Genomic DNA, 288,358 nt, shown 5'->3' with positions numbered 1-288,358 from the left:
TCTGTTTGCCTGAGCTTCCCTTGTGTGGTGAGGTGTGTGCAGGCTGGTCTGATGGTGTGCTTGGGAGAGGCAGAGGTACAGGGGATTGGGTCTGGGTGGAGGAAGTTGGAGGGGGGAGGCTAGACACAGGGACAACGGCTGCCATCAGTGCTGAGGCCAGAGTTTGAAAGGTTCGATGAAGGGCAGCCTGACCAGAATGAATGCCCTCCAGGAATGCATTTGTTAGTTGCAACTCCCTTTCTACACCCTGTATGGCATTCAAAATGGTAGACTGCTCAACAGTGAGTGACCTGAGGAGGTCAATGGCCTCCTCACTGAGGGCAGCAGAGGTGACAGGGGCAGGGGCTGAGGTGCCTTGGGTGAAGGTGATGCCCACCCTCCTGGGTGAGCGGGCACGGGGCACACGCTGAGGGGCTGCTGGGAGGGCGGTGCCAGTAGGGGGGGGTGGCGGCTGTACCTGTAGTAGTGGGGGGCACAGATGTTGCCGCCACCACAAGGGAGCTCTCATCGGAGGACGAGTCCGTGACGCTGGTTTCAGCACCTGTCACCGCCGTGGTGCTCTCCTCGCCCTCCGTCCCACTGGTGTGTTCAGAGTCCATAGTGTGGCCCTCCATGGCCATGTGGGACGCAGCTCCCTCATGCTCTGGTGCCACTGCTCCTCCGCCTGATGATGCTAATGCACACAAGAACAGGGAGACTGCAAAAAAGTGGGGGGAAACAGAAGAAAGACAGGTTGAGTGCATGGCTTACCGCTACCATTGGCAGACAAGACAGACACAGCAGCCCCCTGCACTACGTCGCGCTGTTGGGCTCTACAGTGCAATTCCTGGGAAATGGCCTACAAGGCTATGGACGACATCTGCACACATAGATGACACAGGTGCATGAATACCTGTACTTGGCACTCTACAGAGGTGGGGTGGGGGCCACAGGGCCATGCCTTACGAAGGGGCCTAGCCTACGGAACTCGCCCTGGCCTAGGGAAACCCAGAGCCCTCCTCCCCCACCCACCCCCCCACTACGCGCAAAGTCAGCTGAATGAGAGTGTACTCACCCCCTTGTGTCTGCTGTGATGCCCTCAAGCGCCCATCCAACTCCGGGTAGGCCACCGCCAGGATCCGGAACATCAGGGAGGTCATGGTTCGACGGGCACCCCTCCCACGTTGGGAGGCCATCCCCAGCTGAGCCCCCGCCGTCTTCTTGCTCCAGCGGCGAATGTCCTCCCATCTCTTCCGGCAGTGGGTGCTCCATCTGTAGTGGACCCCCAGGGTCCGGACGTCCTTGGTGATGGCACGCCAAATATCCTTCTTCTGGTGGGCGCTGACCTACATGAAATGTACAGGGGAAGAAGAGAAGTCATTACCAACTGCGCCGTCAAAGTGAGTAGCCCCCATCCCTACCCTTGCAATGTGGCACATGCACCCACCGTCTTTCATGCACTCAGAACTCTGCCCCCTTCCTTCTTACAACCAGCCCTCTCCACACAGGCATAGCCCATACAACATGCCCCCTGTGTACTTACCTGTTGGTCTGGAGGACTGTAGAGTAGAGTGTACTGGGGGAGGACCCCGTCGACGAGCTTCTCCAACTCCTCCGATGTGAAGGCAGGGGCCTTTTCCTCATACGCACAAGCCATTGTCTATTCCAGACCGAGGTCACAGCAGCACTTGCAGTGTAGGTCCTCTCCTGTCGAAGATCAGGTATCGAGTGATTCAACAGCTAAAAAATGTCAGTCACATCCGCGGCGGTCACGTCCAGGGCGGTGCGTACCATCACTGCCGGCGTACATCGTCATTGGCTCCTGGGACCCATAGGGTCCAATGTTAACCCATGCAGCATTGTGCCGCGGTCTTCGACCGCCTACCGCGACGGTGTACAACGCCAGCGCAGTTACCTCACATCCCACTGTCCCACTTTAGAGGTCAGGCCGCCGCCATTTCAGGGGCCCACATGGCCTAATTACCAACTGCGTCACACATACCTAGGCCTACTCTCAACACACATACAGGCCAGATTTTGTGTGTGATTTGTATTCTGTGTAGACTGTGTACATACCTCTGACTTGTTTGACTCTCTGGTCGCTGTTGTCCTTCATAGGCACCGTCCGCTGGGACATGTGAGGATATGACGGAATCCTCCGGTGTACTGACCGCTGGTGGACCTGTCGACAATGGAGGAAAGAAATCTGATAATCACCTACAGGTTTGACCATGCCACAATCCAGGAACTGTGTACCCAGTTGGAGCCAGACCTGATGTCAGCAATCCGCCATCCCACAGGAATCTCCCCTCAAGTGCAGGTGCTATCAGTGCTCCATTTCCTTGCAAGTGGGTCTTTTCCAACAACTGTGGCCATGGCATCAGGGATGTCCCAGCCTATGTTTTCCAACGTATTGTCCAGAGTGTTGTCTGCCCTGCTGAAACACATGCGGAGCTACATCGTTTTCCCTCAGGTGGAGGACTTGCCTAGAGTGAAAGGTGACTTCTATGCCCTTGGACATATCCCCAACATCATAGGTGCCATTGATGGGACCCATGTGGCTTTGGTGCCCCCCCACAGGAGTGAACAGGTGTACAGGAACCGGAAGAGTTATCATTCCATGAATGTACAGATGGTATGTTTGGCCGACCAGTACATCTCCCATGTGAATGCCATGTTCCCTGGCTCAGTGCATGACGCCTACATCATGCGGAATAGCAGCATCCCTTATGTGATGGGTCAACTCCAGAGGCACCGTGTGTGGCTATTAGGTGACTCTGGTTACCCCAACCTGTCATGGCTACTGACCCCAGTGAGGAATCCCAGAACCAGGGCAGAGGAACGCTAAAATGAGGCCCATGGGCGTACTAGGAGGGTGATCGAGCGGACCTTCGGCCTCCTGAAGGCCAGGTTCTGGTGCCTCCATATGACAGGTAGATCCCTATTCTACTCACCAAAGAAGGTGTGCCAGATCATCGTGTCCTGCTGTATGCTTCATAACTTGGCTTTGCGATGACAGGTGCCTTTTCTGCAGGAGGATGGTCCAGATGGCGGTGTTGTGGCAGCTGTGGAGCCTGTGGACAGTGATGAGGAGGAAGCAGAGGAAGAAGACATTGACAACAGGGACTCAGTCATCCAGCAATATTTCCACTGAAACACAGGTGACAATACATTCCTGTCTACTACAAGTACTTTTACACTTCTATCTCTATCCTGTCTGTCGATTTCACCCAGTGTATGGTCACTGAGTTGTCACTTTCCCTTACGGTTTCACAGGTGTGGGTCCCAACGTGTGTCATCTGCTTAGATTCCTCAGGGACTAGAGCTGTGTGACATAGGAATGTTGACATTACTATTTCCTGAAAATGTTGTCACTGTAATTGCAAATACACTATTTCAAAATCACAGACAGACTCCAGATCTTTTGTTGCTTTAGGTGTGTTTATTTACATACAAAATATTGGAGGGGGAAGTTAAATGGTGAGGGGTGATGGCGGAGGAGTGTCCATGGCAGAGTCCAGTCTATTTGTCTCATAGGTGCATTGCCCATATAGGCATAGGAAGTGGAGCTGAGGCAGTTTCAATATGGACAGGGTGACAAAGTGGGACAGTGGGTTGACAATCAGGGTGGTCTCATTTCTTGGCGGGGGTCTTGGCATCGTGCTCTGTCTTGTTCCTGGATCTCAGGGACCATTTGCGGGGTGGTTCTCCGTCTGCAGGGGGTGGGGTGCTGCTGTGGTGGTCCTGTGGCGGTGTCTCCTGTCCACTGGCGCCGGTGGAGGTGGTGGGCAGTTCATCATCCATGCTAGTGTCAGGGGCCCCTTGTAGTGCCACAGTGTCCCTCCTGGTGTTGAGTATTTCCTTCAGCACCCCTGCGATGGTGCCCAGGGCGGAGCTGATGGTTCTGAGTTCCTCCCTGAACCCCAAATACTGTTCCTCTTGCATGCGCTGGGTCACCTGAAACTTGCAATACAAAAGAGGGATGGGGAGATTACTGGTCCAGTGTACGGTCTCCCAATTAATAGATGTAGGGACAGAGAGTGTCTATGATATCAGGAGAGCCCTCAAGCACCCGAAGGGTGATAATTATCATCACTGGGCTGTCTCCTCGTCAGACCGGTGCTGCAATGTCTGGCGGACCACCCCGACAATGGGGGTGGTGCTAAACCGGAGGCAATTTTCCAGAAAGAGGTCTGAAACTAATACTACCTTAGTGGATAGACAGTGTGTAAGTGTGTAGGAGAGAATGAGAGAATTAAAATGAGCTCTGTGCCTCTAACATCACTTTAATGAATAAGGGAAAAGGCGCAGGCCAAGATTAAAAATAGTCCAGAGTGTTGGTGGGAATAATGTCCCACTGAACTCTATGGGGAAGAATAGGTAGTGTGCCTAATCCTGCTAATTTTTGGTCAACATGTTTCGCATCTTCTATGGGTCAATAAATGATCCCGCGACGCTTCGTCAGGACCCGGAAAACTACTTCTCCTATTTAAATAAAAAATTACTAGGGTGTCACTTACAAACCGCAGACAAGTTGTCAATGTCAATTGGTCAATCAGTCGCCCTGCATATAAGTGAGAGACAAATAAATACTAGCGCAAAGGTGCAGATAAGCTAAAAAAACAGTGTAATCACAGCAGAAACAGCAAGAGACAGCAACCCCAAAGTGTCACAGAGTAAAATGATAAAGTGGCTTACCATCCCACATTCGAGATTGGGCATCCTAGGACCGCGCTAGACACAATCAAGGAGGTAATACTAGGTATAGAAATGACACGGTAACAGACACATGTACATAATGATAGGTCACAAAGGAAGTGCCAAAACCATCACTACAAAATTGGTCAAGTAATACATGAAATAATGGTTATCAATGTCGGAGTGTCAAACATCGATGAGAAGAAACTAGACCCTTTCTGCAAGGTCTATTTACTGTATTGATACCAAGCCTAACTAAAATTAAAAATAATAGTAGGTCCAAGGCTCCAAGAGTAGACCAAGGGTCCTGTGTGTATAAAAAGGTACATTCCTAAAAGATGCAGATGGCAGTTAAAAATAGTAGTGCAGAGGATTTTGGAAAATCAGAGACTATCAGGTTACAGGTAAGGCATATGAAAACATCTGAGTGTATGCCTGTGCACAACGATGTATTATTACTTGATAACAGGTTATGAAGGCAACGGACCGCCTTTCCAAACCCTGTGTCAAAAGGTGCACTTACTTATATTTCTCCTTGGTTAAACCGGGAACCTGCCCGTGAGCCGCGCGCCTGTAGACGGCTGAGCGGCATTATGAGGCATTTTAAATATGGTTACTAAGACGCGTCTTTGCCACGTCCCGATCCGGAAGTATCCGGCCGGTAACTATGGAGGAAGCAAAAGAAAACGGACCATCGTTTCAGCGGCGGCCATCTTAAGAAAGGCTGCTCGAACGCAAATCCACATGTGTTGAATGGCACAATGTTGTGAGAAGGAGCCCAATCTGATTCTGCCTCAAGTAAATCCCGAACAAAATATAATAAACGCCAAACAGGAAAACGAGTGGCATTTAAAATACACTCATCCACGAGCAATGTCCTCATATAGTGGTATAGCAGGGAAAACTATATAATAGCCATGGGCATGAAGATGGGCGTAGGACAACAGATGTGTAAAGGGGCTGCCATTTTACTGGTAGTAATGCAGCCTTCAGTTACAACAAAAGCCATTTCCAAACAAGGTTTTTTTGAGAGGTGAGTGTAGGTAAAGACCCCCTGGGCCACCTTGTCAAGCAAAGTGATTTGCATATCTGATTAGTCCACAGGTGGGGTATCTGAATCCCTACAAAAAAGGGGGACTTTACAGCCTGGATTTTGAAAAATAGGACTGTGCCAAGGTAAAAAAATTATGAATGTTATTGGTCTTGTCAATGGTAATAGACAGATCTAGAAATCATCATCGGTAGTCAGAGAATTAAGAATAAAACATTGTCGACATCTGTACACAAAAGTAGAAAATGCGCTGGAATAGTATACTAGGATGTCAAAGAATTCCAGGGGATCTCATCATTCAGAAATTGAATATGGGTCTTGAGTCTGTACACCCATCTTTGTTCAACTTTAAATAAAAAGTTGGGATCGTTGCTGTTATATCTTGGTACCTGTAGTACAATCCACCTCATATCATCAGGACCATGATTGGCTTCAATGAAATGCAAACTCAATTTTGGTGTAATCCGGGAGCATCTGATTTTGCTCCGGTGTTCATTGATTCTCTGTTTTACCGGACAGGATGTCATACCGATATATTTCAAGTCACAAGGACAGGAGATCAGGTAAATACACTGTTGTGTGTTACAATTGGTATGTTTATTCAAATGCCAGGTCCCGACATGATCAAGGACCACTCTGTCAGTGCGCTTGGTAAGCGGGCAAACATTACAAGAGCCACACGGGTAATGTCCGGTGACAGGAGGCAAACTCCATAGAGTGGTTTGTTTGACTGAGTCAGTTTGTGTACGGGGCGAGTGTGAACAATTAAATCTCGTATGTTGGGAGATCTTTTAAAGGCAAATAAGGGCCTTGGGATCTGGATGCTGCCACTCTGTAGAATGTTCCAACGTCTATTAATGAGTTTCTTTACAGAGTTGGATAGCAGGGTAAATGTGGACACACATGTCAGTCGATTCTCTGGTTCCCTGTGCACCGGTGCCAGAAGAGCATCTCTATGATTATTACGAGCCCTCATATAAACAGAATTAATCATCTTTTTGGGAGAATGACGATTGATAAGTTTCTGTTTGAGATCAAGGGACTGAGGGCCAGATGTAGCAAACGGTTTGCGAGTCGCAAACAGCGAAAATTGCCGTTTGCGAGTCGCAAACCTGAGTTTGCTATGCAGAAATGCATTTTGTGAGTCGGTGCATTTCAGAGTCGCAAATAGGAAGGGGTGTTCCCTTCCTATTTGCGAGTCGGAGTGGTATGCAACTCCATTTGCGACGCGCAGTTACCATCCACTTGAAGTAGATGGTAACCCACTCGCAAACGGGAAGGGGTCCCCATGGGACCCCTTCCCCTTTGTGACTGGACCCCAAATTATTTTTTCAGGGCAGGTAGTGGTCCAAGAGACCACTACCTGCCCTGAAAAAATTCCGAAACAAAAGGTTTCGTTTTTTTTTAAAGTGCAGCTCGTTTTCCTTTAAGGAAAACGGGCTACACTTGAAAAAAAAAAAAACAGCTTTATTTAAAAGCAGTCACGGACATGGAGGTCTGCTGACTACAGCAGGCCTCCATATCCGTGAGTGCCCATAGTCGCTATGGGGCCGCAATTTGCGACCCACCTCATTAATATTGATGAGGTGGGTCTTTGCGACCCCATAGCGACTCGCAGACGGTGTCTGAGACACTGTTCTGCATTGCAAATTGCAAGTTGCAATTTGCGAGTCGCTTGGACTTGCAAATTGCAAGTCGCAATTTGCAAATTTGCTACATCTGACCCTGAGTGTCAAAGGCTTGGGCCAAGCTGCAATTGCGACGTAACCTAAGGAATTGTCCAACAGGTAGATTGTCGCGTAGCGCCTTAGGATGATGACTCTCATACAGAAGTAAACTGTTACGGTCAGTGTTTTTGTAGAAAGTGTTAGTTATGAGCTTGCCATTATCGATCTTGATCTCCAAATCCAGGAAGGAGACTTGTGTCGATGAAGAGTGCGCTGTAAATCTCAAAAAAGGATCCAAGGTATTGACCCATAGGATAAAGTTGTCTATCTCCTCATGTGACCCTTGCCAAATGATGAGAATGTCATCAATGTACCTCCGCCACAAGGTGAGATTCTCATGAAAGGGATTAGATGGTGGTTTTATGAATGATCTCTCAAAATTGTACATATACAAACAGACCAAACTAGGTGCAAACGTGCTACCCATAAAAGTCCTTTGAATCTGATGGAACAGGGAGTCTTCAAATTGAAAGAAGTTCTTCTTCATAGCTAATGTCGCACATTGCATCACAAAGTGGACAGGGGTTGGAGATGACCATGGACTGGCCAAAAGTACTGACTCAACAACTTGTAAAGTAGCATCTTGAGGGATATTGGTATATAAAGCCTCTGCATCTAGAGTGATGAGAGCTTGCACGTCAGTGTTGGAGTTGATGTCGTCAATCAGGTTTAGGACATGAGTGGTATCCTTAAGGAAAGTACTTGATTCTCTCACAACAGGTTGGAGAAAACAAATCACAAAAAATAGACAGGGGTTCTAACACTGAACCAATGCCTGATACAATGGGGCGGCCTGGAGGGGGGAGGGTGCCTTTGTGTATCTTTGGCAAGCAATAGAAGTAAGGAGTGCGAGGGTGTGAAGTGTCGAGGAACTCTGCCTCTTTGGGAGAGATCCATGCGTTGCTGCGGGCCTCTTCGATCATACTTCTGATCTGTGTTTGAAGATCACATGTAGGGTCATGAGCAAGGGGAGCATAGTGAGTCGTATCACTCAGGAGACGTAAGCACTCATGTCTGTAGTCAGAAGAATTCATGATTACAATCGCACCTCCCTTATCTGCTGGTTTTATCACTATCGACTGGTCTAGAAATAACTCTTTTAGGGCCTTCCTCTCTACAGATGGTAAGTTCATAAATTGTCACGATTCACCCTGAACTTACCGTCGATGTTGGAGAGAGGTGGTGAGCGGCCCCGGTTCCTGCAAGTCCTGCTCTGGCCGAGGTAGGGGCGACCCCTTCTGGTAGCCACGGTGCTGTTTGACAATAATAAGCCACTACAGTACGTGCCCTCCAGAAGGAGTCCCAGAGGAAAAACCCCAAAAGGGTAAAAAAAACTCCAACAGGAACTCCCTGAAACAGATGGAGGACACAAGGAATTAGAATTAAAGATCCTGGAATTCTGGAGACTGAAGACAGATCAAGAACGACTGGCGTCACAAAAGGAAATCAGCCGGAGCGTGACTACCACTGTAGGAGTGTTGCAACGCAATGAGAAGAAAGATAGATTCCCCTTATATACCCCTAGACAGGAAGTGAGAAACAGGAAGTAGTAATACCACCATCTTGGTTTGGGAAAAGGCCCTAACTGAAAATAGAAAACATGCTCCTGAGTAAAGAGAAACAATGCATGCAGGGAAGAGAGGAAGTGCACAGCATGCTGGGAAGGAGAAAGGCATGCGTTATAAACTAGTCATGTGTAGGCAGGCAGATCTCGTGCGTGTGACAGGTAAGTGGATTTATGGAGGGAGGCCCCGGGCATCCTAAAGTGCTAATTATCCTGTGCGCTGAGCGCGGCGAGGACCGCAACCTGATTCTGGGTCTACGGCCCTGCCGCGCTCGAAAAGCAGCTCGCGACCGGAGATAAGGGCTGCGGCGGGTGCCGCGACCCTTGACCCGAGCCGCGGCTTCCCCCGCGGCCTGCCCGCCGGCTGCCGCGGTCTCCCCAGGTTGCACCACGGCGGCTCGTGCTCGCGGCCGCGTTGCATCAGTAGGTCCCCCCTCCGAGGCCCCAGGCTTGTGAGTATAAAGACGGAAGAAACGACGGACCAAAAGAGGGGCATGAACCGAAAGTGCATCTTCCCAGGAGCACTCACTCATAGGGTAGCCCTTCCAATGAATAAGGTATTGGAGACGATCATGGAAAACCCGAGAGTCACAGATCTCCTGGACCTCGTATTCGGGCATATTATCAATCAACAGAGGAGGAGGACAGGTGAATTGTCTGAGAAAAGGTTCAGGAATGTAAGGTTTGAGTTGTGAGACATGGAACACAGGATGTATTTTCCAAGTCTGAGGCAGGCGAAGGCGCACAGACACAGCTCGCGACCGGAGAAAAGGGCTGCGGCGGGTGCCGCGAGCCTTGACCCGAGCCGCGGCTTCCCCCGCGTTGCTGCGGGCCTCTTCGATCATACTTCTGATCTGTGTTTGAAGATCACATGTAGGGTCATGAGCAATACCACCATCTTGGTTTGGGAAAAGGCCCTAACTGAAAATAGAAAACATGCTCCTGAGTAAAGAGAAACAATGCATGCAGGGAAGAGAGGAAGTGCACAGCATGCTGGGAAGGAGAAAGGCATGCGTTATAAACTAGTCATGTGTAGGCAGGCAGATCTCGTGCGTGTGACAGGTAAGTGGATTTATGGAGGGAGGCCCCGGGCATCCTAAAGTGTTAATTATCCTGTGCGCTGAGCGCGGCGAGGACCGCAACCTGATTCTGGGTCTACGGCCCTGCCGCGCTCGAAAAGCAGCTCGCGACCGGAGAAAAGGGCTGCGGCGGGCGCACAGACATAGGGTTGATCTTCTGGAGAATCAGGAATGGACCATAATAACGAGGTTTAAATTTATTCTGGGTAAGTCGAAGAGGCAAGAATTTAGAGGAAAGCCAGACCTTATCGTGGACCTGATAACACGGGGCCTCACAACGCTTCTTATCAGCCATCCTTTTCATGCGTGTCTTCGTGGCTACAAGATTTGAATGGATGACATGTTGGATACCCCATAGTTGCCGGACATATGAGGAAATGGCAGGAAGATTGGAAGTATCTTTCAGAGGAGTAGGAAAGGCCCTTGGATGGAAACCATAAGAACCATAGAAAGGGGCGACTTTCGAGCCACTGTGTACTGAGTTGTTGTAGGAGAATTCTGCAAGTGGTAAATACGTAGACCAATTTCTCTGCGTAGCATTGCAGAAGCTGCGTAAATATTGTTCGAGGCCTTGATTCAGCCGTTCTGTCTGTCCATTAGTTTGAGGATGGAACCCTGAAGATAAGGCCACCTCTATTCCTAGGGTCTTACAAAATTGTTTCCAAAACCGGGAGATATATTGAGGACCCCGATCTGAGATAATGACCTGTGGTAGTCCATGAAGCCGAAAGATCTCCTGAATAAAGATTCAGCTTAGTTCTTTAGCCGTAGGTAGTTTTCTTAATGCCGTGAAATGTGCCATCATTGTGAAGGATTCAATGGTTACCATTATCACTCGATTTCCAACCGAAAAGGGCAAAGAGCACATGAAATCAGTGAAGATAGTGTGCCATGGACCTGGGGGAACAGATAATGGATGAAGTAATCTGAAGTATGCGAGGAGGACGGTGAGCACAAAATCCCTTTTATTTTACATAAGTAAAATACGATCGGTACAACAGTCTCCGAGCGCCCCCAGAACCGCCGCTCCGTCCAACCGTCATCTCCCTCTGCTCTGCCCCCGGCGTTTCCCTCGCGCCGCCGTCAAAACGCCTAGCAACCCCTTCACCATGGGGTTCTAGTCGCGAGGCCGTGCGCGAGGGAACGCACTCAAAATACAACATTGATTTATTTATTTTTTTATTTTTTTTACAAATATTAACAAACCTCCCCCTAAAACTAAAACACAAGAACTAAAACACTAAAAGAATAAACATTAACATTGATGCAGATTGCAGAATAGTAATGCAGTTTTCAGAGTAATAACCTGTTCCTTCAATGACACAGTTTCCAAGGTAACTTTCGTACTCTATCACTCCTGCGTAACACAAGACCCTCATCTCCGCTCTTATTCATGTCCGATCTTACCACTAACTCTCGCCTGGTGACCCCCTGAGGATCCCAGTTCCCCTTCAGTTTAACCACCTTGGATTTGTTCCACCACTTGTTGCCTTGCACCCTCACTGCATTGCCCAAAACACGTTCAACACAAACAGGTTCAGAAAACTTTGCTTTACCTTTCTTAACAAACATTGGCAATTTTATCACTACCCAATCACCTTTCACAAAAAATGACTCTTTAGCCCCTTTCTTATTGTCAAAGTATCTCTTTTGTGTAAACTGCTTGTTTTCCACATTGGCCTTGATAACATCAGCACGCTCTCCAACTAGCATTTGTTCAAAAAACTTAGACATCCACCCAGGTTTGATTTGAGTATTGGGCTTTCTCCCTTTCAGAGCTTCAAAAGGAGATACCCCTGTGGTAGAATGAGGAGTTGTTCTGTAAAACCAAAGCATAGCCTGAACAGATGCCAACACATCACACCCATTCTTCAGTGCCCACCTGATACAGTCCCCCACCACACGGTTGAATCTCTCCACCAAACCGTTTGTTTGAGGTTGATAGAGGGAACATCACAGGTGTTTGACTGAACCTTGGTTCAGAAATGCTCTAAACTCTTCAGACACGAACTGAACACCATTGTCCGAAATAATTTCTTCCGGAAAGCCCTCATTCATAAACACTTCTCTTAAGAAGGTCACTAAAGATCTAGCATTAGGCTCCTGTACAAATTTGACATACGGCCACTTCGAGAAATAATCCACAACTACATATGCATACCGTAGACTGGAATTAAGTAAGTGAAAGGGTCCCACCATATCCACCCCCAATTTTCGCCACGGACCTCCAGGACACGCAATAGGCATAAGAGGTGGTGTTGCGGTTTTCAGACTCTTGTCAGAATTAGAACATATAGCACAATTCTTTATCAAATGCTCAATTTCACTATCCATACGTGGCCACCAAAAGTTGTCACGTATTCGTCTTTTGGTCATAGTGGTGCCCAAATGACCTTCATGCGCCTCCTTCACTATTGAACTCCTCAATTCCTCCGGAGGAATGAGTTTATCATTTCTCAAGAGAATGCCCTCCTCAATTGTAAGTTCATCTGAAATTTTCCAAAATGGCTGAATCGCCAACGTCAAGTCTTTCTCATAAGGCCATCCTTCAGTAATGAACCTCATAACAGAACACAAATCATTATCTCCAGCCAACTTTTCCTTCCACTCCGTCTAAGAGCAAACACAGACATGGTCAACCTCAACCGTTGCAATCATACAACATTCATCGTCCACCATTTCATCAGTCGTCGAGCTAATCTGACTGGGAAATCTCGACAAATAGTCTGCTCTAATATTCCTTCCGCCAGGAATATGCATGACCTCAAAATCGTATTGCATGAGCCTAGCTACTAACCTAGCAATTCTAGGTGTGCCTGTCTTATCATTTGTTCCTTTTAAAATTGAAACCAAAGGCTTGTGATCTGTCTTTAATACAAAATGCCTCCCCCACACATAGCTTCTGAATTTTTCAATGGCCCAGACACAGGCCAGCAACTCCTTTTCGATGACGGAGTAATGCACCTCTGGCGCCCTTAAAACTCTAGACGCAAAGCCAATGGTGTTTTCATCACTCCCAACAGTTTGAGTCAACACAGCCCCCAATCCAATATTGCTGGCATCAACTGTTAGGCAACATTGGAACCTTTGGTCATACGGTTTTAATACTTTGGTTTGAGTTAAGAGGACTTTGATATCTTCAAACGCTCGTTCACAATCAGCACTCCACTCAAAACTGGTCTTATCCTTCAATAAATTTGACAAGACTCTAACCTGACTAGCATACTCCGGTATGAACCGGGAGTAAAACTCACACATGCCTAAAAACGCTTTCACCCCAGCTTTGTAAGAAGGCGGAGGTGCTGCCTTAATAGCATCAATCAAACCAGGTTTCGGGCTAACACCCTCCTGACTAATCACATGACCCAAATATTCCACAGAGGATTTCATGAATTGGCACTTTTCCCTTCTAAGAACGATGCCATGATCCTTGAATTTCTGCAACACCTTTCTGAGGATCTTGTTATGGGTCTGTAGATCAGGGGCATGAATTAAAACATCGTCCTGAAACACCAGTACATTGGAAATACCTTTCAACAATGTGCACATAATCCTTTGAAACACAGAGGCTGCCGACGCCAACCCGAAAGGCATGCGACAAAACTGGAAAACACCAAAAGGCGATACAAATGCTGTCAAATACCTGGAATCGGGATCCAGCTCCACCTGATGATATGCACTGGCCAAATCTAACTTCGTAAACACCTTTGCGCCTTTAATGGTAGACAACATTTCAGTTATATTAGGTAAGGGATGTGAGTCCACCCATATTTCTCTGTTGAGCGCTCTCAGGTCCACACAAATTCTCAACTCTCCATTCTTTTTCTTCGCTACCACCAGTGGAGAAAGCCACAAAGAGGACTCAATGGGTTCTATAATCCCTTTGTTCTGTAAACTTTCTAATTCTCTTTCCAGATCTTCTCTCGCACTGAAAGGCACAGACCTAATCTTAAGCTTGACAGGGGCAGCATGCAATTTTACTTTTATCTTTTGTTTAAAACCTTTCAGCTTTCCCAACTCACCTGAGAAAACTTTAGGAAACTCGTTGAGTAGACCTTAAAATCACATCCGTTTCCCTAATCACTGCAACCTGTTCTGATGTACCTGGTCGCAACACCATACCAAACAAACCCTGATGGAACCAACCTAAAATGTTCAAACCTTTAGCTGCTACATAAACTTTCCCATGTATACGTCTCCCCCTAAACTCAAGTATATCCTCTAAAAAACCTTGAAGCTCAATCTTCCTCCCTTCATAAGACACTGGAGCCCTGTCTGGTGGCTCAAGAGCTCGCTCTTTCCAATTCGGCTTGAACAAGTTGAGAGTAATCATGGTGATCCTAGCCCCTGAGTCCACTAGTAAACGCAAGGACTTGTTTCCAACTCTAACGCACACATACAGATCCACACAGTTATCGGGATCACCAGACTTAACCTCTCCACTATCAACAACTAAAACCATATCCTGAACCTCTCCCATGAGGTGCTCAACTGCTTCTTCATTCTCATCCAACACTGTCACGACAGATTCACGTTTACCACCTTGACACACTTTAGCAAAATGCCCAACCTTGCCACAATTCCTGCATTGGATATTCCATGCAGGACAACTCTTAAACCCTTTTTGATGAGGCACATTTCCACATCTGAAGCAAACATTCTTTTGTTTAAAAAAAACCTTAGAATTAGCAAACTTAATGTTTTTCTGTCCGCTTGTTTTAACTACTGTTTTTTTATCTTCTCTGTTGATGACGGCGTTGACCCTGGTAGCTGCTGCCTGTTCAATTTCTCTGGACGACTTGATCGAAGATTCGATGTTCTTAGCAATTTTTATAGTTTCAGTCAATGTTGGATTGTCCAACGATAACAATTTCTGTCTGATAGACTTGTCTGTCCCTTGACAAATAAATTGGTCTCTGATGAGTTGATCAGCCAGCGCTCCAAACTGACATTCTGCAGCCAAAAGACGCAACGCCGAAATGTAAGTGTCAACATCTTCGCCAGAACGTTGTTCTCTCTTAAAAAACATATGCCTTGCCACCACTAAGCTGGGAGGAGCATCAAACCTGACGCTCATTTTCTTCACAGCCATTTGGTACTCATCCATTTCACCATCGTCCAATTGTAAATCCGGTAGGTGCTTAAAAATAGCCCTCCCTTCGAAACCAATGGAATGCAGGAGAAGACACTTTTCGCGTTCAGGTCTATACCGTGATGCCCCTATCGCCTCTAAGTACGTCTCGAAGGCATCATACCACTGCTTTCATACTATGTGTGGTTCGCCAGGGCTCTCTAGAAATGGTGGTGGAGGGAGAACAGATTGCATGGTGCATCCAACAATAAAATAAAAAGAAATATTCCTAGAAACAGGAACATAAGCCTGCCGTCTTCATGTAGATCCTCAACGATCGTGCTGGCACATAAATAAGGCGTTGGGGGCAATGTCGTAAATAGCTGATAAACAGCTGATGCGTGGGCCCGCTGTGCTCGGAGACCGGACCACCTCGTCGCCACAATGAAGTATGTGAGGAGGACGGTGAGCACCAAATCCCATTTATTTTACATAAGTAAAATACGATCGGTACAACAGTCTCCGAGCGCCCCCAGAACCGCCGCTCCGTCCAACCGTCATCTCCCTCTGCTCTGCCCCCGGCGTTTCCCTCGCGCCGCCGTCAAAACGCCTAGCAACCCCTTCACCATGGGGTTCTAGTCGCGAGGCCGTGCGCGAGGGAACGCACTCAAAATACAACATAATCCTACTGGTTTAGTACGAGGTGTCTTGACTTGTGCACATATGGGACAGGACGACACATAGGGGGTTATTACAACTTTGGAGGAGGTGTTAATCCGTCCCAAAAGTGACGGTAAAGTGTCGGATATACCACCAGCCGTATTACAAGTCCATTATATCCTATGGAACTTGTAATACGGCTGGTGGTATATCCGTCACATTTGGGACGGATTAACACCTCCTCCAAAGTTGTAATAACCCCCTTAGTCCTCAGTATCAGCCTTGATAGTGGGCCACCAGAAAGAGTGAAGCAGGAGCTCTTGGGTAGCTTTCATTCCACGATGACCTGCGATGGAGGAGTCGTGGCACATACTTAGGGCTTCTTTCTGGACTATCTTAGTAGGTAGGAAGAGGGCTTTGTTGTGGTAATAGTATTCTTGATCTATATGAAGCTGCGGGCGTAAATTGTTCATCTCTGTAGTTTTCAGGTTGGAATATTCGGATTTGACCTTGTCTAGGAATGTCTGTACTGAACCAATAATCTTATTGTTTTCAAATAGGTTTTGTACAGGAGAATCGCTACATTCAGGGTAACGCCGGGACAAGGCATCAGCCAAGATATTCTGAGAACCAGGGATGTATGTAATGTAAAAATCATATTGACTAAAAAAGAAAGCCCATCGAGCTTGCCGGCTATTTTGGCACTGAAAGTTTCTCAAGCATTGTAAATTTCGGTAATCTGTCCGTGCCTCAAAGGGTTCTTTCGAGCCCATCAGGAAGTGTCTCCATTCTGTGCACGCTGTCTTCAAGGCGAGTAATTCTCGTTCTAACACCGAATAGTTCAGTTCGGAATCGGATGATATGTGTGAAAGATAGAATACAGGATGCTCTAACCCATCATCATCTTGTTTCTGTAGCAAGGCAGCCCCTATGGCTCTTTCTGAGGCATCTGCGACAACGATGAACTGTTTGGTGGTGTCTGGATGCCATAGAATGGGAGCTTGAATTAAGGCCTTTTTTAATTCTTGAAAAGCCAACTCAGCGTCTTGTGTCCAACACAAACCTTTCCTTAGATTGTCTTTCTTAAGGGTTTGTGTAATATAACTGGTTCTCTGGGCAAAGTCCGCTATAAATTGTCAATAGAAATTGTCCAATCCCACAAAACACTGAGGTTCTTTGATGGAAGAGGGGGACGGCCAATCCACAATATCTTGAATTTTATCTGAATCCATGGCAACACCTACTTGGTTAATGCAATATCCCAGGTATTTCACCTCAGTTTGGTCAAATTTGCATTTTTCTGGCTTGCAGAATAGATGATGTTGTCTGAGTCTATCTAAGACTTGGTGTACATGTTCAGTGTGTTGTTCTGGGTGGACAGAGAATATTAAAATGTCGTCCAGATAAACAACCACCGTTTGATTTAGAAGATCAGAAAAAATAGCGTCCATGAATCTTTGAAAGATGGAGGGGGCATTGGTTAGTCCAAAAGGCATTACTCGATATTCATAATGACCGAAAGGTGTTCTGAAGGCGGTCTTCCATTCATCAACTTCCTTTATCCTTAAAAGATGGTATGCTCCTCTAAGATCTAACTTAGTGAATCTCTTTGCCCCTTTGACGGCTTCTAATATGTCCTTAATAAGAAGTAGAGGGTATCGATCTTTAGTAGTAATCTTATTTAATCCTCTAAAGTCTATACAGGGACGCAAGTCTTTCGTCTTCTTTGGTACGAAAAAGAGAGGAGCCCCTGCAGGTGAAGAGGAAGGGGCAATCAAACCACTCTGTACGTTCTCCTCCAGGTATTCCTTGAGGATCTTCTTCTCAGGTTCTGTTAGAGAGTACATTCGCCCAAAAGGAACCACTGCATCTGGTTCCAAAGGAATGGCGCAATCGTATTCTCTATGGGGTGGCAGTTCAGGTCTTTCTGGTTTCTGGAATACATCGGCATATTCTAGATAATGTCTGGGTACTCCTTGTAGAACATTAATAGAACATCCCACCTGAGGGGGTGCTAGTAAGAGACTCTTTGGGGACCAATAGTTTCCTGCTAAGTAACAGTGGTGTTGGCAGAAGTGAGAGGATAGAGAAATGGTTCTTGCTTCCCAATTAATGTAAGGGTTATGCCGAGTTAGCCATGGAATCCCCAGGATCATAACGTGATGTGGCGAGGAGATCAAATCAAAAGAAATGTTTTCTTGATGTTTCCCGAATTGTAGACATAGGGTAGGAGTGGTATACTGTACAGGTCCCGAGGCCAAGAGTGAACCATCCACCGTGTGAACTTTTTCTGGTACTTCCTTAGGTATTTGCAAAATCTGTCTTTCCCTGGCCCAGGTTTTGTCTAGGTAGATACCACTGGCTCCACAGTCCAGCAAGGCCAGTGCCCTTTCTTCACGGCCATCTGTTAAGTGGAGGATAACAGGTAAGAGGAAAAGAGCAGTTCCTTCCTTCCTTGAGGAACAAATGGAAGGTATTTTGAAATATCCCGTCCTCACCCTTCTCACTGAGGACGGGAATTGGCGTTTCCCAAGGGCTTGGCTGGACGGACGGGACATGTGCGAATTAGATGACCAGCAGCGCCACAATAAAGGCAAAGTCCTTTCCTTCTTCTGTTTTCCCATTCACTAGATGATAATGGCCCTCGTGCCATGTCGATTTGCATAGGCTCTTCCTCGGTAGCACCCTTAGGTTCAGAACGAGTCTCCTCGGAACGATGAGGAAGGGTGCGGGACGTCATTGAGTGTGATGGTATACGACTCTTCTTTTTCTCCATCCTTCGCTCATTTAACTGACATTCTATTGCCAGGGTCTGATCCATTAAACCCTTAAGATTCTCTACTCTGGCAGAGTGCACTAGTTCGTCCTTAATGTCCTCTCTGAGACCCCTGCGAAACAGGGTCACCAAGGTACGCTCCACCCAGGAAGTCTCAGCTGCGAACTGTCTGAAACGAGTGATGTATTGTAAGACGTCCTGATTTCCTTGTTGAATATCACAGAGAGCTTCCTCTGCTGAAGACTCGAATCCAGGACACTCAAACATCTGCTTAAAGGCAGTGACAAAGCTGGAATAATTAGACAGGCTAGGGTCGTTGCTTGTCACCAAAGGGGTTGCCCATGCCAAGGCTGGTCCAGATAGGGCGCTGATCAAATACCCAACCTTGGTCTTGTCTTGCATGAACTGTGAAGGACGGAATGCGAAGTAGACTGTCAAGGCATCCAGGAACTCTCGTTATTTGTTATGATCCCCGGAGAAGCAAGGCGTAGTTGCGGAGTCCGTAGGAACATCGGTGGTTCTAGAGGCGAAGGCTTGTCGGAAGGCTGTGTTTTAGGTACGTAGCTGTTGGAGTTCTTGAGCCTGTTGTTGTATAGTCAGGAGCAGGGTTTGACTTGTTGGTTCTGTACTCATCACGGGATTCTCCATGGTTCTGGACGGGGACTGGAGTTATGGGCGTTACAATCTGTCACGATTCACCCTGAGCTTACCCTCGATGTTGGAGAGAGGTGGTGAGCGGCCCGGTTCCTGCAAGTCCTGCTCTGGCCGAGGTAGGGACGACCCCTTCCGGTAGCCACGGTGCTGTTTGACAATAGTAAGCCACCACAGTCCGTGTCCTCCAGAAGGAGTCCCAGAGGAAAAACCCCAAAAGGGTAAAAAACCTCCAACAGGAACTCCCTGAAACAGATGGAGAACACAAGGAATTAGAATTTAAGATCCTGGAATTCTGGAGACTGAAGACAGATCAAGAACGACTGGTGTCACAAAAGGAAACCAGCCGGAGTGTGACTACCACCGTAGGAGTGTTGCAACGCAATGAGACGAAAGATAGATTCCCCTTATATACCCCTAGACAGGACGTGAGAAACAGGAAGTAGTAATACCACCATCTTGGTTTGGGAAAAGGCCCTAATTGAAAATAGAAAACATGCTCCTGAGTAAAGAGAAACAATGCATGCAGGGAAGAGAGGAAGTGCACAGCATGCTGGGAAGGAGAAAGGCATGCTTTATAAACTAGTCATGTGTAGGCAGGCAAATCTCGTGCGTGTGACAGGTAAGTGGATTTATGGAGGGAGGCCCCGGGCATCCTAAAGTGTTAATTATCCTGTGCGCTGAGCATGGCGAGGACTGCGACCCGATTCTGGGTCTCCGGCTCTGCCGTGCTCGAAAAGCAGCTTGCGGATGGAGAAAAGGGCCGCGGCAGGTACCGCGACCCTTGACCCGAGCCGCGGCTTCCCCGCGGCCCGCCCGCGGGCCGCCGCAGTCTCCCCAGGTTACGCCACAGCGGCTCATGCTGGCAGCGCAATATAAATGGCTTCTTAGGGCGGACTAGGTCTAGGTCTGCCATGACAGCTTTTTCAAAGGCCAGAACCTCAACTGGGAGGGAGTGAGATGGAGGAAGAAAAGTGGATGATTTTCTTAAACCAGTGTCATCGCTACCCGGGGCCACAGGGCGTTCCAAAAAGAAAAAATGAAGTTGTATTTTCCTGAAGAACTGGGAAAGTTCACAGTTCAAACGGAAAGGATCCTCAGATGGTGTGGGGACAAAACCTAAGCCTTTGTTCAAGGCCGCTGACTTATATATTGAGAGACGTCTATCAGATAAATTTACCTCTAAGTCCTCGGTGGGGGGTTCTTGCCCTGGCTCCGAGTGACCATTTGTGGTTCTTCCCTGCTCCAATGGACCCGTCTGCCTCTGCCTTTTCTTCTGCCTCTTCCTCTGCCCTGGCCGCGGCCTAAAGAATGCACATAGGGTGGCATAGGGCGAGGTTGAAAGAATGGATAAGGGGGTTGCCAGAAGAAAGGTTGGTTAGGAGGGTATTGTGGCGGATTATAAAGAGGTTGGTGCATGCTCTTGTCAGTGCTCCATCCATCAGATGAAGAACTGCTACTTCAATTGTGAGTTTTTTTGTTAGATACACTGGAATCATCGGATGAACGGGATTGAGTATCAGCGTCAAACTCTTCCTCAATATAAGGTTATACTTTTTCTCGATCAAATCTCCTAATGTCTTTTTGCAATTTTGAGATTTTCTGTTGGGTCAGAAATTCTTTTGTTTCGTTAAGTTCAGTATTAATTTCGAGGAGACGGCTCTTAAATGCTGACAACGTGACTGTTGTCTTTATGGTACTCTCAATGCAATTGATTTGTACCGTAATAGATTCAGCTAAACGCTTTGAAGTATTAATGATCAAAACTAACCAGCCTCTGGTGCACTTCCATGCGATCTGGGCCCAATCTTTTCTGAACGCCAGATCGTGTAGGAAAATCCTGGGCATGTTGGAAACCAAGAGACCGTTAGGAGCAATATTTGCTCTAAGATATTCCGTCATTATGGTGCCATGCATCATCGTCTTGATCAGTTCACGTTTTAGCGAGGAAAGTTTATCCCAGTCCTCTTTGAGACTTCCCGTAGGATTAGAGCCTTCATTGTTAAGAATAGAGGGAGCTTGTAGGATCGCGGATACTATCTCGTCATCATAACTGAGACCTTGGAAATTTTCCATAGTCAAAAAAAGGGGATAAGAGTGAAGAAATGAATTAACTGAAAAGGTTCGTAACTTGAACCAGAGGAAGTCCCACAGCAAAGCTGCTGTTCTAAACATTCAATACAAAAGGGGGACGGGGAGATTACTGGTTCAGTGTACGGTCTCCCAAAGTAACCCAGTATCTAGAAAGGTACACTGTTCCAAAAAAACAATTAATAGATGTAGGGACAGAGAGTGTCTATGATATCAGGAGAGCCCTCAAGCACCCGAAGGGTGACAAGTATCCTCACTGGGCTGTCTCCTCGTCAGACCGGTGCTGCAATGTCTGGCCGACCACCCCGGCAATGGGGGTGGTGCTAAACCGGAGGCAATGTTCCAGAAAGAGGTCTGAAACGAATACTGACTTAGTGGATAGACAGGGTGTAAGTGTGTAGGAGAGAATAAGAGAATTAAAATTATCTCTGTGCCTCTAACATCACTTTAATGAATCAGGGAGAAGGCGCAGGCCAAGATTAAAAATAGTCCAGAGTGTTGGTGGGAATAATGTCCCACTGAACTCTATGGGGAAGAATAGGTAGTGTGCCTAATCCTGCTAATTTTTGGTCAACATGTTTCGCATCTTCTATGGGTCAATAAATGATCCTGCAACGCTTCGTCAGGACCCGGAAAACTACTTCTCCTATTTAAATAAAAAATTACTAGGGTGTCACTTACAAACCGCAGACCAGTTGTCAATGTCAATTGGTCAATCAGTCACCCTGAATATAAGTGAGAGACAAATAAATATTAGTGCAAAGGTGCAGATAAGCTAAAAAAAACAGTGTAATCACAGCAGAAACAGCAAGAGACAGCAACCCCAAAGTGTCACAGAGTGAAATGATAAAGTGGCTTACCATCCCACATTCGAGATTGGGCATCCTAGGACCGCGCTAGCCACAATCAAGGAGGTAATACTAGGTATAGAAATGACACGGTAACAGACACATGTACATAATGATAGGTCACAAAGGAAGTGCCAAACCATCACTACAAAATTGGTCAAGTAATACATGAAATAATGGTTATCAATGTCGGAGTGTCAAACATTGAGGAGAAGAAACTAGACCCTTTCTGCAAGGTCTATTTACTGTATGGATACCAAGCCTAACTCAAATTAAAAATAATAGTAGGTCCAAGGCTCCAAGAGTAGAACGAGGGTCCTGTGTGTATAAAACGGTACATTCCTAAAAGATGCAGATGGCAGTTAAAAATAGTAGTGCAAAGGATTTAGGAAAATCAGAGACTATCAGGTTACAGGTAAGGCATATGAAAACATCTGCGTGTATGCCTGTGCACAACAATGTATTATTACTTAATGACAGGTTATGAAGGCAACGGACCGCCTTTCCAAACCCTGTGTCAAAAGGTGCACTTACTTATATTTCTCCTTGGTTAAACCGGGAAACTGCCCGTGAGCCGCGCGCCTGTAGACGGCTCAGCGGCGTTATGAGGCAGTTTAAATATGGTTACTAAGACGCGTCTTTTCCGCGTCGCAATCCGGATGGATCCGGCTGGTAACTATGGAGGAAGAAATAGAAAACGGACCATCGTTTGAGCGGCGGCCATCATAAGAAAGGCTGCTCGAACGCCTATCCACATGTGTTGAATGGCACAATGTTATGAGAAGGAGCCCAATCTGATTCTGCCTTGAGTAAATCCCGAACAAAATAGAATAAACGCCAAACGGGAAAGCAAGTGGCATTTAAAATACACTCATCTATGAGCAATGTCCTCATATAGTGGTATAGCAGGGAAAACTATATTAGAGCCATTGGCATGAAAATGGGCGTAGGACAACAGATGTCTAAAGGGGCGGCCATTTTACTGGTAGTAATGCAGCCTGCAGTTACAACAAAAGCCATTCCCAAACAAGGTTTTTTGAGAGGTAAGTGTAAATAAAGACCCCATGGGCCCCCTTGTCAAGCAAAGTGATTTGCATATCTTATTAGTCCACAGGCGGGGAATCCGAATCCCTACAAAAAAGGGGGACTTTACAGCCTGGATTTTGAAAAATAGGACCGTGCCAAGGTAAAAAAATTATGAATGTTATTGGTCTTGTCAAAGGTCGTAGACAGATCTAGAAATCATCATCATTAGTCAGAGAATTAAGAATAAAAAATTGTCGACATCTGTACACAAAAGTAGAAAATGCACTGGAATAGTATACTAGGATGTCAAAGAATTCCAGGGGATCTCATCATTCAGACCTTGAATATGGGTTTTGAGTCTGTACACCCATCTTTGTTCAACTTTAAATAAAAAGTTGGGATCGTTGCTGCTATATCTTGGTACCTGTAGTACAATCCACCACATATCATCAGTACCATGATTGGCTTCAATGAAATGCGAATTAAATTTAGTTGTAATCCGGGAGCATCTGATATTGCTCCGGTGTTCATTGATTCTCTGTTTTACCGGACGGGATGTCATACCGATATATTTCAAGTCACAAGGACAGGAGATCAGGTAAATACACTGTTGTGTGTTACAATTGGTATGTTTATTCAAATGCCAGGTCCCGACATAATCAAGGACCACTCTGTCAGTGCGCTTGGTAAGCGGGCAAACATTACAAGAGCCACACGGGTAATGTCCGGTGACAGGACCTGAAACTTGGCCAGGACCGTTGCCATCGTCTCCTGGGAGTGGTGGTGTGCTCCCATGATGGAGGAGAGGGCCTCGTGGAGAGTGGGTTCCCTTGGCCTGTCCGCCCCCTGTCGCACAGCAGACCTCCCAGTTCCCCTGTGTTCCTGGGCCTCCGTCCCCTGGACCGTGTGCCCACTACCACTGCCCCCAGGTCCCTGTTGTTGTTGGGGTGGTGGATTATCCTGGGTTCCCTGTAGTGGTGGACACACAGCTGATTGACGTGTCCTGGGGACGGAGGTATGGGCCCGCTGGGTGGGTGATGTGCTGGTGTTACCAGAGGGGGGAAGTTCTGTGGTGGCCTGTGCCTGTGTGAGGGGAACCGACTGTCCCGAGGCCCACGATGGTCCGGGTGGGTCACCTAGATCCAGTTGGACAGAGCTGCTGTCATCACTGTGGGCCTCTTCTGTGGGTGGGGTGGAGATGTCTGGACCCTCCTGTCTGGTGACGTTGGGTAGTGGTCCTGCAGGGGTGGAAAAGCATGATTATTGCATCTGTGTGTGTCATGGTGTACAATGGGTGGGTGACCGTGTACCCCAGTGCTGGCATTCCTGTGTGGGGGCTCGTGTGATAATGGTTTAGGGGGGTGTATGGGTATGTGCAGTGTGCATGCTTTAGTGATGCGTGTCCATGCGTTATTGTTGCATGCAGGGCTTGGTGTTGGGATGTGTGGTTTGTGATATTGGTACATTTGTGAGGAGTTGGAGTGATAGGGGTGAGGGTGGGGGTATGTGATAGCCTGCAGGTAGGGTGGGGGATATGGTAGTTAAAGTTTTGACTTACCGGAGTCCATTCCTCCACCGACTCCTGCAAGGCCCTCAGGATGCAGAATCGCCAAGACCTGCTCCTCCCATGTTGTTAGTTGTTGGTGAGGAGGTGGGGGTCCGCCGCCAGTCCGCTGAACCGCCTGGTGGTGTCTTGAGACCACGGAACGCACCTTTCCCATAGGTCGTTCCACCTCTTCCTGATGTCGTCCTGATTTCTTGGGTGTTGTCCCACTGCGTTGACCCTGTTGACTATTCTTCCCCATAGCTCCATCTTCCTTGCAATTGAGGTGTGCTGCACCTGTGCTCCAAATAGCTGTGGCTCTACCCGGACGATTTCCTCCACCATGACCCTGAGCTCCTCCTCCGAGAACCTGGGTGTCTTTGCCATGCCATGGGGTGGTGTAGGTGATGTGTGGGGTGGTGTTTGTGGTGATAAGTGTGGTGATATGTAGTGGTGTGTGGTGTTTTGTGCGTGGAAGTTGTGTGGGTGATGGTGTTGTGTGCCTGTGGCTGCTAGTTTGTGGATGGTGGTGTTTCTCTCTGGCCTTCTTTCTGTATTTTTGGTCGTAGGGGTTTGTGGGTGATGTGGGTGTGTGTTTTATATTGCAATGGGTGTGTGGGAGTGGTGTGTGTATGTGTTTCAGGTGTGTGTATTTCGAATTGTCCAATGTGGCGCTGTTTTATAGAAGTGTGTGTATTTTGAGCGCGGCGGTGGGTACCGCCAATGGAATACTGCGGTTGAAAGACCACCGCGTGAATTCGTGTGTCGTGATAGTGTGAGAGAATTTCTGTTGGCGTGACGGTGGAGGTTTTTTTTTCACCAGTTTATCACTGACCTTTGGTGTGGCGGACTTGTGTGGGTGTCTGAATTTTGTCGGATTTCGAGATGTGGGTCATAATAGCTGTGGTGGAATTCTGCGGCCGAGGCGGTGTGTTGGCGGTCTTCTGCGCGGCGGTAAGCGGCTTTTACCGCCAATGTTGTAATGACCCCCTTAGTCTCTTTTTCAAAGATTTTCTTCAGCGGGACTCACCTGCCAGTCCAATCCGACCTCCTGGAGCCCTTCTCCGGATACGTGATGCGGGAATCCTCGGTGGAGATTTTTAGCTTCTGACTTAGTCGTTTTTTCAAGGTGAAAATCATTCGACCGGGGTAAACATGGATCTTGATCCGATGTCCCTGGAGCCCTCCTCGGATACGCTGGCTGGGAGGTCCCGGTCAACTTTTTACCTTCGGACTTAGTCTCTTTTTCTGAGATTTTCTTTACCGGGAAGAACCAGCAAATCAGGCCGGGTCGCGGTTGAGGCAAGCCGGCTAGAGTTGCCGCGGCGGGTCGGTCCCTCTATGGAGCTTTTTTACAAAAGTTCTCCAAACTTCTTCAAACTTCTGGGGCTTCTGCCAGATGTCCTTTTAAGGTTCTTCTGAGGTCCACAGCTCACCTCAAGGGTCCTGAAGTTCTGAGATGGTCCTTGGGGGGTGCGGACTACAACTCCCAGAATGCACCTGGTGGAAACTCCTTTTTGGCCACTGGGCAGTGGCCAGCTGGTTGATTTCTTCAGGAGTTGGTGCAGGGGACTCTGGATAGCTATTTTTCACCTGTAGCAAACAGGGAGTCCCTCCTTGAACCAGTTGAAGCCAGGCAAAGTCCTTCTTGTGGTGAAGCCCAAGTGTGCAGCTGGTGCAGTCCTTCTGAGTGCAGGTTCCAGGTGCAGGCTAGGGGTCCAGCAGGGCAGTCCTTCTTCTCCTTTGATTCTTCCTTGTTAGAATCTGATGGGGATCTGAGGTGTGGGTGCAGGTCTGCCAGTTTTATCCTTGCTCCTGGGTGAAAAGCAGGGGGGACCTGGTTCTCCAGTCAGGTGCAGGGTCCTTCCCCCTGTGATGACCACTTCCTGGGAAGTGTGGCAAAAATCAATCCCAGGAAGCAACATTCTCCAAAAATCCATCATGGCTGAATCTGATTTTTGGAGGTTACATCTGGCTGAGCCCACCCACTGGTGTGGCTAAAAAGTCATAAACAAACCCCTCTCCTGCCCTCTCCTAAACTAATCAAGGGGGCACCTAGTTGTCTGGGGTTGCAGGATGGGGGTGTTGCTGGTTGCTCCAAATGTCCTTCTCTGCCTTTGAAGACCAGTTTGGCAGCCCTCCCACTTCCTGCCTCACCATCTGCTGAGGGGAGATTCCCTCCCACAGGCACATTCCTTTGTGTGAAGCCAGGCCACTTCACACCTCATCAAGGTAGCCTGGCCAGGCTGCTAGAGGCTGGCCAATCAGAGCACAGCAGCAAAATTAATGCAGGGCTGAAATTGGCAACTTTTCAGGTAAAGTTTAAAACTCTTTACCTGAACAAGTTATATTAAATCCAACAACTGGAAGATGTGGGATTTATTATAACAATTAATTTGATACCAAACTCTTAGTAGCCATCATTAAGGGGACTTTAAAAATTAAAATAAAGTCTCCCCATTCTAGCCTATGAAGACCATTTACTACCATGAGGGAAAAACGAATTTGGCTGTTTTTACCTCACCAGGGCTTATAAAACTATTTTTATAAGGTCACTGCTTATAGTTACATGGCACCCAGCCCTAGGGGCACACAGGGCACACCTTAGGGGTGACTTATATGTAAAAATAAGGTAGTTTAAGACTTTGGAACTACTTTTAATTCCAAAGTCGAATTTGCATATAACTTTAATTTAAAAGCAGCCAGCAAGGCAGGGCTGCCTTTAAAATGACACTGGGCACCTCAGCAGTGCACCAATGGGTGCACTACCTGTGCTGTGGTCCCTAAACCTACATGCCCTACCATATACTAGGGACTTATAGGTAGGTTAACTTGGCCAATTATAATTAGCCTAATTTGCATATCCATTTTACACAGAGCACTGGCCCTGGGACTGGTAAACAGTACCAGGGCACAGCCAAGAGTCAGTAACCACCAGTACCTGCCCAAAAAGTGTGGGGGTGACCAGGGCAAAAAGGAGAACTTTCCTACATGCTTCAAATGTCTAACTTTTTGAATATAAAATGATGATAATGAATAACATTTCTAAAATACTATTACATTGACATTCTTGCAAAAAAGTATTAAATGTGACTTTACATAAAATGTTAACTTTCATTGTTCACTTTTACTAATATATTTCAGTGCACTATGTTTTACAATTTGTTTTACACATTACAGAAATATTAATAACCACCCCTTCTCCTCACGCTTTAGGAAGCATAATCTTACAGCCAGGTTATGCTCTATCACCTGCCTGTGGAAATCGAATCCAATTTCAAATCTGTATTTCAGACCGTATATTCCACCATACAACACAGTTCAAGGCTCTGGCTGCAACATATATCTGTTTTTGTCTTCCTTCCAAATCAGCAGGACAAAGTTAACCACCCTATTTGGCTTTCATAGGAGATGAGACATCTTCTCAGGTATCATCTTCCATTCTTACTCCTGGTCAGCCTATGATTGTATGCTGCTGGAATTCAAAAGATGATTAACGTGGCAGTAGCCAAGGCTCTGGCTTCAAGAAAGCCCAAGAAGAGGAGGCATGATGTGTCATGATACTAAAGCCCTAAGTGATTCATCTTCTTCAACCTCTTACCTCTTTTGAAGACAACTATATCAGAAAGCCAATTTTTGGATTGTATAAGGAGAACTTGGGATTTCTAGTTTTCCCAGCTTTGGTGGAACATTAGTATGTGTTTCCTCAATGTGGCAGAGAGTCTACTTTGACTTTACCTTTGTGTGATACGATTCAAGCTCTTATCTTAGGCAATAGAAAGTCTTGGATCATCTCTGTGTCTCTTTTTTCTTACAAAGGATGCATGTTTTTGAAGATGTAGAGTAAATCATACATCATGCAATAACGATTGAGTCAATTCTTACAACCCTGATTGGCCATAGCACTGTATATCTGTCGGACTGCTCATTGTCTGATCCTGTGGATATGAAGATTGAGAGTACACTAAGGAAATCTTATGCAAGAAACAACTTTTCAATTAAAGCTTGGCACCTACGTAGCTTATACTGCACAATTCAGAGTCAAGGATTTTGAACGTTTGGCAGCTATCATGTAGGTAGGGAAGGACTACTATGATCTATGGGTCTACAGGAAACTGTGGGCCAGATTCCTCTCCACACATCTTGTGAAGACATCGGAGCTTTGGCCTTAGCATCTGGTGCCTTGCTTTTAGCTCAAAGACAAAGGTGGGTGAGAGACTTGAAGACTGACAACTGAGAGGTTTTCATTGTTAAGGATACATTTTATTTGGGAAAAAGCTACTTGGTGATTAATAACACCTGATGGCTACAAAAGCTTTCAAAGACAGGGACACATTACCTGTGACACCAAAGCCTATATTTATACTTGTTGACGCAAAACTGCACAAATGCAGTTTTGTGTCAAAAAGCATAGCGCTGGCTTGAGTCATACCAGAGTGCCAGCTGGGCTCCAAATTTATGGAATCCCTAAAGCCAGTGCTCTGGTTGGGCTAGTGTCTGAAAAAATTACATTAGCCAGGTGGGGTTGCCTCAAAAAATAACGCTAGATTGGTTAGAGGCAAACAAAATGCAGTTAACAAGCCTAGCATCATTTCCTGACACAAAAGCATCCATACCACATGACTCCTGTCTTACAAAACACAGGAGTCATGCCCACCACCCCAATGGCCAACACAGGGTACCAGTGTACCCTGGGCATGGCTATTGCACCCAGTGCCATGTAGGTGGGCCCATTTCAGGCCCCCCAATGGCATTTAAAAATGTTTTTAAAAATACTTACCGATACTTACCCTACTTATCTGGGATCCCCCATCCTCTTGTGTCCCTCTGATGTGGGTGGGGGTGTTCCTGGGGTGGGCACCTATGGGTCTATTCCATGGTGTTTGACCATGGAAATAGATCCACAGGTACCCGAAAAGCTGGTCTGACCCAGTCGTTAAATAATGGTGCTAAGCAGGCTTAGTGCCATTATTTAGGCCCGCCTCCCACCCGTGAGGATAAGTAAGGCTCTAGGGGCTTAGAGTCATTGTTTGGACGGAAACGCCTACCTTGCATCTCATTAACGCAAGGTGGTTTCACGCATCCAAAAAATGACGTTAACTCCAATATTTTGACGCTAGATGAGTCTAGCATCAAAATATAAATATGGAGTTAAGTTTGCACTGAATTTGCATTAAAAAATACGCAAATTCAGCGCAAACAGAGTATAAATATGTGCATGGTTACAATTGTTTCCTTATAAAAAAAGGCAGGTTCTGGTGAAAGCTATAAGCTCTGCAACTTGGACAGACCTTACATTTGGATAGTGACAGCTTTCCACAATATGCTACACTGTTTATACTGTATGATCGGCATGCAGAGCATCATCATTGTTTCCAGGCGTTTCCGTGCATCAACAAAATATGCTAACATATGGTCAAGAACGGGCACGATTTGGGTCCAAAAGGGATTTGGGTGTATGGGCAATGACAAGGATACAGTTGTGTGGTTCCCTGTTCTCACAGGTGGTCCTTGGAGAGGCAGAGTTTGGGGCTGGATACCATGGCAGGGTAATATATGAAGCAGACTATAACAACATTTCATACTGATAATCAGGCTACAGAGAGTTGCAGGTTTTTTGTAGTTAAGGGGATGCAGCCACAATATGAGTCATAGCAATAGCTACAGGGGAACTCAACACAATATTATAGACTCTTGAACAAAATTTGTGGCAGACATTAAATATGGGAAAAGGCCCGCTGCAACCAGGTCCAGAATTGATGAATAAAACGCTATGGGCTTTTAATCATCTCCATATTAACACTTCCAGTGTGAATCCATTAAGTTTATGGGAATATAAATTAAAAGGCATGGCATGATGGGGTTGTCCTAGGACAGGTGAAGAGGCTTGTGTCTGCTTGATTTCAGAAATGCATTTTGGGCTTCACTAGATTACTGCAAGCATTCAAGGGTGTCTTTTCTGACATTTTGCTATTAAGGTGTTGCCCAGAACCCACTGTCTGCAGTCCCAGCCGTGCCCAAAAAGGTACATACCTGGGAGAAAGTTACAGAGTGAGGCAGCATATGAATATTTTCAACTCTTCAGGGGATAGATGGAACTTGCCACCAGAGATTTTGTGAGTAAGGTATCATACTTGGGAAAGGCACAACTATCATTTTTCCTTTGAATCCTTATGCCTTTTATTAACCGATTTGATGAGGAAATAGACTGAGTCCTCCTTGCAATGATATCAAGTAACAGATGCCAAAAGTAATCAGCAACATTTTGGATTAAAGCAATAGCACTGGAAAAAACAATGTATCTAGATTATTCTTCTTGGCCTGGGAAAAGAATGAGGGAGACTTTGTAAATCCTTGGGGAAGTCGGGTCAGCAAAGGCAGAGACGAGTATAGATACTGACCATCCTCATGTATGGGGACAGAGAAGAAACAGAACAAAAGTCAACCACTGAACCCATTGGTTGTTTCTGGGAATGCAAGAAGGAATGGTGGCAGGGTTGGGGACCACAGGGGAGCTTGGGATAACCACATTATTAATAGCCTTAAGGTGCTGTATGAACATGTATGTGGAAAAGTCCTGTATGAACCTGCAAATGTTAACTTTCCCCACCTAGAATATCAGGAGAATCAGCATGTTACATCTACTGACAGTAGGTACTAGAACCCTTTCTTATGCAAATCTGCTAGCACAGGGCAGATTCCTTCCCCTTCCTCATGTTTTACTGGGTACTGTGGTATCCTGGGTAGCTTATTCTGTGGGATGACCTTATTGGTTCATTTGATAGTATGAACCCCTTATAGTTGACCCCTGTGGACCACAGTATGTATGGTGCCAGGGAAACTAACTCAGTCAAATCAGGAAATATTGATTTGCTGTACCTGTAGGACTTGTGCTCTTGCACGGTAGTGCAAGCACTTCATTTTCTTGTTGGTGGAGTATATTTAAGACTTTGCCTTCCAGAGTGCAAAATACAGTGCAATCTAGCTTGCAGTGTATATCCATGCCTAACAGATCAAATAGGGAATTTGGGCAGAGCAAAAACGACTGTTTATAACTAATGGATCCAAGAGGAATTGACACAGGTTCAGGAATATAGTGAGGAACTTGAGTGTTAGATATACAACTGTGTCTATAGTGATGTCCATGAGCGATAAGGTTTAGAACTTTGTACTTTTTAGAGCTGAGCAACTAGCACCTGTGTCAATAAGACACATAGGGGGTCATTCAGACCCCGGCGGGTGGCGGGAGCCGCCCACCTGGAGGGAACCGCCATATGGCCGCGAGGCCATTCTGGCTTTCCCGCTGGGCTGGCGGGCGACCGCCAGAAGGCCGCCCGCCAGCCCAGCGGGAAACCCCTTCCCACGAGGAAGCTGTCTCCGAATGGAGCCGGCGGAGTGGGAAGGTGCGACGGGTGCAGTTGCACCCGTCGCGAATTTCAGTGTCTGCTGAGCAGACACTGAAATTCTTTGTGGGGCCCTCTTACGGGGGCCCCTGCAGTGCCCATGCCATTGGCATGGGCACTGCAGGGGCCCCCAGGGGCCCCACGACACCCCATACCGCCATCCTGTTCCTGGCGGGCGAACCGCCAGGAACAGGATGGCGGTATGGGGTGTCGGAATCCCCATGGCGGCGCAGCAAGCTGCGCCGCCATGGAGGATTCCTGAGGGCATCGGAAAACCGGCGGGAGACCGCCGGTTTTCCTGTTCTGACCGCGGGCAAACCGCCGCGGTCAGAATGCCCTGCGGGGCACCGCCAGCCTGTTGGCGGTGCTCCCGCATCCCCGGCCCCGGCGGTCCTTGACCGCCGGGGTCGGAATGACCCCATAGTATGCTTACCATTAATAACACAATCTACATAGGGTGCCTATGCAGGAATTAAGGAATTATTGGCAAAGTCAGAATCAGTCAGGAAGTACTAAAATTAGGGATAAGAGTTTTGATTTCTCTGATGCAACCAAGAGCGCTTGTAAGGAGTTGATGCATTACATATAAGTTTGAAATAGTTCTGTTTTCATAGCCCCAGCTGTTGTCAGGCAAAGCATGACCCTCCAGCTCCTACATCTCTTACCTTTTCATTAATTTGCCTTTCCCAGCTCTCCCTTTGCCTCCTCCATTCACTCCTTATTTTGGAGGGCTCCCTGTCACATCCCCTTTGGGTTCTTTGTGTGTTCTAAAGCTTTAGTGACATTAGTTTCAACTCCATGTTATCGTTAGTTTTCTCTTGTGACACTAGCACCAATCTTTCTCTCACTTCGCTTGGCACCACCAATCAGAAAATCTGATTCATGTATGCCCAATTAGTACTGCATGCCTCAAATGAGACTCAACAGTTCCTCACAGAACTGAGCGTGCTACCTTTTTAAGTTTCCATCGTCAGCATCTGTGTAGGTGATGCTCCTTTTCCAGGAACATCAGCTACTGTGTCTCCAGTCCTTTTTGCTGGCATGGGAACATTTCAAACATATCCTCCTCTCTTCATTCTTTTTCTTTTTTTGTGGTTCATTGGTTTGAAAGATTAGATATGACCAAGGATCAGTAGGAGCACAACCTTAACTCTTTCCCTAAGGGGACTGATTCTGCAATCTAATTTATTCTCTGTATTTCTCATACCTTTGTCTTTGGATTCATACTCACGCTTGAGTCTATCCTCATTCCATTGTAGTAAGAGATGCCATTGCTCAGCATCAATTTTATTTTTAGGAGTCTTTCTGGAAGTTTGCTAATCTTTTTATATCAAAGCTACCATGTTCAAGAAAAGATTCTTCCCATCCTCACTAGTGAGTCCCACCCACTCTCGTAAGCACTTGTACTTGCTTTTACCATATTGCTGGTACATAGTACGGGCAGAAGTATCTTTTGGTTTGCTCTCACTTTTAGATTTCTCACCCCCATCTTGGATCTTTATTGCTCACTTTCACCTGGGAAACATGAAAGAGGTTTGTAGGCCTTGAGCCAGGAACTTTTCCTGTGGAACAGGGCAGGAAAAGAGAGGGAAAAAGGGGTATGCTTGCCCCGGTTATATTTTTTTCTAACTGATCTCCTGGAGGATAAAGGGAAGATAAGATTTATTCACAGCTGAAGATTCCATCATGTTTGACAAACCCTTAGTCAACGCCTGAAGAGTCTTGAGCAGGAATGGTTGTGGCTGGATCAGAGAAGGCCTCTTTCTCGCACACAGTCATCCTTCAAGGGTCTGTATGTCAGGTCCTCCCGCATTGCTGAAGTATTTCTAGAGTCACATGCTCTTAACCATGGATTCATACTCATACATATATTTATTTCACTGGTCTCTTCCCAAACCTACCTGCTGAACCAATCTCTCCCACCTGGACAACAATTGTGTGCATCCCTTTTTAACCACACATTTGTAACCATGAAACAATAGAGGCAGAGAAGGCAAGCAAACAAATATACAATAAGCACAGTTAGACTTTACCTACATTATTTTTGGTTTAATCCTTCTCATGGTTTTAGCCAATTCTCCAAGTACAGTGCTGGTCCATGAAATACCCAGCCACCCTCTGGAGGAATTTCTCCATTACCTCTGACACCAGTGGGTCATTGTGTGGAGTCCTGTCCAGCATCCCCTGTCTACTTCTTGCAGAGTTGATTTTCCACCACCAATACAAAAATAGCAAGCAGCTGAGGCGGGCCAACCGCCATCCAAGGTGGCCGGTACCTAACGAGGCTCCGTGCCCCTACGTCGTTTCATCCATACAATTTCCGTCCATTTATCTGAGAAAACCACCTACAACAATTTATGCAGAGATATACAAAAAGGTATCGGGCCCCTATCCGAGTATGTTTAGCCTAGACGCACTGAAAGGCAAGAACGGAGGAATCATGGTCTAGTGCAGCAGAAATCAGGGCCTTTACAGCGGCCCAGGCAGCAGAGGGGTGGGAGTCGCCCACCCCCCACTGAAATAGGTGAGGCTGGGGTCAAGACCCAGCCAACCTAAGGGCACCAGTGTAGGAGATGCAGCAGTAAGCAGCCATTCCGGAAGCAGTGAAACCGCGGCGGGCTCCCCTTGGAGATCCCGATATAACAGGAGAGGAGGAAGTTGTGGAGCCTACCGGAGAGTTAGACCCGGGCAGTGACGGAAGCGAGGATGTGAGGCTGTGGAACGAGTAAGAGGGTAGCCGAAGACACCCATGGCCAGGCATGCCCGGACGGGCTGGGAACAAGCAGATCCGGAGCCCCAGTTGGGACGGAGAGCAGGAGGGGAAAATCCCACTGTCGAGCATACAGGTGAGAAAGTGAGCATGTGCAGGGCCACAGCGACGAAGGAGACCCCAAGGAATGGGTGAGAGAGTCGGGCCATGAGGGAAGTGCCCAACAAAGACAGGAGAGAAGGCCTTAAGGTATTGGGGCACAAACTGAAACAGGAGAGGTTGGGTCCTGCCCCTGGCCTGAAACCGCAGACTAAACCACACGACGAAAACCACCACTTACAAAAAGGCAGGGAACGGGCCCGACAACGGAGGGCAGCCAAGAGGGAAAACCGACAGGCCACTAATGAGCGAACTATACCCCTTGGGCAGGCAGCGGTGATTTCTAAAAGGCAACCCCGAGATAAAAAAAGAATACCGTGACCGCACAACACGACGTGGCCTGGGATCAAGATGACAGGGGGCCGTGGAGGAAAGACAGGGCAACAAACCAAACTCCACAAATATACCATATCAAAAGGATCAGCAGAAGGACCCTCGGACTGGAGAATGGTGTCACAGACCCAAACGGGGATGAAGGCAGAGTCCCTTACACTCCTAGATGTAATGGAGGCTAGAAAAGGAGTCCGTACATAGTTAGAAACACAAATTGATTCTGTTACAATGGAGGTAGGCCTCTCTGCAAGCAGACCTCCATAATATGGGGTCAAGTGCAAAGGAAATGGAGGACTCCACTTCTACCCTTAGTGAAGACAATGCCAGCCTAAAGACTCAAGTTAATGAACTGCAGGTACTCACCACCACCATGCAGGCCAGATTGGAGGACTATGAAGGTAGATCAAGATGAAACAGCATACAAATGGTGAGAGTTACGGAAAGATCTGAGGGGCCTGCAGTGGACCTCTTCATAGAGGACCTCATCCTTAAGGAACTAAAACCTAAAGGGCTATCCAAATTTGTCTCTGCGGAATGGGCTCACAGGGTGCCTGGGCGGCCACCCCGTCCGGGGCACTGCCCCGCCCTATTATTGCTAGACTCTTTAATTTCAGAGATAAAGACTTGATTCTTCAACGGCAAAAGATGCTCCCCCGGTTCTGTATGACAAAGCTAGGGTTACTTTTTTCCCATACTTCACACTCCAGGTGCAATGACAGCGGGGGATTTTCTGGAGGTCAAAAAGGCACTACGAGATCGAGAAATTAAATACTCAATGATCTTTCCTGCCAAATTGAGAATAGTTGCAGAGGGGAAAGTTCTTTGAGACACCAACAGATGCCTGGGCATGGCTTGAGGGCTGGCGAACAGCCGGGAAATCGCAGAGAAGAACTGGATCACGACGACAAAGCCAGCGAGGAGAAGACAAAGGGCCCAAGGATGGCTCCTGGGAAGGCCAAAATTTTACCCCAAATGAGGAAGAACGGATCGACCCCGCCCAATGGACAACCACTAAATAGACTATAAGACCAGAAGAGAGATGACTGGGATAATTCTGTGCCCGGGGTCCACATGGAAAGCGAGTGGGCGGTGAAATATATTCCTGCCAGTTGTCTTATACTAGTTCTAGCAGAATGTACAATGTAAGGAAAATTTTAAGTAGTGTGTGAAAATAAAGGTTGTTAGGGAACATCAGCTTTTGTGAGTTTGCCTGTCAGACAACGACATGAACACTTCTGATTGCGTAAGAGATCAATACCACACAGACAATCAGGCAAGATAGCAAAAGATAACCTTACACTTGAGAATGATGTAATTAAATATGCTAATAATTTTCTGGCTCTAGCAAGACATTCAAAATTCAAAGAGAGACTGTTAAGTGTTGTTTACATTACAGAAGGTAAAATTAATGTTGTTTTTTGACTCTCTTTAAAATATTTGTCTATTTTACATACCAAGGTTAAAAAGCAATGTATCTTCTTCGAATTGTTAATGTAGGTACTATATTTTCAACTATTCAAAAACTGTAACCGTGGAACTATTTACAATTCTTTTTACATCTGCAGAATATAGAATATCTTTATAACATGCGTTTTGCTTTTACCCGCTCCTCTTACAGTATCTATCTCTAAAGTTCAGGTTCTGAAATGCCCTCACTTTGAATCCAGCCATATTCTTAGAGATGTGCATATGACAAGAATAAGAAGTGCCACAGTGGCACAGCAAGGGTGTTATGGGCCCTTATGCATGCAATGAAATGTTGTTAAAAAAAATCCATTTTTGGGATGCAGTGGGCCATTTATGACCCTGAGCTTTGGCACCACTGCATCTGCTGGACCATTGATAGCTACATCCTGAGAAGTGATTTGTAAAAGTCACCTAGTTTTTGATTGTTTTTGTACACAGACCAAGGGATGCAGTCGAAATCATTACAGAGTAAAAATATAAAGTAAATAGTGCACAAGAATACCAAATATAATTAGGTAAAATGTGGAAGGAAGGGAGGGAGACAATAAAGGGAACTAAGTACATAAGCCATATATATAAATGTCCGAATGTTAATGTAGGTTTTTCAGTAACAGGAATATGAAAACCCATACATATTAACTAAAAATATAACATACAATAGCAAACACAAAATAACTGCAACCTAGAACTTCTTACTTGCTAAATAGAAAGTAACTGTACTACCACATAGTACTACACAGCAGTTTCACCCACCCCTCGCAAATTCTGCATTTCAAATTAGATCTTAATAATGATGTGCAGCGTGTATACGTCTGATAAGTAAAAGCATTAAAAGCAGTACTTCAAAGGTAGACATAAAGTTCAAAACCTCCAAAAAAATGAAGATAACTCAAAGTGTATCCATATGCAATAAATCAAAATTTCCATCATATAGATATAGTCCTTGTATGAGTTCTGGCAGTGGTTCTTTTTATCACTTTTATGTGACATTTGGTTTCTGATTTCGAAATATATAATTCTTTACGTGGTAGTACAGTTATTTTACACTCAGAAGGTAATGGGTTCTAGGCTGCAGTTCTTGTGATTTTTCTCACATATATGTGAGATCTGATTTAGAAATTGTTAATACTTTATTTTACAGTGATTTTGGCATTTTATTTGCATAGTTAAATGTAATTTCTGTATAGTAATTACATAATATTTAATTTGTTGTTATGGCCTTCATATTCATTTGGAGTTCTTTAACTTCTTGGTTATTTCTTGCAACACTCTAACCATAGGAATAATTTACGTTGTTTACCCCTATGATGTTGCACTTCGTAAAATAGAAACTGTGGTTAGTGGTTTAAAATGCTATGTTGCACTATGTGGGAGTGGAGTTACTGTCCATGTGGTAGGTTGTGAGTTCTAGGATGCTGTCCTTCTTATCATCGTGATTTTTAGTTTGACTGTGGCAGTAGATTTGAATTATATCTCTCAAGTCTCAGTGGTTCTAAAATTTTATTTTTATATATTAGCAATCTTTAAATAGTAATCATGTAGCATTTAGTCAATTGTCTTTGTTTCATATTTTTGGAGTGAAAAATATGGTCAACTTATATATCACGGAGAAGTACATCGGGGGAGGCTTTCCATGCTCCAGTTCGGGTTTTGGAGTTGTACTTTATGGTGTTTTGGTATAAATTAACATCTCCCAATGAATAACGAACTGCACAGGTGACATTAATATTGTGATTTGGAACTGGTTAGCACACACTATTTAAACAAGCTTTTGTGTGCAATATCGGTTTGGTTTAATTCGCTTTGGAGGTTTGTGCAGTAATGCAAGTCTTCACTGTTGAGGTACATATGCGATGTGCAGGGGTATTGTAGCTTTTTCCTCCTGCTGAGCTTGTGTTTGTCATATGTGGAATCTCGGTTTTCTTTGGATGTTTAGACTAAACAGTGCGAGTTAAAGTATGTCTGAAATATTATTCGGGGTTTGCAAAGTGGAGTCCAGGCTTGTTTGTCAGGTTGAGATATATATATATATATATATATATATATATATATATATATATATATATATATATATATATATGTATATATATATATATATGTAAAAATGAAGTTGTCCTCATGTGAAAGCGCACTCCCAACAGGTTAATTAAACGGGAAGAAAAAGCAAAGCCAGCAACTCACTGTGAATTTCTTTAAGCTGTTTCATTATTCCAGGCCTTTGGTTATAAAATCATCTCTGGACACGTGTTTCTAGGTCAATCCTTTCTTCAGCAGAGAAAAATATAGAAGTGTTTCACCCTCGTAGGTGCAGCCAGTGCTGGAAGTGTTCCAGGCATTTCTTTCTTGTTGAAAAGACCGGCATGGCTTCAGCTTGTCTAATTGCAGGCACCTGATCAGTCTCTTTAAATACCAGTCCGCCCCAGTGGTTTGCAAAGTGGAGTCCAGGCTTGTTTGTCAGGTTGAGATATATATATATATATATATATATATATATATATATATATATATATATATATTAATTTTGTATCTTCTTTCTCTTAGTGTATAAATATATATAATTTGGGAAATCTGAATGCTTACTGTGATTATGCTTCGAAATTATTTTCATTGGTGGATGTGCCCATAATCCTTGTGAAAAAATGCAATTAGGATATGTAATAATATATATCAGTTATAGGCCCTCATTACACCCCTGGCGGTCGGTGTTAAAGCGGTGGTAATACCGCCAACAGGCCGGCGGTAAAAAAAATTTAATCGCGACCACAGCGGAAACCGCCAACACATACAGCCACTTTAACACTCCGTCCGCCATGGTGGTAACAACAAACACCGTGGCAGTAACTGCCAACAGACAGGCGGAAGTCAATGTACTACCCACCCCATTACAACCCGCCCATCCGCCAGCTTTTCCGGGGCGGTACCAACGCCATCATAAGCACGGCGGAAACAGTACACAGAAGGGAAACCACTCACCTCTCTACACTCAACAAAGAACCAGGACACCATCGAGCCCGAGCTGCAGATCCTGCCCATGCTGGTGTATCTTCTCATCTACCAGGAGTACGAACGGCGGCGGTGACGACCACGGTGAGTACTGCACCTAGCACACAGGGGAGGGGGGGAGAAAAAAGAGAGTGACACACACACAACACGTAACACTCCCACCCCCGCCGTCACCCACCACACCATACACACAAACATGTGCATCAACAGTACATTTACACCCCGTAACCCTCTGGAAGAACGCAAGGACAAATTGAGTCAACTGATATATTAGAAATTGTCAAATCTATGTTATAACTTTGAAAAACAGTATTTTAAAAAATATACAATATGTTTATAAGGCGATAATTGTCCACTGAAAATGTCCGTGGGCCACTGAGCCAAAACTCATATGCCAAGCCCACACTTGACTCCTGCCTCAATACGGAGAGAACACTGCAGGGGCATCAGGTCGAAAACACACAGGCACCTCAGAGGGACAGGGAATGAGTGGGCACCTCAACCGGAAGATGGTACAACACCACTGCTCCTGGAGGGGGCTCCATGCCCACTGCTTGGTCCTGGGGAGTGCAAGGCCACAGTCTCTGAAGTGGGTGGTTTGCCCACTGCTGGTCCTGGGGAGTGCAAGGCCACAGTCTCTCTAGTAGCTGGTTTGCCCACTGTTTGGTCGTGGGCAGTGCAAAGCCACAGTCTCTCAAGTGGGTGGTTTGCCCACTGCTTGCTCCTGGGGAGTGCAAAGTCACAGTCTCTCTAGTGGATGCCTTCTTCCACTGGTTCTGTAGGAGGCATTGTGCCCAGTGTTCTTCATCCTGCCAAGGATAGGGTGAGGGGATGCATTTCTCCACTGGTTCTGGAGAGGGCTTTGTGCCCAGTGATGCAATGCTTGTTGTGTGGCAGTTCACAGTCCCTCACCTGGGTGTCTGAGGCACGAGATTTGCATGGACCAGAATGCATGACAGTCCATGCAGGCAGGGCTAGAGTCCATCCAATGGCATCTACGGCTTAAAACTGCTGGTAGTGCCAGTGCTGGTGGGGTTGCTGCCAGTGGTGGAGGGAGGCTCCAGCTCCTCTCCTGCAGCCCTGGACAGCTGCCTACAGGGGCTTCTGCTGCTGGTAGTGGTGCTACTGTCAGTGGTGCAGGTAGCGGGGCTTGCGGCAGTGCCTGCGGCGGTGCTAGCAATGGAGCAGGTGGCGGTGCTGGCCGCGGTGCAGGTGCCGGTGCTGCCAGTGGTGGGGGGAGGCTCCAGCCCTTCTCCTGCAGCCTCGGATGGCTACCCACTGGGGCTGCTGCTGCTGACAGTACTGGTGCTAGTGGCGGTGCAGGTGGTGGTGCAGGTGGCAGTGCTTGCAGCGGTGCTAGCTGGGGTGCTGGTGTCAGTGCTAGTGGCAGTGCTGGTGGCGGTGCTGGTGGTTGTGCTGGTAGCCACCAGGCCTTCACCTGCAGCCTGGGATGGCTGAAGTGCCTTGCCTGATGTTTTGCTGGTGGTTGTGCTGGTAGCCACCAGGCCTTCACCTGCAGCATGGGACGGCTGAAGTGCCTTGCCTGATGTTTTGTTCCCTTTCCTCACCTTGGCAGATGGTGGTGTCACCTTGGGTCTGGCAGCCGGAGTCTTTGAGGTGGCTTTGCTGGGTGGTTTTGGCTCCTTTCCCTTGCTGGATGCTGTCCCTTTCTTCACCTTGCCAGGTGGCAAAATGGTTTTGGTCTTGGCAGGGGTTGGTGGCACGCTGGCTGGCCTGACAAGTGCCCCCTTTGAGCCTCTGATAGCTGCAGGGACCACAGCGGACGTGGACTTGGTGGCTGAGGTGCTGGGCTGTGTTTGGGCCACCCTGACCCGAGGGGAAGGACGGGAGGGAGGGGTAGGGAAGAGGTCAATGTTTGCCAGGAAAAGCTTCTTAGGGACACGGGAAGAGGGAGAAGGTTTGGGAGTGAAGGAAGAGGGAGTGGTTGTAGGAGGTGTCTGTCTGATGAGTTTGGGTGCAGGTGCATGGGCTGGATGCTGTTGTGAGGTGGATAGATGTTGGGTGGGTGGGTGCTTGCGTTTGTGTACTTTGGGAGGACGGGTCACAGACACAGTGGGAGAGGACACAGGGGACGTGTGCGTGGACTTGGGGGTGGTAACTGCCAGTGAGGGGTGTGTAGTGATGGGTGTGCTGGTGATGGAGGTAGTGGATGAGGATGTAGTGCATGCATGTGTGAGTGGAGATGCTACTGGGAGGGAGGTGGACGAGGAGGATGAGGGGGACACAGTGGAGGCAGTGGATGTTGGTGTGTCTGCATGGGGATGGTGCTTCTGTGAGTGCCTGTGAGATGAAGTGTGGTGCTTGTGTTTGCCTGAGCCACTTCTCTGTGTTGATTTGGGTGAATGCTGGTCTGAAGGGGTGCTTGGGTAGGCTGGAGTTGAGGGGATTGGGTCTGGGTAGAGGAAGTTGGAGGGGGGAGGCTAAAGACAGGGACAATGGCTGCCATCAGTGCGGAGGCCAGAGCCTGAAATGCTCTCTGTTGGGCCGCCACCCCAGACTGAATGCCCGCCAGGTATGCATTTGTTTGTTGCAAATGTATTTGACACCCTGGATTGCATTCGGAATGGCTGACTGCCCAACAGTGAGGGATCTCAGGAGGTCAATAGCCTTCTCACTGACGGCAGCAGGGCTGACGGGCTGACTGGGGTAGGGCCTGAGGTGCCTGGGGCAAAAGAGATTCCTACCCTCCTGGGTGAGCGGGCACAGGAAACACGCTGAGGGGCTGCTCGGAGGGCAGTGCTGGTAGGGGGGTGGCAGCTGTACCTGTTGTTGGGGTGGGCACAGAGGTGTCCGCCACCACCAGGGAGCTTCCATCAGAGGAGGAGTCGCTGTCTGTAGTGTCCCCTCCTTTCCCCGTCATGGTGCTCCCCTCGCCCTCCATCCCACTGGTGCCTCACCATTTGTGGATTCGGCCTCTAGGCCCATGTGGGATGCAGCTCCCTCCGTCGCAGGTGCCTCTGCTCCTCCGCCAGATGATGCTAATGCACACAAGGACAGGGTGACAAAACAAAGAGTGGGGGAGAGACAGCGGATACACTTGGTCAATGCCAGCAACAACACTACTGTTGGCGTACACAACTCACAGGGAACAGCCCTATTCACTAGGCCATGCACTACCAGTTAGAATGCTAGTCACCAGCCCATGGAGTACAGTACTTAACGCCGTCAGCTGCACACCTGAAACAAACAGGGCCCTGACCAGGAGTAGATGCCCACTAACACTATTGGGGTTGGAGTGCTTCAGAGCCTGCCCAACAAGGGACCTACCCTGCCATGTTCGCCCTGGCCTAGGGGCAGCTACAGTCCACATGCCCAACCAGGTCAACCCTTAACACGCTCAAAATAATGAATCTGACCCCCTTGTGGCTGCTGTGATGCCCTCAAGCGCCCATCCAACTCCAGGTAGGCCACTGCCATGATGCGGAACATCAGGGGGGTCAGGGAACGACGGGCACCCCTTCCTCGTTGGGAGGCCAGCCCCAGCTGGGCCTCCGCCATCTTCAGTTCCCAACGGCACAGGTCCTCCCACCGTTTGCGGCAGTGTGTGCTCTGCATGTCAAAGACCTCCAGGGTCTGCACCTCCTTGGCGATGGCACGCCAAATACCCTTTTACTGATGGGTGGCGACCTGCATGGAAAAGACAGCAGAAAAGGGAATTAGTTAACCATCCGGAACACCACACTCATGACCCACCAGATCCCTCCCATCCACTGACGACACCTGCATTGACCACCATACATGCAGCACTCTGGCCAGGACGCCTCAGCCCCCCCTACATGTGGCTTACACACACAGCAATCCATACATTCATGGCCCACGCATCATGATCACAGTGTACTCACCTGTTTGTCTGGAGGACAGTAGAGTAACGTGTACTGGGGTAGGACCCCATTTATCAGTTTCTCCAACTCCTCCGCAGTGAAGGCAGGGGCCCTTTCCCCAGACACATGAGCCATTGTCGCTTCCAGACACAGGTCACAGCAGCACTTGCAGTGTAGGTCCTCTCCTGTTGAAGGTCAGGTAGCAAGTGAGTGAATAGATAGAAAATGTCAGTCACGTCAACGCAGTGCGTACTGTCACCGCCGGCGTAGATCACCATTGGCTCCTGGAACCCATAGGGCCCAATGATAACCAATGTGAAGTTGAGCGGCGGTCGTCGACCATCTACCGCAACGGCGCACAACGCCAGCGGAATTACCTCCTTTCCACTTGTCCCACCTCAGAGGTCAGGCAGCCGCCATTTCAGGGGGGCACAGGGCATGGCACCTAACTGCGTCACAGCAGACATTGGCACAGCAACTGACTCCCCGATTCACATACTGGTTCTGTACAGGAAAAGATGCATCATTATTTCAATTGATCTGTGAATATGACCCTCTGCTCACTGTTTTTCTCCATAGGCTTCCACCGCTGAGGATGAATATGAGATGGCGACATCCTCCAGTGTACAGACCACAGGTTGACCTTGCGACAATTCAGGACAGACACATTATCCTAACCTACAGACTTGATCAGGCCACAATCCAAGAACTGTGTGCCCAATTGGAGCCAGACCTGATGTCAGCTATCCGCCAGCCCACAGGTATCTCCACTCTAGTGCAGGACCTGTCAGTGCTCCATTTCCTGGAAAGTGGTTCCTTCCAAACAGAGGCCATGGCATCACGGATGTCTCAGCCAATGTTCTCCAACATGTTGACCAGAGTGGTGTCAGCCCTGCTGAAACACATGCGCAGCTACATCGTATTCCCCCAGGTGGAAGAGTTGGCCACAGTGAAAGCTGACTTTTCTGCCCTGGGACATATCCCCAACATCATTGGTGCCATTGATTGTACACATGTAGCATTTGTCGCCCCCCCCTGGAGAAATGAACAAGTGTTCAGGAATAGAAAAAGCTGTCACTGTATGAATGTGCAGATGGTGTGTTTGGCGGACCAGTACATCTTCCATGTAAATGCCAAGTATCCTGGCTCTGTGCATGACACATTTATCTTGAGGAATAGCAGCATCCCATATGTGAGGAATGCCAGGATAAGGGCAGAGGAATGTTACAATGAGGCACATGGGCGAACAAAGAGGATAATTGAAAGAACCTTTGGCCTCCTGAAGGCCAGGTTCCGGTGACTCCATCTGACAGGTGGATCCCTGTTCTTCTCACCCAAGAAGGTGTGCCAGATCATCGTTGCATGTTGCACAACCTGGCCTTGAGATGCCAGGTGCCTTTTCTACAGGAGGATGAGCCTGGAGATGGTCTTGTTGCGGCGGAGGAGCCTGTGGACAGTGAAGAAGAGGAGGCAGAGGAAGAAGATGTGGACAACAGAAGTAATATTATACAGCAGTACTTCCAGTGATACACAGGTAAAACACTGTAACTTCACTCAACTTTTCAGTTTTCTGTTGTACATTGTACATGGCAGCCTGATTTCCCTCTGTCTATGGCCACTTACTGTACCCTTTGGTATCTCTATTTTCAGATTTCTGTGGCCCACTCTGACTCCTGGTATGTTTGCTGCTTCCCACTAAGGGTCATTCCAATGTAAATATAACTGTGCATATGACTTGCAATGCTTTCAATGTTGTACTAATACATATTTCAAAACTTTGAGAGACCCCAGATTTGTATTTGTTCCAAGGGTGTTTATTTAAGTGCTCATAAGTAGAGGGGGATGTGCAATGAGCTGGGGCGAGGGTGGAGGAATGTCCAGTTCGAGTCCAATCTCTTGATATCACAGGTGCATTGTCCAATGGGGCATAGGAAGGGGAATAATGACAGTTCAAGGTGGACAGGGTGAAAGAGTGGGACAGAAGGGTGACAATCAGGAGAGTCTTATTTCCTGGCGGGGGTCTTGGCAATGTTCTCTGGCTTCTGCCTGGATCGCAGTGACCATTTGCAGGGTCCTACTGCAGGGGGTAGAGTGCTGGTGGCCTGTTGGTCTTGCGGTGGGCCTCCTGTCCACTAGCGCCGGCGGAGGTGAACGGCTATTCTTCAGTGTGGCTAGTGTCAGGGGTCTGTTGGTGTGTCACTGCCTCCCTCATGGTGTTGGCCATGTCAGCCAGCACCCCTGCAATGGTGACCAGGATGGTGTAGATGTGTTTGAGGTCCTCCCTGATCCCCAGGTACTTTCCCTCCTGCAGCCGCTGGGTCTCCTGCAACTTGGCCAATGTCTGGCCCATCGTCTCCTGGGAATGGTGGTATGCTCCCAGGATGTTGGTGAGTGCCTCCTGGAAAGTGGGTTCCCTGGGCCTGTCCTCCCCCTGTCGCACAGCAGTCCTCCCAGCTTCCCTGTTGTCCTGTGCCTCTGCACCCTGAACCGTGTGCCCACTGCCACTGACCCCAGGTCCCTGATCATCCTGGGTTTGTGGGGTTGCCTTGGGTCCCTGTAGTGGTGGACACACTGCTGATTGACGTGTCCTGGGGACAGTGGCATGGGCCAGCTGGGTGGGTGCTGTGATGGTATTTCCTGAGTGGGGAGGCTCTATGGTGGGTTGGGACTAGAGCAGGGTAATCGACTGTCCAGAGGTCCCTGATGGGCCAGGTTCAAGATCCAGGGGTGCAGAGCTGCTGTCATCACTGTGGGTCTCTTCTGGGGGGGACTGGATGTTGCTGGCAACTCCTCTCCGGTGATGTTGAGTAGGGGTCCTTCTGGGGATGCAAATGCAGTGCTATTGTATCTGCTTGTGCCATCTTGTGCATGGGTGTGTTTCCCTGTATGGTTGTGATTGCCCTGTCAGCTTTGCCTTGTGTGCCTGGTGATTTTGCGGGCTAGGTGATTCTCTCTTATGGGCATGCTGTGGTGATGGGTGTCCATGCAGGTCTGTGATGGGGGTCCATGGATTGTTGTGGCATGCAGGGCTTGGTATTCGGTTGTGATAGTGGGGTATGTGTGAGGTGGTGGAGTGATGGGAGTGAGGGTATGTGATGGCATGCAGGTTGGGGGGTGACAGTAGTAAAGATTTGACTTACCAGAGCCCAGTCCTCCTGCTACTCCTGCGAGGCCCTCTGGATGCATGATCACCAAGACTTGCTCCTCCCATGTTGTTAGTTGTGGGGGAGAAGGTGGGGATCCACCGCCAGTCCTCTGTAGAGCTACCTGGTGTCTTGCAACCACGGAACGTACCTTCCCCCGGTGGTCGTTCTACCTCTTCCTGATGTCATCCCTTGTTCTGAGGTGCTGTCCCACGACATTGACCCTGTCCACGGTTCTCCACCATAGCTCCATCTTCCTTGCAATGGGCGTCTGCTGCACCTGTGATCCGAATAGCTGTGGCCCTACCCGGATTATTTCCTCCACCATGACCCTTAGCTCCTCTGAAAACCTGGGGTGTCTTTGAGGTGCCATTGATGAGGTGTGAGTGGTATGTGTGAAGGTGTGTGGGGTGAGGTGTTAGGGTGTTTGGTGTGAGGTATGTGGATGGTGCATGGATGATGGTGTTCTGTGGCTCAGATTGAGTGGGTGCTCTCTCTGTTGGCAATCTTTTTTTTCGTAAAAAGGGTTGTGGGTAATATGGGTGTTTGTTTTACATTGATTTGGGTGTGTGGGTGTGGTGTGTGTATGTGTTGCAGGTGTGTGTAGTTTGAATTGTCCAATGTGGTGGTGTTTTGTAAGTGTGTGTGTATTTTGAGCATGGCAGTGTGTACCGCCAATGGTTTACCGCACATTGAAAGACCGTTGCAGTGATTAGTGGGTCCTGATACTGTGGGCATATTTCTGTTGGCGTAACGGTGTGGGGTTTGGTACCACAAATTTATCACTGACCTTTGGTCTGGCAGACTTGTGTGGGTGTCTGTGTACTGGTGGATTTCTCTGTGTGGGTCATAATACCCCTAGCGGAATACCGCCGCCGTCTCGGTATGTTGGCGGCCGTCAGCAAGGCGGTAGGCGGCATTTACCGCCAGGGTTGTAATGAGCGCCATAGTGTATACTGTGGGGTTTCTTAGGTAGCTTAATCATTAATGGATGTCTAACCTATGTAGCTAATTGAGTGGGGAATTGTTACTGGAGATAGATATGCAATAACATGTGCCAGATATATTACATATCATGGCGTTTTGATATACTTTAATCGTTTATGGATGTTTTGCTTATTTTGCTAAATGACTGGGGTATTGTCACTGGAGAAGGTTAACTATGAGTTATTACGCCAGGGTATAATCTTTGTGATGGTTAGTGGACTAGGGTAATGAATGTAGATCAGAACAAGAATGTTAACAGTAATTGATATTAATAATGATTGTTGCATATTTGATTGATAGGTATAGTGACTTTTTATGTTTTTATAATTAGGATTAATCTCAGTAGCTCTTGGAATATGTCACATGTGACAATGAATATTTTCAGTATCTTTGCGACACAGTAATTGAGAAGATGTTCAACGTATTTATAGGTTTTATTTTTTTTATTGGCTCGATGTTCTATTTTTTGTGACTATTTGTGTGGAGCAGCGACTGATGTATCCACATTTGTTTTACTATTTAGGCCTTCTATGAGTTACTAATTACGGCTGTTGAGTTCTGTTGTGGATTGCGAAGTATTCACTTTATGAGTGAAGACAGTTTTGTGGGTTTGTTAATTTGATTAGAGTACAGTGAGTATTTATGTTTGAATCTGTTTTCAGGTGTATTCTGTCAATATCTATATCCAAGTTAAGCATTGAGGTGTTGGATATTTTTCCATCAAAAAGGTCTTTTCTATTTCTGTTATTTTTTCTTGCGTTCAGTAATAGTTGATGAACAGGCAGATTGATATTCTGACACATTTTATCTCTCTCTCCATCTTGTAAGCACATATTTGTCTTTTGATATTAGAAGTCATTACATGCTTCATATGACGTAATATTTATATGACATTTTGCATGACAGACTGTTGGTTGTAGAGCTTAGGTCTGAGTTCAATGGATCATACTTAGAAATCTTTTCAAGTGCTCTTTTTTCTCTTTTCTGTCTTGTGCCTTATATATTTTGGCAACTCTAATATATGATAAACATGCTATGAATACTAAAGGTGTGTTTTTTACGGCTTAAATTGATTTATGGAAAACGATTTTTATGATCAGATGACATGTACAGTGACTTGTATTTTCTTCATGATATGTTGGATTTGTATTAATTGAATAACATAATATTTCTTTTTCAATGATCTATTGCTCCTGACGTACTTATTGTGTTCTCTGTGCAAATGTTTCTAGTATTTATTTCTCCTCCCCACAGCTCTGTGGCATAGTGTAATATTTAGTCAGGGTGATATACTGACTTCTGTGGGTGAAGGGGCACGACCATTCTCAGCTATCCCAAGTCAGTATTTAATATAAGTGAAACTGTGTATGTTTGTGTTTTGGCTGATCTGAGATAAGAAAGGTTCTAGTGCTACATTAAAGAGAAAGAGAGAAAGAGGTCAACCTTTTCTAGCCCCCCTACCTAAAGTAAAGTAAGTAGATGATCATGCATGCAAAGTAAGGCAGATGTGGAGATGTCATGGAAACCTATAAGATAATGGCCGCTGTACGTAAACATAGAGGAGGGCCGCAGGAGCATGCGCAAAGAAGCCACTATTGCGCATGCTCCTGCGGCCCTCTTCTATGTTTATGTACGGCGGGCATTATCATATGGCGTTTGTCTGACGTGTCCGCGGGCCGCCAAAGTAGGTCCGTGGGGCCGCTGGCGGCCCGCGGGCCGAACATTGAGTACCACAGGTTTAGATCCTTCCCATCTATTGGGATATGAAATATATGTGCTTCGAGGGAGGAGCCAAAGGCGTTAGAAGAGTTGGTAAATGAATGGATAAGTGTGCATAATCTTAGAAGAAGTAATTTGGGGAAATAAGAATACAATTTGGCTGTGAAACCATCAGGTCCTGGAGATTTTTATTGTTTTTAAGGGAGAGAAGTGCAAGTTGAGGATCTAATTGTGTAATGTCTGTTTCAAGAGAAGAGAAATCTATTTGAGAACAATCTGTTTTTTAGACAGAGGATAACTATTGTAAAATGTCTGAATCTAGAGGTTCCTGTTCTGGTGAATGTAAATTTATATTTTTTTTATTCAATTAGAGATGTCCGAATCTTTGTGATACGATGTGGCAAATTCATCAATGTTAGATTCTATATGTATTTCTTTTTAAGATAGTTAGCTAGAAATTTCCCAGATTTATTTTGTCCTCCATAATATTTGGTACTGGATTTAGGAGGTAGGAGGATGCACTGTTTGTAGATACTTTATTAAAAGGAAGTTTAGCCTTAATACGTTGTTCTAGTGATTGTTGTGTGCAAGATGTGTAATACATATATTCAAGCCACTTTATTTCCTCAACAATTTGCTTAGACTGTATGTGAGAAGTTTTCCTTTCCTTAGATATGTATTTAATAATAAAATCCCTGGCAGAAGCCTTAAAGGCATCCCGAATTGTATGAAAGTGAATGTCATCTGTTTAATTGTTTATAAGATATTAGTGGTAAAAGAAAGTGAAAGAGGATGTAAAAGTGCTATCCAATAATAAAGAATTATTAAAAAGTAATCCTTTTGGAGAGGTCTGAATTTGGTAGAAAGTCTAGTTGTATAGAGACCGGGACATAGTCTGATATTAAAATAGCTCCAATGTCGGCTGTATGTAAAGATTGGGCGAGAGAGTGAGATTTATAAATATTATTTATTTGAGACTGGGTGTGATTAACTGGGGAGTAATATGTGTATTACCTGAGTGTGGGATTACACAAGCACTAGACGTCCATGAGGTGGCGCTGCTGAACAGCTTGTGCAAATGTTTTTGTGATTTGGTCGGTTTATAGTGAGAGGAGGAATGTCTATCAATAAAATGGTCAACAAATTGATTGCAATCACGTGCCACAACCAAATTATCATCAGGCTACTATAGAAGTTTCTTGTGAATAGTGGACCAAAACTGGCAGTCAGGAGCATTAGGACCATAAACATTGAAAAATACAATTGGGATCTTATCAATATACAGTTCAAGTATTAACCATCTCCCTTCTTCATCTATTTCTTGAGAGACCTGCTGAAAATGTAAAGATTTATGGCATGAAATGGTGACACCATGTGCTTTGCCATTTCCTGGAGAAAAGAACACATTTCCCGCCCATCATTTGCACATTTTCACAGATTTGGTGTCAGTGAGATATGTTTCCGATAGGAAAGCAATATGAGCATTAAGCTTTGCTTAATGAGTTAAAAAAATGTTGTCTTTTAATCTGAGAATTGAAACCCCTGACATTCCATGAAACCACTGTCAAACCATAGGAAGGTAACAACATGAAAAATACAATCAGACAATAAATAAGAGAACAGAACCAGAAATGCAACAGGAGAGATGATGGCAGAAGAAAGAGGGGATAATGCCACAAATCTACAGAGATAAACAGATAAAAAAGGGAGAGGAAAGAAGAGATAGAGAAAGAAAAAGAAAGGAAAGAAAATAAAGCATGAGAAAGGAAGAGGTAAGGAGATAGGATGATACGAGTAACAGAAAGGAGGAACATACTTGGAGATACCTTGACGGGAGTGGGGGGAGACCACATGAAGACAGCATGACTGGACTCCAGAGAGACCACAAGGTGCACAACGGATGGTGTAACATGAAATGGTAAATGTGGGTAAGCACAAGGAAGTACCATGCCTGCAATGGAAAAAGTAGAAGAAAGTAAATTGTCATGAGATATAATATGAACATCTAAGAAGAAACTATTGCTTAACGGAGTAACATGAAAACACTTTCAACAAGCCCACATTGAACTGTAAAGAGAAAAAGCAATAAACATATCATATCAATATAATCCATCTATGAGGTATAAATAAGGTAGAATGAGGAACTAAAGATTTAGTAGTTAAACGAGTTGATGTGGTAATGTCGATAGTCTCTGCTCTGAAATTGTTGAGGAAAGCCTTAGGCGAGAAGGATCTTCAAAAGACGTCATCTTGTTTTTGTATGTAACTTTCAAAATACAGTGGTGGAAAAGACCAAAGAGTGCTCCAAGAGAGCGAAGCGTAGGTCTCATTCTCAACAAAGTTTGCAGTGCTCTTAGCAGAGTCCTGAGAGAATAAGATATTACGTCCTGAGCATGAAATGTGCTTACGCCGTTTCGGCGCAGAGATGACCTGTAGTAAGTTGGTATATTCAAGAAAGTATAAAATAACCCCTATAGGTCTTTAAGAGGTGGTAGGTGATGACAATGTACGGCACAGTCTGTGAGCTTGGTGGATATTAAGCAACGGGTCTGCTAGAGCATGTGTTTTTAAATACAAATATTAATTAATATTCATATAATGGATTTGCGTAGAAAATGTATTAATCTAGAGAAAAAGTAATGCACGCATTTGAAAATGTGTCAACTTGAGTGGCCGCCAATGTTCACGAAGTGTACTTATTAATGGCCTATTAATATGAAACATGGAGCTTTTGTTTGATTAATGTAGTAATATGTTATATTAAGGGTTATTCATTATGTCTTAGCCTTTTTATTTGTAGGCCTTAACTTAGCGGAGGTGTAGGCCTAGTTACACAGCCTCACGTCAAGCTGTATTTCTGAACCGATTAATAATATGTTTGCTTAGAGAATTAAATTGTGATATTCCACTCTGCTGACCGAATGTGCTTGTAGCTAAAAGTCTTTCTCATGAGAACCGCTTGCTAGAAGTTATTATTCTTGTAAAATGTAACATTATAAGTGTAAAATGTGTAAGACTGACTTTCTCCGGAGGAGAAACAATAACTGCACTGACTGGAGTACAAGCTGAAACAATATTGTTCCCTGACGAGCTGGATGATAACGGGACAAGAGGAGCCATCGACATGTGAACCGTGTACTAGTAGAAATGTAGATTTGAAGTTTTCGTTTTATTGGACAAAGTGTGAACATGCGATCCATTGATCAATAGGGACTTGGGAAGTCGTTTTAGGAAATCTAACTTAGCTGGACTGCACTGATGGAAGACAGACCATTCTGCCCATTCTTCTTGAGGGTTTATCTCTAGACTTTCGAACTGCTTAAAGACTTAGGGGCATATTTATACTCTGTCTGCGCCAAATGTGCGTCAAAAGTTTTGACGCACATTTGGCGCAAAACTTGACCCATATTTAAAATTTGACGGCCCCCGGGTGTCAAAATCCCGCTGTGTGCGTCATTTTTCTGATGCAGGAACCTGCTTTGCGTTAATCATATGCAAGGTAGTCGTTTCCACCCAAAAAAATGACTTAAACAGCCGTGTGTCATATTTATGCTTCCAGGCAAAAATGCTGCACGGCCGAGAGGCGTAGCCAGAAAATTACGCACAGCTTGATTTGCGTAAAAAATTAATGCCTGGGTCAGGGCAGGCGTTAAAATGGGGCAAACACACCTGTATTTAATCAGAACACCCAGAAGCAACAGCAGAGCAGCAAAAGGGAGACATGGAGGTGCTTCTCATCCAGCGTGCATGCAGACGCAGAGCCCAGCAACAACAGCAGCTACCACAACACCAGCAGGGACCCCAAAGGCAGCGCAGAAGGCAGGAGAGAATATTCCGCACCAGAACAACCCTTCATGGCCTCAGGGAACATGATATCATCCAGAGGTACAGGTTGAACTGGAAGGCCATTCAGCAGCTGCTGCGAAACATAGAGCCACAGTTGGCCCCCACCTTGCTGACACCCCGCACCATCCCAACAGAAACCAAGCTGCTAGTTGTACTTCACATGTTGGCAAGTGGCTCTTTTCAAACAACTGGTGCCCTGGTTGCCGGAATATCACAGCCATCATTTTCTGCCTTCTTGCCCAAAGTACTGGATGCCATCATTGGACTCACACCCCGCCACATCTGCTTCCCAAACACACTACAGAAGCAGCAGGACACAAAACAGGGGTTTTACCTCATTAGTGGCTTCCCACACATCCTTGGTGCCATCGACTGCACACATGTACGCCTTGTGCTACCTGCTGCAACTGAACACCTCTACCGCAACAGGAAGTACACACATTCCATCAATGTGCAGGCCATTGTCGATCACCAAGGATTGAGGACCAACATCGTGGCAAAATATCCTGGGAGTGTCCATGACTCATTCATCTTCGGTCAATCAGCACTTCCAGGATGGACGATATAGCAATGGACTACTTGTTGTACAAAAACCTACTTATATACACACTGCACAGCAACCCTCTAGACACACAACACATACACCACGACAGCAACATGTGGACAGGAACACACTGAGGTTGTGACACCGCTAGGCATGTTTCATAGGTCAGCATTGAACCTGTCACATCTGAAATTCGTGTACAGTCTAATGTTAAGACGTCAATGATCACAACATTTGGAGAGGTTTGCCTAATTTTCACCTTGCAAAATGTAAGCGTCTCACTGATGTTTAAATGAATCCATTGCATAAGTCTAAAGGTATGGGATGTCCAGGGTACATAGATGCTAACGTGTTAACACTGTCAAAATGAATCTGTGCATGGAACTATCATCTCACCCCCAGTGAAGACACAGGGACACCTGCATCACACGTCACAATGCTAGGGAGTGCACACTGTACTGCAAATCCCAAAACATACTGCTGACAACCGGTCAGCAGCCAAACACTCGTTCAGCCAAGGAAACAACCCAATGCAGATGGTACATCCTACAAGCCTAGGAAGGAACACAATAATACAAAAGAGTCACAGACAACACAAGACAACTACTGCCATGCAAGGTGATTTCAATGGGGCAAGCTACATCAACATGATCCCATTTTTTTTTTTTCAGCTGATCAGGGGTATGGGATCCAGTCGTGGATAATGACACCATTTGGCAACCCAAGCACTGCAGCAGAGCGTGCCTATAATGACGCACATAGGAGGACATGCAGCATAGTCGAGAGGACCTTCGGCATCCCTAAGCCGAGATTCAGGTGCCTCGACATCACTGGTGGCAGCCTCCAATATTCCCCTGAAATGGTCTGTAAGACCATTTTAACATGTGCCATCCTGCACAACATTTGCATACGAAGGAACATTCCCCTCTTAGAACCAGAGCCACACATGTCTGAAGAGGAGGATGGTGGCCTGCAACATGAGGGGGAACAAAAAAACACAGCTGCTGGATTGCGTAGGCGCCAACATTTTGTGAACAGTTTCTTTTAAAACTAATCACCATCACCACTGTATTAACTAATGTAAATAAACACCAATAATAATCACCATATCATGGTCTGGCTAATCATTTTTGCTCACCTTTATCTCTAACTATGAGAATAAGAGTGTAGCCTCATGGAGCATTGCTGATATACTGATCATGACACAGAAATTTCCTGGGCAATTGTGATGCATATCATACAACAATCACATACACACACACACTGTAAATGACATATATCCTGTACATTTCACCTTTGAAGGGCAATAGCAGAGGACCACACCTATTTCACCCATACATGTTGGCAACATGGTTCATTGCAGCATATGGCACACAACTAAGACACCATCACTCATTAAGAGAAAAAAAGCCTCATACACGAGGCAGTGGATGTGCTATTGCATTGGTAACAGGAATGTATGACCAGACCCTTGACAGCAGTAAGTCCAACTGCACCGATCTTTGCAAGGACTATCTGTGACCAGAGTTCCATATCAGCAGAACATAGACAGCACAAGTGCCACACCTATGACAAGCATTGCGCACATGACATTCCATGTACATGTCAGCCCATTTCCTAACTCCTGACACACCCATGCTCCTGGTCTCAACCCACCTGTCTGAAGAGGTCCCTGGAATGGTAATATGTGTACCCCGATATTCCCTCCTCTACACACACAGACTAACAATAGTAATCCTGTGTTGCTACACCCTTTCCTATGTTATGCCATTGTCATAGTACATCTGACTGCATGGACGTCAGGTCTATTAATACACTGGCTTGTAGTTTCTAAGCCCTGTTATCACCTGTAGATTGCTTCCCGTGTGAAAGGTACTGTTGGCCATTTGAACTCGAATCTCACCTACAGGACTTGTGAGAAACTGATGCAGCCAACACCTGTGAGCACCTCCATGCACACCACCCATTTGAACATGCACTGCCCCTGCTGATGATTGGAACAGCATAGAAGTTGACATCTTGTCAAATACACCATTATGCATTGCTAGTAATTAATCCGTGTAACACAGCCCTTGGATTTATGTGCCACCTTCAAAAACACAGGACAAATACAGTTTTCCATGTCAACTGTCTTGTTCTTCCTCAGACCAGTCTTAGTCAGACCACTGAGTATGTACCTTGTGAAATTGCTGCATCCAGATTGACCCTGCATCCTGTCAGCCTGACTGGCACATGTCTGTGCGTTACCCTAAAGGTTCCCTGTGGCTACATATGTACCACACTTGCATTACCAAACCTCACATTCCTCAGAAGTTATTTTGTCATGTGCTTCCTCAATGCATACCCAAATACATTCTATAGTTTCGTCATACTTTTTAATTGTACCATATTAGTGTGACAGTGTACCAGGGCCGTATGCAGGGATTGGGTATGGTGCCTCCAGCAGAACCAGCTACCTCTGATAATGTGCATGAAAAGTCCACACATCTTAGGACCCTGATAGTTCACACGCTGATTCACATTGCTCACAACATATTGATGGGCTGTGCGTGGTGAATAGCTGCTACATTAATCAACACAGAGGCTATGATGTTCCCAGATGCAGTGGGAACTTTACAGGCCAACCTGTGTGCAAATGTTGTAATGACACCTGCCGGAACATGACTCCTGAGATATGATCTCACTCAGCACACCAAGGTTGCCCTGTTGACAGTCTCATAACATGTCTGCAGTGACAGGGTGGAACCATCCCCATGTAGGTTCTCATGTCCTCATCGACTTTACTCACATTGATCTCCGAAGGTTACTCAGTAGACACAGGAATAGCTTCCACTGACTCATGATGAGACCTGGACGTAACTGTGACAACATACACCCCTAAAAATATACAGGATCAACTTTGGACCACACACATGAACCAGACACCTCTGTGCAATTGATCACTGGAAATATGTGGCCATGTGCTGCCTCGTCTGCTGGTCCACCACTGTCACTGGAGAGTTGTGGCTCAGTCATATGACCACAACTGTGGCGTCATATTACATTTGTGGTTCACCTTTGGCTGTCTGTGCCAATAACATGGAACGCACTTAGTCTATGCATGTGCCTGACTCACGGTGGGTTCACCAACAAGTGCCTAGGAAGCAGTTACCAAATTTCTAGGACATGGGATGGGCAACTTGTGGACCATTGACATGAACAAGTGTCTGCCATCTATCCGGTGCATGCTTTGTCATTTGTGGTGTCTACGTTACCCAAAATCTTGGAAGTGCACCCAACAGATGTTGCTACATGTATGACTAGCACATGTCCTCTCTCATTTCCACACTGACTTGCATCTAAGGTTTGGACACATTGACTTCACATTCATACAAGCATATTTGCAATGATGTATCTTGTGATGCACACACACTGGGTCAACAACTACATTAGTAGCCAATGCACACACATTGAGCCATAGGCATTGAGGTATTGTACTTATGTGCGTCACCTTGCTATCCTCTCCTGATGCCAAACATGCCCAATTTGTGCAATACATATATGTAGGCCACACATATGGCCATCTAGTGCGTCAGCCAAGCGTGAGAATCCTGTTAAGGAAGTAGCGGATCATGGTCCGCAGCAGTATGATGTCTCACATGTGATCATACACCGTCAACACCAAAGTGGGTGCAATCAGCCTATCTCAGTTGTGTCACAAATGTAACATTACATTAAAATGGCAAAATTACCCAAAACCAGTTACTGCCCTGAAATTGTGATGCACACGCGTCAAAAATGACGCTTATGCCCGAAAAACGACGCATAACGCCCTGAAAATTGGTTAAGTGTTAAGACTATTTCCGAATATATGGATGCGGCCTAATTTTTACTCCTGTGCGTCGAAAAGAATGACACACATACTGTATGTGTCAAAAAGTATGACGCATAACAATAAAAACTGCGGCCATTTTATGCAGGAAGTGATGTAATAGGACATCCTGTTTACAGATTATGTACAGTGGTGGTACTTTCACTTTCACTTTGCAGTCTGTGATTCTTCTAGACTGTGTGTCTGTGTTCTGAGTTTTGTCCAGTGAAAATGTGCTTTTGTCTCCTGTGTGCACCATTACTTGTTAGTCTGTGAAATAAATATTGTTGTTGTATACTGTCTGAGTGTTTTTTGTGTACTACTGTCCAGTATTGTATTGTCTTTGTTGTTTGCGGGAGTCTGTTGTGGGTAGTGCTAGTTTGGGGATAGTTGGGCTTTTTTAGTTGTTAAGTTTACTTTTTTGTCTTTCTACTTTCCCCCTTTTCTCCTTTGTTCTTCTTTATCCCCTATTGCCCTTTTTCGGTGCTAAGATGTTGGGTAGGCCACGTCTTGGAAAGATGGGTGAGGAGGAGCTTGGGGGGTTTATATGGCTGGTGTGCCATTTCCTCCCACTTATGATTGAGGCAGGGATGCGGGTGATACCGGGGTATCACACCGAGGCACGTCGAATCCGGTGGGGAAAGGTCCTGGATCACTTGCAGCGCGTATATCGGAGCCAGAGGAATGACCACCAGCTGAAGCACCGCTGGGCTGACCTCATCACCAGGGAGCAAGATCTGCTGGTCCACCTGGGAATAGTGATTGGTGGCCCTGTTGGTGAGTACAAATCATGTAAATGTGCACAATTAAAAGCTCTGTAGTGACATCAGATGATTTGTACAATATCTGCCGGCTATGTTGTTGAGTGTGTGGAATGCTTTGGAAACATACAGGGTCATTTATGGACTATGTTAAGGACCACAATTGCTAGCTGTCAGGAAGCAAGTGCTCCTCAAACTTACTGAATACTTTTGCTTAATGTAAGTTGGTGCCGTCTTTGTGTCAGACATCAACACAAATTAGGAGCCAATCATGTCTATATAGGTCACATTTGCCAGTGAAGTATAGATTTTCCAAAATATTACCGACCTTTGTTGACGCAACAGCTAGACTGACTTTAGAAACACTACATGATGCAGAAAATGAGTGCAGGCTTCTCGTCAATTGATGATAGCAATGTGGTCCAGACATATGTCTCATGTGTGTCTGGTGAGTGTGTAAGGAAAGCGTTCACGGAAGTTCTATGAATGTTAGGGATTATTGTGGTCCATCTTTTTGGATACATGTCAGATCTGGTATTGGAAACATAGGGAAAAAGTGCAAGGTGCCCTCAGCTAACATCTTACACTGGTATTTGGTGTTTGGTGTTCTACCTTTCGTTTAGGGATGGCAGGCCAAAGGTATGCACATGGGTTCATATCTCTATGGTTGGTGCAAATCATCATAGCTGGGCCACATCAAATGAAGAAACTGTAACAACATAAGGGCTTACAAATGGCCCTGCCCCTCTGTACATTGCACCTATGTGTCATACATTTGTCATGGCCACAATGGCTGTTTGACAGGTAATGCACTCCTCAAGTAAACAGGCTTTGGATTTCTCTCTTGGATGCACATGATGAGACAAATACACTCCATTATTATGTCTGCTCACTAATGAAGGAGCATGTTTGCCACCACATGATAGTTAGGGCCACTGCATGTGTGCAGATATGTGTGTAATTGTCACAGGAGACCCATGATATGTACAGGTTAGCCGTGCTATATCGGATGCAGTATCATCATGTCTGAGTGGCTTTACTTACTTATGCAATCTTACACATAGTTTTTGTCTTTGGAAGTGTTGGTCAGTGCACAGATTTTGAGCACATTTCTTCCTTCCATGCCTTACAGGTGGACCCGCACCACACACTGTGGGCGAGGTGGCTTCATTTGAGGACCCCGACGACTCCAGTAAGTTTTGATATGTCTGTTATGTGTTGTGTCTGCTGGTGATGTGTGATGGACTCCTGTGTGTTGAACACATAGCAAGGTGTAATGTGCTGGCCCATGAGTACTATACTAGCTAGTCCATTTACAACTTGCAGATCATGTGGCCCTAGATTTCCATCCCGTACACTGACATTTGTAGCCCTGGCATTGGCGGAGGATGTGCTGCATGATTGTTAGCTGACAACTGGCAGAACTCTGATGCCAAAATCATGCCAGTTGTTACCCATCTAGTAGGGTATGGATGTGCTATGTGTGATACGACCTTTGTAGGCTGGCCTGCCATGTACTTCCTCAGGGACATTCAATGATCAGTATGATGATATGAGCTGTTACAAGTACAGTAGATGTACTGTCTGATTTACTTCTTGTGCCATTTCACACAATGCAGTTACTAATGTAGTTTTTTGCCTTTTTCTTCACAGCTGCTAACATGACACCCATCCAGGTCCGTGAGTTCCAGAGGCGGGCAATGCGTTACCAGCATATCCTGCTGGTAGCGTCGGGGTACAGACAGATGGCCCGAAGATACAGGACTGAACGTGCCTCTGGAGCCTAGAGGGTTTTCCCACAGGGTGGCCCTACTTTGCCCACCACAGCCACCACCAGCACAACCACCACTTCCACTCAGGTGGCACCACCCACAGCTGGGACTGTTGTCCCAACAACATCTGCAAGTGCTCCAGGCCCTAGCAGTGGACCATCTTCAGGGCAGCCTACAGGCATTGTCAATACACGCCCACACATGTCCTAAGTTGGTACCCAGACCGCCCCAGCTGTAATAATTGACCCTGCTGCTTTTGTGGACATGCAGCGCAAAATGGACTGTGTCCTCCAGAAAATTAGTCACCTGCAGCGGGATGTTCGCCATATGAACAGGCGTGTGCGGTCCATTAAGCAGACCCTCCGGAGGGCCAACCTCTAGACTTTGTTGATTGACATGATTCCCTACCCTCCCTCCTCTTTCCTTGTTCTTATACTTAGTGGGCTTAGGGGGCTTAGTGTTAGGTTAGTATAGGCTGTTAGTTTAGTTAGTGTCAGTGGGTGGGGGTGGGGGTTCCTGATTATTTCAATTTTTTATTTTTGAGTGTGTGGGTGGGTGGGTAGGGGGCCATGTTGGGGTTATTGTGTGTTTAGAAACAAAAAAATATACCAACAAATATATATTTGCTTAGTATAGGATGGTATGTGTTTAGGTTAGTATCTGTTGTCCTCCTGTGTCCCGTCTTATAAGGGGGCGGGGGGTTGATGTTTAGAATGTTTTGTTGCATGTGATAAGTAAGTTTAGCTCAGGTTGGTTAGGGACAGTTGTGGGTAATGAGTAGTTAGGGTAGATTAGGGTAGGTAAGACTTTTCCCGAGTTTCCTCGTCTGTTATTAACGTTTAATAAATATGTAGTGAACCCTTTACAGTATGTGTCAAACGCTTGTTGATCAGGGCCTTGGCATAAGTGTACATGAATTCTGTTCTATTACATTTGTGTCCTATGCTACAAACAAATCCCAACTAAGCTGTAAGATTGGCAGCTACCCCAGAGCTACCTTGCAAAGATTCTACCATTCATTGCAACCACCAATCACAGTTACAATGGATCCCAATGTCTTTTTTCCATTACGTATGTGTTCAAAGTCACAAACAGTGCTTCCAGATTTGGTATTGGGGACACTGTTGTATGTCTGACTGCAGTGTGATGTTCAAGGAAACCCTTATTAGCTGAGTGGTCGTAAGCACTCTTGTAGTATTGTGTTCATGACTCACATAGATCATTTGTGACACTGTTCAGCATGATTACTTATTTGGATGTAAACTCAGACACATTCATTCATGCAGTTTGTTGATTGTTTGCTTAGATTTGTGGGCACTGTTATATGTGTTAGATTTGCATGGTGGCAACATTTTGCTGCTACTATTTGATGGTTTAGAGGCTTAGATATCCCTTGAGGAAGCATTATTCTGTCCAACACAGCATTATGGTGTATGTTTTCTCTTTTCATCAGATATTACCCTCAGGAAGGGCAGAGTATGGTGCAATCCAGGCCACTGTGCATAGTTCTCAGACTACATAATGTCAGGACAGTTGTATTGACAAGCTATGTAATTTGACAGGAGGCACATTACAGTTATCTACTGCACAGTTGATGTGTCAGATTACACAGAGACAAAGTGGTTGTGTAAGTGCTATTTATTGAAAAGTGCTTTAGTGCTATATGTACATTGTCCATGATTGTGAGTCCATTATAGTGACATCCTCCAGTGTGATCCTACACAAGTGGTAAAGGAAAATGCATTTGACATGCTGGGGTGATGTGTCAGAGTGCAGAGGGACAAGATTTGCCAATGAGTAAGTGAGAGACAATCACTGGGCAGGATGACAAGATAAACAGTGGTTTGCAGAACAGTCATTGAGTACAGTTGTTGTAAGACTGGCATGTTGCAAAGCGCTGGACCTTGGTAATAGTTGGCCATGTGGCAGGGACTAGTGCTTCCGGGTACTTTTCCGTGTGAAGGTGATCTGTTCCATGTCTTCATCTTCTGATGTATGTGTTGCCTCCTCTGTCCTTGGTGGTGGTACTTGTGAAGGGGAAACAAACACCTCAGTGTTAGAAGACGTGGAGTCAGACATCCCGGTCACTGCTACCTGTGAAGATCTTACGGGCAGTACTGCTGCAAGGAGGATCTGCTGATTCTTAAGAATAGCAGCCACATCACGATGGAAGGCAGCCAGGTCGGCCCTGAGGGGGTCATGATTGCATTCGTGCATGCAGTGGAAGGTTTGGGGTGCGAGGTGTTGTGGCAACTTTACTTACTTCAGTGGTGAATTCCTTTACAGTTTGTTGTAGTCCTTGCAGGATGGATGTTAGCGCTTGCATGGCTGCAGCCTGATCTGCAGATGACATCATGCACGAACGCACCCCCTCTAGGCTGGCTGCCATAGTTTGCATCCCCACCCGCACCTCCTTGGCCAGCTCCCGCTGTACTCCAACTACAGTTCTCTCAAAGCTGGTGCCTGTGTTGTCTGAGTCCTCAGCTGTATTGGAGCTGGCAGGTCTTACAATTGGTGTTGTGGGTGGGTCCTCTGTGATGGCTTCTTGTTCTGAGCTCCTCCTTGTGACAGAAGGTGGGGTCTGGAGGGTTCCAAGGACATCTTGGAGGGTCTGCTGGGTGATGTTTGTCAGCTCGTCATCCATGTCATCAGGGTATTCCTGGACAGGCATATCCGCAGGAGATCCATCGTCCTCTTTAATTAAATAGGGTACAATTAGTGTGTCTGTGGTGTGGCGTTAGTGATGTGACATGCCTGCCTTGTGATGTTTTCACATTGTGATCTTGTTTCCTGTTCATTGCTCCAGTCTTTCAGATGGGCATTCTCCCAGGCCTATGGCCCACCTGCATGTCACATGTATTGTGGAAAGTTATTAGACTTGTCGGCATCATCTCCTCTAGTGTTGTTTTAGGCCAAATAGTGAATTGCCACCTTCTTGTCCTACTCAACCCTCCATCTACATCCATTCTAATGGCGAGGCCTTTCACTGGCTGTGGGTGCTCTGATGGCACTAGCAGCACACTTAACAATCTGGACCTGCCCCATGCTCTGATCTTTCACATCCACTTATATGTAGTTGAAATGTAGCGTATCCTATGCATAGCATTGTTATGGCACGACATGGATGTTAGCATTGGTAATGTGTACAGCTGATGTTGGGGAATGTGTGGTACATTGGATTGCTCTGATAGTTGCAGCAGTGTCCTATTTCCTCCTCTGACTGTGCAGGTGTATTTCAGTGACCACTTACATCTGTCCTCCCCCTCAATGCTGTTGTCTGAGCAGTTTGGCATTTGAGATGTTGCATTGTGACCCAGGCACAGGATGGACCCTGGCATATGCAGCATGGGTGTGTCCTTAGTGCTGTGTAGCTCCTACTGTTGATGACATTGGCTGATGTTTGCGGCAACTATGGGCATTCTCAATTGACAGGACTGGAACATTTGTCTTGTTTCAGGGGATTGTTAAAGTTGTCATCCTCAACCCACTAATTTATGTGTGTATGATCCATGGGGACGTTACTGCCATTGGCTACTTGAGCTGTACACAGAGCGGAGGTGGTAGTGGCAACTGTTGTCACTGTTACATTCCAGTTGTCGGTATGGCTAGAGGTTGTTAATTGGGCCTTAGTTAATGTAGGGGGTATATTGGCTGGCGTGTGACGGGATGTCAGTTTGAAGTGGTGCCCTTCCCTCCTGGCGTGGCTTTACCTTTGCTACATCATTGGCATGGCAGCATGCCCCCATGGGACTGTTGTTGGTGTAGTGTTATGGTGTGCCCCAGCTTCTCTCTGTAAAGGTCATGCCCCCATGCCATACCACTTTACCCATGCCACTCTATGTATATGATGACTTCCATGCATTTTGTGGTCGGTATACCCCCCTGCTTACAGTTGACATTAGTGCATTTTAATTCCCCATGTGACTTACCCTGCATGTGCGTTGTCTCCTGGTAGTCTGCGCTGTCCTGTCCTTGGATCCCTGTGACGATCTCCTCAGGGATGACGGCTGCGACCATCTCATCCATGTGGTTCAGGGCCTCCGGGTGTGCTGGACTCCCACCTCCAGTCTGCAGTGCTGCCTTCCTGTCCCTGGCCATTTTTTCCTTGGTCCTGCGCTTGCAGTCATGCCAGCGTTTCTTGCACTCGATGACTGTTCTGCGTACTTCTGCCACACTGTTAATCTTGTCAACAATTTGTTGCCATATAGCCTCTCTCCTACTGATTGGCAACTTTGAGGTGACAGTTGGTGCTTGTGTTCCGTCACCTGTTTAACCAGAATTTCCTGTTCCTCTGCACTGACGCAACACTTTTCTTCTTCAAACTGTCCTGGGTCTTGTGTGGGTCCTCCTGGCTGGTTCCTGGTCTGTTGTCATCTTCCTGGGGTCTGTACAGGCATCTGGGATCCATTTTGGCTCTCCTCTGCTGAAATGGCTGTGTTTGCTGGGAATTTTGACGCTATTGCATCAAAAAACGCCACATATCCGGTTTGCGGTTTCGTAAATCGACCCACAGTCATTTCCGCTGCGTTAACATCGTTTTACTTTACGACTTGATGCTGCGGTGTGCTTAAAAAAAAAATGACTTACACCTGTGGTTTGCGCCGCCGTGCGTCAAAGTATAAATTTGATGCCCGCACGGCGCACCGAAATGGCATTAGGCGGCGGTAATATTTTTGACGCAAAACTGCGCCGGCACAGTTTTGCGTCAAAAAGTATAAATATGTGCCTTAGCATTTTTCTGAACTTTGATGCTGAATCCTGATGCCTTGCTGACTAAACTGATGTCCTGATGATGAAGACTGTCTTAGCTTGCCGATCCATTTGAGGAGAGGTATGCTGTTCCACATGTGTTTTGTTATGCCTATTTACTTTTTCTTTCTAGGTACCAACCGCACCATTTTGATAGAACAATAGTTAGATGTTTTCTAAATTTGTGTTGACTAAAATGTTTTGCATGAAGCCCAACATGCTAATGCTAATCTGTTGTTAGATAATGATCCTCACTAATGAAAGTCTACTGTAGGGAGCAACAGTCGATGTCTCATTTGCTGAATCTTAATTTATGTGCAATTGTTGTTATTAATTTGCACTGTAACCTTAGAATGTGTAATTGTTAAAGGTTTGATTTGATTACGCTTCTTTCGCAGATTTGGGCAGCCAGTGAAGTTTCTGTATGTTCATCATTTGAATTTGAGATTATCTTACATGACATTAGCATTGTTTACATAGGAAAATAAATATTCTAACTTTTACTGAAGGTGTGGTTATTGATGATTGAAAGTTCATGGTGTGTGAAAATTACTGACTCCAATTGATTACTAATGATACTGATTATCATTAATTTTTGATGTTATTAATTGGTTATTGATTATTGATCTGAATGTGTGGGATATACGGTGGGAACATCTTAAATGCGAGTCAAAAGGTTAATCGACCTATGCGCGTTACCTTTTAAGTTAATTTTTAAGGTCATACGTGATATCAGAGATCACAGGTAGCAGACTAATGGTTAGCTTCCTTAAGAGCCCATAGTAGAAGCCCGATACATGGTACTGAGAAGTAACAGGTATTCATAGACGTGGTAACAGCTCGATGGTTTGCCTCCTTAAGAGCCCATCATAGATGCCCGGTATAGGTTTGGGATTTTATTTTTCAACGATACAAATCGGAGAGAAAATGTGCCCCAAGTCATTAAGATGACTTTCCCAGAATCTTGGAGCTCGCCAATGGTTGTTTAAAGATGTTCTCGGCGTTCTAGTGATAGTGTGAATGAGGTAGGTTTTGCACTTGCACAGCTTATGCAAATCGCAGGTGAATTGTGATGTTTGTGAGGATTTAGGTAGTTTCCTCCAAATGAAGTTGTAGAAAGGGTGCGCATACTCCGCAGTGTGAGAGTAGGTGTTGGACTTTTTTGCTTATGCAGGGTCATCCCCAATCTTTTTGCATCCTACCTCCTATTTTTTCTGACCTGTTGCTGTTGGCTTTTGAACTCTGAGCACTTTACCACTGCTAACCAGTGCTAAAGTGCATTTGCTCTCTGTGTAAATTGTATTGATGATTGGTTTATCCATGATTGGCATATTTGATTTACTATAAGTCCCTAGTAAAATGCAATGGAGGTGCCAGGGCCAGTAAATTAAATACTACTAGTGGACCTGCAGCACTGGTTGTGCCACCCACATAAGTAGCTCTGTAATCATGTCTCAGACCTGCCACTGCAGTGTCTGTGTGTGCAGTTTTAACTGTAAATTCGACTTGGCAAGTGTACCCACTTGCCAAGCCTATAACTTCCCTTTTCTTACATGTCAGACACCCCTAAGGTAGGCCCTAGGTAGCCCCAAGGGCAGGGTGCAGTGTATGGTTAAGGTAGGACATAAAGGGGTCATTACAACATTGGCAGTAAAAGCCACTTACCGCTGTGCAGAAGACCGCCAACACACCGCCGTGGAATTCTGCCACGGTCTTTATGACCCAAAGCCCGGAATCTGCCAAAATCTAGACACCCACACGAGTCCGCCACACCAAAGGTCAGTTATAAACTGGTGATAAGAAATCTTCCACTGTCACGCCAACAGGAATACGCCCACACTATCACGACCCACGAATCCACGTGTCGGTCGTTCAACGGCGGTATTCCATTGGAAGTACACACCGCCGCGCTCAAAATACACACACATTTACAAAACACTACCACATTGGACAGTTCAAAATACACACACCTGATACACATACAAACACCACTCCCACACACCCAATACAATATAAAACACACACCCACATCACCCACAAACCCCTACGACAACAATTGCGGCTGAAGGCCAGAGAGAAACACCACCATCTACAAATTCTCATCCACAGGCACTCAACGCCATCACCCACATAACATACACGCACCTCACACAACACACCACTAAATATCACCCCACACATCACAACACACAACCACCCCACACATCACCCACACCACCCCAAGGCACAGCAAAGAAATCCCAGGTTCATGAGGAGGAGCTCAGGGTCATGGTGGAGGAAATCATCCGGGTAGAGCCACAGCTATTCGGATCACAGGTGCAGCACACCTTCATAGCTAGGAAGATGGACCTATGGCGAAGAATCGTGGACAGGGTCAACGCAGTGGGACAGCACCCAAGAAATAGGGATGGCATCAGGAAGAGGTGGAACGACCTACGGGGGAAGGTGCGCTCTGTGGTCTCCAGACACCACCTTGCGGTACAGAGGACTGGCGGCAGACCCCCACCTCCTCCCCCATAACTAACAACATGGGAGGAGCAGGTGTTGGCTATTCTGCATCCTGAGGGCCTCGCAGGAGTAGCTGGAGGAATGGACTCTGGTAAGTCAAATCTTTACTACTATATCCACCACCCTACCTGCATGCCATCACATGCCCCCACCCTCGCCCCCATCACTCCTTTTCCTCACACATGTCCCATTATCACAAACCGCCCTGCATGCAACACCAAAGCATGGCCACTGCACATACCCATACACCCCCCCAAATCATCATCACACAAGGTCCTACACAGGAATGCAAGCACTGGGGTACACGGCACCCACCCATTGCACACACAGATGCAATAATCATGCTTTTACACCCCTGCAGGACCCCTACCCAACGTCACTGGTGTTCTGTTTTCCTTCTCTTATCTCATGACCAAGCTTACAGAACCTCTCTGGAATGCACTTCTGAGTTTAAAGAAGACATTTATTTTTATTATTACTTCACTACAAGGTTCCTGAGAGACGAAATTAGTAGGTTGGAAGCACACGTTCAAAAGTAGTCGCAGTAATGAAAGCAAAATATATCAAAGTACTTCTCAGTTGCAATGTACACAACAAATACATGTGATTATATTATAGCATAACTTCAAAGCAAAGCATACAAGTCAAAATCTCCAATTTGACTCCCAGACTGACGACTAACGACAAAATGTTCTGCTTTCCTTCTCTTATCTCATGACCGAGCTTACAGAACCTCTCTGGAATGCACTTCTGAGTTTAGAGAAGGCAATTATTGTTATTATTACTTCACCACGAGGTTCCTGAGCGACGGAATTAGTAGGTTGGAAGCACACATTCAAAAGTAGTCGCAGCAATGAAAGCAAAATATATCAAAGCACTTCTCAGTTGCAATGTACACAGCAAATACATGTGATTATATTATAGCATAACTTCAAAGCAAAGTATAAAAGTCAAAATTGCATCACCGTAGGGCTGTAGGGCCTATCCCCATGCTTCATCTTTCTGAGGTCTGTAAGTTGATGACTCCGGTTCAACTGCGAGAAAGATTTTCTACCCAAACGGGAGACAGGCAACTGACGTCTGGTTCCTGTCTGAAGTCAAGATAGTTTCAATCTAACTCTGCTGTAGTCCAGAGTCATCCTTAAAAGCAAACTCAGTGTGAGAACCGAAGAAACATGGAGAGTGGCCAATTCTCCGAACCTCACTCATTCTCAGACTGGACTGAGAGGTAAACACAGAATCTACGTGCTCTTATCAGCTAAGGTCTGGTGTGAAAAACACATCTTGGTCTATCATGTGAAAAAACACAGCTTGGAAAAACACAGCTCATCTGCAATATCTCAACTGCAATGTCTAACTCCACGTCAAAGCCAATAGGCAGCTAACCTAAATACCAAATGTAATGTCTAATGCCATGTCAAAGCCAATAGACAGCCAAACTGAATACAGAATGTAATGGCTAACTCCATGTTAAAGCCAATAGGCAGCTAAACTGAACACAACATGTAATGTGCTACTGGTGCATATTGAGCAACTAATATGCGCAATGGTGAAACACAAAGTCATTGGTCAAACACAATTAATAGCATCACAACCGGACAGGAGGGACCAGACATGTCCACTCCACCCACAGAAGAGGCCCACAGTGATGACATCAGCTCTGTCCAACTGGATCTAGACCACCAGCCCGGCCCATCTGGGACCTCGGGACAGTCGGTTTCCCTCACACTGACACAAGCCACTACAGGGCTTCCCCCCTCTGGAAACACCAGCACAGCATCCACACAGCGGGCCCAATACCTCTGTCTCCAGGACACGTCAATCAGCAGTGTGTCCACCTCCACAGGGAACCCAGGCTAACCCACCACCCCAACAACAACAGGGACCTGGGGCAGTGGCAGTGGGCACACGGTTCAGGGGACAGAGGCACAGGAACACAGGGGAACTGGGAGGGCTGCTATGCGACAGGTGGACGACAGGCCCAGAGAACCCACTCTCCACGAGGCCCTATCCAACATCATGGGAGCCTACCACCATTCCCCGGAGACGATGGCAACGGTACTGGCCAAGTTTCAGGAGACTCAGCGGCTGCAGGAGGAACAGTATTTGGGCTTCAAGGAGGAACTCAAATCCATCAATTCCACCCTGGGCACCATTGTAGGGGTGCTGAAGGAACTCGTCAACACCAGGAGGGACACTGTGGCACAACGAGGGGCCCCTGACACTAGCCTGAACTGCCCACCACCTCCGCCGGTGGTAGTGGACAGGAGGCACTGCCACAGGACCACCACACCAGCACCCCACCCCCTGCAGAAGGAGAACCACCCCGCAAGCGGTCCCTGAGATCCAGGACAAAGACAGAGAACGATGCCAAGAACCCCGCCAAGAAATGAGACCACCCTGATTGTCATCCATTTGTCCCACCTTGTCACCCTGTCCATCCTTAAAGTGCCCCAGCTCCACTTCCTATGCCCCTTTGGACAATGCACCTGTGAGACTAATAGACTGGACTCTGCCATGGACATTCCTCCACCATCACCCCTCACCATTTTACGACCCCCTCCAATATTGAGCACTTAAATAAACTCCCTTAAAGCACAAAACAATCTGGAGTCTGTCTGTGATTTTGAAATAGTGTATTAGCAATTACATTGGCAAAATGCTCTTTCAAATGTAATGTCAACATACCTATGTCACACAGCTCTAGTCCATGAGGAAACAAAGCAGATGTTACTCAGTGGGACCCACATCTGTGAAATCGTAAGGGAAAGTGACAACTCAGTGACCATACACTGGGTGAAAATGACCCAGTAGAGATGTATTAGATTTAAATTAGATGTAGCAGGCAGTGTTGTCTTCTTACCTGTGTCTCACTGGAAGTATTGCAGGATCACTGTGTTCCTGTTCTCGATGCCCTCTTCTTCTGCTTCCTCGTCTTCACTATCCACAGCCTCCACAGCTTCCACAACACCTCCATCTGGACCATCCTCCTGCAGAAAAGGCACCTGTCGTCGCAAAGCCAAGTTGTGAAGCATACAGCAGGCCACAATGATCTGGCATACCTTCTTTGGTGAGTAGAATAGGGAACCACCTGTCATATGGAGGCACCAGAACCTGGCCTTCAGGAGGCCGAAGGTCCGCTCTATAATCCTCCTAGTTCACCCATGGGCCTCATTGTAGCATTCCTCTGCCCTTGTCCTGGGATTCCTCACTGGGGTCAGTAGCCATGACAGGTTGGGGTAACCAGAGCCACCTGCAAATGGCAAGGGACAACTGTTAGACACACACTAACTCATAGGGACAACCACAGACCCAGACAACAATTCCCACTGTATTGGTTCCATGTGCTCACCTAATAGCCACACCCGGTGCCTCTGTAGTTGCCCCATCAAACAAGGGATGCTGCTATTCCGCAGGATTTAAGCGTCATGCACTGAGCCAGGGAATTTGGCATTCACATGGGAGATGTACTGGTCAGCCAAGCACCCCATCTGCACATTCATCAAATGGTAACTCTTTCGGTTTCTGTACACCTGTTCACTCCTGTGTGGGGGGACCAAAGCCACATGTGTCCCATGAATGGCACCTATGATGTTGGGGATATGTCCCAGGGCATAGAAATCACCTTTCACTGTAGGTAAATCCTCCACCTGAGGGAAAACGATGTAGCTCTGCATGTGTTTCAATAGGGCAGACAACACTCTGGACAACACGTTGGAAAACATAGGCTGGGACATCCCTGATGCTATGCCCACTGTTGTTTGAAAAGACCCACTTGCTAGGAAATGGAGTACTGACAGCACCTGCACTTGATGGGGGATTCCTGTGTGATGGCGGATAGCTGACATCAGGTCTGGCTCCAACTGGGCACACAGTTCTAGGATTGTGGCACGATCAAGCCTGTAGGTGATGATCACATGTCTTTCCTCCATTGTCGACAGGTCCACCAGCGGTCTGTACACCGGAGGATGCCGCCATCTCCTCACATGCCCCAGCGGACGGTGCCTATGGAGGAGAACAGCGAGCAGAGAGTCAAGCAACTCTGAGGTACGTAAACACAGCTTACTCTGAAAATATTCATAAATCAAATATGAGTGTTTAGGCAAGGCCTAGGTATGTGTGATGCAGTCAAAAATAATGCCATGTGGCCCGCTGAAATGGCGGCTGCCTGACCTGTAAGGTGGGACAAAGGGATTTGAGGTAACTGTGCTGGCGTTGTACACCGTCGCGGTAGGCGGTCGAAGACTGCAGCGCAATTCTGCATTGGTTAACATTGGATCCTATGGGTCCCAGGAGCCAATGACGATGTACGCTGGCGGTGACGGTACGCACCGCCGCGGACATGACCGCCATTTTCTCTCTGTCCAATCACTCGATACCTGATCTTCGACAGGAGAGGACCTACACTGCAAGTGCTGCTGTGACCTGAGTCTGGAAGAGACAATGGCTCGTGTGTCTGGGGAAAGGGCCCGTGCCTTCAGCATGGAGGAGCTGGAGAAACTCGTTGATGGGGTCCTCCCCCAGTACACGCTACTCTACGGTCCTCCAGACAAACAGGTAAGTACACTGTGAGCATGCTGTATGGGCAATGCCTGTGTGGAGTGGGGTGGATAAAAGATAGGGGGGATGAGAATGGGGCATGCATGAAACGATGGTGAGTGCATGTGCGTCATGGCAAGGGTAGGGATGCGGGCCAATGACTGTGACGGTGCAGTTGGTAATTACTTCTCTTTTTCCCCTGTACAATTCCTGTAGGTCAGCACCCACCAGAAGGACATTTGGCGTGCCATCGCCAAGGAAGTCCAGACCCTGGCGGTCTACCACAGATGGAGCACCCACTGCTGTAAAAGATGGGAGGACATTCGCCGCTGGAGCAAGAAGACGGCGGAGGCCCAGCTGGGGGTGGCCTCCCAATGTGGAAGGGGTGCCCGTCGCACCATGACCCCCCCCTGATGTTCAGGATCCTGGCGGTGGCGTACCCAGAGTTGGATGGACGCTTGAGGGCATCACAGCAGCAACAAGAGGGTGAGTACACTCTCATTCGGCTGATTCAGCGAGCATTGTAGGTGTCTGGGTGGGGGAGGTGGGCTGTGGGTTCCCCTAGGCCAGGACGAGTTTGGTAGTTAAGTACCCTTCTTCAGGCAGGCCCTGTGGCACCACACCTGTGTACAGTGCCAACTACACCTAGTCAGGCTCCTGCGACATCCATGTGTGCAGAAATTAGCCATAGCTCTGTAAGCCATGTTCCAGGGATTGAATAGTGGACCCCAAGTGCGCGGCGTAGTGCAGGGGGCTTCTGTGTCTGTCGTGTCCGCCAACGGTAGTGGTATTGCATGCACTGAACATTTCTTTCTTCTGTCTCCCCCCCCCTTTTGTGGTCTCCCTGTTATTGTGTGCATTAGCATGATCAGGCGGATAAGCAGTGGCACCGGAGCAGGAGAGAGCTGCATACCACATGGCCTTGGAGGGCGAGACTACGGACTCCAAATTCACCAGTGGGACGGAGGGCGAGGGAAGCTCCACGGCAGGGACAGGAGCTGACACAAGCGATACAGACTCCTCCTCTGACGGGAGCTCCCTTGTGGTGGCGGCCCCATCTGTGTCCCCCGCATCTACAGGTACAGCTGCCACCCCCGCCCTACCAGCACCACCCTCCCAGCAGCCCCTCAGCGTTTGCCCCTTGCCCGCTCACCCAGGAGGGTGGGCATTACCTTTGCCCCAGGCACCTCAGGCCCTGCCCCAGTCACCCCTGCTGCCCTCAGTGAAGAGGCCATTAACCTCCTCAGGTCCCTCACTGTTGGGCAGTCTACCATTTTGAATGCCATCCAGGGTGTAGAGAGGCAGTTGCAACAAACCAATTCATACCTGGAGGGCATTCACTCTGGTCAAGCAGCCCTTCAGCAAGCTTTTCAGACTCTGTCCTCAGCACAATGGCAGCCATTGTCCCTGTCTCTAGCCTCCCCCTCCAACTTCCTCCACCCAGACCCACACCCCTGTACCTCAGCCTATCCCAAGCACACCTTCAGACCATCATGCACACACCTCAACACACAAGGGAAGCTCTGGCAAACAAAAGCACCACACATTCCACAGGCACTCACAAAGGCATCCCACACATGCAGACACAACAACATCCACTGCCTTCACTGTGTCCCCCTCCTCCTCGTCTCCCTTCTCCCTGTCTCGTCTCCATACACACCTGCATGCACTACATCCTCAGTCACTACGTCCATCTCCAGCACACCACCACCACACCTTGCTCATGTGCAGTCCCCTCCCCCACTACCATCCACACATCCCCTGTGTCCTCTCCCAGTGTGTCTGTGAGGCCACCTCCCAAGGTACACAAACGCAGCCACACACCCACCCAACTGCCATCCACCTCACGACAGCCTGCAGCCCATGCACCTTCACCCAAAGTCAGCAAACGTACACCTCCTACAACCATAACCTCTTCCTCCACTCCCAAACCCCCTCCAGCTACCCGTCCCAGTGTTCCTAAGAAACTTTTCCTGGCCAGCCTTGACCTCTTTCCCTCACCTCCCCCACCCCTTCAGTCTTCTAGGGCCCGACTCTCCAGGTCCCAACCTAGCACCTCAGCCACAACATCAGCGGGACCAGTGGTGCCAGTAGTCACCGGATTATGGAGTGCACCAGGCAGCAGGGGAGCCAGTGTGGCAAGGAGCCAGAGCACGGACAGTCCCCCACCTGTCAAGCATAAAATGTTGGCCAGTGCCCGGCGGGAGAGGGGAAAGAAATCAGCCACCAAAGCCGCTCCCAGGGGTACAGTTGGGAGTGTGGAGACAGCTGCGACACCATCTAAGGTGGGGAAGGGGCACCTTAAAACCGGCAAGTCTGGGAAGATCAGCACAGCGGACAAGACCGCCAGCAGCCCCGCGGCCCAGGAGAAGACTGCCAGCAGCAGCCCGGCTGCCCAGGAGAAGACCACCAGCAGCAGCCCCGCTGCCCAAGACAGGACCACCAGCAGCAGCCCCGCTGCCCAAGAGAAGACCGCCAGCAGCAGCCCCGCTGCCCAAGACAGGACCACCAGCAGGAGCCCCACTGCACAAGACAGGACCATCAGCAGCAGCCCCACTGCCCAGGAGAAGACCGCCAGCAGCAGCCCCACTGGCCAGGACAAGACTGCCAGCAGCTGAACCGCTGCCTAGGACACCACCGCCAGCAGCACCACAGGCCAGGACAAGAACGCCAGCAGCTGAACCACTGCCCAGGACACCGCCGCTAGCAGCACCGCAGGCCAGGACAAGACCGCCAGCAGCTGAACCGCTACCCAGGACACCGCCGCCAGCAGCGCCGCAGGCCAGTGAGCGCTAATGACTCCGACGCTACTGAGGCCGCCACGGGCAGGATGAAGCACTCTGGGCACCAAGCCCCCTTCAGAACCAGTGGAGAGTTACATCCACTACCTCAGTCCTTGGCAGGATGAAGCACTCTGGGCACCAAGCCCCCTCCAGAACCAGTGGAGACTGTTATCCACTTGAGAGACCGTGGCTTTGCACTCACCAGGATTGAACAGTGGGCAACCCACCCACTTGGGAGACTGGAGAGACTGTGGCTTTGCACTCCCCAGGAGAAAGCAGTGGGCAAAGCACCCACTGTAGAGACTTGAGAGACTGTGGCTTTGCACTCCCCAGGATAAAGCAGTGGGCAAAGCACCCACTGTTATCCACTTGAGAGACCGCAGCTTTGCACTCTCCAAGATTGAACAGTGGGCAAACCATCCACTGTAGAGACTTGAGAGACTGTGGCTTTGCACTCCCCAGGATTGAACTGTGGGCATGGAGCCCCCTCGTGGATCTGGCGTTGTGCATTCAACCGGCTGAGGTTCCCCCCCTTTCCTTCCCCCTGAAGTGCCTGTTTTATTTCTATCTGATGCCCCTGCAGTGTTCTCTCCATCTTGTTTGGGTATTGAGTGTGGGCCTCGCCCGTGCCTTTTGGGCCCAGTGATCCACGGACTATGATGGTGGAATCCCTTGGACTTGTGTTCTTGGTGCATATAATTGTATATAGTATAAATGTGTAAATTTGTAAATATTTTTTATGTATGTTATTGAATATATCACAATTATTCGACTCATTTCCTTTTGTCCTTGCGTTCTTCCAGGGGGGGTGTAACTGTAATGTATCAATATGTATTAGCGTGTGTGTTGTAGTGGGTGGGGGTGTTGCGTGTGTGTGTCACTCTTTTTTCCCTCCCCCCTCCACTGTGTCGTAGGTGCAGTTCTCACCATGGTCTTCGCTGCTGGTGTTCGTGCTCCTGATAGAGGAGCAGGAAGGTAAAGGCTGGCAGGATCTGGAGCTTGGGTTCCATGGCGTCCTGATTCCTCGTGGGGTGTGCAGAGGTGAGCGTTTTCCCTTCGAAGTCCTGTTTCTGCCGTGTTTTTGTTCGCGGTTAATCCGCCCTGGAAAAGGTGGCGGATTGGTGGGTTGTAATAGTGTGGGTGGTACATTGTCCTCCGCCTGTCTGTTGGCGGTTACCACCGCGGTGTGTGTTTGTACCGCCGTGGCGGTCGGAGTGTTAAAGTGGCTGTCTATGTTGGCGGTTTCCGCCACAGTCGTGATTCCATTTTTTTTACCACCGGCATGTTGGCGGTTCTACCGCCGCTTTAACACCGACCGCCAGGGTTGTAATGACCACCATGGTAATGTGTTTTATATGTGCTGACAGTGAAATATTGCTAAATTCGTTTTTTCACTGTTGCAAGGCATGTCCCTCTCATAGGTTAACATGGGGGCTACCTTTAAATCTGATTAAAGTGTAGATTCCCTTTGGGAGCAGATGAACATGTGGAGTTTGGGGTCTCTGAGCTCACAATTTAAAAATTCATCTTTTAGTAAAGTTGATTTTAAGATTGTGTGTTTGAAAATGCCACTTTTAGAAAGTGAGCATTTTCTTGCTTATACCATTTATGTAAGTCTGCATGTTTGTGGATTCCTGGTCTGGATCAGTTTGACAGTTGGGGTGGTTGCACCTCACACTAGAAAGTGACACAAAGGGAGCTGGGGTGTAGTCTGCATTTCCTGATGAGCCATCTGTGCTAGGAGGGAGGGGAGGAGTGGTCACTTACACCTGAAAGGGCTGTGCTTGTCCTCACACAATGCAGTCTCTGACCCCCTGGTGAGTGTCTGGGGCCTGGCCTGGGAAGCCAGGATTTCACATTCACAACAGACTTTACTTTGAAGTAGGCCTACTTCAAAGGAGAAATTGGGTATAAGAAGGGCACCCAAAATCACAGACTTTAGATCACTTCTGAACATCAAGAGGAACCTCTGCTTGGAGAAGAGCTGAGGAAAAGTGCTGCCCTGTCTGTGACTGTGCTTTGTGGAGCTATCCTGCAGTTGCTGCTTCTGCCAGAGTAAGAGTGCAAAGACTGGACTTTGTGTGCCTTCCATCTTGTGAAGAAATCTCCAAGGGCTTGATTTAGAGCTTGCCTCCTGTTTTTTGAAGTCTCAGAGACAGCAAAGACTTCTTTCTGCCAGCACCTGGAGTCTCTGGAGAGACTCCTGCTCTGACAGGTGGTGCCCTATCCTATCCCTGGGCCCTTGAAAGGAAATCTGGTGGAAATCCAAGGAAATCGACTTCGAACGACTTCGGACCGACGCCGCTGCTGAATCCGGTGACACCACCTGCAACCAACTCCGTGATCTTTGCTGGAACGCGACAACCTTCGCAGGCCCGACGCCGCTGCAACCCCGCTGCAGTCCGCGACTCCGTGGAAGTCACCGCACCATGTCTTGACCAACGCTGCTCGAAGTGCGCAGATTCAACGTTTCGCACAGCCGCCCGATCCCCGAATTCGCGCATCGACTTGTTTTCACTCTTAACCAAAGGTACTGTACTTGGGGGTCTAAGCGACTCCGTGTCCAGTGTCACTGGTGTCGGCTTGTTGGGAAAGACTCCATCACGACACCGTGTTAACACCTCATCGAAGCATTTTTTGTTTCTAAGCGCTATTTTTGAGTTGAATCTTTAAAAATTCATAACTTGACTTGTGTATGTCGGATTTTTGCTGTTTTGGTCTTGTTTTGTTTAGATAAATATTTCCTGTTTTTCTTAACTGGTGTTGTGTCATTTTGTAGTGTTTTGATTAAGTTACTGTGTGTGTTGATAAAAATACTTTACAACTAGCGCTCTGAAAGTTAAGCCTACTGCTCTGCCAAGCTACCAAGGGGGTAAGCAGGGGTTAGCTGAGGGTGATTCTCTTTTACCCTGACTAGAGTGAGGGTCCTTGCTTGAACAGGGGGTAACCGAACTGTCAACCAAAGACCCCATTTCTAACAGTAGGGAAGTCGTCAACCTTCACATGTGTGGCGCTTTGTGCTAAAACATTGTCCACGTGGTTGTTGAGGTACAGACCCTGCATGGTCTAAGACTCCGGATTATATTGAAAAGTGTATGAGACCCTTGGGGGCATATTTATACTCTGTTTGCGCCGAATGTGTGTCAACAATTTTGACGCAAATTCAGCGCTAACCTTGCCTTATATTTATACTATGACTCCCAACCCTGCGGACGTAAAAATTCCTCAGTGTGCGTAATTTTTTGGATGCGGGAAACCTTCTTGTGTTAATGACATGCAAGGTAGGCGTTCCCATCCAAAAAATGACTTTAACCCCTTCACTGCCAGGCCTTTTCCCCCTCCTGTGCCAGTCCTTTTTTTGGCTATTTGGGCCAGTTCGCGTTTAGGCCCTCATAACTTTTTGTCCACATAAGCTAGCCAAGCCAAATTTGCGTCCTTTTTTTCCAACATCCTAGGGATTCTAGAGGTACCCAGACTTTGTGGGTTCCCCTGAAGGAGGCCAAGAAATTAGCCAAAATACTGAGAAAATTTCGTTTTTTTAAACAAAATTGGAAAAAGTGGCTGCAGAAGAAGGCTTGTGTTTTTTTCCCTGAAAATGGCATCAGCAAAGGGTGTGTGGTGCTACAATCACCAGCTTCGAAGCTTTCAGGAACAGACAGACTTGAATCAGAAAACCCAATTTTTCAACACGAATTTGGCATTTTACTGGGACACACCCCATTTTTACAATTTTTTGTGCTTTCAGCCTCCTTCCAGTCAGTGACAGAAATGGGTGTGAAACCAATGCTGGATCCCAGAAACCTAAACATTTCTACAATGTAGACAAAATTCTGAATTCAGCAAGGGGTCATTTGTGTAGATCCTACAAGGTTTTCCTACAGAAAATAACTGAAAAAGAAAAATATTGAAATTGAGGTGAAAAAAACATACATTTTTCTCTACGTTTTACTCTGTAACTTTTTCCTGCAATGTCAGATTTTCGAAAGCAATATACGTTACGTCTGCTGGACTCCTCTGGTTGCGGGATATATAGGGCTTGTAGGTTAATCAAGAACCCTAGGTACCCAGAGCCAATAAATAAGCTGCACCCTGCAGTGCGTTTTCATTCTATACCGGGTATACAGCACTTCATTTGCTGAAATATAAAGAGTGAAAAATAGCTATCAAGAAAACCTTTGTATTTCCAAAATGGGCACAAGATAAGGTGTTGAGGAGCAGTGGTTATTTGCACATCTCTGAATTCCGGGGTGACCATACTAGCATGTGAATTACAGGGCATTTCTCAAATAGACGTCTTTTTTACACACTCTCTTATATTTGGAAGGAAAAAATGTAGGGAAAGACAAGGGGCAATAACACTTGTTTTGCTATTCTATGTTCCCCCAAGTCTCCCGATACAAATGATACCTCACTTGTGTGGGTAGGCATAGCGCCCGTGACAGGAAATGACCCAAAACACAACATGGACAAATCACATTTTTTTAAAGAAAACAGAGGTGTTTTTTGCAAAGTGCCTACCTGTAGATTTTGGCCTCTAGCTCAGCCGGCACCTAGGGAAACCTACCAAATCTGTGCATTTTTTAAAACTAGAGACCTAGGGGAATCCAAGATTGGGTGACTTGTGGGGATCCGACCAGATTCTGTTACCCAGAATCCTTTGCAAACCTCAAAATTTGGCTAAAAAAACACATTTTCCTCATATTTTAGTGACAGAAAGTTCTGGAAACTGAGAGGAGCCACAAATTTCCTTCCACGCAGCATTCCCCCAAGTCTCCCGATAAAAATGATACCTCACTTGTGTGGGTAGGCCTAGCGCCGTGACAGGAAATGCCCCAAAACACAACGTGGACACATCACATTTTTTGAAAGAAAACAGAGGTGTTTTTTGCAAAGTGCCTTCCTGTAGATTTTGGCCTAGTTCAGCCAGCACCTAGGGAAACCTACCAAAACTGTGCATTTTTTAAAACTAGAGACCTAGGGGAATCCAAGATGGGGTGACTTGTGGGGCTCTGACCAGGTTCTGTTACCCAGAATCCTTTGCAAACCTCAAAATTTTGCCAAAAAAACACTTTTTCCTCATTTCGGTGACAGAAAGTTCTGGAATCTGAGAGAAGCCACAAACTTCCTTCCACCCAGTGTTCCCCCAAGTCTCCCGATAAAAATGATACCTCACTTGTGTGGGTAGGCCTAGCGCCCGCAACAGGAAATGCCCCAAAACACAACGTGGACACATCACATGTTTTCATAGAAAATAGTGCCTACCTGTGGATTATGGCCGCTAGCTCAGCCGGCACCTGGGGAAACCTAGCAAACCAGTGCCTTTTTTGAAAACTAGAAACCCAGGGGAATCCAAGATGGGTTGACTTGTGGGTCTCTGACCAGGTTCTGTTACCCAGAATCCTTTGCAAACCTCAAAATTTGGCTAAAAAAACACGTTTTCCTCACATTTCGGTGACAGAAAGTTCTGGAATCTGAGAGGAGCCACAAATTTCCTTCCACCCAGTGTTCCCCCATGTCTCCCGATCCAAATGATACCTAACTTGTGTGGGTAGGCCTAGCGCCGTGACAGGAAATGCCCCAAAACACAACGTGGACACATCACATTTTTTTAAAGAAAACAGTGGTGTTATTTGCAAAGTGCCTACCTGTAGATTTTGGCCTCTAGCTCAGCCATCACCTAGGGAAACCTACCAAAACTGTCCATTTGTGAAAACTAGAGACCTAGGGGAATCCAAGATGGGGTGACTTGTGGGGCTCTGACCAGGTTCTGTTACCCAGAATCCTTTGCAAACCTCAAAATTTGGCTAAAAAAATAAGTTTTCCTCACATTTCAGTGACAGAAAGTTCTGGAATCTGAGAGGAGCCACAAATTTCCTTCCACCCAGAGTTCCCCCAAGTCTCCCGATAAAAATGATACCTCACTTGTGTGGGTAGGCCTAGCACCCGTGATAGGAAATGCCCCAAAACACAACGTGGACACATCACATTTTTTTTAAACGAAACAGAGGTGTTTTTTGCAAAGTGCTTTCCTGTAGATTTTGGCCTAGCTCAGCCAGCACCTAGGGAAACCTACCAAAACTGTGCATTTTTTTAAACTAGAGACCTAGGGGAATCCAAGATGGGGTGACTTGTGGGGCTCTGACCAGGTTCTGTTACCCAAAATCCATTGCAAACCTCAAAATCTGGCCAAAAAAACACTTTTTCCTAATTTCGGTGACAGCAAGTTCTGGAATCTGAGAGAAGCCACAAATTTCCTTCCACCCAGCGTTCCCCCAAGTCTCCCGATAAAAATGATACCTCACTTGTGTGGGTAGGCCTAGCGCCCGCGACAGGAAATGCCACAAAACACAACGTGGACACATCACATGTTTTCATAGAAAATAGTGCCTACCTGTGGATTTTGGCCTCTAGCTCAGCCGGCACCTTTGGAAACCTAGCAAACCAGTGCTTTTTTGAAAACTAGAAACCCAGGGGAATCCAAGATGGGGTGACCTGTGGAGCTCTGACCAGGTTCTGTTACCCAGAATCCTTTGCAAACCTCAAAATTTGGCCAAAAAAACACTTTTTCCTCATTTCGGTGACAGAACTTTCTGGACTCTGAGAGAAGCCACAAACTTCCTTCCACCCAGCGTTCCCCCAAGTCTCCCGATAAAAATGATACCTCACTTGTGTGGGTAGGCCTAGCGCTTGCGACAGGAAATGCCCCAAAACACAACGTGGACACATCACATGTTTTCATAGAAAATAGTGCCTACCTGTGGATTTTGGCCTCTAGCTCAGCCGGCACCTGGGGAAACCTACCAAACCAGTGCTTTTTTTAAAACTAGAAACCCAGGGGAATCCAAGATGGGGTGACTTGTGGGGCTCTGACCAGGTTCTGTTACCCAGAATCCTTTGCAAACATCAAAATTTGGCCAAAAAACAATTTTTCCTCTCATTTCGGTGACAGAAAGTTCTGGAATCTGAGAGGAGCCACAAATTTCCTTCCACCCAGCGTTCCCCCAATAAAAATGGTACCCCACTTGTGTGGGTAGGCCTAGCGCACACAAAAGGAAATGGCCCAAAACACAACGTGGACACATCACATTTTTAAACAGAAAACTGAGGTGTTTCTAGCAAAGTGCCTACCTGTGGATTTGGGCCCCTAGCTCAGCCGGCCACAGGGGGGGCAGAAATGACCTAAAATAAATTTGCCCCCCCCCCCCGGGGAGCGACCCTTGCCTTGGGGGCAGAGTGACCTAAAATCAGCCAATCTGCCCCCAAAGGGGGCAGAAATGGTCTAAATACAATTTGCCCCCCCAGGGGAGCGACCCTTGCCTAATGGGTCGCTCCCCATCTTAAAAAAAACAAACAAACAAAAAAAAACACACAAAAACAATTTGCCCTGGCGTCTAGAGGTTTCTAGGGGGGGCAGAAATGGCCTAAAATAAATTCCGCCCCCCCCCCCCGGAGCGACCCCTGCCTACGGGGTCGTCCCCCTGCATGACATTGGCGCAAAAAAAAATATCCGGTGCCTAGTGGTTTCTGCCCTCCTTGTGGGCAGATTGGCGTAGCAAAAATCGGCCGATCTGCCCCCAAAGGGGGCAGAAATGGGCTAAATACAATTTTCCCCTCAGGGGAGTGACCCTTGTCCAAGGGGTCACTACCCATCTGTAAAACAAAAAAATACCAAAAATACCCTGTGCCTAGTGGTTTCTGCCTCCCTTGGGGGCAGATCGGCCTAATCAAAAAAGGCGATCTGCCCCCCAGGGGGGTAGCAATTGCCTAAAATAAATTTCCCCCCAGGGGAGCGATCCTTGCCTAAGGGGTCGCTCCCCTTGCGTGAAATTCACGTAAAAAAAAAAACTCCCTGGTGTCTAGTGGTTGCTGTCCCCCTTGGGGGCAGATTGGCCTTGTCAAAATAGGCCAATCTGCCCCCAAGGGGGGGCAGAAATGGCCTAGATATAATTTAACGCAGTTTTGCACCAAAATGTTTATCACCGGCTTGCACCATTTCTGTGCACTAGCCGAGCACCATATTTATGGAATGGTGCAAGCCAGTGCAAAGGGTAGGCTAGTGGGGAAAAAAAGATGTTAGTCGGGTGGGGCTGGCGGTATGGAAGAAGGGGGTTTTGCATCACAAAATGGCATTAGGCAGGTTAGAGTAAAAAAATTACTCTAACCTTCCTAGAGTCATTTTTTGATGCAAAACCATCCATACCACATGACTCTTGTCTTATAAAAGACAGGAGTCATACCCACCACCCCAATGGCCAGCACAGGAGACCAGGGTCCCCTGGGTATGGCCATTGCACACAGTGCAATATAGGGGGCCCATTTCAGGGCACACAGTGGCACTTAAAAAAATATACTTACCTGGTGTGGGGTCCCCCTTCCTCCGCTGTTCCTCTGGTGTGGGTGGGGGTGTTACTGGGGCCTGGGAAGGTCACCTGTGGGATTATTCCATGGTGTTCCACCATGAAACTAGGCTAACAGTCACCTCACGCCTGCACTGACCCAGGCGTTAAAAAAGAGTACAAAGCAAGCTTTGCACCATTTTTTGACCCCTCCTCCCTCCCGTGCGTGATTTTAGCACGGGGATAAACATGGCACTAAGGCCATAGTCATTTTTTGCACGGGAACGCCTACTTTGCATCTCATTGACGCAAAGTAGGTTTGCACATCCAAAAAATGACTAACTGTAGAAATGTGGCACTAGACGCGTCTAGCGCCAAAGTATAAATATGGAGTTAGTTTGCACCAAATTTGCTGCAAATTTGGCACAAAACAAGTATAAATATGCCCCTTGGTTTAATGTTGTAATTTGCCTGGTTTAATAGGTCAACCGGGCATGGTCGACAAGTTAGAGTGTGAGTCAAGGTGAGTGAAAGGAAATTTTGACTGAGATCTGGCAAGTCCTATGTGCACCAGGACAGACCCACTGATCAGTTGAGAGTTAAATTTGCAGGTCAAATTTTGCTAGCGAATCAGGGAAGCTGAGAAAAATAGAGTAGCTGTAAGAGCGGGGAGAGCTGTCAGTGAAAAACCTGTAAAGTTTCTGAAGCGATTGTGTTACCTTTCCTGTAGTAAACCAGCAGATTTGGGCCCATATTTATACTTGGTTTACGCTGAATTAGCGTCATTTTGTTTTACGCTAATTCAGCGCAAACCTAATTCCATATTTATACTTTGGTGCTAGACACGTCTAGCGCCAAAGTAATGGAATTTACGTTGTTTTCTGGAGAGGAAAACCTACCTTGCATCAATGAGATGCAAGGTAGGTGTTCCCGTCCAGAAAAGGACGATATCGCCTTTGCCCCATATTTATCCCCTTGTGCTCAAATCCAGCATGGACGGATGGGGGCCTTAAATAACGGCACTAAGCTTGCTTAGCGCCATTATTTAACACCTGGGTCTGGGCAGGCATAAGGGGGCCTGTAGGCAGATTTCCATGGTTTGCGCCAAAAAGTATAAATATGGGCCTCGGTTTTTGATTTTGTGTTAGTGCTCGCAATTTTTGCATTAGTCTTGTGTGAATCGAAGTTGGGAGGACAAGCCACAAGACTTTGTCAGCTGCAGTACGTGTGAGTGTGACGTCATTGGAGCAGCGCTGGGATAGGTTGGTTAGAAGAGAAGGGTCGCGCATGGATTGGCATCCGTTCGTGATGAGCAATTGGTTGAAAAGGTGGCTGAAGAGAATTCTGGGATTAAAAGTCACTTCCTGATTTGATTTTAAATAACAAAAAGGTTGAAAATAGGAAATTTTTCAAAGCTTTAAAGAGTGCTTTAAGGGGCGAGACGTACATTACAATGAGTATAGGCAAGGCTAAACCGCCATGTCTTTGGCTAAAGCAATGGTGCAAAGTGACAGAGAAAGATGGAAACTTAGCATTTCCTACAAATGGTTCAACATGAGGGTTCTACAGCATGAATCAAAGCCCCTTACGAGACCAGCACAGTTCAAGGCATTAGCGATCTGGGAACTAGTAGTCAGACAGCAACAGGAATTCAAGAGGAGAATGAGAAAGGCAGAAAAGACATTAACAGAGGCTAGGTGTGACAGTGTTCAGAAACTTTAGAGAAACAAGACTTTGTATGGATTTAATTTGTTTCCAGCGTTTAGGCAGGACAATGAGAAAGAAGGAAGGAAAGCTACTAGAAAGACTAACAGAAGCCTGTCCGAGAATAGGGAGGCTAGAAAGTCTTCAACAGTGGAGGAAGAATCAGATGATGATGAATTTATTTTACAGTTATTGAGAAATCGTCCACCACCATATGCAGCACATGAGAGTGGTCTGAGCACCAGTGCTAATCCTTCAACTCTGACACAGGTTAATGGGATTGTAAGTCTAGTGCAGGTTAATACTAGCCTGACACAGAGTCTGATGCAGAGTAACCTTAACATGTCTACTACCCCAGTGGTACAAAGTCAGGTGCAACCGCCACAGGTACAGAGAATTTACCCTGATATACCCATCTTGGAAACTGCTACAAACGTAATAGTGCCTCCGGAACAGGTTTTCCCGAGACCAATGTTAGTTCAGACAGAAGCAACTCCACTTTTACTGCCCCAAGTGCAGCCACAAGGCATGCCGAGATTCACTCCAGTAACAGGGACACAGTTAGATGTCTTCAATGATGATTCAGAACATGGGGGCTACTCTCCCACATAACTTAAGTACCAGACCAACCCAGATGATATATACCTACCTATTACTGTTGGTCCGGTCGTACCCTTATTTGCACAAAAGAAACCCAGTGTGTGTGAACAGCACACAGAATGAAATGGGGGGAGGACATAACAAGAACACTAGAGTAGTCTCTCGTGTGGGACAGACTTTTGATGGATCGAGATCACTGTTAGACCTTAGTCCATTTGGAGTACATCCAGGTACCATGGTAGGGTCAAAAATGTGTCTGATCTTGAAATACCTGACACCACAGACCCTGAATGCAGTTGAGAAGCAAGTACCACCGGTACAGGCTAGCAGCATTTTGTTACAGGGGTTAACAGCTAAGCAGTTGACTGAATGGTTAGACAAACTGAATACCCCGCAGAGTGCTCGTAAGGAAAAGGAGTACTATAATTACGCTAGACTAAGCATGGAAGCAGGTGAGCTCAGTGAGGGAACTATGGGTGTGAGCAGGTTAGAATCCTACACAGAAGCAGAATTGAGATATATGTGCCTGAAAATTACAAGGGAAGTGAGCAATGTGCATCAGAAGCTAGCAGACCTGGCAGGGAAATACGGCATAGAAATAGAGAAAACAAAACATCTGAAAAGGAGTTACAGATTAGATTTTGCGACCAAAGATTTTGAACACTTGAGATCTGCCGGAATGAAGGCACACCTTAGGGAATTGCTTCAAAGTGGCCAGACTTGGGGAGCATTAGACAAATGGGAAGGCAGATGGGTAAAGAAAACAGATAAAGAAAAAGGGATTCTGTGGAGCTGACTGCAAATGTGCAGCAAGGCCAAGATCCAGTGAAGATTTTACCAATGAGAGAGATTCGAGGAGGGAATTTTGTTCATGTCCCTTGGAGCAGAAGTGACATTCTATCATTTACAAATGACTATCCAAAATTGAGAGATAAGCCAGTAGAGTGGTACCAGCAGACAGATAGGTTTGTGAAACTTGCAAAGTGCCTGTGGGAGGTTTTGAACACCTTATTAGAGATAGTAGTCCCAGCTGATCTCTGGATAGAGTGTAAGAGGAGTATAGATTGGCCAACAAGAGAACCAGCGAGAGATAAAATTACAGTGCACCGTCTCATGAGGTAATGAAATATTACTATACGGTGATTGAATTTTTGAAAACAAGAATTTCACCCAAGAATAGTGATTGGCAGAGAATTGACAGGACAGCCCAGGAAGCAAAGGAGTCAATACATGTGTATTATGGGAGATTGTTAAAGGCGTTCAAGCATTACAGTGGTACAGAGGCAATTGATGCGAAAGACATGATTCATTATGTGTTCAGATTTGTGGAAGGATTGAGACCTGAAATTAGCCAGATGATTAAGAGTCATTTGATTTGCTGGCAAGCAAAGCCGATTGATGAGGTGTTGCAGTATGCAAAGTACTGTAGCGATGGAAATGAGTTGAAGCAGAAAAAGCTGAAAGAAAAGGCGATGGTGATGCAGATTAAAGCTGCTCAGGCAGGCATGGAGGGAAATTTTCCACAACAGATACCACAGCAGCAACAGGGAAACATGGTGTTTCAGCCCAAGATGAGAGGTAGAGGTCACGGAGGTAATGTGAATCGTGGTCCTGACTTGGGTACTGTAGTAGTTCGGAATGATGTATAAGGAATGAAGAAATTATTGCCTTGTCATGCTTGAGGTGCCGTCAGAGATTGGAAACAGGAGTGTCCAATGTTGGTGCAGGAGGGTGTTATTAAGCAAACTAATGACATCAGTTTGTTCCAGAACATGAGAGGACCAAGAATGAGATGCCCTAATCCAAATTTTCAAAATAATGTGAATCAAATGCAGAATTTTCAATCTATGCAGCAGATGCAAATGCCACGTGTGCAAATGGCACAGTTGCAGGAAGTGCAGCAACAGGTTCCCATGGTACCTAGACAGAAAATTCAAATACCTCAAGCCCAAATGGACCAGCAGCAATGATGCTTTCTCAACAGGTCACAGGTCAGAGGCTTAACCAAAATAATAACACAGTACACCAATTCCTGTTACACAGTGAGAATGGAATAAACGATGATTGGGTGAGCGAAAGTTCAGATGAGGAGCCATGTGTGCTTGCAACCTCCTTAGAAGTAGATCAGAGAGGTCCCTATGTGAAGGGAAAAGCCATGGGTCACCGAATTTCATTCTTGGTTGACACAGGATCTACACGTTCTACAGGAAGATCAGTGGAAGTCCCGAATTTTCCCCTTTCAGGAAAGACCGTTCAGAATGTAGGAGTAGCAAATCACTATTTGACCAACCCAATTACAGAACCAGTTCAGATTAAAACTGGCAACTTCCAGGGATGGCACAAATTCATAGTTTGTGATTCAAGTCTAGTATCCCTACTGCAAATAGACTTGCTGTGTAAAACAAGATGCTCAATTATTGTTCAAATGATGGAATAGAGATTCAAACACAAATAGCGATGATGAAGATGACCAAGCCCCAGAGGCAGAGTGTGAGACAATAAATGAGTAATACCCTCTGTTTGTTTTTTTCCAGTGTTCGCAGTAAAGGCGCTTCATCCTGACAGGAACTGTCAGGAAACGAGATAGGTCTGATAAAGGGAGTTGAGCCAATTAAAGTTACCCTAAAGCTGAATGCTATTTTTCCTAAAATTCCCCAGTACCACATGCCACAAGAGGTCCTTATGAAGGTCGCTCAAATAATTGCAGAATTTGTAAAATAAGGGGTTTTGAAGGAAGTATTGAGCAGCCCATGTAATTCACCTATAATGGGTTTGAAAAAGTCCTGTGGGAACGTTTGAATTGTCCAGGATATGAGAAAAGTAAATGACATTGTGGTCAAGTGCTGTCCTGTGGTGCCTAACCCAGCTGTGATAATGTTTCAGGCTCCACGTAATGCTGAGTGGTTCGCTGTCATTGATTTGTTGCACACCTTCTTTTCTGTGGCTCTTCATGAGGACAGCCAATTTCTCTTTTGTTTCAAATTTTTGGACTGAGTTTAGTGTTGGTGTTGAATTTCTCAATGGTTTTCAGAGTCACCTTCCATATTCAATCAGATCTTGAAAAATAATTTGGAGTCATTGGAATTGCCTTTCCTATCGACCTTGGTACAGAACATTGATGACTTGCTGATTGCGTCCAAAACAAGGGACGAGTGCAAGTATGACACGATTGCTTTGCTGAACCATTTGGTAAAGACTGGTCATAAAGTGTCTCCACTTAAATTGCAATACTGTCAGAAAGAAGTGAAATACTTGGGTCACCAGATTGAGAAGGGATCGAGAAACATATCCAGAGAAAGGGTTACAACCATATTGCAAATGAATCCCCTGACCACACAGAGAGATGTCAGGATATTTCTTGGATTGATAGGCTACTGCCACCAATGGATTCCCAAATTTCAGTCATGTCAAGACCATTGCAAAAGCTGACTCACAAAGATGTCACCGATCCCATAATGTTAGGCCAGGCTGGAATGAAAGCTTTTACTGAATTGAGAGAGTCTGTGCAAGTTAAGCCTCACTACACGAAACCTTTCACATTGTTTTGTCATGAGCGTGATGCATGTTCTTTGTCTGTCTTGATGCAGGTCCATGGAGGTGTAAACTGCCCAGTAGCATATTTTTCAGCTACTTAGGACCCAGTCACAGCAGCCTTACCAGGTTGTTTGCGTGAAGTTGCAGAGGTTGGACAGAGCCTTACACAGCGTGAGGGCATTGTGATGGGATATCCCTTGACTATAATGGCCCCTCACTCTATTAATCCTACTTACAAAGACGAAAACCCAATATTTAACAGGTGCAAGGTTGACCAGATATGAAACAAGTATTCTAGGGTCACCAAATTTGTCATTGAAAAGATGTACAGTGCTGAACCCAGCAACCTTACTTCCAAATGAAAATATTGAAATTGAAAAATTGGAAGACATTGAGCATGATTGTCTTGAAGTAACTGACTTATGCACAAAACCAAGACCTTACATTAGAGACACTCGACTGGAAGAAAATGACTAAATTATCTTTGTTGATGGTTTTTGTTTAAAAGACAATACAGGGACACTGAGAGGAGGATATGCCATGTGCACAATTGCTGGTATCCTGGAAGCTTCGAGGAGTATATTCTGCCCAAGTAGCATAACTGGTAGCCCTCACTAGAGCGTGCAATGTGTCTGCTCAGCTCAAAGTTACCATTTATACGGATAGCCAGCATGGATATGGAATAGTTCATGATTTTAGCCAGTTGTGGTCACAGAGAGGTTTCATGACCTCTTCTGCTTTACCTGTGAGAAATGGTGAGAGAATTAAAGATCTGTTGCATGCTATTCAAATGCCTGAAAAGATTGCTGTGGTGAAATGCAGTGCACAGCTGAATTCTCAGGACTTCGTGTCAATGGGAAATGGATATGCGGATCAATTCGCAAGGTTTTGTGCATTGAACTGTATATCGTTCAAAGATAAGTGGGAACTGTTACCTGAAGAAGATGAAACATGTCCAAGTTTTGCATTGAAAGTAATTAATATGTTGGAGGAATTGAAAATGTTGCAGAATAATTTTGATAGGGAGGAAAAACGTTCATGGAGCAAATGAAATGTGTACAGTGACAAGATGAATTGTGGTTTTCAGAAGAGGGTGGATTAGTTTTGCCTAATAGTCTGTCTCAAATGGCTAGGTATTATCATGGTCAAGCACATCTTCTGAGGGATGCCATGATTAGTTTGTTCAAGCACGAATGGTTCAACCCAAGGTTTAGACAGATTGCTGAAGCAGTTTGCCATTGTTGCGTCATTTGCCAACAAATGAATGCGAAGAAAGGGACAGTGGTTAATTTGAGCCACATCGGAAGAGCAGGAGGTCCATTCAGCAGAATGCAGATGGATTTTATTAAGATGCCTGTGTGTGGAGGTTTGAGATATGTGTTGGTGATTGTTTGCATCTTTAGTCACTGGGTTGAAGCTTACCCTACACAAAGAAATGGCAGTCTCACGGTAGCAAAACTACGGCTTAGGGAACTGACACCATGTTTTGGTTTTCCGATCTCGTTAGAATCAGATACGAGAAGTCACTTCAACAATGAAGTCATTGAGTTACTGTGTGCAACATGGAACATTGAGCAGAAGTTGCTTTGTAGTTACCGCCCTGAAGCATCAGGACTAGTGGAACAAATTAATGGTACTTTGAAGTCAAGAGTTGTAAAGATGTGCGTCCGCGAATCTGAAATGGCCCTACGCACTGCCTTTAGTTCTGATGACAATGAGAAACACACCCGAAAGGAAGACAGGATTGTTGCTGCATGAGATCCTTGTGGGCCGAGCCATGAGGTTGCCAGTGGTGCCTGCAAATGCACTTGTCACATTACAGATGATATGGTGTTTGACTACTTCAAAGGTCTGGCTGGTGTGGTTCACTCTTTCTCTCAGCAGGTGGAAGCCACTACACTACCACCGATCAATGACCAGGGCATAATCTGAGGGCCAGTGACTGGGTTGTGGTCCGGAAACATCTGAGGAAAATGTGTTTGGAACCTTGTTGGAAGGGTCCTTTCCAGGTAGTTCTGACAACTACCACAGCTGTAAAGTGCACTGGAGTTCCAAACTGTATCCATGCCAGTCACACAAAGAAAGTGATATGCCCGACTGATGAAGAAGCAGAGTTGTTGAAAGTACCAACAACATTAAAACAAGTCTCAGGGAGGGAAGGAGAACAAAGGGGAACTGAGACCGGATTTGAGCCCGTTGAGGACGGCTTAGTCACTCCTGTGAGAGACGAAGGAGAAGACCTCCAGGAGGGTGACAGTGAGTCTATCTCAATTGAGGCAGCAGGAAAGGCTAGTCACAGGAGGGTTTTCCGAGAAGCAGATGATTTTGAGAGAGAAACAGAGCAATTACCAGACCCGAGTGGGAAGGAGTCGAAAAGTCACTGTGATCTGACTCCTCCTGAACCAGTTGCAGGTCTGTCAAGAGAAAACACCATAGAACAAGGAGAAGTTTCAAGTTCAGCACTGAAAAGAACATTGACCAAGGATCCACTGAAAGTAGATAAGTGGCAGGAGTCACAAGGAAAGAGAAAGGAAGTAGTTGTTGAAACAATAAGCGAAGAAGAAGTAGATACAACAAAGAGAGAAGATCAAAGTGACGGAGAATTGAATGGTGATCAAAAGTTGAAAAGAAAGAGAATAACAAGTCGAAGATACGCAGGTCCTAATGGGCGCATGCAACTACAAGTACATGGCAGAAATAATTTGTCTTTTTGTTTTGATCGAGACATTCCAGATCAGTATTTTGGCACTTGAAGGAAGCTGATGAACTGAACTGTTGAAACAATCTGAGAAAATTTTAAAGAAAGAGATGGTTGAAAGTAACTGGAAAAGAGTTTCATAACCTGATTTGACTTTGAAACCTGATTTTGACAAGCTGCTTACTGATTTTTGACAAATGATCCTGGAAGTGAGAATGAAGCTGTAAATAATTGTGGAAAGAAGACTTTTTGTTTTGATTTTTGCTGCCCTGTTTCCAAATTTCTCTTCTGCGTTCTGATTCTTTACAGATCATGAATAACATTAGCCAGCAGGATAGTAAAAATAGATGCTGTAAATATATGAGTATTGGTTTGGCGGATGTGTGTGGGATATTGTTTGTAGTATTGATTGTGTTAATGACTGTTCTTGATAAGAGCAAAGCCAACCATGCCTCTGCTTTCGAAACAACTACACTAACAGCAATAGAGAAGTTTAGGTGAGATGAGAAGCATTTGCATGAGGGTACTAATGCCCAAGGGGAACTTTCTTCTAATGTCTTCTATCGCTTATTGAGTGAGTATGTTGAAACAATGGATGCGAAGAATTGTTATGTGTGTACGCAGATTCCTTCATCAGTCGAAGAAGGAGTTACTTATAACAGATTGCCTCTCACTTCTGGGATCAGTTGTAGCCTGTTACTAACAAGATACTATAACCAAGAGTACATCCAGTACTTTTACTCCAACCACGATGTGGCGTTTTCATTTATCCATATAATTAGGTATTTGAGTGGAGTAGCTAAGGATAATGACATAGTATTAATATGAGGTTTCTTTGAACCTGCATTAACATTTGGCATGGCTTCTGCACTCCACAACAATTTGACATTCTTGCTTACATCTTTAGAGAAGAGCTTCTTAGTCACATAGATGACAGGAGAAAGGCGTTTAAGGAGAAGTTAGAAAAAGGCTTAGAAAAAAAAGGACTTACAAGAATGACTATGCTTATAGTGCAATTAAAACACAAGGGAAATTAGCTCTAGATGCGCAGCACATAGGGACACTTTGTATATGTAGGCCTAAATCATGCACTGACACTTTATTTGCGGAAATGAGTGAATGTAGACATGAGTTTTTGTTTCACAGTAAATGGACATTTATGTTTAATGGACAGGATCCAGTGATTCCTGGGCTATATTACATCTATGGTCCTAATGCTTATTACCGTCTTCCAAGAGGATGGTATGGGACATGTTATTTGGGAATAATTTTCCCAAAGATTTTTCAAATGGACGACTTAAGGAAGTTTCCAAAAGTGACTGAATTACATCATATGATACAGAGGAGAGAGTCTCCTTCTGGTATAGTGGGAGATATATTTGGAGCAATAATTCCTTCAGTGGTTTTTGTTGTGAATTCGATAAAGATTCAAAAATTGTCTACTATTGTGGATAACATGTTGACAAACTTTTCAGGAGCCATACACCTGATAGATACTGATTAAGCTGCTGAAATAGCTATATATCTTCAAAATCATCTTGCTTTAGACATTCTTTTAGCGAAGGATAGTGGAGTTTGTAGAATGCTTGATTGTAGGCATTGTTGCTCGTGCATTCCTGATAATAGTAAAGAAATTAGAAGCTTACTTACTGATCTGACTAATGAGAATGCTGATTTGAAAGAATTGAAAGAACCAGGTGTTTTGGAAAAGGTTGGCAAGGGATTTGCTTCAGTGGGAAATTGGCTCAGCAACATTGGGAAAGGGATCTTATTGAAAATTATACAGGGGATGTTAATTACCATGGTTTGCCTAATTGGAATATGGGGAATATGTAAATTGTGTAAAAGAATAAAATTGAAAAAACAAAGAATAATCAGAGGAGGGAAGAAAATAAAAGGGAAAAAAATGTTTAGGGAAAATTTGAAAAGGGAACAAACATTTGAAGGGATTGAAATGTCAGAATTTTAGCTGATGTAAAGATTTGTGGGTGATAGTTTGGTGTGATGACACATTTAGTCATCAGAGGAAGGATTGCTACAGCAGGTGTTTTTTAATAAAAATATTAATGAATATTCATGTATTCTGAGTAATGGATATGCGTAGAAAATGTATCAATCTAGAGCTAAAATATTGCACGCATTTGAAAATGTGTCCACGTGAGGGGCCACCAATGTTCACAAAGTGTACTTATTAGTGGCTTATTATTATGAAACCTGGAGCTTTTGCTTGATTAATGTAGTAATATGTTGTATTAAGGGTTATGCATTATGTCTTAGCTTTATTAATTGTAGGCCTTAATTTAGCGGAGGTCTAGGCCTGGTTGCACGGCCTCATGTCAAGGTGTATTTCTGAACTGATTAATAAAATGTTTGCTTAGAGAATAACATTGTGATATTCCACTCTGCTGTCCAAATGTGCTCGTAGCTTAAAGTCTTTCTCATGAGAACCGCTTGCTAGAAGATGCTATTCTTGTAAAATGTAACATTATAAGTGTAAAATGTGTAAGACTGACTTTCTCAGGAGGAGAAACAATAACTGCACTGACTTGAGTACAAGCTGCAACAATATTGTTAACTAACGAGAAGGATGATGAGAATGGGACAAGAGGAGCCAATCATCGACATGTGAACAGTATACTAGTAGAAATGTAGATTTGAAGTTTTTGTTTTAGTGGACAAAGTGTTAACATGCGATCCCTTGACCAATAGGGACTTGGGAAGTCGTTTTAGGGCATCTAACTTAGCCAGACTGCACTGATGGAAGACTGGCCATTCTCCCCATTCTTCTTGAGGGTTTACCTCTAGACTTTCGAACTGCTTAAAGACTTTCATTTTTCTGAACTTTGATGCTGAATCCTGATGCCTTGCTGACTAAACTGATGTCCTGAAGACGAAGACTATCTCAGCTTGCCGATCCACTTGAGGAGAGGAATACTGTTATGCATGTGTTTTGTTCTGCCTATTTGCTTTTTCTTTCTAGGTACCAACCTCACCATTTTGATAGAGCCATAGTTAGAAGTTTTCTAAATTTGTGGTGACTAAAATGTTTTGCATGAAGCCCAACATGCTAATGCTAATCTGTTGTTAGATAAGGATCCTCACTAATGAAAGTCTGCTATAGGGAGCAAACATTAATGTCTTTCCTTTGCTAAATCTAAATGTATGTGATATTGTTTGTGCAATTGTTCTTGTTATTAATTTGCACTGTAACCTTATAATGTGTAATTGTTCAAGCTTTGATTAGATTACGTTTCTTTCGCAGATTTGGACAGCCAGTGATGTTTCTGTTTGTTTATCAATTGATTTTGAGATTATCTTAGGTGACATTAGCATTGTTAATATAGGGAAATAAATATTCTAACTTTTACTTAAGGTGTGGTTATTCATGGCTGGATAGTCATGGTGGTGATAATTACTGACTTCAATTGATTACTAATGCTATTGATTATCATTGATGTTATTAATTGGTTATTGATTAATGATCCGAATGTACGGGATTTACGGAGAGACCACCTAGACTTTGTAATTTAGCATTGGTCTCTTCCATAAAGAAACGCAGGGCCATAATTTCTTCCATTAGGAGCTCTAATGAGGCGTTTGGAAGAGATTTTGTCGGAGAAGGTGGGTCTTTTTAAAATCTTTTAGTAGTTGCCTTGCTAGGAGCAGGCTGCAAAGAGTTAGTAAAGCCAACCGAGGATGAAGAGGAAGAAGTATTTTTGTTGGGGAGGGCCTTCCATATTGTAGGATAAGGAAAGTGCCGAACTACCCTGAAGCCGTTTGCCCATAGATATCTTAAGGGAATATTTTATTGATTTGAGTCTGCCCATATACCAAAAAAAAAAAATTGAGGAGAAAAGTTGGTATTGTTGTGACTCACGCAACTAAAGCTCAAAGAAAGCAATGTGTCAGGAGCAGAATGAGAATTATGTATTTAAAAGAAACCTTAAATCATGTTATATTAGTTCCTCATTATTTTTTGCAAGCAAGAAATGCTGACCTTCATGAAATGTTTTCACATGCTCGTCGTACATATGCTGATATAAAATGAGGAGCCAAACTGGTAATAAAACTGATAATATTGTAGCTTACATAACTAAAGCTCATAGAAAGCAATGTCTGAGGAGCAGAGTGAGAATCCTGTATTTAAAAGACAGTTTCAATCATGTTTAATAAGTTCCTTATTTTTATTGGTAAGAAATGCTGACAGCACCAGGTATTTTCAGCACTTGTTTCACGTCTTCCGATACAGATTGGTGGCCACTACAGATGGTGACGAGTGGTAAATGAAAAGCGAGCAAATGTGCCTCTCAAATTGTCAATTTCGACAAATTTCTTCAGCAGTTTAATGAAAATGTAAATTAAATGGAGCCCCTGAAGCCGCATCAGATGTTCGTGCGAACCTCGGAGCTTCAACTGGACTACTCCATTTTGTCTGGGTGCCAACCACGCCCCTTTATGGACCTCTTTATTGCCTCTTTTTTTGCTGAGATCTGTCCCAGTGATATGTGGGGGCTGCAGCACATGCTGCGCCTCTGCTTCCAGAAACAGATGTCATGACAGCATCGAAACTACAGCATCAGTTAGGTAAATTTCTGCCCAGTGTACCCAAATGCAAGAAAAACAAACATTTTCAATGCAGCTGGTCTCGCATTTGCTTGAGTTAGTGCTATTAGCTTTGTAAACTCCTAACCAGACTTTTCTTGCCACACAAATTAAAAGAAAAAAAAATGCAGCCGGATCGCACTATGTAAAATGCAGCGCGATCGTGCTGAAATTGAAAACTGAAAAACTGATTGCGCTATGTAAACCCCAGCGCAATCTCAGTGTGTGGAAAATAAACAGATAAAATAGTCTGGAAACCATGCTGAAAACATCCAGCCTCGTATGTTTTCAGTAGTTTACCAGTGCTGTGTAGGTGGGCTAAACACCGGAAAAGGCATGACGTATGCATGCCTTTCACAAATGAAAGCCAGCGGATTTTAAAAGGCAAGCCCACAAACCAATGAAAGTGACTGACGTGACTTGGAAGGAGCGCTTTGCACTCGCCCCTAAAAAATTTCAAGATGCAACATGAAATTATTTCCTTTCGTAAGGAAAAGGGCTGATGGGCAGTTGTGGCATCGTCCTCTGATTAATGAGCAGAAATATAAGCGCAGAAAAGGTTTATTGTCGGAGGAACCTGTTGAATACTCATTTGATACAATTCAGATAGATAATGACATGGGATTAATTTACCTTCATGCGCGCGCGCACGCACAAATGTGCGATCATTTTCTGCAAAATTAGGAAAAAGGTAGACCATGTCAGATCAGTTGATTTTTATTATGAGAGGAAACTGTAATGGCCTCAAATGTGATCAGTCTCTAAATGCACTCGAAGAATGGATGCTTTGTATGACATTGAACATTCAGGGGCGAGTGTTTTTAAATGCACTGCTTGGCAGCGGTGCTAGCTCATGCTGGTTATGACTTAAGATCATTAATAAAATATCTTGGCATTGACACTGCCGCCATTTTAACATTGCAGCTACAGCAATGTCAGTCAGTGAGGTAGCTCTAATAGTAGAGCGCATATGTTCGGGACTTTTCACCAGACATTTACAAGGGGCAGATTAAATCCAATTTTTGATGCATCACTCCTACCAATTATCATTTTCTCCTAGCAAACATTTGCCGCCCAAAAAAGTTTCATCTACTTTACCGAAGGGTTCCATTGTTGGCGCACCCCAGTTATTTCAGCTACGCATTTCATTCCAGAGATGCAATTCTTATGTTGTAAGTATTTTCTGTTGTATTTTTTTAAAGACTCAATTGATTGGTAAAAGTAGATTTGATTCGATTGATCGAAGGCAAAATGTTAGACAAACCAATACCACTTTTATGTTTTTCGGAAACGATTCTGATGTACCAATCGAACAACAAATCCAGGAGCTGCAGATTCCACCTTTTTACCCAAACCAATGAAAGACCATGGGCATATTTATACTTTTTGTTGCAAAACTGCACTAACGCAGTTTTGCATCAAAAAGTTTAGCACCGGCTTGCGGCATTCCTGAGCACCAGCCGGGCACCATATTAGTGGAATGGCACAAGCTTGTGCAAAGGGTGGGCTAGCGTAAAAAAAAAATGCCGTTAGCTGGGTGGGGGTGGTGGTATGGGAGAAGGGGGTTTTGCACCACAAAATTATGTTAGGCTAGTTAGAGGCAAAATAAATGCCTCTGACCATCCTAGCTTCATTTTCTGATGCAAAACCATCCATACCCATCCATTCCCAGCACCCAAATGGCCACCACAGGGGACCAGTGTCCCCTGGGCATGGCCATTGCACCCTGTGCCATGCAGGGGGCCCCAAGTTGGGCCCCCGATTGCACTTTCATTTAAGAAAAAAATACTTACCCTACTTACCTCTTATGGGGTCCCCCATCCTCTGGTGTCCCTCTGGTGTGGGATGGGGTGTTCCTGGGCTTGAGGAGGGCACCTATGGACCCATTCCATGGTGTTTAGCCATGGAAATGGGTCCACAGGTCCCCTAACATCTGGCCTGATCCAGGCATTAAATAATAGTGCAAAGCAAGCTTTGCACCATTATTTAGCCCCTCCTCCCAACGTGCGTCATTTTAGTACGGGGATAAATATGGGGCCATGGGGTTATCACCAGTTTTTAGATGGATACATCTATCTACCCGATAACTGTCAATACACAATATAATTTGGAATAGCATACACCTATAAAATATAACCTGGTACAACTAAAAAAGCACAGTGAACGCCATCAACCCCAACAATCCAACACTGACAAGCATGTGCTCCATAGAGCACTCTGATGTGGTTAACATGCAAAAAAATACCCTTAACACCAAACAAATGCATCTCTTTCTGTCACAGGTATGTGTGGGGAGATCACACATGAAAATAAGCTACCAGCACTACATTAACCAGGAGTGCAGTCAGACATTTAGGCCCTGATTTATACTTTTTGGTGCAAAACTACACCAACGCAGTTTTGGACCAAAAAGTTTAGCACCAGCTTGCACCATTTCTGAGCACCAGCCAGGCACCATATTTATGGAATGGTGCAAGCCGGTGCAAAGGGTAGGTTAGCGTAAAAAAAAGACATTTGCCAGGTGGGGCTGGCGGTATGGAAGAAGGGGGTTTGCACCAAAAAATGACATTAGGCAGGTTAGAGTAAACAAAATTACTCTAACCAGCTTAGCGTCATTTTCTGATGCAAAACCATCCATGCCACCTGACTCCTGTCTTAGAAAAGACAGGAGTCATGCCCACCACCCCAGTGGCCAGCACAGGGGACCAGGGTCCCCTGGGCATGGCCATTGCGCCCAGTGCCATGTAGGGGGGCCCACTTCGGGGCACTCAATGGCACATTAAAAACAAAATACTTACCTGTACTTACCTATACTTACCTGGGATGGGGTCCCCCATCCTCCGCTGTCCCTCTGGTGTGGGTGGGGTTGTCCCTGGGGCCTGGGGAGGGCACCTTTGGGTTTATGGAAATAGGCCCACAGGTCCCCTAACGCCTGCCCTGACCCAGGCGTTAAATAATGATTCAAAGCAAACTTTGCATCATTATGTGACCCCTTCCCCCGTGCTTAGTTTTAGCACAGGGGATAAATATGGCACTAAGGCCATAGGGTCATTTTTTGCATGGGAACGCCTACTTTGCATCTCATTGACGCAAAGTAGGTTTCCACATCCAAAAAATGACTTTAACGCCATATATTTGGTGCTGGACGGGTCTAGCGCCAGAGTATAAATACAATTAGTTTTGCACATAATTTGTGTTAAAAAAATGACGCAAAATTGGCGCAAAACATGTATAAATATGCCTCTTAGAATCAACAAAGACATCTTTCATGACCTCCTACACCTCATCTCTCTCCCCACATCAAAGAAATTCAGCCTCATGCAATGGCTGAAAGACTAGCTTAGGTGCATAGCCTGGTACCATTCATCTGTGTTACTAAAGGCTATTGGACACAATCAGTATTTCAGAACTAGTATACTAGTCCTAGCACAGAGACAAATCAGATCTACCACTTGCCTTGCCCTAAACTAATACAAGTGAACACCTGTCCCTCCATAATAGACCCATGGAAATATACAACCATATTTACCAGACAAATGCTAGTACTGAAACTGGATCAGCACTCTGTTGGGAACAACAGACCAAAAGTGCTTGCTCATCAATGCAAGATCTATAAAAACAGGCATAAATTACCTAATTGCACAACGATTGGCTAGCTAATAACGCAGGTTGTATCTCTCACAGAGCATTACCACCAGCATATAGGATCATTATAAGAACCCATTTGGAAAATGGGAAGAAGGTGTTGCAATTATGTATATGGAGTTCCTGAACATATTAAGACTCTATATTGGCTCAGCATAAAAAATAAAATCTCTCCTAGTCAAACACATCCTGTGCCATATGAACAGAAATTACTTACTACTGTCAGGTTACTCTAAAATTATCTGGGTGATACCTGGATAGATTTACTAAGCCCCAAAAGAAAAAAAGAAACAGAGAAAACTGATACTCCTCACCTGTCCCTTAAAAGTTATGCCCCTACCGGTAGAGGTGGTAAGAGCCAGACAAAATATCTTATTGGCATGTGGTTTGGAGAAGCTCTACCGTGAAACCTGAAATCTGTAAACAAACATACACAAAATAATTGGTATTTTTTATTATATGATTAGTTATTATACACTATTCTACACATGATTTTGGATAATAAAAACGTTGAAAATGTTGCTGGCTTTTCTCCCTTGGGAAGCTCAGAGATCAGTTGTCCAAGGTTTGACATCCCCTGGCTGAACTATTCAAATGCTTTTTACTTGAGTAGGCCAGACCATATGATTCGGCGCATGTAAGTCGTGAAGAATTTAACAGTTTGTCTTGCTTGACGGACCTCCACATCATTGTACTGAAAAACGCTTCCCTGGCTCCCCGTTGGAAAAATAATTGTATTTAAAGCCCTGTTGTTTGCTCACTTCAGCTTTTCATAGAACAAGGCCACTAAATCCCAGTGCCAGGATTCAACAATATTGTTGTTCTCAGGCCTTGTGCTCTGGTGATGCCCAGTTGATGATGGTTACTTGTTTTATACAGATGAGACGAGGAGGGTTCTCTTTATTGGTCAGTGTTGCTCTAATTGAAATTATCCTCAATCTTATTTTAGGAATCTGCCTAATGGGGAATGCTTTAATAAACTGTTAAAAAAACATTGTTTAGCAAGCGATGATTTGTCCCTGATTTGCATCTGGTAGTAGTGCCGGGGCACTCACTGAGTAGCCATGCACTCTATATGACTGGACAGTCATTCATGATTTGAGTAAGACCGCTTATAGTTAACTCAGCAAATAACATAGAAAAGGGCAAAGTTAGATATGCAATAATCATATTTCATCACACAACCCTGATGAATAAATCTAATCCATATCTAAATTATCGCTAAATTATAAACAATGTGGTTGTATTAGTTTACTTATGTCAAGTCATGCAAAGCCCCCTCATACTTTTTCATACCATCAGGTCTGGAACTGGAACCCCATATTTCAGCATCCTTTCAGTGGCCAATCCATGTGCCTAAAACCACCCCAATCATTTATATCTTATATACAGCATTATAAAATGCATAGGACGCTGTGCAGCATGCCACTATCAATGTACTGACTCACAACTTCGAACCACCGTCTTCGCAGGAAATTCCTGGACCTTTCTACCCATTCTCAGTTTAAGCCACCAAAACCATGTTATTTTAGGTGATTCAATGGTTGGTTCTAAAACTGGACTGACTGTCAATAAAGGGACTTAGTGCAGGACTGAGAGCCTCTCCACTTACACACCTTATTTCCCACTCAAAGCATTGCCACTCAAACCCTTGATACACTGTTCAAGAATATTGACAACATAATTACCTTCTAACCTCAACCCCTGATATAGAATGACAATTTCTTAATTCCTTTCAAAACCGCATACCTACATATGTAATTTCCAATGGACAATTCGCAACAAGAATTGTAGAGACTCAGAACAACAATCATCTCTGAACTAGATGTCACAATCTTTCTTTCGGTCCCCAGAGCCACAGGGGATCACATTTCTAAACCCTGGCCCAAGGATTAAGTCAGTGCACCAATATTAATTAGAAATATAGGGCCAGATGTAGGTAGGAAAAATTTTGCGAGGCGGAAATTGCAAGTCAATGCGAATCGCAATTTCCGACTAGCAAAATAGGATCAAAAGCGACATCAAATTGCGACTCTCAAATGATGTTGCACCGCAGATTGCGAGTCTGCTGTTAGCGAGGTCGCTTTTTGTGACCTCGCTAAAAGTCGGGTGTCGCAATTTGCGACTGGCCCGCAAATTGCATGCAGGTGCAGCAAAACAGTTGGAAAAACACTTCCTGGCTCTTGTTGATGACAACAGAACCAGGAAGTCACCAAATACATCTGGGAGGAGGGAGAACCAGACCCTTTTCAAACTGTTGTGCAACTACCTGGAGAGAGGAGCTGCTGCTACCATGTAAGACACAGGCAGTGCAGGAAGGAAAAGGAAACTCAAGTTTTCAGAAAAAGAAATTGAGATGCTAACAGAAGAATGCTGCCAGCACCATGACCAACTTTTTGGCAAGGCAGCCCTGAGTGTCCCAGACACTGAGAAGAGGAAGATCTGTCTGCAAATCCAGGAGAGGATCAATGCCATTGGGGTGAGCCACGGAACCCTGGATGAAATTAAAAAAAGGTGGTACGACCTGCGCTCCAGAACCAAGGAGAGGGTGGCAGAGCGCCTCAGGGAAATGAGGGGCACAGGAGGAGGCCCATCCACCATCCCACCACCCACAGCCATGGAGGAATTGGTGGAGCAGACACTGGAGCCTGAGGCTGTGTCAGGAATGGGAGCATTGGACACTTCTGCGCAAGGGACATCCAAAAGTGAGTGCCATGAAATATGCATGTACACCTACAAATGCTATATCCACACTCTCCCAGTACACAGCAGCAGGCCCAACCAAACTAGCTCCATTCCAGGCTAGCAACCACCAGAATGGTGCATTATGGGCAATGTAGTACAGTTGTCAGCATATAGGCAAATGTATATTATGAGGCTTACAACAGATATTAGAGACTGACAGTGTGTTCCCTATGTCCCTCAGGTCTCCCACATGACAGCCACACCATCCAGGGAGAAGAGAGCAGGCCACAGGCAGTGCAGGAGGCTGCAGCAGCTATTCCAGGGCCCAGCAGGACACCACCACAGTCCCCTCCAGAAGAAGTACAGGACATGGAGGAAGAAAACACGACCCCTGGCCCCAGCCACACAGTGAGACATCCAGAGACAGTAGCACAACCGCGTCGCAGACGCAGATGCCAAATCCAGGCGTTGCCCCAGGAGGAGATAGGGGAGGCATCAATGTCTGCAGTCGAGGCATCCCTCCTTTCCGGTCAGCGCCTGCAAACAAGGCAATTAAGGATAATATCAGGTGCATTGCACAGACTGGAAAATAATATGACACATGGCCTGGCTGATGTGACCTCACAGTTCACAAGACTAAATGACAATGTTAGCAAACTTACACAGTCAATCCGCCAACTAGTGAAGGAACTGGTGGCCGAGAGACACAGCGCAAGGCGCCGGGAGCGCCACCTAGTTACTAGATTTGACCGCATGGCAGGGTCCATTGGCCATCTTGCCATGAACACTACAGGCCTGTCAAGGCGGACTGTGAGTCTGCAGGTCGAACTTGGCCACTTTGCAGGGGATGTGGCACGGGGACTGGGCCACATTAGCCACGCAGTGGACATGTCAGAGGCCAGGCAGGTGGCAAGGGGCACGGGTGAGACCCCTCAGGACAGTGAGGAGGGGTCTACTATCCACAGTGTATCTGACACTGACACAGGTGTACTGAGGAGTGGAAGTGTACGTCAGGGGTCAACAGACCCATCTGGGACGAGCCATGCTGGGCAAACCAGGAGGAGGATGTAGGGCAGAACACAGCAGGACTCATGAGGCACATGCAGTTAATGTGCCCTCATAAAGGGTGGACATGTGCAGCCCCTTACAGACAGTTATGTTCTTTCGACATTAGGTTCACAAATTAAAAAGTTTTGTTTGTTCCACTGCACAACTGGGCTCTTTTTTTGTGACATTAGTGAGTGTGGTGTCAGTTGCCACGTACCTTCCAAAGTATTGGGTTGCAATGTGGTCCCGTCTCTGTCTGCCTTGATTTGCAATGCAATCTCCAGGCTGGCGATGTGGTAGCTCTTGCTCCTCAACCTCCGAATCTGGGTCTGCAGGGGTGAGATGTAGCCCACGTCTGGTGGCAATGTTGTGTAGTATTGCGCATGCGCCAACTATCTTGAATGCTGTTATTGGGGTATACTGGAGCGCACCTCCACTTCTGTGGAGGCATCTGAATCTTGCCTCTATCAGTCTAAAGGTCCTCTCTATGACATTTCTGGTCCGCCAATGTACACTGTTATATCGCCTCTCATTCTCATTGCCAGGTGTTAGGTACGGGGTTAGTATCCATGGTCGTAACGCATATGCACTGTCACCTGTTTGGCAAAAATAAGCAATGTTAGCAGGGCATGGATGGTTTCTACAGTGACCTGTGTGTATGGCTTCAGGGTGTATTCAGCAGTACCTAATAGATATCCATCTCCAAACTCCCCACTTTCTAGGCGTTGGTGTATCCCACTGTGCCTGAAAATGTATGAGTCATGTGTACTCCCTGGAAATTTGGCTACAATGTCAGTGATGACATTATGGGTGTCACATACCACCTGGATGATCAGTGAGTGGGTACATTTCCTATTGCAGAACAGATATTCCAGATTTGCAGGAGGGCAACTTTGTATATGTGTCCCGTCCACACACCCTATTACATGAGGGAAGTTGCCAATTCTGTAGAATTCCAACTTGGTGCTGTTAATTACTGCCTCATTCCTGGGTAGGTATATGTATCTGGACATGTGTGTGAGTATGGCATCTAGGAAACATCTGAAGAACCGTGAGAGTGTACTTTGGGATACCCCACCTGCCACTGCAATCACCCCCTGATAGCTACCCGAGGCCAAGAGGTGCAGTGAGCATAGCACTTGCACATGTGTGGGGATGGCGCTGCCGCGCACAGTCTGGCGTTGAAGCTGCGGATTGAGTAGATCAATTAATTCTAACATTGCTGCACTGCTGAGTCTGTATTTGTCATAAATCTCCTCATCAGTTTGTTGGAAAAGTGTCTGCCTGGTTCTGTATATCCTCTCCTGTCTCTGGCTCCTCCTCCTCCTCTGCTGGGCGGCGTGGACTCTCCTCCTCCTTGCTATCACATATATTTCAGCCATTTTGAGTAACCCAGATGCCTTCTGGGTCTCCTTTTATACTTTGGTTCTGGTTACCACCTGCTTTGACTTAGTGGTAATTTGGGTGTGCAAAATGGGCATTTTGCGACTAGTCGCAATTTGCGAGTGGCTTTTTCAGATGGTTTGCGACTCGCAAAATGTGACTTCCTATTTGTGGGTCGCAAAATCAGGTCGCAAATTGTGCGAGTCGGTAATGGGTTCGCATCGCAATTTGCACTATGGAAATTGACTTTTGCATCCCATTTTCCGATTTTACGGTGTCTCAAATTGCGATTCGGGCCATTTGCCACTCGCAAAACTTTGCTACATCTGGCCCATAGTTCAGCTTCTACCCGTACACAACCCACTGAATGATACTGAGCAGGAAGTGTTTTCTGGTAGTGATCAACCCCCTCGCCCCCAGAGGAGCTCAGGAACACACTGGATCTCCAAACCCTCTTTTGTAAATGAATAACACAGTCAAAATAGCAATAAAAAATAGGACATGTATTTTAAAAGGTTTATTTTATAATCCTAATCGAGTGCATAAAATGACAAAGGTAACCACAGAGAATTAAAAAATGAATGCAGAGAAACATGTTGTGATCAGCAAAAAAGCAGGAAATTTTCTAACACAGCTATTGCATTTTTATGTTTCGTTTCTTTATTGATATTTTTAAAAGAAAAACATTAACAATCACGTTATATTGAGCAAGCTGGAATAGTTTTTTTTAGTATATAGGTTTTTATTGGCATTTCGAGGTACAGTGCAGTTGAAAAAACACAACATTACCATGTATTACATTAACTTTCACCTTGGTTGAGTCTGGAATACTATTGTGGCATGGAAAATAACAGTACATAGGAAGTGCACATCTGAGCACAGGCGGAGATCCTCTGCTCACTTCCCTCCAACCTGTTGCACCCTGAGTCCCGGGGTCCTTCCCTCCCTGCACGAGCCCACGAGCCCGGGATTGAGTCAGCTCCTGTCCCTTTTACCTCCGGCTCCACCTGTATCCCATTGGTAGCACTATCTAGACTACTCCTTCCATCCCCCGTATCGCCTATCGCTTGTTTGAACACAATCTCATTCTGGTCTAACAGATCATTCAGCAGAGTCACCCAGGCATGTAGGTCCTTTCCCAATTTTGGGTCTCTTTACCTACGTCGCATATGACATTCATCCGCATTTGCTCATTCTATCATTTCCCATTTCCACTCATACAGTCCCGGGGGACAACCAGCGTCTAGCCAATCACCTCTTGACCAACACTAGGCCCAGCAGGGTAAACCTTCTCACCATCTTGTAAGACTTACTGTAAGGTACTCTCCCCAAAAGGCAGTTGCCAATTTCCTTGGGTATTGTCCTCCCAGTGGTCTCTCTCAATGTTGTCAATACCTCCCCCCAGTAAGCCTCTGTCCGGGCATAGCCACATCATAATGGATGAAATCAGCTTCCCCTTGTCTACATGTCGGGCATTGTGATGATCTCATGGGGTAGATGTCATGTAAGGTTTTATACACCTGGGGCCATATTTATACTTTTTGACGCAAAACTGCGCTAACGCAGTTTTGCGTCAAAAAAATTAGCGCCGGCTAACGCCATTCTGAAGCGCCATGCAGGCGCCGTATTTATTCAATGACGTTAGCCGGCGTTAGCCGCCGGCGCTGCCTGGTGTGCGTGAAAAAAAATGACGTACACCAGGCAGCGCCGGCGTAGGGGAATATGGAGCTTGGGCGCCAAAAAATGGGGCAAGTCAGGCTGAGGCAAATTTTTCGCCTCAACCCGATTTGCGCCATTTTTTTCGACTCCCAACCCCCATTGAAATGACTCCTGTCTTAGCAAAGACAGGAGTCATGCCCCCTTGCCCAATGGCCATGCCCAGGGGACTTCTGTCCCCTGGGCATGGTCATTGGGCATAGTGGCATGTAGGGGGGCACAAATCAGGTCCCCCTATGCCACAAAAGAATTAAAAATAAATACTTACCTGAACTTACCTTAATGTCCCTGGGATGGGTCCCTCCAGCCTTGGGTGTCCTCCTGGGGTGGGCAAGGGTGGCAGGGGGTGTCCCTGGGGGCATGGGAGGGCACCTCTGGGCTCCTTCCGAGCCCACAGGTCCCTTAACGCCTGCCCTGACCAGGAGCTAAAAAACGGCGCAAAAGCGGCTGGACGTCATTTTTTTTGACCCACCCACTCCCGGGCGTGAATTTTGCCCGGGAGTGTAAATACGGCGCACATGCCTCGGAGTCAATTTTTTAGACGGGAACGCCTACCTTGCATATCATTAACGCAAAGTAGGTGTCCACGCTAAAAAATGACGCAAACTCCATGGACTTTGGCGCTAGACGCGTCTAATTTCAAAGTATAAATATGGAGTTAGTTTTGCGTCGGAATTGCGTAAAAAAAAACGACGCAATTCCGGCGCAAACAGAGTATAAATATGGCCCCTGATGTGTAACATTATACTGAGTCAGCTTGAAGCGGGAGTTAGAAGAAACCATCCTAACTCCAGGGTGAACCGCATCCCAGTCCTTGATTGTCAGTACTAACGTTTGCCGTTCATTTTGCACTGGGAGGTCTGTCAGTGGTACATCATCTCTCAAGGCCCCGCGTAGACGGGAAACTAATCTGCATCCCACCACCCAGTGTCAGCATCACCTCCAGTGTCTGGGAGGTGGGCGGTGCCCCCGACAAGGAAGGCCAGATTTCATGGGCCGCCACTGATAACTTTGCATATTGCAGAAATTGCCCCGTATCGAGCTGAAACACATCTAGTGCTACCAGTATGGTTATAAATCTACCATTGGGGCATAGGCTGCCCCCTGTTTCACCTTATTGTCCTACTCAACCCTCCGTCTACTTCCATTATCATGGTGAGGCCTTGCAATGGCTGTGGGTGTTCTGATGCCACTTGCACCACACTTAACAATATAGAACTGACCTAGTCTCGGATATTTAACACAAACCTATATGTTGCTGAGACCAAGCACATACATGGCATGATACAGGTGTCAGCATTGGTAGTGTGTAATGCTGATGTTGGGGAATGTGTGCTACATTGGATTGCACTTATGGTCCTGGCAGTGTTCCATTTCCTCTTATGACGGTGCAGGTGTGTTTAACTAGCTAGACACATATGTCCTCCACCTCAATGCTGTTGTCTTAGCAGTATGAAAGTTGGGATGTTGCAAGGTGCCATTGCAGCTATTGTAACACAGGCACGGGGTAGACCCTGAAATGTGCAGCATGGGTATGACATTACTGCTGTGTACTTCATAATGTAAGTTATAATACCTGATGTTTATGACGCCTATAGACATGAGCATTTGACAGGCTTTGCACTTTGTTAGGAATTACAGGGGATTGATAATGTCATCATCCTGAACGCTCTATTTTGGGTGTGTTTGATCCCTGGGGACGTAACTGCCATTAGCTACTTGACCTGCACACACAGCACAGGTGGTAGTGGCAACTATTGTCAACGGTAAATACCACTTGCGGATATGGCCTGAGACTAGAAATTGAGCCCTAGTTCATGTAGCGACAATACCACTTGTTGTGTGATAGCAGGCCAGTTTTACGTTGTACCCTACCCTCCTGGACTGGCTTTGTTTTTCCAGCATCCTTGGCATGGCAGAGTACCCCCATGCAAAGGTTGTTGGTGTAGTGTTGTGCTGTGCCCCTGGTTTCCCCTGCAAAGCACATGCACCCGTGGCATGCCCCTTTGCCCTTTCTAATACCTGATTTTCATGGCTGACATGCATTGTGTAGTAGTTATGTCCAACCCCTGTTTACAGTTAAAATGTGGGCATTTTTGTCCCCCATGCAACTTACCCTGCATCTGTGGTAGTCTGTGCTGTCCTGTCCTTGAATCACTGTGACGATCTCTTCTGGGATGACGGCTGCCACCATCTCCTCCATGTGGTCCAGGGCATCCTACGGTGCTGGACTCCAACCTCCAGTCTGCAGTGCTGCCTTCCTGTTCCTTGCCATCTTTTCCTTGGTCCTGCGCTTGCAGTCATGCCAGCGTTTCTTGCATTCAGTGACTGTTCTCCGTACTTCTGCCACACTGTTTATCTTGTCCACAATTTGTTGCCAAATTGCCTCTCTCCTCCCAATTGGCAATTTTGAGGTGACAAAAAGTTGATGCTGGTGTTCCGTCACCTCTCTCACCAGTATTTCATGCTCCTCTGCACTGAAATGACACTTCCTTTTCTTCTTCTCCCTCTCCTGGGTCTCGTCTGGGTCCTCCTGGCTGGTTCCTGGTCGGTTGGAGTCTTCCTGGGGTCTCTCATGGCTTCTGGGATCCATTTTGGGGCTCCTTTGCATATTTTGCTGTGTTTCTGCTGCTTTTTGATGCTATTGCAGGAAAAAATGGCTCGTAGCTGGTTTGCGACATCGTAAACAAGATTAAAGTCATATTCGCCGTGTTAACATCGTTTTTCTTTACAATGTGGCGCAGTGGTTAGAGTAAATAAAAATGACTCTAACCCGTGGTTTGCACCACGGAGCATCAAAGTATCAATTTGACGTCCAGGTGGCGCAAAGAAATGGCGTTAGCTGGCGTTAAACTTTTTGACGCAAAACTGCATCAGCGCAGTTTTGCGTCAAAAAGAAGAAATATGGCCCTAAATGTTTTGGGGGTGGTTCCATTGCCCTAGGACCACCACAGGCTGGGTTATGGGCACAAATGTGTTGTAAACCGAATGCCTGCAAAGCATTATGGGCTGACTTTCTGTGAATACATTAAACCTTTATCAGAAATAAAGTGTGTTTGTATATTAGCAGAAGGTGCAGTACCACTGGTGGTGGATAGATGTCCCATTAGCAGAAGGTGCTGTACCACTGGTGGTGGCTAGATGTCCCTGTCAAGCCAATGAAATCAGTATTGCCTTAAAGAAATTATTTTTTTTATATCAGAGTGCTACATGCAGCGAGCATAGTGCATTACACATCTACAGGCCAGGCATAATTGTCAAAATACTAACAAGGCCCTTATAACACAAACTCCTTTCAGCTATAGAAACAAATGTTGCACCTATGAGAAAATGTAAAGATTCACTGATTGGTGGAAGTGGTTATGATATTTAGGCTCCTGCTCACCTAGTGTGACCTACAAGATTACATAAACATTGCCCTGGGACCATCAAAGGCTAAGTTATGAGCACAAACGCGTTGTAAAACAAATGCCTGCAAAGCGTTATGGGCAGAGTTTCCATGAAGTTAAACTTTTATCAGAAATTAATTGTGTTAATTCTTTAGCAGAAAATGCAGTACTAGTGGTGGTGGCTAGATATCTCTGTCAAACCAACTAAGTCAGTACTACTTTAGAACAATCATTCTTTCAATGTCAAGAGCAAGCCCATAACACAGCCACATACCATGCAGAATTGTCAGAGTACTAACAAAACCCTTACTAGACAAACCACTCTTAACTGTAAATAAAAACAAAAGTTTCAGCTATAAGAAAATTTAAACATACACTGAGTGATGGAGAGTTATGATATTTGGGTTCCCTCTCTCCTAGTGTGACCCACAAGATTGCTTGAACAGAAAGAGCACATTGTTATAAATGTTTTTGGGGTGGTCCCATTGCCCTAGGACCACCACAGAGTTATGGGCTCACATATGTTGTAAAATGAATGCTTGCAAAGCATTATGGGTAGAGGTTTCCCGAGTGCAGTGAATATTGTAGTATCGGCTCTCCTGCTGTGCCGGGAGAGCCTGAGGATTCATTCCTAAGTCGATTTCATGTTTTATATAGCGACAAAAAAAGTACAAAACACAGGTACAACAAAACTACTTATTATTGCTGACTATGTAAAATAAGGACCCAGTGATAGGCAAACACAGAAACTGAACTGCGCGCGTGAATTTGAGTGCTGACAAACACGAGAGACAAGAAACAAAGAAAAATAGTCTTCCCAAAAAACTGAAAACGTGAGGTGTAAGTAAACTGTACTCGACCAATGCGCCTTGGCCAAGTACAGGAAGTGACGTATCGGCTGCTATACCGCTTAGAAGACAGCACAACAAGAGCAACACTGCCTCCAACCTATTGGAAGTGGCAGGCAGCGGCAGGCGGAACAAAAATGCCTATATCCCTAACAGCAGGTCTTCCAGACAGTGGTCAAAGCTGTCAAAGCCCGACCTAAAAAGAAATCACTGCAAAGACAACATGGGCCCTATTCATAGAGGTAAATTTGGACCAAAAGTCTAGGTTTATACCAAAAGTGTAAGGTCCTGATTCACAAAGGTAAAGTTAGACCAAAAGTCTAAGTTTAGACCAAAAGTCTAAGTTTAGACCTAAAGTCTAACTTTACTCATGGTAAAGTTACACTTTTGGTCTAAGTTTAGACTTTTGGTCTAAACTTAGACCAAAAGTCAAAACTTAGGGCCAGATTTATACTTTTTGAAGCAAAACTGCGCAAACGCAGTTTTGCGTCAAAAACTTTAGCACTGACTAGCATCATTTTTTAACGCCACCCGGGCATCATATTTATGCTGGGTGGCACTAAAAACTGATTAGAGTCAAAATTTCTGACGTTAACCATTGCGCCTTGTCATAAGGCAAATGACGTTAACTCAGAAAAAATGACTCTTACCTGTTTTACGACACGTTAACATGTCGCAAAATGGAAATGCACCATTTTAACCCGCACTAGCGTCAAATACAGATGCTAATAGAGAAAACAGTGCAAAGGAGAGGCAAAATGGAGTCAGAAAGCCAGGAGAGACCCCAAGGTGAACCCAATCAACCAGGAACCAGCCAGGAGGACACAGACAAGACCTAGGGGAGGGAGAAAAAAATGAGAAAGTGTTGTTTCAGTGTTGAGGAGCACAAAATACTGGTGAGAGAGGTTACGGAGCATCAACATCAACTCTTCATCACCTCCAAATTGCTAATTGGCAAGAGAGAGGCAAACTGGCAGCAGACGATAGACAAGATTAACAGTGTGGCAGAGGTGAGGAGAACCACAACAGAGTGCAAGAAACGCTGGTATGGTTGTAAGCGAAGGACAAAGGAAAAATTGGCAAGGAACAGGAAGGCAGCAGGGCTAACTGGAGGTTGTAGTCCAGCACCACAAGAGGACTTGGACGAGATGGAGGAGATTATTGCAGCGGTCCTCCCGGAGGGACTGGTCACTGGAATCGCAGGACAGTGCAGACTTCCAGGAAACACCACAAATGCAGGGTAAGTTGCATAGGGGAATTTAATGCTAAATTGTCAAGTACAAGAAGGGGGAGGCACATAGGACACACACAATGCATGTCAAAGTAGCGCAGAGGGACACATTGCACATGAAGCAAGTTGCACCATGCCGACGTAAGCTACACATGTACCTACGCCTTGGTAGTACCATGCACCACAACACATACACAACCTGGACATAAGTCAATCACCAGGCCTAAATACCTGCATGTACATATGTAGCACATGGGATGGATGGCATCCCAGTGCCTCTGGTTGTGTCATCACAACATCCCTTGCATATAGTCAAATTACCCTACCAACACGACCAAGACTTCCAAGATTAGGTAGACAGTCAATGATATTCCTGGGGTTACACTATGGTGGTGTTCCTTGCAGTAACACCTTGCAACTGCCTTGCCTCATTGCCCAAGCATGTGTGCTGCACCTCAAAGCACACAATTCATTGCAAATGTCCCAACAGTACCCAGACATGTGCCGGTAGCACCACCACCCCGCACATTGACAACACATCCACATAAGGCAGCCACCACTCCATCATGGAGTGAGGATGCCCCCTGGGTGCAGGGAAAAATAATCTGAGCAGGCGCTGGGACACTAGCAGGCTGGTCCTGTATCACTGGAAACATGACACTACACAGAGCAACTAAACTCGTGTAGTGTGGAACCAAATATTTTAATGCTGAACAGAAATGTGCCACTACAGAAAGTATGTACCATTGATAGCAAACTGTAGGTCACAACAGTTACAGGCTGAGCCCACAACTACTCTGACACAACCATGTGAGACACATAAGAATGGAGAAATAAACACACACATTCAACACATGGTGTATGACTGTGAACATAATGGTGTATAATTCCTCATCGACAGGTGGGGGATGGTGCATGGGCAAGTCTGGTGGTGGTAAGACTGCCAGTGCAGGGTACCCTTTGCGGTTGGCAGTATGAGTCACACGTTGGGATGGCGGGTAGAAATCAGTCTGCTCATGGTAGCTCTGTGGGGCACTTAGCACAACATTGATGTGCTAAGTTGATGGATCAAATAGAGTCAGTGCCTGTCTTAGGGTGCATTAAGTGTGACAGGACAGGCTGCACTTCAGGCAGTGGAAATGGCAAAGGGGCAGGGCATGGGACCCCCTGCACTGCCCATGCCAGGTGGATGGGCTGTGCAGGGGCACCCAGGGGCACACCACACCACATCACCGCCAACCTTTGCAGTGGGTGTTTCACCTCTATGCAAAGGCTGGTGGAAAAACAGGAACAGACCAGGAGGGTAGCGCTGATCGTAATACTGGTCTGGTGTCACACAACAGGTGGCACTGCCAGTCTGTAAGCTGCTAGAAACCTGACAGTGCCAGGCCATTGGCCCATCGGGCATTCCCCATTGAGAACATGTGCCACTACCACCTGCGCTGTTGGGGGTGTTCATTTAGACAATGGCAGTCAGGTGGTCGTAGGACTGCTGCACATGTAATGAGGGACCAGTATAACCACCTGCAAAATCACCATCAAACAAGCTCGAGGCCCTGACCTAAGTTCAACCCTAGTTAACTGGCTATGTCCATGAACTAAGGGGCATATTTATACTCCGTGTGCGCGATTGTGCATCAAAAATTTTGAAGTACAATCAGCGCAAATGTTGCCCCGTATTTAAACTTTTACGCCCGAGCCTGCGTAAGACAAAATTCCGCTGTGTGCGTCATTGTTTGGATGCGGCAACCCGCCTTGCGTTAATTATATGCAAGGTAGGCGTTCCCGTCCAAAAAATGGCTTAAACGGCCGTGCGTCGTATTTATGCTTTCGGGCAAAAATGACGCATGCCCGGGAGGCTGAGCCAGAAAATGACGCACAGCCCGATTTGCGTAAAAAATTAAGGCCTGGGTCAGGGCAGGCATTAAAATGGGGCAAACACACCTGTATTTAATCAGAACACACAGAACAAACAGCAGAGCAGCAACAGGGAGCCATGGAGGTGATCCTAATCCAGCGTGCACGCAGACGCAGAGCCCTGCAGCAACAACACCAGCTACAACAACACCAGCAAGGACCCCAAAGGCAGCGCAGAAGGCAGGAGAGGATATTCCACCCAAGAACAACCCTTCAGGGCCTCAGGGAACACGACATCATACAGAGGTACCGGTTGAACTGGCAGGCAATTCAGCAGCTGCTGCGAAACATTGAACTGCAGTTGGCCCCCACTTTGGTGACACCCCGCCCCATCCCAACAGAAACCAAGCTGCTTGCCGTACTTCACATGCTGGCAAGTGGCTCTTACCAAACAACTGGTGCCCTGGTTGGCGGAATATCACAACCATCATTCTCCGCCTTTTTGCCCAAAGTACTGGATGCCATCCTTCGACTGACACCCCGCCTCATCTGCTTCCCTAACACACTGCAGAAGCAGCAGGAAACAAAACAGGGGTTCTACGCAATCAGTGGCTTCCCACACATCCTTGGTGCAATCGACTGGACACATGTATGCCTTGTGCCACCTGCTGCAACTGAACACCTCTACCGCAACAGGAAGCACACACATTCCATCAATGTGCAGGCCATAGTCGATCACCAGGGATTGATCACCAACATCGTGGCTAAATATCCTGGGAGTGTACATGACTCATACATCTTCCATCACTGCACCATCAATAAACACTTCCAGGATGGACGGTATGGCAATGGACTACTTGTTGGTAAGTACAAAAACCTACTTATATACACACTGCACAGCAACCCTCTAGGACACACAACACATACACCACAACAGCAACATGTGAACAGGAACACACTGAGGTCGTGACATCACTAGCCATATTTTTTTAAGTCACCATTGAACCTGTCACACATTGGAAATTACTGTACAGACTAATGTGAAGACGTCAATGAGTGTGGTTGCCTAAATGTCACCTTGCAAATTCTAGGTGTCCCAATGACCTTTACATTAATACATTGCATAAGTGTCAAGGGATGGGATGTCCAGGGTACTTTGATATGAACGTGTTAACAACACTTTCAATTTTAACTGTGCATGGAACTATCATCCAACCCCCAGTGAAGACACACGGACACCTGTATCACAAGTCACAATGCTAGGGAGGGCACACTGTACTGCAAATCCCAAAACATACTGCTGACAAACGGTCAGCAGACAAACACTCGTTCAGCCAAGGAAACAACACAATGCAGAAGGTACAGCCTACAAGCATAGGATGTCACATTAGTACACAAAAGAGTCACAGACAACACAAGACAACTACTGCCATTAAAGGTCTTTTCAATAGTGCCAGCTACATCAACATGATCCCATTCATTTTCTCTTGCAGCTGATCAGGGTTATGGCATCCAGCCATGGATTATGACACCATTTGGCAACCCAAGTACAGCTGCAGAGCGTGCATACAACGAGGCCCATAGGAGGACACGCAGCATTGTCGAGCGGACCTTCGGCATCCTCAAGTCAAGGTTCCGCTGCCTCAACATCACTGGTGGTAGCCCCCTATATTCCCCCAGGATGGTCTGTAGGATCATCCTCACATGTGCAATATTGCACAACATTTGTATCAGAAGAAACATTCCCCTCCTGGAACCAGAGCCACACATGCCTGAAGATGAGGAAGAGGAGGATGCTGGCCTGCAACAGGAGGGGGAACCACAGAACACAGCTGCTGGTATACGCAGGCAGCAACAGATTGTAAATAATTTCTTCTGAATATGATCACCTTCACCACTTTAGTTAACTAATTAAAATAAACAACTATTCTAATCACTATATCATGGTCTGGCTATTCCTTTTTGCACACCTTCATCTCTACTTATCAGAATAAGAGTGTTGCCTCATGGAGCATTGCTGAGATACTGAGTAGGACACGGAACATCCCAGAGCTAATGTGATGCCTAACATACAATGGTCACATACACACACACTCTTAATGACATTTATCATGTACATATCTCCTTTGAAGGCCAATAGCAGAGGACCACAACTATTTCACACATACATGTTGAAAGCAAGGTCCAACGCAGCATATGGGACACAACTATGACACCATCACTCAATAAGGGGAAAACAACCCTCATACATGAGGCAGTCAATGTGCTTTGACATCACTAACAGGAATGTCTGACAAGACCCTTGACAGCAGTTAGTCCAACTGCATCCAATATTTGCAAGGAATATCTGTGACTAGAGTTCCATAGAAGCAGAACATAGACAGCACAAGTGCCACACATATGACATGCGTTGTGCACATGACATTCCATGCACATGTCAGCCCATTTCCTAACTCCTGACACACCCATGCACCTGTTCACAACCCACCTGTCGAAGAGGTCCCTGGAATACTAAGATGTGTACCCTGATAATACCTCCTCTACACACACAGACCAACATTAGCAAACCAGTGTGCTACACCCTTTCCTAAGGTATGCCATTGTCATATAACATCTGACTGCATGGACGTCAGGTCAATTTATACACTGTCTTCTAGTTTCAAAGCCCTGTTAGCACATGTAGATTGCTTCCCCTTGTGAAAATGTCTGTTGGCCCTTAGAATGCAAGTCTCACTTACAGGACTGGTGAGAAACAGATGCAGCCCACACCTGTGATCACCTCCATGCACACCACCCATTTCAAAAAGCACTGCCCCTGATGATGCCTGGAACAGCATAGGAGTTGCCATTATGTCAAATACACCGTCAACCATTGATACTAATTAAGCCATGTAACACAGCCCTTGGGTTCATTTGTCACCTTCAAAAACACAGGACGTACACAGTTTGACATGTCAACTGTCTAGTTTGTCCTCCAAACAGTCTCAGTCAGACCACTGATTATGTAACTTGTCCAGTAGCTGGCTCCTGAATCACCTTGCATTCTGTCAGCCTGACTGGCAACTGTCTGTGCGTCACACTAAAGTATACCTGTGTCTACATATGTACCACACGTGCGTAAGAAAACCTCCCATTCATCAGGGGGCATTGGGCATGGGCTTCTTCCATGCATATTGTATAGCATCATCTGCCTTTTAACTGTACCATTTGAGTTACATCCTCTTGGAAATGCAAAATGTATGGCCCATCCCTTGTCTGGGTTGCATATATGCATGAATGACAAAGTGTGACAGTGTCCCAGGGTCATAGGCAGGGATTGAGTATGGGGCTTTCAGCACAACCAGCAACCTCTGATAATGTATATGAATAATACACAAATGTCGGAACCATGACAGTTCACACACAGCATCACAGTGCGCACAACATAGTGATGGGCCGTGTGTGGTGAATAGCTGCAAGAATAAACAGCACAGAGGCTATGATGTTCCCAGATGCCGTGGGAAGTGCAGAGGCCAACCTGTGTACAAATGTTGTAATGACACCTGCCGGAACATGACAATTGAGACATTATCTCACTCAGCACACCAAGGTTGCCCTGTTGACTGTCTCATTACATGTCTTTAGTGACAGGGTGGGACCATCCACATGTTGGTTCACATGTCCACATCTACTTTACTCACATTGATCAACAAAGGATACTCAGTAGTTACAGGAATAGCTGCCACTGACTCATGATGAGTCCTGGTCCAAACTGTGACAAATTACACCCCAAACAATCTACAGGATCATCATTGGACCACACACATGAACAAGACACCTATGTGCAATTGATCACTGGAAATATGTGGAATCGTGCTGTCTTGTATGCTGGTCCACCACAGCCACTTGATAGTTGGGGCTTGCTTCTATGGCCTCAACTGTGGTGTCATCATACATATGAGATTGTCCCTTGTCTGTCTGTGCAAACAATATGGTACCCACTTCCTCAATGCATGTGTATGACTCACTGTGGGATTCATCAACTATTGCCTAGGAAGCTCTTACCAATACTCTAGGACATAGGATGATGAAAATGTGGACCATTGAAATGAACATGCGTCTGCCATCCATCTGGTGTATGCTATGTCACATGTGGTGTCTACTTGACCCTAAAACTTGGAAGTATACTTTACAGGTGTTGTTACATGTATGACTAACACATGCCCTTGCTCATTCCAAATTTGACTTACATCTTAGGATTGGACACATGGACGTCACATTCATACAACCATATGTACAATAATGCTTCATGTGATATACACACACACTTGGTCAACCAACACATTAGTTGTCAAAGCACACACTTTGAGCCAAAGGCATTTAGATATTGTACATATGTGTGTCACATTGCTATCCTCTCCTTATGACAAACATGCACAATTTGTGCCACACATATATGTAGGCCACACTTATGACCATCTATGACGTCAGCCAACTGTAAACATACTGTGAAGGGTGCAGTGGATGATGTTCCGCTGCAGTATGATGTCACACATGTGAACATACACCATCAACACCATACTGTCTTTAATTAGCCAATCTCTGATGTGTTCCAAATGTAAAATAACCAAAAAACAAGTACAAATGCCCCAAACCAGTTAATGCACTGTAATTTTGACGTCCCTAGTGGTGTGCGTCATTTTTCGTTTACCAAAACTGTATTTGCGTCATTTTTTTGACGCACAGGAGTGAAATTTAGCCCGCATCCAGATATTTGTACAGTCCATGTATCATTATGTGGATGCTGGTTAATATTCACGTCTGTGAGTCAAACAATATGACGCAAATACAGTTTTGTGCAACAAAAAATGACGCATAAAGCGAAAAGGCGGGACTTTTCATACAGGAAGTGATGTAATAGGATATCCTGTTTACAGATCATGTACAGTGGGTGTACTTTCACTTTCACTTTGCAGTCTATGATCCTTATAGACTGTGTGGCTGTGTAGAGAGTGTTGTCCAGAGATTTTGTGCTTTATTTGTCCTGTGTGCTATCTGTAAAGTCCTTTTGTGAAATAAATATTGTTTGTGTGTATACTGTAGTACTGTGTTTTGTCTACATTTGTCCATTTATCTTGTATATTTATTGTTTGTGGGAGTCTGTTGTGGGTAGTGTTAGTTTGGGGATAGTTGGGCTCTTTTAGTGTTTAGGTTTACTTTTTTTCTGTCTTTTTACACCTACTTTCACCCATTTCCCCTTTCTATTTCTTTTACCCCTATTCCTTATCTTCAACTATAAGTATGTCTGGTAGGCCACGTCTTGGCAGGATGGGGGAAGAGGAGTTGGGGGGCTTCATCTGGCTGGTGACACATTTCTTGCCGCTCATGATCCAGACAGGGGGCAGGGTCATACAGGGGTACCCGACAGAGGCGCGCAGAATCCGGTGGGGAAAGGTGCTGCATCACCTGCAGCGTGTGTATGCCAGCCAGAGGAGTGACCACCAGCTGAAGCACCGGTGGGCTGACCTCATCACCAGGGAGCAGGATCTCTTGGACTACCTGGGAATCATGATTGGTGGCACTGTTGGTGAGTACGACAATTGTTAATATGCACAATTAAATGCTCTGTAGTGACATCAGGGGATTAGTGCAATGTCTGCCAGCTAACTTTATGACTGTGTGTAATGCTGGGGAAATATAAGGGGATTATTGATGCACTATGCCAAGGATCACAATTGCTAGGTGTCAGGTAGCACGTGCTCAGCAAACTTACAGGTATCTTTACCATGAAGGAAATTGGTGCGGCCTTTTTGTCAGCACAGCTAACAAAATAAGAGTCAATCATGTCTAGATAGGGTATTATTGACAGAGAAGTACAGATGTATCAACATTTAGGCCAACTATGTTGACGCAATTGCTAGACTGACTTTAGAATCACTACATGATGCTGAAAATTAGTGCTGCCTTCACGTCAATTGATAATAGCAAAGTGGCTCAAACATTGGTCTCATGAGTCTGGTCTGAGTCTGGTCTGGTGAGTGTGGAAGGAAAGCGTTCACAGAAGTACTATGAATGTGTGGGATTATTTGGTTTCTTGATCTTTTTGGATACATGTCAGTTCATGATTTGAAAACATCGTGAAAAGGTGTAAGGTGCCTTCAGCTAACATCTTAAGATGTTTGTTGGAATTAGTTGAGCCACAATCCAAATATGGATGGTAGTCCAAGTGTATGCACATGGCTTCACATCTCCATGGTTGGTGCAAATCACCATAGCTGGGCCACATCAATTGACTATACTGAAACAACAGGATGGCTTACAGGAGTCCCTGCCCCTTCCTCTGTACATTGGACCTATGTGCAATAAATGTGTCATGGCCACAAGGCATGTTTGACTGGTAATGCAGTCCTCAAGTAACCAGGCGTTGGATGTTTCTCTTGGATGCACATGATGAGACGATTACACTCCATATTTTTTAGTGCTCACCAATTATGGGGCAAGTTTGCAACCACATGATAGTTAGGGCCAATGTATGTGTGCAGATATGTGTGTAACTGTCACAGGAGACCCATGCTATGTACAAGTTGGCCGTGAAATATCAGATGCAGTGCCATCATGTCTGAGCACATTTCTTCCTTCCATACCTTACAGGTGGACCGGCACCCTACACTGTGGGAGAGGTGGTGACATTTGAGGACCCCGACCACTCCAGTAAGTGTTGATATGTCTGTTATGTGTTGTGTTTGCTGGTTATGGACTCGTGTGAGTTGGACGCATAGCAAGGTGTGATGCGTTGGGCAAGTTTTTCACTTGTTCCATGAGTGGGAATGCAGTTCTCACATGTTTTGAGTTTGCCAATGCGTATCCATTGGTATCATGTAGGGATTGTAGGACATCCCTGTAGGCCCCACTGTGAGTACAGGGGATAGTCATGTGTCTGACACTTGTATCATCAAGAGTCGCAATGGAAGTCAGCCCCTATTTAGTCAGCCTGTCAGACCCACATTCTCTAAGATTGGTGGAGCTAATATCTTCCCAATAGACATCTGCTTCCCTATTTACCTACGTAAGTTTGAAACAGTAGGTAGAACCTCCTAGCAGTATGTACTTCCACATGTAGTGCATCAAGTCTGTGGAACCTGAGTGTAATGGCCTAGGTGTGAATGCAAATCATGATCATGGGTGTTCTAGCAACTCTGTGTCTGATGTAAGTCAGGCCTCACTGGAAGTATATGTTGTGTACTAAGTTCTGAATTTTCTGACATGTCTGACCCTATGAGTGCTCTAGGGTTTGCTGACTCCAAATTGTAGATAGACCTTACCTGTGGTGTGTCTGTAGAGACAAACATGTGTGGAGTTGCCTATACACTCCTCGGTATACATGTTGTTGGCAAATTATAGTTGTGTATCCACCGCCCCCCCTCAAACACGGCCATGGGTTTGTGAATGGGGTACCTAGTATTGATGCTACCAGTATGTTACACATACCTGTGAATAAGTGACGGTTTGGTTGCATACTAGTATACACACTCAGATTTGGCACTTGGTACCATACTGGAAAGTCCAGTTACAACTTGTAGACCATGTGGCTTTAGTTTTGCTTTCCGTACACTGACATTTGTAGCCCAGCTCTTGGTGGAGGATATGCAGCATGATTCTTAGATGTTAACTGTCAGAACTCAGATTGCAAGTCAAAGCCAGTTGTTACCCATCTTGTGGGTTATGGATGTGCTTTGTGTGATGTCACCTTTGTTGTCTGGCCTGCCATATACTTCCTCAGGGACATTCAATGCTCTGTATCGTGATATGAGCTGTTACAAGTACAGTAGATGTGATGTCTGATTAACTTGCTGTGCCGTTTCACACAATGCAGTTACTAATGTAGCATATCTGCATTTGTCTTCACAGCAGCTAACATGACTCCAGACCAGGTCTGTGAATTTCAGCGTCGGGCCATGCGATACCAGCACATCCTGCTGGTGGAGTCGGGGTTCCGGAGGATGGCCCGGCGAAATCGCCATGAACGTGCCTCCGGGGCATGGCGAGCCTTCCCACAGGGTGGGCCTACTTTGCCCACCACAGCCACCACAGAAACAACCACCAATCAGAGCCAGGTGGCCCCACCCACAGCTGCCACTGTTGATCCAACATCTGCTGGACTTCCTGGCCCCAGCATTGCCACCGGTGCAGGACAGCCCACACTCACCTCCTCCACCGGTACCCAGACTGCCACTTCTCCAGCTGTTGACCCTGCAGCCTTCAATAGACTTGAACATAAGATGGACAAAGTGCTGCGCAAGGTGAGCCACCTGAGCCGGGACGTGCGGCACATTAAACAGCGGGTCATGGATATAAAGAGGACTCTCCGGAGGGCCAACCTCTAGACAGTTGATTTGATGGACATGATACCCTCCCCTCCCTCCTCTTTCCTTGTTCTTATAGTTAGTGGGCTTAGGGGGCTTAGTGTTAGGTTAGTATAGGCTGTTAGTTTAGTTAGTGTTAGTGGGTGGGGGTTGGGGGGTCCTGCTTGTTTCTTTTTTGACTTATTATATGTGTGGGTGGGTGGGGGGCTATGTTGGGGTTCTTGTGTGGAAAAAAAAAATAATAATAAATGTAAAAATAAATTACCAAAAATATATATATTTGTTTAGGATAGAATAGTATGTGTTTAGGTTAGTATGTGTTGTCCTCAATGTGTCCCGTCTCATAAGGGGGGGGGAGGGGGTAGATGTTTAGAATGTTTCGGTACATGTGATTAGTAAGTGTAGCTTAGGTTAGTTAGGGACAGTTGTGGGTAATGAGTAGTCAGGGTAGATTAGGGTAGGTAAGATTTTTCCTTCAATTTCCTCATCTATGGTTAGCTTTTAATAAATATTTGGTTACCCCTTAATAGTATGTGTTGAATGGTACTTGATCGTGGGTTTGGATTCAGTGTACATCAATTTTGTACTATGACATCTGTGTCCTATGCTACAAACAAATCCCAACTGAGCTGTACGATTGGCAGCTAGCCCAGAGCTACCTTGCAAAGTGTCTACCCTTTGTTGCAACCACCAATCACAGTTAATATGGTTCCCAATGTGTTTCTGTTGATAAGTGTGTTTTAAAAGTCACTAACAGTTCTTCCAGACTTTATACTGGGGAAACAGTTTTAGGTCTGACTGCAGTGTGATGATCATGCACACCCTTATAAGATGAGTTCTCATTGGCAATCTTGTATTCTTGTCTTCATGACCCTAATACGTCATTTGTGACACAGTTTGGCATGACTACCTATTTGTATGTTAATTCAGACACCTTCATTTGTGCAGTTTTTTTGTTGTATTTACTTAGATTAGTGTAGCATGTTTATTGTGCTATTTTTGCATGTTGACAACATTTAGCGGGCACTATTTGATGACTTACTTATCCCCTGAGGAAGCATTCTTCTGTCCTACACAGCATGGTGGTGTATGGTTTCTCATTTCATCAGATTATTCCCTCAGGATGGGCAGAGTATGATGCAATCATGGTCACTGTGCAGATTTCTCTAACTACATAATATCTGGACAGTTGTATTGACAAGCTACGTAATTTGACAGTAGGCACATTTCAGTTATCTACTGCACAGTTGATATGTCACATTACCCAGAGACAGATTTGTTGTGTAAGTGCTATTTATTGAAAAGTGCTGTAGTGCTATATGTACATTGTCCATGATTGTGAGTCCTTTATAGTGATATCTTCCATTGTGATCCAACACAAGGGTTTACCTAAATGCTTTTGTCATGCTGGGGTTGCTGCTTCAGACAGTGCAGAGGGACAGACTTAGCCAAAGAGTAGGAGAGAGACAATCACTGGGCTGGGTGACAAGATATACAGTGGTTAGCAGAACAGTGCTTGAGTACAGTTGTTGTAAGACTGTCATGTTTCAAAACGCAGGACTTTTGGTAATAGTTGGCCATGTGGCAGGGACTAGTGCTTCCGGGTCATTTTCCTTGTGAATGTGATCTGTTCCATGTCTTCTTCTTCTGATGTGTGTGTTGCCTGCTTTGTCCTTGTTGTTGTTGGTTGTGAAGGGGCAACACACACCTCAGTGTTAGAAGACGTGGAGTCAGACATCCCGGTCGCTGCTCCCTGTGAAGGTCTTAAGGGCAGTACTGCTGCAAGGAGGGCCTGCTGGTTCTTGAGAATAGCGGCCACATCACGATGGTAGGCAGCCAGGTCGGCCCTGAGGGGTTCAATGTTGCATTCGTGCATGCGTTGACAGGATTGCTGTTGTAGGTGTTGGGTCAACTGTATTACAGCTGTGCTGATTTCCTTCTGGGTTTTCTGCAGTTCCTACAAGATAGATGTTAGGTGCTTGCATAGCTGCTGCCTGATCTGCAAATGACATCATGCACGAACGCACCCCCTCAAGGCTGGCTGCCATATTTTGCATCCCCACCCGCACCTCCTTGGCCAGCTCCCGCTGTACTCCAACTACAGTTCTCTCAAAGCTGGTGCCAGTGTCGTCTGAGTCCTCAGCTGTATTGGAGCTGGCAGGTCTTACAATTGGGGTGGTGGGTGGTTCCTTTGCGATGGCTGCTTGTTCTGTGCTCCTCCTTGTGACAGAAGGTGGGGTCTGGAGGGTTTCAAGGACGTTTTGGATAGTCTCCTGGGGAATGTTTATCGGCTCGTCATCCATGTGATCAGGGAAATCTGGGACAGGCATATCAGCAGGAGATCCATCTTCCTCTGCAATTAAACAGGGTACAATTAGTGTGTCTGTGTTGTGGCAATTTTGATGTGACGTGCCTGCCTTTTGTTGAATTAACTTTGTGATCTTGTTTTGTGTTAATATCTGCAGTACTTAAGATGGGCATTGTTTCAGGCCTATGGCCCACCTGTGTGTCACATGTATGTTATTGAGTTATTAGACTTGTCAGCCTCATCGCCTCTAGGTGTTGATTTTAGCCAAATAGATAATTGCCACCTTCTTTTCCTACTCGACCTTCCGTGTACATCCATTCTCATGGTGAGACCTTTCACTGGCTGTGGGTGTTCTGATGGCCCTGGTAGCACACTTAACAATCTGGACCTGCCCCAATCCCTGATCGTTCACATCGACTTAAATGTAATTGACATGTGGCATATCCTATGCATAGCAATGTTATGATCCGATATGGATGTTGACGTTAATGTGTCCTGCTGATGTTGGGTAATGTGTGTTACATTGGATTGCCCTGATAGTCATATCAGTGTCCTATTTCGTCCTCTGACTGTGCAGGTGTATTTCAGTGACCGTTACATGTGTCCCCTCCTCAATGCTGTTGTCTGAGCAGTATGACATTTGGGATGTTGCCTTGTTACCCAGGCACAGGATGGACCCTGACATATGCAGCATGGGTGTGTCCTTAGTGCTGTGTCGCTTCTATTGTTATTTACTTTGGCTGATGTTTGTGACAACTATGGGCATTGACATTTGAGTGTACTGGGGCCTTTGTCTTGTTTCTGGGGATTATTGCAGATGTCATCCTCACCCCCTAATTTAGGTGTGTATGATCCATGGGGAGGTTACTGCCATTGGCTACTTGAGCTGCACACAGATCAGAGGTGGTAGTGGCAACTGTTGTCGCAGTTACATTGCAGTTGTCGGTTTGGCTAGAGGATTGCTAATAGGGCCTTAGTTAAGGTAGGAGGTATGTTGGCTGACGAGTGCCAGGATGTAAGTTTGACGTAGTGGCCTTCCCTCCTGTTGTGGCTTTCCCTTTGCTCCCTCGTTGGCATGACAGCATGCCCCCATGGGACTGTTGTTGGCGTAGTGTAATGGTGTGCCCCAGATTCTGTCTGTGCAGGCCATGCCCCAATGCCATGCCCCTTTACCCATGCCACTCCATGTATATGATGACTTCCATGCATTTTGTGGTCGGTATCCCCCCCGCTTGCAGTTAACATTTGTGCATTTTAATTCCCCATGCGACTTACCCTGCATGTGCCTTGTCTCCTGGTAGTCTGCGCTGTCCTGTCCTTAAATCCCTGTGACGATCTCCTCAGGGATGATGGCTGCGACCATCTCCTCCATGTGGTCGAGGGCCTCCTGGTGTGCTGGACTCCCCCCTCAGTCTGCAGTGCTGCCTTCCTGTTCCTTGCCATCTTTTCCTTGGTCCTGCGTTTGCAGTCATGCCAGCGTTTTTTGCACTCGATAACTGTTCTACGTACTTCAGCCACACTGTTAATCTTGTCGACAATTTGTTGCCATATAGCCTCTCTCCTACTGATTGGCAACTTTGATGTGACAAACAGTTGGTGCTGGTGTTCCGTCACCTCTTTAACCAGAATTTTCTGCTCCTCTGCACTAAAGCGACACTTTCTTTTCTTCTTAAAAGTGTCCTGGTTCTTGTGTGGGTCCTCCTGGCTGGTTCCTGGTCTGCTGTCATCTTCCTGGGGTCTGTAGTGGTGTCTGGGATCCATTTTGTCTCTCCTCTGGTGAAATGGCTGTGTTCGCTATGTTTTCTGATGCTATTGCATAAAAAAAAACGGCGCATATCCGGTTTGCGGTGTCGTAAATCGACCCACAGTCATTTCCACTGCGTTAACATCATTTTCCTTTACGACTTGACACCGCGGTGTGCGTCAAAAATGATGACTCCCACCTGTTGTTTGCGCTGCCGTGCGTCAAAGTATAAATATGTCGCCCACGCGGCTCACCAAAATGGCGTTAGCCGGCGGTAATATTTTTGGCGCAGTTTTGCATCAAAAAGTATAAATATGGGCCTAAGTTACCATCAGGCACTGTCATATACAGCATGATCTACACAGCAAAAAAGTGATACCCATGCTGGCCATCCCCGGGTCTACCCCTGTGCCTGTGTCAATTTAGCTGCACTGCCACTGTGCTGCATCTCTTGCATCATAGTGCAAGGATGGCTACAATGAGGGGGAGGTCATAGTTGTGTAGGAAGGCGCACCTTCCAGCACAGAAAGAAGATGAAGTGGAAATCTGCTAGGTCCACGTGTGCTGTGCAATGCAGCACGCATACACATATATCAACATGAGGAGCTATCAAAGGTAACAACAGCATATTGTCCTGGTAATGCCATCCCTGGGGTGGTGGAAGGTTTCAGTACCGCACGGGTGTATGTGAAACATGTAAGACTGGGACAGGGGCATATTGCTATGTGTGGTGTTGTGGCTTGACCACTGCAACACCCATTGCAAGGCCCTACCATGCAAATGGATGCATAGGGAGGGTTGACAATAAAAAGATGGTGTCAAGCCACAAAAAGGATATACATCTCACCTAGTAGATATGACACAGCCAATTGCGCCACCAGAGCTTCCCCTCATGTGACACTCAGATGGGGCAAAGGGCTGATAGACTGCAACCATGATGTACAGGAACAATGTTTGGGAAGTAAGATGACAATGAGCATCCAATAGCAAGGCAGCGACGTGACATGTCAAGTACTACAACACAGAAAGATTGATTTTACACCATCTCATTGCAGAGGATGATGGCTCTCCTGCTGATGTGCCTGTCCTGGAGTTCCCGAATGACCTGGATGACCAGCTGACAACCATCAGCCAAGAGACCCTCCAAGAAGGCCTGGTATCCCTCCAGACATCACCTCCAGTCGCAAGGAGGACAATTAATGTAGCAGCCATCCCAGATGCCCCAACCAACACCCCATTATTATGGCCTGCCAGCACCAACACAGCTGAGGACTCCAAGGACCCAGGGACCAGCTTTGAGAGGACAGTGGAGCTGGCCAAGGAGGTGCGGGTGGGGATGGAGTCTGTGGCAGCCAGCCTAGAGGGTATGCACCTCGTCACGGCCAAAGAACAGACTGCGGCCAAACGAGGCACACACTCCCCACTGCATGGAGTCCAGCAGTGTCTGAGGGACAAGGACACTGCCATGAGGGAGAGGCCACAGCAACTGCCCTCCCAAACTGGCAGCAACGTGCTTGAAAACAAGATGGACACCATGCACCGGGAACTAGCCTCCCTCAGGTCAGACATGGCTGCTTAGCACCGGGATGTTGTTGCTATCCTAAAAAATAAACAGTTCCTCCTTGCTACAATGATGCCATATGTAGTGCCACAGATGGCAGCTGCCGGGAATTGGGAGTCCACATCTCCAACCACTGAAGTATGTGTGGCCTCCTCTACCTCCCCACCACCACCATCAAGGCCAGAGGACACACCACACACATCGGAGGATGAAGATGTGGAGCTGATCATCTTCACTCGTAAGAGTTCTTGGTAGCACAAGCCCATGCCACATGGGCAGTGTTTTCCTTTGTCCGGTGCTTGAAATCATTCCAGTGTTAGCACAGTTGGATATGTGCACTCTTCAAAGACATACTGTTGACCTGTCTGCTACGGACTGTTATTGTCTCTCACCTACAAATTGGCAAATTGTGTCCCTCCGCAATGAACGACACTTCACCCAAGCATGTCCCATGACATGTCCCTCGACCCTGGACTTGTGTTGTGTCACAATTGTATGGATTTAACAAATGGGTCACTGACCTGGACATGGTAAATATTGCACTACAACACTTGTAAATAAATACCTCCTACACCAATAGCATGTTTCTGTGTATTGTGACACATCTACTATGCTTAGGAATTGTGATGTGTGTAACCATATCATTAGTCACAGAGTGTCCGTACAAGAGTGCAGGAATATGGTGGCACATATCTACACACAAGGTTTCTACATGATAAATGCCAATGCTGGTCTCATCCCCTACAAGCAATTCACTGAGTGTATCAAAAATGAAGAACACATGCATGCTTCACTCACTACATACGGCAGGGATAGCTGTGAAACAGTTCTTGGGCAGTATCGTCAGCTGGGAGTACCAGTAGAACACATTGGTGTGAAACAGGTGCGTAACCTCATTAGTGCAGGATAGAGTTCAAATGTAGGCTGTTGTCAGATGTGCCACTGTCCCCAGCATTCCTACACAGGATCCCAACACTGACAGCTGAATTACCACACCCACCTGTCCAACAAAAATTTAACATAGTCACCTTGAGTGGTGAGTACACGGGATGGCAGATGCATAGACAATTAGATGTGTTGTTGCTGCCAATGTGACAGCTCAGTTGTCAATAGGTGATGCACACGTCAAGAGAGGGATTTGGAGGCAGGACGGAATCCCTAGGCCAACACACAATTTGCACTGTGCACTCCTGGGAAGACCCTGACACTATAATTTCACACAAAATGTATAGGAGTAAGGAAAGATTTTTATTGAATAATAAACTAAACTAATATATTATTTAAACCTACCCTAACCTAAAGTATCATATTCTAACTATACTTAACTAACAATTAAAGCTAACTACCTGATGCTAAACTTAACTAACACATTTAACACCACACTCAAAACATTGGCCCCCCACCCCCTTAAGATACGGACACATGCAGGACAACAAATACCGATACTAACTAAACTAAACAATCATATATTTTTTTAATTTGTTTTTTTATTATTATTATTATTATTTTTGTATTAAACACATAGATACCCCAACATGACCCCCCAACCATCAATTAACATTTAAGAAATAAAAACCCACCCGCAAAATCTACTTAACCTAACTAAACTTCATACCTACAATAACCTAACACTATCCCCCTATCCCCCTAAAACCCACAATAAAACATAACTTAAAAACAGAAGGGAGGGGCAAGACGTTGGAGGTGGCAGTTCAGAAGTCTTTCAGAGTTTTGCCTTCTTCATCTTTTTCTCAATGAACTTCAACCGCTTGGAGTTGGTGGCCACCTCAGTTTCTAAACTGTCCAAACGTGTCAGGACCAAGGAAATGTCCCTCATCAGATCCTGCAACAATTGCATGCCCATGGCAGCAGGTGGTGTGGGCTGTTGCACAGTGGTTGACATCAAAATAGTTGCAGACGAGGTAGTGGGAGTGGTGGCAGATGTGCCCCCCCCTGCACTGCTGAGGAGCTCTGTGTCTGTGGTGCGTTGTTTATCACTGTGGGGACCCCGTGTGGGAATGGTCGTCATTCCCCGATTGCTCTAGAAGCACGGTAGCGGCGAGCCATTCGACGGTAGCCAGATTCCACTGCCATTATGTGGCTGTACCCACCGCACTCTTTTGGAATGCCCATAGCTCGTCATTGCTCATGTTGGCAGCTGTGAAATGGAGACAGACAACCATCAGTGTCAGCATTGTTTGGAGTCTGTACAGATTAGTAGCTTACACTGCTACATCTAATTACACAGGCACTCCAACTCACATTCCAGAAAAGACATTGGCCCTGATAATTGTGACGACAATTCTGCCTTAGCATCATTTTATTGCCACTAAGGTGACACAAAACGCTGAACCAGACACATGGAAGTGTGCATCACTTTTGCATTATAAATAATAATGCAAAGGCAGTGCAAACTTGACATAGATCAGGCCCAATATGCCTCATCATCTGTGTCTATTTACAACCATACATCACCATGAACTTGGGCATGTTTATGGGAGGATGGGATGCTGTTTGTAACCATAAGGGGTCAGAGCTGATAGGTTCACATGCAAGCCTGATCAATATGACTATCACCTCCACTGTGATCATCACATCTACCTACAGATTTGGTATTCGACTCCCCCTGAGACAAAGGGGGGATGGCCATGCAATCCACCATTTCAACTGTCCTGGTCTTCCACCAAGGCATGCCCACTCATACATGGAGTCAAGGAGTGGACCATATGTTCGGAGGGCTGATAACTAGGAAGCTGGTATCCATAGGACTGTCACATCTACATTCATGTGTCCAGGTGTAGACACCGATCAATACCTGATCTGCCAATACTATTCCTTACACACCCATTGCCATGCCAGCACACGTTTGGCCTTGACCTGCATGCAAGACAATTACATACCACATAATTGTGACATGTGTGGAGTGTAAAAGACATCGTGCCATGCTGGGGGACAATTGCCAGCCCATTCCTCCATCTTTGTGACAGTACAGGGATGCACCAAATTTGTTTAATATGGTGCATCACTGTATTGTGAGAATGATGGAATGCGCCACTACCAATATTCTCACAGTGTTGCACTCTGTCATTTGTAGTCACATATGGCCCTACGCGTGGCTTGTCATTACCATGTATACACAATGCTGGCCATTGTGCACCACGTGCCTCACAAGATGTGACCTTATGGTGGTGCATGGGAATCCATTAAAAGGGCCATGATGTCAGCATCCAGCCTACTTTTATATCTGATAATTGGACAGCTTATCACAACTGCCATTGAATTCAACACACAGGACTCACTCACACCAAACCCTGGAATACTTCACAGGACACACATTATCACACTTAATGGATGCATCTGGGAGGCAGGTCCACCTGTAAGACATGAATGGAAAACCATTCTTAATGTCATTTCACAGTCACTGCAAGTGGACTACAAATTTCAGTGTGAACTAGTTGAGAGGAGTGAGCTGGTTATCCTAGTGTAAAACAGTGCAACAGACATACCACTACGATCACACAATGACCCAGACACTCAGGTGAGTAAGAGCCACACATCTGAACACTAACATTTGGTCAGGGACTCATGTGGTGCTACACCCTGCAACAACCATATGTGGGCAATCTACAGAAGACAGAACAACAAGGTATAAGGGGGAGTTGTGAAAACAAATATGACACTACCTGGCGCTTTGCAAGACATATGACTCAGGTAATCAAGCCTGTCCTGCAAGGTACCCAGAGGCGCTTTGTGATAGGCATGCGGGTCATTTTAAAGTCTGCAATGAGCATGCGTTGATTAGTCCATGACTGATGTGGCAAAGTTGTCTAATGGTATCAAATGCCCCATATACATTGTTCCCTAAGGCGGGTAGACCCCCTTTGCTATCATAATGGTAGAAGTCGTGTGCATTAAATGATGACAAAGTTGTGCTATACATGCATTGGCCAACTCTTTTGACAAAATCCAGGGAAACTAAAGGTAAGCTGGCAGTGCCTTGGCGTTTCTGTCAAAGCCCAGCTCACCTGAGTCCTTGTTCAGTTCTGATGGAGGTTGAAGACAATCCGACCCCACCCTGAAACTGCTTGTTCCAGCACACTAGTTTTTAAAACAGTGCACTAAGAACAGAAGCTCAAGGGAAGGGGGGGAGTGGATAAAATAAAATAAAGAGACAACACCGTTCTTGCGTTTCCACTGTTGAAGTGCTGCACAAATCTGCGGCCCTCTCTGACTTCTGTAGAAACTGGTGCCTAATGAAACATAAACAAAGAACAGATAAGTACAACCTATTCCTAACTGGGTTCCTGACTATCCCTTTATTTATTAGAAATTTTCTTCTAAAAGTAACTCTTTTATCCTGGTCTCTAGTTTCCAGGTTTGGAATGTGTTCCTGCTCTGGGATGTGCTTTCTATTACTCTAAAGCTTCTAAAACATTAAACAAATACCGTTATCAGAATTACCAGTATCAAACATTCATCTTAATATAACTAAAGCCTAAATTCCCAATAGCAGACTCACTTTTCCCATATTTCCAGAATCTTTTATAAAACAAATACTGTACTTTTACGTCAAAATACAGCATGTAATTTGTGCAAGTCCTTGATTTACTGTTTGCCTTGCTGTTAATGGTTTCCACGGTTCGATTCTTAAAAGTTCCATAAAAAAATGTTTGCTTCACAAAGTTCCGCAAAGTATTCTTGTAACAAAGAGTTTGAATCACAATGTTCGTGGAAGGTATCTTGTTTCCAGAAATTGTTGTCAAAGTTCTTTCAGGTAATAAAAGTTTTGCACTTACTTGTTGCTGGCAAGAGATACTGATCAGTCTAACCTTGTCTTCTTTCTCTTTTGGAGGTTGCTTGTAGGAGAGAGGCTGAGGCGAGGAGGAACCGGAAACCGGAAGAAGGAAGAGCCAGCAGCTGCGCCCATTGAAGCCAATGAAAGTCTGTAGAGAGCAGGAGTGCCAGCGCCGAGGGATCTGTCCTCAGGTAAGCGGGAGGTAGACGAGCACAAGCACTGGGTGAGGCTCGGGGGCTGCCTTTTATAGACAGGGCTGGGTGTGGTCCTCACATGCTGCACATGTTCTTGAAAGGTGTGCAGAGCTGGGTGTGGTTTGAAGAGCTGGGTGTGGTCCTCACATGCTGCACATGTTCTTGAAAGGTGTGCAGAGTTTCAGTTATTATGCAAATGAGTTAAATTAACACATGGCCTAGAGAGGAATGTTTTAAAGAAGCCTTGGTAAAAGCAAGGCCCAATGTGTAAACAAAACAGCACATTAAACAACATACACAGAAGCCTGGGGGGGGGGAAGGTGAGATAACAAGAAAGGCTTTCAATAGTAAGTTTAAAAGGGAGCTATTACAGAACCCACTAGTGCAGTGAGAGGGGACATGCTCTTTGCTGTGCACAAACCCTAACAGTTGCCCCCCTCAAAGGCCCTCCTACAGGACGGGGTTTTCCTGGATTTTTTAAATAAAACCGTCTAATCAGCTTTGGGGCATGTACATATGATGCTGATTCCCATGAATTCTCAGATTCATCATATCCTTTCCATTCTACTAAATAAAACAGACGTCCACTAATTCTTTTTGAGTCTTTTATGCTTTTCACTTCATATTCTAGATTTCCCTTAATTGGTATGGGTGGAGGTGGTGGTTCAGGTCGGGTTTTTGGATTGTACGGCTTAAGCAAGGACACATGGAATGTAGTATGTACTGGATATTCTTTTGGTAAATCTAATTTTACTGTTACCGGGTTTACTATGGCAGTTATACTAAAGGGTCCAATGAAACGTGGTTGCAGCTTTCGGGATCCCTCTATGTTTAGGTTCTTTGTGGAGAGCCATACCTTGTCACCGATTTTATACATTGGGGCCTCAGATCTGTGTTTGTCTGCTTGTCTTTTCATGCTTTCCTTGTACTTTAATAAATGTTTCCTGGCCTTGTCTTATATGTCACCTAACCTCGTTAGTCTATCCGTTACTGTCGGTAACAGAGAATCTTCTAACAAAATGGGTATAGCTCTTGGTTGATACCCCTGCAAGAAATAGAATGGTGAGCAAAGTAGAGCTGAATGCTCAGTATTATTATAAACAAACTCCGCTACAGGGAGAGCTTCCAACCATTCACTAGAATAATCAGCCAATAAACAACGTAGCGTTTGAAGTAAGGTTTGGTTCAGTCGTTCAGTCTGTCCATCTGTCTCTGGGTGGAAAGCAGTGGATAATGCCACATCTATTTTCAGTTTTTTACATAATTTTTTCCAAAATTTAGAGTTGAACTGGCTCCCTTGGTCTGACACCACTTTGCTTGGCAAACCATGTAAACGCACAATTTCCCTTATAAAAATATCGGCAAATTCTGCCGCCGTGGGTAATTTCCGTAATGGTACAAAATGTGCCATTTTAGATAAAAAATCCACTATAACCAACACTGTTGTGAAAGATTTTACAGGTGGTAAACCTACAATAAAGTCTACGCTCACAGTGTGCCAAGGTTGCTTGGGTGTTGGCATTGGTATTAACAAGCCGTCAGGGGCCTTATGAGAAGATTTATGTCTTGTACAAATTGGATAGGTAGTGACAAATTGCTTAATGTCCTTTCTTATAGTGTCCCACCAAAAGTGTTTTCGCACATTTTCCAGGGTTTTTACCCAACCAGGATGACCTGCTAACGGTGAGGCGTGATGCCAAATTATCACCTGTGTTTGTAATTCAGAGGTGGGCACTAACAGCATGTTGTCGTGATACAATAAACCTCGTTGTATTGTGTTATGGGAATCCTTTAACCAATCCTGAGGTGCTATTTGCATGTGTGCATTAGATAGATCTGTGATGAAATCCTTCTGTTGTACTGGTGCCAAAAACTTTTGGGGAGGAATAATGGGTTCTCCTATTTTATCTTGTTTCATGTATGAAGTATGTCCGTATCTAGATAACACATCAGATTGAATTTGTTGTGCACCTGGTCCATAGGTTATTACAAAGTCAAATGTGCTAAAAAAATTTAACCAGCGCATCTGACGTGGTGTTAGTGCTTTAAGTGATCCAAAAAACTGTAGGTTCCTATGGTCAGAAAATATTGTAACTGGGTACTTGGCTCCCATTAAATGGTGCCTCCATTCTGAAAAGGCTACTTTGATAGCTAGTAGTTCCCTTTCAGCCACAGTGTAATTTTGTTCAGCTGGCAATAACTTTTTGGAATAGAAGGCTATAGGATGTAACTGGCCATCTACTGCATCTCGTTGAGAGAGAACTCCTCCTAAAGCTACTTGTGAAGCATCCGCTTCAACAAAAAAAGGCAAGTCAGGATCAGGATGTTTCAGAATTGGGGCTGAAGTGAACTTTTGTTTTAGGAGTTGAAAGGCGTGTGCCGCCTCATCAGTCCAAAGAAATCATTGCCATTTCCGCAACAAGGTAGTTATTGGGGCCGCAATGTCTGCAAAATGTGCAATAAACCTCCTATAAAAATTGGCGAAACCCAGAAATTTCTGAATATCTTTTACAGAGGATGGTTCTGGCCAATCAGCAATAGCACTGATTTTCTTTACATCCATAGTTATTCCTTGAGGTGACAGGCAGTATCCTAAAAAGTCCACCTTGCTGACATTAAAAGTACACTTTTCTAACTTAGCAAAAAGATGATTTTCTTTTAACTTTGATAATACTGCACGAACATGTTGGGTATGTTCTTCTGAGTTCTTAGAGTAAATGAGGATGTCGTCTATGTATACTATGACACAAACGTCCAGGAATTCGTGAAGGACCTCATTTATAAAGAACTGAAAGGCCGCAGGGGCATTACATAACCCAAAGGGCATTACTGTGTACTCAAATAAACCAAACTTTGTCTTGAAAGCTGTCTTCCACTCATCCCCCTCTTTTACTCGGACCAGGTGGTAAGCTCCCCGCAGATCTAGTTTAGTGTATACAGTAGAATGTCTTAATTGATCCAACAACACAGGTATTAGAGGAAGAGGATATTTATTCTTTATTGTAGCCTTATTTAGTCCTCTATAATCGATACAAGCGCACAGGGATTTATCCGGCTTTGGGATAAAAAAGAGTGGAGATGACACCGGAGATGTGGAATGACGGATGAACCCAGACTGTAGTAGGTCATCTAGGTAGGTTCTTAAGTATTTGGTTTCTTCGTCAGTCAAAGCATATACTCTGTTATTAGGTAAAGGGGCCCCTGGGATAAGATCTATACGACAGTCATAAGACCTATGTGGGGGCAGCACACTAGCCTTTACTGGATCAAAGACGTCTTTAAAGTCAGAATATTCAGGAGGGAGACTTGGTTCATCTTGTATAACACTAGCACAGTGTAATACTGTGCTCTGTTCTGTACCTGCTTCTTGATAGCAATTGGTTCTACAAAAAGAGGAATCCAAAGTAACATTTCTATTCACCCAATCAATTTTTGGGTTATGAGTTGTTAACCAGGGTACCCCGAGAATCAAACCAAAATTAGGAGTATCTATCAGATCAAAGCTAATCACCTCTGTGTGCCCGTTCTGACAGACCATAACAAGTGGACTTGTTTGTTTTGTGATTAATCCAGAGGTCAATTCTGACCCATCCACTGCACATACTGCTTCTGGACAAGGCTTTAGGCACATAGGAAGTCCTAAGTTTTCAGCTAACTTATTATCCACAAAATTTCCTGTCGCGCCTGAGTCCAGTAGGACAGGGAGAGAATGCCTCACTTGGGTAGTAACAATTAAAACGACCTGAATTATGAAATGTCTAGGTATGTGCGGTACCATGAAGGCTGCAGCATTAGAGGTTTGATTAAGATGTTTTCTCGAACAAGTAACCTCTCCCCTTGTCGAGCTTAATCGTTTCCCGATTCAGTTGAGGAGGTGGAGGAAACAACACCCTTTCGTGGATTTTTAGGCTTTACTGGACATTCTCTGGCAAAGGGACCTGCCCTTCCACAATATAAACATAATTGAAGTTTTCTCCTTCTTTCTTTTTCCTCTGATGTGAGTGGACCTCTGAGTGTCCCTATTTGCATAGGCTCAGGTTCAGGGAGTTTATTATCTGGGTCTTTCTTCTCGTGTCTAATAAAAGTTAACCGTGATTCCAGTTTGTATTTATCTCCCTTTCTTTCTCCTAGTCTATGTTCTAATTTCACAACTAAATCTACAAAGTCCGAATAGTCTTCTGGCAAATCAACGATATGAGCCAGCGCGTCTTTTAACTCGTCTCTCAAACCTTTATAGAAAAGGGAGACACGCTTTTCTTCTGGCCACTGTGTCTCGGTGAGTAAACGATTAAAACTAGTGAGATAGGTCAATAAATCCTTGTGACCTTGTTTAAGATTTAAAAGCTCATTATCACTTGCCTGCATGAAAGTGTGTTTTGCAAAAAGGCTGGACATGGTACGTTTAAATTGATTCCAATTATGGAGGATGGGATCATCTCTCTCCACGAAAGGAATTGACCAATTGGCTGCTGTGCCACCCAAATAAGACAAGACGAATGCCACTTTCGTAGCATCAGTAGGGAACTGTTGTGGCTTACAAACGAAGTGTAATTGACATTGATTGATAAAAACATGGAATTTGTTACTATCTCCATGAAAACGTTCAGGTGCTGCTACGGGCACAGCATTAGGAACATTAACAGTGACCTCAACTGGGGGACGCAAAGTTGTATGTTTTGATGGCGCCCCTGTATCTGAGGAGGTTTTAAACAAAGGCGTAAAAGCTGTGTTCCACTGAGATACCCTAAATTTATACCTGCTTAAATCCTGTTTTAAAGAGGTATTCTCCATCTTTAATCTCTCTATTTCCTCTTGCATATGTTGCAAGATGCCAGACACTGATTCATTATGAGCCAAGTCCTCATTTAGGGCCTGCGCCATATCCGTGACGTCAATGCCCTCTATTTCTTCCCCGATATTCATCGTCCACCAGAACTGAATTTTTTTTTTTTTTTAAGGCTTGTGCTTCTGTCAAAGCCCAGCTCACCTGAGTCCTTGTTCAGTTCTGATGGAGGTTGAAGACAATCCGACCCCACCCTGAAACTGCTTGTTCCAGCACACTAGTTTTTAAAACAGTGCACTAAGAACAGAAGCTCAAGGGAAGGGGGGAAGTGGATAAAATAAAATAAAGAGACAACACCATTCTTGCGTTTCCACTGTTGAAGTGCTGCACAAATCTGCGGCCCTCTCTGACTTCTGTAGAAACTGGTGCCTAATGAAACATAAACAAAGAACAGATAAGTACAACCTATTCCTAACTGGGTCCCTGACTATCCCTTTATTTATTAGAAATTTTCTTCTAAAAGTAACTCTTTTATCCTGGTCTCTAGTTTCCAGGTTTGGAATGTGTTCCTGCTCTGGGATGTGCTTTCTATTACTCTAAAGCTTCTAAAACATTAAACAAATACTGTTATCAGAATTACCAGTATCAAACATTCATCTTAATATAACTAAAGCCTAAATTCCCAATAGCAGACTCACTTTTCCCATATTTCCAGAATCTTTTATAAAACAAATACTGTACTTTTACGTCAAAATACAGCATGTAATTTGTGCAAGTCCTTGATTTACTGTTTGCCTTGCTGTTAATGGTTTCCACGGTTCGATTCTTAAAAGTTCCATAAAAAAATGTTTGCTTCACAAAGTTCCGCAAAGTATTCTTGTAACAAAGAGTTTGAATCACAATGTTCGTGGAAGGTATCTTGTTTCCAGAAATTGTTGTCAAAGTTCTTTCAGGTAATAAAAGTTTTGCACTTACTTGTTGCTGGCAAGAGATACTGATCAGTCTAACCTTGTCTTCTTTCTCTTTTGCAGGTTGCTTGTAGGAGAGAGGCTGAGGCAAGGAGGAACCGGAAACCGGAAGAAGGAAGAGCCAGCAGCTGCGCCCATTGAAGCCAATGAAAGTCTGTAGAGAGCAGGAGTGCCAGCGCCGAGGGATCTGTCCTCAGGTAAGCGGGAGGTAGACGAGCACAAGCACTGGGTGAGGCTCGGGGGGTGCCTTTTATAGACAGGGCTGGGTGTGGTCCTCACATGCTGCACATGTTCTTGAAAGGTGTGCAGAGCTGGGTGTGGTTTGAAGAGCTGGGTGTGGTCCTCACATGCTGCACATGTTCTTGAAAGGTGTGCAGAGTTTCAGTTATTATGCAAATGAGTTAAATTAACACATGGCCTAGAGAGGAGTGTTTTAAAGAAGCCTTGGTAAAAGCAAGGCCCAATGTGTAAACAAAACACCACATTAAACAACATACACAGAAGCCTAGGGGGGGGGGGGAAGGTGAGATAACAAGAAAGGCTTTCAATAGTAAGTTTAAAAGGGAGCTATTACAGAACCCACTAGTGTAGTGAGAGGGGACATGCTCTTTGCTGTGCACAAACCCTAACAGTTTCATACATGACACTATGCCGGGGCACAGGTGTTGCCATGGCCTCCAAAATGTGCACCTACGTGATGGTTGTGCAGGACTCACCAGACATCTGACCTGCATTGATATCATTGTTGGACATGTGAACTCTAGGCCTAGACTGATGCAGATACACTTAATTCTGGTTGCATACAACCTGTCCACAAGCCTTGCATGCAGCACCCCAACTCATTTGCTATTGTCATTCAAGAGCAGTGAACAGTAAACATTATGCCAATGGGAGACTCACCAACAGGTCCGCTGATCTCTACACCAATGTGATCAAGCAGATCTGCTCAGCGATGCTTGAGCTGGTGCTCATTCCTGCCACTCCTGTAGACTCTTTTTAGGTGGTCACGCACCTTGCCCCACCGCAGCCACCTGGCCTCCATCAGGTATCCTGGGATGACCCAGCCACCCATCTCGAGCATCATAGGAAGGTAGTGGCATACTAGCCACACATGAATCCATCCAACTCCTCCTCTGACATCCTCGTCAGCCTCCCCCTGCTTGACATGTTTGAAATGGTCAAAGTAGACCACAAATAACAAGATCAAAAGGAAAAATAAACGGAAACTTAACCCTACTAACTAAACCCAACTATATCAAATGTTAAACTACCCCAGACAGACACCCCACAGTACAAATACAAATGTTAACAATAAACACACAAAATCACAACAACTGGGACAAAATGTTCACTAATAATGACAAAACACGACAGGAGGGACACCACAAACCACAATCAACAACCAAGGCACAACCACCAGCTCCAAAAAACAACCACACAGCCAGAAAGGCACAGACTGTAAAGAGAAAGTGACCCTACACCCACTGTCCCATGCTTGTAGACAGGATTTCATATTACCTCACTTCCTGTCCCTGTGCGTCACGTTTTTCAGTTGTGCGTGTATTTATTTGTATTTAGTTGTGCGTAGGTTTTTTAGACGCATAACGTGTGTGTGTCGTTACTATAAATGCATGACGGTTATGCGTCGATTTCACTGAAGGCAGCATTGAGAGGTGTGCGAACTTGGAATTCACGCTAAGGGCCCATGTCTCATTGACTTTGCATTTACAGATGTTTTTTATTTATTTGTGTCATATTTTATTACTCAATTCTTGATTGTGTGTTTTTTTGCATTGTCCTTAGATGCACCCTGAATCAACGTACAGATGACATGGGTTATGCTGCAGTATGGTATTTTGGGTATGGCCACATGTGATAGTCAATGCAACAATGTGACAAGGATGTGATTGGTCTGTTCCACCAATGTGTGTGTTACAGACTCAACAGCATGCAAATTGTTGCACATTGTGCAAAGGATAGGGTGAGTGGATGCCTTTCTCCACTGGTTCTGGAGGGGGCATTGTGCCCAGTGTGCTTCATCCTGGGAAGGATGCAGTGCGTGGATGCCTTTCTCCACAGGTTCTGGAGGGGGCTTTGTGCCCAGTGTGCTTCATCCTGCCAAGGATAGGGTGAGTGGATGCCTTTCTCCACTGGTTCTGGAGGGGGCATTGTGCCCAGTGTGCTTCATCCTGGGAAGGATGCGGTGTGTGGATGCCTTTCTCCACTGGTTCTGGAGGGGGCCTTGTGCCCAGTGTGCTTCATCCTGCCAAGGTTAGGGTGAGTGGATGCATTTCTCCACTGGTTCTGGAGGGGGCTTTGTGCCCAGTGATTGAGCATGTGGGGGGTGCCAGGTGACCGACTGTCAGACCCACGAGATTTGCAGTGGTCAGGATGCATAATAGTCCATGGAGGAAGGGCTACAGTCCATCCGCCGGTGGCTACGGCTGCACAGTGGTAGTAGTGGCGGTGCTGGTGGGGGTGCTGCCAGTAGTGGGGGGAAGCTCCAGCCCTTCCCCTGCAGCCTCGGATGGCTGCCCACTGGGGCTACTGCTGCTGGCAGTGGTGCCACTTTCAGTGGTGCAGGTGGCAGTGCTTGCGGCGGTGCAGGTGGCGGTGCTTGCAGCAGTGCAGGTGGCGGTGCTGGCTGCGGTGGAGGTGCCGGTGCTGTCAGTGTTGGGGCGACGCTCCAGCCCTTCTCCTGCAGCCTCGGACGGCTGCCCACTGGGGCTACTGCTTCTGGCAGTGGTGCCACTTTCAGTGGTGCAGGTGGCGGTGCTTGCGGCGGTGCAGGTGGCGGTGCTGGCCGCGGTGGAGGTGCTGGTGCTGCCAGTGTTGGGGGGACGCTCCATCCCTTCTCCTGCAGCCTCGGACGGCTGCCCACAGGGGCTGCTGCTGCTCAAAGTCGTGGTGCTTGAAGTGGTGCAGGTCGTGGTGTAGGTGGCAGTGCTTGCGGTGGTGCAGGTGGCACTGCTTGCCATGGTGCAGGTGGCGGTGCTGGAGGTTGTACTGGTAGCCACCAGGCCTTCACCTGCAGGCTCAAAGGGCTGAAGTGCCTTGGCTGGTGTTTTGTGCACCTTCCTGCCCTTGGCAGATGGTTGTGTCACCTTGGGTCTGGCAGCAGGAGTCTTTGAGGTGGCCTTGCTGGGTGGTTGTGGCTCCTTCCCCTTACTGGATGCTGTCCCTTTCTCCACCTTGCCAGGTGGCGGAATGTTCTTTGCCTTGGCAGGGGTTGGTGGCACACAGGCTGGCCTGACGGGTGCCCCCTTTGAGGCTCTGACAGCTGCAGGAACCACAGTGGATGTGGACTTGGTGGCTGAGGTGCTGGGTTGAGTTTTGGCCACCCTGGCTCGAGGGGAAGGACGGGGGGATAGGGAACAGGTCAATGTTGGCTAGAAAAAGCTTCTTAGGGACATTGGGGTGGGAAGAGGGTGAAGGTTTGGGAGTGGAGGAAGATGGAGTGGTTGGAGGAGGTGTCAGTCTGCTGTGTTTGGGTGCAGGTGCATGAGCTGGATGCTGTTGTGAGGTGGATGGCTGTTGGGTGGGTGTGTGCTTGCATTTGTGTACTTTGGGAGGAGGGGTCACAGACACAGTGGGAGAGGACACAGGGGACTTGTGCATGGATGTCGGGGTGGTGACGGCCAGTGAGGGGTGTGTAGTGATGGGCATGCTAGTGATGGAGGTAGTGGATGAGGATGTAGTGCATGCAGGTGTGAGTGGAGATGCTACTGGGAGGGATGTGGAGGACGAGGAGTAGGGGGACACAGTGTAGGCAGTGGCTGTTGGTGTGTCTGCATGGGGATGGTGCTGGTGTGAGTGCCTGTGAGATGAAGTGTGGTGCTTGTGTTTTCCTGAGCCACTTTTGTATGTTGATTAGGGTGAACGCTGGTCTGAAGGTGTGCTTGGGATACGCTGGGGTTGAGGGGATCGGGACAGGGTAGAGGAAGTTGGAGGGGGAAGGCTAGAGACAGGGACAATGGTTGCCATCAGTGCAGAGGCCAGAGCCTGAAATGCTTTCTGTTGGGCCGCCACGCCAGAGTGAATGCCCCGCAGGTATGCATTTGTTTGTTGCAAATGCCTCTCGACACCCTGGATAGCATTCAGAATGGTTTATGGCCCAACAGTGAGGGATCTCAGGAGGTCAATAGCCTCCTCACTGAGGGCAGCAGAGCTGAAAGGGGCAGGGTCTGAGGTGCCTGGGGCGAAGGAGATGCCCACCCTCCTGGGTGAGCGGGCACAGGAAATACGCTGAGGGGCTGCTCTGAGGGCAGTGCTGGTAGGGGGGGTGGCGGCTGTACCTGATGTGGTGGGCACAGAGGTGTCCGCCACTGCCATGGAGCTTCCATCGGAGGAGGAGTCACTGTTTGTAGTGTCCCCTCCTGTCTTCGTCGTGGTACTCCCCTCGCCCTCCGCCCCACTGGTGCCCTCACCCTCGGTGGATTCACCCTACAGGATCATGTGGGATGCAGCTCCCTCCGTCGCCAGTGCCTCTGCTCCTCCGCCAGATGATGCTAATGCACTCAAGGAGAGGGTGACAAAAAAAAGGGGGGGTAGAGACAGAGGATACACTTGGTCAATGCAGCAACAACACTACCGTTGTCATACACACCACACAGGGAGTAGCCCCATGCACTAGGCCATGCACTACCAGTTACAATGCTAGTCAGCAGCCCATGGGGGACATGGCATAACTCCATCAGTGGCACACCTGAAACCCACAGGACCCTGCCCAGTAGTAGATGCCCACTAACACCATTGGGTTTGGAGTGCTTCAGAGCCTGCCCAACAAGGGACCTACCCTACCATGTTCGCCCTGGCCTAGGCGCACCCACAGTCCACATCCCCCATCCAGGTAAAATCTTAATGCGTTCTAACTCATGAATCTGAATTTGTACTCACCCCTTTGTGGCTGCTGTGATGCCCTCAAGCGCCCATCCAACTCCGGATAGGCCACCGCCAGGATGCGGAATATAAGGGGGGTCAGGGTACGACGGGGACCCCTTCCTCGTTGGGAGGCCAACCACAGATGGGCCTCTGCCGTCTTCCTTGCCCAGTGGCGCAGGTCCTCCCACTGTTTGCGGCAGTGGGTGCTCCGCCTGTCAAAGACCCCCAGGGTCCACACCTCCTTGGCGATGGCACGCTAAATACCCTTTTTCTGATGGGCTCTGACCTCCAGGAAAAATACAGCAGAAAAGGGATTAGTAATACCGTCCGGACCATCACACTCATGGCCCATCATATCCCTCCCATCCACTAAGGCACATACATTGACCACCATACATGCAGCACTCTGCCCAGGACACCTCAGACCCCCCTACATGTGGCTTATACACACAGCACTCCATACATTCATGGCCCACGCATCATGCTGACAGTGTACTCACCTGTTTGTCTGGAGGACCATAGAGTAAAGTGTACTGGGGTAGGACCCCATCCACCAGTCTCTCCAACTCCTCCGCAGTGAAGGCAGGGGTCCTTTCCCCAGACACATGAGCCATTGTCGCTTCCAGACACAGGTCACAGCAGCACTTGCAGTGTAGGTCCTCTCCTGTTGAAGGTCAGGTAGCAAGTGAGTGAACAGATAGAAAATGGCAGTCATGTCCGCGGCGGTGCGTGCCGTCACCGCCGGCGTACATCGCCATTGACTCATAGGGCCCAATGATAAACAATACAAAGTTGTGCAGCGGTCATGGACCGCCTACTACAACGGCGTACTACGCCAGCGGAATTACCTCATTTCCACTTATCCCTCCTCACAGGTCAGGCAGCCGCCATTTCAGGGGGGCACAGGCAATGGCACCTAACTGCATCACAGCAGACATTGGCATATCAACTGACTCTAGGACTCACATACTGGTTCTGTAAATGAAGAGATGCATCATTATTGCAATTGATGTGTGAATATGACCCTCTGCTCACCGTTTTCCTCCCTAGGCTTCAACCGCTGAGGATGAATATGAGATGGACATCCTCCAGTGTACAGACCCCTGGTGGACCTCGCAACAATGGAGGACAGACACATTATCAAACCTACAGACCTGATCGGGCCACAATCCAAGAACTATGGGGGTCATTATGACCCTGGCGGAAGGCGGAGAAGCGGCAGTAAGACCGCCAACAGGCTGGCGGTCTTTTTTTTGGTATTATGACCATGGTGGTTACCGCCATGGTCATCCGCCGGTTCTCTGTTCCGCCCGCCGGGCTGGAGACCTGGGTCTCCAGCCTGGCGCCGTCACTATACCGCCAGCAGTATTTTGACCCGGCTGACCGCCATGGATTTCATGCGGTTTGAAACCGCCTTGAAATCCTTGGCGGTAAGCACTATCAGTGCCAGGGATTTCCTTCCCTGGCACTGATAGGGGTCTCCCCCACCCCCTTCCCCCACCCGACTCTCTCCCCTACACCCCTCACCACCCCTGCCACCCCACAAAGGTGGCAGGGCCCCCCTCCCCACCCCGACCCCCAACATCACATAACTCACACACACACAACACGCACGCAGGCACCACCAACACACACACGCACAAACACTGACATACATGCCAACATCTACACACACACACAGTCAGACACGCACACCCACATTCAAACATACACGCACACATCCATACAGACATACCCACAGACATACACGCACTCATTCCCAAACACGCAACACCCCCGCAAGCATACACGCACTCACACACCCCCTCTACATACACAGACGCACACCCCTATGCACGCACACAACACACAACACCCCTCCACCCCCTCCCCTAACGGAGGATTGACTTAACTGGTCCGTCGATCCTCCGGGAGGGGACGGGAGCCATGGGGGCTGCTCCGCCGACACCACACCGCCAACAGAACACCGCCACGCCGCATCACAGGACGTGATTTGGTGGGCGGTGTTCTGTTGGCGTGGCGGTGGAGGTGGAGCAACCTCCATTTCCCCGCCGCCCACCAGTATGGCTGTTGGCGGCTCTCCGTCCGAAAAAGGACGGAGAGCAGCCAACAGTCATAATACGCCGAGCGGCAAACTGCCACCACTGGCGGTCTTCCGCACGGCGGTCCCTCAACGGTTTTGTAAAAAGACCGCTGAGGTTGTAATGACCACCTATGTGCCCACTTGGAGCAAGACCTGATGTCAGCTATCCGCCACCCCATAGGTGTCAACATCAGGGCAGTGCGCGCTCTACGGGTGACTAGAATGCAAAAACCCTACACTCTCCAGATAACGTAATTTATGCATTGTGCTGATATACTGTTGTTTAACCTATTGCATTGCAGAGTTTAATCCTGAAGACTTATGTTCAAGGTGTATATAAATACAATTTATTTGCAATGTACTGCTGCAGGCTTTCAGAGTGTGTCAGGGTGTGGTCCCTTTCCAGGGCCTTCTAGAAGCTTCCCCTGCAGCATGCCTGGGTGTGGTTTGTGGGCTGGGCCAAGACTCTATATAAGGGAGCCAGCCCAGCTCCACGTGCTCACTATTCAGAGGTCCCGGTGCAGAGCAGCAGCAACTTCCAGAGCTCCTGTTCCGGAGGCCTACTTTGATCAGCCAGGCCTTGCCCTTTCACTTTGTCGGTGATTCTTGATCAGGGTGGTAAGACGGATGTCGGGCTGGGCCCCCGATCCCGTTCTCAAAGGTTTTCGAGTTCTTGGGCCTAATTAGCTTGATAAAACAATTTTGCTCTTGTGCGTGTGAATGTTGCGCTTGATGTTTTATGGCATTTACATGCTGACACTCAAATCGTCAAGACGCACGATTCTTTAATCATGTACAAATCTTGATATTCATTGTGCGCTACCATTTTATGGCATTTACAAGGTAGCATTCGAATCGGCAAGATGAGCGATTCATTTCCTGTGCTTAATTCATGTTATTCATTGTGCGCTACCATTTCTTGGCATTCACGTGATGGCCTTCGAATCGGCAAGACGCGCAATTCATTTCTTGTGCGTAGTTCATGATATTCAGTGTGCGCTACCATTCCTTGGCATTTACATAGTGGCCTTCGAATCGGCAAGACAAGCAATTCATTTCTTGTGTTTAATTCATGATATTCATTGTGTGATACCATTTCATGGCATTTACGTGGTGGCATTCGAATCGGCAGAGCGCGCGATTCATTTCTTGTGCTAAACTCATGTTACTCATCGTGCGCTATCATTTCATGGCATTCACTTGGTGGTATTCGAATCAGCAAGGCGCGTGATTCATTTCTTGTGCTAAAATCACGATGTTCATTGTGCGCTACCACTTCATGGCATTTACTTGGTGGTCTTCGAATCGGCAAGACGCGCAATTCATTTCTCATGTCTAACTCATGTTATTCCTTGTGCACAATCATTTCATGGCATTTACATCCGTTTGTGGAAATCTGCAATGTGCGCAATTCATGTTCCGGCATTTTAAGAAAACTAAGGTGTTCGAATTCTAGATGTTATATTGTATGTGCATAATAAGTCCCTCACGTACAGTTCATATGGTGGTATAGAAATCATTCAGATTATTTCCTGGTCCTCATGCAAAAGACTGTGCTTGAATTTGAAAGCGTAATTCTAGAAGTTTCTGAAGTTTCTAATCCATGTGTAACATTTCATTGAGTGGTTAATTGGAAAGTTGTATTAATCTTTCTTGATTCCCTCACAGGTATCCAGACATCTTGAGGCCTAGTTATTTAAGTCCATGTTTAAGTTATCCATGTTTCCAGTATGACAATGCTTAGAGTCATAGCCTAGTATTGATTAATATGATATAATCTTGATATTGTGTGTTTTGACCTTTTTGCTTCCTACATGTCTCCTTCCCAGCTGTTCCCTACCTAATCCCCTTTTCCCCACTTGGACTCTCTTAGACTCTGTGACATTCTAATCAGAGTATTGGAGCTGTCTTTTGGTGGACGTGTTGGGAACGTGCACAGACCCCGAGGATCTGGTGACTCTGACAATAGGTATCCCCCCTCTAGTGCAGGTCCTGTTAGTGCTCCATTTCCTGGCAAAGGGTTCCTTCCAAACAACAGTGGCCATGGCATAAGGGATGTCTCAGCCAATGTTCTCCAACGTATTGACCAGAGTGTTGTCTGCCCTGCTGAAACACATGCGCAGCTACATCGTATTCCCCCAGGTGGTGGATTTGGCCACAGTGAAAGCTGACTTTTATGCCCTAGGACATATCTCCAACATTATTGGTGCCATTGATGGTAAACATGTCGCATTTGTCCCCCTCCCCAGAGAAATGAGCAGGTGTTGAGGAATAGAAAAAGCTATCACTCTATGAATGTGCAGATGGTGTGTTTGGCTGACCAGTACATCTCCCATGTGAATGCCAAGTATCCTGGCTCTGTGCATGATGCCGTTATCTTGAGGAATAGCAGCATCCCATATGTGATAGCTCAACTCCAGAGTCACCGGGTGTGGCTAATAGGTGAGCCCAAGGTCCCCACTCAGTGTAAGTTGGTGTCTACGTATGGGGTTGTCCCTAAGGGTTAGTGTGTGTCTAACAGTTGTCCCTCGATATTTGCAGGTGACTCTGGTTACCCCAACCTCTCATGGCTACCGACCCCAGTGAGCAATCCCAGGACAAGGGCAGAGGAACATTACAGGGAGGCATATGGGCGAACAAGGAGGATTATTGAGTGAACATTCGGCCTCTTGAATGCGAGGTTCCGGTGCCTCCATCTGAGAGGTGGATCCCTGTACTACTCACCCAAGAAGGTGTGCCAGATCATCGTTGCATGTTGCATGTTGCACAACCGGGCTTTGAAACGCCGGGTGCCTTTTCTGCAGGAGGATGAGCCTGGAGATGGTCTGGTGACAGCGGTGGAGCCTGTGGACAGTGAGGAAGAGGAGGCAGAGGAAGAAGATGTGGACAACAGAAGTAATATCATACAGCAGTACGTCCAGTGACACACAGGTAAGACTTCACTTTTCTTTTCAGTTTTCTGTTGGACATTGTACATGGCAGCATGATTTCCCTATGTCTATGGCCACATACTGTACCCTTTGGCATCTCTATTTTCAGATCTCTGTGCCCCACTCCGGCTCCTGTAATGTTTACTGCTGCCTGCTACAGGTCATACCAATGTATAAATTACTGAACATAAGATTTGCAATGTTTTCACAATGTTGTACTAATACATATTTCAATCAATTGACAGACTCCAGAATTGTATTTGTTCCAAGGGCGTTTATTTAAGTGCTAATATGTAGAAAGGGATGTGCGATGGGCTGGGGTGATGGTGGAGGAATGTCCATTTAGAGTCCAGTCTCTTGGTATCACAGGTGCATTGTCCAATGGGGCATAGGAAGGGGAGCAATGGCAGTTTAAGGTAGACAGGGTGACAGATTGGGACAGAAGGGTGACAATCAGGAGAGTCTTATTTCCTGGCAGGGGTCTTGGCAATATTTTCTGGCTTCTGCCTGGATCACAGCGACCCTTTGCGGGGTGGTTCTCCTTCTGCAGGGGGTGGGGTGCTGATGGCCCATTGTTCCAGTGGCGTGGCCTCCTTTCTACTAGTGTCGGCGGAGGTGGAGGGCTGTTCATCGGCGTGGCTAGTGTCAGGGGCCCATTGTTGTGCCACTGCCTCCCTCATGGTTTTGGCCATGTCAGCCAGCACCCCTGAAATGGTGACCAGGATGGTGTGGATATCTTTGAGGTCCTCCCTGATCCCCAGGTACTGTCCCTCCTGCAGCCGCTGGGTCTCCTGCAACTTGGCCAGTATCTGGCCCAATGTCTCCTGGGAATGTTGGTATGCTCCCAGGATCCCTGCAAGTGCCTCGTGGAGAGTGGGTTCCATGGGCCTGTCCTCCCCCTGTCGCACAGCAGTCCTCCCAGCTTCTCTGTTGTCCTGTGCCTCTGTCCCCTGAGCCGTGTGCCCACTGCCACTGACCCCAGGTCCCTGATTTTCTTGGGTTTGTGGGGTTGCCTGGGGTCCCTGTAGTGGAGGACACACTGCTGATTGAAGTGTCCTGGGGACAGCGGTATGGGCCCGCTGGGTGGGTGCTGTGGTGGTGTTTCCTGAGGGGGGGGGCTCTGTGGTGGTATGGGACTGTGGCAGGGTAACCGACTCTCTAGAGGTCCCTGATGGGCCAGGTTGGTCATTGTGATCCAGGGATGCAGAGCTGCTGTCATCACTGTGGGCCTCTTCTGTGGGGGGACTGGATGTTAGTGACACCTCCTCTCCGGTGAGGTTGCGTGGGGGTCCTGTGGGGCTGAAAAATGCAGTGTTATTGTATCTGCATGTGCCATCTTGTTCATGGGTGTGTTTCCCTGTATGGTTGTGATTGCCCTGTCAGCTTTGCCTTGTGTGCGTGGTGATTTTGTGGGCTAGGTGATTCTCTCTAATGGGCATGCTTTAGTGATGGGGTGTCCATGCAGGTCTGTGATGGGTGTCCATGCATAGGTGTTGCATGCAGGGCTTGGTATTGGGATGGGTGGGTTGTGATAGTGGGGTATTTGTGAGGTGGTGGAGTGATGGGGTGAGGGTAGGGGTAGGAGTTTGTGATGGCATGCAGGTAGGGTGGGGGATATAGTAGTAAAGATTTGACTTACCAGAGTCCAGTCATCCTGCTACTCCTGCGAAGCCCTCAGGATAAATTATTTCAAAGACTTGCTCCTCCCATGTTGTTAGTTGTGGGGGAGGAGGTGGGGGTCCACCACCAGTCCTCTTTACTGCTACCTGGTGTCTTGCAACCACAGAACGCACCTTCCCCCATAGGTCGTTCCACCTCTTCCTGATGTCATCCCTTGTTCTTGGGTGCTGTCACATGGCGTTGACCCTGTCCACTATTCTCCGCCATAGCTCCATCTTCCTTGCAATTGACGTCTGCTGTACCTGTGACCCGAACAGCTGTGGCTCTACCCGGATGATTTCCTCCACCCTGACCCTTAGCTCCTCCTCTGAAAAACTGGGGTGTCTTTGGAGTGCCATGGATGTGGTGTGTGTGGTATGTGTGAGGATGTGTGGGGTGATGTGTTGTAGTGTGTGCTGTGAGGTCCGTGGATGGTGTATGGGTGATGGGTTTCTGTGGCTCAGATTGAGTGGGTGCTCCTGGCTTGTCTCTCTGTTTGCAATCTTTTTTTCATAGAAAGGGTTGTGGGTTATGTGGGTGTGTGTTTTATAGTGGTCTGAATGTGTGGGTGTGGTGGGTGTATGTGTGTGAGGCGTGTGTAGTTTGAATTGTCCAATGTGTAGTAGTTTTGTAAGTCTGTGTGTATTTTGAGTGCAGCGGTGTGTACCGCCAATGGTTTACCGCGGTTGAAAGACCACCGCGCTGATTCGTGGGTCCTGATACTGTGGGCGTATTCCTGTTGGCGTAACGGTGTGGGTTTTGGTACCACCATTTTATCACTGACCTTTGGTCTAGCGGACTTGTGTGGGTGTCTGTATAGTGGCGGATTTCTCTGTGTGGGTAATAATACCTGTAGTGGTATACCACTGCGGTCATGGTATGTTGGCGGCCGTCAGCCCGCGGTAGGGGCATTTACCCCCAGGGTTGTAATGAGGTCCTCAATTTCTATGTATTGACATCCACTACCTCATGTGTGGGCCCCTTGCATATATCCTATTTGGACATGATGTAGTTGTGTCTGATGACCTATTGACTTATCAGCTGGCAATGCGGATGTACAAAATATGTAGTGGTCCATAGATTGTGTCCTTCAGTTGTCACATACCAGTGGTGAGGTATTAGTGATGTGTGTGATGGTGGCAGTACAATCTTACACATCGCAATTGATGTTGCAACAGTACTTGTCAGATTCCTATCTGTAACATGATCCCTGACCTTTGATTCACATTCCTATGCTATGTGTAGTGGAGACTGAAATTACCAAAGCAAGATTAGTTGTATTAGTGAAGTGTTTATTTACAAAATTGACATATGTTGTGCAGGATAACACATGCCAGGATTATTTTGCACACAGTGTGTGAGGCATATAGAATGCTGACTACTCTGAGGTCCAGGCAACTGAATCTTGTCTTCAGTATGCCAAATGTTCTTTCCATGATATTGCGTGTCTTACGGTGTCCCTCATTGTATGCAAGCTCTGCTGCTGTACTTGGGTTTGCAAATAGGGTCATGATCCACGGCTGTATGCCATAACCCTGATCCCCTGCAAGAGGTAAAAGGTGTAAGTTGCTGTTTAGGCTTGCAACAGGTTTGTCATGTTGCATGCAGTTGTTATTTTGATTTGGTTGTGCCTCATACGTGTTTGTGGTATGGTGTGAGTGTCTGGCCTTGTGCAAAGTTTTGTAGCACTGTGCTGTTCAACATGACAATCTTGGGTATTGGCTCAATGACCAAAGACATATAGGGCCAGATGTATCAAACGTTTTTGCATTTGCAAACAGTGCAAATCGCAAAATTTGGCCGTTTGTGAATGCAAAAACGTGGTCTGCGATGCATGAAAAGCATTCGCAGACCAAAAATACGAAATCGCAAAAATTTAGATTTTTTGCATTGCGACTTGGTTTTGCGAGTCGCATTTTGCACCTCGCAATTTGCGACATGAAATACCGAATCGCAATTAGTGATTCAGTATTTCAAGTAGGAAATTTGCAATTTGATGCACCAAAAAATCGCAAATTGCAATTTTTCGCAGAATGGCATTTTGCACATGCAAAATACCACTAAGCGAAACCAGGTGGTAACCAGATGCAACCTATATAAAGAGGCCCAGAATGCCTCAGACCCTTTTCCACAATGGTTGCACTCAACGTCATGGCGAGGAGAATGAGGATCTTGGCAGGTTTGAGGAGAGGGAGGAGGAGACAGGAGTGCATTTTCAGAGTGCGCATTACACTTTTTGACCAGACTGAGGAGGAAATATTTGAGATGTACAGGTTGAACTCAGCCATGATACTTGACCTGATAGCTGAGCTACAAACCATACTGCAGCGCACAACACATAGGACTCATAACATACCCACCCATGTGCAGGTATTCTGCTCCCTCCACCTACTTGCCTCAGGGAGCTATCAAGGGGTCATAGCAGCAGCTGGAGGAGTATCACAGAGTACCCGCTCCAGATTTTTCAATGCATTTATCAACGCCATGCTGAGCAGAATACACCAGTACATCCGATTCCCCCACACCCCACAGGAAATACAGCAGACAAAAATTGAGTTCTACCAGAGAGCACAGTTCCCCCGCGTCCTAGGTGCCATAGATGGGACACATGTTGCAATATGTCCACCATCAACCACAGAGTATGTGTAGCGCAACCGTAAATACCAACATTCCATGAACATGCAGGTGATATGAAATGCCTCCTATATCATCATTGATCTCGTGACCAGGTACCCATGGAGCACACATTATTCATATATCTTTCGCCACAGCGGGATTCGCACAAGACTGCTAGCTGGGGAGTTTGGTGAAGGATACCTACTAGGTATTGACCCTCTGTACACTGGTGCATTAATGGCGTGCTGATGTCAGATGGCTCAGTTACTCAATATACCCTATGTTCCTTCCAGGAGACAGTACCTACGCAGTGCGCACCTACATGATGACCCCCTACCTCAATCTACAACACCTGCTGAACGGAGATACAATGCAGCACACAGGGTAACCCGCAATGTGGTAGAGCGCACCTTTGGGCTGCTGAAGAGTCGCTTCCGGTGCCTCCACAAAAGTGGAGGGGCACTACAGTACAGCCCAGAGACAACATGTAGAATAGTGGCTACTTGTGCAATCTTGCACAATATAGCTACCACCAGGGGCATACCTGTGGAAATATGTGATTCTGAATCTGATGACGATGACGATAACGATGATGATCCCATACCACCCCTACAGCCAGCAGACAGGACCAGTGTAGCAGAGGGCAGGCAAAGGCGTGCTAACATCACGCACAACCATTTCAGATGTAAGTATGAACAACACAAATCCACTGACATTTGTACTTGTAGTAAATAAATGTATTACCTTAATGTCAACAATAAGTAAATGAAACAATAAACAAAAGCAGATAACAGATTTTCACTATTCCTTCATGATTTCCTGTATGGCACAAACATTAACAGTCCCCTGTGGCCAATACTCTCATTTCCTCCGGCCACTCGAGTGCGCAGTTGCCTCACTGGCACCTCTGTTTTCTGCCTCAGTGACAGTGCTGTGCCTGGCACTGTGACGTCTAACATCAGTTGTGGGCACAGCTAAGCTGCTGAGGCTAGATGTGTCCTCAGTGTCCCCCATTCCCAGTTCACTTGGTGTGGCGGAGCGGTTACCCATCATATTGTCTATCACATTTGTGATCTGCACCAGTCCTTGTGCCGCATCCCTACTGCTGTGCGCTGCCTCCACCTGTGCGGCCACAGCATGCCGCGATATGAGTGCTGTTGAATTTGCCAGACGATTGACAGAGCCACAAAAACCGCCAAACATCCCCATAAAACGTCTCTCCTGCCTGCGGTGGCTAACTCTGTCATGGCGCAGCTCATGACACAGTTCCCTCACTGCACTAGTCAGCTCCCTGGTGATCTCCGATGCTTGGATCTGTCCCTCATGCAGCTTATTGAGGGTCGCATTGAGACACTCCAGCTGGCATTGCAGCCCCCCCATGTTTGAATTGTGTGCCTGCATCTGCCTTTGAAAAGCAGAGATTTTTTTGTTTTGCAGGCGCTGCTGCTTTAACATAGCACATTCCAGGCCACCGAACACTGATGGTCCCTCACCTGCTTCAAAAGCCTGAGCGCCTGCATACGTAGGCATCCTGCGGGATGTTCTGCTAGCTGTGGCTGGGTCTCCTGCATACCAGTGCATCTGCCACTTGGGGAAGGTGTGTGTGAGTCACCCTGCAGGTCATCGGAGTCCTGCCTATGTTCGGGTAGTGGTACTGCCCTCGCCCTTCATCGGATGGGCGCTATATTCTGTGACTCGCTGGTGTTAGAGTCAGATGCAGGGTGGGTTTCTGCATCCCCCGGAATGGCACTTGCAGAAGCTGCTGGGACTGGGCCACCTGCAACGACAATATGCAGCATGTCAGTAATGTACGTATCACCAAAGGTCACACAATGATAATAAATGTACAGTTACTTCTCATCACAATGTTGTGGGTGTTGTGTTCTTCTGGGTGTCGCTCTGCCTAATTACATTCTATGTGATACTTTCGGCTCTGGCTTGTGGACTACCACTCCCATAAGGCATTGTTGTGCTGCTTCTAAGATGTGGAATGGACTACTTACCAGAATGCTTTGCCCTACTTGCTAATTCTTAAGGGGCTTTTGTATATACACATATGGGGTTACATTTCAATATTGCACTTACCTTTACTGGTACTTAGTGTGCCGGATGTGTCGATGTCAGTGACCCCACTGACTGCTCCTGGTAGGAGTGTCGACTCCACTAGGTCTTCCATCAGGGTGGAGGGTGTCTCTGTGGGTGGGCCGCCTCCTGTGCTCCTGGCCTCCTGCAGTCATCTTGCCACCCTCTCCTTGGCACGGGACCGCAGGTCGTACCACCTCTTCTTTATTTCCTCCACAGAGCGGTGCGCTACTCCATCAGTGCATATTTTGGTCTGAATATCTGCCCAGAGTCTGTGCTTTTCACTCTCAGGCACCTGGAGTGAGCTTTTCCCAAACAAACGGTCATGGCTCCTCACAACCTCCTCTGTGAGCACCTCCAGCTCTTGCTCACTAAACTTTAGTTTTCTTTTCCTTTCTCCCTTCTCCTTTCCGTGTGCAGAGGTGTCCATGGTCGTTCTGCAGTCCTACCTTCTTCACAGAGTTGCTCACTGTGGCTGGTCTGTCTCTCTGAGTGCTACTTTGGGTGTGACACCTGCAAACTGCCTGGGATGAGTCACTTCCTGCTTCTGATGTCATCAGGCTCCTCCAGGTGTGCGTTCTCACAATTTGCTACTTTCAATTACCGAATCGCAATTTGCGTTCTCGCAAATTGCGATTCAGTATTTGGGCCTCGCAAACCACAAATACCGATTTTTAAGAAATCGCTAATTCCGAATCGCAATAGTGATACATGGCCTATTGCGACTCTGAAATAGTGATTTCTTAAAAATCGCTATTTGCGATTCGCAAGGCCCTATCATGATACATCTGGCCCATATTTTTTATTCCTAACGGATGAGCAGTATGTATGTACATGTGTTGTGCAGTGCACTTTTGTATCAGTGTGCTGCCACAAGGGGGAATGACATATCCTCACAACACAGTGGGGTCAGATGTGGTGACAGTGTGGTAGCCCTACTGAGCCTGGGCATCCCAGCCATTTTGACATGTGTCATACAGATGAAGTGCAACACTTAGGCCCATTTTAATATGTAAGTGACAATGCACAACACAGCTCCAACACTGGCAGCACTGTGCTGCAAAATGTTGACTTTGCAGGTATGCACCATGTGTGACATGATACTAGGCAAACCTTTTTTGGCCCCTGCGCCAGTGCCTAATATGCAGCTGTGCACCAAGACTTCCAACCTTGCACCAGGGTGCTTGGCTAGCCGCCCTGTGGAGGTGGATGTATCTATGAAGGTAGGGACACCTTCCTATACATATAAATTTTTGATGGCCAATTTGCCCTTTCTCTGTGTGCAGCAGTAATCAGCATGCATAGGTGGCACATTCATATGAGGTAAAATCACAGTCTATTTCCTTATTGCAACCTGCAAACGGCACCCCTGGGGTGGTGTTTGATGTTGGCAATGACTCAAGTTTTAGGTGACACCTACATCTGTGTCAGCATCATAATGCTATGTATCTTGTGGGGGCAGACTTGCAGCTACACACATTGCAAGCCCCTTCCACGCTAAGTGCTGCATGTGAGGGTGGACAATTTCCAATGTGGCTTCAAGTCACAAAAGGGTGGTCATCCGCCAACTTGTACATACAGTGCAGGCCATGACAATGGCACTGGGGGCTGTTATATAGGCCCCTTAGTGACCCTGAGTGGCAGCTGATGTTTGTGCCAGCCACCAGGTATCCAAGGGTGTGCATCCCATTGTTTCAGGATGATCAACATCACTACCAGTGTCTCTCCTATCTTCCTTAAACACAAATCAGCATTTATACTGTCCACACATGCACAGTGCAGGCTATGGGACGGAGCTCAGCTACTTAGCAAATGTAGCCCTTTTCACAGTGCATGTAAGGTCAGTGTTGTCCTATTTACTCCTACAGGGTCCCACTATGGCATCCATGATCTGCACTGTCTAACAGTGAATCTACCCCATGGTGGGCCATTTATTGTTTACAGTACAGACATGATGGTGTTGTGGGTCAGTAAGTGGTGCATGTGAGGTGGCACTACAGTAGGTGTGGTGCAACTTCTCAAAAATCTGGCACATGGTATGTGATGGCCACTGATGTTGTATTCATGTGTGTGTAATCCAATGAACCAGGCAGTTGCATATTCACACTACAGGTAAGTCAGGTATGTGTTGATGAGTTGTAGTTGGTATTGGCACTAGTTGTCTGGCATGTGATGTTTGTTGTGGCAGAGACTTGCACAGCATGATTTAAGTGATCTGTGCCAATATGTGACTTACGTTACATGAGCACTGTGTATGCCATTGACATTGTTGTGCTATTGTTTGTTTGGTGTACTGTGTGTGTGAAGTGTACGTAGTGGGAAACTTGTGGGCACTTGTAGTGGTTTGTGTATATATTCCATTTGCAAAGGGTACATATCTGCACCTGTCCTTCACGTGGTGTGCCTGTCAAGTTGTGGGTGTGTTACGCACATGTGGGTGCAAGTGTTTGTGGTGTGCACTGATTGTACTGTACTGCAGCATGGTGCATATGTGTTGTTACCTGCACATCTGTGTTACCCTGGCCATGTGTTTTTGGAGTGGTGTGTGTATTGTGTGCCCTACAGGGTTGGTGTGTTGTGTGTAAATTGCTAGGTTTGTCGACTTACCTACAAGTAGGCCATTTCCGTATTGTCCATCCTGGAAGTGTTTGTTAATCCTGCTGTGCCGGAATATGTAGGCGTCATGTAAACTCCCAGGATACTTGGCCAAGAAGTTTGTAACTAGTCCCCAGTGGTCCACTATGGCCTACATATTTATGCAATGCGTGTGTTTGCGATTCCGGCATAGATGCTCTGTTGCTGTAGGTGGAACAAGTCGGACATGGGTGCAGTCAATTTCACCGAGCACAAGCAGGAAGCCATCAAATTGATAGAACCCCTGTTTTATCTCCTGCTGCTCTTGCTGAGTGTTGGGGAAACTGATGTGGCAGAGAGTCAGAGAGATAATTGCATCTAACACCTTTGGCAGGAACACCGAGAATGACGGCTGTGACACACCAGCAACTAGGGCACCCCTTGTTTGAAATGAAACCACTTGGCCAGCATGTGCAGGACAGCTAGCAGCTTTGTCACAGGTGATATATTGTGTAGTATGGCTTGCCGGTTGAGTCTGTATGTCCTTATTATGTCACGTTCCCTGTGGCCAAGGAGCGTTGTCCTGTTTCGGAATATTCTTTCCTGCCTTCTGCGTTGCCTTTGTGGGCCACGTTGTAGTGGTGGTGGTTGCTGTTGTTGCTGTTCTCTGCATCGTCTCGCAAGATGGAGCAGTAGCACTTCCATCCTGCCCTGTGGGTTAGTGATGTTGCTTCTGTGACTTTCCCTAAAGTAGTGGTGTGTGGGCCTCGTTTTAATACCTGGTCTGACCCAGGCGTTAAAATATGATGCAAATCGGAGTTAACGTCATTTTTGGGTCCGCCTCCCACCCGTGCATTATTTTTGCCCGGGTGGATAAAAATGGCGCTATGGGCTTAGAGGAATTTTTTGGGTGGGAACGCCTACCTTGCATCTCATTGACACAAGGAGGTTTCACGCATCCCAAAAAAATGACATTAACTCCAATATTTTGACGCTAGATGTGTCTAGCGTCAAAATAGAAATATGGAGTTAAGTTTGCACTGAATTAGCATCAATATAAATGATGCTAATTCAGCACAAAGTAAGTATGAATCTGGGCCTCAGACCAAAAGTCTAACTTTACTCATAGTAAAGTTAGACTTTTGGTCTAAGTTTACACTTTTGTTCTAAATTAGACAAAAAGTGTAACCTTGGACCAAAAGTCTTTACTATGAGTAAAGTTAGACTTTAGGTCTAAATGTAGACTTTTGGTTTGAGTTTACCTTTGTGAATTTGTCCCAACGTTTAGACCAAAACTCTAAACTTAGACCAAAAGTCCAGCTTTACTCATAGTAAGGTTACACTTTTGGTCTAAGTTAGGACTTTTTGTCTAAACTTAGACCAAAAGTCTAAATTTAGACCAAAAGTCTAACTTTACTCATAGTAAAGTTAGACTTTTGGTCAAAGTACATCTTTGTGACGCAGGCCCATGGTGTGGCCAAGATACATAACTGTTGTTATCCTAAATTTATATTTTCCATTTTTAACAGTAAGGCCTGCTTCATATAACTTACAAAAAAGAGATCTGAGGATTGCATCATGTTTTATATGGACCTTCACATAAACCAAAATTTCAGCCTGAAAGAATAACACTTTGGGAAGGCCTTTTGAAATCCTCTTGACAACTAGTTGGAAGCATGCCACAGCTGATGCCAGGCCAAAGGACATTTGTACAAATCTTTAAGCCCACAAGGGAGTCACAACTATTGTAGGATGCCTGGACTCTGGATGTAGTGAAATTTGATGGTAGAGTGATGACAGGTCCATCACACTTATAAATTTTGCATCCTTTATCAAAGCCAATGTTTAAGAAATATTGGGCAGTGGCTGACAATCTACCCATATGTGTTTGTTCAGTCCTCTAAGGTCTACTAACATTCTTATCATCTTGCCCTCTTCCTTTGGTGCCAGAATAACAGGAGCAAGCCACTCTCATGATTAAATATTCTTAATTACTTCAAGATCTAGCAATTTCTGTATTTCCTCCTCAAGTAGTTATAGCATCATATGCAGTACTTTCCTCGACTTATGTACACATGGATCAGCACTTTGTTTTAAAACGATCTTATATTCAAGTTGTTTGAAAATGCCCAATTTCACATCAGACACACCCAGGAACTCATCCATGAATTCACAGGGCATCTCACCACTCGATGCCAGCATCACACACTGCTGTGCATTGGGATCCAATATTATACCTATATCACCCTGGTGTCTCCATCTCAGTAAATTGTTGCTTTGTCTGGCCTCATACACCTTCCACACAGTTTCCCTGTCTTCAAATCAAATTTTCATTGCAGAAAAAAAACAGGACATCACTCTTCATTCCTCCATAACCAACCGCATCACTAATGGGAGAGAGGGCAATTCTATAACCTCCTCTCCAAATATGCTATCTCCAATCTTCATGTAAGATGATCCTGTGTCTGCTAGAACCATAGCATTTTTACTACCAATTTCCTTCTCACATTCAGGCATCAATAATGGTTCGAGATAAACCACACCATCATCCATGATGCTTAGCAGCACTTTCCTTTCTTGTCCGTGCCACTTACCACTGTACTTATAGCAACACCACTACAACACACTGAAGCTAAGTTTAGACCAAACGTGTAAACATAGACCAAAAGTCTAATTTTACTATTCGTAAAGTTAGAATTTAGGTCTAAACTTAGACGTTTGGTCTAAGTTTACTTTTGTGAATCATGCCCCATATCTGGTGAAGGAGTAAGTCCTCAGATGGATTTGGACAAAAGTACTGTATAGGGTCCTGCACACATTAAAAATGACCCGTTTTGTTCATTTCTTGGATTGGCAGAATTTTGTTTTAAATTTATTGCCAATTCTTCTAGCCTGTCAATGCCTTTGAGGTTGTTGTAAAAGAAAAATTGAAGTTGCTTGGTCTACTAAATGTGAATCTGTGTTTAAATGTGTAAAGAATAATATTGGAGCTTTAACAACATTAGGTCATTTTGACCCTTACAAGAAAACAGTTCTCTTTACAGATTCAATTTGTGTGGTTTGCGTGCGGTATTGCCTCATCATGTGGATGGGCAAGAGAAGGTAGTAGCGTTTGCATTGTATTCTCTGAAGGGTGTAGAGGAGCACTATTCAGTTATTGAACCAGAACCGCTGGCAGTTTATTGGGCAATATTGCATTTCAAGTTTTATTTATGGGGAATACCCTACAGTGTGAAGTTTGATCATCACCCTCTGACCCACATTGTCTCCTACAGGTCATCTGATTTTATTTCATCTAGACTAAGATAGTTGAAGGGTCTAACAGAATTCAATTTTGTGACGGAATATGTTCCTGGACCCAAATGATACACTGCTGACTGCTTGTCCAGATTACAGATTAAGAGTGAGAGTACATTGGATGATGGATGTTCGGTGGGATGAGTAAGTGAGAATACAGGTAAAAATGGTGAGTTGACAGATGCTTTAGTGAAGGATGAAGAGCTACAAGTGCTGAAGGATTATGTACTAAAAGGATGGGTGGAACTTAAGGAAGTATCTCAGAAGGTGAAGGGATTCTGCAACCTGCAAGAGGAATTTTGCATTTCGGACAATAAGATCTGTGGGGTGACAGGGTGATTCCTCCAGTAATCATGAGAGAAAAGCTGGTCAATCTAGAACATGATGGTCATGTGGGAAGGAACTTGACTAAGGCCAGACTTTGTGAGTGGTATTGATGGCCACGGTTGAATCACAATCTTAACTCTTTTGTTCAGGAGTGTAGGTTGTGCGCAAAAATGAGAAGAACAAGCTGGTAAGGAATGCACCCATAGCACTGTGGAGGTTACGTCCTAGTCATGGGGCGAAATTAGGTCATGACATTGCAGAACTATTTAATTTATTGACCAATGATGAGCGTTTTATGCTATTGTTGGTAGATTAGACATCAAAGTTTGTAGTAACCAGGTGTGTGCCCAGAGTGTGGCGAAAGAATCTTTGAGGGGTGAATTTTTGTCAGTATTGACAGTAAGACATTTTAAAATGGCATTGTACTCTCCATAACCATATGGACTGGCTGAAAGCCTGAACAGGTTGCCGAGGAGTTGTTTTCAAAGACCTGTAGGTGAGTTCAGAAGAAGGCCCTCCTGGCAAAGTGATTTCCTTATGTAGGTGTGAGGAAGTGTGACTAAGGGCCTGATTACGATTTTGGCTGTCCGGGGACTGCCATGGCAGCAGTAGCAGTCTGACCGCTGTTGTATTCGCAGTCCAAGAACCGTCTTCCGATGTTGGCTGTTTGCTGAACTAGAGACTATCAGAGTTCCACCGACCCTGCCAGCCATCTGCCGACCATCTTGACGGCAGCTGGGAAAAAGCAGCTGTCACAGAGCTGTATAGACAAAGGTACCACCTTGCACATTATGAAGTGCTGTTCCGCCTAGCTGACTGTTGAGGGAGGGACCGCCTGCTTCGAGATGCCGGAATTGAAGGAAATGGAGTGCTAGCTCCCCCATTTCCTTCTTTTCCCTTCAGTCTGTAACGTGGGCCTCTTTGTCCAAGGCCACCTTTTCATGGCAGCAACTTCATCCCTGAAAAGAATTACAGGTAAGTACATTCATCATTTTTCTGCCATTGTCTGTACTGGGCATATATGTCCCAATCTCCAGCAATGGAATGGCACATTTGCAAAGTATTTTTATACATGTGTCATGCATTTGTGTACCTTTTGGTCAAAATATGCACACCAGCATCAACTCAAATGTAAAAATATGCCTTGAATTGCTGACCATGTCCCCCTGCCAGTCCACTGTTGTCAAGTGCACAGCCGCTGGGCCCCAAGCCACATTGTAATATGGCAGGCAAGAGACCGTCGACTCAGTGGTCTTTTTGTGACCACCGCTATGGCAGTCAGGCGCTCCGACCGCCAAACTTGTAATGAGGTCCTAAATGTGTCCTCTTACAATATAACAGGAAAAGCAAATGCTGCAAGTTGACTATTGCTAAATTGTGGGTCATTATAAATGTCACTCAGACATTTGTGTAGTTGTATTTAAGTGTTATTGTTTATCCATACATATCTCATTTTATTGTTATATTTTGTTCTATGGTTTATATTCATAATCTGTTTAAGGAGGAAAGGTGTGTTATGTTTGCATCTAGGTATTTAGAATCTTGGTGGTGGAATCTGATGATGTGTTGGGGTTCCGAGAAGAATAGAACAATTGTGAGGGAGAAGCGGAGAAGCGATAGTTAAGGATGAAGGCTGAAAAAACTGGTGGTTCAACACTTGATCTTTGAAAAAACTTTTCTATAACTCACCTGTCTGGTGAAGTTCATCGACCTAACAGTTTCACATGTTCTTTCATAGATTACATGCATCCCCTGATAATGAATGAGGGATTTAGGAGTGAACTGATATATGATGATATATGGTAACACAGATTATATCAGTTGAGAGTCAGAAGATTGACAGAAAGACTAGAGTTACTGTCCTACAACTTGTGGTTAGCGGTCAAGGTAAGGCAAGGCAAACATTATTATCTATGGTGGCTATGATTAGAGTCTTCCCTTTCAATGGACGAATGCAAGCCTTCAGATCCTGAAAGGCAGCAGCTACTTCTAATATTGAGTTGTGATGCGTATCTTATGATTGCTGTGACATATCTATCATATTTCATCAATATGTTGCAATCATTCTGACACTGTGTTAGGCGGAGGTCCCAAGTTCAGGTAGACTGCATGCCTTTTTGGTGTGATGCTTTGGTTGGGATTGCTCCATAGATGTGGTGTATACTGGCAGGAAGGACTGTTGTTTCAGAGTCTCTCCCATGGTCAGCCATTGAAGTAATTATTTCAGGAATAACCATGTTTTCAACTCTCTTCTGAAATTTAAATAATGCTTCTGGATGCCACCAAATCATGGGTGATAATGAGTTCCAGAGTGTGGCGCAGGTGGCACAATGGCAGCTGCCGGGCTGGAGATGGATATCTCCAGCCTGGCGGCTGTTAATGCCATGGTGGTCGGAGTGGTACATTGGCAGGTTGGCTTCAGTGTCATAATGTGGCGGTAAGTACCGCCAGCCTGTTGCCTGTACTACTGCCACATTATCACCGACCGCCGAGGTCATAATGACCCCCATTATCTCCTCCTTTGAATTGTAACCTATCCCCTTTTGGACACCAATCTAAACTAGAAACAAAAGCCACTTAACCCCTCCATCCTGGACCTCCTTCATTACAAAATTGAGCTCTTAACCGTGGGACAGCATCTAAGAACAAGGGATGACATCAGGAAGAGGTGGAACGACCTACGGGGGAAGGTGCGTTCCATGTTTGCAAGACACCAGGTAGCAGTACAGAGGACTGTCGGTGGACCCCTAACTCCTCCCCCACAACTAACAACATGGGAGGAGCAAGTCTTGGCGATCATGCATCCTGAGGGCCTCGCAGGAGTAGCCGGAGGACTGGACTCTGGTAAGTCAAAATTTTACTACTTTATCCCCCCCACCCTACCTGCATGCCATCAGAAACTCCTACCCCCTACCCTCACCCCATCACTCCACCACCTCACACATGCCCCACTATCACAACCCACCCATCCCAAAACCAAGCCCTGCAAGTAACACCAATGCATGGACCCCCATCACAGACCTGCATAGACACCCATCACCACAGCCTGCCCAGTAGAGAAAATCACCCAGCCCACAAAATCACCATGCACACAAGCCAAAGCTGACAGGGAAATCACAAGCATACTCGGAAACACACCCATGCACAAGATGGCACACGCAGATACACTAACACTGCATTTGCATCCCCACAGGACCCCTACTCAACGTCACCGGAGAGAAGGTGCCAGCTGCATCCAGTCCACCCCAGAAGAGTCCCACAGTGATGACAGCAGCTCTAAACGCCTGGATCAGGATGACCAACCTGGCCCATCAGGGACCTCTGGACAGTCGGTTCCCCTACCACAGTCCCAACCCACCCTGACACTAGCCAAACCGATGAACAGCCTTCCACCTCTGCTGGTGCTAGTGGACAGGAGACCCGCCACAGGAACAACAGGCCACCACCACCCCACCCCCTGCAGAAGCAGAATTACCCTGCAAACGGTCCCTGCGATCCATGCAGAAGCCAGAGGACATTGCCTAGACCCCACCAGTATATAGGACTCTCCTGATTGTCACCCTTCTGTCCCACTCTGTCACCCTGTCCACCTTGAACTGACATTGCTCCACTTCCTATGCCCCATTGGACAATGCACCTGTGATACCATGAGACTGGACTCTACCCTGGACTTTCCTCCACCATCTACCCAGCCCATTGCACATCCCCCTCTACATATGAGAACGTAAATAAACACCCTTGGAACAAATTCAAATCTGGAGTCAGTCAAATGATTCAAATATGTATTAGTTCAACATAATCAAAGCATTGCAAGTCAAATATACAGTCAAATATACTTTAAAATGACTTTTGGTTGGCAGCAGTACACATAGCAGGAGCCAGAGTGGGCCACAGAGATCTGAAACTGGAGATGCCAAAGGGTACAGTAAGTGGCCATAGTCATAGGGAAATCAGGCTGCAATGTACGATGTCCAATAGATAACTGATAAGTTAAGGTAAGTTACAGTGTCTTACCTGTGTGTCACTGGAAGTATTATTTGTATTATGTTGCTTCTGTTGTCAACATCTTCTTCCTCTGCCTCCTCTTCCTCACTGTCCACAGGCTCCGCCACTGCCACAAGACCATCTCCAGGCTCATCTTCCTGCAGAAAAGGCACCTGGCATCTCAAGGCCAGGTTGTACAACATGCAACATGCAACGATGATCTGGCACACCTTCTTGGGTGAGTAGTACAGGGATCCATCTGTCAGATGGAGGCACCGGAACCTGGCCTTCAGGAGGCCAAAGGTCCTTTTAATAATCCTCTGTGTACACCCATGTGCCTCATTGTAACGTTCCTCTGCCCTTGTCCTTGCATTCCTCACTGAGGTCAGTAGCCATGAGAGGTTGGGGTAACCAGAGTCACCTGCAAATATCGAGGGACAACTGTTAGACACACACTAACCCTTAGGGACAACCCCAGACCCAGACACCAAGATATACTGTGTGGGGACCTTGGGCTCACCTATTAGCCACACCCGGTGCCTCTGGAGTTGGCCCATCACATAAGGGATGCTGCTATTCCTGAAGATAAAGTCATCATGCACAGAGCCAGGGTATTTGGCATTCACATGGGAGATGTACAGGTCTGCCAAACACACCATCTGCAAATTCATAGAGTGATAGCTTTTTCTATTCCTGAACACTTGTTCATTTCTCCGGGGGGGTGGGGGGACAAATGCAACATGTGTACCATTAATGTCACCAATGATGTTGGGGATATGTCCCAGAGCATAAAAGTCAGCTTTCATTGTGCCCAAATCTTCCACCTGGGAGAATACGAGGTAGCTGTGCATGTGTTTCAGCAGGGCAGACAACACTCTGGTCAACTAGTTGGAGAATATTGCCTGAGATATCCCTGATGCCATGGCTACTGTTGTTTGGAAGGAACCACTTGCCAGGAAATGGAGCACTGACAGGACCTGCACATCTGTAGGTGATGATAATGTGTCTGTCCTCCATTGTCGCAAGGTCCACCAGCGGTCTGTACGCCGGAGGATTGCACCATCTCATATTCAGCCTCAGCGGTTGAAGCCTGTGGAAGAAAACAGTGAGCAGAGGGTCATATTCACACATCTATTGCACTAATTATGATTTTCTTCCTTTACAGAACCAGTATGTGAATCCGACAATCAGTTGATGTGCCAATGTCTGCTGTGACGCAGTTAGGTGCCATGGCCTGTGCCCCCCTGAAATGGCAGCTACCTGTCCTCTGAGGAGAGACAAGTGTAAATTAGGTAATTCCGCTGGCGTTGTGAGCCATCGCAGTAGGCGGTCGATGACCGCCGCACAACTTCGCATTGGTTATCATTGGGCCCTATGGGTTCCAGGAGCCAATGGCGATGTACGCCGGTGCGGACGTTACCGCCATTTTCTCTCTGTTCACTCACTTGGTACCTGACCTTCAACAGGAGAGTACCTACACTGCAAGTGCTGCTGTGACATGTGTCTGGAAGCAACAATGGCTCATGCGTCTGGGGAAAGGGCACCTGTCTTCACTGCGGAGGAGTTGGAGAAACTAGTGGATGGGGTCCTACCCCAGTACACGTTATTCTACTGTCCTCCAGACAAACAGGTGAGTACACAGTGAGCATGCTGCGTGGGCCATGAATGTATGGAGTGCTGTGTGTGACGGTCCGGACAGTAGACTAATTCCTGTTTCTTCTGTCTTTTCCATGCAGGTCAGCGCTCACCAGAAAAAGGGTATTTGGCGTGCCATCGCCAAGGAGGTGCGGACCCTGGGGTCTTTGACAGGTGGAGCACCCACTGCCGCAAAAGGTGGGAGGACTTGCGCCGTTGGGCAAAGAAGATGGCGGAGGACCAACGGGGGCTGGCCTCCCAACGAGGAAAGGGTGCCCGTTGCACCATTACCCCCCTGATGATCCACATCCTGGTGGTGGCCTATCCGGAGATGGATGGGCGCTTGAGGGAATCACAGCAGCCACAAGGGGCTGAGTACAGATTCTGAATCCAGACTTTACGCGCATTAAGGGTTGACCTGGGAGGGGGATGTGGGCTATGGGAGCCCCTAGGCCAGGGCGCAGATGGCAGGGTAGGTCCCTTGTTGGACAGGCTCTGAAGCACTCCTACCCCAATGGTGTTAGTGTGCATCTACTACTGGGGACGATCCTGTGGGTTTCAGGTGTGCAGCTAATGGCGTTAGGCAATGTACCTCATGGGCTGGTGACTAGCTTTGTAACTGGTAGTGCATGGGCTAGTGCATAGGGCTGCTCCCTGTGTGTTCTGTACATCAAGGGTAGTGGTGTTGCTGGCACTGACCTATTGTATCCTCTGTCTCCCCCCCTTTTTGTTTTGTCACCCTGTCCTTGTGTGCATTAGCATAATCTGGCGTAGGAGCAGAGGCACCAGTAACGGAGGGAGCTGCATCCCACATGAGCCTGGAGGCTGAATCCACCGACGGTGAGGGCACCAGTGGGACGGAGGGCGAGGGGATCACCACGACGGGGACAGGAGGGGAGACCACAGACAGCGACTCCTCCTCCAATGGAAGCTCCCTGGCGGTGGCGGACACCTCTGTGCCCACCCCAACAGCAGGTACAGCCGCCACCCCCCCACCAGCACCGCCCTCCCAGCAGCCCTTCAGCGTGTTTCCCGTACCTGCTCACCCAAGAGGGTGGGCATCTTCTTCGCCCCAGGCACCTCAGGCCCTGCCCCAGTCAGCCCTTCTGCCCTCAGTGAGGAGGCTATTGACCTCCTGAGGTGCCTCACTGTTGGGCAGTCAACCATTCTGAATGCCATCCAGGGTGTCGAGAGGCATTTGCAACAAACAAATGCATACCTGGAGGGCATTCACTCTGGCGTGGCGGCCCAACAGAGAGCATTTCAGGCTCTGGCCTCCGCACTGATGGCAGCTATTGTCCCTGTCTCTAGCCTCCCCCCTCCAACTTCCTCTACCCAGTCCCAATCCCCTCAACTCCAACCTATCCAAGAACACCTTCAGACCAGCATTCACCCAAATCAACACCCAGAAGTGGCTCAGGCAAACACAAGCACCACCATTCATCTCATAGGCACTCACACAAGCACCATCCCCATGCAGACACTCCAACATCCACTACCTCCACTGTGTCCCCCTCCTCCTCTTCGTCCACCTCCCTCCCAGTTGTGTCTCCACTCACACCTGCATGCAATGCATCCTCATCCACTACCTCCATCACCAGTATGCCCATCACAACACACCCCTCACGAGCAGTCACAACCCCCACAACCATGCACACATCCCCTGTGCCCCCTCCCAGTGTGTCTGTGACCCCTCCTCCCAAATTACACAAACGCAAGCACCCACCCACCCAACAGCCATCCACCTCACAACAGCATCCAGACCATGCACCTGTATCCAAACTCAGCAGACAGACACCTCCTACAACCACTCCCTCTTCCTCCACTCTCAATCCCTCTTCCTCTTCCCATCCCAGTGTGTCTAAGAAGCTTTTCTGGCAAACACTGACCTCTTCCCAACCCCTCCCCCCACCGTCCTTCTCCTCAGGCCAGGGTGTCCAGAACCCAGGCCAGCACCTCAGCCACCAGTCGCTGTCCGCTGTGGTACCTGCAACTCACAGAGCCTCAAATGGGGCACCCGTCTGCCCAGCTAGTGTGCCACCAACCCCTGCAAAGGACAAAAGCATTCCGGCACCTGCCAAGGTGAAGAAGGGGCCAGCATGCAGAAAGGCCAAGAAGCACGAACCACCAAGCAAGGCCTCCTCCAAAACTCCAGCTGCCAGAGTCATGGTCACACTACCATCTGCCAAGGTGAGGAAGGGACAGAAAACACCAGGCAAGGCACATCAGCCATCAGAGGCCGCAGGTGAGTGCCTGGTGGCTACCAGCACAACCGCCAGCCCTGCCACCCGCACCGCGGACAGCACTGCCAGCAGCCCCGCCGCAAGCACCGCCGCAAGCACTGCCACCTGCACCGCCACCTGCACTGCCGCTAGCCCCATGACTGTCAGCAGGAGCAGCCCAGTGGGCAGCCGTCCGAAGCTGCAGGAGAAGTGCTGTAGCCATCCTCCACCACTGGCAGCACCGGCACCACAGCCAGTACCACCATATGCACCGCCGCCAGCACCGCCGCAGGCCTCACTGCAAGCACTGCCACCTGCACCTCTGACAGTAGGACCACTACCAACAGCAGCAGCTGCCCCAGTGGGCAGCCATCCGAGGCTGCAGGAGAAGGGCTGGAGCGTCCCTCCACCACTGGCAGCACACCCACCAGCACCGGCACTACCACCTGTTTGCAGCTGTAGCCGCAGCTGGATGGAATCCAGCCCTGCTTCCATGGACTATAATGCAACCTGGTCCCTGCAATTCTCGTGCCTCAGACACCCAGGTGAGGGACTGTGAACTGCCACACCCCAAGTGTTGCATCACTGGGCACAAGGCCCCTTCCAGAACCAGTGGAGATATGCATCCACTCACCCAATCCTTGGCAGGGTGAAACACACTGGGCAAAATGCCGCCTCCAGAACCAGTGGAGATATGCATCCACTCACCCAATCCTTGGTAGGATGAAGTACACTGGGCACAAGGCACCCTCCAGAACCAGTGGATAAAGGCATCCACTAGATAGACTGTGGCTTTCACTCCCCAGGACCAAGCAGTGGGCAACCCACCTGCTTGAGAGACTTGAGAGTCTGTGGCTTTGCACTCCCCAGGACCAAGCAGTGGGCAAACCACCCACTAGAGACACTTGTGAGAATGTGGCTTTGCACTCCCCAGGACCAAGCAGTGGGCAAACCACCCACTTGAGAGACTGTAGCTTTGCACTCCCCAGGACCAAGCAGTGGGCAAACCACCCACTAGAGACACTTGTGAGACTGTGGCTGTGCACTCCCCCGGACCAAACAGTGGGCAAACGACCCACTAGAGACACTTGTGAGACGGTGGCTTTAAATTCTCCTGGACCAAGCAGTGGGCAAACCACCCACCTGAGAGACTTGAGAGAGTGTGGCTTTGCACTCCCCAGGACCAAGCAGTGGGCAAACCACCCACTAGAGACACTTGTGAGACTGTGGCTTTGCACTCCCCAGGACCAAGCAGGAGGCATGGAGCTCCCTTGAGGAGCAGTGGCGTTCTTCCATATTCCGTGCTGATGTGCCCCGCCTCCCCGTCCCCCTGAGGTGCCTGCGCGTTTACGACCTGATGCCTCTGCAGTGTTCTCTCCGTATTGTGGCAGGAGTCAAGTGTGGGCTTGGCCCATGGATATTTGGCCCAGTGGCCTACGGACATTTTGCATGGACAATGTACGGCCTTATGTACATATTGTATATTTTTGCAAATACTGTTTCTCAGATTCTTAGGTATATCTGCCTATTTCTAATATATCAATGATTTAACTCATTTCCTTTTGTCCTTGCGTACTTCCAGGGGGTTACGGGATGTAACTGTAATGTTGCTGCATGTGTTTGTGTGTATGGTGTTGTGGGTGGGGGTGTTGCATGTTGCGTATGTGTGTGTCTCTCTCTTTTCCTCCCCCTTCCCCATGTGGTAGGTGCAGCACTCACCGGGGTCGTTGCCGCCTCCTTTGGTATTCCTGGTAGATGAGGAGGTAGACCAGCATCGGCAGGACCTGCAGCTCGGGCTCCATGGCATCCAGGATCTTCGTTGAGTGTTGAGAGGTGAGTGGTTTCCCTTCTGGGTACTGTTTCCGCCGTGCTTTTGGGGGCTTTGGTACCACCCCGGAAAAGCTAGCAGATAGGCGGGTTGTGATGTGGTGGGCTGTACAATGTCCTCCACCTGTCTGTTGGCGGTGACCGCCACGGTGTTTGTTGCTACCTCCGTGGCAGTCGGATTGTTAAAGTGGCTGTCTGTATTGGCGGTTTCCGCCGTGGTCGTGATCCCATTTTTTTTACCGCCAGCCTGTTGGCGATATTACCGCCGGTTTAACACCGACCGCCAGGGTTGTAATGAGGGCCTATATTTTAAATTAAGTCTTGGAAAATTCATATCTTTATTACTGTAGGTTGGATGTTTCTCATTTTAGTCTTGTTTTACACAGCTAACTATGGGCTAATTTGAAAAAATTGGTGTGGTGTCATTTTCTAGTGTTTGCACTGTATTTCTGTGTGTTATGTGCAAATGCTTTACACATTGCTTCTGAGATAAGCAACCAAGTGCTAAGCTACCAAGGGTGTGAGCAGGGATTATCTGAGCTGGGTATCTCCCTTGCCCTGACTAGAGTGAGGGTCCCTACTTGGACAGGGTGTAAACCGACTGCCATGTATAGACCCCATTTACAACAATTTCCAATTCAGCTCTAAAAAAATTGAATTTTTACTTATGTTACCCAAACAATCAATTGTACTTGCCCAATCCTGGTTTGACGCCTGTGGGATCCTTGACTGCAAACCAACTATCATTAATTATACAAAATGTATAGGGGTTCATTCTTGACAGTACAACAAATATACAAACACAAATCAATTCCTTGGCAAACTGTGTTATTTTTAAAGTTTGTCTTTGTTTGGGTATTTGTCAATTAGTCCCTGAATATGAGCTCAAGGCCCTGGTCAAATCTCTGGTGCTGCAACACTTTAATGGCTAGAGTTTCTAAAATACACCTTGCTCCCCTGACAGCAGGGCTTCATCCCTCAGCACAATTTGTGACAGGTTATTACTGGTTATTAGAGATTTGATCATATCTCACAGTTGCTTACTAACTCTCCAGTGGCCTCACAGAGAAGCAACTGCTACCTACAAAACAGAATGCATCAACCATAGAGTTCTATATACTGCTAAGCACAGTTACCTTGCAGCAAAACTGAAAATGTCCAGTGTGCCCTGATACTTTTAAGCTCTGAAAGTTCTATTCTAGAACTTTCAACTTTTAAATTAGAACACACAATGGCACAATCCTAGACCAGAAACATCTGGAACCCCCTTCCCCTGGATCTAAGAACCACTAGGGCCATTGACACTTTCAAGTCTGAGCTGTAATTTCTCCTCTTTCAAAGGTGCCTACCCACCTATCCTTGCTGTATGTTAACTTTTTTACCTGGTTTCATTCTTTCTTTCCACTCTTACTCTCTATTCTCAATCATTTTTCCTATCCCTCTATTTAAAGTTGTGTTATTCATTTTGAGAGTGGGAAGGAGAGAGCCATATTAGAGAGGACAGCAATGGCAGAATAGGTTTCTGACAGAGTACGCATCCATCAATGTGCAGCTGTTCTAAATCAGCTCACCAACAACACCTACAAACCCTCTACAAAAGGCATTCTTGAAACAACGCAAAAACAAGACAAATCACCAGCAGCAAAGCTCTTTGCAAATGGAATGCAGTGTAGGAATACCCTGAAACCCTAGGCCTGGTGCTGGGGTCCCCAGGGACCCCGCCAGTGCCAAGAAGCCTTTTTTTAAAAAAAATCCTGAAAAACCGTGGAGGATCCGTGGGTCCTGGTAAAATATTTTTTTAAAACAAGAGCTGTCTCCCACACTTGTTTCTATTTCTGTCCCCGGTAGGCAAGGTCCCGTGGGCATATGTAAATATATATAATGCAAAGGGGGTGCATGCTGTACCCCTCCTCAAGGCCAGTTAGGGCCCCTGGAACCACCACCTCCCCAGGGCTTCATATTATAAAATTATGGCAGGGGAGCCGTGCACACCTATAACCCCCATCCCGCCAACACCCCCAGCATAAAGCTTTAAAGGCAACACCACCTTCCTAGGGCTTCAGCTGAGTACTAGAAACAAAAAATGAAAGGGGGCCAGGGTAGGGACAACCTGATCCCTAAGCTCTGGTGTTTGGGTCCCAGAAGGACCCCGCCAGGGCTAAAAAGCATTAAAAAAAAAAAAAGTCTGAAAATCTGCACATCCAGATCCGTGCATTTTCTGATGTTTTTAGTTAATTGTTTTAAAATGGAGAAAGACATATGGTGCACCCCTCAGACCTTGGGATGCTTCAATCAAATGTGATGCAAGGGGGTTGCTTACCCTCCCACAACCCTCTGCAACCCTCCGGAGCCCTCCACAGCCCTCCGCAGTCCCGGGTACCACCCCGTCCCCAGGGCTAAAATTAAATATTGAGGGGAGTCTGTTTTGGACCTCAGGGACTGCAACCTCCCTGGGGAAATGTTAGACTGTGTGAAGGGGGTCACTTTCCCCTCTCCAGCCCCAAGAACTACCTCCTCCCTGGGGCTAAAATGAAACAATGAGGGGGGTCCATTTCAGACCCCCTGGCCTGAGCACTGCCACCTCCCTGGGGCAAATCAAACATTGGAGGGAGCCGCATGGCCCCCCTTGAGGAGCGAATGATGGCCCTGGGAACTGCCAACCCCCAGGGCCAGCTCCTGCTATGTCCTGGGGTGTCCACTCCCAGGATATAGCCAAATGCAATCAAAGTCTGCTTTCTGACAACGGGTGCTGTCAAACAGCTCCCGTTGTCAGAATGAAGAGTTTTCATCTGTTTCTCTACATGCGGGAAATAGATGAAAACATTGGTCCCACAAGTAGGGAGCTGCTATTTGAAGCATGTCCCTGCTTGCAGGAGCAATACCGGCTCTTGCAGGAGTCAGGAGCTGGCTAGGACTGCGTGGACCTCAAAGCTCCCTCTGCTGTCCTGTATTATAATCACAATTAAAATAAAATGTAGAAGGACAGCTGCTAGACTGTCATTCACTAGATTTTAAAAAAAGGATGTGGCTTAGTGGGTAAGGTCTCAGACTGTCACACTGAAGGTTGTGGGCTGACATCTAGGTGTGACTATGGTAATTTTCATATTATAATTTTTTTTAAACTTAAAATATTTAAGCTATATACCGAAAGGTAATCCAACTGTCCTTACTGGCAAATGCATTTTTTTCAATTTGTATGAAAATATTTCATTCTAAGTATATCATTCATCAAAGCCTGAAAAAGTTCACTCTGTCCCTCTCTCAATTTCTCTCTGGCTAGTCCCTGCAGCCACCCCCATCACACGGCCATAGGGCGTGCACATGAGTCAGTTGGGTGCTTATACGGGTTGGCCACAGGGCTTGACCACAGACCATGTGGCTAACCCCTGCCACCCATGGCCGATAACAATGCGTGGTGTAGGGTTGAATGATTATAGGGGTTGGCCGCAGGGCCTGTTGCACACAGCCGAAGCCCATGTGCAGCGCGACTGGGTGATTATAGGGCCTAACTGCAGGGCGTGACCCCAGGCACTGCACCCAACTCCTGCTGCACACGGCCAAAGGCCAAGCACAGCGTGAGACTAAGTGGTTATAGGGGATGGTTGCAAGGCCTGCGGCCAATCCCCACTGCACACAGCACAGGGTTGTGTTATAGGAGTTCACCACAGGGCCTGACCACAGGCTATGCCCTGCAGCCAACCGCTGCTGCGTACAGCCAAACGCCATGCATTGTGGTGGTTGAATTAACATATAGGCGGTCATTACAACATTGGCGGTAAAAGCCACTTACTGCCGTGCAGAAGACCGCCAACACACCGCCGCGGCAGCGGAAATCCGCCACAGCTATTATGACCCACAGCACGGAATCCGCCAAAATTCAGACACCCACACAAGTCCGCCACACCAAAGGTCAGTGATAAACTGGCGATAACAAATCCTCCACCGTCACGCCAACAGAAATACGCCCACACTATCACGACCCACGAATCCACGTGGCGGTCTTTCAACCGCAGTATTCCATTGGCGGTAAACACTGCCGTGCTCAAAATACACACACATATACAAAACACTACCACATTGGACAATTTGAAATACACACACCTGATACACATACACACACCACTCCCCCACACCCAATACAATATAAAACACACACCCACATCACCCACAAACCCCTACGACAACAATTACTGAGAGAAGGCCAGAGAGAGACACCACCATCAACAATACTAGCATCCATAGGCGCACAACACCATCACCCACATAACTTCTACGCACCTCACACTACACACCACTACATATCAGCACACTTATCACCCCACACACCACCCCACACATCACCTACACCACCCCATGGCACGGCAAAGACACCCCAGGTTCTCAGAGGAGGAGATCAGGGTCATGATGGAGGAAATTGTCCGGTTAGAACCGCAGATATTCGGAGCACAGGTGCAGCACACCTCCATAGCTAGGAAGATGGAGCTATGGCGAAGAATAGTGGACAGGATCAACGCAGTGGGACAGCACCCAAGAAATCGGGAGGACATCAGGAAGAGGTGGAACGACCTACGGGGGATGGTGCGGTCTGTGGTCTCAAGACACCAGCTGGCAATTCAGCGGACTGGCGGCGGACCCCCACCTCCTCACCCACAACTAACAACATGGGAGGAGCAGGTCTTGGCAATTCTGCTTCCTGAGGGCCTCGCAGGAGTAGCTGGAGGAATGGACTCTGGTAAGTCAAATCTTAACAATTACATCCCCCACCCTACCTGCATGCCAGCACATACCCCCACCCTCACCCTCACCCCATCACTCTAACTCCTCACAAATGTCCCAACATCACAAACCACACATCCTAACACCAAGCCCTGCATGCAACAACAAAGCATGGACACCCATCACTGAAGCATGTCCACTGCACATACCCATACACCCCCCTAAACCACCATCACACAAGGTCCCACACAGGAATGCAAGCACTGGGTTACAAGGTCACCCACCCATTGCACACCATGGCACACACAGATGTAATAAACATCCTTTTATACCCCTGCAGGACCCCTACCCAACGTCACCGGACAGGAGGGTCCACACATGTCCACACCACCAACAGAAGAGGCCCACAGTGATGACAGCACCTCTGTCCAACTGGATCTAGATGACCAGCCCGGACCATTGGGGACCTCTGGACAGTCGGTTCCCCTCACCCAGTCACAGGCCACCACAGACCTTCCCCCCTCTGGAAACACCAGCACAGCACCCACCCAGCGGGCCCATACCTCCACCCCAGGATACGTCAATCAGCAGTGTGTCCACCACTACAGGGAAGCCAAGCTAACACACCACCCCAACAACAACAGGGATCTGGGGGCAGTGGTAGTGGGCACACGGTCCAGGGGACGGAGGCCCAGGAACACAGGGGAACTGTGAGGGCTGCTGTGCGACAGGGGGTGGACAGGCCCAGGGAACTCACTCTCCACGAGGCCCTCTCTAACATCATAGGAGCCTACCACCACTCCCAGGAGACGATGGCAACGGTACTGGCCACGTTTCAGGAGACCCAGCGCCTGCAGGAGGAACAGTATTCGGGCTTCAGGGAGGAACTCATAGCCATAAATTCCACCCTGGGCACCATCGTAGGGGTGCTGAAGGAAGTACTCAACACCAGGAGGGACACTGTGGCACTGCAAGGGGCCCCTGACACTAGCATGGACGATGAACTGCCCACCACCTCCGACGACGCTAGTGGACAGGAGGCACCGCCACAGGACCACCACACCAGCACCCCACCCCCTGCAGAGGGAGAACCACCTCACAAACGGTCCCTGAGATCCAGGACAAAGACAGAGAACAATGCCAAGACCCTCGCCAAGAAATGAGACCACCCTGAATGTCATCCTACTGTCCCACTTTGTCACCCTGTCCATCCTTAAACTGCCCCAGCTCCACTTCCTATGCCCATTAGGGCAATGCACCTGTGAGACTAAATAAACTGGCCTCTGCCATGGACATTCCTCCACCATCAACCCTCACCATTTTGCTACCCCCTCCAATATTGAGCACTAAAATAAACACCCTTAAAGCACAAAACAATCTGGAGTCAGTCTGTGATTTCGGAATACTGTATTAGCAGTCACTGTGGCAAAAAGTTATTTCATTTGTAATGTCAACATACCTATGTCACACAGCTGTAGTCCATGAGGAATCAAAGCAGATGTCACACTGTGGGACCCACATCTGTGAAATCGTAAGGGAAAGTGACAACTCAGTGAACATACACTGGGTGAAAACGACAGACAGTAGAGAGGTAGTAGTGTTTAAGTACATGTAGTAGGCAGGTTTGTATTCTTACCTGTGTTTCACTGGAAATATTGCTGGATCACTGAATCCCTGTTGTCCATGTCTTCTTCTTCTGCTTCCTCGTCTTCACTGTCCAGAGGCTCCACAGCTGCAACAACACCGCCATCTGGACCATCCTCCTGCAGAAAAGGCACCTGTCGTCGCAAAGCCAAGTTGTGAAGCATACAGCAGGCCACGATGATCTGGCACACCTTCTTGGGTGAGTAGAATAGGGATCCACCTGTCACATGGAGGCACCTGAACCTGGCCTTCAGGAGGCCGAAGGTCCGCTCGATCACCCTCCTACTTCGCCCATGGGCCTCATTGTAGCGTTCCTCTGCCCTTGTCCTGGGATTCCTCACTGGGGTCATTAGCCATGACAGGTTGGGGTAACCAGAGTCACCTGCAAATGGCGGGGGACCACTGTTAGACACACACTAACCTGGAGGGATATCCTCAGACCCAGACAACCATTCCCACTGACTAGCTTCCAGGTGCTCACCTAATAGCCACACACAGTGCCTCTGGAGTTGACCCATCACATAAGGGATGCTGCTATTCTGCAGGATGTAGGTGTCATGCACTGAGCCAGGGAACATGGCATTCACATGGGAGATGTACTGGTCTGCCAAACATACCCTCTGTACATTCATCGAATGATAACTCTTCCGGTTTCTGTACACCTGTTCACTCCTGTGGGGGGAGAACCAAAGCCACATGGGTCCCATCAATGGCACCTCTGATGTTGGGGATATGTCCCAGGGCACAGAAATCGCCTTTCACTGTAGGCAAATCCTCCACCTGAGGGAAAACGATGTAGCTCCGCATGTGTTTCAGCAGGGCAGACAACACTCTGGACAACACGTTGGAAAACATAGGCTGGGACATCCCTGATGCTATGGCCACTGTTGTTTGAAATGACCCACCTGCAAGGAAATAGAGCACTGACAGCACCTGCACTTGAGGGGGGGTTCCTGTGGATATCTGACATCAGGTCTAACTCCAACTGGGTACACAGTTCCTGGATTGTGGCACGGTCAAGCCTGTATGTGATGATCACATGTCTTTCCTCCATTGTCGGCAGGTCCACCAATGGTCGGTACACCGGAGGATGCCGCCATCTCCTCACATGTCCCAGCGGAAGGAGCCTATGAAGGACAACATCGAGCACAGAGTCAAACGACTCAGAGGTACGTACCCACAGCTTACACAGAACACCAATCATAATCTAAAAAGTGGCCTGTATGTGTGTTGAGTTGAAAATGAAGCCATGTGGGCCCCTGAAATGGCTGCTGCCTGACCTCTAAAGTGGGACAATGGGATGTGAGGTAACTGCGCTGGTGTTGTACACCGTCGCAGTAGGCGGTCGAAGACCGCGACACAATGCTGCATTGGTTAACATTGGACCCTATGGGTCCCAGGAGCCAATGACGATGTACGCCGGCGGTGACGGTACGCACCGCCGCGGATGTGACTGCCATTTTCTATCTGTTCAATCACTCGATACCTGATCTTCGACGGAAGAGGACCTACACTGCAAGTGCTGCTGTGACCTCGGTCTGGAAGAGACAATGGCTCGAGTGTCTGGGGAAAGGGCCCCTGCCTTCACATCAGAGGAGTTGGAGAAACTCGTGGATGGGGTCCTCCCCCAGTACACGCTACTCTACAGTCCTCCAGACAAACAGGTAAGTACACTGGGAGCATGCTGTATGGGCTATGCCTGTGTGGAGAGGTTTGGATGTAAGAAGGAAGGGGGAGAGAGTGCAGCATGCATGAAACGACGGTGAGTGCATGTGCCACATGGCAAGGGTAGGGATGGGGTCAATGACTGTGACAGTGCAGTTGGTAATAAGTTTCTCTTCCCCCTGTACAAATCATGTAGGTCAGCGCCCACCAGAAAAAATATATTTGGCGTGCCATCGCCAAGGACGTCCGGACCCTGGGGGTCTACCACAGACGGAGCACCCACTGCCGGAAAAGATGGGAGGACATTCGCTGCTGGAGCAAGAAGACGGTGGAGGCTCAGCTAGGGATGGCATCCCAATGTGGGAGGGGTGCCCGTCGCACCATGACCCCCCTGAAGTTCAGGATCCTGGCGGTGGCGTACTGGGAGTTGGATGGGCGCTTGAGGGCATCACAGCAGCCACAAGGGGGTGAGTACATTCTCATTCTGCTAATTTTGCCCACAGTGGAGGGGTCTAGGTGGGGGAGGTGGGCTGTGGGTTTCCCTAGGCCAGGGCTAGTTCCGTAGGCAAGGTCCCTCCGTAAGGCAGGCCATGTGGCACCCCACCGCACCTCTGTAGAGTGGCAAGTACACCTAGTCATGCCCCTGTGTCATCCATGTGTGCAGACGTCGTACATAGCCTAGTAGGACATTTCCCAGGAATTGAACAGTGGAGCCCAAGAGCGCGGCGTAGTGCAGGGGGCTTGTGTGTCTGTCGTGTCCGCCAACGGTAGCGGTAATGCATGCACTCAACATGTCTTTCTTCTGTCGTCCCCCCCTTTTTGTGGTCTCCCTGTTCTTGTGTGCATTAGCATCATCAGGCGGAGGAGCAGTGGCACCTGAGCATGAGGGGGCTGCATCCCACATGGCCATGGAGGGCCACACTACGGAATCGGACTTCACCAGCTCCACGGCAGGGACAGGAGCTGAGACCAGTGACACAGACTCGTACTCTGATGGGAGCTCCCTTGTGGTGGTGGAAACATCTATGCCCCCCATCTACAGGTACAGCCGCCACCCCGCCTTCCAGCACCGCCCTCCCAGCAGCCCCTTAACCTTTGCCCTGTGCCCGCTCACCTGGGAGGGTGGGCAAGACCGTCGCCCCAGGCACCTCAGGCCCTGCTGCAGTCACCCCTGCTGCCCTCAGTGAGGAGGCCATTGACCTCCTCAGTCCCCTCACTGTTGGGCAGTCTACCATTTGAATGCCATCCAGGGTGTAGAAAGGCAGTTGCAACAAACAAATGCATTCCTGGAGGGCATTCATTCTGGTCAGGTGGCCCTTCAGCGAGCTTTTTAGACTCTGGCCTCAGCACTGATGGCAGCCATTGTCCCTGTGTCTAGCCTCCCCCCTCCAACTTCCTCCACCCAGACCCAATCCCCTGTACCCCAGCCTATCCCAAACACACCTCTAGACCAGCATGCACACACGTCAACACACAAGGGAAGCTCAGGCAAACATAAGCACCACACATCCCACAGGCACTCACACAAGCATCAGACACATGCAGACACACCAACATCCACTGCCTCCACTGTGTCCCCCTCCTCATCGTCTCCCTCCTCCCTCCCAGTCTCTTCTACACTCACTCCTGCATGCACTACCTCTACAGCCACTACTACCATCACCAGCATACCCACCACCACACCCCGCTCACGTGCAGTCACCACCCCCACTACCATTCCCAAGTCCCCTGTGTCCTCTCCCAATGTGCCTGTGACGCCCCCTCCCAAGATACACAAACGCAGGCACACACCCACCCAACAGCCATCCACCTTGCGACAGCCTCCAGCGCATGCACCTTCACCCAAAGTCAGCAAACGAACACCTCCTACAACCACAACCTCTTCCTCCACTCCCAACCACCCACTGTAGAGACTTGAGAGACTGTGGCTTTGCACTCCCCAGGATGGAACAGTGGGCAAACCACCCACTGTAGAGACTTGAGAGACTGTGGCTTTGCACTTCCCAGGATTGAACAGTGGGCACACCACCCACTGGAGAGACTTGAGAGACTGTGGCTTTGCACTCCCCAGGATGGAACAGTGGGCAAACCACCCACTTTAGAGACTTGAGACACTGTGGCTTTGCACTCCCCAGGATGGAACAGTGGGCAACCCACCCACTGTATAGACTTGAGAGACTGTGGCTTTGCACTCCCCAGGATTGAACAGTGGGCATGTGGCCCTCTCGTTGATTTGGCGTCGTTCACTCAACCGGCTGAGGTGCCCCCCCTCTCCCTCCCCCTGAGGTGCCTGTTTTCTTGCTCTCTGATGCCCCTGCAGTGTTCTCTCCATCATGGTCGGGGATATTGTGTGGGCCTCGCCCATACCGTGTGGGCCCAGTGTTCCACGGACTTAATTGGAGCACTACCTGGACTACTATGCTTGGTGTGTATTTTGTTAATGGTGTGTATATATATTTTTGCCTACTTGATTTTAATATATTGCAATGGTTCCACTCATTTTCTTTTGTCTTTGCATTCTTCATAGGGGTTTGGGGGTGTAACTGTGATGTATCAATATGTATTAGTGTGTGTGTTGTCGTGGGTGAGGGTGGGGGTGGGGGTGTTGCATGTTGCGTGTGTGTGTCCTGTTTTTTCCCTCCCCCTCCCCTGTGTCGTAGGTGCAGTACTCACCGTGGTCTTCGCCGCCGGTGTTCATGCTCCTGGTAGAGGAGCAGTCAGACTATCGCAAGGAGAATTTGGAGTTCCGGCTCCATGGTGTCCTAGTTCCTTGTGTGGTGTGTAGAGGTGAGCATTTTCCCTTCGGAATCCTGTTTCCGCTGTGTTTTTATCCGCGGTGAATCCACCCCGGAAAAGGTGGCGGATTGATAGGTTGTGATACAGGGGGCGGTACTTTGTCCTCCGCCTGTCTTTTGGCTGTGACCGCCGCGCTGTTTGTTTGTACCACCGTGGCGGTCAGAGTGTTAAAGTGGCTGTCTTTGTTGGCGGTTTCCGCCACGGTCGTAATTGCTAATTTTTTACCACCGGCCTGTTGGCGGTCTTACCGCCGCTTTAACACCAACCGCCAGGGTTGTAATGACCACCATAGTGATGAAAATTACTTTATGTGAAAAAAAACAGAAATTCCCTGAAAAAAACAAAGGTTACAACAATGTTATAGTTAGGAAATAGAATTTTTTTAAAACATAGAAATTCACTTTAAAAACCGAAGGTTACAGGGATGTTATAGTTAGGCTCACTTTTAAACATACAATGCCATGGAAATTTACCTTTTATCGTCAGAGTTATTTGAAGTGATTATAACTTGTGCCCTAAGGTAATTATAACTTGCAACCTCGCATTGCACTGGTATTTACCCTAGATATTACAGCAATCATGACATCTTTAATGACATCATTGAAAATATCACTGTAAAATTTCTGGTAAAATTATTTATTAAAAAAACCTGCATATGGCACGGGCTCAAGTTATGGTTACTTTAGGGTGTGAGTTATAGTTACCAAAATAACTCTAAGTATAGCAGGTGAATTTCTATGGTTTTCTGTTTTTTAAAATGTGAGCCTAACTATAACGCCCCTGTAATCTTTGGTTTTTTAAGTGAATATATATATGTATATATAAACATATATAAGTATATGTATACACATACACACACAATGTTGGTTGCCATTAGGTACTTATAGTTAGGGCCCAGTTTCCATAGAGAAAATGTTTTTTTTTGTTTTGCCAATAACTTTGGTGCCGTTTGATAAATCTTCATAACATTCTCAAAACTAGTTTGCCACTCAATTCAGCTGCAGTGTAGGAATACCCTGAACCCCCCTTGGGTTGGTGCTGGGGTCCCCCAAAGATCCCGCTGGGGCCAAGAAGCCTTTTAAAAAAAAACTAATTGTGCAAAACTGTGGATGATCCATCGGTCCCAGTAAAATATTTTAAACAAAACAAGAGCTGTCTCCTATGCTTGTTTCTATTTCTGCCCGGGGTGGGCCAGGTCCCGAGGGCATATATAAATATATATAATGCAGAGGAAGCGCATGCGGTACCCCTCCTCAAGGCCAGTTTGGGTTCCTGGAACCACAACCTTCCCGGGGCTTTATATTATAACATTACAGGAGGGGAGCCATGCCCCCGTAGGCCTTTAAAGGCTCAGGGAAAGCCACCTTACCAGGGCTTGGTGCTATCACAGCTCCCACCAAGCAAGAGCAAACTGTAAGGCTGCTCCCAATGGGCGGGAGCAGGAAAACTGATTGAGTGGTCGTTATCTGTTTTCCTGCCCACTGTTGAGTCAGCAAGAAAACAATTTGAAACAATCGCTCTTGCATGCGCTTCCTGCGTGTGGGAGCAATTAGACCTCAGGGGAAATTGAGGCTCCCCCGCAGTCTTTACAAAAATAAGTGTAGAAACACACTATAGATCAGTCACATAGCCAAAACTACACAAGACAAGGTCACTGGAGGCATTACCTAATGGTCCTTTACTCAGAGGTAGCATAGTAAGTGCACTATACATTTGCCCAGTGAGGTAGAACTTTAGAATTAGCCAGTAGAAAGTCCTCCAATTGGGTAGACATTTTGCACAAAACTGTGGACTCTTCTTGGATACATAAGCAGATGAGGATCTATTCTGCCACCAATGTTCATTTCACAGAAATTAGCCTCAACGAGAAGCACTTACAAATATAAACATAGCAGGTTCCCTAGTTAAAGCTCCGCTTCTGTAAAGGACAAATCTTCCCAACTTACTGAACTTATCCAAGGAATAGCAAGGGTGTTTTGTCTGCAATTCTACATTGAAAAAACACCTGCTTCCAACACCTGCCATGAACAGCCAAAGACTGTGAGTGGGCCAGGGTTGGGAGCGTAAGGGGGATGGCCACAGGCCCGGGCCTGTGGGAATCCCCCTCTCACGCATAGCCAAAGATTGTGCACGGTGGGGTTGGCAGCAGGAATTTTTTTCAATGTGGAATTGCAGACAAAACATACCTCTGGGCCAACCCCTGTGCTGTGTGTAGCACAAGCTTGGATGCCTAAGGGGGGGTTGGCACAGGCCTTGCCCTGCGGCCAATCCTCACAACACACAGCCGAAGGCTGGGCATGGCACATGGAAGGATGTCTATGGGGGTGGTGGCTGCAGCATTAGAAATTCACTGAAGAATACAAATGTTACAGGGATGTTATAGATAGGAAATAGAAATTAAAAAACGTAGAAATTCACTGAAAAACCAAAGGTTACAGGAGCTTTATAATAAGGCTCTGAATGAATTTGCACAAAACCATAGAATTTCAGTTGTTATAGTTAGAGTATTTCAAGTAACTGTCATTTGTACTCTAAGGTAACTACAACTCATGTCCTCACCATGCACAGCTAATTACCCCACATATTACATCACTGATGACATATTCTTTGGCATCATTGATGTTATCAGTGCAACATTTGCAATAAAATTATTGATGAGAAAACGGTACATGGTGGGTAACATATATCTATGTATTTTTAAAGATGTGGTTCTCCATTGGAAACATGCTGGATGGGCCAATGGTTGTATTACAAGTAACAGATGGCCTGATTTAGACTTTGGCAGAAAGGTTACTCTGTCATAACATTGATGGATATCCCATCCACCCTTTTACAAGTGCAATATACTGTATGGCACTTGTAATAAGGCATAAGGAGGACAGGATACACATGTTTGTGAAGGAGTACCAATTTGTCAAACTCTAAATCAGGATCACAGGCAGTTATGCACTTATAACATGGTACATTGGGTATCTGCCACATTGAGATCTGAGTACCCAGTCAACCAAACTTTAGACCAGGCCCTTCATCAAGTGGTCCATGAAGCTCACATTCCTGTGGTGCAGGTAAAAGTATAGGTCACCCTTAGATCTCTACTAAACATGATGTGTTGGCACTTCCATAATAATCTAACTACTCTATGACATGGATAAAATCTTTTGGACATAACTTGAGGGGATGTTTGTAGGTGACATCTGGGTTCTGGGCACATGACTGAGCAGAGTATTTTCACAAATACAGACTAGCCCTTTACACACACACAAGATTTGTTTGAGGTTAGTTCCATATAGTAAATAAAGTGTGATAGCAGATACAAATGTGAGTGCAAAACATGGGGTAGGAGTATTTACCATGCAGAGAACATTCCTATCAGCAAAAATATAAAAAATAAAGGTAACAATATGTTCCTGATTTGGTGTTTGAAACCTGGGATACTCCTTCACAAACATGGAAGAATGCACATCCACCAAAATTCAAGTGCATTATAACATAATGCTCTTGTAATTTGGTGGCCATGTTTCATGTCACATTTGTGATGCAGTATATCATCCATCAAATTTTACAGTGGGCGGTTGTGTTTCTGAGTTGTAAAACATTGTACTTTCTTTATAAATGTCATCTTGGCTTTAAACGTGTATATAAAAATACATTTCTGCTTTATCTAGTCTTTTGCTGAAGGATACTAAATCACAAGTGTGACAGATATCCTGCCCGCCTTAGTACACTTGCTTTCTTTAGAATATTAACATTCATTGAAATCATTAAGGACATCTTTGCTGTGTACATTTTGTTAAATCACTCTGTACCACGTAACTGGTGTGCATATGTCTGTTTCCATGTTCCTCCAGAGAAAGTAAGGGAGACACTGGCCACACCTCTGGTGAACAACAGTAGGGGCACTAGACAGAAGGACCCAGTGGCACTAGAAAGCCATGTCTCCATCTGAATCTGAGGCCTCTAACTCTGGCAAGCCCCATTGTGACGGTTGCTGAAACATCAGAGAAAACAACACCTGCTCCTGTGGCCACTACCACTAAAACCGGCACCTAGTCCATAAATGGAGTGGAGTCTCCTTTGCGTCACATTGCAAGCACTAATGTCAAAGACAGCACTGGATTTTCTTGAGAACTGTTCTGTGTGGCAGACAGACTGTTGAATGCCATCCAGTTTGTCAGTCAGCAATTGGTTTCAGTAATTGACATTCTGGATGACATGCACAATGCCATTTCTGTCATAGAGGGAGGTGCTGTGTCTGTTAGTGCCTTCTCTGACACTAGTGCTTCCACCACTCTAGCCTGTATTCTTCCTTGTGACCTCATTCCAGCCCAACCTCATTCCAACTATTCCAAACCCCCTCCAATTTCCTGTTACTACAATTTTCCCACCTCGCTCCACTATTCCATCTGACTCTTAAACACCCCATACATTGAAACATACCCATAAACCTCACCATGCCCATAAGCATTCCTCCCCAGAAGCCCCAAGCCCTGCCCCCTAAAAAAATTCTTAATCTCCACACTGTCCCAGAAAGTAGGTGCATTGACTAACATCTGCACCAAGGGGCAGAGATTCACTAAGGAGGACATTATAGCAAATGCTGGGAGGCAAACAGCATTCCTGAAGGCACAAAAACAAAATCTGTGATAAGACACTATGGCCCTCATTCTGACCTTGGCGGGCGGCAGAGGCCGCCCGCCAAAGTCCCGCCGTCAGGTTACCGTTCCGCGGTCGAAAGACCGCGGCGGTAATTCTGACATTCCAGCTGGAAAGAGGCTTCCACAATGAAGCCGGCTCGGAATCGAGCCGGCGGAGTGAAAGCTGTGCGACGGGTGCAGTTGCACCCGTCGCGTATTTCACTGTCTGCGCAGCAGACAGTGAAATACTTGTAGGGGCCCTCTTACGGGGGCCCCTGCAGTGCCCATGCCAGTGGCATGGGCACTGCAGGGGCCCCCAGGGGCCCCGCGACCCCCCCTACCGCCATCCGGTTCCCGGCGGTCGGACCGCCGGGATCTGGATGGCGGTAGGGGGGGTCGGAATCCCCTCGGCGGCGCAGCAAGCTGCGCCGCCTTGGAGGATTCAATGGGGCGGCGGGACACTGGCGGGAGACCGCCAGTGTTGCCGGTCCGACCGCGGCTTTACCGCCGCGGTCGGAATCCCCATTGGAGCACCGCCGGCCTGTCGGCGGTGCTCCCGCGGTCCTCCGCCCTGGCGGTCTTTGACCGCCAGGGTCAGAATGACCGCCTATTTTTCCAAAGGGTAAAATTAGTAGGGGGTCAGGATGGAACCTTGCAGGACACGCTGTTTTAACACCACTGGATTGGGCATGCAATTATCAATTTTCATCTGCTGGGGCTGGTTTATGATATGAGTCTAACCGTTTACTAACAAATCCATTAAAACAGCCATCAAAATCCCTACACTCATGGAAAGTACTGATAAGCATAGAGTGATTCACGGCATCTAATGAAGTGGATAGATCAAGCAGCACAAGAAGATACGTGTTGCCAGAATCTAGGATGCTAAGTCTTTCATCCACAACCACTAACAAGGCTGCTTTTGTACTGTGACTTTAGTTTAACGCTAGATAGGTGTTCATCAAAAAGGTTATTGTCAGAGATACACAGAGTAAGCTGTGCTGCCTTACAGTGTTTGATCACTTTTCCAAGCAATGGGAGTGCAGAATAAAGTTGTCAACTGTGGGTTTTCAGAAGAGGAGTGACCATACCAGTTTAAAAGCCATCAGGGAATACACCTTACTGAAAAGAAAGAGTGCCGAACTTCGGCCAGTAAGGCAACCGCTGGTGTGAAGTTCTTTGGAGTTATTCTCCGGCACTGAGTCAATTAAGTGGTTTAAAAGTATCCCCTTAGCGCCTGTTTTTCTAGCATGATCTTTGGAGACTTGATCAAAGACAAAACTGTTGACTTTCAAAATGTATTTGGGAGGGAAGTGGTCAAATAATGTAGTAAACTCTGGATTACTCAGCAAGGTCATCACATTTAAGGGAGGGGCCAGTTTCATTTGTTACCCTGACTACTAGGTGTCTTGGGTAATTCTAGGTAGAGTTGATAACAGACTTAATGTATACTTGGCTCTCTGCCATGATGTAATTCTTCTGTAATGGCAGAACTGATCTTCCCATCAAGGCAGCGGTTAACTGTCTTCTATAATTGAGGGTTTGGGCTGTTTATCGTCATCCATTGCATGTTCTCTCTTCCTTCCCCATTAGACATCATTCCATCATCATTGGTATGATGGACATCCATCTGACATATTTAGAGTTGTCTGCCAGCAGAATTAGATGGAGAGACCCTCATGAATGAGGACATTGATGGTGGGCAAGTTTTCCAATGGGAGATGCGCCCATTAACATAGACAGACACATTTGTCACAAACACTAGCTCAAAATCAACTCACCAACCACACATGCAGCACCCACCACAAAAGACATTTCTCAAAATACACAAACCCTTTACCACTCACAACACAAAGGATCATCAGCAGAGCTCCCTGCAAAAATATAGTTACCATTTTTGGAAGAAGACATGATTCCCAGAAAATGAGCTAACTGTGATAGAGGATGAAATAATTAGGGTTGAGCCCAAGTTGTTTAGAGCACTGGTCCAGATGGCAACCATATGCCAGAAAAGGTAAATGTGCCAGAATCACGGATATAATGAATATTACTGCCAAAACCATTGACATGCACAGGTTGGCATCTGCAAGTGGTAGAACAACCTGTAGGGAAGAGTCCATTCCTTTGTTATCAGGGCACACCAGACACCCTGACAACTGGCCACAGGTCTCCCAGGTCTTGGGAGGAGAACACATTGTTCATACACCATGCTGAAGGCCTCATACTAGTTGCAGGCAAAGTGGTGACTGGTAAGTGCAACCATTAGCTCTCTGTTACAATCTAAGGGGCACATTTAAGAGCCTCTGGCACCTCCTTGCATGACATTAGGGTCATTTTTTTACAATAATGTGGCCCAACGAGGCCAATTTTACAAAGTGCCACAATGCATGCAGTGCGCCAGTTTGTAACCCTTTGCGCTACATTATGCCTGCGCCAGGTGTAATGTATGCAAAGGGGGTGTTCCCCCATTAGAGGGGCCGAAAAAACAGTGCAAAGAAATCTAATAGATTTCTTTGCATCATTTTTTTCTGCACTTTTAACGCCTGCTCAGAGCAAGCATTAATAGGAGGCACACCATTGTTTGCAATGGGCCTCAATGAGCTTTGCAGGATTAGTGTCATAATATTTTATGCTAATCCTGCAAAGCTCTGAACTAGCGTCTATAATTCTGATGCTGGTTCCCTAACAATCGCCCTGGTGTGCTGTATCTTAGATACGGTGCACACATGGTGGCATAAGGGGGCGCTAAGGGGCACAAGCAAAGTGGCGCTGCACTGAGTGCCGCGCCACTTCTCCTAAATCAGGCCCTAAGTGTGCAGTATGTCCACAGTAGCCTCTCTTAGACATCTAAGATGGATCAGCATTACTAATAATGACAGTCAAATGTTTGAGGGGTTTTACTTGGCACAGTGTTGCTAAGACATAGTAGGATGGACCCTAGGGCAGATGAGACATTCAGACAGAAAAACCTAGGTTCCACAGCTGAAGCCCAGAAGACATACCTGCCTTGTGGATGTCCAGATCTGTTCATGTCTCTCTATATCAATAGAATACTCAATATTTCATAGGAATATGACTTAAAATGAAAACCAGGATCCTCAATTCCATCAGTAAGGAGAGGAAAATTAGTGATAAGCTGTCAGACATTATGGTGTAATGTTAATGATTGACAACCATTCCAACAATTGAAAGGCAATTTGCACTGCAGATCTCTCCCAAATCAGTATCTGTGAAACAGTCCAAAGTATTCAATGACTTGCTAATGCTGCAGGAGATGGCAGGATGACATGACTTTGAAAAGATTAAGAAGATAACTTCATAAATATTAGGCTAACATTCTATTATTGTTCTCATAAAAACATTTTTACAAGCCAACACCATCCGCTACAGAACATAGCTTGTCCTCATTCTTGATAATGATATATAACTTTGTTATTGAAAATATAATAGTCTACATTCAGACAAAGTATTCAACTGAAATGCACTTTTAAAGGATGTGTTAGGTACCTCATGCCTGCTGAAACCTGCTGATGAAATTTAACAAGGCAAAAGGATACATTATTTACTCTGCTAAGTGGATTTTGGTGCTTATGTGGACTTTGGTGCATTAAGCACCAACATCCACCTGTGATTTACCCAATACTCATAATAGGCACTATTTATCACTCTTGATAATTAACATAGAGGTATGTTACTGCTATTCCGACAAACTCGGAATCAGGACTTAAGCCATTTTTTAAACTTCTGTGACAGTTGGCCCTAAGATAATCTTTGAACAACTTATTGCTCCACATTCTTGTGAGAGTGTTGATAGATGCCAATTCAGACCCTGTGATGTTTTTCAAAGGATAGAATGTGGGTTATGTGAGTGGACTCCTGTCAGCAACATGATGAAGACCAACTGCAGCTGTGGTCTGCTCTTTAAGAAGAGAACGTTTTAATATCCAGACTGGAGTGAAGCTGGCTAGTTAATAGGAGAAATACATTCAAGGCCCAAGTGGACTTAAGTCTAATTAGAATTCGTCATGAACTGGTGAGTTGTCAAAAAGCAAAAAGCCTCAATGACCTTGCAGCCTTCATCATCAGACACATGTGAGACCCATGAGAGAACATTTGCTCTGAAAGAGGATGTAGTATCTGGGTTTGACAATCCAGGACTGGCAGTGTGGTGAGCCTGAATCATTATGCACCCAATTTTTACCCTGCCTGACCTATTGTCCACACTTGGAGCAAAGAGAAATATTTCTTCCACTCTAAGCTTCTGGTGAGGTTTCAGTTAGCCGGTTTAGGTTATCCGGATGCTCAAAACTTTATAATCTTTCTATCCCTTACAGTTCCAGTGGTTTGCTGTTTAAAGGCATGATAGGTCCCTGACATTAACTCCCAGTTCTTCAGTTGCTGGTAGGAACAAGTAGGTCCAGGAAGATCCCAGAATCTAGTAGGTCCCTCCACTACCTGGCAAGTTCAGTGAATACCACCTTTTTGACATATTGTGCCTGATATTTGGTACAAACAAGGACCTAGCTTTCATACTACCTTTTCCCTCTTACTTGAACCCAAAATTTGGAACCGAATTTGAGCCTGAATTGTCTTCTACTGAACTGTGGCCTTTGTTCTCATCACCAACCAAAGAGGACTTACTGCCATATTAGTAGTCATTGTACTTTGCCTCCATCACATCGTCCAGACCAAGTAATGTACAAACTAACACCATGTGACCACACATTACATGTTCATCGTCCATGATGTATATAAATTGTTGGATTTGTGAGATTGCGGCTTATAACAAGCCTTGGTTCGTATCTTCAACGTCCTTCTCTTCCATGCTCCTGCTATCTTATCACTCTTATCCAGGCACCATTTCTGGAGCAATGGTGGCTCAGTCCAGTTCACCACTAGTAATTTTAGAGAGCCACCCGCCCTACATGTAAGGATGACTGTTGTACGCACATCAACGGCCGGTGGGGTTAAGAGGTTAACAAAATGTGAGTTGGCTGCTCGAGGACACGCCCATACTGTTCAAGTAGTGGTGTGTGTTTTTGACTGCAGGCCTCATCTATCCATGGGTAGGTACTAGTAGTTAGACACTACAGCTGTTACCCCAACACTACAGTAGTGTGCTGCTCCTAGGTGCCATCGTTTTTTTTTTCTAATCCGTTTTCTTTGTGAGTGTAACAACAATAAAGTATGGCATTGGTGTATGCAGTTTTTGATGCTGTGAAAGTTTTGGAACTTACACCAACCTGCCAAACAACTGTGTTCACCTCAATCACCCTTGCACACATTCCGTGCATCCGCCGAAGCTACAGCTGATGTCATTCCTTCTCCTATCTTACTGCCAAAACCTGAAATTACCTACTGCAGGAGGCTGGCCTGGCTTACAGTGGGTACCAGTTGGTACTTACATCTTGTGCCAGGTCCAGTTATCCCTTATTAGTAGATTAGTAGTGTTCTAGCAGCTTAGGCTGATAGAGGTAGCTATAGCAGAGCAGCTTAGGCTGAACTAGGAGACATGCAAAGCTCCTACTATACCACTTATATCATATAGCAGTATATCATGATTATCACAATACTCAGAGTTACTAAGAATAAAGGTACGTTATTTTAGTGACAATGTGTCAAAAATATCTCAGAGGATATACTCCCTTAGGAGGTAAGTAAAATACACAAAATATACACACAAACCAAAATCAGGTAAGTAAACAATTAGTAAAGTAGTGCAAACACTGTAGAATACAATAGGCTGTAATAGGCCTAGGGGCAACACAAACCATATACTAAGAAAGTTGAATGCAAACCACTTAGGGACCCCAGGCCTAGTGTAGTGTGTGGAGGGTCGCTGGGAGTGTTATAAAACACTAAGGGTGTCCACGATACCCCACCCCAAGACCCTGAAAAGTAGGAGTAAAGTTACCCTTCTTCTCCAAAAACACACTAAAGTCGTGATAGGAGATTCTGCAAGGACCACAACTGCCTGCAAAGCACTGAAGAAGGATTCCTGGACCTGAGTACCAGCAAAGGAAGGGGACCAAGTCCAAGAGTCACAAAAATGTCTGGGGGGCAGGAGCCCACTAAACCCCGGATGAAGGTGCAAAATGGCTGCCTCCGAGTGGAAGAAGCTGAAGACTCTGCAGCAACGGAAGATGCCAGGAACTTCTCCTTTGCACAGAAGATGTCCCACGTTGTGCTGGATGATGCAGAGCTGTTTCCGTACAGAAAGACCACAAACAAGCCTTGCTAGCTGCAAAGGTCACGGTTGAAGAAAATTGGTGCTGCCCGGACCCAGGAAGAACCAGGAGGTTGCCCCTTGGAGGAAGAGACAGAGGGGGCACTCAGCAACACAGAGAGCCCATGCAGAAGCATGCAGCACCCGCAGAAGCACTTGAACACACGTTCAAGAAAACTGAGCATGGCAGTTGTCTCAACACTACAAAGGAGGGTCCCACAAAGCCGGTGGTCAACTCAGCGAGTTGAGCAATGCAGGACGGAGCGCTGGGGACCTGGGCTGTGCTGTGAATGAAGGATTCCTTGCAAAAGTGCACAGAAGCCCTAGCAGCTGCAGTTCACGCAGTACACAGGCGTACTGTCTGGCGTGGGAAGGCAAGGACTTACCTCCACCAAATTTGGAAAGATGGACCACTGCACTGTTGGGGTCACTTGGATCCAGCTCCTGTATTCCAGGGACCATGCTCGTCAAGATGAGAGGGGACCCAGAGGACCGGTGAAGCAGAAGTTTGGTGCCTGCGTTAGCAGGGGAAGATTCCGTCGACCCACAGGAGATTTCTTCTTGGCTTCCAGTGCAGGGTGAAGGCAGACAGCCCCCAGAGCATGCACCACAAGGAAACAGTTGAGAAAGCTGGCAGGATTAGGCACTATAATGTCGCTGGTTGTGCAGTTTTGCAGGCGTCCTGGAGCAGTCAGCGGTCGATCCTTGGCAGAAGTTGAAGAGGGAGCTGCCCACAGGAGAGTCCCTAAATAGCCCTCAGAGGATGATTTGCCACCTAGTCAGGTAAGCACCTATCAGGAGGGGACTCTGACTTCACCTGCTGGCACTGGCCACTCAGAGGATTCCATTGTGCCCTCACACCTCTGTATTCAAGATGGCAGAGGTCTAGGACACACTAAAGGAGCTCTGGGCACCACCCCTGGGGTTGTGTTGGACAGGGGAGTGGTCACTCCTCTATCCTTTGTCCAGTTTTGCGCCAGAGCAGGGGCTGGGGGGATCCCTGAACCAGTGTAGACTGGTTTATGCAAGGAGGGCACCATCTGTGCCCTTCAGGGCATTCCCAGAGGCTAGGAGAGGCTACTCCTCTCAGGCCCTTAACACCTATTTTCAAAGGGAGTGGATGTAACACCCTCTCTCAGAGGAAATCCTTTGTTCTGCCTTCCTGGGGCTGGGCAGCTAGACCCCAGGAGGGCAGAAGCCTGTTTGTGGGTTGGCAGCCGCTGTAGCTGCAGTGAAAACCCCAGAGAGCTGGTTTGGCAGTACCCGGGGTCCATGCTGGAGGCCCGGGGATGCATGGGATTGGCACCCCAATACCAGATTTGGCATGGGGGGACAATTCCATGATCTTAGACATGTTACATTGCCATATTCAGAGTTACCATTGTGAAGCTACATATAGGTATTGACCTATATGTAGTGCACGCATGTAATGGTGTCCCCGCACTGACAAAGTCCGGGGAAATTGCCCTAAACTATGTGGGGGCACCTTGGCTAGTGTTAGGGTGCCCTCACACTTAGTAACTTTGCACCTAACCTTCACTAAGTGAGGGTTAGACATATTGGTGACTTATAAGTCACTTAAGTGCAGTGTAAAATGGCTGTGAAATAACATGGACGTTATTTCACTCAGGCTGCAGTGGCAGTCCTGTGTAATATTGGTCTGAGCTCCCTATGGGTGGCAAAATAAATGCTGCAGCCCATGGGGATCTCCTGAAACCCCAATACCCTGGGTACCTAGGTACCATATACTAGGGAATGATAAGGGTGTTCCAGTGTGCCAATGAGAATTGGTAAAAATGGTCACTAGTCTGCAGTGACAATTTTAAAAGCAGAGAGAGCATAAGCACTGAGGTTCTGATTAGTAGAGCCTCAGTGACACAGTTAGGCACCACACTGTGAACACATTCAGGCCACAATTATGAGCATGGGGTCTTGGTTAGCAGGATTCCAGTGAGACAGGTAAATACAAACTGACACACAAGTAAAAAATGGGGGTAACACGCCAGGCAAGATGGTACTTTCCTACACAACCCTCCCCCCAAACGAGAGACAATAAGGCTAACCTTGCCCAGATGAGTCTTCATTGTCTAATTGGAAATATCTGGAGAGTCCATCTGCATTTGAGTGGGTACTCCCAAGACTATGTTCCACAGTATAATCCATTCCCTGTAGGGAGATGAACCACCTCAACAATTTAGGGTTTTCACCTTTCATCTGTTTAAGCCATAAGAGAGGTTTGTGGTCTGTCTGAAAAGGAAAGTGAGTAGCAAACAGATATGGTCTCAACCTTTTCAGTGCCCAGACCACAGCAAAGGCCTCCTTCTCTATGGCAGACCAATGCTTTTCTCTAGGGGTCAACCTTCTGCTGATAAAAGCAACAGGTTGATCCTGGCCCTCAGTGTTAAGCTGTGATAGCACTGCCCCCACCCCTAATTCAGAAGCATCAGTCTGGACTATGAATTTCTTGGAGTAACAAGGGCTGTCCACAATACCTTTTTAGGCATTTTCTTATTAGTGAGGTCATTAAGAGGAGCTGCAATAGAGCCATAGTTCTTAATGAACCTCCTATTGTACCCTGTGAGGCCTAAGAAGGCTGTCACTTGGGTTTGAGTTGTAGGGGGAGCCCATTCCATAATGGTCTGGATCTTCCCCTGCAGTGGTGCAATCTGTTCCCCACCTACCAGGTGGCCCAGATAAACCACTTTCCCCTGCCCTATCTGGCACTTGGAAGCCTTGATAGTGAGACCTGCCTTTTGCAGGGCCTCCAAAGCTTTCCATAGGTGGTCCACGTGCTCATCCCAGGTTGAGCTAAAGACAGCTATATCATCTAGATATGCTGCACTAAAAGCTTCCAAACCTTGCACGTCAGTGTTCACCATCTTCTGAAAAGTGGCAGGTGCATTCTTCAAACCAAAGGGCATAACAGTGAACTGACAGTGCCCTCCAATGGTTGAAAATGCAGTTTTAGGTTTAGCATCTTCTGATAATTTAATCTGCCAATACCCTGCAGTTAAATCAAAAGTGCTTAGATACTTGGCAAACGCCGGTGTATCTATTAGCTCATCTGCCCTGGGTATAGGGTGAGCATCAGTTTTGGTTACTTGTTTGAGACCTCTGTAGTCAATACAAAACCTCATTACTCTTTTGCCCTCTTTACTGTGAGGTTTTGGGACAAGCACCACTGGGCTAGCCCATGGGCTTTCTGAAGGCTCAATCACTCCTAAGTCCAGCATTTTCTGTACCTCTTGTTTTATGCAATCTCTGACATGGTTAGGCTGCCTATAAACCTTACTTTTGACAGGTAAGCTGTCTCCAGTATTGATTGTGTGCTCACACCAGGTAGTGGTACTGGTATCAGTGAGAAGAGGTCAGAGAATTGGCCTAGGAGATTTATACAGTTGTCCTTCTGCTCAGCAGTAAGGCAATCTGCAAGCACCACTCCCTCCACTAAGCCATCAGCTTCAGTGGTAGAGAAGAGGTCAGGGAGAGGGTCACTCTCTTCTTCCTGCCCCTCATCAGTTGCCATGAGCAGGGTTAAGTCAGCCCTGTCATAGTAGGGTTTTAGGCGATTGACATGGAGCACCCTAAGGGGACTCCTGGCAGTGCCCATGTCTACCAAAAAGGTAACCTCAACCTTCTTTTCAACAATGACATGGGGTCCACTCCATTTGTCCTGGAGTGCTCTTGGGACCACAGGCTCCAATACCCACACCTTCTGTCCTGGGTGGTACTGGGTCAGGACAGCGTTCTGGTCATGCAATTGCTTTTGGAGCTCTTGGCTGGCCTGAAGGTTTTTACTGGCCTTTTTCATGTACTCAGACTTTCTGGATCTCAGGCCCAGTACATAGTCCACAATGTCTTGCTTTGGAGCTTTTAAAGGTTGTTCCCAACCCTCCTTCACAAGGGCAAGGGGACCTCTTACAGGGTGTCCAAAGAGGAGTTCATAGGGGCTGCAGCCCACTCCTTTTTGGGGTACCTCCCCGTAAGCAAAAAGGAGGCATGGTAACAGGACATCCCATCTCCTTCAGAGTTTTTCAGGGAGTCCCATAATCATACCTTTGAGAGTTTTATTAAACCTCTCAACCAGACCATTTGTCTGTGGAAGATAAGGAGTGGTGAACTTATAAGTTACACAACATTCCTTCCACATAGCTTTGAGGTATGCAGACATGAAGTTACTACCCCTGTCCGACACCACTTCCTTAGGGAAGCCCACTCTGGAAAATATTCCCAGGAGGGCCTTTGCCACTGCAGGAGCTGTAGTGGTCCTTCAGGGAATTGCTTCAGGATACCTAGTGGCATGGCCCACTACCACAAGGATAAATCTATTGCCTGAAGCTGCTGAAGTGTCAAGTGGGCCAACTATGTCAACCCCTACGCTTTCAAAGGGCACCCCAACCACTGGGAGTAGAATTAAGGGGGCCTTATGTGTGCCACCAGTATTACCACTGGCTTGGCAGGTCACACAGGAGCGACAAAACTCCTTAGTGTCTCATGACATGTGAGGCCAATGAAACAATGGAACAAGTCTGTCCCAAGTTTTGCTCTGGCCCAAATGCCCAGCCAAAGGAATGCCATGTACCAAGGTCAGAAGAAACTCCCCATACTACAAAGTGATAACCAATCTCCTGGCAGCTCCAGGTTTAGGGTCCCTTGACTCAGTATAAAGGCGATTGCCTTCCCAATAGACCTTCTGGCTGTCAGTAACATCCCCATTCTGCTGTTTGACAGCTTGCTGTCTTAAATCCTCTAGTGTGGGACAGGTCTGCTGTGCCACATTCAGCTCTTCCCTAGCAGGCCCCCCTGCACCCAAAAGCTCATCTGGTGTAGGTTCTGCACAGGGAGAGGATTCCTCTTCCTCAAAAGGGGAATCTTCTTGAGAGGGAGGGATAGTGGGCAAGGATTTACCCTTTCTGCCCCTAGCTTTTGGGAGCACTTGGCCCATTGTTCCAGGATCCAAGTTGCCCTGTCCTCTTTTCTTCCTGGCCTGAGCCCTTGTCAAAGCAAAGATATGCCCAGGAATGACCAGCATTGCTGCATGAGCCTCCAAACTCCACTTCAGCCCAAGCTGATGTCTCCAAATCATTGCCTAGTAAGCAGTCTACAGCTAAATCAGTGTCTACCACAACTTTCTTTGGACCAGTAGCCCCCCCCCCCCAGTTGAGATTCACAACAGCCATGGGGTGGCTAAGAGTGTTGTTATGAGCATCAGTCACTTGGTACTGCTGACCAAGTAGGTGTTGATCAGGGTGAACCAGTTTCTCAATCACCATAGTGACTCCTGTATCTCTGTAGACCTCAACCTCAACACCATTTATTAGGGGAAGTTGTTTGTACTTACCCATATTAAGGGGACAAACAACCAAGGTGGCAAAGTCAATACCACCATCAGAGATTAAAACAGCCTCTGTGGTCTCACTAACAAGACCAACCCCAACTACACTACCAATGGTGAGCCCAGCTACACCCTTTGATCGGCTATTTGTAGAAGCCTTCCCACCACCACTGCTATTACTAGGGGCACTAGAGGACGCAGTTGGAGTTGTGGTAGTGGGGGCCTCAGTGTTTTTCTTTAGGCAGGTAGAATCACTTGCCCAATGGTCTTTACTTTTACATAAATAACACCATTCTTTTGATTGTTGGAAGAGGATTTGGACCTACCACCCCCAGAGGATTTTGGTGGGCCTGATGAAGACTCAGAATGTTTTTTATCTTTGTCCCCACCCTTGTCAGAAGACTTACCTTCTTGCCATCCTTGTCACCACCTTTATGAACTTTTCTGTTCACTCTTGTTCTGACCCATTTGTCTGCCTTCTTTCCCAATTCTTGTGGAGAGGTCAGATCTGAGTATACCAAGTACTGATGCAACACGTCAGACACACTGTTATTCAAAATATGCTCTCTCAGGATTAGATCATACAGGCTTTCATAGTCAGTCACCTTACTGCCATGTAACCATCTCTCCAAGGCCTTCACTGAACAGTCTACAAAGTCTGTCCAGTCTTGAGAGGACTCTTTTCTGGTATCTCTGAACTTTATCCTGTATTGTTCAGTAGGTAAGCCAAATCCATCTAAGAGTGCATCCTTCAAAACTTTGTAATTATTAGCATCACTTTCTCTGATAGTAAGGAGCCTATCCCTACCCTTACCAGTGAAAGATAGCCACAAGATAGCAGCCCACTGCCTTTGAGGGACCAACTGTACCATACAGACCCTCTCAAGTGTAGCAAACCACTTATTAATGTCATCCCCCTCCTTGTAAGGGGGGCTATCTTATGCAGGTTCCTAGAATTGTGTTCCCTTACAGGATTACTATTAAGGACACTGCTGCTGCCACCATAGGGAACTAACCCCAATCTCTGCCTTTCCCTCTCTACATCTAGAGATTCCCTGTCTAAGGCCAACTGTTGCTGTTTCAGCTTCAGTCTGGCCTTTTCCAACCTCAGCTTTCTGAGTTCCCTCTCTAGGGTGTTATCCTTAGGGTGGGAGGACTGGGAATAATGAGAAACAGAGGAAATGTAGGAATTGGCAGAAGTGGACCTGTCCCTAACTGATTGGACTCTAGTTACCTGGTCTTTTGGAGTGAAAGGTGCCCTACTAGTGTGTGACCCCTCCCACAACCAGTATCACTAGGTGGCCTGTTAGCTGGCAGGTCTTTGGATGAACCCTCCCCAGAGTCCTCAGGGCCCTCCCCTGATTCTTGCTGGGTACCCCCCTCTTCTACCTCCTGATCCTGGGATGGGCCAGACTGGTTCTGGTCACTATCTTGGAGAAGGCTAAGGAGAAGATCTTTGGTAGGGTTCTTACCAATGCTTAAATCTCTTTCTATGCAGAGACCCCTCAAACGTTTAAAGTTTAAACTACCATAGGTTACCTGGACAACTGTGGAAGTAAGTTCTACTGCAGACATGGTTGTTGGAAAGGGTTTAGGACAGAGAGAAAAAAGTTTTAGAAACTTTTAAAGAAAAGAGAAAAACTTTTCAAACTTTTCAAAACTCTTGAAAACTTTTCAGAAACTTTTTAGAAAGTTTGTAGAAAGAAAGTTAAACTGTTTAGGTTAACTGTGTATATTTTTAAGTATTTGGAATATGTTTTTCTTATGAAAAGCACCAATGACAAAGTGGTAAACCAGTTACAAGTACTTATCCCACCGCTGCCACCAATGTAGGAGGCTGGCCTGGCTTGTAGTGGGTACCAGATGGTACTTACACCTTGTGCCAGGTCGAGTTATCCCTTACTAGTAGATTAGTAGTGTTCTAGCTGCTTAGGCTGATAGAGGTAGCTATAGCAGAGCAACATAGGCTGAACTAGGAGAGATGCAAAACTCCTACTATACCACTTATATCATATAGCACTATATCATAAGAATCACAATACTCAGAGTTACTAAAAATAAAGGTACTTTATTTTAGTGAGAATGTGCCAAAAATATCTCAGAGGATATACTCCCTTAGGAGGTAAATAAAATACACAAAATATACACACAAACCAAAATCAGGTAAGTAAACAGTTAGAGAAATAGTGCAAACACTGTAGAATACAATACGATGCAAGAGGCCTAGGGGCAACACAAACCATATACTAAGAAAGTGGAATGCGAACCACTTAGGGACCCCACTCCTAGTGTAGTGTGTAGAGGGTCACTGGGAGTGTTAGAAAACACTAAGGGTGTCCAAGATACCCTACCTCAAGACCTTGAAAAGTAGGAGTAAAGTTACCCTACTTCCCCAGAAACACACTAAAGGCGTAATAGGAGATTCTGCAAAGACCACAACTGCCTGCAAAGCACTGAAGATGGATTCTTGTACCTGAGGACCTGCAAAGGAAGGGGACCAAGTCCAAGAGTCACGAAAGTGTCAAGGGGGGGGCAGGAGCCCAGTAAATCCCGGGTGAAGGTGAAAAATGGCTGCCTCTGGGTGGAAGAAGCTGAAGATTCTGCAACAACAGAAGATGCCAGGAACTTCTCCTTTCCACAGAAGATGTCCCACGACGTGCTGGAGGATGCAGAGTTGTTTCCATGCAGAAAGACCACAAACAAGCCTTGCTAGTTGCAAAGGTCACGGTTGAAGAAAATGGGTGCTGCCTGGGCCCAGGAAGGACCAGGAGGTCGCCCCTTAGAGGAGGAAACAGAGGGGACACTCAGCAACACAGAGAGCCCATGCAGAAGCAGGTAGCACCCACAGAAATACTTGAACATGGGTTCAAGAAAACTGAGCACGGCGGTCATCTCAACACTACAAAGGAGGGTCCCACGAAGCCGGTGATCAAATCAGCGAGTTGAGCAATGCAGGACGGAGCAATGGGGACCTGGGCTGTGCTGTGCACAAAGGATTCCTTGCAAAAGTGCACAGAAGCCCTGGCAGCTGCAGTTCACGCAGTACACAGGATTACTGTCTGGCGTGGGGAGGCAAGGACTTACCTCCACCAAATTTGGACAGATGGACCACTGGACTGTCGGGGTCACTTGGATTCAGCTCCTGTGTTCCAGAGACCACACTCGTCAAGATGAGAGGGGATCTAGAGGAGCAGTGAAGCAGAAGTTTGGTGCCTGCGGTAGCAGGGGGAAGATTCCGTCGACCCACAGGAGATTTCTTCTTGGCTTCCAGTGCAGGGTGAAGGCAGACAGCCCCCAGAGCATGACCCCACCAGGAAACAGTCGAGAAAGCAGCAGGATTAGGGGCTAAAATGTCGCTGGTAGTGTTCTTGCTACTTTGTTGCAGTTTTGCAGGTGTTCTGGAGCAGTCAGCAGTCGATCCTTGGCAGAAGTTCAAGAGGGAGATACAGAGGAACTCTGGTGAGCTCTTGCATTCATTATCTGAAGAAAAGCCCCCAGGAGAGACCCTAAATAGCCCTAAGAGAAGGATTGGCCACCTAGTCAGGTAAGCACCTATAATTAGGGGTCTCTGAGGTCACCTGCTGGCACTGGCCACTCAGAGGCCTCCATTGTGCCCTCACACCTCTGCATTCAAGATGGCAGAGGTCTGGGACACACTGGGGGAGCTCTGGGCACCATCCCTGCGGTGGTGATGGAGAGGGGTGTGGTCACTCCCCTTTCCTTTGTCCAGTTTCACGCCAGAGCAGGGTTTGGGGGATCCCTGAACTAGTGTAGACTGGTTTATGCAAGGAGGGCACCATCTGTGCCCTTAAAAGCGTTACCTGAGGCCAGGAGAGGCTACTCCTTTCAGGCCCTTAACACCTATTTCCAAAGTCAGAGGGTGTAACACCCTCTCTCAGAGGAAATCCTTGGTTCTGCCTTCCTGGGACTGGGCTGCCCAGACCCCAGGAGGGCCGAAGCTTGTCTGTGAGTTGGCAGCAGTGGTAGCTGCAGTGAAAACCCCAGAGAGCTGGTTTGGCAGCACCCGGGGTCCATGCTGGAGCCCCTGGGATGTATGAGATCGGCACCCCAATACCAGATTTGGCATGGGGGGGACAATTCCATGATCTTAGACATGTTACATGGCCATATTCTGAATTACCATTGTGAAGCTACATATAGGTATTGACCTATATGTAGTGCACGCATGTAATGGTGTCCCCGCACTCACAAAGTCTGGGGAAATTGCCCTAAACTATGTGGGGGCACCTTGGCTAGTGTCAGGGTGCCCTCACACTTAGTAACTTTGCACCTAACCTTCACTAAGTGAGGGTTAGACATATTGGTGACTTATAAGTTACTTAAGTGCAGTGTAAAATGGCTGTGAAATAACATGGACGTTATTTCACTCAGGCTGCAGTGGCAGTCCTGTGTAATATTGGTCTAAGCTCCCTATGGGTGGCAAAAGAAATGCTGCAGCCCATAGGGATCTCCTGGAACCCCAATACCCTGGGTACTAGGTACCATATACAGGAAATTATAAGGGTGTTCCAGTGTGCCAATCAGAATTGGTAAAAATGGTCACTATCCTGCAGTGAAAATTTTAAAAGCAGAGAGAGCAGGGAACACATTCAGGCCACAATTATGAGCACTTGGGTCCTGGCTAGCAGGATCCCAATGAGACAGGCAAAAACAAACTGACACACAAGTAAAAAATGGGGGTAACATGCCAGGCAAGATGGTACTTTCCTGCACCTACCCCTCCTCCTGCAAATGTCCCCCGCACTCGCCGGGCCTGATTCACAAAGGTAAACTTAGACCAAAAGTTTAAGTTTAGACCAAAAGTGTAAACTTGGACCAAAAGTCTAACTTTCCTGGTTGTAAAGTTAGACTTCTTAAACTTTTGGTCTTAGTTTAAACTTTTGGTCTAAGTTTACACTTTTGGTCTAAACTTAGACAAAAAGTGTAAAGTTAGACCAAAAGTCTAACTTTGTTACAAATAAAGCTAGACTTTTGCTCTAATCTTAGACTTTTGGTCTAAATTTACCTTTGTGAATCGGCCAGCAGATTTCAGTAAGGGACTGAAGGCTGCTTTTTGGCAAGATCGCAGCGCTTGGATGGGATAAAGCACTATGCACGAACTGATTGATTGATCAATTGTTGGATTTATTGAGAAACTGGCTATTCTTGTATTTATTCATCTCACCAAAAAGACGTTCCCTCACTTCATCCATAATTCTCATTTTCCACTTTTTACCACCTGTTTCTGTATCTTGTCTGTCACTCTGGGATTTTGGATGTGTTTTTCATTGAATTGCCTCCGTTTTTCTATTCGATTATAGTCATGCTTTCCATAGGTCCTCAGAGGTTCCGTACCTTGTCAAGCCTTTGATGTGCTTGAGGCACTCGCAGTGCAACTCAATGTTGCGCTTTAAGAGTTCGTTGCACCTGTACCTTGGCTAGCTTCGTAATGGTTTGTGTGCACATTCTGTTAAGGAACTGTCGTGCAACGCGTGGCATGCCTGGGCTGACACATCCAATTCTTCCGCATATCAGTGCAGGTAAGCGTTGCATAGCTTTGTGCTGCTAGTGATGAAAGTACGAAACCTTTCTTCATTTCACAATGGAGACCCTATATCAAACGTTTCTCTTACATTTAAGAATAACTCGTACGTTCCTGGGATGACCAAAACCTTTGTAATAATCTACATATCTGTAGGCTCTACAACCAATTAAACGTGGATTGCTTCACAAAATATATTTTGGTCAGTTAAAGTAACAGTGATTTTTTTTTAAAGTAATAAATACAGAAATATGGTCACCTTTTCGCTATTCTCTTGTTTGGATAGTAAGATATATCTGGAATTGGTAACGGCAATCTACCGCGTCACCAAAAACAATGCATATTTTGTGAGGAAAAACTGAAGGACACCAGAGCTAATCATATAAGAAAGATTCCATTGTTAAAATAATTTCAAAAAATGGTCCCGAATAAATTAGCTGGGAAGGTTTACAATATGATTGTTTTGCTAAGCATGGCCGGGTTGGGCTACTGTTAGCCTCATTAAAATGTGTGTGTGGGGGAGGTCTGTATGTGTCTGTCTGTGGGTGTTTGTGTGGGAGAGCCTATATTTATGTTTATGCGTGAATATTTGAGTCTCTGTTGATGGTGTGTTTACGAGCATGAAGCCTAGACATGAAAGAGCACTTAATGTGTGTTTGTTTTGGATGCAGTGTTGGTAATCGGTGTCCTCCATGCTAGGGTGTCTCAGCCCCTTGATGTGGAACAGATGGCTCTACTGTCTGGAAGCAATGCTGGCACGAGGCACCAGGAGGACCTGTACCAGTGCCCAGACTTTGTGTGGGTAGATACATCTCCATTTCAAAGCAATGCCAGAGACAACGATGGTTTGTGAGTCGCACACACTACAGAAAACACAGTGCTCCACCTGCCAGTGCCAGTGGGCAGGCGTGGGTTGGTTTGTGGTAATGACTGCACTTTACTTACTGAGCATACACATTATAACAGCTGATAATCACAAGGTAGGTCATTGGCTGTTCCTGTTTTGGAATTAACAGAAACCCAAAAGAAGCTGATATTCCATTTTAACAGGTGTGCGGCTAGGTTTGTTAAGCTGCAGTATGTCATTTCCTTGCATTCATTATGTATTGTTACTTGACTGGCACCGGGGTCTGGGGACCAGGACGTCTGTTTCAGTGACAGCTCTGGCACTTCTCTAAAGAAGTTAGACAGGGCAGTAAAAACACTTCTCAAATATAATATTTAAAGGGATAGGACTGACAAGGGCCTGTGGGAACATTTAGAGAGCTAGTGCTAACTCTGCTGCATGAACAAACCCGTATTATTAAAGAGGGATGTCAAATGAGGTAAACCTACATAGTACTAGGTTGATAGAGAGTGTTTCATTTTCAGAATCTTTTTTTTATCTCCGGCGTTAGCCAAAGCCTTTTGATATTACTAAATCTATATTTATAGCATACATATTATTGGGGGGCTATCAGTCAGCTCTCTTCGTCCATTGGTCTCTTATTATGTTGTTTACATGTTTTTTTCAACCCGCTATAGCATACGTATGCGGCAGTTGATAGCCCACTTCAGGCATTTGCTAATTTCACTGTAAATTACAGCATACTGCCATTTCACAAGTAGACCACATATCAACAAAGTAGTTCCCTTCAGTGTCAGGGACTACTACCGCAATGTTTAGTTTCTGAGATCAAAAAAATATTCTTTCTTTTAGCAAATTTTTTAGTTATAACAAATGACCCATACCCTCTCTAAGAGAAGTTTTGCAAACACCATGACAAAACAAGCATTGAAAACCAAAAGAGTGCCAGCCACCGCCAGATCTAATGACTGTCAGTGCTTGTTTAAATCTTATTTTGTTGCCATCTTCATCAAGTGAAAGATTTATTGTGTAAAAATAACCTTAACTCATTTGACCGAATGCCCTTGTTTAACTCTGAAGCCAGCCTCTTTCTTTAGAAAGGAGGCCAGAGCTTGTAATTAGGTATCCTTTGGTCCAAGTCCTTTTACCTTAAAATGTCCTAAACAGTTCACAGGTTCAAAACGTATTCAAGACTTTTAGAGCTTTCTTGCTAATAACTTCTGGCAACAAGCCACCGTTTAACAGGGGCCTGCACTTCACATCTCCCGGTATCATACTAAACAAAATATACTCTTCAGGATTTATTGACTTTTTCTTTTAATGAACAAAAGCTTTGCTAGCCAATCTGCCCTGTCTGAAGATTGTGCTAAACAATTCCTGGACCTGGCCTTCTTTTCAGTATCACACTTTCCACAAAAATAACTTAACTCTCACAATAGCCACCATCTAGTCAAAATGAGTCCAAGAGTCAATCCTTCCCTATTTTCAGCGTAACACTAACCTTTAGTGGTTATATGCATCAATCCCGAACCCATTTTGTCCAACCACCTGAATAATGATAGGTCCCAACTTTCAACTCAGGTATGCAGTCGATGCTAAAGGAGTAAAGGCAGCACAGACAGCTTTACAGCTGAATACTGAGCTATGGTGAGGCCTTTGCGCGTCTTCCATCTTGGTGTGGGAGAGGGAGGTGACGTTTCCACCAGCCAGAAACCCACTGGAGGCAAACGTGCAGAAAGATGCACAGAAACAAGTGCTGGGGAGGACTAAAGCCTGTTTTATAGCGGACTTAAGTCCAAAATCGGGGAATTATTTAAATGATACCGATGGGACACTTGCCACTGTTTGGCACGTGTTTTGCGTTAGACAAATTCTAGAGTATAAAGGGCCTCTATGGAGACCTGACACGAAATACCTGCTTTTTGTCATACGCTTATTATCTGCCAAATTCTAAAGAAAGCCCTTCGTTTTGAATCATTCCTCCAACCGCCTCAGATACTCAACAAATCTTTAAACAACAGTCTAATTAAAAAGAGAACCTCACCTTCCAACAAATTCTGTCCACTTTTCTTGGCATAAAATCCTACTCCACCAAACTCTTGTTCTTATCGTCACAACACTCTGATCTTCTCCGGTCTTCAAGGTCCCATTCCAGCCATTCATTTATGGTTTCATGCCAACCGGCATGACTGTTTTTACTGTATTAGGCTGTATAGATAGAAAGTGAAATGGCCTGGCCAGTGCTAATCAAATCATAGCACTTTTTTTTGTTTTCTTTGAGCTATGTTGCACAGCAGTCCATGCTGCAGTGCAAAATCTTTAAAAAACATTAACAAAGTCAAATAGCTCTGCACAAGCTTTTTGGCTTTGTTAATGTTTTTCAAAGATGTTTCAAAGCAGCGCAAGTTGCTCTGCGACATGAATCAAAGTAATAAAAAAACACTATTGCACAGCCAGCATTGACTGCGTCATAGAATCTTTTTTTGTTTACTTTAAGTCATGTTGCCTAGCAGCTAAAGCTGCTGTGCAACATCTTTAAATATTTTAAATAACATCAACTAAGCCAAATATCTCTACCGCAGCAATCTGGCTTTATTAATGTTTTTTTTAAAGATGCTGCACAGTAGTGTTGGCTGCAGTGCAGCATAGCTTAAAGTAAATAAAAACGATGTTGCCCAGCAGCTTGTGCCATGGATAGTATGCCTTAAATCAGCCCGGTGGGCTTGAGGGTGGTAAGCAATTGTGAGTGTGGTGTGAGTAATGGCCAGAGCTGCCAATTGGGGAACCAGCTCTGAGTCACTGCGTCTCCTCAACATCCTATGATTCTTGGCAAATCACTTAAGCACTCTGTTCCTGAAGGCCCACAATGAATGCGACCTTCTGTAATGTAGTTGGTGTTTATGTAAAGCGATTCAATGCTTTTGGCTCGAGTTATCGCTATATTAACCTGTCATAAAAAAGCAACACAAGGGAGGGGGTGGAAAACAAGTCATGGGTGAGTGGGTTAAAGTGAACGACGGCAGGGTGCGGAAAAGTAAAAAAGAATAACTGAAGTAGCCTACAGCCAGTGGAAGGACACTGGCCACAGGAAGCAGTACTTAGTCCATGCTCTATAGCAAGGAGAGGAGGACTGAACCCCAGGAAGAAGCCGTAGGCACCAAACAATAGCAAGCAAGGAAACAAGAGTGATTTGAGAGCCAACGATTAGTAACTAAAGGTAAATAATGGGCAGGCTCTAAGCCCCTTTTGAGACTTTTGTTTCTTCACAAGAGATTCCACAAATGCTGTGCATGCAAAATGTCTCCTTCACAGCCTGTTTCTCACACATGCAGCTGCGAATAAGTTTATCTACGGAATGTCAAAAGAAAACAAGCTTGAAAGCGAACATCGTGAATTTCTTCCACATTGCTCTGGTTTCGGCAGGCATCACGCTCATCTACACTGTTCAAGCTAATTAACCCTTTGCGCCACAATGTCTTCCGCACCTTTCCCTATACTGATCACTCCACCCCTTAGATGAGGGCGATGCTTGCGAAACCAGAAGTATTTATTGTAAGACTTTGCTAGCTAGATTGCTACGAATACTTGTTAGCATTATTCTAAGCGCCTGCATTTTAGTATAAAGCTGGTTTGTGCGTCCATATAGTCTACATAGTATAATCATTAGCGTGACACAGACAATCAATAACCAGATTAACAGATGTAACACTATCTTTAGCGTCTTCGTAGCTCCTGGTGCCCAACCTAAAAAGATGTCATACCAATGGTGCTCAGTTACTTGCTGGATGCGTGAAGCAGTGTGCATAAGCTGTTTGGCATCTATGGTCATCTGTATGGCGGTATCCTTGGTATATTTAGCTGCGATGTCGAATTTAGAAAATGTGATTTGTGCGTAGCGCCTGATTGCCTCTAGTCTAGGTAGCTTCACAACAAGCGGGATGTTCCATTCTAACTGTGCTTGCATTTGCGTCTGTAATGTGGTTGTGGTGAACTTAGTCAGTCGGTATAGGATGTGAGTACTTATATCAATAATGCTGGGAATATTGCACATACACATTACCTGCTCTCCGGTGGTTTGAACAAATCCGTTAATAAGTAAGGGATGATTAGTAACGTAACATATACTCTCTGTTCCTATCTGATATAAGTCTGTGCCATTAATAGGATAAGGTAACCATTCACATTCTCCTGGTATCAGGTGGAGGCATGGATCTAGCGCCCGTCCAGCGTGGGTACCGACCCACCCCTTAGACCAATCTGCACATCTAGTGGGATCTACGGTGTTATTTGTTTGATCAATCCATTTTTTGTCAGTGTGAGGTATCCACCATTCTTCACCTATTACTACAGGGAGCAATATAAAGGGGCATCATATTTCAGGAGGAAGATCACTTCTAGCTATATCAAAATGAGCATAACACATCTCTCCATCACAATGAAATTGTATGGCCTTTACCCATATTTCCTCAGGCAAATGCAATTGTTGTCTCCAATATTCACCTTGAAGCTGTCCCCATTCCGCTTTGAAGTCTACATACTGTTGATTAACAATGCTTTGCCATAGTATGCACTGAATTCCTTTGGACATTGTTTGTGTGCTTTGAAAGCCTTTTCCAAATTGTTCATAAGTGAAATTATGCCATTGCCAATCACGATACAACCCATGCAGAACCTTCTATACTTCTTGTGAGTGTGTGGGCCCCCATTGTGAAATTACTTTTATGGCCTCCCCTGTACTATATCCTGTAGAAGATAGCTTATTCCTGATGGCTTCAATATCAAAAGCATTCAGGGCCCCTACCCCAATTCCGGTGGCCCCGGCTCTCATGGATCCTAGATCTCTTCTGATGCGTAACTTCGGCAAGACCCATAACTGTAGTGTCCATGGTGTGCATAATGGATCATACTTAGAAACATTCCCCTTGGCAATAGTTATCTGTAACACAATATGGTTAATTATGCTTGCATGCAATGCTTGCTTACATCCTATTCTATATCGAACTATGGAAGCGTTGCCTAAATTGCTGACCATGCTTCTTTCGGCTACATAAAAATAAAGGCAGGCAGTTTGGAGTATCGAACTCCTTTAGTTCTATTAGTCATTGTAACAACCACCATATGTCCTGGTAAAATATCTTGTTTGTTGGAACAATCATAAGATCTACACAGATTTGTCTGTACTGGTGTAAAAGGTACAATGGTATCACAATATTTACATATCATGTTTAGCGTATAATTCAAAGCCTGTACCGTTGCGGGCATTCCCTGCAACTCGTTCAGTCTGTTGGCATGTCAGATTTGCTGTCCGGTTACCTTCTAGGTTACAGCTTTGGCAGCCATCCACTTGCCTCAGGTACCTTCACGTTGCAAAGTGAAACATTTACCTGGTCATCAGTTACATTAGCGGCTTGAGGTGCACAAGTGACATGAAGATCCGTGATGACATTCTTTGCTACATTCGGTCGGACTAATATACTTTTTCCAGTTATAATCATGACCGCAAACAGGAACCACGTCATTGATGCAGATGTCATCATTTATGACCGTGGGGTAAGTCTCACTGCAGGTACAAATACAGGTACATTAGAATTCTTTAAAAGTACAATATACGTACTCCCCACCCCTTTACTCAATATCTCTCCTGCCTCTGGCTTTTTCCATGGATGATGCACCCATACTCTTCTTCCTGTGCTTCCAAATCCTCCTTCACCTTTCTGAGTGTTATCGGGGGGCAGATCTTTCTTCAATGTGGGGGGTATACGCTTGTTCACAAATCAATTGGGCAAGTCTGTCATGTGCTTGATACGATACAGTAGCATCTCCTTGGTTCAGTAATACTACTTTAACCTCTCCTCTAAAATCCGGGTCTATGACTCCCCCTAGCACCGACACTTCCTTGATGGCTAGGCTGGATCGAGGGGCAATTCTACCACATGTTCCAGGTGGTACTCTCACTCCTATTCCTAGGGGAACAGTCTTCACCTGTCCTACGGGTATTTCTCCATCCTCTGGAGCAAACAGGTCCAGTCCTATAGTGCCAGAAGTAGCCTGTAAAGGTAATCGAGCTCGAAGGTCTGTTTTCCAGGCAATCATTGTGTGGGTGATTTCTTTATCATGCCCTGTCATCCGAATGAAAGGAGTCTGCTGCCCAACTGGTCTATTGTTCAATTCGAACAAGGCTTTGTCTAAATTACTACTCCATCCTTTTAGAGTCTGATGTGCTGATAACTTTTTTAGCTGTTCTTTCAACAATCCGTTATATCTCTCAATCATGCCTGCAGTTTGTGGATAATAACTAAGGTGTAAAATCCACTGAATTCCCTGTTCCTGCGCCCAGTCCTGCACTGTTTTTCCTGAAAAGTGTGTGCCCCTATCTGTTTGGATTTCATCAGGTACCCCATAATGTTTTATCAGGTAGTCTAGCCCTGGCAAAGTGGACTTTTGGTCTGCAGGCTTACAGGGCATACCCAACATAAGGCCAGAGTAGGTGTCCACTATGGTCAATACGTAGCTTTTTCCTCCTTCCTTTGGTAGCGGCCCGATATAGTCCAATTGCCACACTGTAGCGGCTGCGGTTCCTCTTCTGATATGGCCGCTAGGCTTCTTTTGCAGGGGCAATTGCCTTATCTAGTTGCATGTGGGGCACTCTTTTACTGCTTGTTGGACCTGTTCTTTAGTAACTGGAATCTGTCGTTGCTGTGCCCATGCATAAGTGCCATTCTCTCCTAGATGTCCCGATGTTGCATGGGCCCAGTTTGCTAGAGCAGCTTCAGCCTCCTCATTGATGATCACTGTTCGTGTTTTGGCCATCTGATCTGCGGTGTTGTTGAATAGAGATGCAAGTGAGGTGTCTGATGGGCAATGGGCATCCACATGTCCCACATAGATTTGAAATGTTTGCCCTTTCTCCCACATATCTTCCCATAGCTGCTCGCCTCCCCAAATGGGGGTGCATTTGATTTTCTATCCATCCTTGCGCCAAGTCGGGGCCCAGCTTACTAGTCCTTGGTAGGTGGCCCAGCTGTCAGTGTACACAAACGTTTTCTCTCCGATGGGGGCCTGTTCGATCACTGCTGCTACCCCCTGTAGTTCTGCAAGCTGACTTGATCCATTATTTCCTCCTCGCAGCAACAGCGTTTCTGTAGCAGGCTGGAATGCGACTCTTTGCCATTGTCATTTTCCTTGATGGTACCGGGCGTTACCATCTGTGAACCATGCATTTTGCTGTTCTTCTTCTGTGAGCTGTTCAAAAGGAGGGTCTGTTTTAAATGGTGAGGACTCCATCTCAGATGACTCTGGCGAGGGGACCATTGCTTGTAAGTCCACTGCCCCCAGCATATCTTCTTGTAACTTCGATACTCCTGCTGGCCCCGGTTTTGCCCTCTGCTGCAGATACCATTTCCACCTTACGATGGTAGACTCCCGCGCCCTGCCTACTTTAGTGCCAACCCCTCCTTCTGTTATCCAGCCTAGTAAGGGGTCCCGTGTTCTTAAGGTAACCGGCCGGTCACCAGTTATGCGCTCTGTTTCTACTAGCGCCCAATATGCTCCTGCTAGTTCTTTTTCTAACGGGGTATAATTGCTCATGGATGCAGTTAATCTCTTTGACCAAAATCCTTGTGACACTCTCTTTTTTCCTTGCCTCTGCCATAAACTCCACATCACTATATCATCCTGTACTATCATTTCCAGCTCCAACGGGTCTCCTTCTGTGATGGGACCTAACGCAAAATAATTCTGTAATGCATCTTTTGCTCCCTCAAAGGCCTCTTGCTGTTCAGGTCCCCATTGGAAAGGGTGCTTTTTTTGTGTAACTTGATATAACGGTCTCAATATTAATCCTAAGTGAGGGATATGTTGTCTCCAGAATCCCATCAAACCAATAAATAGTTGTGCTTCTGCCTTAGTTGACGGAATCTTTCGCTGCTGTACCGTATCAATCACTTTCTGTGGTATTCTTTTTACTGGTCCTGACCAAATAGCGCCCAGGAATTTCACCTCTTGTGCCGGGCCTTGGACCTTCTTTCAGTTAATAGCCCATCCCCTCTGCTGTAAGTATTCAATTAATCTTTCCAGCGTGTCTGAGACCTGCTCTTTAGTTTCCCCTGTGATCATGATGTCCTCAATGTAATGTGCAAGTCGGGTGTTTCCAGCCGAGAAGGTGGCTAAATCTCTGGCTATTAGCCCATGACACAATGTGGGACTATGCACGTACCCCTGGGGCAACTTCCTGAATGTGAATTGTCTGTCCTGCCAGCTTATTGCAAATTGGTCTTGACTGGCCTCATCAATATCAATTGAAAAGAAGGCGTTTGCTAGATCAATCACGGCATGCCATTCCCCCACATCTTTACTCAACTGTTCCACCAGTGTGATGATGTGTGGGACGGTGGCTGCCAAGGGTGGAGCCACTTTATTCAGTTGTCGATAGTCGACAGTCATTCGATAGGTATCATCTGGTTTCTTCACGGGCCATATAGGAGAGTTAAATGGGCTCACAGCCGGCCTTAACACACCTGCATCCAGCAACTCCTGTATGGTTTCTGAAATCTCTCTATGACCTCCGGGTATGCGGTATTGTTTAATGCACACCGGCTCCTTTGGAGGAGGCACATGTAATGGACTCCACTTTGCATGCCCAACCAGAACTGTCCTAGATTTCTTTATGTGTACGCTCCTCACACCAAAGGTAAATGTTCCCCATTGCGTATCAATAGTTTTGCCTAGTAACAAATCCATGCCAATAATGTATTCTGGTACTTCAGCTATTAAAACTTCTGCCGTGAACGGGGATCCTTTACCGATTGGCAATTTAAGCTTAACAGGTTTGGCCTCTGTCTCTGCACCCCCGTAACCATTAATGATCGCACCCTTCCCTGGCAACTTCTTAGGGTTTCAATTTATCAAAGTTACTTCCGCACCAGTATCGAGCAGTGCCATAACATGTTGTGCTCCTTTGTGCCAATAAAAGATGAGAGGTACATATGGCCGCCTGTCCCCGGGGTTTACCTCTTGCACAGCTCTGACCCCCGGGGTTTGGCCTGACCTTCATAATAAGGGGTCTGGGACTTCCCAGCCATCGCTGGACAAGTCGGGATATAGAGTTGAGACAGGCACCTTCCTATTTTTCCCTGATTCTGTTTTTTCCTTCTCAGACTCTTCATTGGGTGGTGCTGAGGGCTGTTTCTCATCAAATGCCTCTTTCTCTTACTGTCTATGCTGCAATGCTTTCCATTTATTAAGCAGATAAGGGGTAGGCTTTCCATCTATCTCCTCTTTCTTCACCCCAGCATTCAACAAATCTATGCACATTTGTCATCTGGTCACTTTTATTGTAGATTCTCCTCCCTTATACTTATTGTCCTGCCCCACTGCTCTTGCTTTTTTTTGTCTATCAAGCCCTTCTAATTGTGCCATTAATAATACCACATCCCCCACTGGTCTTCCCTGAGTGGGTCTTAGAAGGGCCATCAAGGCACCTTTCATATGCGGAGGGGCATTTGTGATTAACCGTGCCCTAATCCCTGCTGTCACGGGTTCAACATCAGGTACTAAAAACTGTTGGGAGTACACTGCATTCTGCATCCCCATTTCTCGCAGTTGTTCATTTGCCTCTGAAATCGTATGCCAAGGACCCCAACTCTCCTCCACATCTATAGCAGATGGGTACAATTGCTTCACTCCTTCCATCAACCAACCCATTAGAGAGAAAGTTTAATGCCCCTGTGCACCTCTTAACCGTTGCCCTAACATAGCATGTGTAGTTACTGATCCCATTTTCAAAAGTTCGGTTGGCGATAAATATGTACCATCTGCTCCAGTGTCCCACAATCTCACCAACCATTTAAACAAGGGCTCTGCAGGCATCTACCTAAACATACGAGTTATCTCTAACAATTCACTCTGTGTATAATCTCTTACCAAACGTGAATTCTGTATTTGCCCACCATTCACTCCCTTTGATTTATTCTGCACGAGTGGGCGAACCTCCATTACACTTCCCCTTTCACCTTCAATTTCACCTACACATCCTTCTCCACTTTCAACTCCACCTAGTTCTGCTACACGTACTTCCACCTCATCCTCCCAATTCCAGTCATCATCATTATCCGAGACTGTTCCATTCCAAGTATAAGGATCCCAGTTTTCTTTGCGTACCAATGCCCTCACTTGCACAGCTGAGGGTATTTTAGGCTTCTGCCTACTCTTCTGTTTTGCTACTCGTACTGCTAATGCGGTGCACCTTGCCTCCATTTGATCACCCCTAGTCACTGCACTTTCTACAGTTTCTTTCATAAGTAACTGCCTTTCCTGCAAGGCTGCAACCTCATCCCGCAGTTTTCTTATCTCTGCATCTTGTGTTAATGTTTTCCTGGATACCATACGGAGCGCAGACAGGAAAAGCCATCCCACTTGCCCTGCTGGTTTCAGCTCCAGTTTTGCCCCTCTTAGCTTCACACTCTCAACCGCATCTTCCACTAAAAGGGGAGTCACTTTCTCATCTAATGCCTCCCATAACACTGGTGCTGCCCACCGGTTTTTGAGCCCTGCCACACCAGAGAACGGGTCAGTTGATAACCACCCGGGAATGGATCTGGCTTCTGCCCCATGCTGTCTTCCGCTCTCTGTCCCACTTTTCTTACGTCCCCAAAGAGGCATTATTGACTTATACCCCACTCCTGGTACCAAATGTCTTACCCAGGTGGCTGGTTGACACCTGTTCGGTATAAGTCAATAAGGACGCTCAATGAAGGACCACACGCCAATTATGAATACAATGTAGCTTTACTAGAATTTCAGGTAAATGCAGGCATTTAGCACATCAACAATAGTGGAATAAGAATAGCAATGAAAAGCATCTATTCATATATAAGTACACTACAAAGAGCATCTATGTGTACGTATGAGCAAAGAATTCATTGACAGAAAAAAAGCATCTATTTATATATAAGTACACTACATAGAGCATCTATGTATACATCTGAGCAAAGAGTTCATTGACAGATATAAACTTGGAATAACTGTATACCAAAATGTGATACACTACGATGTTCAGGAAGCAGAATATAAACATGTTGAATACTTCAGATAAGCTTTGATTTACTGCACACTAAAATGCATATTTCAATTACTGTAGCAGACTCACACTACGATGTTCAGTAAGAAAAAAAACTATAAACGAGCGGAATTTCTCAGATTATAAACACAGTGCAAGCATACTAATCAATCATAATAATAGAGCAGAGAAACAAAAGCCTTTCATCCCTGGGTGGAACTTAACTTAGTCCACGAAATGCTGGGAAGCCCTCTACCGCCCGCTTGGACCTCTCTCCCCCTCAAGCATCACGGTCTTGGAACAGCAAAACAGGGAGGCAGCTCTGGGTCTGAAGATGACAGTTTCACAACTCCATCTGCGAGCTTCAATTCCCTCACCCACCTTTCAGAGTTTAAGTAACCTGAAGCTTGGATTCTATCCCCTTCCAGTATTTTCCAGCTATGTTATCAGTACATGTCTCTTGGCTGCCTTGCCATTCCCTGGCCATTGTTTTCATTCCATCTTTTACTGTGTAGCTGCGAATAAGTTTATCTACGGAATGTCGAAAGAAAACAATCTTGAAAGCGAACATCGTGAATTTCTTCCACGTTGCTCTGGTTTCGGTAGGCATCACGCTCATCTACACTGTCAAGCTAATTAACCCTTCGCGTCACAATGTCTTCCGCACCTTTCCCTATACTGATCACTCCACCCCTTAGATGGGGCGATGCTTACGAAACCAGAAGTATTTATCGTAAGACTTCGCTAGCTAGATTGCTACGAATACTTGTTAGCATTATTCTAAGCGCCTGCATTTTAGTATAAAGCTGGTTTGTGCGTCCATATAGTCTACATAGTATAATCATTAGCGTGACGCAGACAATCAATAACCAGATTAGCGGATGTAACACTATATTTAGCGTCTTCGTAGCTCCTGGTGCCCAACCTAAGAAGATGTCATACCAATCGTGCTCAGTTACTTGCTGGATGCATGAAGCAGTGTGTATAAGCTGTTTGGCATCTATGGTCATCTGTATGGCGGTATCCTTGGTATATTTAGCTGCCATGTTGAATTTAGAAAATGTGATTTGTGCGTAGCGCCTGATTGCCTCTAGTCTAGGTACCTTCACAACAAGCTGGATGTTCCATTCTAACTGTGCTTGCATTTGCGTCTGTAATGTGGTTGTGGTGAACTTAGTCAGTCGGTATAGGATGTGAGTACTTATGTCAATAATGCTGGTAATATTGCACATACACATTACCTGCTCTCCGGTGGTTTGTACAAATCCGTTAATAAGTAAGGGATGATTAGTAACATAACATATACTCTCTGTTCCTATCTGATATAAGTCTGTGCCATTAATAGGATAAGGTAACCATTCACATTCTCCTGGTATTAGATGAAGGCATGGATCTTGCGCCCGTCCAGTGTGGATTCCGACCCACCCCTTAGACCAATCTGCACATCTAGTGGGATCTACGGTGTGATTTGTTTGATCAATCCATTTTTTGTCAGTGTGAGGTATCCACCATTTTTCACCTATTACTACAGGGAGCAATATAAAGGGGCACCATATTTCCGGAAGAAGATCACTTCTAGCTATAACAAAATGAGCATAACATATCTCTCCCTCACAATGAAATTGTATAGGCTTTACCCATATTTCCTCAGGCAAATGCAATTGTTGTCTCCAATATTCACCTTGAAGCTGTCCCCATTCGCTTTGAAGTCTACATACTGTTGATTAACAATGCTTTGCCATGGTGTGCACTGAATTCCTTTGGACATTGTTTGTGTGCTTTGAAAGCCTTTTCCAAATTGTTCATAAGTGAAATTATGCCATTACCAATCACGATCCAACCCACGCAGAACCTTCCATACTTCTTGTGAGTGTGTGGGCCCCCACTGTGAAATTACTTTTATGGCCTCCCCTGTACTATATCCTGTAGAAGATAGCTTATTCCTGATGGCTTCAATATCAAAAGCGTTCAGGGCCCCTACCCCAATTCCGGTGGCCCCAGCTCTCATGGATCCTAGATCTCTTCTGATGCGTAACTTCGGCAAGGGCCATAACTGTAGTGTCCATGGTGTGCATAATGGATCATACTTAGAAACATTCCCCTTGGCAATAGTTATCTGTAACACAATATGGTTAATTATGCTTGCATGCAAAGCTTGCTTACATCCTATTCTATATCGAACTATGGAAGCGTTGCCTAAATTGCTGACCATTCGTCTTTCGGCTACATAAAACATAAAGGCAGGCAGTTTGGAGTATCGAACTCCTTTAGTTCTATTAGTCATTGTAACAACCACCATATTTCCTGGTAAAATATCTTGTTTGTTGGAACAATCATAAGATCTACACGGATTTGTCTGTACTGGTGTAAAAGGTACAATGGTATCACAATATTTACATATCATGTTTAGCGTATAATTCAAAGCCTGTACCTTTGCGGGCATTCCCTGCAACTCGTTCAGTCTGTTGGCATGTCAGATTTGCTGTCCGGTTACCTTCCAGGTTACAGCTTTGGCAGCCATCCACTTGCCTCTAGGTACCTTCACGTTGCAACGTGAAATATTTCCCTGGTCATCAGTTACATTAGCGGCATGAGGTGCACAAGTGACAAGAAGGTCTGTGATGACATTCTCTGCTACATTCGGTCAGACTAATATACTTTTTCCAGTTATAATCATGACCGCAAACAGGAACCACGTCATTGATGCAGATGTCATCATTTATGACCGTGGGGTAAGTCTCACTACAGGTACAAATACAGGTACATTAGAATTCTTTAAAAGTACAATATACGTTCTCCCCACCCCTTGACTCAATATCTCTCCTGCCTCTGGCTTTTTCCCTGGATGATGCACCCATACTCTTCTTCCTGTGCTTCCAAATCCTCCTTCACCTCTCTGAGTGTTAACGGGGGGCAGATCTTTCTTCAATGTGGGGGGTATACGCTTGTTCACAAATCAATTGGGTAAGTCTGTCATGTGCTTGATACGATACAGTAGCATCTCCTTGGTTCAGTAATACTACTTTAACCTCTCCTCTAAAATCTGGGTCTATGACTCCCCCTAGCACTGACACTTTCTTGATGGCTAGGCTGGATCGAGGGGCAATTCTACCATATGTTCCAGGTGGTACTCTCAATCCTATTCCTAGGGGAACAGTCTTCACCTGTCCTACGGGTATTTCTCCATCCTCTGGAGCAAACAGGTCCAGTCCTATAGTGCCAGAAGTAGCCTGTAAAGGTAATCGAGCTCGAGGGTCTGTTTTCCAAGCAATCATTGTGTGGGTGATTTCTTTATCATGCCCTGTCATCCGAATGAAAGGAGTCTGCTGCCCAACTGGTCTATTGTTCAATTCGAACAAGGCTTTGTCTAAATTACTACTCCATCCTTTTAGAGTCTGATGTGCTGATAACTTTTTTAGCTGTTCTTTCAACAATCCGTTATATCTCTCAATCATGCCTGCAGTTAGTGGATAATAACTAAGGTGTAAAATCCACCGAATTCCCTGTTCCTGCGCCCAATCCTGCACTGTTTTCCCTGAAAAGTGTGTACCCCTATTAGTTTGGGTTTCATCAGGTATCCCATAATGTTTTATCAGGTAGTCTAGCCCTCGCAAAGTGGACTTTTGGTCTGCAGACTTACAGGGCACACCCAACATAAGGCCAGAGTAGGTATCCACCATGGTCAATACGTAGCTTTTTCCTCCTTCCTTTGGTAGCGGCCCAATATAGTCCAATTGCCACACTGTAGCAGCTGCGGTTCCTCTTCTGATATGGCTGCTAGGCTTCTTTTGCAGGGGCAATTGTCTTATCTGGTTGCATGTGGGGCACTCTTTTACTGCTTGTTGGATCTGTTCTTTAGTAACTGGAATCTGTTGTTGCTGTGCCCATGCATAAGTGACATTCTCTCCTAGATGTCCCGATGTTGCATGGGCCCAGTTTGCTAGAGCAGCTTCAGCCTCCTCATTGATGATCACTGTTCATGTTTTGGCCATCTGATCTGCGGTGTTGTTGAATAGAGATGCAAGTGAGGTGTCTGATGGGCAATGGGCGTCCACATGTCCCACATAGATTTGAAATTTTTGCCCTTTCTCCTACATCTCTTCCCATAGCTGCTCGCCTCCCCAAATGGGGGTGCGTTTGATTTTCCATCCATCCTTGCGCCAAGTCGGGCACACAAAGTGTGGTAGGTGGCCCAGCTGTCAGTTTACACAAACGTTTTCTCTCCGATGGGGGCCTGTTTGATCACTGCTGCTACCCCCTGCAGTTCTGCAAGCTGACTTGATCCATTATTTCCTCCTCGCAGCAACAGTGTTTCTGTAGCAGGCTGGAATGCAACTGTTTGCCATTGTCTTTATCCTTGATGGTACCAGGCGGTACCATCCGTGAACCATGCATTTTGCTGTTCTTCTTCTGTGAGCTGTTCAAAAGGTGGGGCTGTTTTAAATGGTGAGGACTCCATCTCACATGGCTCTGGCGAGGGGACCATTGCTTGTAAGCTTGTAAGTCCACTGCCCCCAGCATATCTTCTTGTAACTTCGATACTCCTGCTGGCCCCGGTTTTGCCCTCTGCTGCAGATACCATTTCCACTTTACGATGGTAGACTCCTGCGCCCTGCCTACTTTAGTGCCAACCCCTCCTTCTCTTATCCAGCCTAGTAAGGGGACCTGTGTTCTTAAGGTAACCGGCCGGTCACCAGTTATGCGCTCTGTTTCTACTAACGCCCAGAATGCTCCTGCTAGTTCTTTTTCTAACGGGGTGTAATTGCTCATGGATGGAGTTAATTTCTTTGACCAGAATCCTTGTGGCACTCTCTTTTTTTTTTTTCTTGCCTCTGCCATAAACTCCACATTACTACATCATCCTGTACTATCATTTCCAGCTCAAACAGGTCTCCTTCTGTGATGGGACCTAACGCAAAATAATTCTGTAATGCATCTTTTGCTCCCTCAAAAGCCTCTTGCTGTTCAGGTCCCCATTGGAAAGGGTGCTTTTTTCATGTAACTTGATATAATGGTCTCAATATTAATCCTAAGTGAGGGATATGTTGTCTCCAGAATCCCATCAAACCAATAAATAGTTGTGCTTCTGCCTTAGTTGAAGGAATCTTTAGCTGCTGTACCGTATCAATCACTTTCTGTGGTATTCTTTTTACTGGTCCTGACCAAATAGCGCCCAGGAATTTCACCTCTTGTGCCGGGCCTTGGACCTTCTTTCGGTTAATAGCCCATCCCCCCTCTGTAAGTATTCAATTAATCTTTCCAGCGTGTCTGAGACCTGCTCTTTAGTGTCCCCAGTGATCATGATATCATCAATGTAATGTGCAAGTCGGGTGTTTCCAGCCGAGAAGTTGGCTAAATCTCTGGCTATTAGCCCATGACACAATGTGGGACTATGCACGTACCCCTGGGGCAACTTCCTGAATGTGAATGGTCTGTCCTGCCAGCTTATTGCAAATTGGTCTTGACTGGCCTCATCAATATCAATTGAAAAGAAGGCGTTTGCTAGATCAATCACGGCATGCCATTCCCCCACATCTTTACTCAACTGTTCCACCAGTGTGATGATGTGTGGGACGGTGGCTGCCAAGGGTGGAGCCACTTTATTCAGTTGTCGATAGTCGACAGTCATTCGATAGGTATCATCTGGTTTCTTCACGGGCCATATAGGAGAGTTAAATGGGCTCACAGCCGGCCTTAACACAACTGCATCCAGCAACTCCTGTATGGTTTCTGAAATCTCTCTATGGCCTCCGGGTATGAGGTATTGTTTAATGCACACCGGCTCCTTTGGAGGAGGCACATGTAATGGACTCCACTTTGCATGCCCAACCAGAACTGTCCTAGATTTCTTTATTTGTACGCTCCTCACACCAAAAGTAAATGAAAAGTAAAGTAAAGTTCATTGACAGATATAAACTTGGAATAGCGGTATACCAAAATGTGATACACTACGATGTTCAGGGAGCAGAATATAAACAAGTTGAATACTTCAGATAAGCTTTGATTTACTGCACACTAAAATGCATATTTCAATTACTGTAGCAGACTCACACTACAATGTTCAGTAAGAAAAAAAACCTATAAACGAGCTGAATTTCTCAGATTATAAACACAGTGAAAGCATAATAATCAATCATAATAATAGAGCAGACAAACAAAAGCCTTTCATCCCTGGGTGGAACTTAACTTAGTCCACAAAATGCTGGGAAGCCCTCTACCGCCCGCTTGGACCTCTCTCCCCCTCGAGCGTCGCGGTCTTGGAACAGAAAAACAGGGAGGCAGCTCTGGGTCTGAAGATGACAGTTTCACAACTCCATCTGCGAGCTTCAATTCCCTCACCCACCTTTCAGAGTTTATGTAACCTGAAGCTTGGATTCTATCCCCTTCCAGTATTTTCTAGCTATGTTATCAGTACATGTCTCTTGGCTGCCTTGCCATTCCCTGGCCATTGTTTTCATTCCATCTTTTACTGTGGTCTCGTTCTCAAGGTTGAGACTGAATCTCCTTCACAGCCTGTTTCTCACACATGCAGCTGCGAATAAGTTTATCTACGGAATGTCAAAAGAAAACAAGCTTGAAAGCGAACATCGTGAATTTCTTCCACGTTGCTCTGGCTTCGGCAGGCATCATGCTCATCTACACTGTTCAAGCTAATTAACCCTTCGCGTCACAATGTCTTCCGCACCTTTCCCTATACTGATCACCTTTTGACTGCTTCTTTGATTTTTCTCCACCTTCTATCTGCTTATCTGTTCCACCTTGTCTGCTTGTCTTCTCCACTTAGTCTGATTTTTCTCTACCTTCTCCAACCAGGATGGTCCCTGTGTTTTAGCTCCCTTTCATTATCATCTATTTTTCCTATTGCCTCACCTTCTTTGCTATGGTGTGTATTGCTCCTGTGACCCCTCAATCTATTTTTTAAAAATTCAGTTACATCTAATTGTATCCTCCCGGTAATTTGGCTTTTTCCCATGGACGTCATTTGGGGGGTTGCATGGGTCACAGCTGCAGCCCTGGCTTGATCTTTGCCACCCCTGGCACTGCCTTTGCGAACCCTGGCCTCAAAGGTGGCAAATTTATCACCAGGAACACATGGGCAGCTCTTCCTTATGTATTCACTATTAGTAATTACAAAATAAGTGAAGGCTCTGATTTAAGAGGGCCTAGCGCCTCATTGCTCCACATTAGCCTAATTTTGTTTGTGCTTATGTGGTCCAACAAGGCAAAATTTGCTGCACCATATTTACAAAGTGGCACAATGCATGAATTGTGCCACTTTGTAACCCTTTAGACCACATTATGCCTGCGCCAAGCATAATGTATGTAAGCGGGGCACTCCCCCTTTGGGGGGGGTGAAAAAACAGTGCAAAGAAATATAAAAGATAATTTTTTTCAGCATTTTGCAACTCCTGCTCAGAGCAGGCGTTAAAAGGGGGCTCACCAGTGGTTACAATGGGCCCCTATGTACTGTTCAGGGATAGCTGCCAAATTTTGGCACTAATTCTGAACAGTACATCAATAGCGTCAAAAATTCTGACACTGTTGTCCCCTACCCTGCGCCATAGTGCATCGTATTTTAAATATGGTGCACATATGGTGCCGTTAGTGAGGCGCTTAGGGGCACAAGGAAAGTGGTGCTGCACTGGGTGCAGAGCCACTTTTTTTTATAAATCTGCCCCTAAGTGTAATCAGTGTAACTAGTGTAATACAAATTTAGCACAGTTAGCTGGAAAATGCCTTTCCAAGGTACCTTAGGTAAGTAAAAAATGCTTTTCAATGTATGTTGTGTGCATGCTTGTGGGTGAGAGTGTGTTTATGTGAGAGAGAGAGTGTATGTAAGTGGTAATTTGTGTGCAAAAGTATGTGTGGGTCAGTGAAAGTGGAGGTCAAAAGGTGTGTAATGTTACTTCTGCTACCCCTGGAATTTTGGTGCTTTGACGTCTATGCCTTTTCTCACACAATGCTCTGTAGCGAATTCCCTTTCCCTCCTATTCCATTCTGTGTCTGCAGGCTCTTCTCCTTCACTAACTTGCATCAGTCTCTTCAATGTCATCCTGTCCTGTAAGCGCATAGCCTGATCCATTTAATCTGCTGCCCTGTCGTAGCTGCCCATTGGAAGAATCCCCCTTTCACCATAAGGTTGTGCACTTTACTTGTGCCACTCCATGTTGTGAGGACTTCTTGGACCTGAGTTAGTCCCCTCATTTTTCCTAGCTTTATTTTATATTTCATATTTTACACACTTGAGCTGCATTGCTTTAGCTGTGACATTTTACACCTTTTGCTTGCATGATATTATTTGAGGAATATATTGTACAAGTTGCTTGTTTAGATAGTCTTTTCTCAATATGTAATCAGTACACTCTGTTCATGGATAGGAGCACAGTACACAGTAGCCTAGTGCTTGCATTGACCACTCCGGAGACAGCTTCTTACATCTAAGCATAGCATTGCATCAGATCTGTGCTTCTACCAAAGTGAGGCTTTCTATATGATCCGGAAGGGGCAGAGGGGCATCCTGGGACAAATGTGTTCGATATGTAGCTCTGTTGTTGCTTATCTACCAGCTTCCTGAGTGGTTTGTCATCTACAATACAGGCTGACTCCTGACACTGTTTCCAGGCAAGGGGCTAGTTCTATAGATTGGGCCAGGCAGAGGGTACACCCACTATGCTCTCAGTATAGACTTAGCGTCAGGTAGGGACCTTTCAAAGATTTAGAATCTTTAGAACTCATTTATCATGGATGGATTGTTCCTTACCTTTACCATTTTGGTTATGCTTGTAACTTTGCTTTGTTTCATCTGCCTAATTATCACAGCTCATTCTCTCTGTGCAAGATTACAATGGTTTCAATAAGTGTTTTGAAAACGTATCTCTCTTGTGTTTTGCCTGTGCATGCATAAGTAATACAACAAAAGGGTGAAATCTGTTTCCACAACTTCCCGTGGGAGTCAGAGTATCATGTTCAGGTTGCTATAATCACCTTTCCCCCAGCAAGGTTAGGGGTGTAGGTGATGCACTGTGAGCTAGCCAGGAGTAGAACCAGCACTTTCTGATGGTGTGGATGAGCTTAGTCCCCCACGTTATAAAGTTCTGTTGTCTTAATACACAGTCTATGATTTTAGTAGTAACCATATAACAGCCTCTTTCTCCAATATCCAGAAGCAAACTCTCACCCTTTGTTGTCTTGAATGACTTTTGATGCTTAGGAGACTGTGCTCAAGCCACCTCTGTCTTTTCTTATTCGGCCAGTTGCCTTTGAATTTCCACCCAACAGACAGTACCCTGTCATTCCTCCCAATATCTCCTTCTCTAGAGAAACTCCTCTCTTTTGATTCCCTAAATCCTATATATTAACAACTCCACTTATAGTATCAAGTTAGTTTCTTTATTGAAATCATCCACCATGTACTGGTCATCCAAACAGCCTCTAGTCCTCACTCCATGCACAGTATTCTGCTCAACATTTCACCAGTCAGTATTAATACATGGAACATAAAACCTAGAATAAAATACCAATCTAGAATCTAATGATGCCCATTTACCTACCTAGAACCATAAAACACCCTGCTCTGTAGGCATAGTGTTTGATCTCCCTCATATTTAAAGCCTCATAATTCTCCTGGTGTTACTCAGCTGCTGCGCCATATGCAGCCCAGTAGCATGCATAAGAGCAAACCACATACGGAGCCTAGAATTAACATCTTTACTCTTCAGAATACAACATGTAACTAACTCAAGATAACTCATAACCGTTGCACCACACCCTGACCCCACCCATATTGCTTATGTAATTTCCTTCATAAGACCACCCCTAAGTTTGTGGTCCTTGCACACACAGTTCTAAGACTCTACACCCCCCCCCCTCAGTATATAAAAAGGCACAAACAAAGACAAGAGCAAATAGCAGCATCATATTTCTGCGATCAGCCACCTATGTGGTCGCACATTTCAGCCAGACCATGTGGTATGAGGTAGTTGAGCAGTACCCAGGGTGTACCCCCGGGGGTACAGGGTTAAATGAAGAGTCTTCAGGTGGGGCAGCATTCTCTGAATCTTTAGAGCCTGATTATCGTCCAAGCAGCTTCAGAGGCATGAGTCACATCATCATGTATAGTTCGTCCACTGCAGTAATTTGATTTTCAAGGCTCTCCCGAACATTCAAGTGACAGGACTCTCGCCTGCAGTGGAACAAGGGGTTGACTGATAAGCACAGAGAGCCTGACATAGCTCCTGACTCAGACGAAGTCCCTCTATTGATGCATGTTGAATCACCCATTTCAGGATCCCCATAACTTGTTCCAATGCACAGTTGGCTTGAGGCCACACAGATGTTCTCTTCTGATGTCCGATATTAAGACCATACAATAACTCTTTGAACTCCATGCTATTAAACAATGGGCCATTGCCAGACTTGAGAATGTCTGGTATGTCGCACACATCAAAGATGTTATCCAGCTGCACAATGACCTTGTCATAGGTTGTGGATGACATGTCTTCTACCAGAGGGAAACAGGAGTGCTCATCAAGGATCACCATAAGGTGATGGCCATTGGCCAGAGGCCCAAAGAAGCTAACAGCAATTCTTTCCCACGCATGTGCAGGGAGATCTAACATTGTCAGCGGATGCTGGGTCACCTTGGGAGACAGGCAGTTGCATAAATGGCATTCCATTTATTCCCTGTCTACCTTCTCGTCAAAGCGAGGGAACCACAAATGATCCCTAAATGCCCTCATGGTTGTAACACAACCATGATGGCCTTCATGGACGAGTTCAATCACTTGTTGTCTCAAACTCATACTATGACAGTCTGGTATCCCCTCAGCACAATCCCTTCTTTGGTCACAGACAGTTCATCTCATACATTGCAGTGTTTTTTAAATTCAACATCATCACTTAAGGGTTGAACACTCCGTCCCATGACTTGGTTGCAATAATGTCTTTAAGAGCACACATGTCCTTATTAGCACTAGTAGCGGCAATGATCTGCTCAATTGACAGATCTGCAGGCATGCTGGACTTTACAATGACGTTGATGTACTACTCAGCAGTTTTTGGTGTTGAAGTGTGCCACTGTAAAGGTACTTGTGAGAAATAACAAGCAGGTTTTTTATTTTTTCCTGGCTTGTGCACAATTGTATAGTCGTATTCTTGTAGACACAACCCCCACCTCCGAATGTTCAGAGGCATCTTGGCTTTCGGATTGCCAAAAAAGGTGAGTGACGCTTGGTGATCAATGACAATTGTTCAATGATTTTCATACAGAAACACATAAAAATGTTCACAAGCCCACACTACTGCCAGACTCTCATTTTCCAGCTGAGAATAGGCATGTTCTGTGTCAGATAAACTTCGACTGGAATATGCTACAATGTGTCTCCGAGCACTTCGATGTCCACTAGTGTTAGAAATTGGGTATCTAATTGGCAGTCAGTTTGCACTCTGACCAAGTAGGGACACTCACTCTAGTCAGAGTAAGGGAGATACACAGCTCAGATAACCCCTGCTCACCCCCCTCTCGTAGCTAAACACAAGCAGCCAGGCTTATCTCAGAGGCAATGTGTAAAGTATTTGCACAAACACACACAATAACACAATGAAAACACCACAAAAGGACTCCACACCAGTTTAGAAACATAGCCAACATTGATCTAAATCAAACAAGACCAAAACAACAAAAATCCAACATACACAGGCAAAGATATGAATTTTTAAAGTTAAAAGAGCCTTAATCCATAGAACTCAATGGATGCGTTGTACCTGGTATGCATAAAATAAGCTACACAGGTGAGTGTGCGTCGGTTATTTCCTCGCAGAGAAGGGATTAGCAGATTTTCAGATAAGCAGCCTCAGATCTGTGCGGTGATGTTGAATATTTTGATGCCCAGAGTCATTGCATGGACAATTGGCACGCACTGTGTGAGGGGTCCACGTTGAAGACAGGCACTGCATTGATTCTCCAACCGTGAGGCAGGCGCTGCATCAAATTTTAGCCGCAGAACAGGTGCTGCATTGATTTTTATGATGCCCACACAGCGGTGCGTGGATTTTCTCCAACAGGTTACCAGCTTACACTTCTAAGGGACTGGATTTGGCACCACTTAAAAAGTCAGGCATCTCAGCAGAAGAGCCCAGGCACTGGCAGATGAAGTCTTTGATGTCCCTGAGACTTCAGATTTGGGGGCAACCTCAGTCCAAGCCCTTGGAGAAACAAGCAGGATTTCAGGAAGCAAAGTCCAGTCCTTTCCCTCTTAAGGTAGAAGCAGCAGCAGCAGCAGGCCAGCACAGCAAAGCAGCAGGCAGAGTGTCAGGTCCTCCTTAAGCATAAAGCTCTTCTCATTGGCAGAGGTTCCTCATGTTCCAGAAGTAATCTAAAAGTCTGGGGTTTTGGGTCCACTACTTATACTCATGTATGCCTTTGAGGTAGGCAAACTTCAAAGGAAATTATTTGTAGTGCACAAGACCCTGCCCTTTTCTTGCCCTGCCCAAGGCACACACTAACGGGTTGGAGACTGTTTTGTGTGAGTACAGGCACACCCCTTCAAAGTGCAGCTGTCAGCTCCTCCTTCTCACTCTAGCTCAGGAAGACTCATCAGGCTATGCAGGACATACCTCAGCTCCCTTTGAGTCACTGTCTACAGTGAATTCACAAACAGCCCAACTGTCAGTCTGACCCAGATGCATACTCAGCAGCCAGGCAGATGCACAGGATTGTCTGCGCTATCCTTGGATGTTGAGGTGGATGCATGCCTGTCTGTTTGTGTGCTTTGGCTGGGTCGGGGAAGGGGGATTGGGATTGGGAAGAGAAATGTCAAGGGGGGACGGTAGACAGAGCCTGAAATGATCTCTGTAGGTCAGCCAGTGCACTGTGAATGCCTTCCAGGAAAGCATTACTCTGTTGTATCTGAGTTACCAGTCCCTGGATGGCATTCACAATGATCAACTGACCCACACAAATCAACCTCAGGAGGTTAATAGCCTCCTCACTGAGGGCAGCAAGGCTGACAGAGCAGAGGTGCCTGTGGATAAGGAGAAGCTTACTCTCTTGAGTGAGTGGGCACGGCCAACTGGGTGGGGAGCTACAGGGAGGGCGGTGATAGAAACAGGGGTGAAGGACAGAGATGGTGCTAAGGTGGTCCCAGATGTGCTCGCCACCTCTAGTGAGCATTCACTAGAGGAGGATTCCAAAGATGATGAACCAGATCCAGTCTTCCCCGTGATACTCTCCTCCCTCTCCAGGTAGCTGGGTCCTTCGGTGTTGGTGTCCTTGTGACTGCAGGCCACGTTGCTAGAATCTTTCCCACTCAGCTGTACCCCATCTCCTTCACCTGCTGATGCTGGGAAACAGAAAGTGAGCTAGGGTCCTCACATTCTTTACAAGACAATTACATCACATTGTACACATCAGAAACATCACATCTAGTTGTACAACATCCCCAGGTAGTACCAGTTTAGTGCCAACATCATGTCACAACAAGAGACAATGTACATCCCTCATTCATGACCTAGTCACACACCAGCTAAGCTACCTATCTCACACCTACAATAACATTATATCAGCAGAACTATCATACTAACCATTCCATGACTAGGTGACTTGCCCACATGATACAGGGTACCTATCCACAGCAACATGGAACAACCAACAACCAAGCTGTGGAAAATAGATATAGGTCCTCATTTTGAGCATGGCGGGTTGTCCTACCATGCCAGCATTGGCGGCTGAAACCACCAGCCGGCATGGTGGGACAACCTGCTGCATAATGGACCGGCCCTCACTCACCACCAGGCTTCCGCTGTCAGGCAGCCTGGTGGTGAGTGGAAACACAATCCGCCAGGGTAGCTGCGCTAACCTGCGTATAATGTTCCCATTCCCACCAGCCTTTCCCTGGCGGGTTCACCCACCAGGGAAAGGCTGGCGGAGGGGGTGCCCCGGGGCACCCCTGGGGGCCTCTGCACTGCCCCTGCACTTTGCATGGGCAGTGCATGGGCCCCGGTGCAGTGCCCCCTCGCGCAGGTCACTGCCCGATTTTCAGACAGTGATCTGCAAAATGGGTGCAACTGCATGTGCCGCACAGAGGCATTGAAGGCGGCCGGGCCTTTCTGTGAGCCGGCCCCCAGAAATGTTCATAATTGGGCCAGCGGGGTTCCGGGGTCGCTGGCGGTCAGTGTTCTGACCACCAGCATGAACAGAGCGGTTGTTACCGCTGTGTTCATAATGACCACTATAAGCTAGAGTTCCACATATCACATACACAAACTAAACACATACACATACCAACATATTGGCATGATGTCATGTACCAGCCAAGGAAACATATTGTAAAGCAAACACAAGACAGCACGTTGCACACAAGCCATACCCACCTCATATCACTGAGTACACAACCTTCATGATGTAAATGTGCAAACATACAACTACTCTAATTCACGGAATCAAATGTTAGATGATGAGAGTGTCAGAACACATCTTACCTACACATGTGTCGATAGTGATGTAGGAAAGGATGATACATACTATGTGGACCAAGTCATCTAAGTCATTGCCCTCCTGAAAACAAAGTATAGCACTTATATAAGGGCCTAATAAGCTCAGAGCTTTTAGTCACACAAACACAGGTAGTATATCTACTATTTCAAGACAATGCACACTTGCCATATGCAGTAAGGTGACATACAGTGCAATGCATCATGAGTAGTTCCATCAATAGCCCAGTGACTGAGTGGCAACCTCACTAAACACACATCAGACATGACAAGCCTTACATCTGTTTGGGGAAAAAAGCAGAGACAAACCACATCTGAGGCTACCATGACAGGTACACCCAACATGATTCAAGCCAAACGCCTGACTACACATACCATACCACTCACATGTGCAGGTCATCTACCCCACCTGCACCACAATGGTGTCATTGCAAACAATAGGTTTTCATACAACAATGATTGAAAACATATCCAAAATAGCAACAGAAAGAATGTTAACAACTCTTTTCAATGTTGATTCATGATGTAACCTTTCAATGTAGACATGATGTTCGCAAAAACAGTTAAGATTGTAACTGTCAAGAATATGTCATGGTTTGTTTATCATGCCTACAATACTACAGCTAAGGAAATTGCTGTGTAGCCACTTCCCACCTACAGAACATGAACATGGTACTAATATTCATAGTCCTGATGCCAATGTATGGGATCCAAAAGGAGTCTAGCAATACCTCCACGGTTACCAACATGTAGGATGTTCATTCAGATGACACATTTCACAGGCCTATGTAGATCCCTCACTTACCAAGGGGGTTCACCTTGTAACAGGTCTGAATAAGTAATGCAAGTTTGGCATGTGAAATGTCAGATGGGCATCACAGCCTCACATGATGCTGTCATTCATCAGAAACCATTTGAAAAGTTTAAATGACTTCAAATTGTCATACTCTATGTTGCACATAGACATGGATCAAGGGACATTGGAATGGACAGATGGCAAAGACCAGGACAACTTACCATCATGATATTGGGAGTATTGATCAGTAGGTGGAAAGGAACAACCACCAGGGTATGAAAAGCTGTAATGTGGGACACATATTTGACACAGTCACATGTGCATCAACATATGCTTTTGTACAGAGAGAACACCATAGGAGAGGAATATTTCCCTATAAAATTAGAATCTGTACCAATGTTGAGAGCTGTACATGTGTTCCTTGGAGATCCTTGACCCTTTGCACATTGTCACAACTTTGAAACCTTCACATCATATACTGATTTGACATAATGATAAAATTGTGTCAAGTCTTTACTTACCCCTTGTGGCTGCTGTGCTGCCCTCAAACAACCATCCAACTCCAGGTAGGCCACCACCAACATGCAGGCCATTGGGGGGGTCAAGGTCTTGTTGGGAAGACATCCCCAGCGGGCCCTCTGCGGTCTTCCGGGCTCAGAGTCTCAGGTCCTCCCATCACTTCCTAGAGTGGGTGCTCCACTAGTGTGGATCTCCAGGATCTGCACTTTCTTGGTGATGGCACACCAAATCCCCTTTTTCCGATGGGCATTGACCTGCATGAATGACACAGAGAAGAAGAGAATGTCATGTCCACATACACAATACCATAACAAGCAGGGTGAAAATACAAGTTAGTGCAACAAGCCATACACAGAGTGCCTTCAACATCCCCTTCAGTGAGGTGCGCATTGCCAGTGACCAGACCACATGCATATCTCTAAACATGGTATATATCTCCAATTATTTTTCACAGCATATTCAATGATCACGTAGTGCAGTCTTCAATTGGATCAGGGTACATACATCACACTCACACTCTACTTTGTCTCAGGACTCAAAATCTATCTGTACACATATGCACATCCCCATCTACCCACACATTTTACCACAATCCTTCATTCTACCCCTTTCCCTGGACATCATCATACACTTAACCCTTAAAACATTGCACTTGCATTGCAGTTACCTGTTCCTCTGGTGCACTATAGAGCTGTTCTAACAGGGGTATGACTTCCTCCTCAAGCTTTTTAAGCTCCTCAGGGGCGAAGGCAAAGGCCTCATCACCTGAAGGACGTGGCATGATTGCTCCTAGAGGTAGAACACAACAGCTCAGATTGTGGAAGTCTTGCTGACAGCAGTGTCAGGAGTCAAGTGAGAGATGAAGTATGAGATGGTGGTCATGTCCACCGCGTAAAAGAGCGTCACCACTGGCGGACATCACCATTGGCCCAAGACCGCCAAAGGCAGCAAGGTGTTCCAATGGGAATGTCCACCGTGGTTGTATTTGCATACCGCCATGACGACTTTCGCCGGTGTACTTAGGTTACTTCATAATGTCCAGTACATTAGGTCAGACAGCAGTCATTTTAAGGCTCATGTATGAATGAAAAATGTATTTTAAAGTTGTTTCACAAGCAGTGAAACATATCTACAACATTGTGTTCACTGCTGGCTTTAATCAAACATGTTGCAATGTGCATGAATTATACACAGAATGTCAAACTGATGTGTTGTATGAATTTTAACTGTAGTAGCATAGTCAGCAGAGCAATTACAATATGACATATTTTATATGTGTCCCTTAAGTGTGCTACATTTTACTAATGATAATGTCACATAGACTGTCAGTGACATGTTTTCCCATTTCTAACATATGATAGAGGAAAGGGGATGTGAATCCAGTAATACACCATTATTTGGCTAAGTATGTTCAGTGTACAACATCTCAACAGTTTCTTGTGGCATTTTAGAGCCTAATATGTGACATAGGTATGATCATACTTATGATGTACAAAATAGGTGATACACATACATTCTGGTTTCCTCCAACATAGTTACTCTGGCATGAGAAGAGTGAAAGTACCTCCATTGTACTGTACACTAGCAGACCTGCAGACCATGAAGGAGTAACATGTGATTCAGATCTACCACCAGTATAGGATTCCAATCTTGGATCTCTGTCATCAGTTGGAACCAGATCTGATGCCTGACAATCGCAATCCCCATAGCATACCACGCATTGTATAAGTTATGTCAGTGCTGCACTTCCCGGCCAAAGGGTCCTTTCAAAATACAGTGGCCCTAACTACAGGGACGTCTCAGCCTGCATTCAGTCTGGTCTTGAGAGCTGTACTGTTTGCATTTTTGAAATACCTGGACAGCTACATCAGATCTCCACAACATGAAGATTTGGCCCATGTAAAGACTGACTTGTATGCTTTGGGACACATTCTACATGTGGTTGGGGCCATAGATGGCATTGGTTCCCCCCAAAAGCCAATGAAGAGGTGTATAGAAAAAGGAAAAACTTCCACTCCATCAATGTCCAAGTGGTCTGTTTGGCTGACCTCTACATTTCACAAGTTTGTGCACAGTACTCGGGTCAGTCCATGATTCCTTCATCATGCGGAATAGCAGTAGCCCACTGCGGATGACACAAGACTACACAGAGAGGGCCTGGCTTTTATCTGCTAATTAATGTGTAGATGTCTGTTACTTATATTAGACTTTCTAAACCCTTCTTTACAGGGGACTCCAGTTACCCAAGCCGTACCTGGTTGTTGACACCAGTGATGTACACAACCACGCCAGGGGAAGTCCACTTTTGTGAGGCCCATGGAAGGACAAGGCATGTCATGGAGTGGACCTTTGCACTCCTGTAGGCAAGATTCCGTAGCATTGATAAGTCTAGTGGAGCCCTCCTCTACTCACCCACCAAAGTATGTGCTTGCTGCATGCTCCACAACCTCTCCCTGAGACATCAAATCTCATTTATACCAGATGAGGGGGGGCCAGCAGGTCCAGTGGGTGAGAATGCAGATGTGCCAAGTGAGGATAAGAATGATGAGGATGAAGCTGGAGACACCAGGGCAGATCTCATCAATCAGTACGTCACCTAACTTTAGATATGTAATGTTATGTGATTAAAGTTACTCACTGGGGTATTGGTGGGGTTGGGGATGCTTGATAAGGGTCTTAGTATAATCAGCAGACAGGTCATAAGTTGCTTCAAAACACATAACTCTGATGTGCATGCAGAATGTTACATGGAGTAGTGTGCAGGTTTTTGATCACCATAGTCTTAATTTTCTCACAATGCACAGTCTGTCACCCTTGTATATGGGTATTGGCTGTATGATGTTTTAGTTTCAATGTGGCCTATACCTTATGTTTGTAATTGATAATTTGCAGATTACTTCACAAGCTTATTCTCATTTGGCAATATCTGACAGTGTCACAGGCAGGTGGAATATGCTAACAAGTGAAGTGAACATGGATTGTACCAGGTACTGTCAGGCATGAGATTTGTGGTGTGTAAGTTTTATGTCCAGACTGTCACGACAGTGTGATGGTAGTGTCCTATTCCACTCAATAGACCTTCATGACATTAGAAGTTTGTTCAATGGTGCCATGTGTGTGTTCATTTGTCTCTCAGACATGTCATTCTGTGCTATCCATACGGTCAAACATCAGAATGGTTTGTATCTGTAAAAAGTAACTTGTATGTAGCTGTCACTGTGTTTCCTCACTGCAGGTCACTGTGGATGTGTATTAAGACTGATATAGGTGAGTGGCATGCCTACTGATACCTGGCCATGGTAAATGGAAGGTTCCATGACTGGGGGCATTTGTACTGATCTTTGTCTGTATCATTGGGTATGGTCAGTTTGCAGCTAGGATATAGATATGTGATAAGGCTTTAGATGATGATACATTGAAACAATATGTTTACCTATCGGGATACTGAAAGATTGACAACTCTGCAACTTCAGTAGTCTGTGGGGAGGGAGTGTATGACACCTATGCTGATACACTGAAGTGAGCTGCAATACTTAACTAGGTTATCATTGGCATTCTCCCAACCTCTATGTCAGAAAGTTCAATGAAAGTGATGAGAGTTATGTCTATCATTATTAATAAATGCAGTTCTACCCAGATTATACAGTACATGTGAGATGGAACATTACAAATGTCTTACATTTGAGGGAAACGTCTTTGTGCGGGAGTCATTATAGTATTCAGGAGCCCAAAATGAGAGACTCTGTCCTTGGAACACAGGCTTGGGGGCGAAAGGTTACCTGTGATGTTGAAGCAACAGGGCTGGGAGGAGACGATGTGTGCAGGGTGAGGGTCACAGTTTGACTGACCAGATGTCCCAGATGGTCTAGCTTCATTCTCAATGTCCACACATCCAGGGGTGTAATCCTCACTGAGGGCTTCATCCAGAAGGGTAGTGGCAGTCTCTGTGTCCTTTCCATGGTGACATTGGATATGTTACCTGTAGGAGAAGTGGAACACACAGTTGCTGCAAGTAAGGCAACAAGTGATATAAAAGTTTGACCACAAGGTATGCTGTGTGACATGCACACAAGGTCTTTACTTGATTTCCTGATATGACAATGACACCTGCTTCCACATCTGGGTTAGGCCTATATGGGACAAAGAGATTTCCATCCGCATACACCTTACTAGAGGATGTTGGAGTATCTTGGTGGGTAGATGAATGTTCATTGACTCATATCTTTTCTGATTGATAACTTGACATTTTGAAGTGATCTCCTAGTCAGGTGTATGGAATCATTGTGTCAACTGACCTCTGCACAATGTACTATGGTAACAGAGTTGGTCAAAAGTACAAGTGTAACCATTATTCCCAGGCCTCAGTACGGGTGTATTCCAAGCAAATCCAGCTTCCTATTTTGGTGTCCCCCCTCAGGTGAGTAAATGAGATTGTTTGGATGTTGATTTAAAGGTCAGTTTAGTGGGGAACACAGCTGTAGCTTTGTGTTGCTTTTAATAGTACTGGCAGATGGCCATAGCATTGCTGTCATTGCTGTACAATAGTGGAGGAGTCAGCTGGGTTGAACTGATTGTTAGTTTCACATGCAAGGCTATTTAAATAGTAGTACAAAGTTCTAGTTTCCTTAATGATAGAGCAGTGCATGCTGGGAGTAGTAGTGCTGCCAGTCCCTGTCCAAACCATGCCATACACAGACAGTGTACCCCCAGGTGAGTTTAGTTGACATGTGGTATGCCAGAGAAGGGCATTTGTACATTTGGGCTCAGGGGTGGTGAGTGGGTTGGCTGTTAAGGTGGCCAAAGGTGATCATTGAGAATGCAGGACATTGCAGTTTAGTGACAGTTGTTGTATTGTGACTTACCCACTCCACTCCCACTGGTATTCCTGTCAAGCCCTCAGGATGCAGGATGTCGAAGACCTTCTCCTCCCTTCATGTAAATTGTGGGGGAGGAGGTAGGGGCCTACTGCCAGTCTTGAGGACCACCAGCTGGGGCCTGGCACACATGGAACATGAGGGTAGATGCCTACAGAATTGACTATGTCAACTATTATTTGCTACAGCTCCATTTTCCTTGCTATAGATGTTTTCTGGACTTGTGCTCTAAATAGTTGTGGCTCCACTCTGATCATTTCATCCACCATTACCCTCAATTCATCATCTGTGAAATAGGGATGTTTTGTGGGGACATGGTAGTGGTGGACGAGCCGGTGAAGATGAGTGAAATAATTAGGTGAATCAGTGGTGATGAGGTGTGGGTGATGTGATGTGAGTTCTTGACCAGTGTTGTTGAATGCGTGGTGAATTAATGTATGTGTTGGGTGTATTGTGCAGGTGTGGGATGAGTGCTAAGTGAAGTTGTAAGGGTGCCTAATCTATGGTTGATAAATATTTTTGTGCGGCCTCTATTTTGCGGTGTATGGTGTTCTGGTTGCAAAGGACTGTGGGGTGTGAAGGGGTGTGTTTTATAGTGCAGTGTGTAGGTATGTCGGGTGTGTGGATGTGTGTCAGGGGTGGGGTTTCCAAACTGTCCAAAGTGGTGTGGTGTATTACTGATGTGACCGCCAACCGCCATGGTTTGTACCGCCATTGGTGTTCCACCATGGAAGAACTGCTAACATGATTTGTGAGTTGTAATGTGGTCTGAGGTTTTTTGGTCGGCTGGCAGTGCTAGTGGTGGGACCGCCTCTATCCCGCCCTCCAGAGTCCTAGTGGTTTCGTAATTTTGTCTGTCTTTTGGCGGGTTTGGCTGTGTAACTCGTAATACGGCAGTCTGAATAACCACCAACATGGCATTCTTTTGGTGGCTACCACTGCAGCGGTCGTACCGTCAGACCGTCAAACTCATAATGAGACCTTGAATCTTTTGTATATAAATAAACCAACATGGGTCAAAAAGTGATAACGCACCTATAGTTCTCTTCAAATTGAAGTTGATGGCTGCCCATGCTCAGATCAAAACAAGAGAAAACTTTGGGTCCATTTAACTGCATGATCATATCCGCAATGTGCAGACCAGGATGCCTCCCTCTCTCAATTGCTTTGTTAGCTAGGCAAATATCCATGCAGATGCGCATTGCACCTCCGCTGCCCTTTTTTGGCACTACCACAATAGGTGACACCCATGGTGTAGGACTGTAGAGCACTCAATAATGTCATGTTTTAGCAAAGCTTCTAGCACCTTCTCAACCACTTGTTGTGGGTGAAAGACTATCCTGCGGTGTCACTGTGCAACAGGCCTGACATCTTCATTAATGTGAAGTTGCACCTTCATCGTTTTGAGCCTTCCTGGGCCATGAAACAGTGATGGAAACTGACTTACAATTTCAAGTTGCGGATTTGTGTGTTGAGTATCTGGCCCATGTCTGCCCCATGTCAATAGCAGTTGTAAAGCTAACCAGGCTCTGAATAGAGTACCTTGATGTTAGACCTGACAGCCTTAGGGTGGTCATCCCCCAACCAACTTTTGCCAACCTCCCTCCAATTTTCTGACACTGTTTTTGCCGGTTTTAGGACTCAGCACACTTTACTACTGCTAACCAGTGCTAAAGTGCATATGCTCTGTCCCTTAAACATGGCAACATCGGTTCACTCACAATTGGCATATTTGGTTTACTTATAAGTCCCTAGTAAAGTGCACATGTGCCCAGGGCCTGTAAGTTAAAAGCTACTAGTGGGCCTGCAGCACTGATTGTGTCACCCACATAAGTAGCCCCTTAACTATTTCTCAGGCCTGCCATTGCAAGGCCTGTGTGTGCAGTTTCACTTGCACTTCGACTTGGCATTTGAAAATACTTGCCAAGCCTTAAACTCCCCTTTTTCTACATATAAGTCACCTCTAAAGTAGGCCCTAGGTAACCCATTGGGCAGAGCGCAATGTCAGTAAAAGGCAGGACATGTACACATGTGTTTTATATGTCCTGGTAGTGAAAAACTCCTAAATTAGTTTTTCTACTACTGTGAGCCCTGCTCCCTTCATAGACTAGCATTAGGTCTTCCCTCACATACTTTTTGAGTGGTAGATTCTGATCTGAAAGGAGTAACCAGGTGATATTTAGTATGGCCAGAATTGTAATAGAAAATCCTGCTAATTAGTGAGGCTGGATTTTATATTACTATTTTAGAAATGCCACTTTTAGAAAGTGAGCATTTCACTACACTTAAAGACCATCCAAACCATACAGCCTGTCTCCAATCAATGGCTGGGCTGGGCTAGTTGACAGCTCCCTTGTGCATTTCACTCAGACAACCACATACACAGGACACTCAGTTAAACCGGAACTCATGTGCATATTGAATGTGTTGGACTTTTGCTTATGCAGGGTCATCCCCAGACTTTTTTGCCTCCTGCCTCCTATATTTTTCTGACATGTTGCTGTTGGCTTTTCAACTCTGAGCACTTTACCACTGCTAACCAGTGCTAAAGTGCATATGCTCTCCTGTTTAAATTGTATGTAAGTGGTTTATCCATGATTGGCATATTTGATTTACTAGTAAGTCCCTAGTAAGGTGCACTAGAGGTGCCAGGGCCTGTAAATCAAATGCTACTAGTGGGCCTGCAGCACTGGTTGTGCCACCCACATAAGTAGCTCTGTAATCATGTCTCAGACCTGCCACTGCAGTGTCTGTGTGTGTATTCTTACACTGTAAATTCGACTTGGCAAGTGTACCCACTTGCCAGGCCTAAACCTTCCCTTTCCTTACATGTAAGGCACCCCTAAGGTAGGCCCTAGGTAGCCCCAAGGGCAGGGTGCAGTGTATGGATAAGGTAGGACATATAGTAATGTGGTTTATATGTCCTGACAGTGAAATACTGCCAATTTCGTTTTCACTGTTGCAAGGTCTGTCTCTCTCTCATAGGATAATATGGGGGCTACTTTTAAATATGATTAAAGTGTAGATTCCCCTAGAGAGTAGATGGACATGTGGAGTTTGGGATCCCTGAACTCACAATTTAAAAATACATCTTTTAGTAAAGTTGATTTTAAGATTGTGCGTTTGGAAATGCCACTTTTAGAAAGTGAGCATTTTCTTGCTTAAACCATTCTGTGACTCTGCCTTGTTTGTGGATTCCCTGTCTGGGTCAGTTTGACAGTTGGGTTGTTTTTCACCTCACACCAGACAGTGACACAAAGGGAGCTGGGGTGTGATCTGCATTTCCTGATTAGCCATCTCTGCTAGGAGGGAGGGGTGGAGTGGTCACTCTCATCTGAAAGGACTGTGCCTGCCTCTGACAATGCTGTCTCCAGCCCCCTGGTGTGTGTCTGAGGCCTTGCCTGGGCAAGGCAGGATTTCACAAGAAGGTGTGAGTCCCCTTTGAAGAAAGGTGACTTCAAAGACTAAAATGGGTATAAGAAGGGCACCCAAACTTACAAACTTTAGAAACACTTCTGGAATCAAGGGGAATCTCTGCCTGGAGAAGAGCTGATCGCTGAGGAACAAGTGCTGCCCTGCCTGTGACTGTGCTTTGTGGAGCTTTCCTGCAGTGCTGCTTCTGCCAGAGTAAGAGGGCAAAGACTGGACTTTGTGTGCCTTCCATCTTGAAGAAGAAATCTCCAAGGGCTTGATGTAGAGCTTGCCTCCTGTTGTTGAAGTCTCAGGGATAGCAAAGACTTCTTCCTGCCAGCACCTGGAGTCTCTGGAGAGACCCCTACTCTGCTCTGTGGTGCCCTTCCAGTTCCTGGGACCCTGAAAGGAGAGGCTGGCAGCCTAAGGACAAAAATACACGCACCGAGCACCGTGCGGAGAAAAGATCGACGCGAATCCGATCGCGGCTGAGAAAACGACGCGACGCCGGTTCCGCAGCTGAGAAACGACGCCGCAGGAAACGCGACCGAAAAACCGACGCCCGGAGCAGGAGAAACGACGCGCAGCATCGCTGACGGAGGCTGAGAGATCGCACCCTGCGCCGCGGGACTTTCGGATCGTCGTGTGGCTGGCTTTTTCAACGCGCACCGCCGTGCCGAGTTGTTTTCGACGCACACAGCCGTGCAGGGTTACTTTCGACGCACACCGCCCGTGCGGGGTTATTTTTGACGCAAACCAGGTACATTTACACGCTAGCAGCGCTAGTGTGTTGTTACAACTACCTAAAGACTCTTTTTATTTTAAACCTTTAAAAAATCATAACTTGACTTGTGTATGTTGGATTTTTGTCGTTTTGGTCTTGTTTTGTCTAGATAAATATTTCCTATTTTTCTAAACTGGTGTTGTGTCATTTTGTAGTGTTTTCATTAAGTTACTGTGTGTGTTGGTACAAATACTTTACGCCCAGCACTCTGAGGTTAAGCCTACTGCTCTGCCAAGCTACCAAGGGGGTAAGCAGGGGTTAGCTGAGGGTGATTCTCTTTTATCCTAACTAGAGTGAGGGTCCTTGCTTGAACAGGGGGTAACCTGACTGTCAACCAAAGACCCCATTTCTAACATTGGTGACCAGCGGTCGGGATTTGGACTTGTATTTGTACTTGACATACAGTAATTAAGTGTACACTACTGTTTTGATCTCAGACCACTACGTGACCACATACTACTTGTCTTGTGATTCTGCTTTTTGTTCTCTGATGTCCTCCTGGAAGTATTGATGATATTTTTGGACTTTGTTTTTTGGTTGTGAAGCCTTTGCAGAAATGGAAGTCAATTTCTGGCACCTATCTATGTATAAAAAGTGGCAGCTTAAAGCATTCTGCATGGAAAGGGGACTGGCTGTGAACAAGGAATCCAGAAGGGAGGATCTTGAGTCAGCCCTGTTTCAGGATGAATTGAAACGTTGTCAGGCAACACCACCAAATGAGTCTGAGGAGGATAACTACTCTGAGGAGGAGGACTACTCCAAAGAGGAGGGCAGTGGCCCTGAGGAGGGAACAGAAAGAGATGATAGGCTCCTAGCTCGAATCCGGAGTCTGGAAGAGCTTAAGAGGGCCGAGGAGAAGAGAGCCTTAGTCCTGGCAGAAAGGAGGAGGGACTTAGAGATTAAAAAAATGATTTATGCTTACGAGCTTAAATTGAAAGAGCTGGAAGTCATGAGGGCTGAGTCCAGCTGGAATGGTGGCAGCAACAATTGTATATCCAGTGATGCTGCAGAAGTACACATGCCCAGAGAGGTGGTGCCCTACTTGAAGGAGGGAGTTAACACACGCCAGGAGGTTCAGGGGTATGAGGTAGCTCCAGTGATGCACAGGGTCCCTGAGGTGGATTGGGGAACTGGCATGGGGAATCATATTCCTACTGGTGGGAGGGACACTCTACTGACTCTAGTTGAGAGTGACAGGGAGAGGGGTTCCCCCCAGGTAGAAGTCCTGGTTATGGAGTGTGAAGACATCCCAGAAGAGTGTGGGTTGAGTGTCAGGGACAGTCAGGTACTGTCTCACCAGTCTCAGGAGGGTGATGTGGGGTGCTTTGTCAAAGCAGAGTCACTGGATGGTTGGGTGAAGGGTACTTTGGTTAATTCATGTGAGGGGCTGAGTGATGTAATTGCTGGAGAGCATATGTCTAGTCCTTATTTTCCAGAGCTATGCCAACACCAGGTGGAGTGTGAGTTCTCTGACCCCAGGGAGCTTACAATGGAGGCAGACTTCTGGGTGAGTACCAGAGAGTCTGAAGAGGCATTTGGGGGTGCTCCTGAGAGGAGTGGTCTAGGTAGTTCCCAACCAGGTGAGGTAGGGAAGGATTGTAGTGTCCCAGGTAGGTCCCAGTGTAGTGGGATGGGTGAGGGACCCCATGTCCAGTCTCAGAGGAGAGGGAATGGGGATGGGTTGAGGCCCAAGGTGCCCGAGATCCGGTCCCAGGTCCTGGAGGGTTCCCTGCGGGAACCCCAGGAGGGGAGCCTAGCCTGTACCATAGGGCCATCTGTTGAGGGAGACCCCACAGTGTCAGGAGAACTTGGGGGGGCGGCTGTAGCCAGCGTCCCACCAGTTCTGGTGTCTGGCAGTACCACTCCTAGTGAGGGGTTGCAGAAGTCCAGACAGAGGGTTGAGAGGGGGTTGCGGACCCCAGTGGAGAACCTGGAGGGTCAGGGGTCAGCTCTGAGTGCAGAGCCCCCCAGGAATGACCTTGGTGAGACCATTTCTGGGCTGGGGGGAATCCAGACTCTGTCAGATGGGCAGAGGTCAGGAGACCTGCGCCAGCCAGACTCTTGTATGGCCCTTGGGGAAAGTGTTTCCCTTGTGGGGGGTAGGTGTGCCCCCCAGGAAGTCCTGGTGCGCCAGGCAATGATTCAACCGCAGGATGGTGACTCTGGGTTGAATGATCAGGTTCAGGGGGTAAACTCTGACCTGATGGGGGGTAAATGTGCTCCCAAGGAAGTCCTGGTGTGCCAGGCAATGGTTCAACCGCAGGGTGGTGACTCTGGGTTGAATGATCAGGTTCAGGGGGTAAACTCTGACCTGATAGGGGGTACGTGTGCTCCCAAGGAAGTCCTGGTGTGCCAGGCAGTGGTTCAACCGCAGGGTGGTGACCCTGGGTTGGATGACCAGGTTCAGAGGGTAAACTCTGACCTGGTAGGGGGTAGGTATGCCCCCCAGGAAGTCCTGGGTTGCCAGGCAGTGATCCAGTCTGTGGGTACAGACCCTGGATTGGGAGGCCAGGTTAAGGGTGTCCCCCCTGACCTGGAGGAAGGGGCTACTGCTAACAGTGCCCCTACCATGTTGTCTTCTGGGGGGGTCACTCCTAGTTGGGTGGTTCAGGACCCCAGAAGAGAGGGCAGGGGGAGGGAAGCCTCACCCCTGGCCCTGGTCCAACCTGAAGGTACAGACCCCAGGTTGGAGGATCAGTTGCAGGTTAACATCCCTGCACTGATGGAAGAATTGTGCAGGACTGCTTCTACAAGCACCCTGACAGTTTTTGACTCTGGGGGTGCCGCTTCTGCAGGGAGGGTACAGAGCCCCAGAGGGGAGGACCAGGGTCAGGTTAACATCCCTGACCTGGTGGAAGAGAGAGTGGTCAAAGGGTGCCAGGCACCTGGGGCTACCACCCCCCACTCTCCACAGTCACAGTGGTTAGAGAGGCCTGAGGTCGGGCTCTCATCCCTGACAGTTGTCTGGGGCCACTGCGGCTTGCTGTCCTGGTGGACAGAGTTGCCCCTGGGGGGGGGAGGACGAGAGTCACACCCCGGGGGTGGAGTGGGCAACACCACTGTGTTGGCCCTGGTGGTACTATCTGCCCATTGCAATACATCTGTGAGCAAAGTAAAGTTAGGTGTTGCACAGATGGTGTCTGTAGATGTGGAGAAGGGTTCCCCATGGGTTAGCTTAGTGGGCCCTGAGAGTATGGACAGAGGGATCCAACTGGAGTCAGGAAGGCGTAGAACTGGAACATGCCCCTGCTGTTGTGGGCCTGGGTCCTTGTTCTATCGCCCCAATCAGGGAAGTACATCAAGGTATTGATTGTTCTCCCCTGGCTTTAGGCTGGTAGGGGGTCGTGTTGGACTTTTGCTTATGCAGGGTCATCCCCAGACTTTTTTGCCTCCTGCCTCCTATATTTTTCTGACATGTTGCTGTTGGCTTTTCAACTCTGAGCACTTTACCACTGCTAACCAGTGCTAAAGTGCATATGCTCTCCTGTTTAAATTGTATGTAAGTGGTTTATCCATGATTGGCATATTTGATTTACTAGTAAGTCCCTAGTAAGGTGCACTAGAGGTGCCAGGGCCTGTAAATCAAATGCTACTAGTGGGCCTGCAGCACTGGTTGTGCCACCCACATAAGTAGCTCTGTAATCATGTCTCAGACCTGCCACTGCAGTGTCTGTGTGTGTATTCTTACACTGTAAATTCGACTTGGCAAGTGTACCCACTTGCCAGGCCTAAACCTTCCCTTTCCTTACATGTAAGGCACCCCTAAGGTAGGCCCTAGGTAGCCCCAAGGGCAGGGTGCAGTGTATGGATAAGGTAGGACATATAGTAATGTGGTTTATATGTCCTGACAGTGAAATACTGCCAATTTCGTTTTCACTGTTGCAAGGTCTGTCTCTCTCTCATAGGATAATATGGGGGCTACTTTTAAATATGATTAAAGTGTAGATTCCCCTAGAGAGTAGATGGACATGTGGAGTTTGGGATCCCTGAACTCACAATTTAAAAATACATCTTTTAGTAAAGTTGATTTTAAGATTGTGCGTTTGGAAATGCCACTTTTAGAAAGTGAGCATTTTCTTGCTTAAACCATTCTGTGACTCTGCCTTGTTTGTGGATTCCCTGTCTGGGTCAGTTTGACAGTTGGGTTGTTTTTCACCTCACACCAGACAGTGACACAAAGGGAGCTGGGGTGTGATCTGCATTTCCTGATTAGCCATCTCTGCTAGGAGGGAGGGGTGGAGTGGTCACTCTCATCTGAAAGGACTGTGCCTGCCTCTGACAATGCTGTCTCCAGCCCCCTGGTGTGTGTCTGAGGCCTTGCCTGGGCAAGGCAGGATTTCACAAGAAGGTGTGAGTCCCCTTTGAAGAAAGGTGACTTCAAAGACTAAAATGGGTATAAGAAGGGCACCCAAACTTACAAACTTTAGAAACACTTCTGGAATCAAGGGGAACCTCTGCCTGGAGAAGAGCTGATCGCTGAGGAACAAGTGCTGCCCTGCCTGTGACTGTGCTTTGTGGAGCTTTCCTGCAGTGCTGCTTCTGCCAGAGTAAGAGGGCAAAGACTGGACTTTGTGTGCCTTCCATCTTGAAGAAGAAATCTCCAAGGGCTTGATGTAGAGCTTGCCTCCTGTTGTTGAAGTCTCAGGGATAGCAAAGACTTCTTCCTGCCAGCACCTGGAGTCTCTGGAGAGACCCCTACTCTGCTCTGTGGTGCCCTTCCAGTTCCTGGGACCCTGAAAGGAGAGGCTGGCAGCCTAAGGACAAAAATACACGCACCGAGCACCGTGCGGAGAAAAGATCGACGCGAATCCGATCGCGGCTGAGAAAACGACGCGACGCCGGTTCCGCAGCTGAGAAACGACGCCGCAGGAAACGCGACCGAAAAACCGACGCCCGGAGCAGGAGAAACGACGCGCAGCATCGCTGACGGAGGCTGAGAGATCGCACCCTGCGCCGCGGGACTTTCGGATCGTCGTGTGGCTGGCTTTTTCAACGCGCACCGCCGTGCCGAGTTGTTTTCGACGCACACAGCCGTGCAGGGTTACTTTCGACGCACACCGCCCGTGCGGGGTTATTTTTGACGCAAACCAGGTACATTTACACGCTAGCAGCGCTAGTGTGTTGTTACAACTACCTAAAGACTCTTTTTATTTTAAACCTTTAAAAAATCATAACTTGACTTGTGTATGTTGGATTTTTGTCGTTTTGGTCTTGTTTTGTCTAGATAAATATTTCCTATTTTTCTAAACTGGTGTTGTGTCATTTTGTAGTGTTTTCATTAAGTTACTGTGTGTGTTGGTACAAATACTTTACGCCCAGCACTCTGAGGTTAAGCCTACTGCTCTGCCAAGCTACCAAGGGGGTAAGCAGGGGTTAGCTGAGGGTGATTCTCTTTTATCCTAACTAGAGTGAGGGTCCTTGCTTGAACAGGGGGTAACCTGACTGTCAACCAAAGACCCCATTTCTAACAGAATGGATCTTCCTGGGCTGGAAGGGTGGGGGGCCTGACACTTAAATTTTTGAATATATAAACTGGGTCTCTGACCATACCAATTCAGACACTTCTGATCTTGCCCTGCTGCCCTGCTGGCGTATGACTGGGTTGAGAAGGACTCTGCCATCCCCAAAAGTGATCTCCAAGGGCTTGGATTGTGCTTGCCTTCTGTTTTCTGAAGTCTCAGGGCCAAAAGACTTCATCTCTTCAGGAAACTCCTTGTGAGCTGAAAATCGATGCACCGCCTGCCAGAACATACGCAAAGCCTGCATTGCGACAGAAATCGCTGCAAAGCCGACCAGAAGCCGACCAGAATGACGCAGCCCTGGCTTCTTGACCGGAAATTTGACGCAGCAGCTGCCTTGCGATGGAAAATTCGACGCAGCACCCATGTCTACTTCCAGCTCTTTAAGGATTTTCCCAGTATCGTCCCTGGGCGTCAAAAGATCCCTGCATTGCAGTGAGGAATCTAGACTGCGTGCCGAAAAACAATGAAAACCCCTTGCAGCGTGGAAGGAAACAACACATTGTCTGTGCTGCGTCAGGAAGCCCAATGCAACACCCTATTTTTCAACACATCTTTTCATATGCGGTCTCCTTGCATAATATGTTTGATGCATACCAGGTACTGTGTGTAACAAAGAGACAACTGATCATTTCTAAGGATTAAGGGCCTTATTTATACTTTTTGGTGCAAAACTGCACTAAGGCAGTTTTGCACCAAAAAGTTTTGCACCGGCTTGCACCATTTCTGTGCACCAGTCGGGCACCATATTTATGGAATGGTGCAAGCCGGTGCAAAGGGTAAGCTAGCTTTAAAAAAAATTACGTTAGGCAGGTTTGAGTCAAAATAAATGATTCTGACCAGATTAGCATCATTTTTTGAAGCTAAGGGGCATATTTATACTCTGTTTGCACTGAATTAGCGTCATTTTTTTTACTCTAATTCAGTGCAAAACTAACTCCATATTTGAATTTTGGTGCTAGACCCGTCTAGCGCCACATTTATGGAGTTAAAGTCATTTTTTGGAAGTGGAAACCTACCTTGCCTTAATGAGAATCAAGGTAGGCGTTCCCGTGCAAAAAAATGACTCTATGGCCTTAATGCCATATTTATACTCCCATGCGGGGTCAAAAATGGGGCAAAACTTGCTTTGCCCCATTTTTTAAAGCCTGGGTCAGGGCAGGCGTTAGGGGGCCTATGGACCTATTTCCATGGTGGAACACCATGGAATAAGCCCACAGGTGCCCTCCCCAGGCCCCAGGGGCACCCCCACCCACACCAGAGGGACTGCGGAGGATGGGGGACCCCATCCCAGGTAAGTATAGGTAAGATTGCATTTTATTTTTGAAAGTGTCATAGGGGGCCCTGAAAAGGGCCCCCATACATGGCACAGGGTGTAATGGCCATGCCCAGGGGACCCTTGTCCTCGGTGCTGGCCATTGGGGTGGTGGGCATGACTCCTGCCTTTTCTAAGACAGGAGTCATGTGGCATGGTAGGTTTAGCACCATAAAATGACGCTAATCTGGTTAGAGTCATTTTTTTTTTACTCTAACCTGCCTAAAGTCATTTTTTTGTGCTAAACCCTCTTTTTCTATACTGCCAGCCCCACCCGACTAAAGTCTTTTTTTTTTTACTCTAGCCTACCCTTTGCACCGGCTTGCACCATTCCATAAATATGGTGCCCGGCTGGTGCACAGAAATGGTGCAAGCCGGTGCTAAACTTTTTGGTGCAAAACTGAGTTAGTGCAGTTTTGCAGCAACAAGTATAAATAAGGGCCAATATTTTGTAAGTTTGCGCCACTTTTGCGTCAAAAAATGACATTAGTGCGGCGCAAAAAAAGTATAAATCAGGGCCTTGGTGCTGGACGGGTCTAGCACCAAAGTATAAATATGGAGATAGATTTGCACTGAATTAGAGTAAAAAAAAAATACGCTAATTCGGTGCAGAGTATAAATATGCCACAGAGTATAAATATGCTCCTAAATATGGGGTTAAGGCATTGAGTCAATTTTTGCACGGGAACGCCTACCTTGCATCTCATTAAGGCAAGGTAGGTCTCCACTTTCAAAAATGATTTTAACTCCATAAATTTGGCGCTAGAGGGGTCTAGCACCAAAGTATAAATATGGAGTTCGTTTTGCACTGAATCAGAGTTAAAAAAATGACACTAATTTGGTGCAAACAGAGTATAAATATGCCCCTAAGAATCTTTAAAAAAAAAATAAAGTGAGATTTCAACTTTTGATTATTGGATCTTTGTTGTTTTGACCTTATTTTATTCAGATAAACATTATCTATTTTTCTAAACTTGTGTGTTGTATTATTGTGGTGTATTGACTGTGTTACTGTATGTTTTATTGCAAAAATACTTTACGTATTGCCTTCTGAGTAAGCCTGACTGCTCAGTGCCAAGCTACCTGAGAGTGGGTACAGGATCATTTGGATTGTGCATGACTTACCCTGACTAGGATTGTGGTCCCCACTTAGATATAGGTGTATACCTCTGCGAACTAGAGACTCCATTTCTAACACTTGAAGAAAGCGAATCAGGGCCTACACAGACGTCTTCTTGTGTGGCATGGTGGCTATAAATTATCCTTGACTCTACATGGTTTGGAAGCAGCCCATGTGTACACCTTTGTCCTTGATGCTTTGAATCATGGTACAGGCGACAGACTGTGAAATTGTTGAACTGGCATGATGTTGATTGATGCATCACTGTCAATTACAAAGGTTATTGGGCAATCATTGACTTTGAGTTTGATTTTGGTGCAATGTCCATATGAGTGCTTTTACTTTTTCAGCTCACTTCTTTATGTTTTTCCCATCTTTCTTGCAAGCAGCAAGGCCCAATTGAGCATGTTGTTCTCCTTAATCAATCACCATTATACATTCACCCTCTTTATTGTTGTTCGATGATGACGTCAAGGAACTCTTGCAAGATTAACTTGATGGCAACCGACTTCACTTAGTTTCGATCTCTTGCAGATGAGGTTGTTTTTTGTCTTTGTAGGTGGGGTGAGACTGCTTCTGGAACATTCTGTAATACATCTTTTCCTCCTACCGTGACACGCTTGGGTTTTTCTTCACTTTGCAAATGGTTATAAAGCGGTTCTCCTTTCTGCATCCTTTGAATGTTTGTCTGATGGCTGGACATTTATTTTTGTGTGAAACTAAAAATACACATCAGAATATACACATTCTTTATTTGAGGATGTTGACTTACAGGAAACTGTTTGGCGCTGGTGTCTACTCTTCATGACCAGTGCTGATTCACCTTTTGCTGTTCCAGCTTCCTCGTTAGCGGCTTGCCAATTGGCTCATTCTTCTGTTCTACCAGCCATCAATACCTTTCCTTATCTGGGGTTTCTCGCATCTTCTGAATGAGCCTAACAAACAACCATCAATGACTCTGAGGCACATGGCTTATTCACATGATTTCTTTCAACAAACTCATCCATCATTTCACCAACTTGCTGTCTCACTTGACTGAAAATGTACTTTCGTAGTCGACGTTTGGCATCGGGTTGAATTTGGCTCCTAACTTTCTTTCATTTGATGGTAAGACATTGTATCAGTCTCTGAAAGTTTCGTTATCACTTCTCTCAGCAAGCTGAGTCCGTACGGGCCACATGTAGCATGGTTAAAAAGGGAAATACACCTAATCCCTTAGTTTGTGGTATACCTTGGCTTCTACTTCTGTGGGAGGGTCTACTTCCCAGGTGAATATTACCACGCAGCCAATGATGTCCCAATCTTCCCAACCCTCCCAAACTTCTCTAACCTGTCTTCCCATTTCTGCTGAGTCAACAGCATTCCATTATAGGAAGTGCTCCTCAGCTGTGCAAAGGGGCGCAGGTTCTGCTCCTAGCTCGTGTATATTGAATTTACTGCCTGCATCATGCCCTTACATGTTAATGTTGGTGCATATACCCTTATTGCAAGCTAATCAGGACAAGTCATGGAGCAGCCTCCACAACAAGGGTATGAGCTGGTTAAGCATGCACATGCATTTTAACCCTGTGGATAGTAACGATATTCTTATGGTGTGAAGAGTAGGGTGGATCTGATCATCACAAAAGAACATAGATGGGGACTGCGTGGTAATTAATTTCAGGCACACATCATCTGTAAGAAATCTATTGGGTGCACGCTCACCAAGCTACTTAGTGAATTCCAAGATCACAGCATTGCCCTTGGGTTATTTTTACCGACCCCTGCCCAAGCTTGTCAGAGTGTGGCTCAGGGCATGTTTCGACCGGCTGACAGGGTTGTGACATGCTATAAAAGGTTTGCCCAACTGATAGGTTGTGATGATGTGGATTGACTGCCACTATTGCAGCTAGGGGCATGTTAACGGGCAGACTATTTGAGTGATGACTTCAGTAACCTGGGCCCACAAGAAGCAAAGGGGGAGAACGTAGTGAGAAGCACATGTGATTGTACTGTCAGCAGGGATACTTGGGTAACTTTACCCATGGACATTGCACTACCTGTTTGTACTGACCAAGTGCCTGGGAGTGGTGATTGCACCCTTGTGTCTAGAACTTCTCAAACTAAAAGTGGTTGGTTGAAAATACTGAGTTGGAACATCACAGCTTTGTGCACCAAAATTGTATTACCGGATTGGAAGAAGTTGATTAGATTGTATGACATCGTTATGTTGCAGGAAACTTTCAATCAGATTATGTTTGATGGTTACAAATGATCAGTGTGCTGGCGTTATCCTCCCGGTATGGCAGGGCTGCTAGAGTTTTATCAATCTGGGTCAATCTCTCATTGGGGGTCGCCTAGAGGAGTTAAGTACTTCGTTATCTGATATTCTGGCTGTCAAACTTATAGGGGCAATAGTGATAATTTGTATTTATTTTCATAAAAATGATTTTATGAATGTTCCAAATCAAACATTTTCTGCCATCTTTCTGTGTATTTCCTCTTCAGTGGATGAGAGGATTAAGGAAGGACAGCAATTATATCTCTGTCTTGACAGGCATTTTTATACTAGACTCTACTATCCAGTAGGTCCCTTGAGTTCAGTAAGCAATTGGCGGCCATAGTAGCCTCAGCAGACTTGTATAATGTTATGAAGGAGTCTGGGGTCAGTAAGCAGGCCTTGCCAACCTATAGAGGTAGCAGTAGTTTCTCAATTATTGATTATATTTTCATATCAAATAACATGAGGGGCATGCTGTCTTATTGGGGAATTGTTTAAAATGAGTATGGAGATCATAATGCATATGAAATAACCTTAAAAGTGCTGTCTAGGGGGTCCTATCAGGAGGCATCAAGTTTGGTGAACCTACACACTTCAAACAATAACCTTAGGCTGCGGTGAAAGTCAGATGATCCACTTAATTTTCTTAATGGGCTAATTGTGATAACTTACAGAAGGTCCTGGAGCCCCTTCAACTGGGTACGGATGATGCTAGTAACATTGTAAGTGCTTTTGTTCGCTTATGTGAAAGAATCAGATCTTTCCTTTTAAAACCCACTAAGGTTGATTCAGGGTGTCCCCAGTGGTTCGACCGAGATTGTTCCCGGGCTAACCGAGCTTTTCACAGGGCTTTAATTTCTAGGCCCTGTGATCGTCTTCTAGTTGCGGCTCAGCATACAGTGTATAGAGTTGCTGTAGGCAGGTGCAGGAGAGAAGTGAATGGCAATCAGTGGGCCGATTCCCACTTGCGTTATTTAGACTTTAAAGTATCTTCAACCGATTGCCACATATTTGGGGAAGTTTGGGAGGAACATTTTACACAGATATATCATGCTGACAATGTATACGTGCCTCAATGTGGGTCATGGGTGGGTTTCTCCCTTTGTCATTATCGTTTTCCCTGAAAGAAGTGGCTTTGGCTATCCAGGAGAGCATGGGTGGAAATTACCATGCCCTGATTGTGTTGCAGTAGACATAATTAAGTGTAATACAGGCTCCTGCGCCCCGTTCCTGGCAAATGTTTACAATTGTCTGGATCAGGCAATGGTTCCTCATTCTTGGCTAAGTTCAACAATGTCCCAATTTTTTTTTTTAAAGGCAATAGGGCAGACCCTGAATGCTACAGACCTATTTCCTTGATTGATATTCCTGAAAAAAATCTGGGTAAAGTATTATACAATTGTATAGAAGAATGGGCCTCTGTTAAGAAGGTGATAAATATGTGCCAATATGGCTTGAAAAGTGGCCTTATCACAATTGATAAATGTCTCAATTTAAATTTGATCATTGGTAAGTACACAGTGGCCAAGAAATCCAGACTTTACCTAGCATTCATGTACTTTGACAATAGCATTTGACTTTGTGAATCGTGGGAAGCTGTGGCAAATATTAATGAATCTGAAAATGGACCCTGCTCTTGTCCACGTGTTAATCACCCTTCACACAGGCACCGAGAGTGAGGTTTGGGAGAAATGGTGAAAGTGCAAATGAATTCAGTATTAGACGGGGGTTCGGCAGAGTTGTGTCCTTGCCCGCTCCTTTTTATTTATATATAAACGGGCTGAATACGTAGCTCAGTTGGTTCACCTCTGACGTGCCTAGGGTGAAGGGTGTGCCCCCTCCTCAGTGGCGTAGCGTGGGGGGTGCAGGGGGGGCCGGCCGCACCGGGCGCAACATCTTGGAAGAGACTCGAGTGCTAAAATCCACGGGTTAGGGGGCGCAAATTACTGGCCTTGCCCCGGGTTAGGGGGCGCAAATTACTTGCCTTGCCCCGGGTGCTGACAACCCACGCTACGCCACTGCCCCTCCTGTATTACTCTATGCTGATGATGCATTTTTAATTGCCTGCAATCCCAATGCTTTGAGTCGTTTGGTGCATACTTTTGTAGATTTTATGGCAAATTTAGATTTACACACTAAATTTACTAAGTTGTTTTTAATGACGTGGGTGAAAGCACAAGATGCCTCTGTCTTTCCTCCTGGTCAATAATGTATTATTCAGCACAAACACTTTCTCTCATTTGGGAGTGACCTTCAGCTCATGGTGTTCATGGGCCCAGTACATGGTGTGTAGCAGGATTAAGCTCTTGAGGGCTGTGGGTTCTCTGCTGCCTCTCCCATTGCCTAAAGATGAAAGGCCACTACACTCCCTCATTAAAATATATTCTACCCAGTTTGCTCTGATAGCAACTAACAGGGAAGGAATTTAAGGTCTTGGGGACCTGACAAACCTAGAAAGGGAGGAAGATCATTTCTGTTATAGATTACTCTCTGTTCCTCCCTCAACTGCCAGTTTTATATGTCATAATGAGCTTGGAGTAGGTTATTTGAGTGATCTTATTCGTAGCAGGACAGTGCTATTGGAGTCTGATGAAACAGTAGTGACCAAAGAGATAATCTCAGATTGCCTGGCATGTGACAGGGTCTTTTCTATACCATGGCTATCTTAATTTAAGAATGGTTTGGCTGGAGTTGGTTTAGCCAAGTGTTTCCCAGATGGAAATCATGGAGTGTCTATTAGTAGAAGGCATGTTAAAGGGATGCTGTTGGAGCACACTAAAGAATAAAGGTTGCGGGTAGAAGGATCAAAGTTTAGCATAATGAATTATTTACGCCTAAAATTGGGGGGCCTTTCTTCTAACTACTTGTGGAACAATAATGCAAGCTGGCGAAGATCTTTACTGTTCAGGTTTTTGGGCAGGAGTTATGAATTATGAATTATTCTCTCTGTTTTCCTATTGGTTACCAACCAAACCTTGGTTGTAAGTTATGTCCCTGCCGCAATTCACAAAGGCAAATCATGAATAATTTTCTTTTCTTTTGTGATTTGTACTTGCTGTATACCAAATGATACCTCAAGCCTCTTCTGAAGCACAGGAATATCCATAGTTTCCTTGATGCTTACTATTTTTTACTGGGTAGGCTGACAATTAAATTTGCAGACGTTTTTATTTCTCCAGGTTGCGGTGCGCTCAAGGAGATCTATGTGCTTAGATTAAGTATTCAGCTGCATAGGCTATAGCTGACTCATTTGTGTGATGTATGGCTATTGCTGCTTATTAGTAACTGTGCATTAATTTACATGATTTTATTGTATCTATTTGTGATTTACTTGCTGTTATGGCTATCACATTAGCCAAATAAAGATGATTTGACTGACTTTCTGACTGGCTTCTTTCACTCCTTCACTAGCAGGACTCTTTAAGAATTTAATGATTTTCTCATCACTTGCTTCTTCCAGATCATCTATGAAGTCAATGAATGTCTCGATCCATGTGGTTCATCTGGCACCAATATTCTGCTTTTTGGTGGTGACAAATGGGAGCGGAGGATTTAAAAAAGTGGCAGCACCATACTCCATGTCTCTTGCAGCAGCCACAATGAGACTTCACTGTCTAGAAGGCTTTTTGAGTTCTACTGAAGGCCACGAGATGCCGAATTCCTTGGTCTTCAGTGGCTTCTCCAGGGACCAACAGCCTTGTGAGCACAACCTTCTGTTGTTCGAACTCGAGTCACCTTGCCTAATCTTGAGGTTGGGCAGTCAGGGAGTGAGTTTACTTCTTGTACCTGGTTCTCACTGCCTTCCAGTGTGATCTCTGATTGTTGCTGCCTTTTATGTTGTAACTGATTGTCACTGTCTTTAGCATTTTCTTTGTATGACTGATGGGTTGGTGTTATGGAGGAGCACCTTTTTCCCTCTGCCTGGCCAGCAAGTCTTAGCGGGATTTTCCAATGGTACTTCCTTGACTGGCCTTCAACTTCTCCATGAGGCCTCATACGGGCTGGAGCGGTGCTTGCACTCCACTTACTGCAGGTTTCTTTGTTTCAGCTTGGGTGCACATGGCACGCATGAGCAGTTTACTATTTCTTGAGAGAGAGCACTTCTGTTTCTTCGAGGTACGTATCCCGTACTTGTCAGTTGTCACACCCTCCCCAGCTCAGTAGCATGCATAAGAACAAACCACACACGGAGCTTGAAATTGACAACTTTACTCTTCATCGTATGAAATGTAACTAACTCACAGTATCCCAGAACTGCTCAGTTCATCCCTCATATCCATTACGTAATTTCCCTTCTAAGACCGCCACTAAGTACCTTGTACTAGCATGCACAGCTCCAAGTCACTACATCAGCCATCTCGTGCCACTCAAAGGTGGTGTTTCATTAGCCAATCATATTCTCAGCCTATGTGTCATCTGCTCTTTCCCTGATCTCCCACCTTCTGCGTTTCTTCTGGATCCAATCCCCTATTTCCACCCACTATGAATATCTCCTTCTTCCATCATCTACCTCAATGTGTTATCCGAAGGAAATTACTTCACCCACTTGCTGCTAGAATGCCCTACAATGAATACGGATTCCAGAATTGCCAGGAAGAAAGGAAATTCATCAAGCACCCGTTGACCTCCAATGACAACATAGTTTTGATATCTTGTTCCATCAATAGGCCTTAAACAGACACCTATTTACTGCTTTCTAGGACGAGAAAATTACTGAAAGTGAAGACAGCTTTTTGTGTCCTGTTTGCATCCTGCTCTTCCCACTACATTTGTGACCAGTAAAACATTTTCAGACCATTTCTGCAGCTATCTTAATTATTTTGTTAACTAATTCGTTTACTTTGTGCCAGATGTATGGAAAGCAATTAGAGACTTGCAAAATGAAATGTATAAATGTATCTCAAACACATTTAGCAATTCCCATTGGGGTCGCAAAGACCTACCTCATCAATATTCACGAGGTAGGTTGCAATTTGTGACCCCACTAGGAATGTCAGCACTCACAGGGATGGTGGCCTGCTGGGGACAGCAGACCACCATGTCTGTAACTGCCTTTTAAATAAGGCAGTTTTTTTTAAGTGCGGCCTGTTTTACTCAAAGGAAAACGTGATGCATTTCAAACAAAAAAATGAAAAGTTCTCTGTTTATTTTTTCAGAGTAGGCAGTGGTCCGTGGGATCACTACGGACTCTGAAAAAATATTTTCACTTGCATTCAGAAAGGGGTGAAAGCCCGTGGAGACCCCTTCCTGTTTGCGAATGGGTTACCACCAACTTGAAGTTGATGGTAACTATGATTGTTTTGCGTCTGCATTCACGTTTGCGAAACAATCTTACATGACCCTGTGACTCCCTATTAGGAAGGGATGCCCTTGGCATGTCCCTTGCCAATAGCGACTCGCAAAAACATTTTGTGATTCGGTAATGGATTACCAAATTGCAAAATGGAGTCTGTACATCCAAAAATGCTTTTTTTCAGGCCGTTTGCGACCAGGAAAAATCATTGTAGATGGCCCCAAGTACATTTATTTTGAGACTAGCACAATTAGTACTACCATGCTCAAAAAATATATTTGTTGTTCAATATAAACGATAACTATAAAACAGATTTTAAGATACAAAAGGTAAAATGAAAGAGAAGTCAAAAAATAAAATATTTGTGAAGGGGGAAAGAATATAACTGAGAAGAAAAAAAGCAAAGTGAATAAACGTCACTAAATGCACGATTAGTTCCTCTTGCCACCAAAAGTATAGGCGAGGGAATCAACGAATCAAGTAGTTGTATCAAATCAAGTGGAGAGACCATGTAAGGATCGAAGTTTATTGGTTCTAATACAGGTGGGAACTTAGCCACAAGAGAGAAAAAGGTTGAAAAAACCATACCCTCTCATGTCAATTTACCATGGAACAAGCACGGTGTGTTTTGTTCCAACAAAAGCCAATTAAAAGTCGTACTGTCTCTGAGAACTGAGGATTTCAGTACGAATGGCCTGTCAATCCGCCATAGTGCGCCAGTCACTATTAAATATATGAGAAACGAAAAATGTAATTACATTTTGATTTGCGGAGGCTCATTTTTAAACGCTGTCGAGAAATCGTAATCCGTGGCCAACAAGAGATCAATGCTGTGTCCAGGCCCTAGTAGTGCCAGATCGATTGAAGCGCATAGAAATAAAACGCTTGTCAAAATTGGACATATATTGGTTAGATTCTGAGCGAGGGAAGTTAGCTCCTAGTAACAACTTGGATTTAAAAAAAAAAGAAATGTTACTCTTCAAGGTCAGGGTATGTATGAGAGGGCCACAGGGGACTGGTGTAATGTGTTAGTAACAACTTGGATTAAAAAAAAAAGAAATTTTACTCTTCAAGGTCACGGTATGTATGAGAGGGCCACAGGGGACTGGTGTAATGTGTTAGTAGCTGCAATGGTATTTAGAGGTTGGGAATTAGGCCTCTCCTAATTCCAGTTTACCATATGCAAGACCCTAGCTCGACTTTCCCGTACGGTTGGCCATAGGTCAAACAGACACTAGCAAGCCTCAATCATGGTTGTTAGGGCAGTTTAGCACTGGTGTTTTATGGTTGTTGGAGCTGACCCTTTTTGCAAGGTTATGCCCATACTTCTTGCCTTCTTCCTTCTATTTTTTCAGACCTGTTTTTGTTGGCTTTAGGACTCTGGGCACTTTACCACTGCTAATCAGTGCTAAAGTGCATATGCTCTCTGTCTAGGTTGTATTGGTGATGGTTTCTTCATGACTGGCATATTTGAATTACTGGTAATCCGATAGTATATTGCACCAGGTGTGCCCAGGACATGTAAATCAAATGCTACTAGTGGGCCTGCAGCACTGATTGTGCCACACACATGAGTAGCCCTGCAAACATGTCTCAGGCCTGCCATTGCAGTGCCTCTGTGCACAGGTTTAAACTGCCATGTTGACCTGGCACGTGCCCCCACTTGACAAGCCAAAACCTTCCATCTTATTACCTGTAAGTCACCCCTAAGGTAGGCCCAAGGCAGCCTAATGGCAGGCTGCAGTGTATTTAAAAGGTGATAGTGAAATACTGCTAAATTCATTTTTTACTATTGCAAGACCTGTCTCTCTTATAGGGTAACATGGGGATTGCCTTGAAATCAGTGCTTGAAATGGAAAAATAGAAGTGCAGGTACTCTGTACTAGAGTACCTGCTTTTTTGTAAGAACTGCCGGCACTCTCTAATTAATGGTATTTTGTTTTTCCCGAGAAGTGCAGCTACTCTCCCTCACAAAGTAAAAAAGTGCTGGTACTCAGTACCAGAGAGTACTGGCCCATTTAAAGCACAGCTTGAAATACATTTTAAGGGTAATTTCCCATTAGGAGCAGATAGAGGAAAGGAGTTTAGGGTCTCTGAGCTCACAATTAAAAAAAAAACATCTTTTGGGGAAGTTGTTTTTTTAATTGTAGGTTTGAAAATGCCCCTTTTAGAAAGTGGGCATTTTCTGGTTTTACCATTCTGTGCCTTTGCCTGTCTGTGGAATACATGACTGGGTCAGAATGACAGTTGGACTGTTTGTGCATTCACTCTAGACAGTCCCACAAAGGGAGCTGAGGTGTGCCCTGCATATCCTGATGGCCCATCACCATGGTGATGGGGCTACCTGAGCTAGAGTGTTGAGAGAAGCTGACACTTGCACCTACATAGGGCTGTGCCTTTCCTCACAGAAAGCAGTCTCCAACCCCTGTAGTGTGTCTGGGGCCAGGGCAGGGAAAGGCAGGATATTGTGCACTACAAATACTTCACTTTGAAGCGTGCCTACTTCAAAGCCACAAATGGGTATAAGTACTGTACCTCTGACACCACAGAGATAGAATCCTTCTGGACTGAGGAAATTATGCCAAGAAGAAGAGCTGGATGGCTGCCACTCTGCCTGTTGCTTTGTTGTGCTGGCCTGCTGCTCGCTGCCTCTGTCCTGGGAGTGAAAGGACTGGACTTGGCTTTTTATATCCTGCTTCCAAAGGTCTCCAAGGGCTTGGACTGAGCTTGCAGCTTGAGAAGTCTCAGGGACATCAAAGACGTTATCTACCAGTGCCTGGGCTGTTCTGCTGAGAGTCCTGACTTACTGAGTGGTGCCAACTCAAGTCCCTGGGCCCTTGGAAGTGGAAGCTGGTGATCTGAAGGAGAAAATCCTTGCATCAATAAGCCACAGAAGAACAAATAGATGCAGTGCCTGTCTCGCGGCTGAAAAATCGACACACAGCCTGTCTTGTGGCTGCAAAATCAACACAGAGCCTGTCTCGTGGCTGAAAAATCAACAAAGAGCCTGTCCTGCGGCTGCAGAATCAATGCAGTACCTGTTTCAACGCGGTCCCATCATCACAGCGTGTCTGGATTTTCAACTCATCATCCCTGGGTGCCAATTTTCAATCGACCCCACACCGCAGTAAGGAACTGAGGTTGTGTGTCCAGAAATCGATGCATTGCCTTTCCTGGAAGGAAAGAATCAACGCATCACCTCCCGTGCCAGTAAGGAACCGACACATCATCTCACCTGTGAGGAAAAAATCAAAGCATCACCACCTCTGCTCAGTAAAGGACTGATACATATCTTTGCTCTTCCGGCACCTCATGTCCCTTGTGGCCCTCATAGTCTTTGTTTTCTACGCATCCCAGGTACTTTGTGCTAAAGACATACATCCATTGATTCCTATCGTTTAAGACTTGCTTAAACTTTTAAAAGTGATATCTTGACTTGTGTATGCTTTTTTTTTTTGTCGTTTTGGTCTTGTTTTACTCATATAAATATTGGCTATTTTTCTAAACTGTTGTGTAGTCCTTTAGTTGCTTTTTTGCTGTATTACTGTGTGTTTGTGTACAAATGCTTTGCATAATTGCCTCTGAGATAAGCCTGACTGCTTGAGCCAAGCTACTTAGGGGGTGAGGAGGGGTTATCTTAAGTGTGTGACTCCCTTGTCTTGACTCGAGTGAGGGTCCCTATTAGGCAGGTACAAACCACTGCCAACTAGAGACCCCATTTCTAACAATGGTCTGTCATAATATGTTGCTGCTTCCTGGGCTCAGCTCTAACTCACTTGAATCTTAGAGAGGAGAGGTTCAGAAATCCCAAAGTAACTAAAAGAGGTGGCGGTTGGAGGGTTAGAGACTCAGGGCCTGATTTAGATCTTGACGGTCGCATCGCCAAGCTGTGTTGTTGGCGGACCACAGAAGACTATCAAGTCAAAGGTGCTCTGCCTGCTATATTTAGATGCTAGTGCTCTTCAAGTGGTGGATTGGCGCGGGTTCGCTGACAGAGGGAGAACATCGCAGAACCCAATGGACAGCAGACAACAGCAGTGGCTGTGGAATAGAGGCAAATTACACACACTGCCCTTTGCCATTTGAGTCCCCCTGCACTGCACACGACACAACATACCACATACATACCCGTATGCATTGCCATTCCATCAGAACACAACATGTACATTACGCAAACAAACTTTGGACGACATCCTCAACACAAAATACATTCACCATTGACACTGCACCCACACACGACACAACCATAACAACCAACACAACTACAAACTCACCTACAGAAACACACTCACACACAAGCACAACTACACACCTCACAAAAAATGACCCCCACACAACACCACTCACCTGAATGTTGCATGCAGGAGCACAACAGACAACAGAACACACCCAACAACATTGCAGTCATATGAAGGTGGCACACATACTGACACAACCACAGTACCCACTCCAACTCCCTTCCCCTCACTCAGCCAATTTCATCACAAACACACATTCACGTAATGACTCACACACACAGCTCGCAGCATGAAAGGTACAGGTCCCCTGGCAAGGTGTACACATAGACATAGTTGACAGGTGTGAATGTACTGTCATTATTGTGCCAGCATACATTTGCCAATGAATACTAGCACCACAATGACAGTTGTGTGCAAGATGTATTGTGTATCAGTGTGTCCCCATCTCTGTCTAACCCACTCGTGTACCCAACTTATGCATGTCACAGTAGCTAAAAAAATGTACTGTGACATGAATATGTCCGCAGTTGTCCCGACCTCCTACACAGTGCCCACCCACCATTCCCTGACAATGCGGCGTCCCTAATTTTGAGTCCGGCGACAGGGATGATCATGTTTCCTCTATGTGTCAGTGACATCAGTGATGGCAGGTTTTGTCCAGTCAAAGATGGGGATTAAATAGGGTCAAAAGGTCTTTCTCCCCAATCCGCTAACTCACACATGGAGGTCAGACCCCCACTTTTTTCTTGGCGGTAAGGCACATCCCAATCTGCACGATGAGACGGGTGGCTAGGATCCTGCCGGCATCCCCTTTTTCCCTCCCCTGCTGTTGACACAGGTGCTATTCCTTTTCGGAGACAGCAGTTCGAATGCAGGCTTTCGTCTATAGGACCACCAACATATATTGTGGGTGGACCGTCAAGGAGGCAGACGGGTTTCCAGTCAAAAAGTGGATTGTGGGACCATTACCGTCAAGATCTAATTCTGGCCCTCAATGCTCAAGTTATCACACAATTGGCAAAATACATGATATTCCAGCCTGTGCTTTCTTTTAAGAAAAGAGAAACAGGGACTGTTCTAGGACTTATGGGGGCCGGGGCAGAAAGGGAATGTATGGGGCCCCTCTAATATTCATACAATATGTGACAACCCAAGAAGTTACATCAAAGAAAGTGCCATCAATTGTAGTCTTCTTGCATATTGAAGCAACAATGTAAGAAGCAAATTTCCTGGTGTGGATATCAGTAAAACAATAAAAACATAAATAACAATGCTAAGAAAATAAGGACATGCATTATTTTAACTTCTTTTAAGTGGAAATGCATTATATTATTCACTCTGGGTGGCAAGTTCTGCCTAAATCTCTCCAAAACGTATATCTTTAACCAAATGTTAACAAATTATTTATACATTAGCGTATTATTATATGCATTATGCTTCTGGTATTTACGTAGTGCTAACCTAGCTAAAAGGCAACTGAGAGATGATCAAAGACACAATAAAAATGTGGTAGGATGGGTAGCAGGTGTGTGGACTCTTACTGGTTCCCGATGTAGCGTTCTTTAAGATGAGTATTTTTGGTTTTTTTCACTTCATCTTTTGTCTCAAAGGTGTCCTTGCTGAGGGTGTGTGATTAACCCCTATAGTATTTTGTTGTCCTGAGCTGCACCCTCAGGCAACACTTTTTGCCATTCAAAATTAATAACTTTCAACCATTCCTGAAAGTACTTAGGAAGTGTATAACTTACCTCAAAATATCCCAGTACTTGAGTTGGAATACTAAATAAGCCACCTAGTTAGAATAGTAATTTTGACCTTACAGTATCTGCCACATCCCCTGCTGCCCGGAGGACACAGTTCAGGCCAAGAAACATGAATGAGCACTACTGAATCTGAGTAGGACCTTTGTAGATGATGCAGGACTGTTTCGGTGTAACTCACAGTGTTGGACTATGGCTGTTCGGCCCTTAGGACTGGGACCAGGCCTCTAGAATCCCCAACTGGCTGGTATTTAGCAGCATGGGCAGTATTTACATTTCTTTACAAAAGAAAATTCGGATTAAGGAACAAACCTGAGCGCATATTTATCAGCATCTTGAGCTGTGGTTGCGTCACTTTTTGTGATGCAAAGGCAGCGTAAACCTTGAAGTCATATCTATGAAGTCACGCAAAGCCACTTTGTATAGCTTTGAATGGCCTCATAGATGTGGAGTAAGGTAAGGCAGTGCAAATTGTTGCGTTTTCTTACTCTGCCCTAGAGAAGCGTTCCATGGGCATTGCAGTGGGTGTTCCCACACAACACCCATGGATTTTGAAGCATCCCCAGATTTCAACTTTGTATTCTGGGGATGCACTAAAACCCTTACGCCTCCCCAGGAGTGGAGCAAAAAAGAGAAATAGATTTATTTCTCCTCATTTTTCCTCTTTCTATGTTTGCTGCATTCTGCAACTTACTTAGAAAGCGGAATTAGTCCCCCAGGATTGTTTTTGTGGAGGAAGGTGACCCGTCCTGCACAAAAATAATCCTGTCAACAACACAGATACCTTAGCACCACATATACGGTGCAAGGAGGCCTGTTTTGGCACTAGAGGCCAAAACAATGACAGCGCAGTGGGAAAATACAGGAATGGACCATATGCCATAGATACGATACAAACCTGCCCTTTCCCTTTGACTCAGGGCAGTGAATCAATGTGACTTGCTGCAGTGCCCTGTGCCAAAATTCCATAAATTTGGGCCTTTGGATTTGAACAGAATAGAACATGGCTACCACCTATAATTTAAACATAAGTGAATCCAAGAAATGCTACTTCTCTCATTGTATCTGAACCTATTGAAAGAATGATTCCATTTTATATTAGAAGTACAATCTCCTTTAGCTCCTTTAGCTTCCTTTTGCTTCCTCAGCTCCCAACTACAATAGAACGCTTCAAACAACTATTTAATAATCTTGCTCAATTCTTCTTCAAAAAGTGTGTTGGACCTGGCCTTCTCTGCAGGGTCATCTCCAGACACTTTGCCTTTTCCCTCCATGTTTTGCTGTATTCGTTTTTGGTGGCTTTAGGATTCTGCACACTTCACCACTGCTGACCAGTGCTAAAGTGCAGGTGCTCTGTTCTCAATCATTGGCTTATCCACAATTTGCACATTTAATCTACGTGTAAGTCCCTAGTAAAGTGCACTATTTGTTCCCAGGGCCTGTGAATTAAATGCTGCTAGTGGGCCGGCAACACTGAATGTGCCAACCACTACAGTAGACCTTCAAGTCTCAGGCCTGCCACTGCAGAGTCAGTGTGTGCAGTTTTAAACTGCCATCTCGGCCTTGCAAGTGCCCCCATTTTATTTTAATTATTATTATTTTTTTTATTTTATTTTATTTTGTTTTCTGATGTTGGCAACTGCACCCACGTGCCAGGCTAAAACCTTCCTTTTATTACATATAAGTCACCCCTAAGGTAGGCCATTGTTAAACCGAAGGGCAGAGTGCATTGTATTTAAAATGTTAGGTATGCACTTTTACATTTAATGTGTCCTGGTAGTGAAAAACTATTAAACTCATTTTTCACTACTGCAAAGCCTATTTCTCTCATAGGTTAACATTGGGGTTACCTTGAAGCAAACTTTTAAGTGTAACTTTCAATTGGGAAAATATAGAAATTTGGAGTTTGGTGTCTCCAGACTCACTATTTAAAATCACAACTTATGGTAAAGTTGGATTTTAAATTATAGGTCTGACAATGCACTTTTAGAAAGTTTGCAGTTTCTTAGTTTAACCAGTCTGTGACTCTGCATGTCTCTGAATACATATCTGTGGTGGGTGACAGCTGGGCTTTGTGCACTCTAGACAGTCACACACAAAAGGGAGCTGAGGTGTGACATTTACATCTTGATGACATGTCACCAGGCTGATGGGCTTTCCTGGGCTGGTTGGGAGGGAGGAGCTGACACACCTGAATTGGTCTGTGTCTCTCCCCATACAAGGGAATGCATAACCCCCTTTCGATTGGACTGGAGTCAAAGAAGGAAGGACAGGGACTTTGTGCACTTCAAAGGCCTCTATTTGAAGTCTCCCCCACTATAAAGGTTCAACTGGGTATAGGTACCGGACCCCAAACCCCACAAAATCAGTTCACTTTGGGTCCAGAAGAGACTCTGCCAGGAAGAGGAATTGTGCTGCAGGAGGGACTACCACTTTTCTAACTTCTCTACTGGTTGACTTGATAATTGCTGATTGCAGTGCTGGTGGAGGGAATGACACTTTTTTACTTGTTCTGCTGTGTTGGCCTGCTGCCTAGCAGTGAGAAGGACTTGATCTTCTCTCTACAATCCTTGATGCTGAAAAGCACCTCTAAGGGCTTGCTGACTTGCATCTTGTTGAAGAAATCTCAGGGACAGAAAAGTCTTTGTTTGCCCCTATGCTGCTGCTGTACTCTGCCATCTGAGAGTCTTGCAGCGCGAGTGAGCACTTCACCTTCCGACCTGAAGAGGGACCCTTCAAAGGTCAAACACTTCACTTTGCCACCGTCAAACCAAGAAGTACAAGGCTCAGTGCCCAGCACCAATCTAAACCATTGCATCCATTTTCCATCACAACTGCAGTGCAGAGGGAATTCCTACCATTGCTGCTCAACAGGAATAACCCAGTGACATTGAGTCAGCCTGCCCATGTCACCAGCCTCTTTGCTGCATTCTGCATCTTCGACGGCCCCTCCTAAAAGAACTGATGATGCAGGCCCACCTATAATGGCACTGAAACCCCAACAGCCACCTCTGTGCCTCGGAACCAGCTTTCGGTCCTGTTGACATTGGCGTCTTCCGCCCACAAGGTACGGTCTTCAGCGGGGTCTATAGGGAGCGATTACCCTTGCCCAGAGTGACCAACTTTAACATTGTTGAATGCTCGGAATGCATGGACCAGTGTTCTTGACTCATTGAGAAAATTGACTGTATTACCCCGGTATAGCATGACATGCAGTCCTGTGTAACATTTAAACGTGGTGTTTACTTGAATACTTTGAAGGTGCATAGCTCATTAACCATCAATAGGAATTTTGTTATTTATAAAAATATCCTCTATTTTTCTTTCCTGGTGTGGAGTATTTTTGTGGTGTCTTTACTGTGTTACTGTAATTAAAGTGTTCCACAAATTATTTACACAGTGCCTCTCGAGTAAGCCTGACTGCTTTGTGCCAAGCCACCAGAGGGTAAGCACCGGTTAATTTAGGGAGTGTATTTGACTTACCCTGACTAGGATGTTGGTTCCTACTTGGAGAGGGTGCATACCTCTGCCAACTAGAGACCCAATTTCTAACAAAGTGTAAACTATTACATGATAGCATCCACGCAGAACAAATTTCTACACCTGATAATCTTTCAGTGACAACTCAAAATATCCAAACTGTGGGTCTCATTCACAAGGCTTGCTGTGCAAGGCTGCGCAGCAAGTGTCTTGCTGCGCCATCCTGTACTGCCGGGAAAGGGCATTAATACACAGTATCTAGAAGATATAGCGCATTTCTGTACTCTCCCCCTGCACTGGCACACAAATTGCTGCCATGCACCAACGCAGGCACCCTTGCACCATGGTGCAAGGGTGCCTGACTTGTGGGGTGATTGTTTTTGTGCAGGAAGATTGACCTTCCTGCACAAACACAATCACAAGAAGTGTTTTTTTCTTTCTATTTGTGCTTCAGAATGCAGCACACATAGAAAGAGGAAAAACAGGGAGAAATAAAGATATTCCTCTCCATTGCATCACTCTTATACCATCCCTGAGGTGGTATTGGAATGTGCTGCATTCCCAGACTTGTAAATCTGGGAAAGCATCAGATTCCTTCTGGTTCCATGAGTGGTGCATGGAAATACCCCAAGCAACACCCATGGAACACCACTTTCACACAGTTTTATGCGTCATATTTAGAAGGCCATGAAAAGCCGCACAAGGTAGCTTGGCATGACCTTGTATATATGGGCTGACACACTGCTCCACCGGAGCATAAATGAGGCCATGTGTGTTAAACTCTTTCACACAGATTGATGGGGCTGATCTTGATTCCAACATTACAAGCTGTCATTCTATCGGTTTACACCAAGCTAAATTAAACCAACTTCCCTTTTCTCAAAACTCAATTCCAGGACATGTAATTTGTTCTTTAAGACAAGGCATTTACCCATTGCATGGGAAAACGCACTAAGAAATCAATTATTTTAAAAAACACTTTTGACCCACAAGATCTTAACAACTTTTGGCCAATTTGCCTTGTACAATTTTATGGTATACTTTTGAAAAAACTGTTTTAAACAGCTCAAGCAATTTGTTGAAAACAATATTTTGAATACCTTCTTAGCTAGATTCTAGACAGGACGCAGTGCAGATCTGAGGATCCTATTTTGTTTTGATTGATCTTTGTCACAGGGTCGACAATGGAGGTGTTGAGACACTCAGGCCCAGATTTATGAGGGCCTAGTGCCATTCAACGCCACGTTAACGTAATTTTTTTACCCTAATGTGGCATTGTAAGGCCAAAAATGCCACGCCATATTTACAAAGTGGTGTGGCTGGGTGTGTTCTGGTCAGACCCTCTTCATCTGCCAAAAAACGCTCTGCAGGTGGCTAAGGATGCATACTGGCTAAACCTACAAGTTGAACAGTTAGCCGTGGTGCCCTCTTTTAGTCTGATAGATAGTTTTATATCAGTTAAATGTCAGTATGAATTTGAAAAATACATGTATTTGGTCTTAACTCCTCGAGCACGTGTACTTTATATTAGATTTAGGTTAGGATCAATACCACTACGCACCCTTACTTGCAGATGGTCCCAACAGGACAGTCATTTAGATTCATGTCCAATGGGTTGTGGAACTGTTAAATGTATTGCCCATGTTTTATTCCATTGTCCCGCTTATTCTAAGCACAGGCTTCGATGGATTATACCACTCTGCAGATACATGGGCATCAGTAATCGGCCCTTAGCTCTTAGGATTTGCAGAACAAACCCCCATGGGACTGTGGCATGTGCATTGGCAACATTTGTAGATGCAATTTGGCGTATCAGAGTAAAGCGCTTGGGGGGCAACTGTTAATGCTTACATTAAAGCTGAATCAAGTTTGAAGATATAACTACAAATGTAGCATCCTACAGATAATTTTGGAATGTCTAGTGCCTTTCTTGTAACATCTGACTATATTTTTAAAGCACTTTTACCCCTGTATTTTAATCTGTTTAGGTAGAGGATTGTTCATTATTGTCTTTTTATTTTTTTAAATGTGTATTGTAAAATGCGCTTTTATGGTATTTTTATTACCGAAATAAAGCTATGATGATGATTATAATGACAAAGTGGTGCAATGCTTGCATTGCGCCACTTCATAGCTCCTTGTGCCACATTAGTCAGGCATAATGTATGCAAGGGGGGCATTCAGGCGCTACGCAGGACGTAAAAATGGCAGAAAGAAATCTGAGAGATTTCTTTGCGTATTTTTAACGCCTGCTAAGGCTTCTGTTGTTTTCAATGGGCCCCTGGGTGCTTTGCAGAATTAGCATAAAAATGTTTGGCACTAACCTGAAAAGCGCCAGACTAGTGTAAAAAATTATGACGCTAGTCCACTGACCACCAACATGGTGGCGTTAGGGGGCTCTAAAGGCGCTAGAAAAGTGGCGCTGCACTAGGTGCAGCACCTCTTTTCATAAATCTGCCCCTAACGCTTTTAGACCTCTTACAGCCTCTTTCTCTCAGCATAAGGCAGTAGAGAATGCAGTGGTTCTGAGAAGGCACTCTGGACATGCAGCTCTAAAATTTGTAGTAAGGAATACTTTGCCTGTGGTCCGGGCATAGAGGTGAGGTTGTGTGCTACTGCTGCAAAGACAAAATCAGCAAAGTTCCTCTATTCTCCTCTGTGTTAGTTGCAGAAGTGAATCATTGCAGGCAAACTTGGGGGCTGATTTAAGAGTGTCATTTAAGAGTGTCATTTTTTTTTCTGCTAATGTGTCCCAACTAGGCCAGAATCGCAGTGCCTTATATACAAAATGGCGCAATGCATGCCTTGCGCCACTTTGTAACCCTTCGCACCACATTCTGCCTTTGCCAGGCATAACGTATGCAAAGGGGGCATTCCCCATTTAGGGGGCGAAAAAGTGGCACAAGGAAATCTAAGAGATTTCTTTGCATCATCTTTTCAGCACTTTCAACGCCTTCTCAGAGCAGGCGTTAAAAGGAGGCACACCATTGATTACAGTGGGTCTCAATGGCTTTGCAGAATTAGCGTCAACATTTTTTACGCTAATTCTGCAAAGTTCCGAACTAGCATCAATAACTTTGATGTTAGTTCCCCCTAGCTACCGCCATGGTAAACCGTATCTTAGATACAGCACACACCTGGTGGTGTTAGGGGGACACTAAGGGGACAAAGAAAAGTAGTGCTCCACTGTGTTCAGCTCCACTTTTCTTAAATCGGGGCCTTGGTCTTTGGCTCAGTATGAAGGTTTGGAGACCCTTCTCTGGTATTATGCTTCTTCTGGGTCTCCCCTATCTCAGACCCTTAGGGGGTCATTCTGACCCTGGCGGTCTTTGACCGCCAGGGTCGCAAATGACGGAAGCACCGCCAACAGGCTGGCGGTGCTTCCATGCCCATTCTGACCGCGGCGGTAAAGCCGTGGTCAGAAAACCGGGACTGGCGGTTTCCCGCCGGTTTTCGCCCGGCTGGGCGAATCCGCCATGGCAGCGCTGCAAGCAGCGCTGCCATGGGGATTCTGACCCCCTTCCCGCCAGCCTGTTTCTGGCGGTTGTCACGGCCAGGAAGAGGCTGGCGGGAACGGGTGTCTTGGGGTCCCTGGGGGCCCCTGCACTGCCCATGCCACTGGCATGGGCAGTGCAGGGGCCCCCTAACAGGGCCATGGCCGGCTTTTCACTGTCTGCCTAGCAGACAGTGAAAAGCGCGACGGGTGCAACTGCACCCGTCGCACGGCCGCAACACCGACGGCTCCATTCGGAGCCAGCTTCTGTGTTGCAGCCCTCCTTCCCGCTGGGCCGCTGGCCCAGCGGGAAGGTCAGAATGCCGGCAGCGGTCTTCTGACCACGTAGCGGCCAAATGGCGGTTCCCGCCTGGCGGGCGGCGGTTAGTCGGAATGACCACCTAAGATTGGACTTCTCCTCATTGATCATTTAGCTCCTGTATGACCTGGTGCTACTCTTGTTACTTCTCAACGGGCAGAAAGCTCACAGGTCTCATGTAAACTCACAGCTTCTCTATCAGGATGTGCAGCTTTCAGAAGCTGATTTGGGGTGATTGGCTATCAGAGATACAAGCCCTGGTTCCAAACAGCTCTTTGAGGACTCTGCACAGTACACATGTCTTTGTCAGTGAAGCAGCTTGGAACTAGCACCAAGTGAGAAGATTTGGGTTTCACATTTATAAATAGTTTCTTGACAGAGGATGTGGATCAACTGTGTATAGTTCAGGCACCTGTTTGAGGTGGATCCTTTTAGAAATGTATCTTCTTCTGCAGTGCTGACAATACTTTATGTAAGATGATGGCTGTCACAGCAGGTGATGGTATTGTTGGCTTGAAGCAGGAATATTCATAACACCAGCACAATGAGTGTTCAGTTTGGCATCTGGCTGTCATCTACTTTCCTGGTAAGGCCACTCAAGGGGAAGGCAAAAGAATCAGGTCGATTTCGGGCCCATCACTCAGGGTGCACACAGTATTTCATGGGTTCTGGCCCAAAAGAAAGTCAAGAATACAGATCATCTTGCAGTTGCGCACCTCAGGGCAGGGACGCACATCTACATTCCCATTCCAATACCTACGCAAATGGTAGCTCTCAACACAAGTCTGACAACTTTATAGTTTTGTGGAATTTATGCTGATCTGAAAAATGCTTACACTGATAAGAAGTGAAAATTGAAATGTGGTTTCCATGAGGTGTGACCTCCTGCGTGCCTTCGAATACAAATCTTCATAGCCAACAGCAGGTGTGGACGAAATGGCAGACAAGGCTACCAGGGTTTACAATGAGGTTCCAGAGAAAGGTTGGCTAAGTATAGCACTACTCTATCCTAGAGGCAAGGTATATTTTGTTCTACACACAACTTGACACCATCACAGGAAGGAAGTCATGGTCGGTGTACAGAGAGACTCTTTGTCGTCATGAACTGCCACTGCCTATGAGGCTAAGCTTGAAACAAGAGATGTTGATAGATAGAAAGGGTCTTAACTCACCCTTCTGTTCCCGAAGTCCCAGGGTGAGAAGAATAAAACACATATAGGTTCAAACACTGACAATGTTAACAATTAGGGGTCTCATGTAGAACCAGGAGGTTCTGCTAATGATTCACAAAGACTGTGAGTGATGTCTGGCAATAACGCATGATTCCAGCATGCTCCCCTCTTGAGAGCTCCACCCTAACTTTAATCCCACTCCATAAGAAACAAGCTGACCTGTAGCATGGTGGGAAGCAATCCTCATGAGGTGATCTTACCACATCAGAATGATGAGGGAGCATGGTGCATCATGCCACCAAATATGGATGAGGATTCATCATCCTTAAAAAGAACAAGACAGGTGTTCTGAGTTCATTTTCAATGGGGAACTAGCTAAACTTCTAGTCTGTTCTTTTCTCTTCATTTTGGAGTTTTCCATCTGAAACACTTTTTCTGTAGCTGATGTGAAAAGCCTCCTTCCAAAATCCAAAGACATGACTTCACCTGCAATGCCCTTGGATTAACAGAAAGGTACTTGATACATTGACCAGGAAAGCATTAACATGGTACAATTTGACAAGAAACTTTCAATCAGAAGGTTCTTTTCTTCCTTTCCCTTTAGTTATTTTCTCAAATTATGTCTAATTAATCTTTATTTTCCTCTATCTTTATCTCTTGTAAGGCTGACCCTCTATAGGCATGGCCAACTCAGAGTTCTCACCCTCATTATTCCGGACAGCCTTTGGTGTGGTCTTCCCCCAAACGTTTTGCCTTATCCCCTCTTGTTTGCTGAAATCTGTTTTTGTTGCTTGAAGATTCAGTGCTAAAGTGCTTGTACTCACTACCTTAAAAATTGTAAAGATGTCTTACACCTAATTGGTACATTTAAAGTAATTTTAAGTCCTTAGTAAAGTGGTACCACATGTACACGCGGTCTGTAAATTAAGTTCTACTAGTAGGCCTGCAGCACGTATTGTGCCACCCACTTAAAACCTCTTTCAGTTCTGCCATTGCAGCCTGTGTGCGGTTTTAAACTGCTAATTCGACCTGAAAAATAAACCTTTTACCAAGCCTGAACCTTCTTTTTTATTACAGATACGTCACCCCTACGGTTAGCCCTCAACAGGGAGTCTAGCCCATGGGTTTCTCCCATTTCAGAGGCTGCCACTAGGTATAAGTATTGGACACTCATATTAACTCTTTAGTACACTGCTGGACCTGTGGAGAACTCCATAAGGACAGTCTTGTACTTTGGACAACAGCCCTGCTGCTTGAGGACTGCCTTCTTCCCAAGAGGGCCATCTTACTACTGGAGGCCTGCCTTGTTCCCCAGATGACTGCTCTACGTCTTGAGGCCTACCCTGCTCTCTGACAAGGAGGTATGGACCTACTTCTTTCATCCAAGGCTAACATGAGTTACTCCAAAGGTCAGTTGACTGATCTCCAGTTCTGAGCTATAGGGACAAAACGAGCTCCATAGGGCTCACTGGAACTGCAAAGCTGATATGCGACAACTGTACCTGCCTGGACTTGCTTGAGCCCTACTAGATTGAGTCTTTGATCCTCTAGAGGTGGCTCCCCAGGTCCTGAAACCTTGGCTGGCATCAGAGCGCACTCCTCTTCAAGCAAAAGAAAAATCCTGAAGTTTTGTGCTCTTCGTGACCTTGAACGGCCCTGTTAGTGCCGAGTCTCTGCCACCTGCGATGACCATCAATGCAAAGCTCTGGTGAAACCAACTCTTTGCACTACAGCGACTGCTAGTGACGACCGGCAAGGCAAGATCTGCACTTTTCACTACGACAGCCTGCAGTGGCCACCAACGTGAAGCTCGAGCATCAACTGTCCCAACACTGACTGGATCTTCGCACTACAGTGAAAACTGTCAGTGACACCAGGTCTGCTCTTAGTGGTACAGTGACAACCATCTGCAAAATGCTTTTCCTGCTCTTAGCAGCCACCTCAACTGCGAATGGAACTCTTCGCAGCAGACTTTTAGAAGGTAACGTTTTCACCAGGACTAACCTAGTCCCTGTATCCTGCCCACGCTCCACCTCAGCTGACCTGAACTTGTGACTTTACCCCTGTCTAGCATGGCATTTTGTGCTTTTCAGCACTTTATCTACCTAAACATTTAAAAGTGTGTATCTTCGGTGTAGTGATTGAATTTTTGTTGTTTTAGTCTCACTTTATTTAATAAAGTCTATGATATTTTTCTAAATTGATTTAGGATTATTCTGGTGTTGTGTTTTCATTTTATTACTGTTTGTGTATTGCATGAATAGTTTACAAAGTGCCTCTAAGTTAAACCTGATTGATCTCGTGCCAAGCTACCAGAGGAGGTAGCAAAGTTTAATTCAGTGACTTTTATGGTTCAACCAGCAAGAATTGTGGTTTTGCTTAACTAGGGTTTTCACCCATCTCAATCAATAACTGGATTCCTAACGGTTGGTCTTTGAGCTCGATGTTTGTTACAACTCAGGAAACAGATATACTCAAAAACTGCCATCTAGCCTAATAAGCACAGGCCCCAGGGACCAACCTTAGGAAAGTGCAGTCATGCATACCTTGAAGAGGACACCATTCGCGCAATGAATGATCATCACATAAACTGTCTGCAATGTAGCCAGATAGTACAAATTTTAGTGGAAGCAAAAGCCACAGTTACGGGAAGCTGAAAGGATTTTAACAAGAGACATCAGACATGGCCCATGAGATTCTACTCACAAGCCCTGTTGATCTATCGCCTTCCCCCTTTTCTCATGGCCGGTCTTGGTAAGAACCCTTTCCCCCCCCCCACAATCTAATATAGAAACCACATATTGCTGAGGCAGTAATTTCACTTTAATTCTATATATCAATGTCTTTCACAAACTATGCTAATTCAATGGAATTCTTATTCTGTTGTGATTCTAGGCTGTTTCAATGCCCTTTACCTGGGTCCGCATAAAGAGAGGTTCTCAATCTTCCAAAGATAGAGAACAAAGAGGCTCAGCTCATATGGCCTCAAACACTGTGATGATCTCAGTTGCTTTCAAAGCACTACAATGGTTTCTGTAAGAAATTGGGTCATTACTTGTGCAGGATATGTGACGTGCACAACTAGGTCCATAGAGTCTCCTTACTGGGAACCAAACAACCTATTTTAGCACTTAACTCTCTCAGCGTAGCAAAGCAGAGCAATCCAAGGCATCCTCAGCAGAGGTGGTGTGGGCTAGTAATCACCATTCGCTGGCACGCAGTAATAACACTCGATAAATTACTGTCCAGTGAGTGCATTTTGTTTGATAATTAAAAAGTACATTTGTTACACTCACTACTAAGTACCAAACGTTTGTTTACAAATATATGTATAAGGCAGATAGAAATACCTTGGTGACACTCTGAAAACACATTTGACCCCTTATGGATGATGGATAGCCACAAACACAGCACCCCGTAACTATGCCAGATAGGGCATGACATATAGTAGGGAACCTCTTTAACCTCATTAGTGCGGGCGTCGGCCACTACATCCCTGGTGTGGGTCACAACCAGTGGCCGACAACAGGGAGGGGGTTAAAAAATCCTCTGAGGATTTTTTTTTTAATTAAAAAACCCCTGGGAGACACAGTAGATCTCTTGCCACCCCGACCCGTCCCTTTGTGACGTCAGCACGCCGCGAGGCTTGCTGACGTCACTGTCTGTTTTCCTGCTCCGGTGGGGAAAACGGGCCCAAAACGAGGCCTCTGCGAGATTTGGGAAGGCCTCATTTGAAAGTTGAGATTCTCCCCCTTTCAAAAGAGGCCTTCCTGAACAGGTTTCCTGACTCTCGATCGCAGCACAGCTGCGATCAAGGGCCAGGAAAGCCCATTAGACACCAGGGATTTTGCTTGGTGGTGTCGGCCCCCTCGGCAAACAGGCCGCCCCCCAGGGGCATTTTTTTATTTTTTAATGTAGATTTACCCCTGGGGGACACAATCGCACCCCCCAGGGGTTTAAATTTTTTTTTTATATTAATTAAAAAAAGAAAGGAAACTGACAGGAGGTCGCCTGCGGGGGCAATAATTCTTTTGATAGTTGTATGGTTTCCCTGGGGGCCACTATGGCCCCCAAGGAAACCATACAGCTATTAAAAAATATATAGATCTATATATAGACATATCTATGTAGATATATCTAGCTATACAGACATATCTATATATAGATATGTATATATATATATATATTATATATAGGTGTCTATATATATATATATATATATATATATATAGATGTCTATATATATATATATATATATATATATATAGTGATCACTTTTGTAAACACGTGTGTGGTTTTCCTAGGGGGGTTTCTCTCTCTCTCTCTCTCTCTCTCTCTCTATATATATATATATATATATATATATATATTCGCCACCAGTTCTCTTGCAGTTGCAGCTTGCGTCTTCAAAGCAATGCACGTTCTTCAACTGATGCATTTCAACTATAACTTTTAGGCAGCAATAAAAAAGTCAAGTAAGTCTTGTGATTATGTTTCTGCTACAAAAGTATCTGACTTTTGTCTAGTGGTAGTTTTGATGCCATAAAGTAGCGTAGAAGGTTTATGTGCCTACTGCAAAGATCAAATCTGTATTTTATGTAAATAGCTGAGTAGATTTGTAAAGTCAGCCATTACTTGCGCTATAATACAAATGAAATTTATGTGTGGGTGGGGCTATGGAGAGATGAAGGGCACTTTTGCTGGGTGGTAGTGAGGGAATCCGAGGATGGGAGTGGGAGCACCAATAATGATTGTTGGGCTGGGTGCAAGAGGTGCTAAAGACTGTGACGATTGGTATGTGACAAGGTGAAGTAATAGTGTGTTTTTTTTAGTGCCTTGAAAGAACCTGCTGATTGAGGGAAGAAGTGAATGTAAGGTGACCTCTACTGTTGCACGTATCACACACATACACCCACCAACAATTATGTAGGGTAGTGTTTTAGAGCGACAGTTTAGACAGTAGCAGAGATGGCATCTCGTTGGATGACTGCTGCTCAAGCTCTCACTCGGGTTATAGAGGACAGCTCGGACGTAGGATCACAGACTGAGACAGCATCTGAGGGATAGGACAATGGCGCAAACTCTGGGAATGACCTTACAGTTGGGGGAGTCCCATTTGATAACTCCTCTTCCATTGATTATAAAGCACTGCCTATGAAGCTAAGCTTGAAACAAGAGATGTTGATAGATAGAAAGGGTCTTAACTCACCCTTCTGTTCCCGAAGTCCCAGGGTGAGAAGAATAAAACACATATAGAGGGTCATTCTGACCCTGGCGGCCGGTGGCCGCCAGGGCCACCGACCACGGGAGCACCGCCGACAGGCTGGCGGTGCTCCAATGAGCATTCTGACCGCGGCGGTTCAGCCGCGGTCAGAAGCGGAAAGTCAGCGGTCTCCCGCTGACTTTCCGCTGCTCATTGGAATCCTCCATGGCTGCGGAGCGCGCTCCGCAGCCATGAGGATTCTGACCCCCCCTACCGCCATCCAGTTCATGGCGGGAAAGCCGCCATGAACAGGATGGCGGTAGGGGGGGTCGCGGGGCCCTTGGGGGCCCCTGCCATGCCCATGCCAATGGCATGGGCACGGCAGGGGCCCCCGTAAGAGGGCCCCAAAATGTATTTCACTGTCTGCCTTGCAGACAGTGAAATACGCGACGGGTGCAGTAGCACCCGTCGCACCTTCCCACTCCGCCGGCTCGATTACGAGCCGGCATCCTCGTGGGAAGGTCGTTTTCCCCTGGGCTGGCGGGCGGTTTAACTGGAACCGCCCACCAGCCCAGGGGAAAACTCGTAATACCCGCCGCGGTCTTTTGACCGCGGCGCGGTAATTTGGAGGGCGGGATCCTGGCGGGCGGCCTCCGCCACCCTCCAGGGTCATAATGAGGCCCATAGTGTCAAACACTGACAATGTTAACAATTAGGGGTCTCATGTAGAACCAGGAGGTTCTGCTAATGATTCACAAAGACTGTGAGTGATGTCTGGCAATAACGCATGATTCCAGCATGCTCCCCTCTTGAGAGCTCCACCCTAACTTTAATCCCACTCCATAAGAAACAAGCTGACCTGTGGCAGGGTGGGAAGCAATCCTCATGAGGTGATCTTACCACATCAGAATGATGAGGGAGCATGGTGCATCATGCCACCAAATATGGATGAGGATTCATCATCCTTAAAAAGAACAAGACAGGTGTTCTGAGTTCATTTTCAATGGGGAACTAGCTAAACTTCTAGTCTGTTCTTTTCTCTTCATTTTGGAGTTTTCCATCTGAAACACTTTTTCTGTAGCTGATGTGAAAAGCCTCCTTCCAAAATCCAAAGACATGACTTCACCTGCAATGCCCTTGGATTAACAGAAAGGTATTTGATACATTGACCAGGAAAGCATTAAAATGGTACAATTTGACAAGAAACTTTCAAGCAGAAGGTTCTTTTCTTCCTTTCCCTTTAGTTATTTTCTCATATTATGTCTAATTAATCTTTATTTTCCTCTATCTTTATCTCTTGTAAGGCTGACCCTCTATAGGCATGGCCAACTCAGAGTTCTCACCCTCATTATTCCGGACAGCCTTTGGTGTGGTCTTCCCCCAAACGTTTTGCCTTATCCCCTCTTGTTTGCTGAAATCTGTTTTTGTTGCTTGAAGATTCAGTGCTAAAGTGCTTGTACTCACTACCTTAAAAATTGTAAAGATGTCTTACACCTAATTTGTACATTTAAAGTAATTTTAAGTCCTTAGTAAAGTGGTACCACATGTACACGCGGTCTGTAAATTAAGTTCTACTAGTAGGCCTGCAGCACGTATTGTGCCACCCACTTAAAACCTCTTTCGGGTCTGCCATTGCAGCCTGTGTGCGGTTTTAAACTGCTAATTCGACATGAAAAATAAACCTTTTACCAAGCCTGAACCTTCTTTTTTATTACAGATACGTCACCCCTACGGTTAGCCCTCAACAGCTCATGTGGTAGTGTGCTGTGTGTTTAAAAGATAGGACAAGTGTTTTTATGTTTTAGATATCGTGGGAGTAAATAACTCCCAAATTTGTTTTTCAATACTGTAAAGCCTACCTCTCTCTTAGGTTAACATTGGGTTACCTTATTACATTTAATAAGTGCTAACATTTGGTTGGAATCATGTAGAATGGCGGTGCTTGGTCTCAAAAAGGACTGTAATTTAAACCCCTCTTTAATGGTAAAGTCAGATTTTAAGTCACAATTCTGAAAATGCCACTTTTTAGAAAGTTGGCATTCTCTTGTCTTAACCTTTTGGTGTATACAGCCTGTGTCCAGGGTCACATAAGTGAGAATAGTTGGCAGGTCGCCTTTGTGTATTCCTCCCAGACAGTAAGCCAAAGATGAAGTAGGTTTTGCCAGAATGAGCATCCAACCAGAAAGGGTGGGGTGGGTATGTTCCCAGTCCCATTTAGATTTCAAAAGGTGTCTTCCAGCACACTCACAAATGAATGTGACAGCAGCCCATTGTCACCTTAGAGCACGTTGAGCCTGCACAGTGGATGGAAGGACATTTCCAGAACCAACTGGGAGTCTAGCCCATGGGTTTCTCCCATTTCAGAGGCTGCCACTAGGTATAAGTATTGGACACTCATATTAACTCTTTAGTACACTGCTGGACCTGTGGAGAACTCCATAAGGACAGTCTTGTACTTTGGACAACAGCCCTGCTGCTTGAGGACTGCCTTCTTCCCAAGAGGGCCATCTTACTACTGGAGGCCTGCCTTGTTCCCCAGATGACTGCTCTACGTCTTGAGGCCTACCCTGCTCTCTGACAAGGAGGTATGGACCTACTTCTTTCATCCAAGGCTAACATGAGTTACTCCAAAGGTCAGTTGACTGATCTCCAGTTCTGAGCTATAGGGACAAAACGAGCTCCATAGGGCTCACTGGAACTGCAAAGCTGATATGCGACAACTGTACCTGCCTGGACTTGCCTGAGCCCTACTAGATTGAGTCTTTGATCCTCTAGAGGTGGCTCCCCAGGTCCTGAAACCTTGGCTGGCATCAGAGCACACTCCTCTTCAAGCAAAAGAAAAATCCTGAAGTTTTGTGCTCTTCGTGACCTTGAACGGCCCTGTTAGTGCCGAGTCTCTGCCACCTGCGATGACCATCAATGCAAAGCTCTGGTGAAACCAACTCTTTGCACTACAGCGACTGCTAGTGACGACCGGCAAGGCAAGAGCTGCACTTTTCACTACAACGACAGCCTGCAGTGGCCACCAACGTGAAGCTCGAGCATCAACTATCCCAACACTGACTGGATCTTCGCACTACAGTGAAAACTGTCAGTGACACCAGGTCTGCTCTTAGTGGTACAGTGACAACCATCTGCAAATGCTTTTCCTGCTCTTAGCAGCCACCTCAACTGCGAATGGAACTCTTCGCAGCAGACTTTTAGAAGGTAACGTTTTCACCAGGACTAACCTAGTCCCTGTATCCTGCCCACGCTCCACCTCAGCTGACCTGAACTTGTGACTTTACCCCTGTCTAGCATGGCATTTTGTGCTTTTCAGCACTTTATCTACCTAAACATTTAAAAGTGTGTATCTTCGGTGTAGTGATTGAATTTTTGGTGTTTTAGTCTCACTTTATTTAATAAAGTCTATGATATTTTTCTAAATTGATTTAGGATTATTCTGGTGTTGTGTTTTCATTTTATTACTGTTTGTGTATTGCACGAATAGTTTACAAAGTGCCTCTAAGTTAAACCTGATTGATCTCGTGCCAAGCTACCAGAGGAGGTAGCAAAGTTTAATTCAGTGACTTTTATGGTTCACCCAGCAAGAATTGTGGTTTTGCTTAACTAGGGTTTTCACCCATCTTAATCAATAACTGGATTCCTAACGGTTGGTCTTTGAGCTCGATGTTTGTTACAACTCAGGAAATAGATATACTCAAAAACTGCCATCTAGCCTATTAAGCACAGGCCCCAGGGACCAACCTTAGGAAAGTGCAGTCATGCATACCTTGAAGAGGACACCATTCGCGCAATGAATGATCATCACATAAACTGTCTGCAATGTAGCCAGATAGCAGAAATTTTAGTGGAAGCAAAAGCCACAGTTACGGGAAGCTGAAAGGATTTTAACAAGAGACATCAGACATGGCCCATGAGATTCTACTCACAAGCCCTGTTGATCTATCGCCTTCCCCCTTTTCTCATGGCCGGTCTTGGTAAGAACCCTTGCCCCCCCCCCACAATTTAATATAGAAACCACATATTGCTGAGACAGTAATTTCACTTTAATTCTATATATCAATATCTTTCACAAACTATGCTAATTCAATGGAATTCTTAATCTGTTGTGATTCTAGGCTGCTTCAATGCCCTTTACCTGGGTCCGCATAAAGAGAGGTTCTCAATCTTCCAAAGATAGAGAACAAAGAGGCTCAGCTCATATGGCCTCAAACACTGCGATGATCTCAGTTGCTTTCAAAGCACTACAATGGTTTCTGTAAGAAATTGGGTCATTACTTGTGCAGGATATGTGACGTGCACAACTAGGTCCATAGAGTCTCCTTACTGGGAACCAAACAACCTATTTTAGCACTTAACTCTCTCAGCGTAGCAAAGCAGAGCAATCCAAGGCATCCTCAGCAGAGGTGGTGTGGGCTAGTAATCACCATTCGCTGGCACGCAGTAATAACACTCGATAAATTACTGTCCAGTGAGTGCATTTTGTTTGATAATTAAAAAGTACATTTGTTACACTCACTACTAAGTACCAAACGTTTGTTTACAAATATATGTATAAGGCAGATAGAAATACCTTGGTGACACTCTGAAAACACATTTGTCCCCTTATGGATGATGGATAGCCGCAAACACAGCACCCCGTAACTATGCCAGATAGGGCATGACATATAGTAGGGAACCTCTTTAACCTCATTAGTGCGGGCGTCGGCCACTACATCCCTGGTGTGGGTCACAACCAGTGGCCGACAACAGGGAGGGGGTTAAAAAATCCTCTGAGGATTTTTTTTTTAATTAAAAAACCCCTGGGAGACACAGTAGATCTCTTCCCACCCCGACCCGTCCCTTTGTGACGTCAGCACGCCGCGAGGCTTGCTGACGTCACTATCTGTTTTCCTGCTCCGGTGGGGAAAACGGGCCCAAAACGAGGCCTCTGCGACATTTGGGAAGGCCTCGTTTGAAAGTTGAGATTCTCCCCCTTTCAAAAGAGGCCTTCCTGAACAGGTTTCCTGACTCTCGATCGCAGCACAGCTGCGATCAAGGGCCAGGAAACCCCATTAGACACCAGGGATTTTGCTTGGTGGTGTCGGCCCCCTCGGCAAACAGGCCGCCCCCCGGGGGCATCTTTATTTTTTTTTTATGTAGATTTACCCCTGGGGGACACAATCGCACCCCCCAGGGGTTTAATTGTTTTTTTTTTATTAATTAAAAAAAGAAAGGAAACTGACAGGAGGTCGCCTGTGGGGGCAATAATTCTTTTGATAGTTGTATGGTTTCCCTGGGGGCCACTATGGCCCCCAAGGAAACCATACAGCTATTAAAAAATATATAGATCTATATATAGACATATCTATGTAGATATATCTAGCTATATAGACATATCTATATATAGATATGTATACATATATATATTATATATAGGTGTCTATATATATATATAGATGTCTATATATATATATATATATATATATATATATATATATATATATATATATATATATATATATAGTGATCACTTTTGTAAACATGTGTGTGGTTTTCCTAGGGGGGTTTCTTTCGGCCCCCAGGAAAACCACACCCACATATAAAAGTTCTCTCTCTCTCTCTATCTCTCTCTCTCTCTCTATATATATATATATATATATATATATATATATTCGCCACCAGTTCTCTTGCAGTTGCAGCTTGCGTCTTCAAAGCAATGCACGTTCTTCAACTGATGCATTTCAACTATAGCTTTTAGGCAGCAATAAAAAAGTCAAGTAAGTCTTGTGATTATGTTTCTGCTACAAAAGTATCTGACTTTTGTCTAGTGGTAGTTTTGATGCCATAAAGTAGCGCAGAAGGTTTATGTGCCTACTGCAAAGATCAAATCTGTATTTTATGTAAATAGCTGAGTAGATTTGTAAAGTCAGCCATTACTTGCGCTATAATACAAATGAAATTTATGTGTGGGTGGGGCTATGGAGAGATGAAGGGCACTTTTGCTGGGTGGTAGTGAGGGAATCCGAGGATGGGAGTGGGAGCACCAATAATGATTGTTGGGCTGGGTGCAAGAGGTGCAAAAGACTGTGACGATTGGTATGTGACAAGGTGAAGTAATAGTGTGTTTTTTATGGTGCCTTGAAAGAACATGCTGATTGAGGGAAGAAGCGAATGGAAGGTGACCTCGACTGTTGCACGTATCACACACATACACCCACCAACAATTATGTAGGGTAGTGTTTTAGAGCGACAGTTTAGACAGTAGCAGAGATGGCATCTCGTTGGATGACTGCTGCTCAAGCTCTCACTCGGGTTATAGAGGACAGCTCGGACGTAGGATCACAGACTGAGACAGCATCTGAGGGATAGGACAATGGCGCAGACTCTGGGAGTGATTTTACAGTTGAGGGAGTCCCATTTGATAACTCCTCATCCATTGATTATGAAGCACAGTCTGTGCAGCGGGACAATAGTGGGTTAGTCCAACCCAGAGAACAGGTGCATGTGACGGCAAGCACTGAGAGAGTGCTCTCTTAGGAGCTCCCCCATTTAGTTCAGCCCCAAATCCCACCACCCAAATCATATTGTGGAGACATCAAAATTATCTGTCACAAAACATAACCTGGTTCTGTAAGGCAGGCACCTGAGTTTATGGTACTGGGCTCGGCGGCTATACACGGAAACCTACCAAATTCAGACATTTCCTGAAACTAGACATCCAGGGGAGTACACAGAGGTGTGACTTGTGTGGATTCCCCAAAGTTTTCATACCCAGAATACCCTGCAAATGTGAAATGTTGAAAAAAAAACTCACTTTTTTCTTGCATTTCTGTCACACAAACTACAGGAATATGCTGGGATCCACAAAATTCCTACCATCCAGTGTTTCCCTACCTGTCCTGATAAAAATGCTACCCCACTTGAGTGCCTGTACCTAATGCCTCCATCACGAATGGATCACACCAGGGTCAACAGTTGCCCTCATGTAAGGGCCAACATTAACCGTCGTGTGATCTATTCCTGATGCGGGCGCTAGGTCTACCCACACAAGTGAGGGACCATTTTATTGGGAGACTTGGGGGAATGCTGGGGGGAAATTTGTGGCTCCTCTCAGATTCCAGAACTTTCTAACACCAAAATGTGAGGAAAAAGTGTTTTTTTGCAAATATTGAGGTTTGGAAAGGATTCTGGGTAACAGAACCTTGTGAGAGCGCCAGAAGTTATCCCATCCTGGGTTACCCTAGGTGTCTAGTTTAAAAAAATGCACAGGTTTGTTAGGTTTTCCTAGGTACCGGCTGAGCTAGAGACCAAAATCCACAGCTATGTACTTTCCAAAAAACACATAGAGGGTCATTACAACATTGGCTGTATAAGCTGCTTACCGCCGTGCAGAAGACCGCCAACACACCGCCGCGGCCGCAGAATACCGCCACTGCCATCATCACCCACAGCTCGGAATCCGCCAAAATCCAGACACCCACACAAGTCCGCCACACCAAATGTCAGTGATAAACTGGTGAAAACAAAACTGACACAGTCATGCTAACAGGAATATGCCCACACTATCACGACCCACAAATCCACACAGCGGTCTTTCAACCGCGGTATTCCTTTGGCGGTACACACCGCCGCGCTCAAAATACACACACATTTACAAAACACTACCACATTGGACAAATCGAAATACACACACCTGATACACTACACACCCAATACAATATAAAACACACACCCACATCACCCACAAACCCTTACGACAACAATTGCGACTGAAGGCTAGAGAGAGACACCACCAGAAAGAACAATAGCATCCACAGGCACACCATCACTCACACAACATCCAAGCACCTCACACAACACACCTCTAAATATCACCCCACACATCACAACACACACCACCCCACACATCACCTACACCACACCATGGCACTGCAAAGACACCCCAGGTTTTCTGAGGAGGAGCTCAGGGTCATAGTGGAGGAAATCATCCGGGTAGAGCCACAGCTATTCGGATCACAGGTGCAGCACACCACCATAGCTAGGAAGATGGAGCTATGGCGAAGAATCGTGGACAGGGTCAACGCAGTGGGACAGCACCCAAGAACTAGGGATGACATCAGGAAGAGGCGGAACGACCTACGGGGGAAGGTGCGTTCCGTGGTCTTCAGACACAAAATTGCGGTTCAGAGGACTGGCGGCGGACCCCCACCTTCTCCCCCAGAACTCACAACATGGGAGGAGCAGGTCTTGGCTATACTGCACCCTGAGGGCCTCGCAAGAGTAGCTGGAGGGATGGACTCTGGTAAGTCAAATCTTTCACTATTTCATCCCCCACCCACCTGCATGCTATCACATACCCCCACCCTCGCCCTCACCCCCATCACTCAAACTCCTCACATATGTCCCAATATCACAAAGCACACATCCCAAACCCAAGCCCTGCATGTAACACCAAAGCATGGACACCCATCACAAAAGCATGTCCACTGCACATACCTATACACCCCTCTAAACCATTATCACACAAGGTCCTACACAAGAATGCAAGCACTGGGGTACAGGATCACCCAACCATTGCACACAATGGCACACACAGAGGCAATAATCATTCTTTTACACCCCTGCAGGACCCCTACCCAACGTCACCGTACAGGAGAGTCCAGACATGTCCACTCCACCCACAGAAGAAGCCCACAGTGATGACAGCAGCTCTGTCCAACTGGATCTAGATGACCAGCCCGGCCCATCTGGGACCTCGGGACAGTCATTCCCCTCACACTGGCACAGGCCACTACAGAGCTTCCCCCCTCTGGAAACACCAGCACAGCACCCACCCAGCGGGCCCATACCTCTGTCCCCAGGACACGTCAAGCAGAAGTGTGTCCACCACTACAGGGAACCCAGGCAAACCCACCACCACAACAACATCAGGGACCTGGGGGCAGTGGTAGTGGGCACACGGTTCAGGGAACAGAGGCCCAGGGAAACAGGGGAACTGGGAGGGCTGCTGTGCGACAGGGGGAGGACATGCCCAGGGAACCCACTCTCCATGAGGCCCTCTCCAACATCATGGGAGCATACCACCATTCCCAGGAGACGATGGCAACAGTACTGGCAAAGTTTCACAAGACCCAGCGGCTGCAGGAGGAACAATATTTGGGGTTCAGGGAGGAACTCAAATCCATCAATTCCACCCTGGGCACCATTGTAGGGGTGCTGAAGGAACTCGTCAACACCAGGAGGGACACTGTGGCACAACAAGGGGCCCATGACACTAGCCTGGACGATGAACTGCCCACCACCTCTGCCGGCGTTAGTGGACAGGAGGCACTGCCACAGGACCACAACACCAGCACCCCAGCACCCCACCCCCTGCAGATGTAGAACCACCCCGCAAACGGTCCCTGAGATCCAGGACAAAGACAGAGAACAATGCCAAGACCCCCGCCAAAATATGAGACCACCCTGAGTGTCATCCTTCTGCCCCACTTTGTCACCCTGTCCATCTTTAAACTGCCCCAGCTCCACTTCCCATGCCCTTTTGGGCAATGCACCTGTGAGACTAATAGACTGGACTCTGCCATGGACATTCCTCCACCATCAGCCCTGGCCATTTTACAACCCCCTCCACTATTTAACACTTAAATAAACACCCTTATATCACAAAACAATCTGGAGTCAGTCTATGCTTTCGAAAATGTGTATTAGCAATAACTGTGGCAAAATGCTATATCCAATCTAATGTCAACATACCTATGTCACACAGCTCTAGTCCATGCGGAAACAAAGCAGAGGTCACACAGTAGGAACCACATCTGTGAAATTGAAAGGGAAAGTGACAACTCAGTGTCCATACAGTGGGTGAAAATTGCAGACAGATGAGAGGTAGAAGAATTAAATCAGATGTAGCAGGCAGTGTTGTCTTCTTACCTGTGTCTCACTGGAAGTATTGCTGGATCACCGTGTTCCTGTTGTCTATGTCCTCTTTTTCTGCTTCCTCGTCTTCACTGTCCACAGGCTCCACAGCTGCCACAACACCTCCATCTGGACCATCCTCCTGCAGAAAAGGCACCTGTCGTCGCAAAGCCAAGTTGTGAAGCATACAGCAGGCCACGATGATCTGGCACGCCTTCTTTGGTGAGTAGAATAGGGAACCACCTTTCATATGGAGGCACCTTAACCTGGCTTTCAGGAAGCCGAAGGTCCTCTCTATATTCCTCCTAGTTCGCCCATGTGCCTCGTGGTAGCGTTCCTCTGCCCTTGTCCTGGGATTCCTCAATGGGGTCAGTAGCCATGACAGGTTGGGGTAAACAGAGTCACCTGCAAATGGTGAGGGACAACTGGTAGGGACATCCCTAGACACCTAGTCACACTGTATTGGCTCCATGTCCTCACCTATTAGCCACACACGGTGCCTCTGGACTTGCCCCATCACATTAGGGATGCTGCTATTCCACAGAATATAAGCGTCATGCACTGAGCCAGGAAATTTGGCATTCACATGGGAGATGTACTGGTCTGCCAAACACAGCATCTGCACATTCATAGAATGGTAACTCTTCCGGTTTCTGTACACCTGTTCACTCCTGCGTGGGGGACCAAGGCCACATGTGTCCCATCAGTGGCACCTATGATGTTGGGGATATGTCCCAGGGCATAGAAGTCACCTTTCACTGTAGGCAAATCCTCCACCTGAGGGAAAACGATGTAGCTCCGCATGTGTTTCAGGAGGGCAGACAACACTCTGGATAACACGTTGAAAAACATAGGCTGGGACATCCCTGATGCTATGGCCACTGTTGTTTGAAAAAAACCACTTGCTAGGAAATTGAGTACTGACAGGACCTGCACTAGAGGGGGGATTCCTGTGGGATGGCGGATAGCTGACATCAGGTTTGGCTCCAACTGGGCACACAGTTCCTGTATTGTGGCACGATCAAGTCTGTAGGTGATAATTACATGTCACTCCTCCATTGTCAACAGGTCCACCAGCGATCTGTACACTGGAGGATGCCTCCATCTCCTCACCTGCCCCAGCGGACGTGCTCCATGGAGGAGAACAGCAAGCAGAGAGTCAACCAACACTGAGGTATGTAAACACAACTTAATTGGAAAATGTTTTCAAATCGACATATGGCTGTATTAGTGTTTAAGCAAGGCCTAGATATGTGTGACGCAGTCAAAAATAATGCCATGTGGCCCCCTAAAATGGCGGCTGCCTGACCTGTAATGTGGGACAAGGGGATATGAGGTAACTGCTCTGGCGTTGTACACCGTCGCGGTAGGCGGTCAAGGACCGCGGCGCAATCCTGCATTGGTTAACATTGGACCATATGGGTCCCAGGAGTCAATGACGATGTACGCCAGCGGTGACGTACGCACCGCCGCGGACGTCACCACCATTTTCTCTCTGTTCAATCACTTGATACCTGATCTTCGACAAGAGAGGACCTACACTGCAAGTACTGCTGCAACCTCAGTCTGGAAGAGATAATGGCTCGTGTGTCTGGGGAAAGGGCCCCTGCCTTCAGCACCGAGGAGTTGGAGAAACTAGTGGATGGGGTCCTCCCCCAGTACACGCTACTCTACAGTCCTCCAGACAAACAGGTGAGTACACTGTGAGCATGCTGTAGGGGCAATGGCTGTTTGGAATGGTATGGATGGAAGATAGGGGGGGAGAATGAGGCATGCATGAAACAACGGTGAGTGCATGTGCGTCATGGCAAGGGTAGGGATGCAGTCCAATGACTGTGACGTGCTGACGGTTATATCTTCGCCTTTTTCCCTGTACTATTCCTGTAGGTCAGCGCCCACCAGAAGAAGGATATTTGGCGTGCCATCGCCAAGGAAGTCCGGACCCTGGGGGTCTACCACAGATGGAGCACCCACTGCCGGAAAAGATGGAAGGACATTCGCCGCTGGAGCAAGAAGACGTGAAGGCCCAGCTGGGGATGGCCTCCCAATGTGGGAGGGGTGCCCGTCACACCATGACCCCCCTGATGTTCAGGATCCTGGTGGTGGCGTACCCGGAGTTGGATGGGCGCTTGAGGGCATCGCAGCAGCCAGAAGGGGGTGAGTACATTCTCATTCAGCTGAGTCAGCGCGCATTGTAGGTGTCTGGGTGGGGGAGGTGGGCTGTGGGTTCCCCTAGGCCAGGGTGAGTTTAGTAGGCCAGGTCCCTTCTTAAGGCAGGGCCTGTGGCACCCCACCCCACCTGAGTACAGAGCCAACTACACCTAGTCAGGCTCCTGTGACATCCATGTGTGCAGCAATCGGCCATACCCTTGTAACCCATGTCTCTGGGATTGATTAGGGAACTTCAAGTGCACGGCGTAGTGCATGGGGCTTCTGTGTCTGTAGTATCTGCCAACGGTAGCAGTATTGCATGCACTCAATATGTCTTTCTTCTGTTCCCCCCCTTTTTGTGATCTCCATGTGCTTGTGTGCATTAGCATCATCAGGCGGAGGAGCAGTGGCACCGGAGCAGGAGGGAGCTGCATCCCACATGGCCCTGGAGGGCGACACAAAGGAGTCTGAAGCCACCAGTTGGACGGAGGGCGAGGGGAGCTCCACAGCGGGGACAGGAGCTGAGACCAGCGACATGGACTCCTCCTCTAATGGGAGTTCCCTTGCGGTGGCGGGCCCCTCTGTGCCCCCCCCGCATCTACAGGTACAGCCGCTACCCCCCTACCAACACTGCCCTCCCAGCAGCCCCTCAGCGTTTGCCCCGTGCCCGCTCACCCAGGAGGGTGGGCATCTCCTTCGCCCCAGGCACCTCAGCCCCTGCCACCCCTGCTGCCCTCAGTGAGGAGGCCATTGACCTCCTCAGGTCCCTCACTGTTGGGCAGTCTACCATTTTGAATGCCATCCAGGGTGTAGAGAGGCAGTTGCAACAGA

The sequence above is a fragment of the Pleurodeles waltl genome, chromosome 11 (genome assembly GCF_031143425.1).
Source record: "Pleurodeles waltl isolate 20211129_DDA chromosome 11, aPleWal1.hap1.20221129, whole genome shotgun sequence".
Lineage (NCBI taxonomy): Eukaryota > Metazoa > Chordata > Amphibia > Caudata > Salamandridae > Pleurodeles > Pleurodeles waltl.
This window is presented reverse-complemented; position numbering follows the sequence as displayed.